This window comes from Rattus rattus, chromosome 7 (assembly GCF_011064425.1).
Source record: "Rattus rattus isolate New Zealand chromosome 7, Rrattus_CSIRO_v1, whole genome shotgun sequence".
NCBI classification, from domain to species: Eukaryota; Metazoa; Chordata; class Mammalia; order Rodentia; family Muridae; genus Rattus; species Rattus rattus.
In genome coordinates this window covers 36,602,122-36,890,479 of record NC_046160.1, presented here as the reverse complement: position 1 = coordinate 36,890,479, position 288,358 = coordinate 36,602,122, and the positions used below count along the sequence as shown (strand labels likewise).

Below are 288,358 nucleotides of genomic sequence, written 5' to 3'. Positions count from 1 at the left end.
GAGCCATCCCCCAGGTCCGTACCCTCACCGACACTGCATCTCCCCAGACTTTGACCTGCAGTCTGCGGGTGAAGGTGAGGTGCTGCCCCACGAGGGACCAAGTTTGCAACTCTTTATTTGATAATATGGTTGCACTTCCCTCTCCATAAATCAGAAATGCTTTCAATTTTCCTATGACTTACTTGCCTTCTGTATTTGCTATTCCGTTGGGTAGTTTATTTTTATATGTTTAGAATTTTTTTATGTTCTAGATCTTGTGTCAGCTAGGTATTGAAGATGCTTTCTTCGGCTTGTGACATGCCTCTCTGTGCAAGTGTGCACGTACACGTTCCTGTGTCTATGGGTACGTGCACATGCTTATGTGTGAAGGCCAGAGAACAACCTCAAGTGTCATCCCCAGCAGCCATCCACCTGTTTTGTTTTGAGACAGGGTCTTTCATTGGCCTGGGGCTGACTCAGCTAGGCTGGCTGGCCAGTGAAACCCAGGGATTCACCTGTCAATCATCCCAGAACTGAGCAAGCACATGTCACCACACCAAGCTTTCTACTTGAGCTCATTGAACTCATCCCCAGACTTGCCTAGCAAGAACTTTTGACTGAACCATCTCCCCAGCCCTGTGACTTTCTTCTAAATGTCCTTATAATGTTTAGATGAACAGTAAATGTTATCAGTCTTCTCTGTCAGGAATCTAGTGATCCCACTTTGCTCTGAGGTCATGAAGTCATCCGTCCAAATTGTCTTTTCCCATTTTCAACTTTAAGAGGTTTATCTGTTTGATACTGACAGCCCTGATTTTACAGGGTACCCCGTAGATAACCAGTTACTCAACACCATCCATTACATAGTCTATTTTCCATCCACTGCCTCACCACAACTCTGTGGGTGGCACATTCCCCCATGTGCATAGGCTTTGGGAGGCCCCTCCACGGTTCCCCAAACTCAGTCATATACCATGGGCAGCACAAACTGAAAGCTCTGTATGAGATGCTCTGAGATCTACCCTTACCACCACCACACCCGGGGCTATTCTGAGACTATATTCTCCCATACGCTAAGTTTAGAATCATTTTGTTGAGCGTAGTGGGAAAAAAAATCCTCCTGCCATTTATAAAATTATAAAACTGGAATCACATGAAGCCCATGGATCATTCGTTAGTTTGCCTGTGTGGCTGCTAGCTTCCTTTGGTTTTCTTTAGATGAGGTCTCATGTTACCCAGGACTAGTTTTCTGATCAATAAGTAGCCGAGAGTGACCTTGAATTTTTAATCCTCCTGCCTCTGCTTCCCCAAAGATTACGAGCTTGTACCACCACTCCCAGTTTCTGCAGTGCTGGGGTGGAACCCAGGGGTTGGTGCATGTTAGGTAAGCGCTCTACCAACTGAGGGCCAGCCCTACCCTCCAATCCACTTCTTCATGATACAGTCTTTCCATCCATAAATGAGACATACATCTAGGGCCCTTTAAAATGTTAATCCATACATCTCACCATTTTCTACACAAAAGTCTTAATACATGTTGATTTTTTTCTAAGTAACTAAGTTCATTTTTGCTTGTTTAGTAGCTGTTATACAAAATAATTTTTATTTAAACATAGGCTAACACTGGGGCCCAAGCTAGCCTGGAACATACAGCAACACCCCTGCCTTACTCAAAGTCTAAGTGCCGGGATTTTAGGTGTGAGGCACCATGCCTGGGTGATGTGTAATTCCAAATGGCATTTTATAGCTAATGAATAGTATCCAAGAATACAATTGTCATTTAAAAAACAGCCTTTTTGCTGATGACTTAGTTAGTGGTTTTCCTCATCTTTTGAATTTTCTAGACAAATCATCTCATCTGGAAAAAAAATGACTTTATTCCTTCTTTCCCAATCCATAAAATTTCTATTCGCTACTTTTGATCCCCTGGGTAGAACTTTCTGTTCCACACTAAATTATATTGTGAACATGGGGCCACTATTTTTTTCTGAGTTTTAATAGAAATTAATTTAATGCTTCACCATTAAGTACAATGACACCTGTAAATTTAAAAGATATTCTTTATGACATTAAATAAGTTTGCTTATAGTTCTGTATGCTATTTTTCTTTTTTAAGACATCATTAAGCGAATATTAAACTTTATCAAAAGCTCGGAGCACATCTTTTGAGGCTCCTGTATTCTTTCCCTCTGCTAATGTGCTCAATTACATTAATAGCATTTCGTTCAGGGAACAAGAAATCAAAGTGGTTTGTTTTTTGTTTTTTTTTTTTAAATTAAGATGGATCTTGTCATCAGAATCCTTTTACTTAGATCCAGGCTTCACTGGCTGACTAGACTGCTTTTCAGCCTAGAGGACAAGTATATCTTGGCTTGTGCCTCTGTGAATTCAACCAACCATAAATACCGAGTATACACACGTTTTTGGTTATTGTCCCCTAAATACTATAGTGCAATGACTGCGTACCTAGCGTTTGCATCATGTTGCGTGTCCTAAGTAATCTAGAAGCATTCGTTTCTGCGCAAACAACATTTTTTATATAAGTCCATCACCTGTAGACTTTGATTTGACCAGAGGATCCTGGAACCCATCCCCCGAGGACACTAGAACAATTGTATGTTGGAGCATGTCAGGTCACATGGACATCCCCATAATAGCTGGATGGCACCCATTTCCTGACAAAGAAATAAAGACATTGCTCAAAGTATGTGGGCCTGGCAGGAACTCAGTCCTGATCCCTCAACAGCACATGACACTAAACAGAAAAGATGTCAGGTTCTTATAGATTTTGGTCAAATTTACTATTTAAACACTTAAGTGTTGATCACTTGGATTGACAATAATAATATAATCCTTCTATGCCTTGGCCATATTTCAAAAATATGAAATTCCAGGACGACATCAGCAGAAATGTCAGAGTTGGGACCTTAAATGTCTGCTCCTTCATCAGATCAATGGCTCTAAAATATCCCCCAATATCTTGGAATTCTGGAAGCTAAACCATTTTGCAAGAGTGTGGAAGAGGCTCAATAGTGGAAGAAATGCAAACTCTGGGGACTAGCATCTAGCTGGGCACCCCTGTCTGCAGACTCACCAGGTGCTGCCTTTCATAGGGGCCCCAGTTGGCTTAGTAAGGAGCCAGCCAAGACACTTAAGAGAAGCTGAACTGTCTACAGGGGCTTGGGGAAACTCCACCACAGTTCTAGGAAATCTAGAATAATGAACTCATCCATGGGGGGAAGGTACCTCACATCCAGGGAAGACCCAAAGAGGTCATGGGTTCCCACCTGTTGCCAACCTTGATGTCAGTGTGCACAGGAACACTGAGCATTCACATCTGCCTGGCTGAGGTGGGGGAATGAGAAATATGGCCAGCAGAATTAGGCAAGGAAAGCACATCAAGATGCCCCCTTGCATCCACTGGGATGACTGTGATAGGAAGTATTGGCAAAGTCATGCAGAACACAGGGCCCTTAGACATTGCTGGGTGGGGACACCAATGGGACAGCTCTTCTGTTAACACCATATGACCCAGTGAGTCCAGTCCCAGGTCTATAAATACTCATGAAAACACATGCTGTATAAAATTTTCTATACGTTTGCAGCAATTTATAGTAGCCAAAAAAGAGTAAAAACTAAATTCCATCAGCTGGTACATTAAAAAAAAAAAAGGGTGTTATATCCATAGACTGGATTGATGCTCATCCATGAAATCAAACGTACACATTCACACTCAACCTGGACCTTAAAACATGACATCATGTAAAAATGGCAGACACAAAAGGGCACACTGTAGGACTCCATTTCCATGAACTGTTCAGGACAGGCAGATCCACAGAGACAGGTAGTCGTCAACAGTTGTCACAGAGGAGAGATGGACAAAAAAAATAGAATCATCATCATGGCAGGGACAGGGGGAGTTTTCTCTTACGGCCAAATAACATGTTTGGTGATATGTCCTTACAAATACACACCCAGATACTGAGCTGAAAACTTCAATGAGGAAAGCTTAGATCAGTTATATGTCAACTAAAAGTGAAATCAGTTTTCAGAGCTCAGCCCATGTATTGCCAGGGTTAGGCCAACCCAGACCATAATGTTTGGGTAAAGAACCGACCTGACCTACACTTTCTTCCAGAATTTTCTCCCAGAGAAGATAAACTGCCCTGACCAGGATTCCCCCAGAAGCTGGACTCTGTCTCTACCTTGTTATTCCTCATGGCCTCTGCTTCTTGTTTTGTCAATCACTCTGGGATGACAATTTTGCTTCCCCAAGTGATCCTTGCTCACCTCTGTTTCCTGATACTGTATGGTCACTTGTCTTCTAAGTGTGTGGTGAGGTCTAGTCGCCTTTTTACATTTTCTATTAATTAATTTATTGTTTATCTCCACTACAACTTCCCTTCCTCCTCTTCTACCACTCCCTCCCCCTCGATTCCTCTCCCTCTGTTCCCCCTCCCTTTCTCCTCAGAGAAGGGGAAGCCTCCCATAGAAATCAACCCACCTTAGCATATCAAGTTGCTGTATGCACATCTTCTCCTTTTGAGCCTGGACAGGCAGCCCAGTTAGGGGGAAGGGGACCAAAGGCATACAACAGAGTCAGAGACAGACCCTGCTCCAGTTGTTATGGAAAACCAAGCTGCACCATCTGTTACATATATGTAGGAACCCTAGGTCCATCCCATGCATGATTTTTGGTTGGTGATTCAGTCTCTGTGAGCCCCTATGGGCCCAGGTTAGTTGATTCTATAGGTCTTCTTGTGGTGACTATAGTCTTTAATTTTTCAAACCCTACTTTTAATGATGGTTCTTAAATGCTTTAACCTCTTTTCTAGCCCACCACTCACCAGAGGTAGTGGAAAAGAAAGGTATTAGGATCTGAGGTTCTGCTTCCCATGGGTGCCTGGGGAACTGAATGGACAACCATTGGGCCAAAGGCCATGGACAGTCTTTGAATCTACAGTGAGAAGCCATCAGTTAAACAGTGCCCCTGAGCTTCCAAACTTCCAAGGTATGACAGGAACTCAGGGTATGACAACATCCTGGTAGCTTCTAAATGGGTCACAATGGTGAGTGGGCATCAGCACTGTGTGGACCTCACACCTCCCTTTCTCTTCCCCTACTTTGGAAGGCAAGAAGTAACAGCAGCCATTTCTACTCGGTTCTATCCGTCTGCTACCCATTTGCTTGAAATCCAGAAAATCTTTTACCTCACAATTATCTACTGTATCATCTTTCTTCCCACCCTCTCCCAACCCCTAATCCTACACTTCAGGAACTTATGTATCCCAGGCTATCCCCAAACTCTCCATGTACCTAAGAATGACCTTGACTCAATCCACCTGCATACACCTCTCGAATGCTGGTTTGTATGGGCTGAAGATTGAACCCAAGGCTTGGGGCATGCTAGGCAATGGCTTGACCAGCCGAGCCCAGCCATAGACATTTCATATTTTGCATTCCTGGCTCTCACCCTCCATGGAGACTTTGGTTGGTGCATGCAACCCATTGTTCTGAACCAGAGCTCAGTCCTAAGATCTTGTCTAGTGATTCATCAGAGACAGAATTATAGGGCTCCCTATTCTGTGTCCCATTCTGCTCCTCCTACATGGTGGCAGTATTCGCCCTGGGGCTGACGATGTCGGTCTTCAAAGGCTAAAACCCAGTTCTTCCTGACATGACACAGCAGAGAGCATGACAGAGAGCGGCTAAGATGTAAGCAACAGTGTGTGGACAGCTCTCTGCAGAATACCGTTAAATGGCTGAACAAATGAACCAATGTTAATATTATGCCTGGATTTTAGGAGCAGATTGGAGGAAAACATATTGGACAAAGTCCTTCCTCTCTTTTCCTCATTTGAACACTGAGTAGGGAATCTTTTCAATTATGGGAAAATTGATTGTTTTCTTATCTCTTTCCCACAGTGCTCTCCCCACAAGCTCCAGCCAGCCCAGCTGAGAAATAATTGCCATAGAGTCAATTCTATGTCACTTAAGCATTAACCTTGCTGGGGGACTGCATTCCCCTCTGGAGTTGGGAGCTGTTTTTCAGGCCAAGGAAAGTGTTCCAAATATCAAGTGTCCTCTGTTCAGACTTAGAAAATGAAGGCACGATCTCAAGGAACATAACAAACATAAAAATTGCCTCAGAAACTTCCCAGGGATTTACTAGAATAAACTGTCATTATTATGTTGGCTTAGCCATCGAGAAATCCAAATTTACTAATTCCTATAATGAATGTATCTTCCAACTACCTGCTTTCCATGTTGAGTGTGTGTGTGTGTGTGTGTGTGTGTGTGTGTGTGTGTGTGTGTGTCTTCTATTTGTCTTACATTCTGATGTTCTTTAGACAGTAAGGACTCCACATCCAACTATGGAAGGAGGAAGCTCCCACACCAGTGGTCTAGCACCTCAGCTCCCTGCTCTAATCCCCATGCTGGCAGCACCATCTGCCTCAGCCTCACCCAGCAGATGATGCCAGGCGTGCAAACAGCAATGCTGAGTCCCACGCTTCACGAGCCCTGGTTCTTCTCTGCAATGCTAAGCCCAGCCCATCTTTCCCACGTGAGCTGCCATGCCACGGCTACACACCTCATGACCTTTGGACATGACACCAGCTCTCTAGTCCATTGTCTATGAGGACAGTCACCAAGCAGCCACTATTTGGGATTTGAATCCTTCCACATGGCAACCTTTCCACACTCCACTCAATACTCCAGTCTGGATTTGTTACTGGCCATCCTGTTTCCCAGATAGGAAGCTCTACCCTCCTGCCAGCCACATCTCCCAGCAGGTATAGCTTCAGGCCTGATGACCACCTGCCCAAATACGCTATCAAAGTGAGCGTACCTGATCGCATCCTACCACAGCAGCTCGGCATTCACTGTCTTCCTGTGCCTGCCCATAGCAGACAGCTCTGAGAATTGAGGCTTCAGAGGTCTGTCTATGGCAGGAAAGTGAGCTGAGCTGCATAGGGGGCCTTGTGAGAAGTATCTAGAGCACTGGTTCTCAACCTTCCTAATGCAGCAACCCTTGATCACACTTTCTCATGTTGTGGTGACGACCCCCTCAAACCATAAATTATTTGTGTTACTTCATAACTAATTCTGCTACTGTTATAAATCACAATGTAAATGTCTGATATTGCAGGGTACTTGATATGAAACTCCCAAAAGGATCGTGACCTACTGGTTGAGAACCACTGAGGTACAGAGAGGGTGGAATGGGTCTTTAATCTTGGCTCTGAGTGTGGATGCTGGGGAGGGGCTAAGAAAGCAGAGTTAAAAGGCAGCTGCCAGCATCTTGGCCTCAGACTGTCTGCCTCCCAGAACTACAATCAGCACTGTCTGATTATGACACCAGAGGCCAGAGCTGACATAGATAGCTGGGTGGTCAAGTAGTGCTGAAACTCAGCCCTAGAAGGCCCTACCTCCCCCATGGGCTAGATGTTCAGGCGAAGTGATGGAAAGGACACTCCCGAATGTGTCCCAACAGTGCGTCATCTCCTGCCTTACAGCCCCATGTCCTGTAGAGATTACGTTTCCATCTTAAAAATAATCACCCACCAGTATTTTAACAGACCCTTAAAAGGGCTAGTAAGGTGGCTTGGCAGGTAAAACTGCTTATGAGCAACCCTAAAGGACAGAGTTTGATCTCTGGACCCCATGGAAGAGGACAGAACTATTTCCTGAAAGCTGCGATCTAACTTTTACAAGCATGGTGTGTGTGCATGCATGCACATGCGCACAAACAAATAGGTGGGGGTGTGGCAAGTAGCTGGATATCCCTGCTCCCTCCTCACAAAGAGCCTCACCCATGGCAGGTCCTATTCCCTAAGCAGGTCCACTGTGTGGTGTGGGAGTATCCCTGCTGCCCTGGAATCAACATGTACTCTCTGCATTTTTGTCCCCAAGGTGATTTTTGGCCTGGCTTTATGGAGTGGAGGTAGGGTGTGGTTTTGTCTCAAGTCATAACCCAAAAACAAAGCCCAAGGCAGATATGTGGGATTTCCAGACTGGCTTGCTGCACACCTGTCCATGGGGCAGAAGACACACAGAGGGATCAACCATCAGCCACACCCGTAGTTCAGGATGCAAAGGTCTTGGACAATTCTGTCTGAGGAAATGACAAGGGAGGCACAGCCCAAGCACAGGAAGAGGTAAGTAAAGGGATCATGGTTCTAGACTCTTCCAGATGGGATGAGCTACAGGTAGATGGCCAATGACATTAGTGTGGGCACAAGGAATAGAGCAGTCACCTGTCCTCACCTGCGTCTTGGTGTGGCACAAATAACTCCAGTACCTAAATACTAATCAGGGAGAGAGAGGGGGACCCCAAGGTGATCAAATTTAAGTTTCTGTCACTAGAGAGGGATGGCAAGCCTAAATATAAAAGTGACTCGTAGGCCGGCATCTGCTACGCAGGCAGGCTTTGCTGGAGTGTGACAGATTTATATGCTAAGTTGCTATTGTGCAAAGGAGAGAGCTGAGGTAGAAGGAGAAAGATCTCAGCACTGACACATGCGCACGGCTGTGTTTCCCGCCAGGAGTTGGCCCAGAATCAAAAGTCAAGACTAATGAGAGGGTTCATTTCTAGAATAACCATAGAAATGTGTTCAGTGGGCGGAAGGCCCGGTGATGCTTCCTCCTGGCTGCTCCCCGGGTGCAGGACCTCATGTGCAGGGCACCAGGAACACAGGTCTCCATCAGAAGTCTGTTCTCCGCCTCCTGCCAGCAAGTGCCACTCTTGTCTCCTGCCCCCTGGGCCTCGGGAGTGCAGCTGTATCTTCTTATCTCTCCATGGGCATCTGGTTCACACAGTTTGGCATAGAGTCCAGCTATGCTGAGTGAAAGCTATTGACAGTGTTATTGACAGTGGGACAAAAGAGCAAGAAGTGGGGACATAGATGTCTGTGGACCCCACGAATCATGGTTTCACTGCCTCAGGAACCTGAGGATAGGAATTTTTCCGATTCACACCAAACCCCCAGCAAAGGCACAGCATTTGCCATTTGTAGCTGAGGAAACACACGCTGAGAGGTTTAGTGACTTCCCCAAAGCCATTTGGCTAGTCACTGAGAAGATGTGAATCCAGCTCTGCGCTGTTCCCTCCTGATGAGCAGCCAGTCACAGCTGTCTGTGAACACTTCCTGCTCCCACACTTGCTCTCCTCAGCTCTGCTCAGGCACGGCATGCTCGCAGAGCACCTGTCTGTGTGGGGAGTCGTACCTGTTGCTGTCAGAAAGGCAGCCAGGCCCAGAGCTCCTGAGGCAGTGGGTAGGAGCAGAGAGGCTCAAAGCACACGTCTTGGACAAGAGGAAACTATCACGGAGGAGCCCATTACATCAGCATACAAGTAAATGAGCAAGTACCAGCTGTCCAGTCACAACCCAGGCCCTATTGTGTCAAGCACCTCGAAGATGTCATCTTTATAATGTTTAATTCCACTTAGATTGTCTGAATTCCTGAAACCCAATGGTTAGAGGAATTCTTTTGAAAAACAAAAAGCATTAAAGGTGCCAGAAGACACCTTTACCAATCCCACTACATGATGGTCAAGTGTACACCCAGGCCCACGGGAGTGGTGGAGTTCACTCCTGGGCAAATGGATTTGGTATTTGCTGAGTTCCCGGGAGGCAGGCAGGTTGGTTCACTGTGTGACTGGGGAAGTTCCCCCCTGTGCACTGGAGAGTTAGATGAAGTAGCATAATAGTCTCCCAGGCTATCAAAGACTGAGCACTTTAATTAAATGTGTCATAGTGAACAATCTATCACTCTTACATTCATCAGGAGATGAGTAACACATTGTACCGTTCCGTGTCTTAAGATCTCAAAGTCTTAAATTCCTAAATGAGAACGCATGAGGCAAGCAATGAGGGCACCTGGTAGGAAAAGGAGGGGAGGGTGGGGGGAGGGAGGAAGGGCAGAGGGAGAGGAGGTAGAGAGGGGAGCATCTTCTGACAGCATTCCCAGCATTCCTCTCTTTAATGAGCATTCCCTAGATGAGCAGTCTTAGGGTCCCTCACAGGTGTGTTACTAGCGTCTTTGATAGTGTATTATCCGACACCTCGGTCTCTAGGAGTGGGGTGTTTTGAATAGGTTTGGCCCCCATAGACTCATGTGTTTGAAAGCTTGGCACATGGGGAGTGGCACTATTAGGAGGTATGGCCTTGTTGGAGGAAGTGTGTCACTGTGTAGGCAGGCTTTGAGGTTACATAGGTGTGTGTGTGTGTGTGTGTGTGTGTGTGTGTGTGTGTGACATGTGATGTTTGTGTATGACATGTGGTGTGTGTGTGGTGTGTGTTGTGGTATGTGTGTGTGTGGTGTGTGTGTGTGTGTGTGTGTGTGTGTGTGTGTGTGTGTGTGTGTGTGTGTGTGTGTGTGTGTGTGTGTGTGTGTGTGTGTGTGTGTGTGTGTGGTGTTGTGTGTGTGTGTGTGTGTGTGTGTGTGTGTGTGTGTGTGTGTGTGTGTGTGTGTGTGTGACATGTGGTGTGGTGTGTGTGTGTGTGTGTTGTAGTGTGTGTGTGACATGTGGTGTGTGTGTGTGTGGTGTGTTGTAGTGTGTGTGTGACATGTGGTGTGTGTGTTGTTGTGTGTGTGTGTGGGTGTGTGTGTGTGTTTTGTGTGTTTGTGTGTGTGTGGTGTGTGTAGTGTGTGTGTGACATGTGGTGTGTGTATGGTGTGTGTGTGGTGTGTGTGTGTGGTGTGTGTGTGGTGTGTGGTGTGGTGTGTGTGTGTGGTGTGTTGTGTGTGTGTGTGACATGGTGTGGGTGTGTGTGTGTTGTGGTGTGTGTGTGTGTGTGGTGTGTTTGTGTGTGACATGTGGTTGTGTGTGTGTGTGTGTGTGTGGTGTGTGTGTGTGTGTGTGTGTGTGTGTGGTGTTGTGTGTGGTTTTTTTTGTGTGGTGTGTGTTGTGGTGTGTTTGTGTGTGTGGGTTGTTTGTTGTGTGTGTGTGGGTTGGTTGTGTGTGTTTGTGTGTGTGGGTTGTGGTGTGTTGTGTGTGTGTGTTTGTGTGTGTGTGTTTGTGTGTGTGTGTGTGTGTGTGTGTGTGTGTGTGTGTATGTGTGTGTGTGTGTGTGTGTGTGTGTGTGTGTGTGTGTGTGTGTGTGTGTGTGTGTATGTGTGTGTGTGTATGTGTGTGTGTATGTGTGTGTGTATGTGTGTGTATGTGTGTGTATGTGTGTGGGTGTAGTGTGTGTGTGTGTGTGTTGGTGTGTGTAGTAGTGTTGTGGGGTGTGTGTGTGTGTGTGTGTAGTGTGTGTGTGTGTGTGTGACATGTGTGTGTGTGTTGTGTGTGTGTGTGTGTGTGTGTGTGTGTGTGTGTGTGTGTGTGTGGTGTGTTTTCATGCTGAGGAACTGAACCTAGGACTTTGTACAAGCCCTGTCCCATTCAACTACATCCCAACCCCCAGGATCCCTATCTGATGGCATACTCTCAGGCTCATCTCTCTACTTCTACGTTCCTAACATTTTTCTCTCTGATGGGTATTTTCCAGGCCCCTCTTTGAATGAGTAATCCTAGGATTTCCTCTTTTAATGTCATTTCCCAGAATCCTCCTCATGCTGCCATCCCTGCGTATGCCCCATCTCCTTCTGGTGATTTTCTCTTTCCCACTGTGAGTATAGAGAAAAGCAGAGCCACAGAAAGACACACCCATTCCTGTAAAGCAGAAAAAGAAGCCAGAGTCTGCAGAGTGAGCCCATGAAATCTGCCAATACAGTAATTACTTTTTAAAGTGCCACTCCTTCCCCAACACCGAGAGCCACCTCATTCAAGCAAGAGATATAGATCTCGGTTCACTCGTCCTTTCTAACTGAGGAGTCTTGGGAAGTTTCAGGAGGTAGCTCGGTGACGGAGGTCCCTCCTGTGATGACTTCTGTGGCACTCCTTCCCATCTCCTCGGGTTTCAGAACAATTTACCCAAGAACAAAGCCAACCACGCCTGCTCCCCCATGTAGAGAATACATGGACCCATTCTAAGACTCTGACACCTACCCTCTCCCCAACAAACAGACGCCTGACATTTTTGCACATGCTTTTGTTAAGGTAAAAATACTGAGTGAAACAGAAGAAATACGAGTTTAAAATATTCAAAATCCTTAGTGTTTCAGACCAAAGTCTCTCCCTAGCACCCCAACACCCACCCAAGCCCTCTAGTCACCCGTGAAATGGAGGGACACGCCATGTCCAGGAGGTTGGCTAGATGACAGCAGACTCTCTCCACTACTCCAGTCACTCACTGAAAGCTTCTTGACTGAGTCCTTATCATACACCGGGCATGGACTTCTGCTCTGACAGGGCTGCCTGCTTGCAAGTGCTCTGTCCATAGGGTTCTGACAGACTCAGACATTCAGCAACAACCACAAATGTGATTTTGCAAAGTGTGGTGACCTCAGTAAAGGGAAAGGCCAGGTTGGGTCTATGCTAGGGTGGGCCTGCTACAGAGTCTTCACGGTTCCTGGCCCTAGGCTTTGCTTGTTATAAATTCCCAATAAATTAAGTATCTGGATTTCCTTCTGAGCTCTCAAACATGGGGGCAACTAACCAGGGTGGGGTGGGTGAAACGGGGAAGAGAGGGCCAGGGAAGGACCACGTCCCACACAACTGTGCTGAGGTAGGAAGGTGCGAGACTACTTAAAACTAAGAAAAATGCTCAAGTCCAAGTGGATCAAGGACCTCCACATCAAACCAGATACACTCGCACTAGTAGAAGAAAAAGTGGGGAAGAGCCTTCAACACATAGGCACAGGAGGAAATTTCCTGAACAGAACACCAATGGTTCATTCTGTAAGATCAAGAGTCAACAAATGGGACCTCATAAAATTGCAAAGCTTCTGTAAGGCAAAGGACACTGTCATTAGGACAAAACAGCAACCAACAGATTGGAAAAAGATCTTTACTAATCCTACATCCAATAGAGGGAAAATATCCAAAATATTCAAAGAACTCAAGAAGTTAGACTCCAGAGAATCAAATAATCCTATTTAAAATGGGGTACAAAGCTAAACAAAGAATTCTCAGCTGAGGAATATCGAATGGCTGAGAAGCATCTAAAGAAATGTTCAATATCCTTAGTCATCAGGGAAATGCAAATCAAAACAACCCTGAGATTCACCTCACACCTGTCAGAATGACTAAGATCAAAAACTCAGGTGACAGCAGATGCTGGTGAGGATGTGAAGAAGAGGAACACTCCTCCATTGTTGGTGGGATTGCAAACTGGTACAACCACTCTGGAAATCAGAGTGGAGGTTCCTCAGAAAATTGGACATTGCACTACCTGAGGACCCAGCTATACCTCTCCTAGGCATATACCCAAATGATGTTCCAACATACAACAAAGACACATGCTCCACTATGTTCAAAGCAGCTGAAGGACCAGGAAAATTCAGACTCCCTAGCAAACAGAGTAGAACCAAAAATGTAGGTTAGCTAGTTCAGCAACTCTGCTCCAGGAACTAGCTGACCATAGAACTGATAATTACACCAGCTGGTTCAGCAACTTTCTCTCAGGAACTAGCTAACCATAAAGTTAGATTAAAATCTTAAAGAACAATCTTGAGAAACAGGAAGCTTCTTCCAGAAACTAGCTGACCATAAAGTTAAACAATCTTGAGAAACAGGAAGCTCCTGCTTGTGATTTTTCACTGGTATTCTTGACATTTTCCAATGACGCCCTCCCTACCCCCTTGGGTTGTAGTTTTTTCCTTTAAATACCTCTTCTCCTAGCCACTCTGGGTTGAACTCCTCTGCCCCTGTGTGGGATACGAGTCTCGACCCCAGTGCACTGGTTCCTATCGATAAACCTCATGTGATTACAGCAAGGACGGTCTTACGTGAGTTCTTGGGGGATCACGTCATCCCAAGACTTGAGTGAGGGTCTCCTTGCTTCAGGGGTCTTTCAGCAGCCTTATTTATAATAGCCAGAAGCTGGAAAGATCCCAGATGTCCTTCAACAGTGGAATGGATACAGAAAATGTGGCATATCTACACAATGGAGTACTACTCAGCTATTAAAAACAATGACTTTATGAAATTCATAGGCAAATGATGGAACTAGAAAGTGTCATCCTGAATGAGGTAAAACACACATGGTATGCATTCACATGGATATTAGCCCAAAAGCTCAGAATACCCAAAATATAATCCACAGACCACATGAAGCTCAAGAAGAATGACCAAAGTGTGATGCTTCAGTCCTTCTTAAAAGGAGAAACAAAAATATAGGAGAAGATATGGAGACAAAGTATGGAGCAGAGACTGAAAGAATGGCCATTCAGAGCCTGCCCCACCATAGGATCCAGCCCATATACATACAGCCACAAAACCCAGACAATATTGCTGATGCCAAGAAGTACATGCTGACAGGAGCCTGATCTAGCTGTCTCCTGAGAGGCTCTGTCAGAGCCTGACAAATAGCATTGGCTGAATGCTAGCAGCCAACCATTGGACTGAGAACACAGTCCCCACTGGAGGAGTTAGAGAAAGGATTGAAGGAGCTGAAGGGGCTTACAACCCCATAAGAACAAAAATACCAACCAACCAGAGCTCCCATGAACTAAACCACCAACCAAAGAGTACACATTGACAGACCTACGGCTCCAGCTGCATATATAGCAGAGGATGGCTTTGTTGGGTACCAATGGAAGGAGAAGCCCTTGGTCCTGCCCCCTCCCCCAGTGCAGGGGAATGTCAGGGTGGGGAGGCAGGAAGGGGTGGGTGGTTGGGTGGTGGAACACCCCTCATACAAGAAGTGGGGGGATGGGATAGGGGTTTATGGACAGAAACTGGGAAAGAGGATAACATTTGAAATGTAAAAAACAAAATATCTAGTTAAAATAAAGAAGAAAAAAATGGATCAAGGTGGCTGGTGGGCAGAGTACCAGAGTACACAGTGGCAGGCCCATGGTCAGGAGCCACTAGGACCAGCAGACTCATTCTAAGTTTCCAGAACCAATAACTGGTCATGAATACTTACATATATATACATATATATATATGTGCATATATATTTACATGAATACTTATACAATATATCACTTATACTATATATATGCATGAATATATATATATATATATACATATATATACATCTACATGAATACTTAGTTTGCCCACAACTCCACTAACATGTATTTAACTCTTCAACAGTGCTAGAGACTGAGAAATCTGAGAGTCAGGCCTGCCTCTGCAAAGGCTGGGATCTTCTGCTGCAACCAGGCTGCACTTTCACCCAGAGCCTCTCCTGGGCTCTTCTCATGATGCCAAGCCTCATTTTCTCTGCCTACTTCCTTTAGTCCTGTGCCTCCAACCACCACTGGGGCTGCACCTTCACTAATAACCTCTCCAGGCCGCTCACAGTGCTCAGCCTCGACTGCTCTCCATGACTCCCCTCATGCCTTCAAAACCAGCACCAGCAGGGTGATTCTCATACGGCCACGTTCAGCCGTCAGCACAAGGTTCAGCCTTGGCTACCTCTGGAGCACAGCCTCTGTGTGCTGACCCTGAGGAAACACCTCCTAGATTTCATCTCAATGCTCCTGGTCTCTTCTTAATCACCGCTAATCTCTCAGCCCCAGGTGACTAGCATAGATTGTCCCGGTAAAGCAAAGGTTTTACTTTGGTGGTTTTGGGCTCTCACAGCTGATTCTGCAGCCCCAGCAGCTGACCAGCAAATTCTCAACTCAAAATGGCAGTTGGCCCTGACAGTCTTTAAGGGACTCTCAAACTTCCCTCTGGGAACTTCACAAACCAGGTCTCCATATCTGTGTTGCACTCGACATGCTTACCTTCTAAGCTCCCACAGAGCAGCTCACTGAGGTCTGAAACACTTAGTGGCTTTTCCAGCCTAAAGTTCTAAAGTCCTTCCACAATCCTCCTCACAACATGGTGAGGTCTTTCACAGCAATAGCCCATAATCCTGGTACCCGTTTCTGAACTAGCTGCAGTTACTCTTGCTGTGATGAAACACCATGGCCAAAACAAACTTCAGGAAAGGGGGTTTATTTGACTTACACTTACTGTTCATCATTGAAAGTCAGGACAGGAACTCAATCATGGCAGGAACCTGGAGACAGGAACGAATGCAGAAGCCACGGAGGGATGCTGCTTACTGGCTTGTTCCCCATGGCAGGAACCTGCAGCTGATGCAGAAGCTATGGAGGAGTACTGCCTACTGGCTTGCTCCCCATGGCTTGCTCAGACTGTTTTCTTATAGAACCCAGAACCACCATCCCAGGGATGGCTCCACCCACAATCACTAATTATGAAAATGCCCTACAGGCCTGCTTAGAACCTGATCTTATGGAGGCAATTTCCCAATTGAACCTCCTCTTAGATGACCGTGACATGTGTCAAATCACACATGTGTACACCTCCAAGTCACTGCTACAATGCATGCACGAACAACACCCTCAGGACTCAGATACCCCTCTGCATGCACCTGTGGTTTCCATGGTGACTTTGAGGATACAATCCTATGGACCCACACACCTTTCAGCCCAGCAGAGTTTCTCCTGTGAACACTACCTTGAGCTTCTAAATGAGGGAGATTAAAATGGAGGGTTAGCACAGGTCCCAGCAGGCTAGGCCAGCCTAGCATTTGGTGCATAAATAAAAGAATCCCTGTTTTCCTGGGTCAGATGGCAGGCAGTGCAGGTATCACAGAGGATGGCACTGGTAGGGTGAAAGGAGCTAGGGCCACCAACTGGGTGGGTCAGGGATGATGCCAGGGCAACCTCAGTGTGAATGCGACCCAAAGGCAGCAACTCGTACCTCACTGCCTCACTCAGTGTCACAGAACCGAGACGTCCACCTTTGGACTCTCAGCACAGTGCTCTGACGATTAGATCACCCTACTATAAAGAGAGCATTTGTCAGGCTAGAGAATGAGATAACACAGGTGCCCTCAATTTCTTTCACCTGGTGACATCACTAGATGCGTAAATATCCAAGGAGAGAAATGAAGAAGACTTGGAGAATGCCATGTCCCCCTGTGAGAGAGAACAACGTCAGTTTGGGGAAGGAAAATGTGCTGCTTGCTTAGTAAAAACTTTCAGGATAAGATGGCTCTAGGGACCACTAACCCATTGACACTGACTCTTGGGTTTTTCTCCCTCCATTAATTTATTTATTCATTTTACATCCCCTCCAGGTCCTCCCTTACAGCCCCTCCCCCTCCCCTTCTCCTTTGAGAAGGGCCCCCCTGGGTATCAGCCCACCCTGGCACAGCACGTCACTGCAGGACTAGACCCATCCTCTCCCACTGAGGCCATATAAAGCAGCCCAGTTAGGGGAATGGGATCCACGGGCAGGCAACAGATCATGGACAGCCCCTGCTCCAGTGTTGGGGAATCCACATGAAGACTGCACATCTACTACACACATGCAGGGGGCCTAGGTCGAGCCCTTGTATGCTCTTCGGTTGGTGGTTCAGTCTCTGGGAGCCCCAAAGGGTCCAGGTTAGTTTTCTCTGTTGGTCTTCTTGTAGAATCCCTATCCCCCCTGGGTCCCTCAATCCTTCCCCCAACTCTTCCACAAGACTCCCCAAGTTCTGTCTGCTGTTTGGCTGTGGGTCTCTGCATCTGTTTCAGACAGTTGCTGGGTGGAACCTCTCAGAGGACAGATATGCTAAGCTCCTGTCTGCAAGCATAACAGAGTCTCATTAGTAGTGTCAGGGATTGGTGCTTGCCCATGGGATGGATCTCAAGTTGGTCCAGTCATTGGCTGACCATTCCCTTGGCCTCTGCTCCATCTTTACCCCTGAACATCTTATAGGCAGGACACATTTCGGGTGGAAGATTTCGTGAGTGGGTTATGTCTTTATCCCTCCACTGGGAGTCCTGGCTGGCTACAGGAAGTGGCCACTTCAGGTTCCATATTTCCCACTGATAGGAGTCTCAGCTAGAGTCACCCCCATAGATGCCCTGGAGCCTCCCTGATCCCAGAAAACTCTGATTCTTTCTCTTGCTCTCTTTGGTATTCTTAGCAGTTAGGACCTGGCATTAGGCTGGGTTACTTCATAACTGCAGTGTGGCTAGAAGTTCTCATTGATCAAACTGTTGTCGTACTAAATCTAAACCAATCACAGCAAAGGAGAATGAGAACAGAGTGACTTAACAAGACCATTCCTGACCCCTGCGGGTCTCTAGACAACATCAGCCAGGAGGAAGGGGACATAGAATTTGAATTAAGGAGCCACTCATTGGCTTGTGCCTAAGTATCTCTCCTTTTTAAAATTTAATTTGTGTCTGTGCGTGCATGCGTGCGTGTATGTGTGTGTGCGCGTGCGCGCATGTTGTTATATATCAGGGAGATGTGCATGTGTGCGTGCAAACAGAAGCTCCAAGTCAGCCTCAGCTGTGATTCCTCCACCTTGTTTTAGTTTTGATTGTTCGAGGCAGGGCCTCTCATTGGCTTAGCTTACCTCCAATTCATCCAGACGGCCTGGCTGATGAGCCCCTCGTTCCTCCTGTCTCCACCTCCCCAGTCCTGGAATGGTGAACATTCGTGCCCATGTTTTATAGAGTGGGTTCCGGGGCTCGAACTCAGATCTTTGTGCTTGCTAGCTGGGTTCTTTACTAAGCTGTCTCCCCAGCCGCAGGCGTTCCTTGTGGCCCCACTACACTGTCTCATTTTCCATCACTAGGATGCAAACTGCACAGGTGTCACAAAGATGGTCAGCCGCTCCACGGCAGCAGGCAGGTCCTGTGGGGCTGATTATCCAGCCGGAAATCCCACTTTGTTTCCTTGGGTGGAAAAGGCAGATTCCAATGCATTCCGCTCCCCCAGGGCGTTCAGCTGCTCTGCTTCACTCTACAACGGCTGGCCCTCCTAGGAGCTTGCCGCATATCATAAATGAAAACGAAAGCGGGGAGAGATTTCTGGGGTATTTGTCCTTCATATCCCGGGGCAGAACCTGAATTGATTTACCTGGAACAACATCCCAGCTTGCAAAGCCTGGTAGAAGCTCCCGGTGCTACAAAACCAGCTAATAAACAGAACCAACCCAAACCTGGCCTCAAGCCCAGCTGTGCCTCCCTGCCTCCTCTCTGATCCTCCTCTGCAGTCATTTCCCCTATATCCTAAATGGTCGCCGCCCCCACCACTGCCACTCCCCTCTGCACGGCCCATTCCCTCCCCACTGAAGCCCTCCTCCAAACAGAAGCACACCTGTGGAATCCATAAGCCTCCAGCGCATTCCCTTTGCCTGTATGAAGAAGCCCCTGAGAGGACACCACGCCATGGGTGCCTACACTACCATGTGGTCAGCTTTACCCTTACATACTGCCCTTGAGACGTACGGGCCCCCAAGGCCTTTCTGGACCACACCTCACAACTCACAGGTGCCGTTTCTGGCTTCCTGCAGCCTCATCCTTCCTAAGTCTCATCCTACCCACACATGTAAGTACTTGATATGTGATGGTCTGCCCCTAGTGTGTGCCCAAGGAGGAACATGCAAGGGGTCTCCCTGGCAGGTACAGGTCATGCATTCTATAAGAAGAGCATCAAACAGGCCCAGGTTCCAGAGGAGGCAGGGACCTGCAGGCGTGGCGCGGCCACCTTTCCTCTGGGCTCCAGTGGAAACAGGGACCTGCAGGCATGGCTGCACCTTTCCCCTAAATCCAATGGCATGGCGTGGCCACCTTTCCACAGAAAGCCCCAAACTACCAAAGAATCTTAAGTCGAACGGGCCCCCTAAGGCCACCTGTTCAGGCAGAAGGAGCTTGGGTCGGTTAGCAGTTGGTGGGGTTGGCTGGAACCCTTCTTCATGTACGCAGATTACCTGGTGCTTGCTTGTGGCACCTCCCACTCATCCAAGGCCCGGGCAGCACTGGTGTAATTCATCCTGTGATGCTCCGTCTGAACTTAGCTTTTTGGGGATGGTTTAGTGAAGGTCGTAGAGACGTTCCTCGGTCGCAGGAGTTCCTGTCGCAAAGGACAGGTACTCCTCTTACAGAGAGCTCTTTGGTGACTGCGAAGCCCCATAGACAGCGGAGTGCTTTCCAGTCCAGCATCTGTTTGACATAATATCTGCTGTATTATTATCCCCCCCACCCCCAGCTTTTTGACTGGGTCTCTGCCATGTAGCTCATGCGGTCTTTAAACCTGGAGTCCTGGTATTTCTCTGCCTGCTAAGTGCTGGAATTACTGGCGTGTGCCACTACGCCAGGCTACATAAACAAGTTCTGTTTGAAAATTGGCTCCTCGTAGCACTGGTATTTCTCTTTTCCAAACAATAATAGGGTTGCTTGTTAATAAGATCCAAGGAGCACTTTCTCACAGAGCTATGGAGACGAGTGATTGGCCGTCTTTATTGAGCGTATGTGTATCCTAAGCATGGGTCCAGGGCAGGCGCAGGGCTTTGTGTCTGTTAGAATTCCATGCCGCTGTTGCCCTCATTACGAGGTAATGCTCGTTGGACAGTGGGACAGTGGGACAGTGGGAACTACTGGGGGTAGGGGAGAGGTATCCCAAACTACAGATGGGCACAGATTTCAATTCCGGAGGCAATCACTACATGCCAGTCTCTTGCCAGTCTCATGCTAAGTGCTTTTATGTGACTGTCCCTGCTACCCTGCTGGCTATGCTATGAGATAGGAATGTGTGCCTTCCAATAGGTAAGAAAGTTGGGTGCAAGAAGGTGGGTGACTTATTCAAGTGCTGATGGGGAAACTGAAGCTAAACTGGGGACATCTGGCTCTAAGCCCTGGGAACCCTGCCCCCCCCACCCCCCCCCCCCACCCCCCCCCCCACCAGACCCCAGACCGATTGAGAGCAATGCTTTTGTGCACATTGGGCACAGAGGCTCGGCCTGCTCTCCACAGCACTCAGTGTGTAGGGGTCAGCTGAGTGCCTGTGCGGTTGCCACAGTCCCTATAAATACTGATGAGTGTGCAGGGGGACTCAGGTGCCCCATCAGCTGTAGGATTGGGGCCGGCTGAGAGAGCCCAAGGCGTTTCTAAAGATGTTAGTTTCTGAGTAATAATAGGCAATTATCAAAAGGAAAAAACGGGCTCCTGCTCCATTAACAGCAGGCTGCTTAATGCAGGGTCATAAAAGGCTTTTACAGCTTCTGAGCCGAACACACAAGTTCTCCCTTTGAAAAAAAGAATCCCCCACCAAGTGTGCGGCCTCCCAACAGTCCCCAGAGATTTTTTTTTAACCATTAATTCTTTAGATATAACTGCATCTGCTTGTTTTCCGTCGTTTCTTCAAGAAAACTGGTACACGAAGACCGTCTGTTCAAAGACAACTTTAGAAATGAAATCTGCTGTGGGATCGCTGCGATCCACCCCCTCAATGGCCTCTGTTTCTGGTGGAAAGAACTCAGAATCGCTCATCTTTCTTTCTTGTCTCATCTGCTCCCAAATGCTAAAGCCTTAAGAGACCTGGGGTCCTGCCCGGCTGGGTGAAGAGGAGGGGGAAGCAGGGATGGGGTGCAGGACCATCCCAGCCTGCAAATCTCATCACCCTGCCTGATAAGCACCCAAAACAGCTCTCCATCACTAATGGAGACAAACAAGAACAAAGTAAGATGGCATATATGTATGAAAAATGCCATAATGAAATCCAGTATTTCATATGCTAACTTACGATTTTAAAAAGAAAAAGATGTGGGGGGTGGGTTTGCTGGTTAAGGAAATGTCTCAACAGGGTAAAGGCACTTGCCACTGACACCAAGGCTGACAACCTGGGTTCAATCCCCCAAACCCGAGTGATGGAGAGAACCTTCTCTTGCAAATTGTCCTCCAACCTCCACCCTCAGGCTGTGCATGAACACACATACATGCATACATGGCTAACTCTGCTCCCAAGCTGCCACTACCTCTTCTTTTGTTTGGTTTGGTTTGGTTGGTTTTTGGACAAAGGCTGACTATATAGCCATGGCTAGTTCAGACTCCCGCTCTCGAGAGTCCGTCTCCATTGCCACCCACAGCACTGGGGTTACACAGGCACCTCACAATGTCTGGCGGTTACCTGGGAGCTGGGGATCCAGACTCACGTTCTCGTACTTATGTGACAGGCACTTTATCAACAGAGCCGTCTCCTCAGCTGCCAGACCCTTCTTGAAAGGCAATCTGAGTAGCATATGTCTGTATCAGCTACAATGTCCAAACCCTAAGGGAAAAAAGGAAAAAGAAAAACACTCCAGTGAGAACAGACACAATTTTGAACAAATAGTAATATGTCATATGTTCCTCCACGATGATGAGATAATTCTTCACAGGCTGGAGAGGAGCATCATGGCAGAATCCTAGAATCCCATCCCGACTCTTCCTGGAATGGTGTTAATGCATGAACTCATAGGTCCAGGGCTAAAACAGAGGAATTACACTAGATGCCCACCTGTAGTATAAAATGAAGCCAGCATTTCAAGTCTCTGCTGAAAAGGTCAGCTTCTTTTAAAGTAATATCCCTTTGTTTGTGCTTTGACAATTTTGTATGTGTAAACAATGTATCTTGATAGTATCCACCCAGTACCTTCCCCATCTCCACTCCATCAGACACTCCCAAACACATAAGATCCATGTGTTTTAAACTTTAAAAAAAAATATTGTTATTACTGTTTGCCTATATGTATGCATTCTTAGTTTCTACATAGCCCAAAAGACAATGTAGGATCCCAGGAATAAGTTATGGATGGTTGTAAATGGTCATGTGGGGGCTGGGAATTGAACCAGCCAGTGCTCTTTGTCAGGGTAGAAATCTTGGCTCCCATTCTGACAAACCACACCGGGTCAACACAGTTCCACATGGAGAGGTTTGATGAAAGGACAAGACAAGGGAGAAGGACTAGAGAGAGAAGAGTAGAAGAGGAAAAGAGTAGAGGCCGGCCATGAGCATGTGGAGAGAAGGGGGGGGGGAACGGGGAGAGAAGGGACAAAGGGGAAAGAGGGAAAGAGCAAGAGTGAGGAGGGGGCAAGCAGCCCCTATCATAGTGTCAGGCATACCTGAATGTTGCCAGGTAACTGTGGGGCATTTCTGGCTGTTTCCAGGTAACTGTGGCGGGTGGAGCTTAGACAGAATGCTAACACTCGTAACCACTGAGCCATCTCTCCAGCCCCAAGAACAGCTTTTTAATAAGTGAAATGGGTATGCATAAACATTAGACTAATACAAGACAAGGTCCATTTCTCCTGAATATATACTAACTGGTTAAGAGATACACTGCAAATAGAGAACACAAAAGTCTTCATATGCTGTAGAACAAAACATGGGTAAAGTCCAAACCTGGACAGATGAATAGCTTTCTTAACAATGCTTCAGCCATGTGGGGTGTGCACACCCCTAATCCCAGCAGTTGAAAGGCTGGGGCTGTGAAGTACAGAGTCAGAGTAGCCTGGGCTACATAGTGCGATCTTGTCGGAAAGCAAAATGCCAACTGTGTTTCTGTTGTTGTGATAAAACCATGACCTGGGCAATGTATGGAAGAAAGATGGTGGGGAGAGGTGGCAACAAGCAGTGGGCACGGCACCAGGAAGTGGAAGCTCAGAGAGCGTGTCTCAAACCGCAAACACAAACCAGAGAAAAGGAACCGGAAGTTCTCTGAGATTTAAACTCCCAAAGCCCGCCTCCTAGTGACACACTTCCTCCAGCAAGTCCGCAGTGCCTAAATCTCCCCAGAGAATCATCAGTTCGGTTTTGAAACCAAGGGTTCAAATGTCTGAGCCCACGGGCAACATTCCTCACTCAAACCATCACACAAACAACAAAAAAGCAGTAGCTCAAAATCCAGAAGCAACAAATAAAATGGATGAAAGATTAACTCAAGTACATTTTTTAAAAATTAAAGCTTCTACACATAAAAAAGGAGTCAAGTCAGATAGGTGTGGTGGCTCAGGCCTGTGAGCCCAGCCACCCTAGAGGTGGAGGTAGGAGAAACTGGAGTTCAAAGTTTGACTCATCTATGTATACAGTTCAAAGCCAGCCTGGGTTTCTTGAGACCCTGTCTGAAGTAATTAATTAAACACATACATAAGCAAACAAGATTTTTTTAATAAATCTGAGGGATAAGGTTTTCCCTCAAAGGCAAGACAGACACCCAATGTCACTGTCGCAGCCCTATCCTAGTGGAAGACTGGGAGAGATTCAAACACTGATCAAATGAATTGGATGGCAGTTACAGATAGATCAGACATGTTATAGCATGGATTCTGTACCCTACATATGGGCATTTGTTAATAAGGAGACGGTTGATCTAAGAAAGGAAAGTGGGTATTTGTTTATTTATTTAATGATGTGTATGTGTACATATATGTGTGAGTCTACAGGTATGGACATGGACGTGTGTGTGGGTACCTGAGTCAGACCCCGTGGAGCAGAGTGACAGGTGTTTGTGAACCACGTGATGTGAGTGCCGGATTCCAATGGATACAATTTAGCAGCAAGCACTCAGGACCGCAGCCATCTGTCCAGCCCCCTGTACTTAGAGTATTTTTCAAATTAAAGGAAAGCCATAAAATATTAACTATTGTTACTTACAGGAGAGCTGTGGGGAGGCGAAAACAAAGTTAGAAGTCCTTGAATATGCCTGTTTTATAGCTTTTTGATATAAATATTTTACATCTTTTAAAGTAACATAAGGCTCCCAAGAGCATTCCTTTCAAATCAACAGCAGAATGAACCCCACAAATCTCACTGTTCCTGGGGCATAGCCTCTCCTTGGGCCAGTCAGTAACCCATCTGGTTTTAAAAAGCAGCCCTTGGGTCTTAGCCACCCACCTAGTGGGTTGGAACCTCTGAACAAAGGAGCTGGGGGGAAAGTGTAAAGCTTTTGCTTTTCCTATTGTTGGCAGAAAGTACTGTACTGAAACTATTATGGAACCCCTGTGCGAGGGTTTTGCAGGATAAGGGTGGGGTGGGGTGGGGTGTAGAGGGAGTCAGTGGATCTTGAGTTCTTTGGAATAGAATGAGGAGGGGCAGATGTAAGACCCACAAGCTTAACAAAAATGGTGCAGGTCTGTAATTTGCTGGCTCTCCCCACTGAAAACAATGACTAATCCTGGAGTAATAAGCACCCAGCACAAGACTGTGGTCCTAAGTACTAATTCCTATCAAAGTGAGTCAGGGATCCTTAGAGAGGGATTTCCAGGCAGGACGGAGCATCTGGCCATTCCAGAGGACCGGAAGTTATCAGGGAAAACTGGGGCCAGGGAGAGCAGGACTGCAGAGTGAGCCTGAAAGGACGACTATTGGCCAATGATGAGTTTGAACATCAATGTGATTCCTAATTTCAAAGGCTTAATGGGCATCCGTTAGGTTTGAGTCAGTAGATTACAATGGTGGTAAAGAAAAAAAAAACCCAACAACTGAAAGGATGGCTGAGTGGGAGACATTGGAATATGTCCCCCACCTACACAGTGATTGCTCCTGCAGCTGCAGTCTGTCCCATAAAGCTGAGCTTCAGGGGAAGGCTTAGAAGGTAAGCATGGCTCATAATAATCAAGTTCAGCTCTTAGTGCAAAGCAACCACCGTAGGCCATGTAGGTAAGCGAGGACGTGCCCCCAGAGCGCCTTGTACAACGCCCGCAGGACCCAGGGTAGACACAGGGACCCTGTCCTTTACAGGGAAGGATCTGATCCTTAGCACAGAGACAGAAAAGTAAAATGAACTCTGTGGAGCTGGAGCGGTGGTTCAGCAGTTAAGATCAGTTGCTTTTCTTTGCTAAGGACCCAAGTTCACTTCCCACGGCCACACAGTGGTTCAAAACCACCTGTGACTCGAGCTCCAGGGATTCGTTATGTCTGGCCTCTGAGGGTAGCAGCATTCACATGTGCATACCCACATATATGTACACACATATACACATGCTTTGGGTTTGGTTTTTTTTTATTTATTTATTTTTGTTTTGTTTTGTTTCTCAAGACAGGTTTCTCTGTGTGTAGCCCTGGCTATCCCGGAACCTCTCTTTGTAGACCAGGCTGGCCTCAAACTCAAGAGATTCACCTGCCTCTGCCTCCGGATCGCTGGTATTAAAGGGATGTGTCACCACCGCCTAGCTTGATTTTTCATTTTTAAGTTCCCAGGAAGGAGAGGCTCTGATGTCCGTGTCACCCACTGTAAGACTCAAATGTCCAGTCTATAACCAAAACCATTGCAAGGCGTGCAGAGCGGAAGTGTGATATATTCAGAGGACACAGCTAAATAAGCTTCCTCTGAGAAAGACCTGACGCCGTCTCCTAAAGCTCAGGGAGCATCCCGGAAGTCAGGGTGGGAGGAGCGCCTGGGAAAGAGGACTCCTGGACAGTCACGGCCACCGTACTCATGATCACGCAGCTACCTGCCCAAGACCTATACAAGTCTAAGCCTATCAAAACTCCAGCACAGACAGGGGAGTGGCTCACCAGGCTCCACCTCCCGTGAGGAGTTATTGGCAGGCGACTGCTGCCGGAGTCACTTTTCTTCAACTGGTAAGTTACCCGAACTCTAATATCCAGCCCATACCCTTACACATGCGAGCAGCCATTAAACTCAGTGGGTCATTAAGAAAAGGGTAAGGAAAGTAGGAAAGGGTGTGTTGGGAAGAAGGGAGAATCAGGGAGGTGGATATGATCAAAGTGCACTGCAGATATGCACGGAATTGCCACGAATAAATATTTTAGGTTATTATTTGACAGAGGAAAAAAGAATAAATAAAAAAAAATGATACCAGGGCTAGCAAAGTGGGTTGCAGGGTAAAGATGACTGTTGCCAAGCTTGAAGAGCAGAGGTGGGGCTCAGTAGCACTTCAGCAGTAAGCGGATGCTGAGATACTTCTGAACACCGCACCTGAGAGCACTCAGACAGGCGCCTGTGGCATTTTGTAGATTCTTCCTCCTCCCCCACCCCCCACCCCCGTCTTTTGAGACCATAGTTTTGTCTCCTTTAGTCTGTCCACACAGTGACTTACGCTCGTTTATTTTAAATGTCCAATCAGCTTCTCACTCCTGGGAGAAGTCAGTCTCCTAGAACCATCCCCATTAACATTATCACTGAACTCGATTTGCTGATAGCTTCGTACGTTGGTAACGAAGGATGCTCATCTGCAGGGCTGTTTTCGCTGAAGGACTTCGTCCGGTTTCACTATCATGGTAAAGTTGGCCTCTCAAGACAAACGAGGGTGTTTCCCTTGTCACATGTCTACAAGAGATAGTATAGAATTGACTTTATGTTACTTCTGTTGGCTAGAATTTGTCAGTAAAACCATCTGATCCTTTAACTCTAACTTTATAAATCAATTTCTTTAATAAAGTAGGCACTTAGAGTACGTGCAAGTAGTTTATTTCTTCTTGAATAGTTTTTAAGATTTATCTATTAGTCCATTTTACATGTCTGTGTACCACATATGTGCAGTTCCCACAGACGCCAGAAGTGGGCGCGGGATGTCCTGGAGCTGGAGTTCACAGATGTTAAACCACTTGTGGTTTTGGAAATCAGCTCAGATCCTCTGGAAGAACCCCCAGTGTTCTTAACCACTGAACCATCTCTCTGGACCTTGTAAATAACTTTTGATGGGTTTTGTCTTCCAAGGAATTGGTCAATTTTATGTACGTTGTCAGGCCTTGGAATCCCTGAGTATCTGTAGGGTCTGTAGTTATTCCCGTTGCTCCCATACTGGGTTTTAGAATTCTGCGTATCTTAAAATACTTTTAACTGATAAGAATAAAACATGTGTGGTATCCAGTGCTTTTCCCTGTGTGTACTTTATGGAATTGTCTAAACCCTGGTGAGTAATGAATTCATTGTTTCACTGTTTTCCTCTTTGTCAGCAAGAACATCAAGAATATAACTCCTGAGTGATTTCATTGCTACTGACTATAATCACTGTGTTAAGCTTCCTTTTTTTTTTTTTTTTTTTTTTTTTTTTTTATAGATTGGTGAGTAGAGTTAGGATCTTATCAGTCCTGCAGATCCATCCAAAGCCCCCGCTTTAGGCCTCACTAAGTTCACTCCATTATCTTCACTGATTTGTACTGATGTCTTCACTCGTTCTGTCCGTCAGCTTGAATTTACTCTGATCTTTTTCTAATCCCTGAGGCTTGGAATATTGCTTCCTGCCATTTTCTCTTTCTAATGAAAGGATTCAGTGCCGCAAAACATTCTGTAAACCTCCCTTTAACTTCACCACGGAAATGTAGTTTTAGTTTCCCTTTCTCAACCTCCCCTGTTATTTTTAACAGAGTGAGACAAAGATCAGTTTAGACAATTTAGAAAGACAGCGTCTCACAGTAAAAGGGAAAAAGAGGGATGGGGTTTGTCTTAGGGTTTTTACTGCTGTGAACAGACACCATGACCAAGGCAACTCTTATAAGGACAACATTTCATTGGGGCTGGCTTACAGGTTCAGAGGTTCAGTCCATTATCATCAAGCTGGGAGCATGGCAGCATCAGGCAGGCATGGTGCAGGAGGAGCTGAGTTCTACATCTTCATCCGAAGGCTGCTAGGAGAAGACTGGCTTCCAGGCAGCTAGGGTGAGGGTCTTAAAGCCCCCACCCATAGTGACACACCTACTCCAATAGGGCCACACCTTCTAATAGAGCCACTCCCTGGGCTGAGCATAGACAAACCATCAGAGGAATGTAGGTCGGTGGACAATGCCTCCTAGCATGTGAGAAGTACCAGGCTCATCCCCGGTTCTGCAGGAAAAAGATAAACTGCAACTAAAGGTGGCCAGGTCGATAGAGAAAAGGACTCCACAGCACTGGCCAGTACCAACGTCGTCCTCGCCTCTGTTCTGCATTTCCCAGAGGAGCCGGCAGCCATTTCCCCGGGTGACTGCACACCACACAATAAGGACAATAAGCAGATGCTCCCAGGGGTCTGGACATGGGATCCGTGTTATCTGTGGACATCAGCAGAGCCTCTGCTAGAGTGGGATCTGTTGTGGTTTGAATGTAAAATGTCCCTCACAGACTTGTGTATTTGAACATTTGGTCCCCAGCTGGTGGCAATGGTTGAGAAAGCTGTGTGACTTTTAGGAAAGGGAGTTCTAGAGGAAGCTGGTCACTGGTATTTGGGAGTTTTTCACCCTGTATACCACTGCCTGTTTATTCTCTCTCTCTCTCTCTCTCTCTCTCTCTCTCTCTCTCTCTCTCTCTCTCTCCCTTACTCTCCCTCTCTCCTCTGTCTCTCTGTCTCTCTCTCTCCCTTACTCTCCCTCTCTCCTCTGTCTCTCTGTCTCTCTGTCTCTCTCTCTCTCTCTCTCTCTCTCTCTCTCTCTCTCTCCCCCTCTCTCCCCCTTTCCTCCTTCCCTGTACCTCTATCTCTGTGTGTGTGTCTGTGTCCATCTCTCTGTCTCTGTCTTTCTCTCTCTATCTCTCTTCTCCACCCTCCTCCCTCCCTACTCTGTCATCTCTGTCTCTTTCTGTTTCTCCCTCCCCCCTTCTATCTCTGTCTCTCTCCCCTTCCCCCTGTCTGTCTCTCTGTGTCTCTATCTCTCTGTCTCTGTCTCTGTCTCTCTGTCTCTTCCTCTCTCCTCTATTCATCTTTGTCTCTCTTTGTCTCTCCCTCACCCCTCCCCTCTGTCTCTGTCTCTCTCAGTGTCTTTGTCTCTGTCTCTGTCTCTGTCTCTGTCTCTCTCTCGACTATGGGTACACCATGACCAGCTGCCTTCTGCTCCTCTTCCTCCCATATTGCTTTTTACAGGTACTTTGGTCACTGCAGTGAGTCACGTTGCTAATACAGGACCCAGAGTTGGGACAAGCCAGTGCTCAGTCCCCCCCCCTCCCCCGGGCCCCTGTCCACCCTTCTTTCTCTCTATATACAGTTGGAGTTCCTCTTGACAGCTGATGCCTCTGCCTCCCAAGTGCTGGGCTTAAAGCAAGAGCCAGCCAGCACACCCGGCCACATCTGAGGCTTGGAAACTGAGGGTAGAAACATATTCATCAGAGAACAGTCATGTTTGTGTCCAGAAAGAAAAGAATAAAAACTGAACTAAAATACTGCACCAAAATCCTGGAGGCAGCTTCAGAGATGAGTCTGACAGAGGAAGGAGACAGTGGAGTCTGGTCTTGTGGTACTGCTGGTGCCAAGTGCCACTCCACTGTTCAACCCACCTCCTCACTTCCCTCAAGCAGGAAGAACACAGGAGATACAGAGCAGGAAACGCTCTGGTAACCCACGCACCGATGTGGCAGGTCCCTGTGCTTCTCCGGCTCCACACAGGCTTATGCTTGTGGAGGTTCTGCCTGCTCTGAGCAGTGGCCAGCTCTTCCCCTCCCCCTTCACCAGTGAGGGTCAGTGCAGATAAAACACCCAAGTGGCTCTAAGGGTAACTGGCTGTTGGTGGCCAGGGAAGTGGCCCTGCTGGTTCAGCCCAGCATCTAAGAGCAGTCTCTGGCTTAGCATCTAAGGGCAGTATCCAAGGGGCAGCATCCAAGGGCAGTATCCAAGGGGCAGCATCCAAGGGCAGTATCCAAGGGCAGCATCCAAGGGCAGTATCCAAGGGACAGCATCCAAGGGCAGTATCCAAGGGCAGTATCCAAGGGTAGTATCAAGGGTAGTATTCAAGGGCAGCATCCAAGAGCAGTATCCAAGGGCAGCATCCAAGGGCAGCATCCAAGGGCAGCATCCAAGGGCAGCATTCAAGGGCAGCATCCAAGGGCAGCATCCAAGGGCAATCTCTGGCTGCCCAGCATCCAAGGGCAATCTCTGCCTCAGTGTCCAAGAGCAAAGTCTAGGTCACAGGGGCAGGGGTACTGCTTGGCTTCTAGGTATCCCTCTGACATCTGTGCCCACAGCCACATCTCCACATCACCTGAGACCCATCCTTTGAGTCCTTTGCTGGAGATATGATAGGTGATCCCTCTCTCGTGTATCCTTCACTCAGGGATCCACCTGTGAAGGTACAAAAGGCTTAGTGGGTACAAGACCGACCCTTCTTCCCCAACTAGGACTCTGATGGGAGGAGCGGACGCCTTTGTTTTGCCCCTCGATTCCCCCTTCCCTATTCAGAGAATCAGCCTATGCTCGCTCTCAAGAATCTACACCTCGAGCTCTGCATTCACAGCCCAACCAAAGAGCACTGTGCTATCGTGAAGGCTTCAAAACACTGCCTGAAACATGGGCAGAAAGCATCTCCATGAGCTTCAGGATTAGCCCTTCTGGATTTAGCCACGTGCAGACAGAAGAGGCTTCTAAAAGCTGTGACATTAGTGACGTGTCTACAAAAATATAGCAGCTGTGCTGAGGAGACAGCTCAAGTGTTCATCACAGGAGCACGGGCACCTGAGTTCCCCAGAACTCATGAGTTCAATGCAAGAACCCACGTAAAGAAGCCATTCATTGTCACATTGAGGCGACAGAGAGAAGTGGGTCCCTGGGGTTCACGGACCAGCTAGTCACCTGAATGTGTGAGTCCCAGGCTAGTGAGAGATCGTGTGTCAAAATACAGTGGATAACATCTGAGGACTAATACCTAAAGTTGACCTCCAGCTTCCATATGCATGCACATATGCTCATGCACATACATGCATGTACACACACTCTCTCCCACATACACACTCACAAACATGCATGCACACACACACACACACACACACACACACACACACACACACACACACACCCCAGACCTTGCCATCTCGCTATGTCCCCTCACTGGGAGGACCTTCCCAGTTACTTGTCAATTCAGACATAGAATCTGCCATTCTGTGAGGGTGGAAGAACCTAGGAGCCATGAGAGAAAGGATTAGCACTCAGCAACCAAGCCCATCCACCGCTGCTTCCTGAGCCTCGGTTTCCTCGTTTGTCAAGACAAGGGGTCTTGGGTTCTTCTGGGGATCAAGGTTGAGTAATTTCGTGGACCTGGTTGCAGTGGCAAGAACCGTGACAAGTGGCCTGTCACTCAGCCTAAAGCTCAAGTGCACAGAGGGGAGCAAGCACTCAGTGGTGATTCTCAGCCCGGCATGCTACTGGGGATCTTGATTAGCTGAGCTGTCCCCGCCATGGTCCCCATGGCAACAGACTTAGGTGCTCTCCTGTATGTAACAGCGGCCTTCTCTTCCTCTTGTCAGCATCTTGCCTGGCGTTTCTCCAGCACAGGGCTAGCTTGCTTTTGCTTTCCCATAGTGCCCAGAGTCTTGCTCTGTGATTCTTTTCGCATGCTCAGGGCTGGCAAAGAAGGGGTCAAAGTAGTCAGTGAGCAATGAAATCTGCTACTGAGATGCTTCTGTAGCAAAGACCTCAGCTTCCGCCTGCTTCTGAGGTAGCAGCCAACAGTGGCTGCCTGGTATCTCTAAACCCAGCTTGGTGGAATGTACAGGCCACGGAATATCACGTAGTCAGGAAAAAAGAATACAGCCTTAGTATGTGCCGCAATATGATGGCCCTTAGAACTACAACTGCTTGCAAAACAAGTGCCAACAGGTGCTACATGCCGTCATGAAAGCAGGGGCGGCTACAGAGGCAGAAAGAAAGATGGACAACCCCACAGAGGGGTTTACTGTGGAATGCGTGTAGAGCTGATGTTGAAAATGGTGGCGAGCTCTCAGGTCCAAACAGTGGGGACAGTTATGTGACCGTGTGGATGTCCTTAGTGCCACCGAGGCTTATATTCACGAGGGACCACAATGATAAATAGTAGTGTTGCTTGTCTTTTCTTGGGGAGACATGACAAACATCTGTTCACCCCATATCCTGATAATGGGCAAAGAATCATTCCACCCAAAGCCAGCTTGGCGGGTGCATGAGTTTGTTATGCTTATTTACACGTGGGTGATCGTGTGCGTCACTGAAAACTCTCACCCCAGCAGCGGTGATGGACGGCCTCCCCAAAGCTGCAGAGATGGAGCGCCCCTCCTCCATACACCCTCACCTTTCTATATCCTCTGGCACCCTGTAAGGCTGTGAGCATCCTAGGTAGAAATAAATGCAAGCAGGGTTGGGGACAGAGAAAGCAAGAGGCTGGAGTCTCAAGTGGGCTGTTATGCCCTGATTCCTTCCACCAGGCACCACCAGTGGGCCAGATCTTGCAGGGGTCTCCCACAGGCAACCATAGCTCCCCTGATGGCTAAAACTATGTCAAACCTAAGGACAACACTCTGCAGCAATTATGTTATATTTTTATTATATTCGTGTAGGCACACATATACATGTGTGGGGCGCACGCATGACCACGACATACATGTGGACACGTCAGAGGACAATGTGGACGAGCTGGTTCTTTACCATATGGGTCCCAGTGACCAAACTCCGGTTGTCAGATTTACCAGCAATCTGACTTTTAAATTTGACTTTTATCAGCTGAGCCATCTCACCAGCATAGGGGCTATAAATTGTTAATCCCCAAATAAAACAACAGCCCATAGTGTAGGAGGATACACAAGAAGGGGTGGCTGATTGTTCCACCAGGAACAGAAAGAGCTGGGGTGGGGGTGGGGCCAGGGTGTTGGGCACCCATGGAGAAACCACCCAACTGGGATCTGCCGTTTACCCATGCTGACCTCAGGGGTCCCTGGAACCACTTTGAGCCCCCTACCTCCCTTTATAGAGCTGTCTTCAGCAGAGCGGGCAGATGAACAGCCCCAGGCTGTTCCTCTGCCATCCGCAGAGATAGATCACTGTTATTAAGGAGGAAGGCATGGTCCATTTGTCATCTTGGACATTTGAAGTGCAGCAGGTCTTGATGGCCACAGAGTTTCCTCCCCGTGGGAGGTGACAGGCCACTTAGAAAGCCACCATGGGACCTCTTATTGTCATTCAATTTACATGAAGCAAGCGCAGCTTGGGGCAGCTAAGCAATACAATTTTAACACTTAATGACTTGGCTTACTCATTGACAAGACAGCTGCGACGGATGCAATCTGTCACCTCATTAGACAATCAATACCGGAGGGGGCACCCAGCCCAGCTCCACCTGCAGCAGCTTACAGACTGGCACAGCAGGCAGAACAGACAGCTGACAGACACCCTCACTATCCTCTGAGGTCATGCAGAGCCACACGTCCCTGTTGCATGGGCCATTACACCACCTCCAACACACAGACACACAAGACATGTCCACTGCCATGCCTAGCTCTCCATCTTGAGAGCTGGGGAGACAGCTCAGTGGATGAGGTGCTTGTTCACCTCGTGCCTTAATCAGGGTCTTATTGTTGTGATGAAACACCGTGACGTAAGCAGCTGGGGCTGTGGCAATGTAGTTTCCACAGCACTGTTCATCATCCAAGGAAGTCAGGACAGGAACTCAAGCAGGGCAGGATCCTGGAGGCAGGAGTTATGCAGAGGCCATGGAGGGGTGTTGCGTACTGGCTTTCCTTCCATGGCTTACTCAGTCTGCTTTCTTATAGAACCCAGGACCACCAGTCCAGGGTTGTCCCCACCCAGCCCTCTTCTGTAATCTCGAGTACAAAATCACCCGACAGGCTTACCTACCATTTGATCTTACAGAGACATTTTCTCAATTGAGGTTCTCACCTCACAGATGACTCTGGCTTGTGTCAAGTTGACATAAAACCCGCAGAACTTATAAACATGCGTTGCTATGTTTGATTCCGCAAAGCTTTGTTTAAGAAAAAAAAAAAAAAAAGCCAGGCATGATATCATGTGCTTACAATGCCAGCACCAGGGAGGCAGGGCAAGCAGACCTCTGAGGCTTACCCACCAGAGCTTGACAAACTCCATGCCAGTGAGAGACCCTGTCCCAACAAACCAAGTGACGGGTACCCATACATACACACACACACACACACATACATACATACATACATGCATACACACACACTCACATGCACATATACCCATACATACATATACATACATACATACATAGACAGACATACATACAACATATATACATACATATACACATACATACATACACACTCACATGCACATATACCCACAATACACACTCACACACTCTTTCACACACACACATCCACACATACGTACGTACGCACATACATACATACACACTCACATGCACGTATACCCACAATACACACTCACACACTCTTTTACACACTCACATACATATACACATACATACACATACTCACATGCACATATACCCCCACACATACTACATACATACATGCATGCATACATACACACTCACATGCACATATTCTCACACATACACACACACACACACACACACACACACACACACGCTACCTGAAGCTACCTTGTCCCTTCCCTTGCAGGAAGCCCCCTTCCATAGCAGAATGTGTTTCTGTATTTCCATCAATAGGTTTGTGACATCCCATCTAATCCAGATCTGTGTGGGCCTCCGTTCATCTCTGTAACCTGAAGCAGCCAGTAAAGAGACCAGAGTGTGCGTGGAGCCTGGAGTCTTGACTCAAGGGACTAAGCATGACAATTCTGCTGCCCTCAGGGGCCCTGCTTACAAGGCATTAGAGTGTCTGGGCGAGAGATGGAGACCATTTCAGGCCAAGGACAATGAAGGGTACATAAAGAGCCTGTGCCCTAGCCCCACAGTCAGGCAGTCAGAGCACAGACCACTTTCCTGGGAAATGGTTCTAAAGCAAGGAGCAGGTCATGGTAACCAACTCAGCACCTTCCAGACAGGTGCATTCCATCCTGAGGTTGAGGCCTAAGAGAGTGAGTGACACTGTCCCCTGGACAAGTCACAGTAGTGACTACTGGGTACAAAATGTTGTCCTGACAGTTGTATATATGTTCTCTCCCTCCCTCCTCCTCCCTCTCCCCCTCCCTCCTCCCTCCTTCCCTCCCTCCTCCTCTCTCCTCTCTCTCTCTCATTCCCTCTTCCCTACCCTTACCACTTCTTCATTTATATCCCGTTGATTCTGTGCACTCAGTTATCTGAGAGCCACATTAATATGCCTTCAATACTTAAAATGAGGAGTTAGTGTCAGTTGGCAGACCCTCACATGTATTCCGTGCCTTCCTGAGCCTGTATGGATCAAGTTTACTGTGATGGTGAATCTTGACGGTCAACCTGATAGGATCATCTTGGAAGTGTGGGTGTGTCTAGGAGGGTTTCAGGAAAAGATTTAACTGAGAAGGGAAGAACCCCCCACCCCATCCCCTCTAAATGTGTGTGGCATAATCCCATGAACTGTGAGTCAAGTCCAAAGAAAAACGTGAGGTGGGTGTGGTGGCACATGCCCGCAGGATATGTCGAAGGGGTGGAGGATCGTGAGTTCAAGGCCAGCCTGGGCTATCAATGGAAGAAGTGAGCTGAGCACAGCATTCTTCTCTCTGCTTCCTGACTGCAGCTGCAAGGTGACCATGCCCCTCCCTCCACGCCATCACTGCCGTGATTGACTTCGTGCTCCAACTGTGAACCGAACAAGACCTTTCAAGTTGCCATATCAGAAACTCTTTGTCACAGCAACAAGAAGAGTGGCCAAACACACTTGAAAGTCAGCATCTTTAGTAAAGACAACTTATGAAATGCCTTTGCAAGGGGCTGTAAAGCTCCAGCTTCTCGGATTCTTAAGGACCTGCTGGGTCCTTTCCTCCTTCACCAGCATCCTTTCGGCAGGGTGCAGTCTAGCCTTGGCCTCTTCCCTGCAGAGCTGGGGAGCCACCTCTGCCCTCCCCTGCGTCTCAGCAGTGGCACCAAGCTGAACTATAAGGAATGCTCTGGTGGCTTCAGTGGTGTCGGGAGCCAGCTCTCTAACTCAAAGAAACCCGAAAATGGCCTGGACATTTCTTAATCCAACTGGCAATCAAAATCAGCCATCATAGATGGGCCCAAGTGATGACCTAACATCTTCTGAGGAAACCCAGATGTTATATAATCCACAATGTTCTTATTCCATGGAATCTGCGCCTGCCGTCTCATTCACAGCCCTACACGGCATACACATCCCTAGCATTATAAATGGGCCTGGCCCACGGATGTGCAAAAGAAACCTCCCAGGTGGAAGGATGTTTCCCTCCCTCTCTTCCCATCTGAAAAGACAAGCTTGACTCCTTGTGACTTATTCATTATTTGTTCATTTATTTCTCCATGTAGCCCAAGCTGGCCTCTAGCCCACTATATAGCTACAGTTGTGTTCAAATGCCTGATCCCTTTGCCTGTATCTCAACCATGACCTAGTGACACACGGATAAGCATCTCTATCCCATGCCACTATGCCTAATTGTCTTAGGTACTGGTGGACGGAACTCAGGGCCTCACGCACGTTAAGCAAAGACTCTGCCAGCTGGGCTCCATCCCCAGCTTCTCTCACAGCATTCTCTATCCCCTCCCCTCTGTGTGCTTGGCTCTGGGTCTTCTACTGTTCCTACATCTCCCCAGCTCCCTGATCATTTGATGAGTTGCGGAAGAGCTGACATATGTTCACTCTATATTTCCATGACAGTTCACATCATGCACTCTCTAGAACATACACGAGCAAGCTCTCACTCAACTGTCGAAAACTCTGACTCAACCGGTTCCGGGGGGAACAGGATTTATTACCCAGTGCATCAATCGGCTCGAAGGAAGCTACTTAGGGAGACTCACCTAGGACACGGAGAGCCAAGGGTCTGCCTGTCCTCTTTCCCTTGCTCTGCTTGGCTCACAGAGTGGGCATGGCTTTTCCCTGGAGAGAAGATGGCCACTGCAGTCTGACACTTAAGTAGGAACGATGTCGAAAGCGAGGTCAACAAGAGTCTGCCTTGCCAGGCATCCTAATGACTCTTCTATTGCTGTGCTTAAGGCACTACAGCCAAAGCAACGTATAAAGGAACATGTTTCACTCAGGGGCTTACAGTTTCACAGCATAGACAGAGTTCATGACCATCATGGAAGGAAGCATGGCGGCGAGCGGGCAGGCACAGTGCTGGAAGAGTAGCTGGGGACTTACATCTTGGTTTATAAGTGTGAGGCAGACAGAACTAACTGGAAATGCCATTGGCTTTTGAAACCTCAAAGCCCCCTGTGACACAATTTGTCAGCAAAGCCACACCTCTTAATCCTTCCCATACAGTTCCACCAACTGGGGACCAAATATTCAAATACATGAGCCCACGGGGCTCTCTCATTCCAACCACCACACCAGACATTTCTTTTTTATAAACAGTATCTCCTTTGCTCCTCCTTCACAATTGCCAGTAGGGGTCTACCTCTAAGCTCGCTACCGTGAGGGGCTGATGTTGGAGTAACAGGTTCAGTGAGTCATGCAGCCATGCAACAGAGGGGGTCCCGCTTGCGCAAACGATGCATTGGTTAGAGAGATAAAGAATATAGTTAATTATCGCTCACAATGTTGGAGATAGATTTTCATTGGCCTTTAAAATTCAGCCCCCCACACCAGGCAGCCTCTTATAGCACCTCCTATATCAGATCTCCCTTCCCCTTCCTACCTTGCACAGTCCCCAACCATGACCTAGCGGCACACAGAGCCACCTTATACACACCCATCTGTGCATTCTGCTTTAAAAGCTCCAGAGAGAGGCTTATGGGTACTGAGGAGAGGAAGGAGGAGGCAAGAGTAGGTGGTGTTGAGTTTGTAGAACAATTGCTCTCTTGCACCCCTGTCATAGTTGCAGCCAGTATCTCCCTCCCCCTGCCTAACAGCCGGACTCAGGCAGTCTACTTTCTGCATTTACAAACCACTGGCTCTATTCGCCCCCACCCTGCCCTTCATCCATGCACCCACCTCACCAGAGACCCCTTTATTTAGGCGCTCCCACAGCAGGGAGTGGAGGTCTAACAGAGGCGAGGCTTTCCAAGTAGGAACTGGGGTGTGTATAGCTACTGATAACAGGCATGGCAGCCCCTCTCCCCTTCTCTCTCTTCAGCTGCTTCTAGCAGGACATAGGACCATCTTGGGAACAGGACTGAGAGAGTGACTTAGGAGTATACATCACAAAGTAGTACAGCCGGTGCCGTCTTGTGGGAGGCCCCTGGGTGGAGGATAGACAGGCGTCTTACTAGCTTAAAGCAAACTTGACTCACAGAGCAGGGTCAAGAGGCTCTGGGTCAGGCAGCTCCAGGGAGAACCCAGCTCTGAGATGTGTGAGCTACAAACCCATCCGTGCGCTTGAACGTTGATTTTACATCGAAGCGTAGGTGTGAACGTGAACAGTGCCAACAGCTTTTCCATAAAGTGGTGTGCGTGTCAGCCTGACCCTTCAGCAGCTCCAGGGGCAGAAGCAAAGACACGAGAGAAGAAGGACTACCAAGCCCATTGTTCCCAGGAATAGGGACAGCAGCGAACGGAAAACTCCAGATTTGTTCCCCCTCTCTCAAGACCCTGCGAGGCTGGAGAGCGGCTTGTGCGGCGAGCCTCCTGGGCAGCCTTTCATACGCCTCTGACTTCAGTTCTTCCAAACAAATCATGGGCAGAAAGTTGAGAAAGAACTCATCGCCCTCCTCATTATCATCACCGTCGTCATCATCATCATCACCATGATCAGGGCTCTTAGACGGCCCCAGTACGCACACTTAGTTTAGGCTGGCAGCCTTTAGACGCTTTAAAACAGTTACGCATGAGGGTGTTTGCCTGCATGTGTGTTTGTGTGTCTCATGAGCACTTGGTGACCACAAAGGGCAGAAAAGGACATCAGAACCTCTGGGTCCTCCTCGCAGCCGTAAGCAGCACACATCTTAAACTGTGTGTATGTGTAGATCCATGTTCATGTGTGTACGCGTGCATAGATGTAGATATGGCAGCCAGAGAGTGATGCCAGGCCATCCACAGTCATTTTCCACCTTATTCATTGAGACAGGGTCTCTCACTAACTGGACATCGAGCCCCCATGAGCTTCCCATCTCTGCCCTGCTCCCAAGCACTGGGATTCTGGGCAGAGGGTGCTCTATCCATCTTGTATGCTGGGGATGGAATTAGGCCTTCATGCTTGTTTAGCAAATATTTTATTTCCTGAGCCATGTTTTGGGGGTTTGTTGTTGTTGTTGTTGTTGTTTGTTTGTTTGTTTTGAGGGGGGGCTAGGGACTGGTTTGTGTGTATGGTCCTGGAACTCATTCTGTAGACCAGACTGGCCTCAGACTCAGAGAGTCACCTGCCTCTGTGTCCCAAGTACTGGGATTAAAGACGTGTATACCATACCTGGCTTGACGGAGCTACCTTGCCCATAACAGAGCTAATAAAAAATATCGGCTAACAAAGAAAGACTTGGTCTGGGAGATGCCTCAGCAGATAAGAGCACTGACTGCTCTTCCAGAGATCCTGAGTTCAAATCCCAGCAACCACATGGTGGCTCACAACCATCCTTATTGAGATCCGATGCCCTCTTGTGTGTCTGAAGACAGCGACAGTGTACTTATATATAATAAATAAATCTTTAAAAAGAAGAAGAAGAAGAAGAAGAAGAAGAAGAGGAAGAAGAGGAAGAAGAGGAAGAAGAGGAAGAAGAGAAGAAGAGGAAGAGGAAGAGGAAGAGGAAGAGGAAGAGGAAGAGGAAGAAGAAGAAGAAGAAGAAGAAGAAGAAGAAGAAGAAGAAGAAGAAGAAGAAGAAGAAGAAGAAGAAGAAGAAGAAGAAGAAAAGACTTAGGAGTTTGTAAAGTAATTGCCTGAGAGCCTACAGCTGGTGACTGGCAGTATTTACACATAGGCACATGGAATTGTAAAGTCGGGTCCCTCTAGCTGTCATCCTCAATACTGTATGTCACATTGGGTCTGTGATTACTTCCCATCACTGGGCCTCACCTGGCGTGCACACCTGCAACTGAAGAAGATAAGGCAGGAGGGTCAGTCACACCTGGGAATTCGAAATCAGACAAGGCAATGTGACAAAAACCCCTTCTGTCCCGATTTCATTCCTGTTGCTGATAAAATACCATGAAGAAATGGCTTGTTTTCATTCAAACCTCCAGGTTACAGTCCGCCACTGCAGTGAAGTCATGGCAATGGGAGCTTGAAGCAGCTGGTCACATCACATCCACAGTCGAGAGCAGAGAGAGAAGCCGACAGGTACCTGCTAACCCGCTTGCATGCACACAGACAATTTTATCCACTCTTACACGGATCAGCAACCCCTGTGGGCTGTCTTTCCACATCAGTTAACTTAATTAAGTCAATCCCCTACAGACACACCTACAGGCCCATCCAGTGTGACAATTCCTCACTACGACGCTCTTCTCAGAAATTCTAGGTTGTATCAGACTGACAGAGAACGAACACTGGGGGCTGGAGAGATGGCTCAGTGGTTACAGGCGTGTAGACTTAATCTTCCACAGGACTTAATCTGATTCCCAGCACCCATGTAAGGAGTTCAGTATCCTTAGTTCCAGGGGTTCATGCCCCTTCTGGCCTCTGCAGGTGACACACACACACACACACACACACACACACACACACACACACACACACACACACACACATGCCATAAATAAGAATAAATATTAAATAAATTAAAAAGAAAGCTGACCTTCACACCTTCTCAAGACACAAAGTCTCCATTACCTTCTCTGTACTCTCTCTGACCCTGCCCATGTTCCCAAAGACAAATCTGAGTTTTCCAGAAGTGCAGAAGAGCATCCGAAACAACACACTACACTGAATCTCTCACCATCCTTCGTGATTCCCAGGATTCCTGGACATTACATTTTATGATGGGAAAGGTGCAGGTCATTTTTGGATCCATCTCTCTTCTGACTGACTCAAAACTTCACTTGACTGACAGTTGCTACGACAACAGCGCTCGTGTGTACTCCGCATACATATTAGTAAAAATAACTTTTATTCACCTGATGCAATTGTCGTCTCAGAGGCTTACTGCTGATTAAGGTCACCTTTTTAGCTCTTTCTGAACTCTGGCTGGCTGGTTCAGCTCAGCTGTTCTGACCCAAACTCTTCTCCAAGCTGACGGATTCAACCTGACTTCTCAGCTTCTCGGGGAATTGTTCTGCTTGGCCTCAAACTAACTTTGTCAATGTTGTAACCTTCTGGCCCCTCCTCTGGCTTATTCTGTCTTCACCTGTGTCCAGCTTGTTCTCTCTGCAACCTGTCTGTAAAACTGTCCGAGTAAAACCCTGCCCCCCTGTCTCTCTCTCTCTCTCTCTCTCTCTCTCTCTCTCTCTCTCTCTCTCTCTCTCTCTCTCTCTCTCTCTCTCCCCCCCCCTGTTCTTAAGTAGACTCTCCTTCCTGTCTGTCTCTGACTCATTCTATCAAATCATTCTCTGATTCATCACTTTGTTTTTCCCTCAATTAGAAGTCACCTCAAACATGGCTGCTTCCTTCTACCAACTAACTTTACCTACATTATTCGGGATTGCACGCCCATGAAGGGAAAAGAACTCTCATGGCTGGCTAATGGAGGAGAAACAGAGACACTCAGATGTCTCTGAAGTTGGGACCGGCCAGGAAACTTTTAACTGGAAACGTCTGAAGCCTTAGCATCCATTTGCTCCTAGAAGAAAAGGAATTGTTACCCATTGTGCATCATAGAGCGCTAAAAGAAATGCAGCCTGAGACAGAGCCACAGGACGATAGTGATGTTCTAATATGACCACTGAGCCACAACACAGAACAGGCAGCCGGGCGCCACCTATCTCAGAGCCAGACCTAAAGACCCTTGTAGTTACTGCCAGCAAGAACCCAAACATACCAACCCTGAGAGACACAATGGAAGGCCAGTTTCTATGACTTAAAATATACTTGAACGTTGTGGTTTGAGTGATACACGCTCCTCATAGGCTCATATATTTGAACACTTGATCCCCAGTTGGTGGCGCTGTTTGGTTACAGAACCTTTAGGAAGTAAAGCTGTCCTGGGTTTTATAGCTTGATCGTCTAACCATACCTCCTCCCCACCCCTCTCCTTTCCTCTCCTCTCCCCTCCCCTCCCCTCCCCTCCCCTCTCCTCTCCTCTCTTCTCTTCTCTTCTCTCTTCTCCTCCCTCCCCTCTCCCCCTCCCCAACCCCTTCCCCTCCAGGCTGAAGCCAAAGTAAATCTTCTTTCTTAATTTATTTTTGTTGGGGTCTTTTATTACAGTGATGAAAAAAATAACTAATAGAGATGTCCATCAAAATAGCAGAATAGCTCTATGTTAGGAAGAGAGAGAGGGAGCTCCACTTTCAGAAGAGCTGGTAGATCTGAGAATCTAGATTTTCTGTGGCTGTCAGGTAAGATGCCCCAAGTGTGGCAAGAGACTGCTGTGTTTTGTCGGCTTGTGTCCACGCTTACAATGAACAATGCCACTGAGCTCTTGGGCTGTCTTTGCTAAATTCGAACTCTAAGATAGAAGCTGGGGCTTGTTTATGCCCAAAGCATTTCCCCCAGCTCTGTCCAGTCATGTCTTGCCTGAGGATATTGTCTAAATGCAAGTTAAACTCCTTTTCTGAAGTTATTCTTCATATCTCTTAATGAAGTCGAAAAAAATCTTAACCTTGGCTGCCATTAGCCTGCTCAAAACCCGGAACTTTGTACAGAAGAAAGTTTTCAGCAACTACAATTCAGAGGGGATTGAATATTAAGTGTGAATTAAGGCTATTACTTGCTCTGTGCAGCTTACATAAAGTATTCAAAGGATGGGAAGTGTTGTGTTGAGTGATCTGTTTTTTCCTGATCTTCTGACTTACATTTATTTTATCGTTTTATTTATGTGTATGTGTGGTCTGCATACCACATTGCAGGGTTAGAAGTCACAGAACAACTCTGCAGTGAGTTCTCTCCTTCCGAATTTGTGTGGATCCTGGGGCTTCCATTCAGGTTACCCGTCTTGCACAAGGGTCTTTACCTGTCGAGCCATCTCACTGACATAGTCTTGACTTCGTGAGAGGTTCTCACACTTGTACCTCAGGCTAGCCTATAGCCAACTTATGTAATCCAGGCTAGCCTAGAACTCATGTGATCCTCCTGGCCTTGAGTCACCATGTCGAGCTCCATACCTTAAAAAAAGGCACCCCCTTACATGATGTACCCCTGAAACGGGATCTGCAGATCCAGCTGTCAGACTATGCTGGCACCAGGTTTATTTCATTTCTCTTGTGTTGCCTCTCCAGCTCGTCTCTGGATCGTTAAAATTTCCTAGCCTTGCCCGGCACGTCTCTCATCATCGCCCCAACACAATTTCTCTTTAAACAAACTGTCCAGACAAGGAAGAAGCCCTCAGACGGGTAATGAAGGAAATTAAAAAGATGTATTTTTCTTCCCAGTAATGGACTTCCACATCTGTGGGAGAATAAGCAATCACTATAATATGTTCAACATTCCCAGGGCATCATTTCAACCATTAGCACAAAAATGAATCCAATTTTCGACCCCTCTCTCTAGGGCTGCAGGGGGGTGGGGTGGGGGGTGGGGGCCGCTGCCCAACCGCCATAGCATCTCCGGCACAGCTGGGCACGCTGGAGAGAGTGAGATGCTGATTTTAGGAAAGCAAGACAGAATTATTCTGTGATAACAGGCTTTAGAGTGCCATCCTCCAACCCAGTGCCAGAGCCTCTCGCTTAGGAAAACACTGCAACCTTGTGCCTGTCAACCAAGTCCAGGAGATGGCTTCTCATCCTCACACCACAAATCACCGGGAAGCAGGAGTTAGCCATCCTCTCCCCAAATAAAATAAGTTACCGTCTGGTCAAATTAAAACAAGATGAAGAATTCTGTAAATTCCATCAAGTGCAGTAGGAAGTCTGCTTTTTGCCAATCTTGTGGTGTGTGTGTGTGTGTGGTGTGTGTGTGTGTGTGTGTGTGTGTGTGTGTGTGTGTGTGTGTGTGTGTGTGTGTGTGTGTGTGTGTGTGTGTGTGTGTGTGTGTGTGTGTGTGTGTGTGTGTGTGTGTGTGTGTGTGTGTGTGTGTGTGTGTGTGTGTGTGTGTGTGTGTGTGTGTGTGTGTGTGTGTGTGTGTGTGTGTGTGTGTGTGTGTGTGTGTGTGTGTGTGTGTGTGTGTGTGTGTGTGTGTGTGTGTGTGTGTGTGTGTGTGTGTGTGTATGTGTGTGTGTGTGTGTGTGTGTGTCACCTGTACACACACATGCTTGCACAATACTTGTCTATGTGAATGAGAGTGTGAGTATGCATGAACACACAACTGTGTGTGCACATGCGCATGTGCGAGTGTGGAGGTCGGAGGTTGATGAATTTCTCTATTGTATTTTCTGAACGTATTTCTCTATCACTCTCCACCTTATTTTGGGAGCCAGGGTCTCCCATGGACCCCAGAGCTCATCAGTTCAGCTAGACCAGCTGGCCAGTGAACCCCGGGATCGTCCTGTTTGTCTCCCCAGAGATTGCCGAGATTGTGGGTCACATCACCCTGCCCAACCTTTTCTGAGTCCACAAGCTCAGGTCTCCACGTTGGCATGGTTGGCACTTCCTTGGCTGAGCTCCTGCCTGTCTTCTTGAATTTAATTTCCCTGACCCCGAAGGTCCACATCATGCTAATTCATGCTGTATTTGCTCACATTTTATTTACGTCCTAAACCCTGTCGACCCTTAATGTCTCTTAGTATGTTGGGAAGTTAAGATGTGACTTTCCTGCTGGGTGGACATTCTGCTTAGCATTGGTTCATGCAAACCAAGCCTCTTAGTGTATCGGACAGCCTTTCTGGTGTCAGCAATGGTCGGTCTTATCGACTTGATGGGATTTAGAAAATCACCACGGAGATACACCTCTGGGTGTGTCTGTGAGAGTGCTTCTAGAGAGGCTGAATGGAAGAAGGACGGTCTGCTCTAAAGATGGGTAGCACCATCCCACAGGCTGAGGGCCAGATTGAATAGAAGGCTAAAGTGTGGGTGGGGCTGGGGAGATGATGGCTCAGTGGTTAAGAGCACCGGATGATGTTGCAGAGGTCCTGACTTCAAATCCCAGCAACCACATGGCAGCTCAGAACTGTCTGTTCTGCAGTCCCAAGGGATCCTATACTCGCTCCTGGCTTCCTGGGACACCAGGCATGCAGGTAGTGCACGAACATACTTGCAGGCAAAATACCCGTAACCATAAAAGTAAACGAATCATTTCTAATAGAAAGCTTGAGGACCATCACCTGTATCCATCTCTCACTGCTATTTAAACAGCCAAGATAAGAGGAAGTAGGCTCCTGGTGCTGTCCCTTCCCTGCCCTGATAGGCTGTGTCCTTTCAAGGTGCAAAGCACCCTAAGTTCTCCTCAAGCTGTCTCTGCCAGCCATCACATCACAGTGATGAGAAAGACACGGGACATCGGTACCAAGACGTGGGATCGTTGCCATGGGAAACCTGCTAGCGTAGAATGCAGGAGAGTTTAGAGCTGCAGGCCAGGGAAGGGGGGCTTCATTGGCCATTCTCAAAGCACTGGCATGACGTCATCGCAGCATCTAAGAATTCACCCTCCAAAGTTAAAAAGGCACGTCTGAGAAAGCCATGGTAGCACATGCCTGCCATACCAATGCTTGGGAAAGGGGAGGAGGAGGAGGATCGGGAGTTCAAGGTCATAGCGTTCCCTTCACTCTGAAGTTAAACAGCGGTGCCTGACTTTATAAATCTCCCGCCATCCGCTGGGTTATGCAGTTCCTATGGGTGGGTCTGTGGCTCATATTTTACGGCTTTTCCCCCCCCTTAAAGCCTGTGTGGAGAGACTTGGAATCGCCCACAGGGGAGTATAGCCCAGAGTAAAAACAGCTCTAAACTGTGTCTAGGAGAAAGGATGCAACACAGAGACAAGGACAGCAAACTGTGGCAATCCCAGCAGGTGACAGTGCGTCACAGGAGTCAGAGACAGAGGATAGAGCTCACAGCTCTCACCCAGCAGTGCCCAGGGAGGCCGCCAGGCATGTCGAGAAACCAGTAGGTGCAATACACACTGTGCAATGAGAGATCTCCTTACCAGTCCCTAAGGAAGCCACGGTTTGACTGCATCCTGCTTGGGATGTGCTTAGAAGAGACCACCCCTAAAAGGAACCCCACAGTGCAAGGCTATTCCACAATCAGTCATCCTGTGATATTATTATCATCATCATCGTCGTCGTCGTCGTCGTCATCATCATCATCATCATCATCATCATCATCATTCCTGATGGAGTCAGTTTGTTTTCATGGAGTTTTTAGTCCATTTGATGTTTCCCAGGTTAGTCGTCCGAATCAATTAGCAGTTGTTAATTACACGCTGAGCACCAGACACCTGTCTCCTCAGCCATCCACTCAATATTCATCGCCCTAGGGTCCAATAAAGAGGCTTCCCACTGGCTAAGACAGACAGGAATCCCAAGCAGGCAAACACAGGCCCCAAAGTACATGTGTCACTGTCGAGAATTTACTCTTCCCCTCAGGACTGATGCTTAAATTCCCCTCGCCAGTCACAAATCGAGACAAGAAAGGACAGGTATATTATGCCCTTGTCATAGTCAACCTGGCCCCCGAGGGGGAAGTAGTGACAGCCACCTCCAGACTGCGTGGGTGGATTGGATTAGACGTCAAGTCAGGGATGAAGCCAGTCCACAGGGACTCCCACTGAGGACCAATTGACCATGCTGGAGTCTGTGGCCAAGCTTCCCCGCTTTGTGCTGGAAAGCAAGGTTCCAAAAGCCTCTCTAGAGGGCAGAGGGGGAAACAGCCCCCAGAGCAGCCACACAGAGCATGTCCCTAGGTAGGCATGAACACCAGAAGCCCAAAGTGGCACCCTCTCAGCAGAGAAACGGGGTGCATGAGTGGAGCCCAGGGGTAAGGACAGTTTGTTCCTGTGTCGCCAGGATGTAAGGCTGGAAACAGTTTCTGGCTCCAGGATTCAGGACTTTCCCAGTCTGCCATGTTGAGCCTAGCTTAGCATTTGTCAGCAGGTCACTTCCAGGTGCTGCTGTGGCTTTGGTGTCTCCCAGCACCATTTGTGATAAAGCCACAGCCACTTAAGGAAGAGCACAAGGTATGGGTTGGGGGGGAGGGGGGAGAGGGCTACTTGCCTGTAACCCCGGCACTTGGGAGGTAGAAGCAAGAAGGTAAGTTCAAGGTCATCTTCAGCGACATGGCAAGTTCAAGGCCAGCCTGGGCTATGTGAGACTCTGTACCAAAATAAAATTTCTCTTTGAGTTAAGGAGAAAAACTTCTCCTGGAAATTCCAAGATGAATATCCAGCCCCAGGCCTCGTAAAACAGAAGTCTCTCAGGACATAAGCTTGCATCACACGTCTGTGTCTGGAGATTCTGTCCTGCAGGGGGCGCTGTCCATCCACAGAGCACAGGGCTGGTAGTTGTGGTCTCAGGGAGTTCCTGTAGTCACTGAGGCCTGAGAACACTGGCCTCCTTCACAGTGTCACTATTACAACAAGCGCTTGCTAATGCCTAGGAACACAGAAGCTAGAAGCCAAGCTGTCTCCTCTCTGACCCTCCATGCTGGGGATTCCCCCTGACTGCCTATCTGTCACCTCACATCCCTAGGTATCCCCCAATAGGGATACACAGAGTCCTCTCAACCCTTGGGCCGACAAGTTCGGGGACCTCGTGGCCTGTTCTCTTTCAGCAATGCCAATTTCTCCCGATGGGTAATAAAGAAGGCACAAAATCCACAAGCTGGCTGATACCCCAAGGGCAGAGCAGGGCAATGTTTTGAGACTGTCTCCAGCACTGAGTTTAAGGAGATAACAGATCAAAGCATCACTCTTCTAGATGTGAACTTGGAAGGCAGTGAGAAAATGTGCCTTCTAACATCACCAGGACAACGGATATGCTCGCACTAATTATTTACCAAGTGAATAGATTCACCTGAACCACGGGTGCCAGGGGACGATGCCAGCCCGTCTTACAGTTGGGAGTGTTCACTTGACTCTAGGAAGTGAGCTCAGCCCTGGGCTATCCAAATGGCTTAGCGGCTCCATTTCAATCCCGCCTACACCGAGGATCTTCAGACTCTGCCTGTCCCTCACAGATTAACCCCCAAGGACCCGTCCCTGGCAGCAATTTAATGTTCGAGCAGAGGCCTGGAATTAAAACGTCTCTCGTTTTCTTTAGCCACATGGGAACGCTAATTATAGCATTCCGTCACCAATGCATATTTATTTCGTTCATTGCTAGCCTCAGCTCGTAATGAGGAGTTGGTGCGTCCAAGTTTCCCCAGTATATTCTGGGGCCGCTGCTGATCAGGGCAGGTGGCGAGGAAACGAAGGGTGTTCTCTGTTGCTATAATTATGTCATCGCGTTGCAGCTAATGTGCAGAGCCAGGACCATGGCAGTCACACAGAATGTACCCGGCCGCTCCAGACCCTATGGGGAAGGTTCTTGCACAAAGGCACAGAAGGGGAGCCCCGAGCCAGCGTTTGACCCCAGACTACCCTGTGGCCAAGGGGACTCGTGGTACCTCTTCTGTGATCTGGTTATCCTTCTAGCTTGGTGGTGCGTACTTGGCAAGTGAATGAATGAAGTGTTCAGGGAGTGAATGGAAAACACCCGGGTCCACTCCTGGGCTGTCGTTCCTAACAGCCCATCGCTGACAATGATAAGAGGGCTCAGAGTGCCATCTGCCATGGAGAAACCAAGAGTTGAATCTCTGGGCCTTCTGCCTGAGGTCTAGCTCTAGGGTCTGAGGCGAGCCAACCTGTCTGCCTCCCTGCCGAATGCCATGTGATAACACTCACTGTCTGTGACGGTGGGATTTTGTAGAGATGTGACCCACATAGACCTGCTGAGTGCCCCACAGACAGTGTGCTTCCGGTTTCTCCAACACCCTCTCTGTTCTTCATCTAACCAATCAGATATAGGTTTTTCTCAAAGCCACAAATCTCAATAACGGGTCTGTTTGGCCCTTTCTGCTGCTTGCCACTGACTTCACAAGTCAGCTTTATTTCTCCTCACAACCACTGTACCATCTGGAAACATGAATGGCATGAACTTTTACCTTCTGATTCCCTCCCTCTAACTGATTCCACTCACGTGCAGGGTTCTTCCCAGAGAATGCCTTGCCCTGGCCCTTACATCAGCATCTATAGGCAAACATGACGAATCTACCAACTGTGAAGAAGGGTCTGGACTGATGCCCAGATTTTGTCTCCACTTTTTTACACCCAAATTATCTGGCTTGTCACAATCATCATAACAGCACTGGTGATGTGACCACAGCCGAGGCAAAATAACCGAGAGAAACACATTAAAGTGGGAAGGGTTTGGTCTGGCTGGTGGGATCAGGATTTCCATCCATGATCACTTGACTCCGTTGTCTATGGAGAGGTCACAACAGGAATGGGGAATGAGGAAAAAATTATATCAGAGGGCAGAGGGAGAACAGAAAGTGCTCAGGGACAAGAAGAGGGAGGACAGGAAGGCATATCCCCAAGGAAAGGGCCAAACAGACCCTTTCTTCAACCCTGCCCCAGGTCTCTCCTTGGCCTATGCAGAGTGAATTCATGAATGGATAGATTGCAGGCACTCAGGATTCAATCGCCTCTCGATAGCGCCACCTGCTGGGAAGGAAGTCCTCAACACACGATTCTTTTGTGCTGTTGTTAGAAGAGACTACATCTTTAAGATGAGAGAGAAAAGTTATTTGGAGTGTCACAAAAATATCCAGAGCAGTGTTTCTCAATATGCTTCCCAAGCCTCCCGTAGGTGCCATGTTGGTGTGTCTAGAATTTTCTAGAAGAGAGTCAAAGTGTGTTTCCCTTTGATGCTGGATAAAGAGAAGTGCACACAGCCAGCCTCTAGGTGACCCAGGGGTCCAAGGATGGCTTCCATTTTCAGGCCTGTGCTTTCTGAATGAACTCCCTGGTGCCAAGGGTAGATGGGCAGATAGCACGCTGGGTCCTCAGGGGACTCCTGGGGATGCAGAAATGCTGACAGAAGATCCTAAAGTCCCCACTGGTGCAAGATTCGGAGGGACATCCTCAATAGCAGAAGAAAAGTCACATGGTGGGAAAAGAAGGGGGAGGAGCAGGCAGAGCACGTGGGGAGCTATGGCAACCACATTCTTCCTGGTCCACAAAGCTTAGAAAGTTGAAAGCAGAAGCAAGAACCTGTCCTGGTTCTTATTCGAGATTCTTGGAAAAAACTACCTGCCCTTCCCACCTGTATCAACTCCATAGCCTGGCTCTCCATCACCAGTAGGACCATGGCATTCAGGAAACATGCTGGCTTGATGACTGAACCTGATGTGCACCACAGGACATGGGGGTATCCCTAGGTAGAGCCAGGAATAAGGAACAGTTGGCCATGAGGTCTTTGAGCTAAGGACCAATGGAAGTGCCATCCACATATCAGGACATCTACATGGCAGCCAGGACACTGGCCAAAATGGATGGCTGGATTCTCCAAACCACACATGACAAAAGTTACAACTTCTATGGCAAACTCCAGATACCCGAGGCAGGAAGAAGTAGGCCTAAGGTCTCAGCCTCTAGCTTCAAGGACCATCAAGGACTTGGAGACCAGAGCTCTTCCCCCTGCCAATCACCATGTATGCAGAACAGGGAATCTGTACCTTACACAACACCACCAAGAGACTACATCATCCCAGGTGGGCATGGCGGTGTGGTCCTCTAGTTTTGTTTTGTTTTGTTTTTTTCTGGAGCTGAGGATTGAACCCAGGGCCTTGCACTTGCTAGGCAAGCGCTCTTCCACTGAGCTAAATCCCCAACCCTGGTGTGGTCCTCTAATTCCAACACTCAAAAGGCAGAGATAAGTGGGCATGTATGAGTGGTCTCCATATATAGACCCAGGATAGCTAGGGTTACATTGACCCTGGTCTGTGTGTGTGTGTGTGTGTGTGTGTGTGTGTGTGTGTGTGTGTGTGTGTGTGTGTGAGAGAGAGAGAGAGAGAGAGAGACAGAGACAGAGACAGAGACAGAGACAGAGGAACAGACAGAAAGACAGAGTATGTGCAGACAACAACTGGGATAAAGAATTCAAACAACTGGCACTATAGTCCACTTATCCCCTCCCCCTATACTAAAACCCGTCTCTGACTTCACAGAATCTGCAGAAGGAAGAAAGTAAAGAACATGCTCGCTGAGGTCCTGTACAGAGAAAAAAGCTCTAGGGACCAAGGGTGGGACATGTTGGTGAGCATGATGCTGAAGGGACGGGGGTCAGATAGAAGAACCATGGTGTGCTGGTTAGTGTGACTGTAACCTACCAGGATCCAGAGCCCCACGGCAGACGAGTCCCTGGGCATTTCTGTGAAGGACTGCCTACACTGATTCACTGAAGTGGGGAGAGCCAGCCTAAATGTGGGGAGCACCATTCCATGTGATAGAGTCCTGATGAGCACAAACATCCATCTCTGTCTCCTTCCTGACTCTGGATGAGATGTGACCAGCCATTCCACACTCTTAGTGTCATGGCCTTCCACCATGATGGACTGTAAGTCTTTGAATGATGAACTGAAATAAACCCACCCTCCCTCCCTCATTCCTCCTTCTTCTTTCCTTCCTTCCTCCTTCCTTCCTCCTTCCTTCTTTCTTCCTTCATCCTTCCTCCTTCCTTCCTCCTTCCTTCCTTCCTCCTTCCTTCCTTCTTTCTTCCTTCATCCTTCCTTCCCTCCCTCCCTCCTTCCTTCCTTCCTTCCTTTCTTCCTTCCTTCCTTCCTCCTCTAAGTTGGTTTTGTTAGATATTTTGTCAGCACAACGAGAAAAGAAACAAATGCATAAACTAAGCTGCAGGGACACCCCCCTCTGCTCCCTGAAGAAGAGGGCAAGCAGTCTGCCTCTTCCCCAACCCTCCATGCCTATGCTGAGCAAGCGTGGAGGGCACTGAGAGGCTATGATTAGGACAGGTCGAGGCTGACCCCTCTGCTACCATTTATGGTAATAATATGCAGCCCTTCATCTCTCCAGGCTATAAGAGAAGGACGCCCCTGCCCACGTGGGTGAACCCAGATTGCACTTACTCTGGAGAATGTTAAATGTAAGGAGGTTATGGAAGCCCAGAGATTAGGGCAGCACACAGAGCCCCTTACAGGAAATCCACACCTGAATGGAGGACCTTGCAAAGGAGTAAAAAAATGAGTCTAGGTGTCTACAAGGATGTTTGGTGATGAATAGAGACCCGTTAAGCAGAGTCGAGAACAGTAACGTCAGCCTCTGTGGAGAGCACTGCCCTTTTAAAAAAGTTTTAATGTTTATTTTGTCTTCAAATCAGCTAAGACATTGGGAATCAGGTGATTTGATTCCCTGCTGTTAACCCCCACCTCCTTGGTGCTCAGCTGACTTGAAACAGAGGTCTGTCAGTCAAGCAGCTTCTCTCTGGCACTGGCTAGACTATCTTCATGGGGGCCTGCATGATACCCTCGAGCACCCCACGGATACCCTGAGGGAACCGCACTGCAGCCACAGCTGCTACTGCTGAAGCACAGCTACAGCTCCGAGAGGCACTCTTCCCGCCATGACTGCCACACACAGAGGTTTTGCCATTGCAAACCTTGGTGAACTCGAGCATCCCGTTCTCATCAAGGAGAAGGCACATTCACACATGAGGGCACACACGTGCGCGTACAAGTAAAAATAAGAAAAATATGGTTAAGAGAGAAAAGAACGGAGATGAGCAGCCACAACCATGTCCCATGGCATCCCCAGCCAGATGGGGCTTTCTCAGTCCTGGGGAGTACAGCCTGGGGCAGAGACCACCTTACTGTGTCTATGTCATCCCATACCTGACTTGGGATATGGGGTTCCAGCAGGCACCAATGGGGCAGCAACAACTCTTCCAGCAAACACCTCAAATTCCTTCTGACCTAAACCATCTGATTCCTCTACGCCATCTAATTGTATCTGGAGACCCACAAGTAAGAGGGTATGTCTCAGTGCTTTTTGCTCAGATGATATAGAGCTATATAACTGCCCCACGGTGTCCCTGCAGGCGCCGTGAAGCCGAGGCTCTGAAAGCAATTGCCACTCTTGCAAAAACAAGATCTCTGGGTTGCTTTCCACGGCAGCCTCTATCACCTTCACGGGTACCATGTGCTAAGACTTGAACACACGGGACTGGAGAGATGGTTCAGTGGTTAAGACTACTGTCTGTTCTTCCAGAGGACCCTGGTACAATTCCCAGCAGCCACAAGGCAGATAAGCATCCATAATCCCAATTCCAGGGGGATCTTGCGCCCTCTTCTGGCCTCTGTGGGCATTGCACATACATACATAACATGCAGGAGTACTCCTGATAAAGCCTAAACTTTTCTCTTTGCTGTGACAAAATTCTAAAGAAGGAAGAGTGAACAGGTGAGACGGTTCCACCGGTAAAGTGCTTGCCATGCAAGCCTGACAACTTGACTTCCAACCCCAGAACCATGTAATTATGAAAAAGAGAACTGCCTCACGGTGGTTTGAATACGCTTGACCCAGGGCATGGCACTATTAGGACGTGTGGCCTTGTTGGAAATTGGAGTAGGTATGTCACTGTGGGCATGATGGGCTTTAAGACCCTCATTATAGCTACCCTCATTATAGTCTTTCTCCTGTCTGCCTTCGGAACAAGAGGTAGACCTCTCAGCTCCAGGAGGAAGGGCAGTGTCCAGACAGACATGGTGCCGTTCCTCCTGCCTTGATGAAATTGGACTAAATATTTGAACCTATAAGCCAGCCTCAATTAACTGTTGTCCTTTATAAGAGTTGCCTTGGTCATGGTGTCTGTTCACAGCAGTAAAACCCTGACTAAGACATGCCTCAAACTAAGATGGTGGGCAGGGAACCATTTCAGAGTCAGTGAAGGAAGGCATTAGCTTCCAGACGAGCACACAGCAGTTGCCCCCATGATGTGCAAGGACAAGAAGTTCTGTGTGGCAGAAGCAAAGGGCACACAGAGCGGTGCATTCTGGGAATGTTCCTGGGAAATTTTCAAGCAATAGAAGTTTACTTGGCTGCCAGTTACAGAGGTCATGGAGGTCAGGATGAGGGGGTAGCTTCTTGTCATATCTGTAATGTGGCGGGGGGTGAGAGAGCACACAAGGGAACAGGACAGAGGCAAACTCACTCTACAACAAGCCCACTCACAGAATAACACCACCAATAAACTCATGAGGACACGAATGGCCCTGGCGACCTAACCACTCCTGCCAGTTGGCACTTTCACACTGAGGGTGGTGTTGGAACATGAGATTTAGGGGAAACTTTCAAACCCAGCAGATGGAGATGCAATAAAAAGACCACAAGGGTGGGTACCAGTTATTCAGCAGCAGGGGAACTGCACGCTTTGTGGACTGTGGGACGGTGCTTGCTACTCTCAGATTAGCATGGAGAGGACTCATATCACTGAGAGACCAAGGAGATGTACGCCCAAAGCAGGCTCATGTCTGCAGACAGATCTTGGACCTCCTGTTTATTCCTGCACAGTAAGCATGGCACTGCAAGAACCCCAGGAAGCTTCCAGAGGAACCACGCTGCCTTAAAAAGACCTGCTCGGGTCTTGCATGACTTCCCTGCACGAGGCCCTCGCCAAAAGAGCCATCCTTGGAAAATCAAAGGCAATTTCCTGCCCAACACCAGCTACAGATTCTCAGGCACGTCACTAACAGTTGGAATTCGGCACCAGAGCCTCTCACAGCTGTCTGCATTCCCAACCAAAATATTAAAGGAAATATTTGTGTTTCGGTCTCTGCACTGCCAGCATCTCGCTGTGCACTTGTGACTGGCATCTGAGCTCCCTGGAAGGCAAATGAGCACAGGAAGGAGAAACAGGACTGAATGGGGGTGTAGGGGGAGGGGGGAAGGGAAGGGGGGTCTCTGTAGCCACCACAGCCAACAAAGCGATGAACCTCCAGAGGCAAGAAGGCGGTTCGGGTCAACATGACCAAGAATCTGGTGTCGGCTCAGACTTTGGGTGTCTGACTCCCAAGTAGTTTACTTCAGATGTATTTAAGTACAGCACAAAACTTATTCTAGTAATAATTATCTGAATCCTGTGTGCACAACAGAGCATATATAAATCTCTTCAAGGAACAGAGCAAGCTAAATAAAGATAGAATGTGTCTGCAGCAAAACCCTTTTTAAAGTACAGGAGAGCTTCCATAAAGATGGCCTCTACAGATTGACTGAGAAAAACAACCTTACGATAAGGGTCTGCCGGGAGGTTCCAGTGCGGTTTCTGACCACACATGTCACAAAGGTCACCAGGCTTGAAGGTCACCAGGTAAGAATGCACATCCATTCAGAGCCTTCTGGGCAGATAACAGGATTTGAAATTTTTTTTTTTCCCTTGAAGGAACAACCCTGTGTGCTAACATTCCAGGCTCGCCTAGTGCTTATCTGTGAGCTGTCCTGATTTTATGTAGCCCGTAGCCATAGCCGCTGCATTAGTCAGTCCCGTGGTGTCAGCATCAGGAAATCACATTTAGGCTAAGCTTGAAAGAGTGGGTGTGAGCCTCAACTCTTGGGACTCCAGTGGGGACCATCAGGAGCCATCCCTGACGGACTACCTCTAAGGAGATCTCACACAGGGGCAAGAAAGACCCGCTGGCCTTGGCCCTTCGTAGGTAGCCTTGAGTGTTGCCCGTTTTTTGTAGCTGGGAGTGTAAGAACTCAGAAGTATAAGGTCCCTAGGGTGCCATCTAGTCCAGCCCTTCCCTTTATTTTACAGATGACAAAATTAAACCACATGGGACATGAACTTTGCATGCAGAGACAAACAAATAAATAAAATATTTTGAAAAGACACATGCCAGCCAGTGGCTGAAGACATGGCTCAGTGGCTAAGGCCAAGGGCCTGAGTTCAGGTCCCAGTATCCACATCAGATGGCCCACAACCACCTGTAACTCCAGGTCTAGAGAATCTAACGCTGCCTTCTGGACTCCGAGAGCAACTGTATTCACATGTGTACATACACACAGAGACCCGTCATAAACAAAGATTCAACTGAAAGACCCCCAGAGCGGGGAGACCCTCACTCAAGTCTTGGGATGACTCGACCCCCCAAGAACTCACACAAGACCATCCTTGCTGTAATCACGTGAGGTTTATCAATAGGAACCAGTGTGCTGGGGTCGAGACTCATATCCCACACAGGGGCAGTGGAGTTCGACCCCGAGAGGCTGGGAGAAAGGGTATTTAAAGGGAGAAACCACAACCTGAGGGGGAAGGGATGGCATCATTGGAAAGTGTGGAGAATACCAGTGAAAAATCACAAGGAGAAACTCTCTGTTTCTCAAGATTGTTTAACTTTATGGTCCGCTAGTTCCTGGGAGAAAGCTGTTGAACCAGCAGATGTAATTATAGCCCTAGGAGGGGCTTCCTAGAACATACAATCTAGGGCCTAACCAGTTTCTTTCTTCTGCTCTAAACTTTGTGTCTAGGGGGGCAACTTTAAAACTTTTACCTTTCACAACAACAAACCTTTTTAAGAAGTTCGATGCTTGCCTATATGAATAACAAATTATTATAATTAAGTTCTACAAATTACAGGACTATTTGGAGACTTTTTCTCCCATCCCTTATAGGCCCCAGGACAATGTCTGATTCTTTGGGTGGCTGAGGGAAAGAGTTCAATCACTATGGGGACCCCCCAACCCTGCCATGGCTGTTCACCGGACTCTACATGACTCCACACAGAAGGCCTGTTTTTAAAATTAGATCAGTTCTCCACCTTCAGCGGCTGACAGGGATACTCTGCTGATATTGCTTCTTTGAGCTGTAAATTCCACTCCAGGCTTTCTCACATCACAGGCATCGAAATCTCCTAACAGGAGAAGAGTGAGACCTTCCCGGATACTTCCTCTAATTTTACATTCTCAGCCAAACAACTCAGGGTGGTGAGCCTGGCGAAGGGAGCCAGGGGGTTTGCTGCACCGAAGAACTGAGGAGATGGCTCCAGGGTTAGGAGCACGGAGAGGACCAGAGTCCAGTTCCCAGCACCCACGCCATGTGGCTCACACGTAACTACAGCTCCAGGGGGATACACCACCTCCAGTCTCCAAGAGCACCTGCAATTCTGTGCGCATACACCCACACACATGTACACACACTTACACACACACACACACACACACACACACACACACACACACACACACCACCCCAACCCCACACACACGTATTTTAAAATAAAAGCAAGTCTTTAAAAAAGAGGAACCCAGAAGGCATGAAGATATCAGAAAAGTTAAGTATGAAGACAGGAAATGTTGCTCCTGTTTCCAAGAGTGAGTAAAAGGTAAGTTCTAGAAACAAACTGCTCAGATTTGACCCATTTCAAGAAAAATGCCTGCGTGGAATATGGCGGTGGAGGTAGTGGTGGTGGAGGTGGCGGTGGAGGTGGTGGTGGTGGAGGTAGCGGTGGAGGTGGCGGTGGTGGTGGTGGTGGTGGTGGTCGTGGTCGTGGTCGTGGTCGTGGTGTTTTTACGGTTTTTTTATGTGTGGGGGTATTTTGCCTGCACGTGTGTCTGTGAACCGTGTGCTTGGCTCGGGCCTGAGGAAGCTAGGAGACACGGGATCCCTGAAACTGAAGTTACAGATGGTTGTGAACTGCCATAGTTCCAGGCCAGCCACAGCCACAAACAGAGGCTTCATCTCAAAACAAAACTAAACCTTAAAGGCTTCCAAAAAGGTCAGGAGTTACACTAAATTCTCCTACCACAACGAAAAGAATATTTTCAACAACGACAATGACGATAAAGGCTGGAGAGATGGCCCAGGATTGGTAGCCGTTTCCTCACGTGATCCGGCACCTAGACCCTGTCAGACAACTGCACTCAAACACAATTTTTAAAAAATCTTTCTAAATGATAATAAATGATGCCCCAGACTTGGACAGCCATGGCAGTTGAATGTAAATCGAAAACGTCTCTCATGGGCTTGTGTGCTTGGATGCTTGGTCCCCTCTTGCTGTGCTTCTTGACCACCACCACTAACACAGTGTGACCGGCTGCCTCCCATTCCTGCCACCACACCTTCTCTGCCGTGCCGGGCTGTGTCCCCTCAAACTTCAAGCCCCAAATAAATCCTTTCTCCCCTAAATTGCTGCTTCTCAGGTATTTGGTCACCACAACAAAGAAAGTGACTAATGTAACAGGTAAGAACTACAAAGAGTTGGGAAATGGCAATTTGCTACTGCGCTGGCCAATGATCGGCAAGGTTTCCAACGGAACGCACAGGAAACAGAAAAACAGCAAAGCGAAGACTCTCCCAGAAACTTACACTGTAGCCACAGACGTGACTGGGGCTCCCTCCTGAGATTCTCCAGCTCCGTGACAGCTCTGGCCGGAAGTCCTTGGGAAGAGGTTTACAGCAGACCAAGTGCCCCCAATGCTAGGAGCATTGTGTGCCTGGGGCCATCTGCTAGGGTTTGCATTTGCACACTTTCCACGGGCTTAGCCAGTGTTGGTCCTGTGAGACACCACGCACTCCACTAAGAGCATCACACATAATCTAACATGGTTCCTTTCTGCCACAAACTTGGTGGTGGTGGTGGAGGGTAACAGCCAGTGTCTACTCCTTCATGAAGGAGCCTCTGGAGAACCAGGTGGAGTTCCTACAAGATCCACTCCACAGTGAAGCTAGGACCCCCAAACTGCCCACACTCCTGACAATGCCAGCTACAGTTGCTTCTCTGGCCTGCAAAACCACGTTCTGTGTGTTGAGCACTAATGAGAGGAGGAGCACTCCCCCCAGTCAGGCCTGCGCTTCCCCAAACACTGATTGCTCTTAGACACCACATCTGTACAGTTCCCAACACAGGATGCAAAAAGAATGCGCCCAGAAGAACTGATGGGACCCCCTAAAATACAAACACATGCTTACTCCCACTGAGCAAAATGACTGCCATGTGAACAGGACTCATAATCAAAGCCTGAGTAGTAGAGAACTCTGCAGCAAAGCTCTTCCCTCAGATAAGCACCTGCACCCTAAGAGGAGGGCTGGCTTTGTTTGTGGAGTCTCAGGGGATCCCTTTCTGATCGACAGGTTCCCCACTGGTTTGTAGAACCAACATCTGTCTGAGGAAGTGGCAGTGGACCACTCTAGAGGAAATCAAAGGAAGGCAAATGCTGGCAATGTAAGAATAAGTGTGGCTGTGACAGCTCCATCAGTCAAGGAAGGATTTCCCCATCCAGTGTGGGCTTGTAGCCCCCATGTTCTTTTGTATCCTGTTATCCTGTAATTTGTTCCCAAACCTACACTCCCCTCAAAAATCAGTGTCTTAGGTTTCTATCGCTGTAATGAAACACCGCAGCCAAATATTATCTCCCAAGCTCCTACAGAACAGCCCAGTGAGCTCTCAACACTCAATGGCTTTTGCTACCCCAAACTTTCAAAGTTCTTTCACAAAAATATGGCTGGTTCTGTCACAGCATTACCCTACAATCCTGGTACTAACATGTCTTAGAGTTCTTATTGCTGTGATGAAATACCATGACTAAAAGGAACTTGGGGAGTAAAGAGTTTATTTCACTCATACTTTATAACAGTTCATCACCAAAGGAAGTCAGGATAAAAGCTTGGAGGCAAGAGCTGATGCAGGGCCCATGGAGGGGTGCTGCTCACTGGCTTGCTCAGCCTGATTTTTTAGAGAACCCAGGACCATCAGTCCAGGGATGGCTCCATCCACAATGATCTCTCCCCCATCAATCACTGTGATGGCTATTCCTTCACAACTTGACTACCTCTGCAATGAACTACAATCCAAAAATGGAGGGTACACCCGTGATCCAGATCTTGAGGCTGGAAGACACTAGATCTTGACATGGAGATCTTGAGGCATAGTGGCCTTGTAAAGCTTAGACCCAGGCAAGGCAGTATACACGCTTAATGCCAAGAGACAGAAGCAATCAGATCTCTGAGTTAAAGGCCAGCTGGGACAAAGCAAATTCCAGATCCAGGTATAGTGGTACACACCTTTAATCTGGGCCACATTCTCTGCTGGAGACCCACATAAGGACATTGGGAGAAGGAAGACTCACTCTTCTTCGCCTGCTTGCACTTACTTGCCAGCACATCTGTTGGAACCTACTTCTTCAGGATTCCGGCTCATACAGAAGAGCAGCTGTAACAACTATCCTCATGGGACTGAGCAACTACCAGAGTCTTGGACTTCCCATTCCCAGCTGCCCATTGTTGGGTTAGCTGGACTGCAGACTGGAAGTCATTACAGTAAATTCCCTTAATACATAAAGACATTCTATAAGATCTGTGACTGCAGGGAACCCTGACGAACACAATCACTAGTTAAGAAAATACCCTACAGCAGGATCCTACGGAGAATTGACGCTCCCTCCTTCCACATGACTCCGTTTGTGTCACCTTGACATAAAGCTTGCCTGTACAGCAAGGCTTCCTGCCCCCACCCCCTGTGGTTAGGGAAGAAGAGAAACTCCACCTTCCGAAAGACAGTAAAGTGTGGGAGAGCAGATACCAGCCTCCAGCCCTGACTCGGACGTGAGTCCAAACAGCATGCCTTTCGCCCTGAGGCTTTAGACAGGATTCCTGTGCTCTGAGCCATTTTCTACAGGGGCACAGTGGTGTGTACCCCACAGGTCACGGTGAAGTACAGTGAGCTGAGGCATAAAATCCCCCAGCACAGCCCCGGCATGCAGGTTGGAAAGGGCCTTAGGTCCCCGCCTCCCTGTCCCCAGAACCTGAGATGTGTTCACAGAACTATGGCAACTGTGAAAACCAAATGTCCCTTCTTCGAGATCTTCCAATTCCCAGTCTTCTTTCTTAGAGGTGACATTGTTCATGGTGGCTCTCGGGCATTGGTTCCTCTCAGAAGCACAGCTCAGCACTTCACTAGGAGTTGGCACCGGCACAGAGCTGCCCCAGACCTGCTGGAGGTCAGAATGTTTCCCCAGCCAGGAGGATACCCTGAGTTCAGGATTCAGGAGGAGACAATAAGGACTCAGTGGTCGTAGAGACTGAGACACCCCCAGACCCAGGTCCATTGATCTGGAGGCCTGAGAAGGTTGATGGCCAGCCCTAGTCTGTATCATGACAGGCTCAGTGTGGACATGGACCGCACTTCAGAGTGGAAAGGCCCCAGGCCATCCCATGTCCTTACCCAGCATGGCTACCCCTACTCTGTGAGGCAGTATAGCCCCTACTGAAGCACCCAGGCAAGATCCCTGAATTACCCCGCTGGTGAGCAAACTGGGCTTTGACCAGGAGCTTAGGCCAAACTTCCCAGCTGTTAGTTAAGCCTGGCCCAGGCTGGGATAGATTCGTTCTGAGACTTGGGCGAGGACTTAAATTGCCAAAGGTGAGGGTAATGGACTCGTTCCTTGATCTGGAGCCTTGAACTCACACACTTTCATCAGCAATCCCATGAGCCACTGGAAATCAGAATGTGAACTAAAAGGGATCCTGACAGCACTCACCCAGACTGCATTTGGCCTGCAAGCATCAGTTCACACCCCTCTCGACACCTCTCCCTCTGGTGAACAGCTACCACCCAGCCCAAACTCCCAAGCCCTCCTCACAGGGCACATGAGGCGCCAGCATCCCTTCAGGGTAGTGGCCAGGCCTACCCGTCACGTCAGTAAATGTTCAGAATCACCTTACTGATCCCCTGACAGTGAAGGCAGCCCCTTTGTCACCGCAGGTTCTCTGTTGGCTCCATGTGCCCAGTCTTTCCCAGCCACCTTCTCTGATCATTAAATCTGTTTTCTGTCTTGGCTCAGAAATGACTACTGTCTGATTGCACATCCCTTTAATTCCAGGTGGCTCTCTGAGACCAAGGCCAGCCTGGTCTACAGAGCAAGTTCCAGGACAGCAGGAGCTACACAGAAAACCCTGTGTAGACAAGAATAAAAAACAAAGAAAAGAAAAGAAAAGGAAGGGAGAGAGCGAGAGTGAGAGAGAGCCACAGTGACATGAGAGAAAACTGTAATAACTCAAAGCCACACGAAGGAGACAAAGCTACTGGGCGCCCTCTGCTGCCCAAAGTGTGCATTGCAACCACTGCCTGCTCTAGTCTCACCGGCAGAAACATAATTTTGGGAAAACTAAATAAAGAAAATGAAGGTGGTAATCCAGAATTTTTTCCAATGCTTGAAATATCCTCAGTTATTTCTGGAAACCAAAGTAAAACTTCAGGGTGCTCTTCCTCACTGTAGACCAGGCCGCCAAAGAGGTGTGGATCCTGGCAACAGCTTTCTTGCATGGGGTACCAAGATAGGTTGTGGTCTACTGACCCAAGGAGTCCACCCCTAAATGCATATGTAACCAGCTGGGCTTCACAAAGCAGTTATTCACTTCAGTGAGAAATACTAGCTAGCATTTCTAACACGAAGTATGTTAAACTGTTATTTTATTTGTATAATTTTTGAAACAAGATCTCATGTGTCCCAGACTAGCCTTAAACTCACTTTGCAGCTGAGGGCAACATTGCACCTCTGATCCTCAATCTCTGCCTCCTATGTGATGGGATTGGGTAGCTTATGCCACCATGCCCACGATGCTGGAATAAACTCTGGGCTTTGTCCATAGCTCTCTACCAACTGAGTTATATCCCCGTCTGCCACTGGTTGTTGTTGTTAATGTAATTAGCTGTCAGAGAATTGCTTTAACCATCTCCCAGAGGTTGGATTGGAAGGACACTGTAGCATGTCCACTGGCTAAAAATGACCTGAGAAACTCCTGGGAGTCCTGAGGAGGAGGGAAGTGTCAGTTGCTCTATCCAAACCCTGCAGCCTGAATGGAGCAGATACCTTCTGAGTCAGTGAGAGTGGGCAGAGGAACTGTCTTAGGCCTGCACCTTGGACAAATCATTAAACCCATTGTTTGTTTTTTTTGTTTTTTTGTTTTTTTTTTTTTTTTTTTTTTTTTTTGGTTCTCCATGAGAAAGGGCTGTTAGTGTCCACACAAGAGGAGGCCAAGGTTGAAGCTGACGAATGCCAAATGCCTGGTGCACTGTGGGAGCTGATTACTAGGTGGATTTGGTTACGCTTGTTTTGCTTTTGAGATGGCCTCGATAAATAGCCCAGGCTGGCCTAAAACTCACAACCCTCCTTCCTTGACCTCCTAGGGACTGGGATAAAATACGAACCAGGACAGCAACTAAGAAATGGTCTGATTCATAACAGTTCTCAGGAGAAGTCTGACCCATCAACCTGGACACCATGTGGTATCTGTCACAGCAGGCTAGCAACGGATTCAGAATCCAAGAGGGATATTAAGGGACTATGTCTACTATCTGATAGTCCTTCCCATGGGCCTGATAGTTAATCCAGAGTCTGGGCTAACCCAACTTTCTGGACTCACAATACTGTTTTCTCTTCTACCCATAAGGGGCCACCTTTTAGACCTTAACAAGATTCTCTTAAAGAGTAGAAGTCATCATAGCAGGTGCGTTAGAGGATTCGTGCATACATGGGGTAGGGGTGCTGAGGCAGGATGGTCATGAACTGGAAGCTACCCCGAGCTATACGGCAAAGCCTATCTCAGAGACAGACGGACAGACGGACAGACAGACGGACAGACGCAGTGAGTGGTCCAGACTGATGAGCTGTCTCTCCCCACCCCGCTTCCTGCTTCCTTTTCTCAATTACCAACGCAGACAATGTTGCAGAGAACGGTCTAAACGGCTGCACATCTGAGTGCAGTAAAAGCCATGACATCATACGCCCGTTTTAGAGCATTTCTGTGACTCACTCCACACTTGTCCCCTCACAGGTGGATCATTACCAATACCATTAACTCTCCCTTGAATATGGTTGAGAGTACTAATTTCCAGGGTGCACAGGAGGGCAGAAATGACCCAAGTTGGCTTTTGTAAATGGCTACTGTGGCACAGGTATGCCCCATACCATAGATAGATAGATAGATAGATAGATAGATAGATAGATAGATAGATAGATAGATAGATATGGGTGGATAGATAGATATGGGTGGATAGATAGAGATGGATGGATAGATTAGATAGATAGATAGATAGATAGATAGATAGATAGATAGAGATGGATGGATAGATAGAAATGGATGGATAGATAGAGATGGATGGATAGATAAAAATGGATGGATAGATAGAGATGGATGGATAGATACATAGATAGATAGATAGATAGATAGATAGATAGATAGATAGATAGAGTAGATAAATAGAGATGATGGATGGATGGATGGATGGATGGATGGATGGAAACTTAACAAATATCACTATTTGAGATGACAAATATGTTAGTTAATTCCCCATCTCTATATTTGGCTCCACATCCGAGTTGAAACCAGCCCTGGCCTGGTCTCTGCCCAGGCTCCCAGGAAGCCGTGGGCGTTCGCTCAGAGTTAATCAGTGTGTGTCTGGAAGTCTTCCAGTAGACTTCAGTAACAACTGAATTCCAAAGCTGGCTTCATTCTGTGTCTCAGAGGAGACCCCTAGGCAGCCTTCTGCATCCAGACTTTAACTCTGACTAATCTGCCCACAGAATGGATTTTTCACAGTTGGAGCTGCGTACTGGGGGTAAGTGGCCTCCCAACTCTACAGATCTCACCCTGTCCCAGAAGACACAGTGCCCTTGGGTTCCATGAGGACACAATCAGTCAACATGAAGCCATGAACAAAGAACAATTCCATTCAAAAAGCAATCCTGGAAAGTAAAGGAATACGACGATAAAATAGCGAGCGAGTTGCTTCACACCTCAGAGTTTCTCTTTGAGATGGAGGTTTGTGATCAGCTCAGAGAAGAACCAACCCAGCTGGCTTAGGATGGCATTCTTCAACTTTAAATGTTAACCTTAAACAACCAACTTCCATGAAAAAACTCAGCCTCCACACTGGATAGCTACTTGGCGCAGCGAGAGCTGCTCCAAATGCCTGGCTGCTTGCTTTAGCCTATGCTGTTGCATTTCCTGTCACGCAGGCAGGGGGCCAAGGCTCACATCCTCACAAGCGTCACAAGCCACATGGCTGTCCCTAACTGCTGGGTGCCACGGCCCACATCAGCCCGGTAAGGACTTCCCTTCGCACACAGAAAGGACTTCCGGGGGTGACAGCTTCCATTCTCTCCAAGAAAGAGAAATCTCCTGGGATGCAAGGGAACCAGCCAGAGCTGCTGCACCCAAGCATGGTGAGGACTCAACATCAGAGTACTGTGCGGGATTTACCCTGCCACCCTAGAGACATCGTCACCCACAAAACTGCCCAGTTATGGGAGGAAAAACAAAGGAGAGGAGAAAGGCCACATCCCATCAGTCTGTTTGGACGAATGTGTCAGTGTTACAACTCAGAAGGGAAAGAATCCTGAACCCAAAAGTCACACGGGACAAGGAACCCAGGAGAGAGAGGCAGCAGGGAACTGAGTGGGAGGCAGGGGTCTGTAAAGTTTCTTGGCGGGTGTGGGGGTGGGATGGGGAGGGTGGAGTTCCAGAGTGGGGATTGGTAGGATTTCAAGACCTGCGCTTGGGGCAAGCTCAGGGATTGGTGGTTTTTTTAAGCCCCGGAATTGATCTCAGGTTTTTTACCCGACGCGAAGCTCTGCAACACTCCACAGCTGTCCTGCATATCAACACCAAATGACGAGGCTCAAGGTGCTCCCTGCCTGCCCACTGAGTCTCTGCTACACTGGCCTCTGCTTGAGCCCACTGTGGCTTCAGCACCACCCTTCCCAAGGGTCGCAGCCATGGGAGGCTCCCCGGTCCCTTCCTGATGGTTCTAACTTTGCGGTTACCTTGGTGGTTATAACTTATCACTGCCCGCTCTGTGCAGAATAAGATACAAAATATCCACACGTCTGGCTGCATCTGTATCCGACCTCGAGCCCCAAACTATGCCTCCTCCCTTGTCTTCTCTCTTGTACCTTCAAAATCCTTCTCATCTGTAAAGATTAAATCCTGCTGCCTCTTTCGTAATGAAATTTTCCTGGGGAGAAGCAACAGGCATCTGTTAACCCCAGATAGAGAACCTACGACAGACCAAAGTATGGATACCACCAAAGTCTTAGTAGGTAAACCAATGAGTTTTACTGGGATTACTTACAGAGGTACATATGAGTCAGACAGTTGCATCACCCAAGACCACAACAGTGTGGGTGACATCTCACAAAAGTTGGCAACCTGGTGTACACGGTACAACCTGCAGGCAGCTCAACAGGTAGGGGAGTGTGCTTTCCAAGTGGCTCTGTTGTTCTTCCCGGCTGCTCCAGAGGTCTCTGCTTCCTCCAGGCCACTTGGCTGGTCTCCCAAGTCTCCTTTGCAGCTTGGTTCCTTTTAGTGGAACTCTCAGCACTGGCTATTGTTCACTGTCAGGAAAGGAGAAGCCTAGTGAATCTGGTCAGTTTCAGGACTTCCTGGAATTCTTTTGTTTACTTTGTATCCTAAGGAGCTTCACTGCTGGAGAGGAAACAGACACACAATAAGAGAGCAGAAACTAGAGGAGGTGTGACCAATTGGCTGAGTCCCAGAGCATCTCTCCACTTAAGGCACCTCTGTCTACACTTGGTTAACTGTTTCTGTTCTCTGGCTGTACAGGGAAGGAGCACCTTGCCTAACAGGAGTCAGACACAAAGTGTGAGGGAAGGATTGAGAGGTCTATCAATAGACCCAGCTCCAATGATAAGGAAGAAAAGAGGGTGCCTGGAACAGCAGATGGGAGGGTCTGAGTTTGGCTGAGCTGGATGAAAAACCCACTGGTGCCACAGAAAGAACTGGGCTTCTCAGGATTAGGGAAGAAACAGAAGTGGGTGCACAGCAGGACTCCCACCCTTAAGTCTTCAATGATAAGCTAACTCAGGCCACCTTGACAATCACCCCTGTTGCATTCTTCCCTGTAGACTGGGTTTCACTGCGGTCCTGAGTGTGACACAGTGTAGAGCCTATGTCTACTAAAGCTGCCCAGGGTGGTTGGGAGGCTCCGCAGTATCAATGACAGGACGCTGCAGGTTCTCTGGGCTTTCAGAAGGAGCATACATGGCGGCCCTGGCTAGTTTTAGGTCAACTTAACACAAGCTAGAGTCATCAGCGAGGGGGGAGCATCAGTTGAGAAAAGGCCTCCATAAGATCCAGCTGTAAGGCATTTTAAAAATTTTCTTCCTCCATAATTCACTTTAAAAGGAAAACTTTTTATTGATTCTTTGTGAGTTTCACATTATGCATCCCAGTCCCATTCATCTCCCATCCCTTCATATCCACCCTTTGTCCTTGCAACCTCCCCACAAAATAAACACTCTCTCTCTCTCTCTCTCTCTCTCTCTCTCTCTCTCTCTCTCACACACACACACACACACACACACACACACACACACACACACACACAAAGAGAAAAAGAAAAAAGACATAGAAAACATCTCATCGTAGAAGCTGCAGTGTGTCCCACAGTACATCCTTCCGTCCCACACCATCACTTGCAAATGTTCATTGCAATGAGTCATTGGTCTGCTTCCAGGTCTCTGGCTTCTGTGACACCATCAGTATATTGGATCCTCACCAGGACTCCTCGTTATCCTGTTGTTGCTTCACGTCGTGGGGATCCTACAGCTTTGGATAAGCAGGACTGGCCCTTTCGTGTGTCCCAACCATTTGCAAACGATATAGATTTTGGAGTAGGCCAATTCAGAGCCCGGGATCTAGGCACGGGTGGTAACTGAGAGGGTCAGCGCCTCAACTTTCCCTTCTCTGTACCTCCAGGGATAGCTGTCCAGCACGGCTCCAGCTAGACCACCCAGTGCTGACATGGGCAGGAGGCAGGTTCATCTCTCCTGTTCTCATGCCCTCTGGGCTGGATCCCCCTCCCTTCACCATCAGGGCCAGCTCCATTGTGCTGCCCAGTTAAGGTGCAGAGCCAGCTCTTCTGAGTGCTGCTGCTAGTGAGGGAGTGGGGCTAGTGAGTCATTTCTTAGTGATTGATGGGGGAGGGCCCAGGCCATTACGTGTGGTGCCATCCCTGGGTAGGTGGTCCTGGGTTTTAAAACATAAAAGCCTGAAGGCTGACGAGATGCCTCAGTTCATTGGCTGCTCTTCCAGAGGGCCTGAGTTCAATTCCCAGCAACCACACCGTGGCTCACGACCATCTATGATATGGTCTGATGCCCTCTTCTGGCATGCAGGTGTACATGCAGCTAGAGCACTTATATACATTAAACAAACAAACAAACAAATCTTTTTTTAAAGATAGCAGGCCATGTAAGCCAGTAAGCAATAGCCCTCCATGGCTTCTGCATCAGCTCCTATCTACAGGTTTTAGCCCTGTTTGAGTTCCTGTCCCGACTTCCTTTAATGATAGATTACTATACGGAAGTGGAAGCCAGATAAGCCATTTCCTTCCTAACTTGCTTTGATATTTCATTACAGCAATTAGAAACCCTAACTAAGATATCTTCACTTCCTGCCCCTGGTCTCTCGTCTTTTGGTCTGGGATCTTAGTTTTCCACCAGGGGGAAGCACAGGATCGTGCTCGAGTTCACCAGCCTTCCCAGATCCGCCGAGCATGGAGCACTCACCGCCTCCAGAGATCCAGCGTCAGACACTGTCCCGCCCTCCTGCTCAGGGGAAGAACTGGGCAAAGTACCTACCTACCATCTGCACCCACCAAGTGGCTCAGACGTCCTCGGAGGGCACAAACCGGGTCCGCCCCTTCCGCCCCATGCGCACTCGGGACTCGCCTGTTCCCTGGGCGACGGTCAACACAGGCAGGGCTGCAAAACACAGCTGGGCACAGACGCTGTCCCAGCCTGGAGTGTTTTTTGTCCCCATCTGCCTCTCTCTCTGAGCTCGAGATCCGGTGGGGGACGATGTGGGAACACCTTGTGCAGGTTATCCTGGGTTAAGACGAGAGAGTCTCAACCAGTCTTTCTCTTTTCTTTCTTCTCTTCCTCTCCTGCTTGTCCAGCCCGCCATGGGCAGCCAACACACTGGGCTTCCTAGAACCACATCATCTGGGTACCAACTGCCCCCTACCAGGCAGCTTGCCACAATTTCCCCGGGCCGGGATGGCCCGGCAGCAGGCAGGGCTCTCGCGGGTGGTTGCCAGGGGACTCTAGCCCCGGGTGTGCAGCAGGACCAGCTGTGGAGGGAGCTTGTGGAAGCCGAAGCACGGGGCCAGCGGCGTTGGTGAGTGTCCTGCCCCGCCTCCCTTCTCCCTGAGACCTCCCACACCTCCACTGGTCTTGGCCTGAGAAAGTGCTGAGGATCTATGGAAAGATCGGAGGGGGAGAACTTGGAAGTAGGGTGTGAGAGAGGTCAGCAGAGGCTCAGACTATGGAGGAGCCAAGGCACTCTTTCCCAAAGATAGCAGGGAATACAGGCATAGACAGGGCTCTGGGCCCATCTCCGGACAAACAATAACCTCTCTATCCTCTTCTGGGAAGAAATTGGCAGCTGGAAACCAGGTACTGCCTGGGGCGGGATGCTGGTCTGGGGGTTAGGGTGGGGAGCCTTGTTCTTGCTTTCATTCAGTGAAGAATACTAGGGGAAGCCTGGTAGGTTTGTACCAAGGGGGTCTCCCTTCCAGGACAAAAGGCAACTAAAACACGTTAGGCTTCAGCTTTACATATTAGACTTTTTTTTTTTCCGGAGCTGAGGACCGAACCCAGGGCCTTGCGCTTGCTAGGCAAGCGCTCTACCACTGAGCTAAATCCCCAATCCCTCATATTAGACATTTTTAAAGAATGCACAAGTGGGACCAGAGAGATGGCTCAGTGGGTAAGAACACTGACTGCTCTTCCAGAGATCCTGAGTTCAATTCCCAACAACCACATGGTGGCTCACAACCATCTGTAATGGAATATGATGCCCTCTTCTGGTTTGTCTAAAAAAACTACAGTATCTGCATATATATATATATATATATATATATATATATATCATCTTTTAAAAAACAGAAATGCCTTTCTATTGCTGCAATAAAACACCATGACTAAGGCAGCTTACAAAGCTCACCCAGTGACACACCTCCTCTAACAAGGCCTTGCCTCCTAATCCTTTCCAAACAGTTCCACCAATAGGAGCCAACTGTTCAAATAAATAAGCATATAGAGATCATTCTCATCCAAACCATCGCAAAAGGTGATGACCAAAGGCTGCAATCCCAGCATTGGGAAGGTAGAGTCAGGAGGACCCAAAGGTCAAGTTTGCCTGCTGTAACTTGTACACCTTTAATCCCAGGGGCAGAGGGGCAGAGGGGTAGAGGGGCAGAGGGGCAGAGGGGCAGAGGAGCAGAGGGGCAGAGGGGCAGAGGGGCAAAGGCAGGCAGATCTCTGTGAATTCAAAGCCAGCCTGGTTTACATAGAAAGTTCCAGGCCAGCAGGACCACAATAAGAACCCACCTCAAGTTTAAAAAAAGAGGAAAAAAGAAGAAGAAGAAGAAGAAGAAGAAGAAGAAGAAGAAGAAGAAGAAGAAGAAGAAGAAGAAGAAGAAGAAGAAGAAGAAGAAGAAGAAGGGGAGGAGGAGGAGGAGGAGGGAGGAAGAAGAGGAGGAGGAAGAGGAGGAGGAGGAGGAGGAGGAGGAGGAGGAGGAGGAGTATTCCAAGGTCATTGTCAGCTACATCAAGAGTCCTCAGCATGGACTGGAGAGATGGCTCAGAGGTTAAGAGCACTGACTGCTTTTCCAGAGGTCCTGAGTTCAATTCCCAGCAACCACATGGTGGCTCATGACCATCGGTAATGGGATCCAATGCTCTCTTCTGGTGTGTCTGTAAATAGCTACAGTGTACTTATATAAAAATAAAAAATAAATAAAATGAGTAAACCTTTAAAAAAATTTTCTGAGCTAACCTGGACTAGAATAAAAGAAGAAATAAGGATCATGTAAACTAGAAGTGCTAAACACACCTGGAGTGGGAAGAATATGTGGAAATCACAAAAGCAAGATAGAAAAAGTAACTGGCCACTCTACGTGCTGCTCCATAAATAAAGCATGGGTACTTGGCATTCACCGTGGTTACATAGCGTTTTAATGCCCCCATGGTAATACAAAGACTTAAAGACATAGTAGAAGTTAATTTTCAGGATATTCCAGAAAACAAACAAACAAGATATAATCGAGCTGGAGAGGTGGCTCAGTGGTTAAGAGCACTGGCTGCTCTTTCAAAAGACCTGGGTTCAATTCTCAGCACCCACATGCTGTCAGTATTTCTAGTTCTAGGGAACCCGACGCCCTCACACAGATCTATATGTCAGCAGAACACCAGTGTACATTAAGAAACAAACAAACAAAAAACCTTGATAATCGTGTGCTTTCTTTCCAGGGCTGAGAATTGGGGTTTCCTGAAGGACTATGACCCTCTGGTAAGATGCAACCCCCAACCTCTAGAAAGCTGCTTTCAGTGTGGACATCTGCCCTTTCTTTCTTCCTTCATTTAACTAAATTTTTTTGAGGACCTACTCTGCGCTCTATGCAGAATAGAAGTGAGGAACAAAAGTGTTGTTTTAAGTAACTAGGGGTCTAATGGAAAAGAAAATATTTATATAGAACACTTAGAAAAAAGTATCCAGTATTTGTTGATTTTATTAAAGATATATTTTCACTGGGAGGTGGTAGCACATGCCTTTACTCCCAGCACTTGGGGGACAGACGCAAGTGGATCTGAGGTTAAGACCAGCCGGCTCTACGTAGAGAGTTCCAGGATAGTCAGGGCTATGCAGAAAAACCCTGTCTCAAAAAACCAACCAACCAACTAAAGATATATTTTTCTTTTTGGAAGTGTGTGGTGTGTATATGTGTGTGCTTCCCTGCGTGTGTATGCTTGTATATACAGTTGTAGGAGAGAAAGGGGAGGCTGGAGAGACAGTTTTTCATAATATGGATATTGAGAACTGAACTCTCGACATTTGGAAGTGTGAGCCTTAGCCCTTAGTGGGCGAGCTATCTCTCCAGCTCTGCTGGTTTTAATAAAAATAAACCAACTGAGCCAGGTGGTGATGCACACCTTTAGTCCCCAGCCCTTTGGAGGCAGAGGCAGGCACATCACTGTAGCATTAAGGCCGGTCTCTTCTGAATAGCCAGGGCTGCAGAAGTGGCTTGTGTCTGTCTTGTCTCATGGCTCATTTATTGAGGAGACTTCTCCCCTCCTTAAGGAGTCTGTTGTGTGTATGAATGTGTGCCCAAGTCCCCTGAGGACTTCTCAAGATGCTGTCCTGAGTCCCCATCTCTAGTCCACCATCTACTCTGACTGAAATGGATGTCGTCAAGACCCTATCTAGCTCCCACCCTGGTTTCTAGTTCCACTGGGATATGAGAATCCAAGGACATACTGCCCCGCTTCTTCTTTATCCCATAAAGTGTGTGACCTGGGATGTCTCCTCCCCTCAGGGAAATAAGAAGGAGCCTCAGGAGCTGCCTGCAAATGTGCCCTTCTTCTCAGACACCTTCCCCTCCTCCACAAGCCAGGAGGTGGGCAGCAGGGTGGACACGCCTCTGGGGAGAGCCCTCAGCCACATGGACTTCTTCTTTGTGGAAGGCACTCGGAAGAAGAAGCCAGAGGATGAGCTGCAGCCAGTGTAGAGGGACTCTTGGGGCTGGTCACAGCAGGTGGGTATGGAGTGGGCACAGGCCAGGAAGCCCTCACAAGTGCTCTTGGTCCAGTCCCACACCAGGCATGAGGAGGATTCCAGAAACCCTCCCAGGACCACAGAGCCTCAGCCCTTCCAGCTCAGGACCGCAGAGATTCTGGAAAGGGAGCCCAGTGTTACGGCCAGGAGCGTTTAATGAGTTCAGTCTGACCTCATAACCACGCTCAGAGCTCTGTCTGTCTGCAGGTGCTGGGGTACCCCAGACATGTCTGTGTACGCAGGTGCCCTTAGAGGCCAGAGAAGGCATTGGACCCCTGAAATTAGAGTTAGAGATGGCTGTGAGCCACCATGTGCGTGCTGGGGATGGAACCTAGGCCTTTTGCAAGTGCTCTTAACTGCGGAACCATCTCTCCAGTCCCAGTCTTCACTTACCTTTCTTGCTCCTAGACTTTCACCTTGAATAGACATAGCTGTTTGGTTAGCTGTGAGCATCTTCATCTCTATCAGTAAGGCTCTGGCAGAGCCTCTCAGGAGATACCCATATCAGGCTCCTGTCAGCAAGCACTTATCGGCATCAGCAATAGTGGCTGGGTTTGGTGACTGCAGATGGGATGGATCCCCAGGTGGGGTAGTCTCTGGATGACTTTTCCTTCAGTCCCTGCTCCAGTCTTTGTCCCTGTATTTCTTCCCGTACAGCTAACCATCAACATCAACCAACCAGACTTCCCCCGCCCAGAGCTCCTAGGAACTAAACCACCAACCAAAGAGAACACATGGAGGAACCCATGGCTCCAGCTGCATTTGTAGCAGAGGATGGCATTGTCTGGCATCAATAGGAGGAGAGGCCTTTGGTCTTGTGAAGGCTTCAGTGTAGGGGAATGCCAGGGTGTTGAGGTGGGAGTGGGTGGGTGGGAGTGGGAGCATCTTCATAGAAGCAGGGGGAGGAGCGATGGGAGAGGGAAGGGAAGGGGATAACATTTGAAATATAACTACATAAAATATCCAATAAAAAGTAAATAGGGAGCTGGAGGGATGGCTCAGAGGTCAAGAGCACCGACTGCTCTTCCAGGGGTCCTAAGTTCAGTTCCCAGCAACCACATGGTGGCTCACAACCATCTGTCATGAGATCTGATGCCCTCTTCTGGTGTGTCTGAAGACAGCTACAGTGTACTCATATATAATAAATAAATAAATCTTTATAAATAAATAAATAAGAAAAAAAGAAAGAGCTGTTTGGGAGACGGGGGTGTACGTCATAGAGTAACGCAAAGCGTGCTCATGCAGAAACATGTACGCACCTGTACTGAGCCCCTATCAGTTGCCTCTGTGCCTATCCAACCCCCAAGACAGGCATTGATAGCCGTGTGATATTTACTGCCCCAGAAGGACCTTGGCTCCTTCAGTCATGGTTCCAGGGCCCCTGCACTGGCTGCCAAGCCTGGGGGCACAGCCACTTACAGATGTTGTAGCATTTCAGTTTCATAGATATTTTTGTCACTACCCAGGAAGTCTAGAAGCCACAGCAAACATTCGGGCTAGCCTGGTCAAGTCTCTGTGACGTGTCACTCAGGGCAGCAGTACCCCTCCAGGCCTCCATCTTCACAGTTAGAGGATGGACGGGGGAGGGAAAAAGACAGGTCTCAAGGATGTCACAGAGGCTGCTCCTCTGCAGAGCGCATTGACCAGCAGGGACCACACAGTGCAACTCACCACCTCCTTCCCCATGCACTGACCTGGGCTGCAGCATCACACCCGATATCTTGCCTACGTGTCTCCCAGTTTCTTGGACCAACAGGTTCCTGGCTGGGCTATCCAACAGACTGTTCAGCAGCAGAGTGCCAGGACCAACTGAACCAAGAGAGCCTGCAGGAGACTACAGCATACGGAGTCTGTTTCACTCTGAAGGCCACAGCCGGTCCCACATACCCTCTGCCCTTGCCTCATCTGCAGGCTGCCTGCTTCTGACCTTCACTGTCGCATCCACGGGCTGAGGGGATGAAGGTCCAGCCACCAGCGCCTTCTTTCTCTGGGTCCAGAACAAGGAAGTCTACATGAGCCAAACCCTCGCAGCAGCGCTGGAAAAGCCTGGGAGCGCCATGCAGATGGTCACGTGGCAGCTCAGAGCCCACAGGCTGGGTGGCATCAGGGGTTCGGAAGGGATTAGGCTAGGAGGGCCACAGCAGAGCGGGAAGGATCCCCCTTCAGTTCTAACCATTGCTTCTTTGAGAGCCCCTGCTGCCCTCTGCTCTGTGGCAGAAGCTGCCTGTCTTCTCCAGTGATGAAGGATGAATACTAGCATAAGGGCACGGAGTGACCGTTAGACATCTTCCTGTTCTAGAAATGAAGAGGCAAGGTGGGAGGGACCCATGAGTCCGCCTGAGGGCTGCCTACCCACCATAGTTAGGACAATATGGACGCCGAAAGGAAGGACAGTAGGAAGTTAAGCTGGCTTGGCTCCGTACCCTTGACCGATGTGCACACACAAACATGCGTGCACACGATCAATAATTACATTTTAATTACCGAACTCTTTTGTGGACTACAGAATAAGGAAGAACAGAAAATCACCATATGGCTAACGTAGTCATAGCTAACTTAGGTATGAATTAATAAAGGCCATAGAAACCCTTAGTTAGAGATTCATAGGAAACCGCATCCGTAGAAGGGTGCTGACACGATGTACCTCCCAAAATGACACTCTGGAGACATCAGCTGTGTACCCAAGGAGCCCTCCTACCAGACAGATAATAAAGGAGTGTGACCTGAGAGCCATTAGGAAAAAACAGACATATCCTTGTCACTTCATGAACGACAAAGGAAGCCAAGGCAGTGACCCAGGTTAATGGCTACAGTCTAAGACTTTGCCAAAGGGACCGTAGGGAAGGGGAAACAAATGTCAGGTGACAGATGGACAAGAGCTGCATCCGAGTCCCAGTAGGGAGCAGGGCAATCACAGTGTGGCTGTTTACACAACCCAGCTTCCACAACGGAGCTGGGCTCCTGTAACTGTATATGGGGGTCTGCAAAAATTTGGTCCAAGTGTTCTGAACACATGATAACTGAAAATTAATTCAAAATCAAATACATAACAACCCCAGGTTGTCTGCCAGTGCTACCCAGGGCTATGTCATGTGACTTCACTGCAGCTGTGGCTCTGAACATACATGTGCATGTTTTGTACTCAGCAGGTTGTCACACCACACAATATCAAGAGATGCGGCCTGAAACACTACACACAGGCACCTATGTGCACACATGTGTCCAATACATACACATGTGTGCACACACATGCACACACACACAACTGCTCCTCTACTTGACTCAAATTTCATATTTTTTTAAATTTATATGAGTACACTGTAGCTGTCTTCAGACACACCAGAAGAGGGCATCGGATCCCATTACAGATGGTTGTGAGCCACCATGTGGTTGCTGGGATTTGAACTCAGGACCTCTGGAAGAGCAGCTAGTGCTCTTAACCACTGAGCCATCTCTCCAGCCCCTCAAGTTCCATTTTTTTCAAAATGAGTTTGGGTTGCAATTAGAACAGTTTCCAGTAAATTTTAAATATTCTTAAATGTGCTGTGTCTTTTAATTACTTATTTATATAAAAGGGAATTCTTTGCATTGAGAATTATAAAATCAAAATGTCAGGGGGCTGGAGAGATGGCTCAGGGGTTAAAAGTCCTGGTAGGTTTCTAGAAGGCTAGGGTTTGGTTCCTGGCATCCACATAGTGACTCATGACTATAACCCCAATTCCAGGGAGTCCAACGTCCTCTTCCAGCCTCTATGGGCACCAGGCATGCATGAAGTACACAGACTGATATTCAGGCAAAACAACCACATACATAAAATAAAAATAGATTTTAAAAAACTTTAAAATAAAATAAAAACACTAGTCAACTCTGAAAAATGTTGAAATTGTTCTATTTTCAGTCCTATCATATATTCAGCCAAGATTTAATTCTTTAGTAAAAATGACATAACCATCTCGGTATGCAAATTTGCTTTTTATCTTTAGTAAATTGCAAACTTAAGTGTAAACCAAAGAATATTTTTTTTAAAAAGTATTTAATTTGTTATCAGCAAGTGTTCTATTTGCACACATTTTTTTTTATAAAGTTCAAGGATTTTTTTTTTATTAGAGTTTGAGTAAAACAGAGGGCAGGCAAACTATAAAACTTGGAAAAGAAAAACCATGTCCTTTTTTAGTAAGTAGCCACATGGCAGACCAGCAGTCAGTGTGGTGAGGGAAGTGGGGGAGAGTCTCTGGGGAAGTAACAGAACCAAAGTGTTTGGAAAAGCATCCTTCAGAAAGAGTCAGAGAAGGAAAGACACAGGAAAGGTGTCCAGGCTGGCTCTGAAAGCTACGGCCTGATCACATGGTGTTCATAGCTCTATATCCAGGGTCCCATAGAACTTTCTCAGTTGAGATGGGCTGTGAGTGGAAGGAGTTTAAGAAGACCTGGTGTAGAACAAGCATTGTTCCCAGTTTCAGTGCTGAGCACAGCACACTGGCCAGTAGCTTATGTGCCACGTATAAATACAGACAGATAAGCCATATGTGGATGGAAATGTTAGCTATTGATTAGCTTAGAGATGTAAGGGGTTGTTTGCCTATATGGGACGTGGAATCCTTTTACCTTAGCATTTACCCTCAAAATGGAACAAACTGCTACTTTGTAAAATGGAGTCACTCAGGGCAAGGCTGCTGGCTTTACCCAATATGGAGTAACTTGGAGCAGAGCTGGCTGGCTGGGATCTCCATTCTGGTCTACTTTTCTTAGGAGCAGAATTGTCTGCTGATGTGCAACATAGCTAAAATATGGGTTCAAGTGTGTGTGTGTGAGCACTGGGTAGGACCGGAGGCGAGAAGGAAGGTGTGCTGGTTTACAGCGCTGAATCAGCAGACTGCATGCAACCAGGTGCATGAGTGTGTGTGTGTGTGTGTGTGTGTGTGTGTGTGTGTGTTCTGCCTCATAACTTAGTGATCTCCAGAGGTGGGGAAAATGACCCCCTGTTCCAATCTTGTGCCTAAAGGGTGTCAAGGTTTTCTCCCCGTTGTGTTGTTTCTCCTGAGGAAATATACAGAGGCGCCAACTCTCCCCAGGTAGTGCTCCAACAGACCAAAGAATCAATCCCATCCAAGTGCAGCTTTGGTCAAACGATGACTTTTATTGGGATTGTTCACTGGACTGTAAGTGATACAGGCACCCCTATCACCCGGCATGGGTGAGATGACTCATAAAAACTGCACCACTGACTGCAGACAGGCTGTCAGCCTCCCTCCCCCCATGCAACTCAGGGAAAAGCTACTGTTTACAGTTTATAAACACTGCAGAGGAGAGGGACCTTGTAACGCCCCACCACCACCCCCACTCTCCAGGGCATGCTAGTGGGCCCTGAAGTCCCCAGCCAGTGATCACAGTCACCCTCATTCCAGAGAGTGCAGATCCAACTAGAGGGAAACAGCACCACGACATCCCCTTATCAATAGTCATCAATAATTCTTTTGAGGACCTGAATTAGATCCTCAGAACCCACTTTAAAAGGGGTGGACAGTCAGGAGTGACATTTGCGGTTGTCCATTGGCTTATGCAAGCACTCACATGCTTGCGCATATGCCAACAACAACAACAACAACAAAAAACCAAAAAGTAAAAGAAGGAGGAAGGTTAGAAAGAGAGAGCTCTCAGAGGGTACGACGGAAGAAGTTTATAATCCCAGCATTTGCCAAAAGACGGTGGGGAAATCAGTAGTTCAAAGCCAACGTGGGTCATGTGACCGTGTCTCAAACCACACAATAAATGGCCTGGTGCAGTGACACACACTTGAAATCTTAGCGCTTGGAAAGCGGAAGCGGGGGATGGAGAGGATCCGAAGTTGAAGGCTGGCTTAGGCTACACACACACACACACACACACACACACACACACACACACAGAGAGAGAGAGAGAGAGAGAGAGAGAGAGAGAGTGTTAGTTCAAGGCCAGTCTGCGTTTGCGTTTTCGTGAGACCATGTTTCAAAAAAAAACAAAAACAAAAACAAAGACAAACAAACAAAAAAAACAGGAAAATGTGTGCCTCCGGGAATAGGGAGCAAACTCACTGAGATTAGCCTCCCCACAAGTAGAAAGCTAGTGCCTTGTAGCAGGGTTTCAGAGGACTCACCCAGTCCTCAGGCTTTTCCAGGCCCATAAGACTAGAAGGATGCTGACGAGGTTAGACCAAGGGCTTTGAAAGTTTTAATCTCTAGAGAAAAAAGATAACTTGTAGAGAGTGGAAAACCTCAACAGAATGTCTCAGGGGTAAGGCCCTGGGCCCACCCAACCCCCGAGGAGGCTAGTCTGCTTGGCGTTTCCATTCCGCTAAGAGGAGCACCCTTGGGTGGAATCCGGAAAATGAATCAGCAATTGGCAGTGTCTGGCAGGGCAGGGCAGAACCACCGCCCTGGGTGCCCGGAGGACCGGGAGCGGAGCAGACCCAGGGCAGTGCACACCCAGAGCAGAGCAGACGCCCGGCAGGGAGCATCACGAGCCAAGCCGACTCCGGGCGCGCCCGGAGCGGAGCAGACTCGGGGCGGGGCGCACGGGAGCGGAACTGGCAAGGGGTAGGGAGCATCCTAAGCAGAGCAAACTCCGGGCGGAGCGCACTCGCAGCACAGCAGCTCGGGGCGTGGTCGAGGCGGGGCCTGGCCGGCGGGAAGGCGGAAGGACTCTTTGGATTTTGAGCCTCAGGTTCTAACCTATAAGATCCCGAAGCCCCCTGGCCTAGCACGCCCGTGACTGCAGAATGGAGGCCGGGCTGCTATGGTTCTGCAACTGGAGCACGCTGGGCGTGTGCGCCGCACTCAAACTGCCGCAGATCTACGCGCAGCTGGCGGCGCGCAGCGCACGAGGGATCAGCCTCCCTAGTTTACTTTTGGAGCTGGCCGGGTAAGGTCCCAGGAGGCCTGCAAGGAATTGGGAGTCCGGGAAACCAAGGGTTAATTTGGGGGGCTTGGGGCTAGGAGGTGCTTAACTGGGCGCTCCCACCCACCTCCCCTGCTTCTTCCCAAATTCCAGGATTTGCCTGAGCATGCCCATTTTATAGATTCAGAAAAGAAAAGCCTCTCTCTCTCTCTCTCTCTCTCTCTCTCTCTCTCTCTCTCTGACTTACATCAACACTAAAAGTATCTCTCAAAGTGTTATCCAGATATTTAACATATTTCCAGATGTTAAAACAATTACTTGACAGATGTGACTTGCCGCGAGCAAAACCATTTGCACCTTCAGTCTCTTGCCATCCCTAACCTCACCCAGCACCACCCACATTTTTTTCCTGCCTTGAATCTCCTAAGTGTTAAGCTATTTGAGTTACAAGATTTGGTGATTCCATGTGGGAAGGAAAAAGGAGAACTTGAAATTGTGTTGGAGTCCAACACGTAGGGATGGGCTGAGACTGCTGCAGGAGTTCTCGGTAACCTTGACTATGTAGTTAAGAGTAAGGGGCAAAGTTGTAAAACTTTGGTTGGGAAAAACAAACGGCAAACACGTTCCTAAGTCCCACGATCTTGCACCAGCCTCTTGCACAAAACCTCACGGTTTGACACCAGTCGCACCCCGCAGTCTTGTGTTCATTCAGTGGGACACGCCTATCTGATAGAATTGGGGAGGGGGTGCGGTGCTTCAAAGTGTACCTTTCCAGGGACGCTAGATGCTAGGCGGGGCTCTGATCCATTGGCTCCATAGAACGAGAGTATGTGCATTTCAGAGAAGGGAGAGACTGTCAGGGTAAGAGTTAAGGCAAAAGGCAGAATGAAGGATGCAAAAGTGACAGCCTGGCTGGAGCAGAGGATGGGGACGTGAAGTCAGGAGAGCTATTTGGCCTCTGGCTTGCTAAGTTCTTCATGGACATCTGAAGCTGAGGTTTCAGGGTGCAGGACTGAATAGAAAGCTCAGGGATGCCTCCAGAGCGCCAAATCCAACATCTCTTACTCTGACTGTAGCTCCCTCTTTGCTGCCTGGTTTTAAACTCAATTAGGGATGGTCTCAGATCCAACAGCCGACCCAGGGGAAAAAAGCTCTGGCCATGGAATGTTCCCCAGGATGCGGAAGGGTCTTGTAGTCGGTCGTGGTTGTGGATCAAGTAGGCTCTTTCCTGGAACTCCCAAAGGCCTCTCTTCCTCCCTTCGAGGCAGTGGGCGAGCAGCTAAGACTTCTGTAATTATGTTTGGCAGGGTTAAGACCAGCTCTGTGGCCAGAAGGCCAGTATGCTCCACCACTGAAATCCAATAGTTATTTATCCCTACTTCTGCCAGGAGTTTACTACAATGGCTCCTGGTGCGTGAGAACTTTCTGAAGGTCCTTCTGGGGCCCCTACACGCATTCCTTCTTTAATCCTCAAACAGCTTTAGGTTAGAGCTGTTTTAATCCAGAGGTAGGAACAATAGGAATAGGAGGGGCAACCTAGCCGGATCCTGGCGGTCTACATTCTGACTCCTCCCTTCTTTCTGTTCCCTTCCCACCTCCTCCCTGCATGGCTAGGATGGTCACTACAATTCTGCTTCCCTTCTGGGCCTTGCTTGCCTGTCTGCCTGCCCCTCACCAGCCAGATGATCTCTGAGGCATCGGGAAGAACACCACTGTCAAACCAGTGTGCATACTGCAGGGACTATGCCTTGGGGACATAAGCCCTCCTTAGATTTCAATCTGAGAGCTCAAATCTAAAATCATGATTTGAGGGAATTGGATCTTGGCCAAAGCGTACTTTAATGACACCTGAGACACCATGCCTGGTTGACAGTTGTTTTAGAGAAACCTTAAAAACAGAGAACTTACGCGCCATCCCTAGGGTCCCCCTAAAAGCATAACAGCTAGAACTAGGGCAACATCTCCTGGTGAGACTCTTACCCTTGGGTTCTTACATGGCCTTGTCTTTTTGACCTTTAGTTTCCTCAAGTGATTGCTATGATGTGGAAGGCGGTGTAGGTAACCCTGAAGGTGTTTGGCTGACCCTCAAGGACTATTGGATACGCCATATGTCTCTGGCAATATTCCCAAAGGTCTATCCTCAAGTCAATCACACTTATGATGAAGACCACATAGGCTAGAGAAAATGTGCCAGAGTCTGGGGTCTGGAGGGTCGGGCACAGGGTGGTCTGTGAATATATGCATTTCCTGTCTGCAGGTTCCTGGTCTTCCTTCGTTATCAACATTACTATGGGAACCCACTGCTCACCTACCTGGAATACCCCATTCTCATCGTACAAGGTAACTTGTTCTCTAGCTCCCCAGCCTTCCCACCTGCTACCCTGCCCATCTCACAGAGCCTCTTCTTTCAGACATTGTCCTCCTGCTCTTCGTCTTTCATTTCAATGGGAACGTGAAGCAAGCCTTGCCGTACATGGCTGTGTATCCTTCCTGCATATGAGCTGGAGATAAGAGTTGGAGGCGCTAAGGAAGGGGGCTCAGTTGTGGCATACAAGAGGCTCTGGATTCTGTCCTCAGCACCGAGAAAGAATCACAAATGCAAGTCTTGACATAGATCTTAGGTTAGTACAGTTGCTGCCAGAGATCCCCATAACAGGATGCCCCATTGCTCTCCAAGACCCAGTGGGGTGTAGACTTGCTGTTTCCTGGATGAACATGAGAAATGTGCAGCCGCCCTGCTAAGAGCAACAAGCTCCACCTGTGCTTATCTTGGGCACTCCTTCCTTCTGAGAGCATGTCCCCAGGGGATTAATAACACCAGTGTGCCTGGAACCAAGTCTCATGCAGGATGCACCTGGCAGGTGCCTCTCAGTGAGTTAAGTGTGGGCTGGATGGGTTCCACTGATCACACATTTATGCAAAACTGTAATTTAGAGGCCGAGCCTTGTCATCTGGGTGGCTGTGTTGGTTTGGAGGCTTACAGTGCAGAATGGCCAACGATCAGACTGTACCACTCAGTGGAATCTTCTTTGCAAAGGGTGAGATTCCATGCCAGCTCTTTTCATAGAGATTTTGTTCACTTTTCTTGAATTTCTTACTCTTTAAAAGGCCAAGAAAGTGTTCTCATGGTAGTGGCAGTCAATTAATCCTGCTGCTCCATGACACAGCCACACACCCGTTTTACAATGACAGGCCCAAGGGATTGGGCAAGTCTTGACCAGAAACTGTCTCAATTGCTACTAGACCCCTGGTTAAGATTCCCCTCCCCCCATAGAAAGAGGGAGAGCACACTGTAATCCACTTCTGCTCTGAGGTCAGTTTCAAGGGGGCATTGCCTTCATCTCCCGGTATAGCTGAGGACTCCTGATCTTTCAGTCTCCACCTCTTAAACGCTAGGATTACAGGCTTTGTGCCACTACACTTTGCATAGAGAATGCTTTAATAAGAGTTTAGCACAGCTGGATGCTGGCCATCTTGGCATAGGCCATCTTTAGTGTAATCCCTTTACCTACTTAATGTGGCCATTGTTTTTAGTCACCTTTGGCTTTCTTCTGTATGCTGATAGCATGTGAGAAGTGGACAAGGTGAGGAAGAAAACACAAGGCAAAGTAGCAGGAAGTGACTAGTTCTTCCCAGCCACTGCTACTCGGACCATGCCCTCCCAATTGCTCCCCTCTCCTCAGCCCTTATAGCTTGATCTTTTTGCTCTGGTTGGGTCCCTTTGTTTCATATAGTCACTGAGCTTCCTGAGCAGGTCAGATGGAAAGTGGTTCCTCCTTACCTACCATCGCACACCCCAACTAGTGTGCTTTTACAACACTTAGTGGGAAAAGAGTGAGGATTCAGTAAAAAGTTCACACATAGTACTACAGTTTTGCAGAACACCTCTCCTTTGCAAGGCTGGATCTTTTTTCTAAGTGCTTAATTTTGACAATGCCTTAGAGATGTCTCCATCTCCGGCAGACAGGGAAGGCTGGAGACATGGCTCTGTGGTTAAGAGCACTGGCTGCTCTTTCAAATGACCCAGGTTCACTTTCTAGCACTCACATGGCAACTCTCAACTACCTATAACTCCAATTCCAGGGGATCCAGCACTCTCACACAAACATGTAGGCAAAACACCAGCATACATAAAACAAAATGATTTATTAAAATGAAAGAAAGCCCACTGATGAATATTCCCAATCCCAGATTACAGTGTATGAACACAGGTCTGTGTTTTCTTCCATAATTTTCTTCTGTTCTTTTAACTCAGAGCAGATGTTCATGTTCAACCCCTTGAATGTTTCTCAAACTACACACTGTCCAGCATAACAATCCCCCACTCTACCTTGCCTTCTGTGTCACCCTCTGTGGTCTGGCTTGTTCTGTGAAGGACAAGATGGGAGGGGTGGATGGACCTATCAGTGACACTGCTGTGTCCCTTAGCACTTGACCAGATTTGTGTCTTCTTGGTTCATCCTCAGCCTGCAGAAATGGATCATCGATTTGGCCATGGTGAGTGGTGCCACTAACAAACTGAAAAAACAGATACCTTCTCTCTGCCCCTACATCACTTCAGAGCAGTGGTTCTCACAGGGAACCATGGAGTTAGCTTGACCTAGCAGCCTTCAGAGGCATGCATCATAGGTTTTTCGGGTTAGAGTCCATGGCTTCAGGACATCATATGCCTTCTAGTTCCTGAGACCAGCACCCTCCCTTGGGCAGCAAAAGCATTCAGGCTGATTTGTTTCTCTGTATGTCCTCTTAGTAGTCAAGGAAGCATGGAAACTTGAGAAGACAATTGATCTTGGACATTAATCTCTCATCAATCTTGTTTATCCTATATAGTTTGCAAATGTCATTGTATCCTGGCAACTACAACTGTACTGATTCTGGCAAATGCAATATATTGTTTCTGATAGAGGTATAAAAAGCCTGATTGCTCTCAATAAAATGGCCATAACTTCCTTCAAGTTTTGCTGTGGCCCCTCCAACTGGCCTGGTCTCATTAAAGCCATTATCAGGTGACCTTGGCCAGTAAGTAAATGAGGGTGCTTACAGTTCTCAACCTGAGATGCGATGCCTGCATGATGATGATATGGGGATGTATATAGACATTTGCAGAAGTCATCTCCTTCTACCTTGTGGATTTCAGGGAATGAACTTAGGTCATCAGGCCCACAGCAATCTTCCCCACCCACTGAGCCATCTTGCCATCCTGGCAGCTTAATTTTTAAAGGAGTAACTTTCCCATTTCCCCTGCTCTGACTTCTCCTTCAGTCCCTGTACAAGCATTTACTGTGTGCCTGCTCCCTGGAAGAATTGGGGACTGGTACTTTACATGGCCACGTGCAGTTTATTCTCATTTCTGCTTCTTCCCAGTCCCTTGCCTGCACTGGACTGTTTTTCGAGAAAACGTAATGCTATCCCTTGAGTGTGTGTTGGCACTACCAAGGTTCTCTTATGGCCCATTTGCATATGCCCCTTGATCTCAAAGTTGGCTTTGTCATGACAAGTAAACACTCAAAAGTAGCTTGTCCATTTGGACATGGCCACATTGTAACCCACTTTGGGTGTCTCTTTCTTTTTGGACCCTAACCACCACACTGATCTGGCCTGGCCCTCTTCCCTTGCTGTATTCACTACCCCAATTTCTCAAGAGCCTTCTCCCCCACAGGCTTCCCTTTCTTTTTTTTTTTTTTTTTTGGTTCTTTTTTTCGGAGCTGGGGTTCGAACCCCGGGCCTTGCGCTTCCTTGGCAAGCGCCCTACCCCTGGGCTAAATCCCCAACCCCCCGCCTTCCCTTTCTTAAAGGCACCTGTGCCCAGTTCCCAGTGTAACTTTTGTCTGTTTAGGCTTGGCAGTGGCACTGCCCCATCATCTGCCCAAACCCCCCCCACACTCCCCGCTCCATGGTTCTTCCCTGTCTCACCTTCAGGGACCTATGGAGGCCAGCCATATAGGTGATATTGTCCCAGCAGGAAGCAAAGCAGGTACTATCCTCCAGAGCCTGTCAAAGGCCCTGGGACTGCCATTCATATGAAAGCCAATCCCACCCCACTTTGCACACACCACCCTCAAACTTTCACTATAGATCAAGGTTTCTACTATTCCCTTGGTTCTCTGGCCTGCCTGGCTTTCAAACACATCACTTTCTGTGGCCCTTCCTAATCTATTCTGCTTCATTTCCCTGACTTCTTGAATGTTGCTCCTGCCATGCTGCTCAGTCTGGGTGACTGCAGTGACCTTCCTCTGGACAGTCTGAGCCTAGATGCTGCAGTGGAGATGGGGCCTGATGGGTTGATAGCCAATTTGCAAGGCTTTCTTTTCTGAGAGGTAACAGGAGACAGGGCACTTGGGATGGGAAAGAGACACAAGTCTCCTGTGGCTAGTTTGCAAGTTGGTCAGTTAAATGCTATCCCAGGATATACCCCCTCTATTCTCGGGAGAGTAGGGACAGACGAGTCTGCAGTCAGGTCTGTGGTTCTTCTGTTAGCTCTGGCCAATTCATTCCCTACCACAGAGGTAGCCAAGAATCATTCTTCACCAAACTGAGGTTTCAAACCTTAGCAGGTTAGAGATGGCAGACTTGAAAATCTGGCTTAGAAAACACTGTATCTGGGCTGATGACTCAGTGGTTAAAGGTGCTTACTGCCAAGCCTGACAACCTGAGTTCAATCCCCAGGATCACGTGGTGGGAGGAAAACTGGCCCCCATGAGTTGTGTCCCCTCTCTAAAGAATAACAAGTAAAAATAATTGATAAAAAAATATGCAAAGCGGGTTGGGGATTTAGCTCAGTGGTAAAGCGCTTGCCTAGCAAGCACAAAGGCCCTAGGTTCGGTCCCCAGCTCCGGAAAAAAAAAAAAAAAAAAAATAAGCAAAGCACTGTACCCAGTCATCTTTTTAGGTTCCTAACTCTCATTTTATCCACAATAGAACTTATGCACAGTCATTAGTGCAGCCAGTAAGTTTGCTCAGCTCCAGTATTTGTGGAAGGCACAAGATTCGGGAGCTGTGAGTGCACTGACCTGGGGGCTCTCCGCCTACACCTGTGCAAGTAAGATAACCACTCTCTAGGGACTGGGTTTCATCAATGTCAGTATCTTTCTGGTATTAACTGACTGAGGTCTTTTTTCACACTAATATTTTTTATATTAACTATTCAACAGAACCTGCTAAGGGTACCTTTGTGTACAAGGGGGTGTAGTGCAGACTACAGCTGAGTACTGGCTTCAACTGTTACCCAGAGTCCTGTTCACTACAGAGGGTTGTTAATGGAGAAAGGAACTGAACAACAACAACAAAACCCACAAAACACTGGTTAGACAGGAAGAGCTTGTTTGCTCTAAGCCTTAGTTGTCTTACTATGAAAAATGAGGTGGAGTTTAATGCTTAAAAGAACTTTTGCCAAGCATGGTAGTGCATACCTTTAATCACAGTACTCAGGAAGCAGAGGCAGGTGGGTCTCCAGGAGTTCAAGACCAGCCAGTGGTACAGTAAGGCCCGATCTCAAAACATATAGTTTTTAAAACATTTAAAAATTTTTATGTATATTGGTGTTTTGCCTAAATTTATGTATGTGCACGACATGCATGCCTGATGCCCTCTCGGGCCACAAGAGGGAGTCAGATCCTCTGGGACTAGGGTTATATACCCCTATGTGGGTGCTGCGAATTGAACTCAGGTCCTCTGGAAAAGTCAGTACTTTTAACCAATGAGCCATCTCTCCAATCTATCTACCTGTATCTTCGTAATATGTGTGCATGCACATGTGTGTACACACACATACATACATACACACAAAGACAGACAGACAGACAGACACACACACACACACACAAAGCCTTCTTCAGCTAAAGTGCCTGGGAGCTCAATATGCAAATCAGACTTTTAAGGGTTTTTTTCTTTTCTTAGGGTGGGCATATGGAGATATTGGAACCCTTCCTGGCAGTGCTGAGCTGTTACAAATCACCTCCGCTTTTGTGAGCAGCTTCTTCAGGACTGGGCCAGGGTGCACAGCATGTCATTAGATGGTTACACAATTCAGTATTAATAAGGGTCCCATCAATGTCATTAAAGAAGTTAATACTGTTATAGTAAAACAGAAAGGCATGAACTAAATAGAAATATCAAAATGTGTGAGAATCAAGTTATTTATTTGCTGTGAATTTTCTTTTACAGCAAGAATAATAACAACTTTAATGACCACTAATGACCTGACAAGTAAGTAAAAACCCGACTTCCTATATGCATTTTTTGGTGAGACTTAGGTCTCCACATGGGATCCACCATAAGGCTTAACAGATTCATTTGGCTGAATTGGGCTACAGATTCCAAAGACAAAATAACACACATGTAGCCACCGTACATCAGTGGTGGCTGTCTCCAGTAAGCACCTGCTCCTTGCAGTCCTCGGGGAGGAACATATCCAAGGGAGTCAATTCTCATCCTGGAGTTTCTACCTCAACAAGGAAGTTGGACAGGAGTCCGTCCCACAATTAGCTGATGAACTGTGCTGTGAAATGGGTTTTCAGAGCAGGGCACAGATATGGTGGCATGCACTTTGTAGTCCCATACGCTTAAGGTGCTGAGGCAAAAGAGCCAGGCCAGCCAATCTCCCGACCAAAAATGAGAGACGCCGGAGACAGAGCAGTGGGGTAGCTGAAGGAGCTCTGGGGGAGCTGGGAGCAGAGTCTGCAGAGGAGCAAGGTCTTAAAGGCTAAGTAAGAGGAGTAACACCAAACACGACCAGCACTGGCCATACCAAGTAGTTCAGGACACGGGGAGCAGGGAGCTGGGAGATGGGGGGAGAGGAGGGAAGGTTGGCAGGAATCAGAGAGGCAAGAATAAGACATGCCTTGAGCAGAAAGACACCTCTAACTGCTTTAAATCAGTGAGCACACACATCCAAGGAAACTAAGAAAATACTCTGGCTGGAATTAATTAACCCCTTAGCTGACCTCAACAGCATCTTTGGAAAGTGAAAAGATAGAAACCTATCCAGTAAGTGGTAAATTTCCTCAGCACTAGACCTTTTGTTGAGAAAGCAAACTTTAGAAGAGTGAAGCTTTAGAACAGTTTGGGGGGTTGTACTTTTGTAAGCTCTGACTTTAGTGACAGGATCGAACAGGAGATAGGCCTTGTTGTCCTGTGGGACTTGAGTTCACAGGAGAGAAAGGACATAATTAAACAGCAAAGAACCTACACATAAAAGTCTATATTTAAAAGACCAAGAATGCTCCCACTGTTGTCTGTTTCTCATCTGTCACCGCTGTTCCCGAGGGACTAGCTTTTAAAAACAGTGTGGCCAGTTGGGTATGGTGGTGCACACCTGTAGTCCCAACGCTGGGGAGGCAGAGGCAGGCTGGTTTTTGTAAGTTCAGGGCAAACCTGGTTACATAAAAGTTCCAAGACACAAAGAAACACCCACACCCACAATGTGCTACTGCGCCTTATGTATGTAGAATGTTTGGTAAAATAGCTTGTCTTACACGTAGGGAGCTCTGGATTCAATCATCTATGTGTCTAAAATTTTAATCCCAGCATTTGGGATGCAGACGCAGGAGGATCAGGAGTTTAAAGCCATCCTCAGCTACAGAGTTTGAATCAATGAGACCTGACATAAAACAAACACAGATTTCATGTCGGAAAGGGCAAGTTAGGCCACTATTCTTATGATCTATCAGTCCCATTTTTAAGTAGGTACTTTATTATACAACATGTACTGACACTGGGCTGATTTCTCAGATGTTGTCTCATGAGATGCAATCTTTGCTGTGCTGCCCAGGTTGGCTTTTCACTCAGGCCTCAAGCAGTCCTCCTCCCTCAGCCTCCCTCATAGATCCATGAGCAGGCCCACCACTTTACTAGAATGGTCTTCATAGAATGCAGCATTTTGAGACAGCTGTGTCAAGATGTAAGCAAAGGGGTCTCAGTTGCACTTCTTGGCCAGAGCCGTATTACTTCAATGTAACACTAAGGATGTATGGCTGCCCAGGTGGTCATTTCTACAGGGAAGTCCTTTTCCTAGATATGTCTGGAACCAATGTTCTCATGATCTCATTGTTTTGTCTGGGGTTGGGGTAAAACTTTACATAGGCTCCTAATTAAAGCAGTATACTGTCCAGTTTTTTTTTAATGTCAGAACTTTCTTTTCATTTATTTCAGTTCTTATACGTTTTGTGATCATGTTGGCTTTAAATATATGGGTAACAGCAACGGTACTTCACTACCGGAAGTCTGTCACCAAAGCTGAATGATGGATGTATTCTTTCTACACGCAGTGGACTTCAAATGACCAAATCAGAGGATGCACCATTGCTTTTCATTGCTACCTTTAAAATTGTTTCCTAGTCAACCATTTCAGAGACTTTAGATCAGGTTTGTTAAAGCACTTGGCTGAATATGGAAGTACAAACCTATAATCCCAGCACTGGGGAGTCTGTGGTAGTATGGGCTACACAGCAAACTCAGACACGGAAGTCAAGGAAGGAGGGAAAGAGACACTTGTTTTAAAAAGGCCAACTTCCTTCCCCTACCCTCCTAGGTTGTGGGAGGGTTTAGATTGGGTTGTGTGTAGCTTTGCCCCTCCCTTCCCCACAAGATAGTCTCGCTACATAGCCCAAGCTATCCTCCAATCTGTGACCCTCCATTGGTCTTCTGAGTACTGGGAATGCTTGACTAGAGTGAGCCACCACACCTGGCTTTGACAATTCAAATGATGGAACCTGCCCAAGAAGCCACCTTCACCCTTAAAATCACGGTTAAGTTCTCTGAAGAGCCAGCTACATCTACACTGTGGCTTTCAGAATATTAAGCAGCCTTCCCACAAGGAGTAGGGTCTGCTCAGTCAGAAGTGGAACTGTTCACACCTGCGCAGTTTAACTCTAGGGCTTGGCCTTGTTATGTCATAATGCAGTATAACATCCTCTCAATCCAAGCAGGGCTATCAAAGTGTACACAGGTGTATACTAAGCAGTTCTCCAACACAGTGTGCCTTAGGGAGTTCCTAAATAGAGCCCTATCTGTTTAGATCAGAAAGCCTCAGCAGTCTCTCCATTTAAGCACAATGCCACCATTTTTTAAAGGGCTACATCTCAATTCCTATTGCTAGAACTTAGTTTTAGCTACTGGAAGGTATATATACAGTAGAGTATTGCGAAGTCCTACCCAATTCTTAGGGATTTTGTTCATACTAAAGTAAGACTATCCTACATTGTTGTCTGCAGAACTTCCTCTGATGTTTTATAAATCCAACCTTTAAAAGCTTAGTTTCTTCTTCTATGTGAATGTCATTATTCTGGTATACTGCAAGAAAGTAAATGATGTTTGCTGGAAAATGTTTAGTTTTCCATATTTAATAAACTTTAATTTGTTGAACTCCACAGAATCTTAAGTTGTCATTAATTTTCAGTTAGGTAGGTATAACTTATTAGCAACCCAGCAAACCTGGACCCGGAGGAGAGAAATACTACATCTAAACATAAATCATTCTATGGCTATTTCAACCAGTGCCAGAAAACAAAGCCCAAGTTCATCTTTTCTCACAGATACTGACAATCAGCCCATTAACCTGTTAATTAATTTAATATAAACTGTAGTCTTTACTCCAACAAGTGTATTAGATATATTCAATCAGGGCCTTTTATCACTACTTCAAGCAATTCCTTTAAATAAAAACAAAAAACAAAACAAACAAGACCTTCCCCATTAGTTGCCCAAGCTGGGCTCAGATTCATCTTTCTGCCCTCATTTCTTCAGTGTGTTTTTCCAGCATGCATCTGCACCACTGGCCATTTCCCCACTTTTGGAAGGAACTTCTAAGTTACTGTAGCTATCTAACAGGCACTGCCATTGTATTTCAAACCAACAGGTAGACAGAATCTCCAATTTACAGAATACCCAACCCCAGAACCAAAAGGCAGCCATAGATTACCGGTAAGGCACCTATTCTCAGAGAGAAAGGCACTCTGTGTCCCCTCCCCTCCCCACCTGGAACCAGATGCTTAAGCCTGCATACCCACAGTGAGTCGGAGGCGGACTCTAGAGCTAACCTGTCCAGGAACTAGGGCAGAAGTGATTTTACTGTGCTGACGTCACCCCATCTACTGTTAGCATACTTTCTAAGGAGACAGGTTAAGACGCTGCAGCACTTCACAACTACTTCACAGGAAAAGATTGCTTACATCTTAGTTTCTTTTATTTATTTTTTAAACAAAAAGCAGGCATAAAAATACAATTACATTACTACAAAGATGCAACAAAATAAAAAATAAATCAAGAGGGGATGATTTTTGTGTTGGGGAAAGGAGCTGGTTCAAGATGACTCTCTAAATCATGCAGTTTATAACTTATTACAGTTTCAAACAAAAGTCACCACAGGGAAGGGAACAAGGCGAGGTCCCAGGGAACAACACTCAGCACTGTCACACAGTGCTTGTCAAAGTGCTTTAATATTGGCTGTGGCACCTCCACGAGCCAGGGGAGCTGAAGTCATCTTCAGACAGAAAAAGAGAATCAGTAGCAGTCAAGGGCCTGAGAAGCTCGGAAGCTACTTGTTTTCCCTGGGGTCAACATGCTGCTTAAAGCATCTCTACAAGGTTAACTAGAGTCTGAGTCTCTTACTTCACCCTGGAATCCACCAGCCTGACAGCAGCAGTTGGTTTGGCAGCCTCGAGCACGTCTTACTAGGATCTGCACATGAACTGAGGGAAGCCCCTCTAGGGCCGTGGCCTCTCAAAGGCTGGCCACAAAGAGCAGCCTTCCCTTGGGATCACAGATTTTTTTTTTTAAATCTTGCTTTTAGATGTTATTGAAAATTAATGCTTAAAATTAATTTTCCATTAATTTTCAACAGTAATACTGGTACTTAAGTTTTTCTTTTCCTTCTGTCTTTTTTATTTCACAAAGCAAAAGAATAGCATCCAGCCAAGGAAACCCAGCATTTCCTGTCTTTTAGGTCCCAAGTGCAAGTATTTACAGCTCTGGGGGACTGAACAAAGGAAGCAGTATTTGTGCTGGTACGCATATATCTTGAAGGATTGGAGGCCTCAATTAAAATGGAAACTGGCAAAATTAGGTTGCTCTTGTAATGATTGTTAGGTTGGGGAAAAAATGACAGGTACGTGCACAGACGTGCATGCAAATGAGAGCAGGAAAGCAAATGCTTCTCTATGGTCATGTGGTTTTTACTTGGAATTCTGACAGCTGGACAAATGACCTTATAAATCCCTATTAAACCATATATGAAGACGCTCCATGGAGAGATTTTTTTTCACCCCTCAGAATGTTTTATTCCCCTGAATCCTTCACATTAATTGCCTTGTACAGTCGTATCACACCATGATTCTCCAAACTCTTATACATATATACACGAACAGCATCCAAAATTAAAACTTTTGCCTTTTTTACTCAAATACTTCAATTATTCATGTGTAAACTTGACATTATGTCACCTTAATAAAGTTTATTAAAAATATATATATATACTCTCCAACTCAGAATAGGATAGAACCTCCCATAGTAACAAAATCTTTATATAAAATATTAATTCAGTCTCCTTTTAAACAACTCTAATGAATGGAAATAGTTCTTCTATATAAATTTTATATATTTTCATTTTTAAACCTGAAGGAAGGAAGGAGGGAGGGGAAGGGAGGAAGCAAGTTGTGTTCCAAACCAGAGTTCAGCTGCTTCCAGGGAAATGGCATGCACATGTAATCAGACAGCATGAGAGATGCAAACTGTGCCATCTGAAGGTCACAGAATTGGATTTAGTATATCAGTGGGGCAACAGCCACGATGTCTACAATAGCATCTATAACGAGGATCGAACTTTTTACAGCATCTCTACAGTGACCCCAGAAGAAAACAATCAAAAATGTCTACTGGCTTCACTAATATCAGGCAAACATGTCAATATCACATTGAACACTGCGTATGTACAGAGCCTGATGCTGCCCACTGCTGCACTCTGCTGTAGGGTCAAGCACACTTACCTGGGCCAGCAGCATGGCAGGGTAGGTTCCACCTGTTCTCTAGCCTCAGCAGCATTTAACAGTGAAAATCAAATTAAGTACTTCTGAGGCTGCCTCTTTCCAGATATCAAAGCTGAAATACTGCTATACACAGGTGTTTGCTTTAAAATCACATTTAAATATTTAAAATATATCTACACAGAACATGTTAGTTTTCTTTATATTTGAGACAATTTTTGAATCTTGAATGAAAATGTGAAAAAAATTGTCTTTATCATAAATAAAAACACATCTAGGGTAACCAGCAAGTTCAAAGCACAGGAAATATTCCATAGTCACAGACTAGCTGAAGTCTGCAAAAAAAGGGATTAAAAAATAACAGATGTACATCACACACATTAGTTTCAATATGATCCATTATTGTTTCTATGAGCAAGTACATTAAAAACCGTCATACATCAAATAGGCTGACACTGACATAAGTATTACACGTAAAATAGTGCACTTCTTTCCCCATAAAGCAAGCTGCATCCTACGAGCTGGTAAACACTGTTCTTTCTTTAGTTAAATATAGAAAAGGGCTGAGATTTGGAGGGAGAGAAAATTAAATTAAGGCATTCAAAATGGGTAAAGTTGCCTATCTTAAGCATTAGGAAACTGGAATAATTAACTTCAAATTTCTTGTTACAGTTATTGTTTACACAAACATGCAGCTCCTCATCAGGTACATGAGTGAAGGATATAAACTCCAACATCATGGCTTTATACAAGTGCATAGTTGCAACTGAAATAATGATATCTGATTAACGTGTATAAAAAAATAAAATGGTAAGTTAAAAAAATCTTGCAGTATTACAGTACAATGTGTTTATGTGTATGTGTGTATGTGTATATATATATGAGGCTCAACTCATATGTATATACATACCATACATGAACACAACATCATGGTCACTTCTTAAAGATGCAGTCAGCATCACTGTAGTGGGATTCACTCCCAAATTCTTCTGGCTAATATGCTGGTGAAACCCTCTGCTGAAACTGAAATGTGATTTCTTTAAACTCTTCTCAATCCTGTGCAATGTAGTGTGACTGCCAAGAGCTTTATGAAGCAAGTCTGGGAGAATTGTAGGACACTTTTTTTACTCACCAACCATTGTTTGTTCAACTTGTTTCAAAGTAGCCCAGACAAACCTCTCCATGATTTGTAATTATTTCAGGGGGGAAGAGAGTGCAAGCATGCACACACGCGCATGTGGTGTATGTATGTGTCTCAGTAAAATATAGCTTTTTAGTTAAGTTTTGAGAAACCATATTTCAGTCTTGTGGCTGGAAGAATATGATCACCTTCAATAACTGCTTTCATAGAAGGCAGTTAGCTAGAAAAGAAGAAGAAATAATGTTAGTTGAAGAGACAGTTAAATTCCCTGAGAACATTTCACTTTTATCATTAAACTCTATTTCCTCTAAAACCCAATTCATGCATTAACAAATTCAATTCTATTACTTAGTTTTAGGTACATGCAATACATTTTTTTCTAAATAAAAAATGGACTTTCTAAGTTCCATACTGGCCACAAACATTCCGTGCAGTTAATCAGCAATATTAGGGCTTAACAAGGTACACAACAGGGTCTTGCAGTGCTGAACTAGCTAGCTGCCCTACATAGCTGAAATAGGACTCACAGTCTGGCTCTACATACTTTAGACCTCAAGGCACCCTTTTCATGACTGTAAGATAGGAGGAAAGGGCTAGACTCTGGCCACTAGAGTACAGATCAGGGGCAGAACATTTGTCTAACAAGCCCAAGGCCCCAGATTCCATCCTCCCTATCACAAAACCAAACAAAGAAACTAAGAGGGGATTAAACACGCCATAGTATACATACGTAAGACATACACAAGCCTGGATATAGAGGCTACAGTATTACATGATGTAAGTACATGTCCTCCAACATGTTCAGTTAACACAGATTACTTATGTGTCTATTCTATATGAAGGCTTAAAGTCCTAATATTTAACTTTCATTTAATCTTGTTCCTAAGCAAACCATTTCACAATCTCCTTTTCTGTCCTCTGGCAGGGTCTCACTATCCAGCCTGAACTGGTATGGATCTCATACTTCAGCCTGCAGATGGGAACTACACCCTTACATGTTGCAATGCCTACTGTGTTCTTTTTGAGACAAGGTCTCACAGAGCCTAAACTGGCCTCAAATTCACTATGTAGCTGAAAAATGGTCTTGAACTTCCCATTTTTCTGCTCCCACCCACAACCCCCAAGGGCTGGGATTCCAAGTGGGCCACAATGTGTGGCTTTACATTTCTTTAAAAGGCAGAAGTTTACACAGCATGCCACTCACATTCTTTTAGCAAGGGTAGCATTAAAGTTTCACCACATCACAAAGACAAATCAGAAAGAGCTAATTCATTGCATGTATCAGACTTTAAAAGCATTTATGGTTTTAATTCTTGCAAGTTAGAAAAAAGGAAGGAGAAAGAATGAGAGAGGAGGTGAAAACATGCTATGTTCACAAACTAGTCTGAGACCGAAAATGTTAAGTTTTAATTCTCTGAATACAGCTTGTGTGGAATAAATCAAAGTTATCAGAATATCTTTTCTTACTTCTACATGCTTAATTTCTAAGATAAAATATTTTAATTCCAATAACATTAAAAACCTACAGCCAATAAAGAATCTGAACATAGCTGGGCACTGGTGGCACTGGCCTTTAATTCCAGGACTCAGGAGGCAGAAGCAGGGGGATCTTTCTGAGTTCGAGGCCAGCCTGGTCTAGAGTGAGTTCCAGGACAGCCAGGATAACACAGAGAAACCTTGTCTCAAAAAAACCCATCCAAAAAAAAAAAAAAAGAGAGAGAGAACACAAGCATCTGAACATAGCATTTTACTTTTACACTTGCTACAGAAATTCCGGTTAGAACAGAAATATTTCTGAAAACTACTTTTAAAACATATCTTATCCAAAAAAGAGAGAGAACAGAAGAAAGTCCAAGTGCAAACCACATGCACTACATGGATTTACCCATTTATTTCTTCAGAAATCAAAAACATCGTCATCATCATCATCACCATCAACATCATCAAATGACCAATCCCAGTCTTTAAATGCCAAATCAAGCAATCTGTAACAGGAGGTTGGCAAGTTTATATGCTCTATCCTTTATAGACTTCAGAACGTAGCACTGTGGCTAGAATGTGCTGTGAATGCTCTAAGTTTCCCTTCAGGAGCAGGGTGGCAACAGTTCAGACAGAAACACTGAGTGAGGAAGTTTCTCCACTGCTATGTACAGGTGTAGTCATGGTAACCAGGCACACTGTAGAAGGGTCCTCTGGAGAGAACCCAAGACAAGATTCTGTATGGGCTAAGAACATAATTTGCTCTTCCCATTCATTCCTACGGTCTAGATAAAGATGTAGCTACCCTGATTCTCAATTTGAGAAGTACAAAAGGAACTACATCATCAGCCAACAGCTGTGATTGTCTTTTGTTGTTGTTTAATAAATAGCACCATAGATAATAAACTCCTTTGAAAGGGAGCAACAATAGGAACACAGCTTCCTCAATTCCAGAGGAACCCCGGGTAGATCATCAACAGGTATATTCTAATATGGAACAAGACAAGGCCACAGGCATGTAAGTGGGATTGTCAATTTAACTTGGCTAAATGAATTGAACATAAAGTTGGAGCATGATTATGTTATCTTTTTAATAACTGATTTTTAAGTGCATTGGTATTTTGCTTACATGTATGTCTGTGTGTGGGTGTTGGATCCCCTGGAATTGGAATTGCAGACAATTGTGAGCTGCCATGTGGGTGCTGGGAATTGAACTCAAGTTCTCTGGAAGAGCAATCTCTCCACCCGCCTCCCATTTTTTTTAATTAACAAAAAAATTAGCTAATACTCTAGCTTCTTTTCAGATTATACAGTTCTTCTGCTTTTTTTTTTTAAAGATTTATTCATTTATTATATATAAGTACACTGTAGCTGTCTTCAGACACACCAGAAGAGGGCATCAGATCTCTTTACAGATGGTTGTGAGCCACCATGTGGTTGCTGGGAATTGAACTCAGGATCTCTGGAAGAGCAGTCGGTGCTCTTAACCGCTGAGCCATCTCTCCAGCCCAGTTCTTCTGCTTTTTTAAAATTACATTTATTTATTATGTGTATGCACATATACACATGCCATGAAGGCTGTCTGAAGGTCAGAGTTCAATCTGTGGTAACAATATCTCTTCTACCATCTGGTTTCGAGGAATGATAGTGCCTTACCCACTAAGATATCTTACCACCCCTGATCTGTTCTTTCCAATTAAACAAACTTTGAGGACAAAGGGAGGAAACAGAGAAGGCTCATGTTTATAAACTTCAAGCAAACAAGTCAATCCAAATTATTCTTTCAAAAGTGTTGAATATCTGGAAGACTGAGATCAGTAGTCTTTCCTGGCTATCTAAGCCTTATTTACAGATATTTTATGGAAATCTGTATTTTACCTCCTTCTGAAATCTTTGAAGTGTGTGCCAGTGTCACACACACACAAACGCCAGTGCATGAGTCCATGGAGAACAGAGGTGGATGTTGGGAATGTCTTCCTCTATTACTAGTCCTGAAACTCACCATTTTGGCTATGCTGCTTGGCTAACTAACTGCCAGGGTCGTATTTTGGTACCTAACGCTGGGGTTACAGGAAGGTACTGTCATACCCAAGTTCTACTTGGGACACAGAGGATTAAACTAAGGTGTCAGGCTTGCTCATGTGCTCTCACCCTAGCCCCACCCCATCCAAGTACTACACTCTTATAGTTAAACTACAGTCACCAGGTCATGTTTAGTATGTCAGACTTGCTAAAAACCTTTCCCTTATCTTCTTCTACTCAACTAATTCTGGTTATTTCAACCTTAAAACAAAACCCACTTTTTTTTTCTTCTCTACATTTTTTTCCACTGTCAGTAATTGATTTAAATGTTGGTAAATCATTGAAAAACTTGTATTTAAACAATCATTTTTTTTTCTTTTAGCAAATTCTCCCCATCTCTTTTTAGTTGAACTCAGGCTTCATCTCCAGCATCAAGTTATCATTTTCTACCACTGCCACTTTCTTCTCTCCCAGTCTCCATACAGCATAACATTACAAATGTTACATGCTACATGCTAGCCTTAGCCCTTCTAGATATACTAGCCTCCAGAACTATGAATTAAATAAACCTATACTCTTTAATGTTATTCGATCTGAGGTGCAGAGTATGAGCCATGAAAGACTCTGAGAAGGTACTGAAACATCATATATGCACCAGCAGTTTTACAATACTGATCAGAGAAAATAAAATTTCAAATTTTACAAATGGCCTTCAGTGTCTCTCAATTATTTTAAGGTTTTTTTTTAAAAGACTGATGTGTTTATTTTTAATTATGTGTATGTCTGTCTGTCTGTCTGTCTCTCTCTCTCTCTCTCTGTATTTATGTGCATGTTGAGTGCAGCTACGCAAGTGCAAATAAGGGTGTTAGATGCACCGTGGGTCTGAGGTTATAGGTAATTGTGAGCCACCTGAAGCGAGTGCTAACAACTAACCTCATCCTCTCCAGAGTAGTAGTAGTAGTAGTAGTAGTAGTAGTAGTAGTAGTAGTAGTAGTAGTAGTAGTAGTAGGCTGTAACTGCTGAATCACCTCTTTAGACTCCTTTAAAGACATTTTGGCCTCTTATAGCTCAGGCTGTCCTAAAACTAACTATGCAGACCAAGCTGGACTCAAACTGAGAGATACTCTTGCCTCTGCCAACCTGAGTGCTGGAACTAAAGGCATGTGTCACCACACCCAGCTCATTTTACCATATTTTGCTGCTAAAACACCAATTCTACCTTTGTCATTCTAAATTCTTTCCTTGAGATACTACTTCCAGAAAGTTTCATATGAGAAGTCTGTGATCTGAGAGCAGTCAGTGCACAGTATCACTCATATACTGAAGGCCCTGTGTTAGGTAACAAGAGGTCCTGGCCTAGGTTAATGCTTCTTTCATTAGCTAACCAAACCTTCACACTCAATGAGAAACAATGTTTATAAATGCTTACCTAAAAGGGAATGGCTCTTTTGAACCCAAATACATAATGAAATGAAATCAGTACTGCCATATTTGACCTCCCACTATACTAGCACTTCAACTCCAAGCAATGCCCCCATCACTCTGTATGTATACTGAAAGCTGAACTGTATTGCTCGTTAAGTCACAAACACTGTTTTGCACTTACAGATGAAGCTGCTTTTAGTTCTGCCTCTCAGATCACCTAACTAAAAGAAGTTTGCAACATGTGTGTGCACCTGACATGTAACAGCCTATGCGCAATCTTAATGCCATCTTCCAAATCACTAGTTAGTCCATGTGCTGATTAAAGATGAAAACAGTACGATTATAAAAAATAATAAAATACTTTTAATTTTTAAAAAGCAGCTTAAATTTTTTTTTTTTTACCATGTTTTATTTATTACCTTGGTTTGTTTGGAGCAAGCTGTCGACTGGGCCGCCGAATGGACTGGTTTTGTTGTATTTTCATTGAGGTTCTAGGGGATGATCGGGCAAAAGGGTCTGGAGCTGGAGGCTTTTTAGGTATCTTTTTCACCAACCGACTAACCCATTTCTGCTGTTCTTCCGTTGAATTTGCTAATAACAACAGATTCTTTGCCGATGATATATCATAATAAACTACAACAAGAATTACTTGAAATGAATTAATATGCTTAAGATGATGGAAGCCCAAGTAATAGCACAGCAAGAACTTCCCTACTTACCTTTGCAGGGGGCTATGATCTCTTCCTTTTTGTCCATGTGATCTTTATGACATTTAATGTGGCATCTACGGCACTCTAGAGCAGGAGGAGGTTTAAACATGTGCCACAGTGGCTTCATACAGGCCTCACAGTTGGTTGGGAAGTGATAAAGAGTAGGAATAAACTCATGTCCTTTGTGGCAAATATAATTAGACTTTTCTCCCACTGGTTCCACTGGAAATTCTGGTTCCTTTTTACTTTCTCCTTCATTGGCATACAGAATCTATGAACAAGACGACGACAAAAGTGACTGTTACACACTAAAGATTTATTTTGTTTTATGAGTATTTTCCCTGTGTGTGTGTGTGTGTGTGTGTGTGTGTGTGTGTGTGTGTGTGTGTGTGTGTGTGTCATATACATACCTGGTGCCCTCAGAGGTGAGAAGGCAGCAATGAATGGAATACAGTTGGTTGTTAGCCACCACATGGGTGTGGGGAACCAAACCCAAGTCCTGTTCCTAACTGCTGACTCAGCTCTCTAGGCTCCACACTGTTAACTTTATATAGGCAAAAATTCTGATACATTACTCAACCAGAGCAAAATACGGTTGAAATTCAAACCTAAGCAGGTTACCTGGTCAAGAGTTTATGTAGCCTAGGAACATGGCTCAGTGTCAGCACGCCTACCTAGCATGCATAAAAAGCCTGAGACATGATTTTCCATCTCAAGGAAGACAGAGTTCGCATAAGACATGAGACAGTCACTTTGTCTCCTTACTTTTGATTTAGTATCCTTTACTTTGCTGCAGCAAAACTATCAGAATAGGCCAACAAAAGACAAATTTATACTTAATGGATTTTAGGTGGGTTTTTCCTTCATTCCTCTGAGAGAGGGATAGAAGTATAGCTGAGTGGAAGGTCAAAGCTCTGTGTTCAGTATCCAGTGTACCTCCCTATTCAAATAAGCCAAAGTCCACTATGACAACGATAGCAATTGCTGTTTACACTTCCGAGTAATAGCAAAGTGGGGAAACTATATGCACATTTTAGATATTTGGAGAGTTGAGGGATAAAAGGGGGGAAAAAAGATATGCAAATAAATGTCCAAATGAGACCACATAAGCACTCAGAGGGGGAAAAAAAAAAAGCTCTCCTACAGTAAATCAGATCAGGCAGTGACTTTTATAGTGTTTTCAGAGGTGTGTGTGTGTGTGTGTGTGTGTGTGTGTGTGTGTGTGTGTCTGTGCACAATGCCTACAGAGGTCAGAAGTGGGAACTGGAACCTATGAAGCTAGAGTTACAGGTATCTGTGAGCCACCTGGTGTGAATGTTGGTCCTCTGATGGAGCAATAAGAGCTATTAAGCACCAAGCCGGCTCTCTAGGCCTTATGGTTTGAAAATAGTTTCAATGGAGACAATAAAAGGAGAAACTTGGTGTTTTAAATAAAAAGTAAAAGTGCTACAGCTTTCAACTTGGTAAGTGACTTTTCAAAATTTCCTAAGTTGAGAACAAAGTCAAAACAGAACTAAGTTCACGTTCTAAAAAACAACAACCAATCTTGTGAAAGGTACAACAGAGCTCAGAAGCACACCATAAACCAACAAACAAGCCAGTGCTGGCCTCAGACGGAAGCAATACACTAGAAAGACCCAACTGCCCCAACCGGAGCTGAGCCAGAAGGGGAGATGATACTGCAAAGAAAGGAATCTAAAACATGTCACATGAGAACGTCTAAGGGTGAAAAAACAAACACATGTTTACCTGAAATATCCTTGGAATTTCTTTAGCATCTGCTCTGTATACATCTGTCTGAGTAACAGGTCGGACATGAAATAGCTTGCTACAGAAGAGTTTTAAAGAAAGGAATAAGTAAACTATTACTCAAGGATTTTATCACATTGGTTATCTTATACTTAACAGAAGTTAAAAATCAGCTATTTATTGACTCACGTTAAAAGCTAATATGCTAGCTTGATTGTTTGTTGTTGTTTCTATTGTTGCTATGTCTCTGGCTGTCCTGGAACTCACTATTGTAGACCATGCCAGACTCAAGAGATCCACCTCTGTCTGCCCATCAAATGCTGGGATAAAGGTGTTCACCTGGTTGACTAGCTTATCTTTATTGTTCTAGTAACTTTTAAGATAACTAAAGAGTCATGAAATATAATGTCTTCCCTATCACACATATAAGGAAATCAAAGGGAAATGTAGTAGAATGAGAGCTGCACTGTGATGGCCATGATAGACACAGTTCTACTCCTCTCACATCAAGACTTTACCCTAAGTCTGATACTTACTCTATGTCTAACACCATGTAAGGGTTAGACTGCTCTTTATCTTGTTCACTATCATAGAAAAGAATCTTCTTGCTGCTTACAATCACATACTGTTAAAAAGAAGAAAGAAACTGATGAAATCACTGTATTATATTTATTTTCTTTTATAAGAAATTCTATTCTTGTGATAAGGCCATATTCTATTAAAGTAAATAAAAAGCATTAATGATGCTTTAGGAAAGTTTTCCTTAAAATAACAACAGATTTACTTATAGATTTTTATTTATTTTTCTGTAACAATAAAACTGAAACTGATATATTTTAAGCTTTCAGATCTACATAAAAAGTGAACCTGCATCAGCCTAGTCAAAGTGAACAAGAAACACAGTAGCACAGAAAAACAGCCCTCCCACCGTATCTAGAGCTGCTGCCCACCAGGACACAACAGCACCAAAACAACAGGCTCCTACATAATAACCTCAAAGCCCATTTCAGTAACAACCCATGGAAAGTAAAAATTCTTCTACACTGATAAACAGAATCAGAAAATATAAACCAGTATTGTATGTCCAGAAGTATAGGCATGGCCACCCTACAACTCCAAGAGGAAAATGGGTAGAGTTAAATTAGAAGTCAAAGGAACCATACTTGAAAGCACTAATTACCTTCTTAACCCATCCAAACTTTTTAGTGTTGTTCCGCACAGGCAACGACAGCCATCCTTCTAATCGTGATTCTACAAGTAAGCATAACGAGTTAAGGATAAATAAACTGATTGCCCCTGACAATTAGAAATTTAGTAAAATTTTAATGCAGAAGTCACAAGCTAATCAAATCTGCACTTCAGAATTTCAATCATACAGTACCTGGGTTACTGTAATTTAACACATACTGAGTAGAAGCATGAACAAAATACAGGTCACATGACATCAGAAATAAATACTCAAAATACTTCACTGATTAAATTCATGCACAGGCAAAATTCACAGCACAGGAGCCATTGAGCTCTTCTCACTGCAATTCTACATCAAGCCCTTTATTCTTCCTGTGGAGACCAAGCTGACTAGAGCTGTAGCACATATATACTCTCCTGTAAAAAGCACTTTAAATGAGCATGTGTTCAGAAAACAGGGAATTTTAGAATGGCTATCTTCATTATGTAAAATACAGAGCAAACGTTGAAGAAGCAACAGTATAACCAAGATTTCTAAGCTCCAATCAGTAGTAAAGCTAATATCAAAATCAGTAAAGCTCTACAATGAACAAAAGAAAGTATCTTAAGTCATTAGACTCTGTGCTAATAAATTTTACCCTATTTTTCAAATGAAATTGGCAGAGGGGATGCCATTCTAAGAGAATACTCTAATAATGCAAATCATTACAGGTTTAAACTACTATGCACTAACTGTACTAAGTTGTCTATACTGCACAGTTCCACACAACCGAATTCTATCCCTCATACAGATAGGGAAATTAGAGTCTAAAGAGATCAGTGAGAACCTCTGTGAGTTTAGAAGACACGTATGGGAGTCCCCAGGCATTTCACCTGTGAGGCTTTTCAGGGTGAAAACCAAGTCAAATTGTTTCATGTGTTTCTGAAGACTTAGTACACTGTGGACATGAAAACACAGTGAAAACCTCAACACATTCTTTCAAACAAGTCATGTATTTTTATATTCGGTACTGTCACTCTTGATATAGAACTACAGAAATGCCTGAAAATAGATGAAGCCATGCATTTTCAAGGATACAGAACATACTGCTTTGTTTCTGGAAAACTGGCAAAAATCAAACGATCTAGCAAATACAATTACAAGCTATTTGAAAACTGCCTTAAATGCAAATTACAGTTCATGCAGCAATTTACTTTTTACTGCATCTAAACAGCATGTCGGAGCAAGGAGATGTTAGTTAAATGTTATAATTTAAAAAAAACAAAAAACAAATTAAGTAGCTGGGAGAACTCTAAAGACAGTAAGATCTTTTTCAGATATCACCTGTACTAATAGGCTCCGATGAACTAGGTAAGTAAGGCAAGGAATCTTCTTCAGAGTCAGAGTCAAGAAGCATGTGAGAACTGGAGGGCTTAGTGGCAATATTGAGAGAGGTAGAGGACCGCTGGTAGGTGAAGGACATGGATTCCATAGTGTGTGACTGAGTGATATGGACTACATACCCACAAGTAAGAAAGTGAGGCAGAGAGAAGAGAAGAAAAAAAGTGAAAAACTTAAACAGATAGGCACTACATGTGAGCTAAACTCCTAAACATTTAGAATTTGTTTGCTTGTTTGTTTTTAATCAAACAAGTCCAAAAGGTCACATGAAGTAGGTTCTCCCTTAAAGAAACGACCAACCTTTTCCCCAAGAGTAAAGTCCTTCGTGGAATTAAAGCAATCACCTGACTTAAATTTAAGGCAAATGCAAGGCTAACTAAGACGTGTACCTGGAAATCCGTCATCAGGCTCAGCATCCCCTGGTCCACTGCCTATACTGGAACTGTCCATACCAATATGCAAGGCCTGGAGCTGCGACCGCAGCTGTTCAATGTCACTGTCTTTACTGTCCAGGGTCATCTGCAGTTCTATTCGAATTTGGCTCTCTTCAGCTATTTGCTGTAAGAAAATGTATTAACAGATGAAATGTACATTGTAATTGTGAGTTGCAGTTCAGTAATAACAACTAATAGAAATGCTCTGCAACCAAAGATAAGAAAATAATTGTTTTTAAAATATGTGTTCAGTGTAAAAGAGTATCCTTACAGCCTGCATTTCATTCAGTTCTTTCTGATATTTGATCATCTGTTGTGTCAATTTTTCACGTTCAGACTTAAGCTCCATATGTAATTTTCTGTTTTCCTTTTCTTTTCTTCGCACATCTGTGTCACTACCACGCTTGACAGGTTCTTTTCGATTCATGATCTCTGCCAACTTATTCACAGCCTTAAAAAATAAGCACATAATAAATTATGTTGGTGTTTTATTCAGAAACTTATCGATTATAAGCTACATAATCACTAGTAATTCCTTTCCTGTACACAGGGTTTTAAGGAAATACTTTTTGGCCTGGAGAGATGTCAGTGAGTAAAGTGTCTCCTGTACAAGCACTAGCACCAGAGTTCAGAACCGTGGCACCCATGAATAAAGCAAGGCACCGTGATGCAGTGGAAATAACAGGAGAATTCCTTAAGTCTCACCCAATTTATGTTCTCTAGATTTAATGAGAGATCTTGTCTCAGTGAAAAAAGGGAGAGGGGTTGGACAGATGACTCAATGGTTAAAACTGCTCTCTGTTTTTCTGGACAAGTGGAGTTCAGTTTCCAGTATACAAGTCTAGTACCCAGTACTCCAGCTCCAGTAGAACCAACACCCCCTTCTGGCTTCTATGGGCACGAGTACATAATCAAATGCAAATAAAAATTTAGAAAGAAAAAAAAAGCAGATAGTTATATAGGAAGACACTAGAAGCCAACATGTGAACTCTATATGCATGCACGTATGCACAGTCCACACGTGTATACATACACACGTGAACATATATAACACATACATACAACAACACATCTTTTGCCTTATTTTAACTAACATAGCTCTTTCACGGATATTCATTCTGTATTCTAGTTAGTTTTTCATTCTCATGACTTTTGATAGTAGGAACCTTTCCCCATTGAGCTATCTTGCCCACTTTCTCGTTGTTTTTGAGAATGCTAATTTGAAGTGTTTACAGGGCTCTGAATGTAGCTTCGGTAGAATGCTTGCCTAGCATATGCCAGTCCCTGGATGTGTTCCCTACTCAATTACAGGCTTGATCTGATATCATCTTCTACTGATCAACTTTCATTATAAGAGATATTTAAACAGGCAGATGTTCCTCTTCCTACTCTGAAGGATGTGAATTCTGCACTGGCACTAAAATGTTCCCTAAACAACAGCAGAGAATGATACTAGCACCCACATATTTATGCTACAAACACAACTAACTGTGGGAGCTAGCAGAGGGGTATCAATGATCACAGGTGCCCTTTCAGATCATCTGAGTCTTTTCGGGCTATCAGCAAAAAAGAAAAAAAAAAACAAAACAAAACTGGGAGAGTGTAGGACACTTCCATATACATGAAGTTTCTACTAACTTGACTAAAAAAAAAAAAAAAAATCAGAAAATTACTCAAATAATAATATTACTTTGAGCATAGCTTCTACCCTATAGCACTAGAAGTAACAGGTGACAGGAATGTAAACAAAATTCAAAACTGCTTTTCCATTCCAGTGACATACTTGAGTCTTGAGTGTTCGCTCAGTCAGCAGCTGCTTCTCAAACTGTGCTTTAATAGCCGCTGCACTGATCTCTTCATCTTTCAACTTTGAAAGTTCTGAAATAAACAGAAATATTAAAGTTACAACAATACTACAGCTACTAGGCACATTCACAATAAGCTTTACTCCCTTGCTAATTACATACGTTCTTGGGTATCTTTCAACTTGTTGTTTAGTTCTTCTTTCTCGTTCGCAAGATTTGCAACATCACTAGTTAGTGTTCTATTTGTTTCTTCAAGCTAAGAAACAGAAGAAGAAAAAAACCTTACATATCAATTTAAAAAATTTTAGTTATCAAATACTAATCCAACTTGAGACCACTAGATCACCACTCCCCTCTGAACTTCCCCTGTGTTGCCATACTAGTCTTACTCTTGATAAAAATGCTGTTCCCTTAAAACTTCATATGTATCCCAAAATGCTAAAATTTTCCGTTCTTTCAAAAATCTTAGCAGTTCTTTTTTTCTTTAGTAAGAAAACCACTTAATAAATTAAAAAGAGGGGAAAACAAAGGCTTCTGTTCCATCGGGCTGAACAAGTTTAAAAACTTTAGTATTTCTTTTGGAATATTATTTTAAAAATTAAAAGTGAGGATTTTTTTGTTTTGTTTGAGACAGGGTTTCTCTGTGTAGCCCTGATATCAAACTCAATGGTCCACCTGCCTCTGCTCCTAAGTGCTAGGATTAAGGCATGTGCTACCACTTGGCTAGAAAAAATGAATTTCTAATGAAGAAGCTGAATCCTTTTTCTATATTCCTTTCAGATTATATTCATATCCTTCCTTCCTGAAGTTTTATTAAAAATTATGTTTAACCTTGCCACTAAATACTGTAAATTTCCATTATAAACGAATGAAATAATGTATGTGATTTTTAAAATCATGACTCACTTAATATATTAAGGAATTAAACTTGCTAGGCATTGTTGGGCATACCTTTAATCCTAGCACTCAGGAGACAGATGCAGGAGGATGTCTGTAAGATTAAGACTAATTAATGAACATAGTAAGGCCCAGGCAGACAAGGATAGTGAGAATTAAGATGCTATGCGGGAACAGTGGTGAATGTTTCCAATTCCAGCACTTGGGAGGATGAGGTAGGGAAGAATTGTGAATTCTGGGCTATATTAATATTAAAATAAGGAACAGCAAAATGTAATACCCTGTTGATATATAAGATGTAATTCATTTAGATCCAACTTCTATTTATTTCTATTTTCATGTTCAACTTTCCCACCAAATACTGCAAATTTCCATTATAAATACATGAAATAGTATGTAGTAATATTTACGATTTATATGTAGCAATACTTAATGTAACTTCCAGGTTGTTTGCTGAGATAGGGTTTTGGTTTTATCTCGACCTTACTGTGTAACCAAGGGTATCCTTGAACTCCTGACCCTCTTGTCTTCTCCTCCTAAATGTAAGCATGTAGTACTACATCTTTTTAATTTTTTAATGTATCTAAGTGTTTTGCCTGAATGTATAGAAGTGTTTTGTCTTTATAGAATGTGTGCAGCACCTTCAGAGGCCACAAAGGGGCATTGGACACTCTGGAGCTGGAGTGGAATTAGAAGACAACTATGATTCCCCATGTGGGTACCAGAATCAAACCTACTTTGGAAGAGTGGTCTGTGCTCTTAAGCACTGAGCCAAGTCTACCCCAAAACACACCACCCACACACACCACACACACACACACACACACACACACACACACACACACACCTGCTTATCAATAGAAACATGTAAGGGTTTGCTTTTCTTTTTTTTTTTTTTTTCAGAGCTGGGGACCGAACCCAGGGCCTTGCACGTGCTAGGCAAGTGCTCTACCACTGAGCTAAATCTCCAACCCCGGGTTTGCTTTTCATAAGAATTATGGGCTATAAGCATTGTGCCAGTTTGTTTAGCAGATATCTTAGTGTGGACTTTCGTGGGGTTGTACCATATACTTAACTTTACCAATTGTTATACTACTGACTATATTAAACTTATTAAATTGAATTTAACTCTTCATTTGTCGGTTTTTAAAAAGCCGTTTTGCACACATGTGAAATTGTCAGGTCTTACTTTCAGGTGTGGTATTTCAAAGCTGTAGCACTCATCTGACTTTGTTGGAGAAGAGTTAAGTGAAGCATGCACTCATGTACTTGAGCTCTTTTAGACAATTTTCTTCTAAATGCTTTCATCTACTTCACTGAGTCCCAGGGGTTCTGTATGGATTCTAGATATTAATCTGTTGAATATACATATTCCAAGTATCTTTTCTTTGTTATTCAGGCTGTCTGTCACATGTAAGTTTTAGTTTATCTGATAGCTTCAAGATTTTATTTTTCACATTTAGTTCTTAAACGAGGTACACTTTACCTAATAAGTAAGGATCTAACTTTATTCCTTTCACCCCAAAATCCCCTTATTCCAAAACCATTTATTGACTGTCCCCTACTCTCCTACTGGCTGCACACAAAGGTCTTGTATATGTACCTCCTCTATGAACTATTCACCCCCTCACTGTGGCTGGCATTCAGTAGGTCAGCACGAGACTGACTGCTTTTTCGGTCTTTCCTCAGAATGTTTCTTTAAACCGTTAGAACCTGATAATAAATATAGCCATATTTTAAATTTATAACTGACAATTCCCAGATGTTTGAGGTTTTATGACACAGCAATTCAATTATAAACCCAAGAATTTTACTTACGGATGCAATTGTAGCGTCCTTTTCAGTAAGCTCTTGTTTGTGTCTAGCCATCATCTCTTTGATTTCCAGCTCTTTCATGATCTTCTCTTTTTCCAAGTCAGAGTATTGCTCCTCAGCAATGGAGCGAGCCAGCTGCTCAGAGTCTGCTTTCGTGAGGGTGATCTCCAGCTGGGCAGCCAAGGAGTCTCTGCAGTTCAGAGACACAGCATAAGAACTCAGGCATAGATGCAATGGGATTGAACTCAGGGTACCATGCATTCTAATCACATATTCTACCTAAGCTAAGTCCCAAATCCCTTGGAGATGGGATTTTAATGATCAATTTTCATTATGAAGTCAAAACTCTTTGTCTACTTAACTTTCAACAGACGTTTTTTTCCTTGGTGGGAAAGAGACTAGGAATTATGTAAGAGAACTTACCTACAGACAAGAGACAGGGCCCTGTCCTTACCTTTCATCCTGTAAATCCTGCTTTTTCTGCTGCAACTCTTTACAAAGTTTAGTTTTCTCTTCATTTTCTTCTTTAAGTTCTCTAACTTGTGTTTTATAGAGGGTCTAAGCAGCAAAACAGAAATGCAAGCCCATTATTATCAAGTATATAACTTTCATTCAAAAGCCAGCAAGGCAAAAAGCTGAATATATACATTTTTTTTATGTTGAGTAATTTTGGGCTTCTGAGAAATCAACAGGTTTGTGGGCTTTCCCATTTTCTAGTCACCAATTAATAAACATACATTTGTATGGTAGATTGCATGCCACAGCATACTCAACTTCTAATAATTCAACTGGATGTTACATTGTAATTCCAGTTAAATGTACAAGATGGTAGGATAAAGAAAGAGGTGATGAAAAACATTGATCTTTCTTTTTCTCTTTAAGCTGACAGATCAACGGAACTACTACATACAAATACTTCATATTGCTGGGAGGTGGAAGCACATCCCTTTTAATTCCAGCAATTGGGAGGCAAAGGCAGGAGGATCTCTTGAGTTTGAGGACAGCCAGGCCTACACAGAGAAACTGTCTCTCCCCAAAAAATAAATAAATAAATAAATACATACATACATACATACATACATACATACATACATACATACGAAAAAAAGGAAGGAAGGAAAATATTTTTACAGTGGTTTCAAAAACACCACAAAGGTCAATATGCAATTTTATTCCTTTCATTACAAAAGCATGTATTTGGGCTGAAGAGACAGCTCAGCAGTTATGACATTTCCCACAGGACTAGGGGTCAATTCCCAGCACTCTACACAGCAGCTCACAACTGTCTGTAACTCCAGTATCCAACACCATTACACAGACTTATGTTCAGGTGAAGCACCAACACAAATAAAATAAAAAATGAATTACTTAAAAAACAACAGCAACGGGGTTGGGGATTTAGCTCAGTGGTAGAGCGCTTGCCTAGCAAGCGCAAGGCCCTGGGTTCGGTCCCCAGCTCCGAAAAAAAGAAAAGAAAAAAAAAAAAACAAAACAAAAAACAACAACAACAACAGCAACAACAACAACAACAAAAAACCAACCACATAATCTCCACAAAAGGCATCACATGGCTTCACAGAATAGTAACAGCATATGCTTAGAATTATAACCTAGGAACAATAGCTGATTTCTTTTTTTGAAACAGCATCTCCCTTTCTGTTGTCCAGACTGTACTCAATGTTATAGGCTCACGTCACCTTCCCACCTTAGCCTGCTTAGTTGCAGTTATAGCCACACGCCACCAAACCAGTAGGATTAAGGATTTCTCTTAAACTATGGTTTTTTTGCCTGGTATTTTTTATACTCTATGGTGCTGTGTACTGAACTCAGAACCTCCTCCCGGCAACAAGTATTTTACCAGTGAGCTACTTCCCCAATCCTCTGGCTGCTTTTTATGAGCCATGTAAGACGTCATCCAAATCTGTCTGATGTGGTGATAAACTACTAATATCCCAGCACTCAGGATGCGGAGGCAGCAAGTTTGTAAATTGAAGGCTAGCCTAGGAAGAGAGTGAGGCCGTCTTAAAAACCCAAAACCAAAGCAAGCAAGGACAAACAAACAAAAGCTAAGCCTCTTCCTCTCTTCTGACCTGCAGGGTACCAGGCATACTTACATGCCTAGACCTAAAAATGAACACACATCAAGTGAATAGCTATTTCAATTAAAAGACAACCATTCTCCTAGTTCTGCAGGAAGTCTCTTACTGAGAAATACTGCTCTGCTTCAAGTTGGTCTTGCAATTCCTTCATCTGCCCATCTGCATCCTGCCGCTCTCTGTGAACACAGAAAGTCATCGTCAGTAATTTACATACATCTTAACCTAGCCACTTTGCAAAGTAAGACTCCCTGAAATCAAGTCATTTTCATGACAGTGCTAACTTTAGCAATGCCTTTTAAAAGCTCTCATCCCTGACAGGCCTGCTGTCAGAGTCTGTAATCCCAGCAACTGGGAAGCTGAGGCAGGAAGGACCATGAGTTCAAACCCAGCCTGGAGAATTTCATGAGACCATACATCAAAAAACAAAAACAAGAATCTACACAACTGCAAGCCAGGTGTGGTAACTTATACCCTTGTACTCTGGAGACTGAGGGATAAAAAGATTCCTGGAAGCTTGTGGCCAGCCACAGCTACACAGTGAAACTTTATACACAGTAACAACAACAAAATAACAAAAAAACAAATCATGCCATTAATCCAACGGCTAATGCAACGTGTGCTTGCATTTTCAGTTTTATTTCATTTTTATCTTGCTAGATAAGCAGGCTCTGGAATTCAAATCTTTTTGCTCCACCCTCCCAAGTATTGGCATTATAGAAATCATCACCAGATCTGGCTTTCATTTTAAGTAAATACCAATAAAACACACACAGAGAGACACAAACACACACAGAGAAACACAGAAAGACAGACAGACATACACACACAAATATAAGAAACTCTTCATCAAACTGTCTAAATCAATTAACTTACTTTCGAAGTTCAGCATTTTGCTTTTCCAAGTTCATTTTCATTTCCATAAGATGATTATTTTCTTGTTTTATTTGCTTTTCTGACATTTTTAGGGTGTTAACTTGCTGGGTCTGCATCTTCAGGTCATTTTGCATAAGACAACGCTTCTGAGTTTCCTGCTCTATTTTTAATGTCAAATTTCTAACCTGAAAAAAAGTAAATTGTATACTTGACATTTGAGTAAATTATTTTTCTCAAGAGTGATGCTTTTCTTATTCATATCACATTACAATAATATTTTTAAATAAAATGTCTTTGAAAAGTAACAAAACTTTTCAATTATGGTTAATTTACTCTATCACCAAATCTATTAAAAACCAACAGATTCTACAGAATATTACAATATAATGCACTCACCATTAGCCCTCCCTAATGAAGGAAATTTATTATTGGCTAATTAATTTTTTTAATTAATCTAATTCATACTTACATCCTCATTCAGCACATCTTTCTGCTTCAGCAGCTCATTCAGTTTCTGCTGAGACTGTTTGAGGTCACAATCCAATATAGAACATCTCTTCTCGGCTTCCAGGAGTAGGTTCTCCACTTTCTGCTTTAAAGACCTCTCTTCCAACAGCTTCTTCTCCATTTCTATTACAATAAAAGTAGATACAATTATAACTTGGAACTACATTTTAATTAAAAACAAGTGGTACTATCTTATATTGTTGTTTTTAACTGAACATTTTATCACTTTAAATATATTTGGAATATTATAAATTTTACAGGAGTTTCATTTGCAGAGTATAGAATGTATATCATACTACTTGTGATATTACATCCATTCTAATGGAAAAAAGATAATTCTGTCTTAGTGTCTCTGTAAGATACTGACATTTTTCAATAAAACATTCCAGGCATATTTCATGACTTTCTATATTAGTACATTATTATGTAAGTGTTTGGAGAGATAGAAAGATTCAGGAATCAAACTTTCTGAGCCTAAATCTTGGCTCTGTGACTTACTAATTATTTGTAAGTTAACTTCTCTGTCCTCAATTTCCTTCCATCTAGGATGGTAACAGTATTTAATCTCCTGAATATGGGAAAAAAGAAAAATACTGCCAGATATATGGTAGACATGAAGTGCTCGTTTATCCTCAGTGTTTTCTGTTTTTTTTGTTTGTGGTTTGGTTCTTTTGAATATTTATTTACTTATTTATTTTATGTATGCAAGTACACTGTCTCTGTCTACAGACACACAGAAGAGGGCATCAGATCCCATTACAGATGGTCGTGAGCCACTATGTCGTTGCTGGGAATTGAACTCAGGACCTCTGGAAGAGCAGTCAGTGCTGTTAACAGCTGAGCCATCTCTCCAGTGCTGTTGTTTCATTTTTGAAGAATTAATAAAATGTTAAAAAAAAAAAAATGGAGTAAATCTACTAGATTACTCAGTAGGATTGTAGGTAATCTTCGTTTTTTACAGTTATACTTCCCTTCATTTTTCTTAATGATGTGCACTAAACCTAACTCATCAATCAGAAAAATTAAAAGCACATTTTATCTTAAGGTAATCAGCAAAGTGTATTAAGTTCAATTTTAAATGTTAGTTAATTGATTAGTATTTCAGTTCATATCTAAGTAGGATTCCTCTGTTCTCTCACACCTAATGTTTAGCATCTAACTATCATTTACAAAAAGTTTCATTAGGTAAAAATTAAATACATGATTTTTCAGGGCTTTTCTTAAATTTTATTTTTTTAAGTTTACATGTCTTTACACATGGTAGAGGGGCATAAAGTTGATGTCAGATATTTGTCTTGTTTACCCTCCAGTTTATATAATGGGGGCAAGGTCTCTGGGTGAACGCAGAACCCACTAATTTGGGCTGTCTAGCTAATGAGCTGCCCCAGGGGTTTCCTCTCTCTGTCTCCTGAGCACTGGATATAAGGTGGGTGGCTTTTACACAGACTCACTCATCCACACACAGCAAAAACTTTACTCATCAAACCATCTCCCTGACCAGAATTGAAAATATTTAATGAAGGGTCTTTAAAACTGTACACAGATAAATGAAACATTCCCTACAAGCTTTATATGTATAACTGCACTTCATTTTCACAACCTAACATCACCATCATTATACCCATACAGGTATCAGCAAAGTTTAAAGCAAAAAGAAGGTCACACTGGTAATAACTGTTCAACCTATGTTCTTCATCTACTGAGGTGATAACATGTAGTAGTACACAGAGCATGTTTCAGATAAGTGTTGTGTGCTTATGTGTAGAATATTAGAAAGTCATCACATATCATGTATTAGTGTTCCAACTGACCAATGGAAACAGTCAAAGTTACATTACACTGATTGTTTCATTTTTGTCAGTCTGGAAAATAGCAAGTAAATGCATTCACTTATTCAATAAATAAAGATATTTGCTGGGTAGTGGTGGCACAAGCCTTTAATCTCAGCACTGGGGAGGCAGAGACAGATCTCTGAGTTTAAGGCCAGCCTGGTCTACAGAGAGAATTCCAGGACAATCAGGGCTACGCAGAGAAACCCTGTTTTAAAAAACAAAACAAACAAAAATTTCATTAAAAAAATCATGTAATATTGGTGCAGAGACTAAAAGAAGCATGGAAACTTACTGAGGTGGTAAACATATTCTACACTTGCTTTGGTGGTAGCTATGAGTGTAACAAACATCAAAACTGTTTATACTTTACTGCAAATAAATTACATCTCAAAAATAATGTAATTCTCTTCTAGGCCACAGACAAGGAAATATACAGCTCATCAGCTTATCTCTTCAGAGTATACTTTCTAAGTAAAGTGCCTGCTTCATTTCTCTGGGGCTTTGTCTTCTTTTGCTTTCGAGACAGGTCTCACTGTGTAGCCCCACCTGAAACTCACCTGCCTTTGCCTCTTGAGTGCTGAGACTGAAGTCATACGTTACTGTTCATGCCTTGTTTCATTTCTAATCATCCTGAATTAGTTCTTTAAACTAAATTGGTTATAATAAGAAAAGCTAAATGTTGATTATAGTTAAAGACTGAAAGGCTAAGCTATTCATATTATGCCTCAATAAGAAGTAAAATTTCTGTTTCAGTGTTTTAAGATGTGGATATAAAAATTTTCAAGTACTGATTATTTCTGTAATTTCAAATCTATGTTAATAATAAATAATCGAGAAACTATCCTAAAACAGCTCTAAAGCAAAGACTGGTTTGTGGAAGTTAACTTTGGAATCTATTAATATGATATGTCTTTAAAAAACCTAACTGGCATCTTTAGTATGTCAGTCTACAATACTCAGTGAGTTACTTCTGAGTCTAGGTGGACCAGCTACTATGTAGGTCCCTGTCATACGTAACTATCAATAATTCTGTAACATAGCTGGTGAAATATCACACTATAGTAACTGTATGTCAAAGGACATCTCTACAATATCAGTAGATATAGAAGGTCACACTGCACACTTTTTACCACCAGTACCATTGAAACACTACGTTCTTAAGACCTAAAAATATGGTAGAATAATTTAGTATTTAGAAATTATTGCAATGGATCAAAGGTTAAAAAAAAGATGTATATAATATTTCCTTACTAATTTTCTTCCTTTCAGCTCCCAATACTTGCCAATAAATAAATATTTCATAAAATCAAGACTGACTCTAGATTCTTGGAAAATGTTGCAGGAATACCCCTCAGTGCATACCTTTCATGGCTTCTGATTTAGCTTCTTCAATGGATTCATAGATCTTATTTTTATCCGCTAGCCGTGCTTTTGTGGTCTTGTGTTCAGCTTCTTCTTGTTCTAAACTCTGCTGTATAACTTTCAGTTGATATGTCATATCTATTTCCATGTTGCTCTTTTCCTATGAGACATTTCCAATGGTAACTATTAACAGAATTTCAAAAACTTTTAAAATTACTTTTAAATAGTCTCACTATGAATGTTCAGTATTTTCCTTTCCTTCTTCATCTGAGCTTATTGTGACAGTAACCAATGGACTCTACCACACATTCACACTGTTGTTTTGAGATCTGAATTGAGCCTGTTTAATTTCAGTTAAACGATCAGTGCTATTCTTACCACTTCTCAGCCTCTCTTACTATTTCTCTAATCTGCACCTGACACTATCCACTGATGCAGTTTGACACTGTATCCCTGCTCTCATCTTCCTGTCACCTCTGAAGTTTCCCCAGCTACCTCTAGTTTTACCTTTTTTAAAAAAGATTTTATTGTAAATGTGTGTGTTTGTGTTGTTCTGTACATGTATATGTATGTATACCACATATGTGCCTGGTACACATATAAGTTGGAAAAGGGTGACAGATCCCCTGGAATTGGAGTTAAAGGTGTTTGTAAGCTACACTGTAAATGCTGGGAATAAAACCTGGGTCATCTGCAAGAAAAACAAATGCTCTTAATTACTCAGCCATCTCTCTAGCTGCAGGATGATGGTATTCTTTAGATACAGGGTCTCTCTTCCTAAAGCATTTTCTCAAAATTTAAAAATGTAGCTAATGGCTATCATTTGGGAGGCAAAGGCAGGCAGATTTCTGAAAGTTTGAGGACAGCCTTGCCTACATAGTTAAGACTCTGTCTCAAACAAAACGTGACGTTTTAATCTAATTATATTAAACAACAACAAAAACCCTCAAGATGTTTTACTGCCCAAATAGTAGATATTTTTCTGTTATGCTGAAGAATGAACTCAGGGTCTTGGACATACCAAGTAAGCACTCTACCACTAAGCTACATGCTAACCAGACACATTCTAAGTGTGAAAATCTTGGATAACAGAAGTCAGTCTATTTTCTACATGTGCCCCAACATTTGCAACACAGACTACATGGCCAATAAACCTGGAGTATTCATTATCTGACCCTCAAAGGATTAGTTTGCTGACGCCATACTCCAAAATACTCACTAAACAAGCAAACCAACCACTGCTGTTCTCTACTCTCAGTTTTCTTCAAGTGGCTATCTTCTACTTTTTTCTAGCCCACCTCTCTGATCAATCATGTCAAGGGCTCATTTTCTATATCTGAAAGGCACACTGTGTCCAAACAGCTAGCATTTTGCTTGCATATAATACATTAAAATTACCTAGGGCTTTATTATTACTATTTTGTCAAGCCAGGAACTCACCAGGTGAATAAACAAATGAAAATAAAATATTAACTAGAAATAATTGTATCTGTAGTATTAAAAAAAGCAACTCTTGTGCTTGTCACAAGAAATATTTTAATTTTTAAGATATCCCAGTCAAAATTTGAATTTTCTACATTGTATAAAATTCTCAAAGAATAAAATATATATCTTAAAGTCTTAATTTCTCCTGGGTCTCTAGAAAAGCATCATCATTATATACACTGAAGCCCTTCCTTTATATAGCCCAGCATACCAAGGGCTGCCTTTATGGTATTAGTTTTAGCCCTTATTTGCATATCAAGTCCAAATACAAAAGAGCCCATTTACATATGGAAATACTCTACCTTAAATAGCAATTTAGTTGTTCTCTTATTTTGGTCACATCTCTCATCTAAAATCACACTGCTTTCTTCTTACACACAAAGTACAGCATGCCATGCCTACCTTCTCTAAGTCAGTGAGCTTCTCCTGCAGCTGTCTCTTCTCCAGCTCTACTTTTGCTAGTAAGGTTTTGCCACTCTTCAAATCTTCTTCCAACCCAGATATTCTACCTAAAAATTAAAGCATTGTTTAAAACAACATACTCAAAATGCATTTCATTAAAAATTATCTATCTTATATTTTAGAGTTGTTATTTGTGAGCAAGAGTTTTAGAACCTGTCAGAACAGGACTTTAAAGTTAATTTACTAGAACTCAATCAACAACCTAAATTTAAATGACGCTAATTGAAAATACATCTTTTGTTCACAAATTGTATGAACATAATTGTAATGTTCTAATTTTACTTTATAATTTTTATTTGAATTAATGTGTTTGAGGGTGGGTTGATGCATATGAGTGCAGTGTTTAAGGAGGCCAGAGGAGGGAATTGGAACCCCTGAAGTTGGAGTTACAGGCAATTGTGGACCTCCTCCTGGAGGAACTGAACTTATTAGCAATTCGTGCTCAACAGTCTCTCCAAACAAAAACCCAGACTCCCCAGGTTACTGCAGTGCATTACTCATCTAAAGTTATTTCAAAATTATGAATTATCAGTATCAAATCAATCACTGTTTTTTATACCTTGTAAATCATTAATTATCTCTGATCCATGGGTCCGGTCCCTTCTTTCAGATTCTAGAGCTGACTGAAGATTGATAAATTCCTTCTCAAGTTTTAACTTGGCAGTTTCAAGCAGGCAGTTTTTATCTTGTAGATCTCTATTGTTAGATTCCAGCTGCTGAATCTGTTTGGAACTTTCTGCCTGGGTTTTTCTTAACCGTGCTGCAGTATCAGACTCTGTTCTTAGCAAAGCATTAGCTTCATCCAGCTGTTATCCAATTCAAAAGCAAACAGATAATCACTAATGTAATATAGTAAAAACGCATCAATTTATTGTCTTGTTACAAGCTACTTAAATAAGAAATTCAAAGCATTTCCCCAGGCATCATCTCCTTAAGTGTTAGAGCTAAGGGCTTTGCAGCACAAACATTGACAGACATGGATAAAATTAGCACTTTCCACACAGACAACCTACTTGTTTCTGGAGCTGATTGACCTTCTCAGTGGATATCTGAGAGCTCTGGTTTCTTTTCTTCAGATCTTCAAGTTGATCTTTTAAGCTGTTAACTATAAAACAAAGCGTTTTAGCCACAAGCTTCAATATAACATACATATTCAATATTTTTCTTATTAAACAATTTATGTCACAAACCATCATTTTCCAAATTCCGTTTCTTGTCAGCTTCATGATCAGCTTTCCGTTGATATTCTGCATTTTTGTGCTGAAGAAGGGCCTTTTCTCTTTCCAGCTGTCTTAATGTTGATTCCACATTTTTCCTAAAGGTAATCTGAAATAACACTTAATGTTATTATCAAAAGAAAATATGAAAGTCATACTGGTAACATTGTTCAACATGTCAGTAATCCCAAACACATGAAAGAAGAAACCTAAAAGGCCATCATTGTTTTGTTAAAATTATAATGTTCTCCATATCTGCAAATTTATTATATTATTAATAGTCAAGCTTTCTGGAATTTTCTATCACTAACAAACCATCACTACTCGATCCCATGGACCTAAAAAGAATTTACTTCTTTTTAAAGCACAGCAGCTACTTTTATCATTATACAAAAGCAGGTGGTCTTTTTTAAATTAACTTTTAAGTTAGCACACACAGTAAAGGTTTCATTATGGCATTTTAAGACAAATATACCATCATACTTTTTTTTTAAATCTTGAAAAACCTACAAATATTAAATTAGCTGTGACTGATAAAAAAAGTCTAGGTAGCAGAAATCATTTATACTAATTTCTGTTTTGTTCATCTATGACACAGATAGGTTTTACTAATATGTATTACATGATACTAGGAGAACTTCGTATCTAAGTACGTATCAAAGATTTTTACTAGCAAAAATGTTAATAAAGTATAGAAAATTTTTACCTCTTCTTCTAGTTCCTTTGCTGTTTTCTCTAGACGGGTATTAATAGACCTAAAGAATTTTAGAAAGAAGCAGTAAATAAAATAATACTAATTTGTAAGAAAAGCATAGTCTACTCATTGAGGAAGTACTTTTTTAAGTAATATGTGCTTGTCATTTTCAGGACTGTATTTAAGCCCAGCAGCATACTTGCACTTCTGTTCCAGCTCCTCCTTGGCTTGTACCTCACTGCTAAGGTGTTCTTCTAGTGCATATAATTTTTTCTGAATCTGTCAAAAAATAAGAAATTATTAAGTTTTAGTCATAAAGATGAGAAGCTTTAAAAAAACAATACTGTTCCACCATTCCCACTTACTAGACCCCTCTGTAAGAATATAGGACTTTTACCTGCTGAGTGTGACACTGACTCAGAGGGAAAGCTCCCTCACCTCTCTCATTCACAGATATACAGATATAAACGCATTTAAGAAATAAACTCTTTTGTGATTCCCTACACTATGAAGAAGAATTAAATGAATCTTGAGTAAATGATAGCTAATTACATTTCAAATCCTCTTAAGTTTTTAATTAGATATGTTTTAAGCCAAGTTAAACTGATTAAAAAACTATCAAATAATAATACATCATTTAAGATATTCCTTTCTTAAAAAATTTACTATTATTATCTTTTTAATGTATGAGTGTACCTGCATGAATTTACAAGTGTTGTCCCATTAGCAGGAACAAAATGCCTAAGACAGTGTCTTCTAGGTGTGGTGTCAAAGGAAGGAAGATCTCTCTGGGAGATCAAGGCCAGCCTGCTCTACATAGTGAGTTCCAGTTCTCATAATAATAATAGTAATACCAACAACAATGGTAGTAGTTCTATATCCACTTGAATAACTGAAATTCAAAAGGATGAATACTCTTAGGCAAAGGCAGCAATGATATACCAAAGCTGAAGTTCTATTAAGTGTGCTTCTTAAATATTAAATTCATCTTAAAAACAGCAAACAAACAACTCCTCTACTGTCCCCAAACAAGTATAGGCTAAGAGCTATTGAGATGGCTCAGCCAGTAAGATGCTTACTGCATACGCATGAGGAACTAAGTAACACATACATAAAGTCAGGTTAGGATAATCCCCAGCATTAGAGAGGGTGAAGCAGGCAGAAGTCAACCTCGACTTGATGGTAAGCTCCAGGTCAGCCAAGCCTACAAAGTGAGTCATTTCCAAAACAAAATAAAACACCAACCAATCAACCAAATAAAACAAAACAATAGCAAAATCAATTTCTAATTCCAGTGCTGAGGGAAGGGAAGTTTGGTGGAAAATGTGGCAGAGACAGGCAGATCTGTGAGGCTTGCTGGTCATCCAATCTAACTTAATCTTTGAGTTCCAGGTACGAATGAGATACTTTCTCAAAAGAAGAGAGGAGGAGGAGGAGGAGGAGGAGGAGGAGGAGGAGGAGGAGGTGAGTGTGTGTGTGTGTGTGTGTGTGTGTGTGTGTGTGTGTGTGTGTGTGTGTGTGTGTGTGTAGAGTACTCAGGAAAATACTGACCGCTAGCCTTCATAAACGTGTGTAAGCACATCCAATCACGTTCACACACTAAGTATTTAAGTAAATAAAGTCAGCTATCTTTATCTTCTTCCAGACAATATTTTTTTAAGAAAATACAGGCTAATGAACTAGTCACTGTAAGTACTTTGGTTGTTTGGTTGCTGTAATACTCTGAACATATTGTTATATGTCCTTGATAAATAAAAACAAAATATTGCATAACTCATATTTTAAACAACAGACTCATAAGAAAAATAATAAAAGGGTACTTGGTAGGAAAAAGGACGGGAAGACTCTTGGGTAGGTGCAGTACTCCAAATGAGAAGCAGACTATGACTAGATTAAAACATGACTTTTTCTCCTTTTCGGTGTATTTGATAACGTACCTCCTGACTTTCCTATTCAGAAAAAAGAAAGGAAAGAAAACATTTCAGTGCTTGTTATATTTTATAAAAGTCTTATATAAAAGACACATCAAAGTCCTTATAAAAGACATAACATGTGCCATTCCAAAATTATTCAAACAGGCTTTTCTACCTTTCATTAAATTTGAAGACATATTTACATGATGATGTAAATGATGTATGTGGTCACAAAATATTTTAATGCTTTGATAAATTGTTCTGCATATAAATACAGTAACAGGAACTCCGAATGTCATCTCTCCCTACTTATGTGCCCCATTGCTTATACTCTTTTACAGCACTAAGATCATAATGTCTCCTAACTGGTATTACAGCTACGTATAAATCTATCACTCTTGCTAATGAATGAAGCTAAAAGCACATATATGCACGAATGATTTACTTCAAAGTAGTGCTGCACACAGCATTTTACACTCAAAGAATGGTATCTCATGATTCGTACAGGAGTATCAAGAGAACTTTTAAAATCAGTGGTTTGATGGGGCTGGAAACATGGTCTAGCAGTTAGGAGCACTGGCTGGTCTACAGATGATTAAGATTCAGTTCCCAAAATCCTCCTGGTGGAACTGTCTGTGACTATAGTTCCAAGAGCTCTAACCCTCCCTTCTGACCTCCATAACACTGCACTTGATAAACAGAAATTAATACAAGCAAAACACTTATACACAAAAAATAATTTTAGAAAAATCAATGGTATGAGTATTTGAACATGTTACTAAAGTAAATAACAGTGAGAATGAATACATACTTCACTTTTCCTTGTTTGTATTGCATCATTTTCTCTACAAGGTGGAGAATCACTTAGTAACCTGGAAGGACCAAAGGGGAAATTCTTTGCATTACACATTACTCCATTTAATCACTCTGATCAAGCTACTTTCAGACTGTGGCCATTCTAAGTGAAGCACCAACTGCTGCTGTGGAGTCCCAGAAGGCACCAGTCTCACTATGTTAGGACTATATTCTGTAATGTTTTTAAGAAAAGAACATCTCGTCTTTTTTGCAAAGATAACATGAGCTTGATAACACAATTTATAAATCATCTTTTAAATAATTTAACAATTTTTTTTCTGAGACAGGGTTTGTGTAGCCCTGGCTTTCCCGGAACTTGCTTTGTAGACTAGGCTGGCCTCGAAGTAACAGACATCCATCTGCCTCTGCCTCACTAGTGCTGGGATTAAAGACGTGCGCTGCCACCACCCAGAGAAACTTAACAATTTTTTACACTCAGTTATTGTTTGTGTTCATGTACACAAACGGGAGGAGATACATGTAAAGATCAGAGGACAATTTGTGGGAGTTGGTTCTCTCTTTTCACCATGAGAGTCATCAGGCTTGGCAGCAAGGCCTTTATGTACTAAGCCATCTTCCTAGCCTCTAAGTCATCATTTTGATATTACTGTCAATCTCTCTTTCAAGTTCTGCCCTTCCCACCATCTATAAACATGGATAAGTTTCCTTTATCCTTGACACTCCTAAATGTCTGTCTGTGCACCATACGTATGCCTGCTGTCTATGGAGGCCAGAAGGGTGCTTCAGATCTCCTGGAACTAGAATTACCTGTGGTGGTGAGCTGTCATGTGGGTGCTGGAAATCAAACCCGGGTTCCCTGGCAGAGCAGCCACGGCTCTTAAGCACAGAGACATCCTTCCAGTCCAATACTCTTATTTTATTTAGAACTCAAAATAGTTTTAGAATATTATCATATAAGGAAGGTGACTAACCCAACTTCATTTGTCTGAGATTTTCCTGGTTTTGTTATCTCATCCTACAAAACACCCAAACTTGGGGAAATTGAGACAGCTCACTCTTATCATTACATGTGTGCCCCAAAAAGTTTTTTTCAAACACTTATAACATTTGATTCTAATATTTAATAGTTTTCAGTGGCTTCTTCTTGCTTACCTGTCAAAAAATCCCTCAAAAGAACATTCACTGTGATAATCTGTTTACAGTCAAATCACATTCTACCTTTCTTTATAATTCTGTGACTCATTAGATAATAAACTCCATCAAAGTCAAGTATTTGTTCTTACTGCATATCTTCAAGAGAATATAGGACAGGGGTTGGGGATTTAGCTCAGTGGTAGAGCGCTTGCCTAGGAAGCGCAAGGTCCTGGGTTCGGTCCCCAGCTCCGAAAAAAAGAAAAGGGAAAAAAAAAAAAAAAAAAAAAGAGAGAGAATATAGGACAGTGCTTTTCAATCATTTGTAAGTGAATAAAATGTAATATTCAAACATCAAATGATGAAATCAAATTAAAAGGAGATTAGCTAGACCATTAGGAAACACTTGACAGCTAGGCTATGCTAACAATAAAATTTAACAAATAAATCACATACAAATTTTCTCTAAAGTAGGTAAATCCTATAAAAGGCAGCTGATTTCCCACAAAAGCTTTAGGAATCGGGAAGGTCTCTACATCGCCTTTGTCATCCTCAATGTCATCAAAGTTGCTGCTGTCTATGTCACTGCTGAGCTCAGGCACCACTGGAGCTGCCGCTGTGAGGAAAGAAAATATGATTTCACCCCCAGTCAAAATAAACAGTCAACTAATTTTCATGAGATATCATATTTTATACAAAAATCTAGCAACATATCTTCTATTTGACATGTCATAGAATTAAACTTTATAAGTAATTTATTAACATATTAAAACATGGTTAATATATCAAACACGGAGAGTATTAAATTACTCTACGGGCTAAAATCTACAAGTAGCAATAACATATACATATTGTAGGGGATCTTAGTTTTCTACATATTTTAAGCAGGAATATTTCTTACTCTTAAAATAAATCAACATCATATACACATAAAATAAATTACTATGTTTTCTCACAGTACAGTCTCACAAATAATATTATTAACTTAAGTACTAAAGTTAAAGGATTATATTCTCTTACAAAACTGCCAAATAAGAAACAAATAATGTTTATTACAAAAAGAATTGGGAAATGTTGCCTGTAAAAGGCACACTAGTTTATTAGAACAATGAGGATCAATTTACTTACAAATTTTGCCACAGGGGGAAAAAAAAATCTCTAGATTTAAAACTGAGTTATAACACACTCCATCAAACATATCTGCTATTTCTGAAGAGAAAATCAATTTATAAGATCAAAAATGTGATGAAATGGAAACACTTGGATTAACTTACTCTCTCTTATGTTATCCCAATTCCACTGATCATTCTTAAAGAAAGGATGCTGTTTGATTTCTTCTACCCCATTTCTTCCAAGTCGTACCTCCCTAAATAATGCAGTTAAAGATTGTATTGTGAAAAATAAGAATATTATTTTTTAATATTTTCACCAAAGCAAGGATTATAAATTTAAATATTTTTACTAAAAGTTTAAGTTTAAATATTTCTCAAAAATAAGCTATGTCACTTTTGCAATATCTGATCTTTGGACAGATTAAAGAGGCATAAAGATGTGTGGTGTATAGTAAACTATATGGGAAACAAACTCTACTTCCATTAGCACTCTCCTGTCAATCAAAAGTACATAAAGCTTCCAGGTTTAAAGCTTCCAGGTTTCAAAAAAAAAAAAAAAAAAAAATTCCCTCTGCACATGCCAAATTACATCACCTCTTGACCTAGGAGCATGAGAACTTTGGGGAAAAAACTACATAGACTGCTCTCATAGAAGTACCATTTAAAAATCTCTTTCCGGGGTTGGGGATTTAGCTCAGTGGTAGAGCGCTTGCCTAGCAAGCGCAAGGCCCTGGGTTCAGTCCCCAGCTCCGGAAAAAAAAAAAAAGATAAAAATCTCTTTCCTCTTCTTAAAAGGAACACACATGGGCTAGAGAGATGGTTAAGAGGTTGAGAGCACTGACTGCTCTTCCAGAGGTCCTGAGTTCAATTCCCAGCAACCACGTGGTAGTTCACAACCATCTATAATGTGATCTGGTGCTCTCTTCTCACATGCAGGCATATATGTAGGCAGAATACTAAGTATATAATGAATAAGTAAAAAGTAATAAAAAGAACCCTATATGAAGTTTAAACTATCTATATTTACTGCTAGAAGCTCTCTATCCATTTATATCAAAATCATCATTCTGGGGCTAAAGAGATGGCTCAACTGTTAAGAGCACTGACTGCTCTTCCAGAGGTTCTGACTTCAATTCCCAGCAATGGAATGGTGGCTCACAACTACCTATAATGAGATCCGATGCCCTCTTTAGGTGTGTCTGAAGACAGCTACAGTGTACTCATATACATGAAATAAAAAACCTTTAAAATCATTCAGAATAAAAGGAAAAAGACAAAGAACTTCATTCTCTAACCAGCATGAGCATTCCTGAGAAGTAGACAGAAATAGAAATCATCTAATATGTTTCATGTCTCCAGTGAATTCCCAACTTACACAGCTGCTTTAATGAAATTCTCACTAACTTTAGCAAGCATCACTTTGGTTATATTTGATTTTATCAATATTTGTCGTTCATCAATCATGTAACTACCAAAATTTACAGTTCTTTTCAACAAATGATTAGAGAAGCCAATGGAATAATAATGAAGAGCTTCTTCACTCTAAGGCAGCTTTCACACCTTTGTTCATTCATTTGGTTTTTTTAAGATCATAGAATTTCCAGAACAGACTTGTTTGTATACAAATGCAAATTAAAGAGAAAGAAGGAAATACTTCCATAGTAAACAAACATTTCTCTTTTTTTTTTGAGGGGTGGGGTGAGACAGAGTCTTACTGTGTAGCCCTGGCTATCTTGGAACTCACTCTGTAGACCATGCTGGACTCAAACTCAGAGATCTGCACCACCACACCTATATCACCACACCTAATTTTAAATAGTTTTTAATTGTATAAACTATCAAATATTTATCTGTTAAAATTGCTGCCCTCTTATCAGTTATATAATCAAGAGTACTATGGATTATTACATTAAAGGGTACGACGAGAATGACATAAATTTTATCTTTCAAATGTAGTCATTTACTAAATCATATATGTATCTTTATAGACACAAGGATTGAGGCAGAAATTAGATTATAATTATGATATAAGGTAACTAAACTCTAGGCCTACAGGCAAGGAGTCAGGGACTAAACCGGAATTAAACGCTAACAAGAGGTTGACTTCACATACAGACAAAGCAAGCACGTTTTCACTTCTGCAAATTTTAAAGGAGAAAGGGTTTCTCTTTGTGTGTATTATTACCTGTCTGTTAAGAAGGCACATATGAGATTCTTCGCATGTTTAGAAATTTCTGTATCTTCAGGAAAACACAGTGAATTTTTATGATCCATAATTTTGCTGTAGGTTCCTACAAGTGAATCTGCATAAAATGGAGTGTCCCCTGAATTTTAAAGAAAGATAGCAATAAATAGAAGAATCCAAGATAAATTTTTTTTCACATAACATTTAAATATATTGAGTTTAAATCCATCAAATGACTTATATGCCAAGAACAACAGTGAAAATGAAGACATATACAAATAACTTAAAATGTAACCACACCAATGACCTTCTACTCTACTCTTGAAAAATAAATTTGTCTCTGAGTTTTCTCTAATTATAATATTATATCTTAGGGTCAGGTGTAGTAGCCCACACCTCTAGTCCTGGCACTCAAGAGGCAGGGGCAGACAGATCTCTGTTCAAGGCCAGCCTTGTCTATATAGCGAGTTCCAGGATAGCCAGAGTTACATAATGAGACCCTGTCTCAAAAGACAAACAAAAAATATATATCTCAACAATCTATTTGAAAATAACTATGTGATTCATCTCACAATGATGGTGAACACCTTTAATCCCAGAACTCTAGAGACAGAGGCAGGTAGATCTTTTATGAATTCCAGGCCAGCCTGTTCTACATAATGAGACTCTGTTTCAAAAGAAGAAAGAAGAAAAACCAACAAGAAAAAAGAAAGAAGGAGAATGAGGAATATGTGTTTGTTTATGTGTTAAGTTCAGGCCAGTCAAGGCTTCATAGATCCTGTTTTTTTTTTTTTTTTTAATCTTTTTTTTTTAAAGATTTATTCATTTATTTATTATATGTAAGTACACTGTAGCTGTCCTCAGACACACCAGAAGAGGGCATCAGATTTCATTACAGATGGTTGTGAGCCACCATGTGGTTGCTGGGATTTGAACTCAGAACCTCTGAAAGAGCAGTCAGTGCTCTTAACCACTGAGCCATCTCTCCAGCCCATAGATCCTGTTTCTTAACAAACAAAAAAAGTCTAAGAGTAGTTCTCTCTAACTACTCTAACTACTGGAGCAAATACTAAAATTTATTTAAATATTTATTCAACCATTTAAAATATCTACAATAAATATTAGGAAATCTTAAGGTCCATCAACATGGCTTAGTGGTTAAGGACATGCAGTCCTCTTACAAAGGGTCAAAATTCAGTTCCCAGCATAGGCATTTGTGATACATGCAGACAAAATAAATGTCTTTGGAAACAATGACCTGAACTACTGACACTGAACAACAGCTCGGCAGTTAAGAACATGCATTTGCTGCTGACTTTTCCAGAGCTTGTTTCCCAGCACCCAAGCATGAGGCTCACAGTTGTCTAGGATTCCAGCTTAGCTCCAGGAGAGCAGATTAAAAGATTAGTGAAGGCCTTCAAAACCTGTGAATTTGTTCTTGCTCTAATACTGCCTTAATTTTAAAAGATCTAGTGATGAGTAGTGACATGTATCAATGCAACCCTAGCTAACAAGAGGCTGAGGCAGGGGATTTTGAGTTTGAGGGCAGCATCAGTTGTTTGAAAATATTTATAAAAAATAAGAGAAAGATCTACTGGAGAAATACTTCCCACCAACATACAGCACACTATTTTCTTTTGATGTTGGACTTCTTTTCGATCACTATGCTAGTCTCATATCGGAGTCTACTTCATTTATTTATATACTAGCATGCGCATGTGCAAGCATGCACAGGTCACGCTCATGAGTGGAGGTCAGAGGACAATTTGCAGGTATTGGTTTTCTTCTCCCCACACTGGAGTCCTGGAGAACAAATCATCAGGCTCCACACATGCCTTTACCCCTTACACCAGTGGTTCTCAACCTTCCTAATGTTCCTCATGTTGTGGTGACCCCCAAACACAAAATTACTGCTGTTGCTCTCTCATAACTGTAATTTTGCCACCGTTATGAATCATAATGTAAATATGTGTGTTTTCCAATGGTCTTAAGTGATCCATGTAAAAGGGTCATTCACCTACTCCCATCCCAAAGAGGTGAAGACCCACAGGATGAGAATCAGTGACTTAAGTCTTCTTACCATCTTCTACATCAGGTTGTAGTTCGGGTTTTCAGAAATTTCTCCCTAGAACATGGCAATTTCTTTACATTCTCCAATTCCTGGACTGAACTATCAAGTGTTATGAAAGGGTTTTCAAAACAAAAAAGTTCAAATATTGACTTACCTACTAACATCTCAAAAAGGAAAACACCTACAGACCACCAATCACATTCTCGTCCATAGTAACCATCACCTCCTTGTGATTTCAGAACCTCAGGTGATATGTAGTCTGGAGTTCCAACTGCTGTATCACAATGCACCATGCCTGTCTGGGTAAACAACAGAATTAAAAAACAAAGCCAAACACTAAGGGTGAACACACACACTGACCACTTATTATCAGACAGTGCCACATATCACTTCCAATAGAATACCACTGCTGACGTGGCTTCAGGACTCAGGAATTATATACACCACTGAATGCATAGAAATATCTGCATCAGGGAGAACATATTTGGCAGTGATTCAACACCTTTACCTGTGTTCTGTTTTCTTGGGTAGTAAGACACTTTCTGTGAGTACATTCTTAGAATGTGTATGTGTATGTATATAACATGCACATGTGTGTGTGTGTGTGTGTGTGTGTGTGTGTGTGTTAGAGTGTGTGTAAGCCATAGGTCAATGATGGCTGCCTTCTTCTATCACTCTTTGCTTTATTATTTGAGAAAGTCTCTCACTGAACGTTGAGCTCAGTAACTGACTGAGCTAGTTACCAGTTACTAGGAGATCTGAACTCAGATCCTCACACTTGACAGGTGATCCATCTCCCAAGCTCCTCTAGAGTCTTTTTGACAAAGCTAAGACTCGTCCATCACAGGAGAGGAAGGAAGGAGAGTAAGAGAATGAGCATGTACGTGTAGCACATGCACACATAAGCATCACAGCACTTTCTGCTAAGGGAAATCATTCTAGCAATGTAAAGCTAAACACAGAGCTCCTTTATCCCAAGTTCTTTCCAACTTGTAAAGATTTTCTAAATTAATCCAAATGCCCTTCACTTCCTCTCCCTGCTAATGGTACACTACCATATTTCTCACAAGAAAACTATAGAAATACTAACATGCTACGTAGATATTAGGGCTAAGGATGTAGTAATGCTGGAAAGTCTACCTAGTGTGTAAAGCCCCAGGTTCATTCCCATTACTACACACTACCTCCACAACCAACAACAAAAAGCTGAAGAGCTAATGTAATATGACCTTGGGGAAAAGAAAGTTCAGTGTGTTTTATGGACGTGATTTATGCAAATGTTTAAATGCTATAAAGCATGTTAAATATGAGAAATTAATTTCAAAAATAGTATTTTATGTATCCTTAATGGCAGAATAGAATGTTATTTCTCCAAATATACCAGCAAATTGAGAACAGAAGTCATTTGAATATGAATTGATAAAAGAAAATGCTTCTGTAGATTATTACATAGGACAAAAATAAGAAGACAGACACATTAAAGGACAGGACACATAATTTATTAATTTTTGTACAGTGTTGAAAATTGAACCCAGGGCTTTAGGGAGTCTAGATAAAGACTGCACTACAGGTGGGGAGTACTCAGCTCCTACAATTACCATTCATCAATCACTATTCTGTACTTTACAGTTTGTTGAAAACCAGTAAGGACAAAAAGGGTAGAGAGAAATCCTCATAAAACCAGAGGAAGCTCCACATATAAAAAAGTGAACTTTTTTTTTTTCACAAATAACATAACCATGGTGAAGGGAAAGAAAAAAATAATTAATCTAAGGAGCTTTGGAAAAACTAGCTATTTTATCAGGACATCTTCAAGTCAAAAAGCAATTAGCAAATCTATTTATTACGGTAGTGAAGGCAGCAATTATGAAACAATTTTAACATACACTAGGGTTAAACAAGTTGTTTTTTTTTTTTTAAAGGCCGTAAATAGCTAATATGAACCAGAAGGGAGTTTTGTTTGTTTGTTTTTAGCCTTTGAAAGAAATTACAAAAAGAGAAGTGAAAGACTAGACTGGGCCCTGCAGTGTTAGACTTCAACCAGATATACCAGTGTTAAGTGGTAGCACTTGACATTATCTATAAACATAGAGACCCAAATATAAGCATGGGGGCATGTGGCTGAATACTGGGTGTTATAACCCATACCTCCTAGCTCTATCTACTGACTGAGCCTGAAAGTCATGATACCTTAGGAGCAATAAGCATATCTAGCAATCATACAGGCAACTACAAGTACCATTTCTAATAAAAGAAATCAGAGCTTCTTGGAGTGGCTCTAGGGGTAAGAAAAAAAAAGGCAAGTTTTTAATATTCCGTAGTATTAAAATGATAGAGAATACACTAAAGGATATGAAGCCGACCTAAGCAAACTTCATAAAGTTAAGTAACACACTATGAAATAATGATAAATCACGACAACTTTAGAGCTCTGAGGCATTGTCACATGACAGGACCAAGAGTCATATTTTAAGTGGCTTCGTATGAGGTGTGAGCTGGAGAACATAACTAGGCATTCATTTTCAAACAGCTACTCAAAATTACTTTGATTGGGAACTGGACAGGCAGGTAAAAGTACTTGGTGTGCACAAGTGAGTACCTGAATTTCAATTCCTAGCAACCAAGTAAAAAGCCAGGCGTGGCAATACATGCCCAAAACTCCAGGTGGAAGACGGGCAATGCAGTGGGAGTCTCAAGATTTATTGACCAGCCAGTCTTGCCAAACAAGGGAGCTCCAGGTACAGTAAGAGACCTGGCTTCAAAAAATAAAAGTAACATAGAAGGCTAGGGAGACAGCTCAGTAAGTAGAAGTACAAGCATAATGATAGCATATGATTTGAACCTGAGCTCAAAGCCTTAACACTCACACAAAAAGTCAAGCATGCTTCTATGTGCTTGTAATCTCAGCAGTGGGGAATGTTGAGAGTAGGAGGCAGGTCCTGGGAGCTCACTGGTCAGCCAACCTAACTGGTTAGTGGTGGCTCAGTGAGAGACTCTGTCCCAAGTTAATAAGGTAGTGGGTGATAGAAGACATCTGACCTCCTCCATTGGGTTCCTCATGGAGGTGCACAGGTGTACACACACACGTATGTATTCATGCACAAACACAATCTAAATAAAATAAAATGGTGGAGACAGAAGATATTTAACATCCACTGTCAGATTTTGCACTTCTATTCAAAGGCAAGTGTACCTGCACACACATGCATGTGCCACACATATACCCAAAAAGTAACTTTAAATGTAGTAAGTTGGATGATTTCTAAACATATTTGATGATTTGTCATTAACAAAATATAGATCAAGAGAGTTTACTAAAAACTTAAGATTGGATCAACCAGGGGGCTAGAGAGATGGCTCAGCGGTTAAGAGCACTGACTGTTCTTCCAGAGGACCTGAGTTCAATTCCCAGCAACCACATGGTGGCTCACAACCATCTGTAACGGATTCTGGTGTATCTGAAGACAACTACAGTGTACTCATATACATTAAATAAATAAAATATTTAAAAAAAAAATTGGATCAACCAGAAGTCTTGGGTTTGGTCTTATAAACTATTCAAACTGCCTTTTACAAAAGTAGAAAACAAAAATTTTAATGGAACTCACACTTTCATCTGCCCCTAACTGCACAAGCCTGTCTAGCTGGATTCCCTTAGTTATTATTCCCTTGGGTACTAATTATTTTCATTATAATTACAAAGGTTATTTTTATCTCTTTTATTTATTGATTGATTGATTGATGAATGAGGGGCACACAAGCATACAACTTGCAAGAGTTGGCTTTCTGAGACCAAGAGTTGGTCCACGTGAGCCCCAAGAAGAGACTTGGTGGCAAGTGCTGGCTGAAGCTATATAACATACTGCTCAGAGCTGAAAATAGAGAATACAGCAAGTATTACCACCTTCATTTTTTTTAATGTACAATTTTGAGGAAAATAGAATTTTTCAGAAATAAACACAAGAAGAAACATCAGAGATTAAAACTGAAGTCCTGGGGCTAGTGAGAAGGTTCAGCAGTTAAAGAGCACCAACAGATCTTCCAAAAGGTTCAATTCCCAGCGCATACATGGGGGGCTCACAGCCATTTCCAGTTCCAGAGAATCCAATACTATCTTTTGGCCTCTGACATAACATAAGAGAAAGTAAAGATCACTGAATGTCTATATTCAAGGATCAAAGGATGTCCATATTGCTGACAGACTACAAAAACCTGAAGGTATATAGACTTACATAGACTCTATCAATTTATCTTCTTCCTCAATTGCTGAAACATATAAAAATCACTTTTTCAGATGCACACCACCAAGCCAGAGGTTAGGTTTGGCCACTGAGCTCTAGTTGGTCTTTGATACAGAGACAATAATAAAGGAAAGGCAAATAGTGACAGAACTCAAACTCGCAACAGTATTATTCATCCAACAATTACTAGAAAATTAAGAGTCCTATGTAATTTTAAAAAATCCATGCCTGTGGACACTCCAGATGTTTTTGTGCATGCACTATTGCTGCTGTTGCTGCTGGTGGTGGTGGTGATTCTGGAAGGTTATGAAAACTACACCAAGGTGAAATTCAGTTTCCTAGAGTCACAGATTACTTACTATTTATAATCCATCTTCTACACAACCCTACTTCAGCAGGAATTAGTAGTACAGACAAAACAGGACAAAATGTAAAATTATATAATCAAAACAAACCAGTAGCATGGTTATGTTTGAAGTTACTGTTACTGAACCAACTCTAATACAGAAGAGTAGTAAGGTGTAAAGCAGTGACTGACTTCTTCATTTTTGTATCACCACCTTTCTCAAAAGGAGGAAAAAAACATGGAAATAATAATGGTAATAGAAATACTCCTGAGCCTGAATTTAAATTGTGTAGCCAAATTCTATACACCTAGACCATTACTAACTAGTTTTGATTAGTAACAGATGTTTGTCAAGAAGATAAATGAACTGAGCACTGATATTCATTCATCAATCCACTAACAGAAGTATTTTACACCTAGATGAATGAATTGTAAAGGAAATATTCTAAATGGTTTTGTCTTGGGGCTGTTATGCCATTGTCAAAGCAAAGTTCATTTTTACTTAAGATTACAAAATTCTGATTTGTATGTTTCTTAAAATATACACACAAACACACACACGCGCACGCACCCACCTCCAAAAAACTAGGACTAACAAGAAGACTCAGCAGGTAAAGGTGCTTGTGGCACAAGCCTGGTGACCTGAGCACAGCTCCAGAACCCATATGCGTCAGAAGGAGAGAACCGACTCCAGAGTTGTCTTCTCACCTCCACATGTTCACCATTGCATGCGCATGCTCTCTCGCTCTCATACACAAAAACACAACAAATATGAATGAATAAAACCTTTACAAAACACCATATTTATTGGCTTACTTACTTCATCCATTTTCATACATGTGCCAAAATCTGCTAATTTTAGATGTCCGTGTTTATCCAATAGCATGTTATCGGGCTTCACATCTCTGTGTATTAAGCCCATGGAGTGTATTGCATCCAGTGCAAGCACAACTTCAGCAGTATAAAACTTGGCCCACTTCTCAGGCACATCATAATTGCTCATCAGGTTAACAAGGTCTCCACCTGGCATGTACTCCATCACCATGTACAGATACCTGTCATCTTGAAAGGCACAAAAGAGCTAGAAAAGGAAGAAGAACAAAATTATACTAAAAACAAAGCTATGAACAAAATGAAATCCTCAAAATTATTATCACTAGTGAAAAAAAACAGACTACCACTAGAGTTAAAATTTATGAAATCCTTTTCTTCTGGATCAGGCCTATTTAATGAGAAAATAACAGAATAATTTTATATGGTTACTTTTCCAGGCACACAATAAAATGTGCATAAATAAATGTTTTCAAGGCCCTGGGTTGGTCCCCAGCTCCAAAAAAAAGAAAAAAAAGGGGGGGGCTGGGATTTGGCTCAGTGGTAGAGCGCTTGCCTAGGAAGCGCAAGGCCCTGGGTTGGTCCCCAGCTCCAAAAAAAAGATCCCCCAAAAAAAAAAAAGAAAAATAAATGTTTTCCTCTCACAGAAAACACAAAGTAGGAAACTAAATAAAAATTTTTAAAAGATATAATTGGAACAAAGGAGACAATATCTCTCTGAAAACTAAACAAAGTATTGCTCATACCTTACACAGAAGTGAGCTGGAGGTAAGAGCCGCTTAGAAACATCTAAAAGATGCCAATTCAAAAGACAGAAGAAATAAGTTCCATTTCAGTGAGAAAAGAAATGAGTAATCAGTAGCCAGACTTGGAGAACCAAATCCTCTTCTCTATTCTTTATCCTCTTATTCATGATAAGCAGCAAGCAGCACTGGCAAGCTACAGTATGCTGCTCCAGAAAGACAGAGTGACCACAACTCCCAAGAAAAGGTATCTCTATAGCCCAGCAAACAACACAGGCCCCTTAAGTTCCTCCCTAGAAACAAGCAAATAGAAATGGCAGCAACCAGACACTATTTAAATAATCAAGAGATCCCTCTTTCTCAGTAGAGAATCTATTCAGGAGAATCAAAGATCAAAAGATAACAATATATGGAATGGAAGTGAATGAAATTTAAAGCTTGAAGTGGGACACTTCAGTGTTATCCTCTTTTTTCTCCTCTTTGAAACAAATTTCCTTATGTAGATCAAGTAGAACTCAAACTTATAAAGAATCCCTGTGCAGATCTCCAAGCACTGGAATTACAGCTATATCCACACACCAGCATCACTATCAGTCTTTATTAAAGCAAATTATCAAGGCCCGTAATTACACACATATACACATAATATAGTGTGAATGTAGATGTCAGAATTTCTAAACAATGGCTACGATTAACCAAATAAAACCAAAAAGGAATTTAAGGCTCAATCTCATTTTCAACTTTATATATTTGGGTGTTTTGCCTACATGTATGTAAGTGCCCGATGTCTGTGGAGTTCAAAAAAGGGTGCTGGATCTCCTGGAACTGTAGTTACAGACAGTCAGAAGAGCTGCTACGTAGGGGCCGGTCAAATCTGGGTCCTCTGGAAGAGCAGGCTGGCTCTTAACGGATGTTAACATCTCTACAGCTCTCCTCAGCATCACTTTTTAAAAGCAGTACTAATGACCTTTTAAACGACACAGTCATCTATGTGACCTTTAAAAAAAAAAATCTCGGGGTTGGGGATTTAGCTCAGCGGTAGAGTGCTTGCCTAGTGAGTGCAAGGCCCTGGGTTCGGTCCCCAGCTCTGAAAAAAAGAAAAGAAAAAAGAAAAAAATCTCCATGCTGCCTCTTTCAAGAAAGGTATGGAAGTCCAGCTCATTTAGGCACTTAGCGCACACACTGGTATGTGGTTCATCTTACTCCTCATCCTTGCTCAAAACATCTACAGATTTAGATACTGGAGTTAAATACCATATGAAGAAGCAAAGCTGGAAGCATATGTAATAGAAAAAGAAGCAATATATCAATCAATTTTTAAATACAGTTATGAGGCAGAATTAGGAAAACTGACATCACATGTTACAGAAAAATATATAAGGACTGTAGAATTTTCAAGATGGTTCTATAGAAAACTCTTCTCCCATTTAAGATAGGCTGAGAATGTCATGAGGTCTAACTAACCTCAGTATGTACAAATCAATGTAATGACAGGATGAATTCAGAGTGGTATACTGTCTGATCATGTAAAATCTACATATAAAATAATTAAGAAAGAAATAGTTTCAAGTAATAGTTTTTATATGCCATGTCTATACAGATATTCCATCAAGAAACATTAAACAAGCATACTGAATTAGGTCTAATAAAAAATAATTACACTTTTTACTATGCGAACAAAGCAAATAAAAGTCTTCTGAATAGACACCTTAACACAAAAAGTTATCATGCTTACCTGAACCACCCACGGACTGTTAGCAAAAGCCATAATATCTCTTTCTTCCCAGAAAAAAGCAGAATCTGATCTTTTTATCATTTCAAATTTACTAAGAAGCTTCATTGCATAAACCTTCTGTGATGCCTTATGACGAACCTGTGAATTTAAAGAAAACAAAAAAACAAAACCGAGTAATACTTTAATTGCATAAGGAGAATGAAAGTACTGCAATGCTGTTAATAACTAGCTGCAAAGCAAACTGACCCTCAGCCTAGTGAATGCATGTAACACCTTGTTTCCAGGTAAGCCTCAAAAGCAGAAGTATAACACTTACCAGGGAGAATATCTATGAGCCCAAATATTTCAGGAAATATACCTTTTAATTAAAGTTAAGTAAGCAAATATCTCATTTTGGATAAAAATTTCCCACAGATTATTTAAGCTAACCATGTTTTAGAAAATAAGATGCTATTTAATAGTCGATTTCCAAGAAATGTTTACTGAGGGGGGAACAAACATTTTAGTCTGAAACATCAGTGTTTATGTGTATATGCTGTGTGAGGGGGTGCACATCATTCACTATATGAACATTAATAATCTAATAGGTTAGTCTGCAAGAGATAACCTGATTTTATTACCTCATTCTCATTTGTTCATAAGTATCTGTTTAAAAAATTAGTTTTAACAATATAGTTACTTGATCAATTCCTACTTTGCCTAATAGAATATAAATTTCTTCAGAGTAAAAATAGGGTCTATTTACAACCATTTTTTTCTTAAAGATTTATTTCATGTACGTGACTACACTGTCACTGTCTTCACACGCGCCAGAAGAGGGCATTAGATCCCTTTACAGATGGTTGTGAGCCACCATGTGGTTGCTGGGAATTGAACTCAGAACCTCTGGAGAACAGTCAGTGCTCTTAACAGCTGAGCCATCTCTCCAGCCCCTACAACCATATTTAATTCCCAGAACACACCAAAGTATCACAAAGAAAAGAAATATAGAGTCTAAGTTATAACAGCTAACACATACTGTATAATAATAAATAACAACTGGTAACATACACAAAACTAAACACCCAAGGTTTATTCTTGTATATATCTATTTCCTACAGTTAGTTGGTAAATGGCTGTTCCATCACTCAAGCTGCTCCAGCTAAAAATTCCTTTGTCAGAGAATCATCCAGTTCCACCTTTAACTTGTTTCTAATCCAGTCGTATCTAGTTATTCCCTTTTGCTGTCAACCAGGTCCAGCATCTTTTACTCCAATTGCTACTAAAATCTCAACTGTTTCCTCTTCTATATCCAATCAGTCTAATGAGCCATACAACAAACCAATTCTGGTCCTCAGCTTGTCTCTTTTGCGTATGTGCTGCTCTCTGTGAAAAGCCCTTTTGATGAGTTCAGTTCCTGACTCCTTCAGATCAGAGTTCAAATACTGCCTTCTCATGAACACCTACTCTGATCAAGGTACTTTACCTTTAACCCACTATCTCCTTCTCCTGCCAGCATGTCCCTAACTCATTTTCTCTTCCTTGTCCTTGCTCTATTTCACTTACTAATCTTATATCTTTTAAAAAACAACATTTGTCTCTGAGCACCAGAATTTAATTCAATGAAGATAAGATCTGTGCCTATTACAAAGTACATGCCAGGCACTACTGTATTTGGATACATTACATTAATCTTTGCTTTAGTCCCAGTGAGGTATCCTTTCTACCTGTCAGAATGCCAAATATAAAGAAGACCCAGAGAATTCACTCTGCCTGGGAACTGTAAAGGTGGCAAGTTGAGACTGGGATGCTCTGTGCATCCACAGTCTACACTATTTCTACTCTAAACTCCAAGTTAGCATCACCCACCTTAAACAGAGCCAGATCTCACACCGGCCCAATATCCCAACCCAACTGCAGTTCTTTCTCTTTCTGGAAAGCTCACCAGCATTTGGTCTCAGGGTTGGAGGAAGAAACTAAGAAAAGATGAAGCTCTTGAACACAATGCCTAAAGTTCTGACTAGCCCAAAGTCATCTTCCCAATTTAAACCTTGTCCTTTTGTTCTTGTTTATACTTTAAGAACAATTCTTTTAGTCCCTCTAATATAAGAATGATCCTTTCTTCTTTATATATTTTTCATTAGAAAATATATCAGTCCTGACCACCTCTCATCCAAGGACATAGCTTCTTTTCCACTCAGCTGAAATATGAAATCCTCAAAGAAGCTACCCAATCAAATTAAGAACCTTGCTGGGGCAAAAAAAATCTTCATGCCTGTTTTGATTTCTACTAATCTCCCAGTGACAAGTTCAATGACAATATTGACAACAAAATAATGTTATGGTTGGGTGGTCACCAAACCTGAAGAATTGTACTCAAGGTTGACATCACAGCATTAGGAAGGGTTGAGATCAACGATCTAGAACATAGTTCCTCCGCTAATATGTATCAGCTGCATGTCCAGGAAATTAGTTACTTTATAATTTTGCGACTATTAATGTAAATTTCTGAAATGCAGGCTATCTTGATATGTGACCCCTGTAAAAGGGGTCTCTGACCACCAAAGGGGTCACAAACAACTGGTCTAAAGTAAGCACTGCTCTACCACTACCTAACAAAACCTGACGGTAAATCTAAACAGCAAAAGGGAGCAGTTTAGCTGAAGGCTGAATCATATCAAGGTAAAAGGACTTGGATAGCAGTATCTTGCTCTTTCCACACACCTACTCAGACAAAGTATAAAACTGAGCCTCTACAAATCAAGGATGGCCATTCAGTAAGTCACTGAACAGACTATCCGAATGAAAACTAACATTCTTCAAAGAGATTAACAAAGCTCAGACTCTCTACTCCATATCCACAGGACAAAGCAAATAATTTAAAACTTATGAAAGAGATAAAAGGAAAAGCATGAGCTATCAATAAGAAAAAAGAAATCAAAAGAAAATGTTAGGTTTAGCTTTAAATTTTTCTTACAAATAAGTATAAAAGACATAAGTAAAAAAATAGCTCTTATAAATATGCTTAAATAAAACAGAAATAATAGAAATAAATTAGAAATTCTATAACTAAAAAATATATAGTGATGAATGAAAAGTTTAGAAGAGCTAAATGGAACAGTGATTAAATGAGAAATACAGCTGGACAGTGGTGGGGCACCCCTTTAATCCCAGTACTCAGGAGGCAGAAGCAGGTGAATCTATGAGTTTGAGGCCAGTCTGGTCTACAGATTGAGTCCAGGACAGTCAGGGCTACACAGAGAAGCCTGGTCTTGAAGCAGGGGAGTGGGTGTGTTTGGGAAAAATTCAGTGAATCTGAGCACAAATAAATTTGAATAAATGAATGTGATCAGACTGGAGAGATCCAAGATAATTTTAAGCTAAGATATGTGTGAATATATTGGCTAAATATACCCATTACTGAATTATCGAACAACTAAAAAGCAAGACATAAACTTATGTGGTTTAGATATAAACCCGACAGGTAGAAGATTAAAGGAAAAGCAAACATATTTGCCATGGAAACAGCAAGGATAAAATGTTACAATAGAAATGAATGTATAGAGTAAACAGACTTACAGCAAACAGTCTTTATCTGAATGAAAGAGAATACATCAAGACCTAAGAGGCAGAACAGCTGATCTTTTTGAGTTCTAGGCCAGCCTGCAATACATACATAACGAGTCCCATACTTGAGGGGGAGAGAACAGAAGGGCGCACAATTCTAAATGTTTGCATCTTTAATAAATGAACTAGAAAATTCATGAACCAAAAACTAACAGAATTAGAGAAAGAAAACTGTGAATCTCTATTTTCTGTTGAAAAAATGTAACACTCCATGTCAGTAATTTGATAGAAAAACATATAAAACATTCTTTTATCATTTCTCCTTTAAAAATGTTTTGAAATGCTGTAACATTACAATGAAAATGGTAAGTCCAAGAGGTAACCATGTGGTGACAAGAGCTGAAGCTTGTATTCATCTTCTGTGCTGTTACGAGGCAATTACAGCAATCCCTACTAGATCTGTATAGTGGAAGAAAGTTTATACAACACTAAAAATATAGGCACCAGAAAAAAATGTAAGAACATAGAGAAGCCAGGGATTAAAGGATGACAGTTATAAAGCTAGAAAACTATACCACAGCAGGCACACTGGCTTTCTAATAACTTGTATTCAATAACCAGATTATCTCAAAGTAAGTAATCATAAAAAGACTATGAAAAAATTTTAGAAGTTAACGCATTCTTAACTTTCTCTAAAAACAAATTGAATTTTGAATGTTCTGTAACTTCATTAGAGAAAACAATCCACAGAGCATTAAGAGTCAATTAATTTGTTATTATATTCATTATTCATATTTAGACCATGACATACAAAATTCTGAGAATGTTGTACAGTGGAGCTAAAGAACTGAGGCTAAAAGTTATCGGAAAGAAGACAGTCATTCATTTGAATAAAAAGTATACACTGAAGCCCTAAATGGACTTCTGAATGAGAAAATGTTTACTGTCTTCATTGGTGGTGCAGTTACTCTCCAGTCTTATGCTCCTGATAATCTTACAGATGTGCTGTTTGCAGCCTGCTTCCTTAGCTGCTTTCAACAGAAACATGCTTCACTGTGGAACTGCCCAGTGGGTGGCACAACGCCAAATATTGCTATCTCTATTTATAAGACTTTTAAACCCTTAAGAATGTTTTGGCTATAACGCTGAATTTCATTTAAACGCTGGGCTAGGACAATTACTGGCTCACAGCACAAGGTAGGAATCACTACTTCTTATCTCTGATATAACTCACAGACATCAGACTTACTCATGCCAAATGTGTACAGCGTACCTTTAAATTTCATTAGCAGTGATGTGACAAAGTAGTATAATAAAGTGCTGCTGCTACTTTAGGAAAGCTGATTTCCACTCATCTTCCTCTGAGGATGTCTCTGAGTTATTCTATCATAATCTCCCTCAGCATCTTTGTAGACTCCCCTTTATTCTCCAGCTCCTTCTCCTCTATTCAATATAGATGGACAAATACACGAACAAACAGTCAGACACAGTTGCTATTCATTGTCACACTGAACAGAGTAATGTTTAAAGACATGGATTCAGATGTAAACAAACCTGGGCAAAGGCAGAGATATTCATGAACTAGGTGACAAATTTACTTAATGCCTCTAAATTACAAAGCAAAGACAAAATGAGAGATAATGACTATAAATTCAGCATACAGTCAATAAAAAAATTACCTAATTCTACCACAAATGGTACTTCTACTATGAGGTTATGCATGTGCCCCTTTTACTAGTCTTATGGTACTTAGAGGACCAAAAACAAAAAAAACAAAAACACTTCTCTTAACAGTTCTGTTGGTTATAAAGAGACTATCAAATTCCTTGTTTTCGAATTTGAAAATACACTGACTACAAAACACTCTCCAACTGAGTATTTATGTGTATAGGAGGAAAAAAGCACTCTCCCCTCAAAGGGAGGGAGAAACAAAACACTAAGCATGGCTATATCCTAGCCAATAGAACTTAAGCAACTCCTCTTTTCTCCCTACCCCATAATTTCTATAGTTAAGATGTACTTCTTTATAAGACAGACAGACAGACAGGCTGACTTAAATAGATGTCAGATTTCTAAATAGAGTTTAAGAACATGCTTAGGATATTCTTAGAACCCTGTTGACAACTTTAAAAACATTCTTACTAAGACATGTCATTTGAGACTTTCAAATTTGTTTACTAGTAAAATCATATTTTTTAAGGAAATTCAATGTGTGTATTAGACTAACCTGGAGTAATGCCTGATGTTAATGAAGCCTCCACCAAAGACGCAAGTAAAACAATGCCCTCACGCTGTCTGTTATGGCAGCCAAGATTGACTAGCAGAAACAAGGACTATGAAAACATCACAGGGAGGGAGTAATTTTTGCAACTCAGAAAGAACCTTATAAAGAGTAAAGATCCAGCTTTACTTTAAAAAACAAATCTGAGTTCATATGAACAATCTTAGAGAATTGTGTACACACACATGCAATGCAGAGAATGAACGGACGGTGGCTATATAGGCTGTTCTTTTCTCTCTGCTTCTCCAGCCAGTCTTTTAAGCTATGTTCTTTATTGAAGAAGACAGTGTCCCAGGGTATGGATGAATATTTTTAGATGAGTATCAATTACTGGTAAGGTCAAAATGTTTGAAAGATACAGTTCTTGTTTTAAAAAAATAGTTTTAAAGGAATCAAAATATCAACATATAAACTACAAGGTAAGATGTAATATTACAAATAAAATAACATTACGTAAGACATGGAGAAGAAGTTTCACTCAGACGTGAAAACAAGAGAAACAGTTAATTTCTGAGAGGCAGAGTAAAAAAAAAAAAAAACAACTGTAGGACTAAAAGGTAGACAGGGAAACAAAGCACTCTGAGCCGTTCACCCAGAATGGACAGCCAAGAATGGTGACATTTTAATTTTAAAGTTTCCTTTTAATTCACCCCCTACAACCCCGTGTGTGGGGGTGGGGGGTGGGGGACATGACTGCAGTGCCTGCAGAGGCCAGAAGGAAGCATCGGATCCCCTAGAGTTAGAGATAAAGTTATGACACCAGCAAGAGTGATGGGAAGCACTCTGGCATCCTCGACTTCACCTGCTAGGCCATCTCTCCAGCCCTATGAATGCTGACACTTCAAAAGAGGTCCCAGTAGGCCAGGATAAAAGTATCATACTATTAATAAACTAAGTAGAGAGGGATCCACAGTTATATCACATCTAGACTTGTCTTTCCTTAGCTCAACATAGGTAGAGGCAGAAATAATGAAAACTAACTCATATGATATAAAAGCCCCTAAAGTTGACTCAATGTTCCTACACCAGGATTGGGAGTAGACGTGGTACCTGAGAATATAAAGATATAAAACTATGAGGAAATGCCTCCAAATAGTAACATCAGTCCAGGTGAGTATACACAGAGTATTTAATACACATGGTCCTGAGAGTCTCTCCATTAGTACTTCACAACTTGAGATCAACACTAACTTGATGAAGCACTAAGGAGAAGAGGAATAGAAAGCAACTTCATATATGAGATAGCTTGGATGAAAGTAAAGCAATGGATACTGAGAAAAGTGCAGACTAAGTTTAAAATCACAAACTATAGGATCTAAAAAATTATACGTAAGACATTAATTATGACTCTGCGTGTCTGTGTGGCTTGAGTAACTTGGGAAGAAGAAAATCAAGTGCTCTTTTAACCACTGAGCCATACCTATAGTCCCTTTTTAAATTACTGGTGTGTGTGTGTGTGTGTGTGTGTGTGTGTGTGTGTGTGTGTGTGTGTGTGTGAGAGAGAGAGAGAGAGAGAGAGAGAGAGAGAGAGAGAGAGAGAGTGTGAGAGTGTGGGTGGCTGCCAGAACACACATACTTTGGAGATAAGAGGGTAACTTTATGGAGTCACCTCTCTGCTTCCACCTTTATGCAAATTCAAAAAATTAAATTTAGATTGCCAGCTTTACCCACTGAGCCATCTCACAAGTCAGAAAGGATTTTTAACTGACACTTTTTCAACAGTCTCAAATGTTTCTAATGATCAAAATATATGATACCAATAAGCTGATTCCCAAACCTTCCAAGAACGATATGAAAAGAAATTTCTGTTGTTTTTCATGAAATCTGATATTGCCATGGTGGCCCTATGTGATATACCTATGCACATCTAAAAATCAGATAATATCTGACTTTTTAAAAGTAAAGGCCGGGGCTGGAGGTATGGCTCAGTGGTTAAGAGCACTGACTGCTCTTCCAGAGGTCCTGAGTTCAAATCCCAGCAACCACATGATGGCTCACAACCATCTGTAATGAGAGCTAAGGCCCTCTTCTGGTGTGTCTGAAGACAGCTACAGTGCACTCATATATAATAAATAAATAAATCTTTAAAAAAGAAAAAGTAAAGGCCACTTGAATACCTGACAAGAAAGCTAACAATCATCCCACTACTCAGAACTAGAAGCACAGTAAGAGACATGAATATTCAATCTAATTTATATTAATATAAATGTTCTATGGTTATACTGTTACTAATACTACCAAGCTGAGAGAACTAAAGCCTGGATGACAGGAACTAATATGCTGTAGGCAAGAAATAGCAGTTGTCAACATTGATTCTTCTTCCTCAGTATTAGATACTCCACACAAAAGTGTCTATTAATGTTTTACTACTGAGGTTATAGGCCCTAGAGAGGAAGCTATACCTTTTTCCTGTTATTTATGCTTTTTTAACTATAATTTAAAATTTTTTCTGGGTATGGGTGTTTTGCTTGCATATATGTCTGTGCACCACATGAATGAAGTGCCCGAGTCCAGAAGAGGGTGTCAGATGCCTAGCAACTAGAGTTACAGACAGTGTGAGGATTCAAACCTGTGTCCACTGGTTAAGGGCAGCCAATGGTCTTAACCACTGAGCTCTCTCTCTCTAGCCTCCCCTCCCACACCACCAACATTTTTTTAAATTACTTATTTTATCTTATGTATGTAAGTGTATTGCTTACATGTATATATGTGAACCATGTGTGTGCAGTGCCTGTTAAGGACAGAAGAGGGCATTGGATCCCTGGGACTGAAGTTACGAACCCCATTATTATGCTAGAAGCTGACCCAGTGTCCTCTGGAACAGCAGCAAGTGACTATAACTGCTGAGCCATCTCTCCAGCCCCATACCGCTGTTGACTCAAGAACCTTCTTATATGCTACGGCATTTCAGTAACATATCAAAGTTACTCTTAGAATGAAAACTTATTTGTGCAAATTGGTTAACATTGTCCTCTATGATAACTTAACCTACTTTCAACTTAACCAGATAAAGTATTTCACATGGAAAGAAGAAATTGTGTTATCATGAACTTCCTTTTACTAATCTCAAAAATCAAAATACATCATAAAGATGTGTTAAATTGGAACATTTTCCCCCTAAATCCACCATACTAATTTACTACATACAAATCAACTTCAAAAGGCTATATAGATGGAAGAAACACAAGAACATTTCTTTTATAATCTTTAAATATGCTTGCCTAGCTTATGTGAAGCCTTGGGCTAGGTCTGATCACCATGTAAATCAGAGCATGAGGATGTGTGCCTATAATCCAGCACCTGTGAAGTGGAAGCAAGAGGATCAGAAATGTAAGGCCCATCTTCAACTACACACTGAATCCAGGCCAGCCCAGAATGTAGGAGATCCTGTCTAAAAAACCAAATGAAAAAACAACTAAAAGAAAAACAAGAGTAGGTCAAGATCTGACCTCCATCTGTCCAAAATCCAACCCAATTTCTTTTCTAATTACAATATCTTAAGTATGCAGAAAACAATGTATTTGTATAAAATATGTGATTTGGCAATTAACCCTTAGGGAGTCCTCCTAACTAGTATTGCTTATTACTGAACTTAACTGTCATCCATTACTCATCTTATTCATTAAGGGCTTAATCATCATCCTCCAAAGTGACCCTCACAAAATAGGTATTACTGTCTCCATTCTTCAGATCAGAACTTGGAGAAGAATTTATGCTTACAGTGATCACTGTTTCTCAATGTCATCAAGAGGATGTTAGGTTCAAAATACTGGCAGTATGCTTAGGTACTAAAAACAGGAAAACCATTATAATAATATAGTATTTACTGTTAAAAGTTATAATAAGTTATAATTTCACCTAAAAGATAAAGAATTTCTTCATTGTGATGGATGTGCATGTATGCATGTATGTATGTGTATGTGTGTACACATGGGTTAGATAAGTGTGTGTGTATTACGAATGTGTGTATATATATATGTATATATGTATATATATGTCATGCGTTATATATACACACACATATATATATACACATATATGCATGCAACATCTTGTTAAACAGAATGCTTTCAATCTGATCATTTTTCTTGTTTTTGAAACAGGGCCTCACTATATAGTTCTGATTGGCCTAGAATTGTATGCCAGGATGGTCTTGAAATCAGACATTGGCCTGCCTCAGCTTCCTGAATGCTAGGATTAAAGGCATTCACCTTCAAGTCCAGTTCCAGTCTGACCATTAATGAAAACATAGCTCTCATATAGTTTTATACCAGAGTATAATATAGTATAATGCTAACTTCTAAGCAGATCACATGTAAAACCAAACTGGCAATATTCTAAATCACTGGTGTTAGTGACAGGCTGCCCCTTTTAAAGACAGAAACTACTGAGGCTCTCAGAGATGGAATGACTTGATTAAAGACATAAAACCATTAAAATGGCTGAAAATAGATTTTAGAACTATTTAGCTGCTATGATGTTTAAAAAAAAATAGTAAAAACCAAACAAATCCTTTCTTACCAACTGAACTTCACCAAAAGCACCTCTTCCAATAACTTTTACAACATCATAGTCTTCTGCTTTCATCTGTAAACCTCTGATTTTTTTCACAATTTTCTCATCTATAATAAAAAGATCACCATACTTTTAATATCAATATCATATATAAGGAACTTTCAAAAGGAGTCGCTATACTTGTATATTTTTTATTTCTAGATATTAGAATTAATTTTCAGTTGATTCTGTTAGTCTTTAAAGGATCCTATTTTAAAACTTCAAAACGTGTGGATGGGGTGTATGTAACTCAGTGACAGACTACTTGCTTAACAATGTAAGGTCCTGGGTTCAATTCCTCGCACCAAAATAAACAAATACTCTAAAATGTATGTTATCTTTGCATTAAGGAATCAAAGTTCTGTAATTTGTTGGCACATGTCCATGAAGATCACTAACCACCAATATGCAGTACACTAAAGCTATTCTGCTTCTCACTTCACTGTGTGCAAGTGACATCAATGACCCAGGCAATCCTGATGTGCTTTATAATGGCAGAAAGCAATCACAAAGCCAGGCATGTCACTCAAGACCAGGAGACTAAATGCAAGGACTATGTGTTCTAGGCCATATTACTAGACTTACTAGATGTTATCTCCAAAGAGAAAGAGATGAAATCACTTACTATTCCAAATTTAACAATGACACTTAACCCACTTCTTTAAAAGGTGGCAATCACATATTTCAAATATATCAACTACTATAGTAACTATTAAATAGAGAGATACCCTACTGTTGGCAATTCTAAAATAAAGGACTTAGGTGTGGGGATAAAGAAAATGCATTAATCATTCTCAAACTTTCTTTCCCCTTTTATTTATCCATTTTATAAATTTTAAATTTGTGTATGATGAATTTAACAGTATGGGTTTGTGTGTGTTTGAGTGCAATGCCCTCAGAAAGTAGAAGGCACCAGGTTCCCTAAGAGTTAGCAACAGGTTGTTACAAGCTTGCCTGACGTGGGTGCTAGGATTAACATTACTTTTTTTTGAGACTATCTTGGACAGCCTTAAACCTCCTGCCTCAGCCTCCTGTATTGCTATACACAAGCACTAGCCACCATCCCCAACTTGTTTTGAGAATATATTTTCAGAATCTACTTATTCTAACACAATGCTGAGAAACATTAAGACTAACCACATGCATGGTGCTAACTGGCATCAGATCATTTTTCCTTAATGGGTGTAAACGTATGTACTTATTGAATCAAAGCTTACTAAAGTCTTCTGGATAAATAAAAGCAAAGTCAAAGTTACAATATTAACTTAAAATTTCACTTAGACCAGCCAGCCATTATAATCAATAGTTATAGTCATAACAATCCATACATAATCTTAAATTGTATCTACTTTAGCTATTCTAACTTAGTTCAGCAAAATTACTTTGAAATTTTTTTTTTCAGAGACAGGGTTTCTCTGTGTAGCCCTGGCTATCCTAGGAGTAGCTCTCTAGATCTACAGAACTAGCACTGGCCTCAAACTCTGACTCCCAAATGCTGGGATTAAAGGCAGGCATCACCACCATCTGCAAAATATTATTTTAAAGGGAAACAAAGGCAAATGAATAAAATCAAGTTTAGTAAGTTAATGGCTTGTTGTGAATAAAACTGGCCCCATAGGCTCATATATCCAAATGCTTAGTCACCAGGGAGTGGCACAATTGGAAAGGATTAGAAAAGGATTAGGAGTGGCCTTGTTGGAGGAAGTGTGCCTCTGAGAGTGGGCTTTAGGTCTCAAAAGACCATACCAAGCCCAGTGTCCTTCTCAAGGCCTGTAGATCATGATGTGTTCTCAGCTGCTGCTCCAGTGTCATGTGTGTCATCATGCTTCCTGCCAAGATAATGGACTGAACCTCTGAAACTAGAATCAAGCCCCTGGGTAAATGCTTTCTTTTAAAAGAGTTTTCTTGGTCATGGTATCTCTAAACAATAGGACAGTGGCTAGGACACAGGTTAACAAGTTAATAGACATAAGTACCAAAAATTAACCAAACACATTTCCTTTAAAATATGGGTATATGTCCAGACATGAATAATAAAAATAAATATACTTACATCTATTTAGGAAATTATCTATATTTTTATTTTTCCTCAAAGCAGGAAAATCCAAATCAAGGACCAAGGAATTTAAGCCATCCTGTTTAAAAAAAAAAGAGTAAAAAGCAAGTTTGTATAATTCTTAAACATGCAAAAGTCTTTAAATATTATAAATGCTGTTCCTACTGCATAAATACCAACTCACAGTAGTATATTACAGAGATTCTCCAGACCCAACAGCTTGAAAAAATTTCCTAAGCAGAGAATGTTAGCTGAGAAGCTGGCAGTGTGTACAAGTCACTTACAAGTTTTCATTCATTTAACAATCATTAATTTTGTGCTTAGTATATATAGAAGACAGGGAAGAGGTGCCTTTTCCAGGTAAATAGATGGAACTAGAAACGATCATAAGAGTACGGTAACCGAGACCCAGGAAGACAAGCATTTCATGTTTTCTCTTATCTGAAGTTCTAGCTCTAAATCTTCAGATGTGAGTATATATCTTGGAATAAATGCAGATGACCTAAGAGGGTGAGCTAGGCTTATATGGTTCCCCTCCAAAAAAATCTTAAGTTGTGCTAACTGACCTGCTGTCATTTATCATGAAGAGCTGAACAAAAGCTATTTCTAATACTGTAGTGTTTTGTAGGTACTGGAAGATTTTTAAGCCCAATTATTCAACAGACTAACTTCATCCCATTTTCAACAAGTTTACTGCCTAGTTATAAATACATACATACATACATACACACACACAGTGTTTCCCTGAAGATGACAAGGAACACAAAACCTAAGAATGAAACGGCTCAGCAGCTGAAGTGCTGCAGCAGCCTGATAACCTGAGCTTGACCCTACCTCTGCCTCCTGAGTACTGAGAATGGAGGTAGGCATGGGTGCCTGGCTTCTCGTAGGATTTTATAATCATTTTTAGTATTACATTAAAAATGCCTAATTACTGTAGGAGTTTGGGTACCTCCTAAAATTCTGTGTATAGTGCAAGTGCCTTACTGGCTCTGCCCCAGCGTTTGTCGAGAGTCTGAATGATACAACATATTAACTGCACAACAATGCGTTGTGATAGCAAGTCAGCAACTACAGCACATTTTCATGGTAAGAAAGTGTGTGAGGACTTTATTACTGACCCAGTCAAGGCGCTAACACTGCTAACAGCAGCACAACGGCTAGTATTTACCTACTGCCTGGTATCAGACTTGCCAGACACTTAAATATAACACCACTTCATTTAATTTCCTAGCAGACTGCAAGTAGATGCTATTATCTTTTATCCCCCTAATTGTGAAGATTAAGCTTAGAAGTTAAAACAATTTCCCAGTTCTGCTCAGCTAAAAAACCGAATGGCTGGTATTGGGCTCAGTACAACTTCAAGTAACTAATATTAATATTTTAAGTATTTTTCTTCTAAAATATTAAATAGGGGAAGACATTAATCAAAATATTCACAATGTGGTTCAGAAGTTTTGCGAGTAAAATTGCGAGTAATTGTTATGTTACATCATTTCTTTTGTTTATAATCAATAATTATCCTTTTCTCTATAAACAAAACAAATTTTCTTATTCAAGACTTAAAGAATACATACTATTTTAGTCCAAACTCTCTATAGAACATCAAAAAAGTCATTTAAGTATTTCCCCATTATAAAATAAAAGAAAAAAAAGTAATACACTATCTGTCTGAATGTCTTCGAGGTAAAGGAAATATCTCTTGTAGTCATAATGTACAGATAAGCAGTGAAAGGAAAATGACCAGCTGCCCTGGTAGGGACTCTGAGATGGAATTAAAGAAATTACAAACACAAACCATGACAATTATTACAGTTGGTGTGGTGGTCCCCACAGACTCCTATGTTTTTATGCATGGCCCTAGGACATGGCACTATTAGGTGTGGCCTTGTTGGAGAAAGTGTGTCACTGTGGGAGCTGACTCTGACATCAATTTGATACAAAGTCAGCTCCTCCAGCACAATGTCTGCCTGCATACTGCCATGCTTCTGCCAGGATAATAATGGACTAAACCTCTGAAACAGTAAGCCAGTCCTAATTAAATGTTGTCCTTTATAAGAGTTGCCAGGTATCTCTTCACAGAAATAAAACCCAAACGACAATAACAGAAATTAAGACTTTTCGTTTCTGCTGGACATGGAAATTCACACACTTAATACCAGGACTCAGGAGACAGAGGCAAGCAAATCTCTGAAAGTTCAAAGCCAGCCTGGTCTATATAGTAAATTCTGGGCCAGCTAAGGCTAAGCCATTAAGACTTTGCCTTTAATTTCTTTTTCTGTCTTACGTAAAAAGTTACTGAAGGGAGCTAGAGAGGTGGCTTAGTCATTAAGACCTTTATTGCTCTCCCAGAGATCCTAACTTCAGTTCTCTGCACCCACACTAGGCAGCTCACAATAGCCTATAACTCCAGTTCCTGAAGAGTCAACACCCTTTTCTGGTCTTTGTGTGTACCTGTACAAGTAGCAGAAATATATACATAAAAAATGAAAATCTTTTTTTAAGTCACTGAAATACTTGAATATCACATTACTCCTAAAAACTAACACTCAACTTCCCAACCAAGCATTCATCAAATCATTAAATGAATTGTTTAAACAAGTCCACATGCACACAAAAGTATAAAAATCTGTATCCACAGACATTAGCAATTTAAATTCACTAAGCATATATTATATGGGGAAGTCACTTTAAAATTTTTTGTTTTAAATTCTGTGTACTTATTTTAAATTTGTTTGGGCTTGTCAGCTCCCCTGAACCTGGAGTTACAGGTGGTTATGAGCTGCCTGATGTGGGTGCTGGAACCAAACTTGGGTCCTCTCAACACAAGTATGTGCTCTTAACCAATGAACCATCTCTCCAGCTCTGAATCACTTTTTAATTTAATTTTCATTTAAAAAAGAAAAAGAAACAAACCACCCCACAGTGGAAAAGGAATACAGGAAACAGGCAGCTTTCTTTTACCCACAGAACAGTCATGAGGAATCCTCAAGGAATAGAGTACTAGGCAGTGGCAGTTCTAAAACATGTTCTCTTTTGTCTTTTCTCCTTCTTTGTGTGTAAATATGCAGAATCAAAGGCCTGCCTCATTTTAATAAAAAAAAAAGTAAAATCAACCTTTTTTTTTTTGAAAGACTTAATTCCATTACTTTAAATTGTATGCATACATGTGGCTACATGTGGGTATGATAACTTGAATCCAGGTGTCCCCAGAAGTTAAAAGAGAAAGGCAGATCCTCTGGAGCTGGAGTTAAAGTGGTTTGAGCCCTTGAGATAGGTACGGGCAACTGAACTCAGGTCATCTGGAAAAGCAGTACACATTCTTTTTTTTCCCCCATCTTTATTAACTTGGGTATTTCTTATTTACATTTCAAATGTTATTCCCTTTCCCGGTTTCCAGGCCAACATCCCCAACCCCTCCCCCTCCCCTTCTATATGAGTGTTCCCCTCCCCCCAAGAATCCCATTCACTGGGGGTTCAGTCTTGGCAGGACCAAGGGCTTCCCCTTCCACAGGTGCCTCAAAAAGGCTATTCTCTGCTATATAGGCAGTTAGAGCCCAAGGTCAGTCCATGGACTCCAACCCAGTCTTTGGGTAGTGGCTCAGTCCCTGGAAGCTCTGGTTGGTTGGCATTGTTGTTCATATGGGGTCTCAAGCCCCGTGCAGTAGACATTCTTAACTCCCTTGACCACTAAGCTATCTTTCCAGCTCCCAAAATCTTATCCACAGAAGCTTCAGAAGCAAAACATACCTCACCTTTACCCAGGAGGCTACAGTAAGACATCAGGGAATTTTGTTTTTCTCTTCTTGTTTGTTTTAACATACTTTGGGGGTAGGGGCATCTATGGAAGGGGCACATGCCATGGTACACGTGTAGAAATAGGAGGACAATTTGCAGGAGTTGGTTCATTCTACATGGGTCTCAAGGACTGAACTCAAAATAGCCAGACTTGACAGCAAATGCCTTCACCTACTGAATCATCTCACTGGCCTACAAGGATTTTTTTTTTTTAAGTAGACACTTTGAGTGAAAAAACAAGAACAGCAAAACTCTTTAAACTTATGCATTATATTTCCCCCAGTTCATGTATCCTTACCTACTGAAAAAAAAAAAGGATAAGTAACTATGATTAAGAAGAATCTAACCTCTACTTCTCTGTTCTACATCTAATTCACACTTTTCTGTTCTACTTTACATTTGGTAGCTCATGTTTTATTTGGAAAGGGGAAAATTCCCACTATTAGAAAGCAATAAAAGCTAATTAATATGCACAAATATAGTTTCGAAAGTATAGTTAGCAACCATAGCCACCTATAACTTCTCTGTATACTGTACCTTCATTCCTGGCATTGATCAAGTACACATTAGCAACTCATTAAAAAAATTCAAAAGATATTGAACCTGAATTTTCCTTTAACTGGAGCCCACAAATAGCCATAATCTTTCTTTCTTTCATTCAAAAGGGAAAAGCAACAAAATAAATGTATGCCTAAGCATTTAGTCTCTGAATGATCTTCTAGGTTTGAAAATAATTTCTGTAAGTCACACTATAGCCAAGAATTTTATTTTCAGGCACCTGCCAGATGGGAAAGAGACCCAAAAATTGGATATGTGTATTTCATAGAGCATACACAATGATCTGCTGAGACAAAGGAAGTGAGAGGGTTGGTTGTATTACTGTGTAACAGTTTTCAATAACATTTCACTCTTGGTAACAACATTTAACCAAGTGTGCCATAATGCAATAAACATTTATTTTATCATGTTATTCTTCCATAGTGTCTACTAATTTTTAAACTCCTTACCTAACTTCATGGATTAAATTATACCATTTTAGAGAACATGTCAAAACTTGGCAAACTATTAAATTCAAATATGTATAGTATCCATTATACTGCAACTATTTACAATCTGATGTGTACATCACAGTTGTAAATTAAAACCAAACACAAGTAGTAACAGCAAACAGAGAAAATGACGGTTGGCCCTTCACCTCTTCCACACTTAAGCTCTTATAACCAAAAATATGAAGCAAAAAAGAATGAGATGGCAGTCATATCGACCTCCTTAGTAATGTTCAACATCACCAAGAACCTATCTGACACAGTGACTGAGTTCACAACTTCTAATGATAAACATGAACCTCAACAGCACAGCTCTCAGATTGACTAATAAGGAAAGAAACTAAGTGAGTATAATGTCCTTCTAGCATGTTAATGTCTTGAAATGATGATGAGCATGTTTCCTCAGATTAAAATGTTATCAGTATTATATAGAACAATAAGTCAGGCAGAAATGCCTTCCTAAAGCATAGAGCCTCTTAGGCCCCCTGCTGCTCCTGTTCAAGACATTAAACTGTCTCAAAGAAACGAGCTCAAGCTCGTTTGGGGATTTAACCAATTCTGCAGGTATTGACAAGCTTGTGATACTAGGCACAACTGCCTAGAGACTTAATAGTAATGGAAATTTTAATTACTACAATGTCTCTTACTCTTTTGGTTATAGGTTTAATACTATTCTCATTTCTCCAATATTCCTGTGCATGGCTTTTCAAGAACACATATGACAACCTGACTTGATTTCTAAGCCTCATGTGGTAGGAGAGATTTCCCAAGTTGTTGTTCTTGTGCACACACATACAACACCCACACATTAAAAACTAATCACCATCCAACAGCCACTTAAGACCCAGACAATGATGTTTAATGTCCTGAACTGAATCAAACATTGAACTAATTTTTATTAAATGTAATGATAATAATTTGGAAAATCTCTTCAGCTTTTCTGTTTTGTTTCTTTAATATCAAAGAATATATTCTAAAAATTTAGATACTACCAGGAAATGTGAGTTACCTCTGTATTTTGCTTTGTTTTGACTGACATATACCAGAACCAATTGGTGAAAAATGTAGTTTTCTTGACAGCATATACCCTTGGAAGGCACTCAAGAATAAGAAACAAATCAGAGAAAAAGTAAGGAAATAAACTGTGCAGTAAGACTGACTAGACAATTAGAATGAAGCACCCACATATTCTAATCTATCTGTTAATACGGGTTGAACACTGCTGTAACAGAAATAACTGGAAAAAATAAATGTATGTTCAGTATCAATGCACTTCTTTAACATTAATGCTACAGAAAGAATTTTTTAAGTCACCAGTGGCAGAGGTGGTGCTTTGGCTAAAACAAAACTCTTGAATCCTACATACATAAAAATGCAGAAAACGTATCTGTCCTCTATCAAAAAACACAGAAACTTAACGGATAAAATTTGTAAAAGATAAGTGTGAGAGCGTAAGAAAATATTTTCAATCCTTTGCCACAAGATGAAAAACAACCATGAAGCCAGATGGTGGTGGCACACACCTTAATTACAGCACTCAGGAGAGAAATCTTTAAATTCCAGGCCACCCTGGTCTATAGGACTGAGCTCCAAGAGAGCCAGAGCTAAAACAGAGAAACTCTGTCTTGGGGGAAAAAAAAGGAGGGGGGCCTACCATGAAAGTTTCCAGCTTTAAACAAAAGTTTTCTGGGTATCTTTCAGAACACATTTTAAGAAGTTGGGGAGGGGAAACAGGGCAAGTTGGGGTAAGGACATATGTAGGGAGAACAGGAGAAAGAGAAGGGAGACAGACTGGGGGTGGGGGATTTGGGAGGAAGCAATCTCCAGGATATGCCAGAGATCTGAGATAGAAGGAGGCTCCAGAGGGTCTATGGGGCCGACTCTAGATGAAACTCCTATCAACTGGGAATATGGATCATGAAGTGACCACTTCCTATGGTCAGGCAGGACTTCCAGTGGAGGAATAAAGACAGCAACCCACCCATTAAACCTTCCAGGCAAAACATGACCTGCTATAAGATGTACAGGGACAAAGAACAAAGATGGAGGGAATAGACAACCAATGACTGGCCCAAACTGTGACCCATCCTATGGGCAAAACCAATCCCTGCTCCCTCACACTATTAATAATACTCTGTTATGCTTGCAGACAGGACCCTAGCATAACTGTCCTCTGAGGGGCTTCACCCAACAGCTGACCAAAACAGATGCAGAGACCAGCAGCCAAACATTAAATGGGAATGGAAGAGTTGGGGGAAAGATTGAGGGATCCAAAGAGGACTAAACAGGAAAACCATCACAGTCAACTAACCTGGACCTTTGGGGTCTCCCAGAGATTTGAACCACCAACCAAAAAGTGAGCATGGACTGGACCTATGCCTCATGCACATATGTAGCAGATGTGCACCTTGATCTTCATGCCGGTCCCCCAACAACTGGAACAAGGGCTGTCCCTGAATGTGTTGCCTGCCTATGGATCCTGTTTTCCTAACTGGGCCATCTTGTCTGGCCTCAGTGAGAGAAGATGTGCCTAGACCTGCAGTGACTGATTGGGGGAGGGGGGGATACATTCCAGAGGGAGCATGGGGGAAGAGCTGCAAAAAGGGAGTACTAGGAAGAAGGGGACTGATATTGAGATGTGAAGTGAATAAATTTTTAAAGGTCATTAAACTTACAAATGAATTATATATTCTTCTATAAAAAGCAAAATTACTCTAAATTTGCTGGTTTTGCTTCATGATACCAAGTTATTAACAACAATATCCTGGTCAGTAGTTTTGGGAAAATATCTAAGTAAGGACAACAGTCTTAGCAGTAAATGACAAAAACAATTTTTAATGTTTTGAAAGAAATTAATGCTATAGAGAAAATATTTTGAAAAAAGATGTTTGGAAATGTCCCCAGGCATATATGAGTAGTACTGAGTAACACTCTTTGCATTTTGGAAAGAATAAACTATGTTAACTTGCATAATTAATAAAACTTTTTAGCTGCATCCTAAGTCAGATAAAAGTAGTTGCTAGTTGCATGTGTTTTGAAATTCTTCTTCTTTGTCATTATTCTTCTCCCTCTGTTAGGTTCGTGTACGTGAACTGTTTCAAACAGTTTTAGAGAACTAGGTATCTTCCTTTATGCAGTAATGCCCCGCAGTAATGCCCCTCTTTGTCTCTGATAGGAATGCTCTGCTGTGACTAATGTTAATAAAACCTCCTTTAGTCTTCTACAGAACACAGGTGTACACAAAGACACCTTGACTTGAATTCAAGGAAACCAACTAGCTCCCTATGGTGACAGACCCAGGGCAGTTGAGTGATTTTAAACTCATGTATTAAAACAGAAAAATACGGCCAACTTAGTTCACTTTTAAGTTCTGTTCTCCACCACCAGAAGAAACAGTTTACTATATAACAGGTTACTCAATAACCACCAAAAAATGTTACTAGTTGCTGAATAGTATCAACAAATTTACTAACTGGTGTGTTGTATGTATGTCCTTCATTTGTAACAAAACAACAAAAACTATGATAGACCTCAGAAGCTAGGAACAAAGTAAATTCAAGTGGAACCTCATCTTCAAAAATCACTAAAACTGACATTAAGCCTAATTTTAAAAACAATAAAATACATTTAATTTGGTAAAAAAAAAGGCTGATAACTTATCTACAGGTTTACCTTTCACTTTAAAACTCCTATTTTATGTATAATTTATATTTATATTTATATTTAAATGCATTATATAAATATTTACTTGCAAACGTTTTGAAATTTTTCTTACTAACAGTATCACAAGACTAGAAATTTAACAACCATAAATTCCTCAAAGGCAAATGGTTCATTATCTTCCTTAAAGTAAAAACTTTTACTTTCTATATTCTAAACAAAGACATATATGTTTACAGACACAAACACAAAGCCAAACTATTGAGTAATTAAGTATTCACCCAACACATTGGTGTCCACATAGCAAAGGTGAACGAGTCACGCTGCATGGAGATGACTGCTCTGTCTAATCAGAGTGCCATTCCATTATAATCACATTATAATCAGACTACACTCAGGTTTAAAATGCCTTCCCTCTGCCTTCCTGGTCACTCCCTCTGTACTACGGATACTTCCTCCATTCTCTAATGTTCCTCAGGTTCTTATGACTTCTTACCTGTCCTCTCCTCTTCTGCTGCAGTCTACCCCTAATTCAATGCTAAGTAATATTCAATCTTGATTTTAGTCAAAATTATTCAAAAGTTTCCAAATGTCTAGACAATGTAACACTGAGCTGCCATGTAACCCTCTGTCCTGGTACTTCCTACAGTTTTACTACCCTTCATTCACACATTGCTGTAGATTTCTACTGTCCATTATTTATAAAAGTCACTAATCATGTGAAGCTATTATATCATAGCTGGCTTGAATGAAATGCATTCTAAATACAAAGAATACATCAGATTTTTAAAATTTAGGACCAAAAAAAGAACATAAAGTATACCATTCACATTTTAAAATACCAATCACATGTTGAAATGATCACATTTTGATTATGAGGTTAAATAAAATCTATTATTGAAATTTATTTTATTCATTTATTTCTACTTTAAAAAAAATCTGTAAAGGTGTTTTCCCTACATGTATCTGTATCTGGTGGTCTTAAGAGTTCAGAATAGATTATCAGAACCCCTAGAACTGGAGTTACAATCAGTTGTAAGTAGATGTCACTAACATGTGTGCCAAAAATTAAATGTGGGTCCTCTGCTCTTAATTTCTGAGCCCCCTATTTCTATTTTTTAAAACGATACTACTAGAAATATGAAAAGTACACATGTGGCTCACATCACTTATCTCCTACACAGAACTACCTAACAATGATCTTTCACAATGATCTGTATATTCGGTAACGGCTCAAACTGGTCTTTCACTGCTTCCTCATTCAACATCCCTTCTTTACTGAGGGAAGCCATGTTCCATGAGTGTAAGAAAGTATTCTTTGGTCTCCTCTACTTGTCCATGTTATTACCTACTCTTCAAAACAGAGCTCAAAGAAAGCATGTCTTTGACAACTTCATGAGTCCTCAGGCATAAAAGCCTGTCTGTACTGTTTCTACATATTACATGTTCTTGGGGAACAAGATCTATGTAGCCCTGACATCCTGGAACTCACTCTGTATACCAGAACGGTCTCAAATTCATTGATCTGCCTGCCTCTGCCTCTTGAGTACTGGGATTAAAGGCATGCCTCCTCCCAACCCCCACCCCACCCACCACTGCCCAACATTATATGTTTTTTTTTTAAGAAGGATGACACTCTATTTACAACAGCTATTGCTGGGCATGGTTTATCAAGTCTAGTCAGAAGTTCTTCAAGTAAAAATGCTTCAAATTCAGTTGAGTGGTAATGTCTCACATCTTTAATCCCAGCACTCTAGAGGCAGAGGCAGGTGGATCTCAATGAGTCTGAGGTCAGTCTGGTATACAGAGTGAGTTTCAGGACAGACAGGACTACACAGAGAAACCTTGTCCTGAAAAAAAACAAAAAACAAAAAACCGAGCCAAAACAAAAAAATCTTCAAATTCAACTTGTCTCCTCTATTGTTTCTATCCTACTACCTTACAGTCTCCCAAATATTAGCAAGACCAGTGATATAATCCTTAAATATTAAATATTGTTATTTGGCATATTAAATATTATTTATACAGATCTGCAGCTCATTTACTCCTGAACTTTTAAAATGACCTTTCTTTCACATTCATCATCTAGCTGAAGCCCTGCTTTCCTTTGCTGGCATAACTTACCTTATTCTAAAATTGTTTTTGCATGATGGGCCCTATATATGTGGTATTTCTCCCTGTTTACCAGGACAACTGTATAATATTCTTCCTCCACCTTTCCTGAGAACTCAGCTTTGCATCAGATCACCAGTGACTCACTACCACTTCTTGTTAAGTCACCTGTTACCCACTGGGCTCACTAATTTCAGCCTCCATAAATGTCTTGGTTCCTGTGCACTGTTACTTTAAGACTAATCTTATCATAATTAAACATTCATTCCTGAGGTAACATCAACAATAACTGAAACACTTCCATAATTTCAATTTTAAATACTTTTGTCTTAAGCAACATCTTTCCTACTTACTTTAAGGCAATGTGGTTCTCAATCCGTGGGTCACAATCTCTTTGGGGTCAGGAATATCAAAAGACCATTTCACAGGGGTTACATATCAGATATGCTGCTTATCAGGTATTTACATAATGATTCATAACAGTAGAAAATTACAGTTATGAAGTTGCAATGAAAACAATCTTATGGTTAAGAGCAGTTGTCATAATATGAGGAACTGTATTAATGGGTCACAACATTGGGAATGTTAAAAACCAGTGTTCTAATGCCTCAATTCCAATATTCCTTTGACCCAACAACAGCCTCTTTTCCCACTCTATTTCATCCTCTTCCTTCCCATACTGTCCATATAACTTAACCTCCAGAGCCAATCGTTATAATCACATCCCTCCACTTATGTCCTAGTTGGTCTCTAAATCATACTGTTTTGGAAAACTGATCTAGCCTTACTTACCTGTTGGGGTACATCAGGGTGAAATTGTGTTTCTGTCATTCCTCACCTTTAACTGATTGGCTTTAATAAAATTCTGAAACCCAGGGGTTGGGGATTTAGCTCAGTGGTAGAGCACTCGCGCCTAGCGCGCAAGGCCCTGGGTTGGTCTTCAGCTCGGTGGGGGGGGGGGTGCTGGGGATGGGGTTGGGGATTCTGATGCCCAAATGAGCTGGGCAGGAAGTGGAAGGTGGGACTTCCTGGAAGAGAGAAAGGAACCCTAGGAAGAAAGGTAAGACTATTCACCAGGAGAGACGGCAGGGAGAAAACAGACATGGTCACAGGCTGGAAGGTATAGCTAGGTAGCTGGAGCTAGGTCGTTGGGTTAACTTAAATGGGCTACTTGAGAGTCTGCCCAGCTAAAGCCAAAGGCATTGAAATATTAAAAGGTCTCAGTGTCGTTATTTGGGAAAAAGCTGGTTGAGAAATAATAGCCACCATATCAATTTCCAGCATTAATTAATAAATACACAACATAATCTTTTAATCTACAAATTCTCTCTCGATTCAATTCTCATTCATATTCATTCATACACTGTTCCTCTCTCTGGTTCCTCTCTTCCATTAATATTAAAATATATTGATCCTTTCACTGTAGGAAAACAAAGGCTCTTGAAACCACTTCCCACACAGCCATCATTCCATTTTTCCCCTTTATCTTCATAAGAAAATTCCTTGAAAGAAGTATTTACGGCATTGCTTTAGCTTTGGTACTCCCATTAACTTTTAGACCTCAATCCAATGAGTTCTCCTACCACAACCACAACAATAAAATAGTTCAAGCTCATCAATGACCTACATCATTCATCAGAAGACCAAATTTGTTCACATTTTTATGTACTTCTTGAAAACCTTTCTTCACTTTGGTTTTTGGTGGGGAGGGTCACCACAAACTAAGGAACTGTATCAAAGGATCACAGCAAGAGGAAGGTTAGAACAATTGGTTTTAAACCAGTTGTTTAAGAGTTTAGGTAGAGAGACACTCCGAAAGGTATGAGCCCACTCAGCACTCATCTTGATTTTGAAACATTACTTCCACAAGATGAAGTCCTTAGGGAAAAGGCTGATTCTAAGACTAGAGCAAGAAAATTTACAATTTGATCTTGGTATCTTGTACCAAAAAGAAAAGTATAGAGGTTATAAAATGGCATTATCTACTCAGATGCATTATATCATAATCCTACTTTTAAAATTCAATAGTTATATAAAATTAACAGAATTTGAATGAAGACATAAGACCATTCTTTACTGTTTCTGCAAACTGAGGCTTTAAAATTATTTGAATCATTTTTGAAAATGTTTTTAATTGAAATAAAATGATACCACTTTCCTCCCTCTTGCCCCCCACCAAGCTATCCACTTAAAATTCTCCCCTCTCTCACACACACTTTCTTTTAGATTCATAGCCTTTTTTCTTTATTATTGCTATTTGTGTATCACACACACACACACACACACACACACACAAAATACAAATACAACTTGTTGAGTCTACTTTTATTATATTGTATATGGTTTTAGGGATGACCACTTTGTACTGAACAACAAAAGAAAGGTACTCATGCCCTAGAGAGGTTAATTCTTCTCCCAGCAGTCATTATTTGCCTGCAGTTCTTGCCTAGGGTGGAATCCCACAAAATTTTCTCCCTTCCATGTTAATATACTCATTGATACTCCAGTCTTGTTTATGCAGTCATTTCTAGGAGAGATTGTTTCATAGCAAAAGTACTAGTATTCTGATTCTTAACATTCTTCCTGCTCCCTCTTCTATGCATGGCTGACGGTAACATTTCAAAGGGGACATAAAGGCTGTTGTGGAATGGTCTCTAGTGGCAAGTCTGAAACCTGATTATGAACTAAGCAATGACACGGATTCTAGTCTTACTCTATGTGCTACAGAAGTAAGTGCAGTTATGATGGTAATGGAGGGAACTCCCCTAATAAAATCTTGCAGAAGACTTCTGACTAATAAATGTACAAGTAATAACTGAATTATAAAATCACCATCTGAGGGGTTGGGGATTTAGCTCAGCAGTAGAGCACTTGCCTAGCAAGCGCAAGGCCCTGGGTTCGGTCCCCAGCTCCGAAAAAAAAAAAAATCACCATCTGATAACAGCAAAATAAAAATTTGGAAATTTTCAATGGATTCTAAAACTAGTTGGTAAAAGTAGAAATAGAAACATGGTTTCAAATACTCTAAGTCCCTCTTCACAAAATGCTAGGGGCTGGAGAGATGGCTCAGTATTTAAGAGCATGTGTGGTTCTTGCAGGAGACAAGGGTTTTCTATTCCCAGCATCCACAGAGCAGCTCAACATTGACACATGAAAGCTCACAACATACTTATTAATTATGAAAAAGAAAAATTAGGAACAGGAGAGATTATTTTTAAATAAGTAGCCAGTGCTAACATCACCAATGTTCACATGCCCACCAAAAAGATTTGAGAGCACACCATTTTGTCTGTGATATCAGCAAATACCATCAGGCTCTAACTTCCATGAAACACTGGACAAACCCAAATTTCAGAAATAATGACTTGTAATCTTCAAAACTCTGGAGAGCAGGAAACTCAAAAGGAAGGCTTCTCAGAGTTGTTCCAGATGGAGACAGAGGGCTATGGAAATCCAATGAAATATATGGTCCTAGATCATGATCATTTTCAATCACAATTACTTGGACAATATTTGAATGGGGTCTCTATGTAAAAGTGTATATAAAAGTTGTTCCCAATTGTTAGAAAAGACTTTTAAAGTGTATTATGCCAGGCACGTTCTCAGCTCAGAGTTTAGACAAGTCATTTCCCTCCAAAGGGTTCACAGTGTATTAGCACGGTTCTCTCTCCCAGCCAGATCTCTGTTTTAGATTTTACTGTCTAAACTTTAAACACTATGTCTCTTATCTTTTTCTTCTTTCTCCTTACCTTAGAATACTAAGTCACCTAACTATTATATGGCTCCCAAAAATATAAAATGGCAGGAAGAGAATATTGATGTTTTGGCCACTGCTATAACTCCAATACCCAATCCTACAGCTAAGCTTGGTTTAGAAGAAATAAACAGAAACTCATATTCTCGAGATATAAAAAAAAATTAACATACAATTACGAAATGGTTCACTTTCCCAATAAATACAATGAAATATTGAACTAAACTAAATCCACTGACAGATATGGTATATCACTTCAATAAAGGTCTACTGCATATGTGAATGACCTACTATCCTTGCTCTAAGGAGCTCAGGGAACAAATCTACTCCCATCTGAAAGTTAATATTGGAGCCAGCTAACACAGCAAGAAAATAACAGCATCACATGAACATTCAGTATTAAAACACACCAAGTATGGCTAAGTATATAGTGCATACCTATAATTCCAGCTACTAGGAGACTGAGGAAAAATTAATGAGATCTTACATAAAAATAAAGTTTTAAAAAGGAAACAGAATATGGTAGTACATGCTGTAGTACTGCAAAGAAAGGCAAGAAGATTCAAGGCCAGCCTAGGCTACATAGAGCATTTTAAGGCTGGATTGGGCTACATAAAAGTCTATTTTAATAAACCAAACAAACAAATGAGTAGCACTGGGAATGCAGCTCTATGGCTTGGCTGGCATTTATTAATCCCCAAGTCCAATTCCCAGCACTGAAAACATAAAATTGACAAAAATTAATTACATCAGACTTGATTTAAAAAATACAAGTACATGGGAGAAGAGATTTTTCCAGAGAAAACCTAATAACACAAAATTCGCTACGGAATGAAAGTGGTGTGAACCACGAGATAAGAAAAACTAAGGATTTTGTATTTCATTATATTTCTTTGAAAAACTGCCAAAGTTAAAATCAAAATATCTGCAATGGTTTCAATTAGTTTTAGTATTGTAATTGAATAGTTTGTATTTAAGGGGGAGGGGGCACAAAAAATCTGAAAATGCTATGGCTTCTATACACAAAACTATCCAAATCAGTAGCATTTCATTTCACAAATGTTCATTTCTCATGATCTGCCAGGTAATAACACTGATCTCCCTTTGCATAACTGTCAGAATCACAACAGAAAAAAATTATCATAAGCCAGGCAAGGGTGTACACACATAGACGTAGTTTCCCAGCAATCTAAGACAGGAGGATTCATTTAGTCCATAAATTCAAAGTCAGCTTAGGTCATAAATTCAAGCAGCAGCATCACAATAAGACAGAGTCATGGGGTTGGGGATTTAGCTCAGTGGTAGAGCGCTTGCCTAGGAAGCGCAAGGCCCTGGGTTCGGCCCCCAGCTCCGAAAAAAAAAAACAAAAAAAAAAAAAAAAGACAGGGTCAACAACACTAAAGCAAAACAAGTTTTTTTTTTAAATATAAAAGCTTCATATTTTTAAGAGTATAGGAATTTGAAAACCAAAATAACAAGTCTAGAGAAGAAGACACACACACACACACACACACACACACAGAGAGAGAGAACCAACTTTCAAAAAGTAAAATCTAAAATGATAAGTTAAAACCCCAATAATTACATTTGCTATGAATAGAAAAAGCAACCAATTAAAATAAATAAGAGCAAACATCAAATAAAGCAGACTTTAAAGAAACAGATAAAAAATAAATGTCACAATACAATGACTCTACATTTGAAGACACTGAATACAGTTTCTAAATATATAAAGGAGAACTAACAGAAGCAAAGACAAAAAGAAAACACTAAAGCCCAATGGGCAAAAGTAATAAACCTTTTCTGGTCAAAGAAACAGGTAGACAAGAGGAGCAAATGGAAGACAACTCAAAATCATCAACACACTTGATCTCAACATTGTACCCTCAAAAACTGTTAAACATAACTTTCTTTTTAAAGATTTATTCATTTATTATATATAAGTACACTGTAGCTGTCCTCAGACACACCAGAAGAGGGCATCAGATCTCTTTACAGATGGTTGTGAGCCACATGTGGTTGCTGGGAATTGAACTCAGGACCTCTGGAAGAGCAGTCGGGGCTCTTAACCACTGAGCCATCTCTGCAGCCCTAAACATAACTTTTAAGATTTATTTTTATTTTCTTATTTATAACTGTGTATGCTAATGTGTGTGAATACAAGGTACCTGTATGGGACGTGCCCTCAAAAGCCAGAAGAGGACATCAGAGCACCTAGAACAGGAATGAGAGGTGGTTTTGAGCTTCCTAACCTTGGTGCTTGGGTCTAAAAAGTGTTCTTAACCACTGAACCATCTCTCCAGGCAAAAATGTATTGGTCTGTGGTTGTTGCTGTTGCTGTTTTGATTTTTTTGTATTTTTGCTTTTTGAGATAGAGTCTCATTATTTAGCCTTGGCTGGCTTAGAACTTGCTATGTAGAAAAGTGGCCTCAACCTCAGAGACCTATCTTGCTCTGGCTATATAGGGAGTAAACGTACTGAGATTAAAAGCAAGAGCCACCAAGCAACTTGCCTTCCAAGCATACTATATATATTTTTTTTTTAAGATTTCACAGAATATTTAAAAAAGAGGCCAGAGAGATGGCTCAATAGTTAAGAGAACTTACTTCTCTTTCAGAGGACCTGATTTCAATTCCCAACATACATTTCTAGCAGCTTCATAACTTCCCATAACTGCAGCTCCAAAGGATTCCATAATCCCTTCTAACCTCAGAGGATGCATGTGTAAGTGTGCACACATACACACATACCATAGATACACACAAAGACACAGATAGAAGAATCTTTTTTTAAAACATGTACAAAAAATGATCATACACTGAGTCATAAGTTTTAAATTTTAAAGAACAAAACAGTTTCCTTATAAAAGCAAATGAAGCGGGGTTGGGGATTTAGCTCAGTGGTAGAGCGCTTGCCTAGGAAGCGCAAGGCCCTGGGTTCGGTCCCCAGCTCCGAAAAAAAGAACCAAAAAAAAAAAAAAGCAAATGAAGCAAGAACAGTTGATTCTCTTATTTCATGTACTTTTACAAACAGCACAACTCCAAAGTTCAATTCTATGTAACACAATACAATGATCTACACTATTCTTTTAACACACTGGGAAACAATCACATGTAGCTTTGGCTACTACTGTGTCCAAGGTTAATGATGTCACTTAAGTCTAACTTCAAAGTTCCAGGTCTCCTACAAGAATTGATAAAATGCTTAACTTATTTTTTATCCCCTGTGCAAGTTTTGACAAATATGGATGAATTGTAAAAAAATTATACAAAATGAAAAATACACAAAAATATATGCAAAAAATGTATGTTTTAATTTCTAATAAATTCTAGAAGAGAGAAGCAATTAACAATAAGAAAAGATTAAATTATAAGACATGGGAGATAAGACTGACCATAAAAAAAAAAGATGAGGAAACTTTTTAAGAATGATAAAAGCATTGCCTATCTCTTTGTAATGGTTAATTGACAAATTAGTAAGTAGGAAAAAGGAATATATTATTGAATGAATAAAGCATTATGACATACACCAACAAAATGGCCATAAAAGTCTTTGCATTTCACATTAGTGAATGTCTCTCCTTTGATCTCTCCTTACAGTAACTGTGAGTGGCTTATGTGTTGTCTATATGTCCTGTTAAGAAAGTAATTCCGAGGTTGGGGATTTAGCTCAGTGGTAGAGTGTTTGCCTAGCAAGCGCAAGGCCCTGGGTTCGGTCCCCAGCTCCGGGGGGAGGGGGGGGGAGTAATTCCATCTTTGCATGTACTGTTTTTTCTGTTACTATTATTCACTCAAACACAGTATTTGTTAAATGCACTGAATACTATTATGAATGGCTTAAAATGGCATGTACTGGAAAGTATATTTGTGGGAACCAATACATTATAATTTCCAATGTTTCACATATCATATTTACATGTGTAAAGTAAGGTCTAATATCTGCCATTTTACATACCATAAAATCTAGTAAGCTAAGAAAAATGCAAGCAGGAAATATCATTCATTTTTCCTCCCAAGGTTCCTTATAACAAATCATTGTTGAAATTATCATCATTCAGTCAACCCATAAAACATTATTTGTAAGCCAAGGAATGGGAAAATTCAACACACACTAAGCAGAACAGTATGAAATGGATATGATTACAAAATAAGATAGCACAAATAATGATCAAGAACATTAAATATATAACTATACTCCTTACATGCACAAGAGCTATGGGACATAAAAAGTAATGCAAATGGTTGTCTTGAAATAAACTAGACACAATGGCAAATACTGATTTTAATTTCTTAATTCCATGTGAATACTTTGCAGAGAAGTATAGCAAAGGTTGCAGTGAAGATAGGGACTTGTTGCTCAATAGGTATTTCTATTTTAGGTAATGAAGTTTTAAAAATAGATGTCGATGGTTGCATAATACTATGAATGTATGTAATGCCACCGAATTGCACATTTAAAGTGACACAGATGGAGAATTTGTCATGTTTATCTGACTACAACACATTTTTTTTAAGTTCAAGAAACACCAAGAATGTCCAACAGAAATAGGGTTCAGGATAAATCAAACAGGGTACAGAAATAGGTCAAATTTCTAGAGACAAAACAAAACAAACCAACAACCATATGTGAGATACACAGTACACTGGATGTGATAAAAAGAAGATTAGAGGTTGTAGAAGATAACCAGGAGACCTAGCACAGGGTGTAAACATAGGAAGCACCATCTTTCAATAATGTGCCAATCTGATCCCCACAAAAGAGAGAAGAGTGGCATTGTTTTCCACATCTTTAGGAAAGGTGCCTTCTTTTGGTGCACCCATGCAAATTTATAAGAAATTGGGCACTGGAAACCCAAGAAAAGGAACTGTTCAAAAAAGAATACTCTAAAAATTGTATGGCAAAACCCTTACCATAAAAAGTAATGTTTGTATTAAGCATAGTAAGCACTCCAAGAGCTAATAGCTAAATAAAAAGGAAAACAATTAGAAAAAGGAAGACGATAGGAAAACTGAAGTGCCAGCTTGCTCTGTCCAGAGAAACATACTTAAACTTTTCCTCAATAAATGAGAAAATTGTCATTTAAGTATTTAAGTTAAGGAGTGAGTTAAGACTTTGCATTTTACAGTAAGTCCTTTACCTAGAGATTATAAAGTTGTAGGACTAGAAAAACTAGAGTAAAGACCACTGAAGAAGAAATCCTATGCTGATATAGAAATGATATGACCATCATCTGAGTAGAAGAAGGGAGGCAGGAGAGACATGAACTATGTTTAGGAGATGCACCAGCAGGACTGGATTTCTGGCCTGCCCCAGGAGAAATGATAGAGGAAATCATCACTGAATCTGAGACCAAATCATAGGAGATTTGCAAGCAGAGGGAAAGGAATATGACTGTGATCTAACCTCTGAGAGACTACAGTGAACCAAGAAGAGATGCCAACAGATAAATGCATCTCAGCCTAAAGTAGCAACACAAGCATGCAGGTGGATAAAACAGACGTCATCGACACATAAACCCTCAGCAAGTCCTGGAAATAAGCAGATCCAAGAGACACAAGCTTTAACAGTAATTGAGGTTTCTTTTCCTCAGGACATTCTGGTTACTTATTTCAGTGAGACATCTGAACATAATTAATAAAGTTAGAAGAATCAGAAAAGACATTCAAGTTGTGAGAGTTTATCATCAAGAACGAAGGAACAATCCAAAGCAGCTGAGGAATTTTCCTGATGATAAGCACTACAGGAATGAAACAGAAGGAAAGGACGAATGAACAGTACTAAAAAGATAAGCCGGTGTGTCAAATGACAGGAGATTTAAGGGATCTTCTTTTGATGGCTTCTATTTTCCAGGATGTGGAGGAGACTTTGTTTCTAAACCGAAAGAAATTAAAGCCCTTAAGAAGAAGGAAAGAATTACCTTAAGCCTACAGTCTTAACAGGTCTCGGAGGTTGGAGTCCAGGAATGTGCAGTGTTATCAACACAGTTAGTTGTCTAATGACTGTCCTCCATCACTCATCAACAAGCACCTTTTGTGTAGATCGGAGACAAACTGATTGTACTAGGTACATATAATGGAGATTCAATGGTGCAAGGAAACTGAGGGTATAGCAAGAGACCTGAATTGATGGACACTGCACTTTTGCCACTAGGGAAGGAAGCATTTAGAAGAGTTTAGAGCCTTATACTTCAAAAGTCTAAAAAAATAAGTTAGTGAAAGAATAAAGAAGCTTAGAGCAGGACTGAGAGTGTGAAGTTTTATATTTATGATCTAAACAGCAAAGTAGATTTCAGATAATGGTGAGATCCAGCACATTTCCATGGGATTCTGTGAATGAATTAAGTGACCAGAAAGACTGAAGGGAGGGGTGATGGAATTAGGAGACAAAAGTCAAGGTTCTAAGTCCATGTAAACACTAAGTTCACACAAAGGAACAGTGCCAATCTCTTGTGGAAAACCTGTGAGCCTGATGCCTACATCTTCAACAAATAATTAAGACACTGACAAGAAAGTTGTCAACAAGCGATAGTAGTGAGGAGAGGTACCAGATATATAACCCAGGTACACCAGACTGAGTAGAAAGTCTTAAGAGAAAGATATCGTGGGCACTGCGATTGAAAGGACCCTACACCACACTGAGAGCAGAAGCTCCAAGTTCTGAAAGAAGGGTACCTTGAGAACCAGGTGCTTATGATCTGGGCGAGAATCTGAAGCTGCAAGCAAGTATGTCAACCTCAGGACAAGAGAGGAAAAACAGAAGAAGAGTTAAGGAAAGGACTGAACATGAGTGTCTCAAGACTTCTCATCAAACAGAAAGCAGCAGCTATGAAATTAAAATGAGGCTGGTGGTTCAGACGACAAGTCCCAAGAGCTCTATGGAGGAGAAAGCCAGGCATCTCAGCAATCAGCCAGTGCCTGGAACAATTGTAATTAGGAAAGAGTCTATCTGTTTCTAGCATTTAAAAAAAAAATTCAGGCCTCTCTGGAAAGAGCCAAATTAAATTTAGAAGAAGAGTTCTATTAGCTAATGAGTATGTGCTGGCATCTCTGCATGGTTCAGCGGTTACAGCAGTGGCTGTTCTTCCAGAGGACTAGGGTTAGAGTCCCAGCACCTACACGACGGCTCATAACCATCTGTAACTCTAATACCAGTGGACTCAAATGCTTTCTTCTGACCTTCAAGGGTACTAGGCAGGCAAGAGGCCCAGACATAAAAGCAAAACACCCATAGAAATAAAATAAAAATAAATATCACCACTCTCAGTCAATTCTTACACCTCCATCCTGTCCAAAGTGACCCAAACTTTGTGTAAATCGGTGTTTCAAATATTAATAAACTGTACATTAAAAAAAAAGACTGTACTGACACTGGTGGGATGGCTCAGACAGAAAAGATCCTTGCCACACAAAACCTGATGACCTTAGTTCAGGACCCACAGGGTGGAAGGAAAGAACTGACTCACACATACTATGGCTCATGTGCACCTTTATGCACAAATGCACACAGACATGCAGAGTTTAATAAATGCTTTTTAAAAAAAATACTACATGATGAGACTATCTGGGAAAACAGTCATGATTTTATATGCATGAGATTAAAAGAAAAATAATCCCTTATGCTATTAAATGCAAACAGCAAAAGGGTGTGCTGGTATCACAGTCTATAAGTCTATAAGTGAGTGCTCCAATAACACAGGCCACAGAGAAAAGGTTATATATTACATTTCTTAAAAATTTTAATAGGCATGTATTGCCTTTGTAAATTTTTAATATGTTTGTTTTGCTTTTGAGGGTTTGCTGAGTTGAACTGAATAAACCTATTCCTAAGAATATTAAAATATTGTGCCAAGAGGCTAGCTTACTCACAAAATCTTGAGAGACAAAAATTTCCAAAAACTCCTCTCTGGGGGAGGTAATTTTATTTTAATATTATTTATTTAATATATAAGTACACTGTAGTTGTCTTCAGACACACCAGAAGAGGGCATTAGATCTCATTATAGATGGGTGTAAGCCATCATGTGGTTGCTGGGATTTGAACTCAGGACCTCTGGAGGAACAGTCAGTGCTCTTAACCACTGAGCCATCTCTCCAGCCCAATTTCTTAAAATTACAGTATTCTATAACTTTTCTCATGAAAAATACTTTACAGTCTTCTCTCTTGTTTTTCAAATCATATTTTTCTTTATTATTACTGTATTGATTATTTTTTGAGATAGGGTCTTACTACGGAGTACTGGCTAGCCTGGAACCCTCCATATAGACCAGGCTAAAAAAAAAAAGGAAAAAGTTAAATATTTAGGGCTTTATTGTTTGTTTTGTCTTTTGAGACAGCATCTCACAGAAGGCAGCCAGACCTCAAACCTACAACAGAGCCAAGGATGACTTTGAACTTCTGATCCTCCTCCCTCAGTCTCTTGAGTGCTAAGGTTCACCCTCTGTGTTGATTTTATGTGGTACAGGAGTTTAAGCCCAGAGCATGCTAGGCAAGCACTCTACCAACTCAGCTACATCCTGCAAATCAACGGTTAACTATGATGAAGACTCTTACTGTGCTGCCCGAGCACTTCATAAACACTCATCACACACTGGGCAGAAGTGTGTGCAGCTTTACTAGCCATGGTCACTCAAACAGTAGATACGAAACCATGCTACCACTCTCCTCCAAGTTGTATAATTATTATCTCAAAAATCAATAAACACGGACTGGAGATGGCTCAGCTAATAGAAGCACTGACTATTCTTTTTTCTACCAACATGGCAGCTCAGAGCTACCTGTAACTCCAGTTCCAGGAGATGCAATGCCTCTTCTGAACTCCAAGGCATCAGGCACGTATGTGGTACACAAACATACTTGCATACATAACACTCATACAAAAGTTTCTTTTAAAAATTGACACTTTTTAAAAAGATTTATTTACTTATTTTATGTATATTAAGTGCTCTATCTGCATGTACACTTGCATGCCAGAAGAAGGCATCAGATCACACTTTAGATGGTCATGAACCACCAAGTGGTTGCTGGGAATTGAACTCAGGGCTTCTGGAAGAGCGGCCAATGCTCTTAACCACTGAGCCGTCTCTCCAGCCCCAATACTATTTTTTTAAATATCTACAATATATATCTCAAATTTCTACAAGACAATAGATACATATTCCTTAATAACAAAAACTAAGTATTAAAAGTCTTCAAGGACTAAAATGCATGAGCAACTTATCAGCTACTGATGAATTCTCTTTTTTCTCTAATTTTCTATGGAAAAAAAAACAATTATTTATTTGTCTATTTATTTTTGGTTGGTTTGGTTTTTTGGGACAGGGTTTCTCAGTGTAACAGCCTTGGCTGTCCTAGAACTTGCTTTGTAGATCAGGCTAGCCTCATAGAAATCCACATGCTTTTGACTCTCAAGTGCTGGGACTAAATGCCTACACCACTACACTCAGCTGAGAAAGTAATTTCAAAAATACATTTTAAAAATCTAAACAGCAGATTGGAGAGATGACTCAGTGGTTAAGAGCACTGACTGCTCTTCCAGAGGTCCTGAGTTCAATTCTCAGCAACTACATGAAGACTCACAACCATCTGTAATGAGATCTGATGCCCTCTTCTGGCCTGCAGGCATACATGCACGCAGAATGCTGTATACATAATAAATAAATCTTTTTAAAAATGTAAACATCACTCTTCATATTGCTTGGTACAGCCAATAACTCGAAAGCTGTTTTGTATGCGAAATTTCAAAACTGTTTTAAAAATAAGACTTGTATTTTACACTTTATTTTTGCTTCCTTTTTGTTGTTGTTTTGGTTTAATGTTTGTTTTTTTTTGAGACAGGTTCTCTGTGAAGCCCTGACTGTCCTAGAACTTGCTCTGTACACTAACTCAGAGATCCACCTGACTCTACTGCTACCACAAAAGAATGTTTGAAAACTTCGTTTTTTAAATACAGGCATAATCACAACATAGACAAAGAATACATTGCTTTAGGTACTATAATCTAAAGGACCATAAATTAAATTTTAATTTTCTAGTTGGGTTTTCTCTCATGAGTTAAGCTGACTCAGTAACTATGACTACCATTTTTTACTTCCTAATTATTAAATGTGAAATATCATAATTACATATTTGAGCTTAGGCTATGGTTCTATTAGTAGAATACTTGCTTATTAACACACACAAAGCCCTAGCTTCAATCTCTGGAACTCCATAAATGAGGTATGATGGCACAGCCCTGTGTGATCTCAAGGCTTGAAGGCAGAGGTGGGAAGAACAGAAGTTCAAGGTCATCATCTGCTACACAGCAAGTTTAGGCCTAAGATACATGAAATCCTGTTAAGAAGAATAAACAGGATTTAAAAAAAAACAAACAAAAAACAAATAAACAAAAAAAACCAGAAGTTCAAGTCATTCTCTGTCCCATAGCAAAATTATACATTTGAGGCCAGTGAGGTGGCTCATCCAATGAAGGCACTGGCCACCAAGCCTGAAGACTTGAGCTCAATGCCTGGTGGAAGGAAAAAAGCAACTACCAAAAGTGATCTCCACAAATACACTGTGGCATGTGCATACCTATACATATACACACATGCATACACCTACATATAAGTTAATGTAGGTTTTTAACTTACAAATAGGTTTTTTTTTAATTTATTTTATGTGAGTACACTACAGCTATCTTCAGACGCACCAGAAGAGGGCATCAGATCCCATTACAGATGGTTGTGAGCCACCATGTGGTTGCTGGGATTTGAACTCAGGACCTCTGGAAGAGCAGCCAGTGCTCTTAACCGCTGAGCTATCTCTCCAGCCCACAAATAGATTTTTATACTATATTTTTAAACTTGGGTAAGGTATAATGATAAACTTTTTCGTATGTCTTAGCACGCTAATATTTCTTTTTCTTTTTTATACATATGCTTCCTTTAGGAAAGAAAACCCAGTGAATTAAGAGATAAGAAGGAACAGAGAGAAAGCAAAGAAGCTGGCTAGCTTTAATTAATCTGATTTGTAGAGAATCCTAAAAGACAAAATGTGATGACCCTTGCATCCTTCTATATGTCACCCACATACACAAGTCAGTCTTCTGAAAAAAACTTAAACACCTGTGTCTGATTTTTTTCACTTGGTACAAGAAAAAATATATAGCCACAGTGCCTCTCATCTTACTCCTAAAGACTACTTTCATCACTAGCACCAGAAATGCTCCTTTAATGCAAAGTCCTGGCTACCTCAGTCCACCTACTTCAGAAGATCTGACAAGGGGGGATTTTCCCCAGGAGGGTCTCTAAAGGGAGATTCCCCAAAAAAGGATGTCCATGGTAGAATTCCCACATTTAATACTTTAGATGCTTTTGCAAGAATTTAACAGACCAAAATTCATTTTCAGTAGCTCTTGAAAGAATCAGTCCAAGACAACTATGTTAATGTATTTTATATATTTGATGGGTGCGCGTACCACACACTAACCCAACTCTGCTTCTACCAGAGTTTACACAGTTTAACAAGACTCATTACTCAAAAGTAAAAGGCTCCATAACAAAGTTTGTTTTTTGTTTTTTTTTAAATAAATGCTTGTTAACTCTCCTGTGCGGGGGTGGGGGGACTCTCTTCAGTACTTGATTAGCATCTCCTTACATAAAAACAATTCAAATACATACACCACATTCATGATGCACTGCTTTAAACTCAGTACAATATCTCTGAATGGTCTTAAAAAAAAAACAAGAACCCAACTAGTTGAGTCACTCCTTCTATCAGAGTTTACAAAGTTCAACAAGAGTTTCATTACTCAGAAGTAAAAGGCTCCATAACAAAGTTCATTTTAAAAAATAAATAAATGTTAACTACAATTCTCATGTGAAGGGGGAGAAAACTCTATTCATTTGATTAGCATCTCCTTATATAAAAACAATTTAGATATATACAGCACACTTTATATTTAGCACACTAAAAAAATCTAAAGAAAAGAGCAATCAAGACACAGTAAAACATGCCCTTTGTCCTAGCTGTACCAGAGGCCTGAAGCCAGAGAATTCCTTTAGTCCAGGAGTTCAAGGTCAACCTAGGCAACACAGGAAGAAACTCATAATTATTCATTCATTCGTTCATTCTCTCTCTCTCTCTGTCTGTCTCTCTTTCTCTCACTCTCTCTCTCTCTCAAAGAAAGGACACAACTGAAATTCACTTGTTTTTAAAAAAGTACAATCATTCATTGATGCTAAGAATATGAAATTGTATGACCATTTTAGAAAATATTGGCAGCTTTTCAAAATTAAGGATAAACTACCACATGACCCTACAAACTTATTCTTTGGAATCTATACAAGAGAAATATAAACATGTCTTCACTTATGATAAACTCATAAGTAAAATGTAATATATAATTCATGCAATAACACTAGTCAGCAATACTGAAGAACAAAATACTAGCATGCTACAATACAGATGAACCTAACTGAAAACATTACACTGAGGAAAAGAAGCCAGATGCAGTGATGGCATATTGTGTGTGATGGTTTAAAATAGAAATGTCCCTCTCAAGTGTAGATATTTGAACAACCCAGGTGGTGGTGGTGCTATTTGGGGAAGCTATCAAATCTTTAGGAGGTAGAGCCTTGCTAGAGGAAGCATGTTACTGGGAGTAGACTTTTGAGTTTAAAAAAAAAAAAAAACAAAAACCCTCACACTAATTCCAGTTTGTTCTCCTTATTTCTGTCTGTGGTTGGAGATGTGAGCTCTCTCACCTTCCTGCTCCTGCTTCCATCCTGCCACTGACTCCCATGCTTCCTTTGCCATGATGCACTCTTATCTCCCTGGGACTGTAAGCCAAAATAAACTTGCATCTACAAGTTACCTTGGTCATAGTGTTTTACCACAGCAACAGAAAAGTAACTAATACACTGTATTATGTAGAATTTATGTAGAATTTGTTTTTTAAAAAAAGACCCAAAGCTAAGACTGGAGTCAAGACTGAGAACCTAAACAATAGAACTTTAGAGGTAATGAAAACATGTTAAGGTGACAGTTTAATTAAATTGCAGATACAAAATGGATGAATTTACAGCATATAAAGTATACCTCAATGAAGCTGAAGTGTAATAGCACAAGCGCTCAAGAGGCATAGGCAGTTGGATCTGTGATTTCAATGCCAGCCTGTTCTCTACATAGTGAGTTCCAGGACAGCCAAAGCTACATAATTGAGACCCTGCCCCTCCCCCAAAAAATTCCTGATGAAAACACAAAGAACTTGAAAAGATAGCAAACAATGGTATCATTTAATACCTGTCCCTCAGCCAGACTTTAATTTCAGACCTGATTCTAAGAACAAATAAGAGATAGAAGAATGCACACGGTCTATGCCTGCAAAGTTTATTTATACATTCAACCCATTATTATGAAAGGTTTTTTTTTTTTTTTTGGTTCTTTTTTCCGGAGCTGGGGACCGAACCCAGGGCCTTGCGCTTCCTAAGCAAGCGCTCTACCACTGAGCTAAATCCCCAACCCCTTATGAAAGGTTTATAAGCAAATACAGTATTACATAATACTCCCTTTCTCTAACTGAACACCATTAGCAGAAAGAGTAACTCAAAATCCATTTTTGTAACTATTTTAAATATAGGACAAGCAAATTATACTTATTAAAAAACATTATAAACATTAAATAGATAAAACTTAAATAAAAATGTTAGTAATCATGGAGCTGACAAAATGGCTCAGTGTGAAAAAGCACCTGCTGGCTTGTCTGATAACCTGAGTTTGATTCCTGGAGGAAGGAGACTCAAAAACTGTCCTCTGACTTCTGAGTGGCACAAACATATATACATACATGCAAATAAATATAAAATATAATAAAAGTTGTTTTATAGTTTGCTTACTATCTGAAAGTTTTTCAATAGAGCCTTTCATTATAACTTGCAATAACATCCTGATTGTTTTTCTTCTCTTTCTGGGTTTTTTTGAGATTGGGTTTCTTTGTGTGGCCCTGGCTGTCCTGGAACTCATTTTGTAAACCAGGTTAGCCTCAAACTCAGTGACCCAACTGTCTATGCATCCCAAGTGCCAGGAGACACCTGCATTCTTGATCAAAACCTCTCATGCCCTTTAACTTTGTTTTTAATTTTGTTAGTAAGCAAATATTGCTTGATTATTAACAACCAATATACTGTTTTGAGGATTAACCTGAAACATACCACCATTTTTTCATCTGTTCTCAATCATGAAATCTAACTTAACACAAAAATCACATGGTTCCATATGGAACTAGATGAGATTAACTAGAAGCTAGAGCAGGGGAACAGATGACACGCAAATGACTAAAAGCTATTTAGCCCACATAGTGTCTTAACTTCACCTAAAATACAGAACAAAATTAGATTTTATCTTTCTCTAGATACCCTGTTTCAGTACAGAGGCTAAAATATGCCTACATTACAATTTACTTTTCCTAGGAGACCAACTGTTCTAACCTCCCAAACCTATCTTCTCAGCATACATATGTTTGCCTATCTTCCTTCTTATGAATAGACTAATCTCAAATGACAAGACATACTTGGGGTCTATTGTACTATCACTTCTAGAGGGACTATACCTTTAGAGATATCACTCCTATTACTTAAAATTGAATTACTTTTTAATTCAACAAATAGCCAAAGAACATAACAGGAAGACAAAAACATTTATATCCTAATACAGTTTATCTTGTATGCATTAGATAAAAATAAACTCACAAGCCAAGTGTTGTTCCTCCAAGCCTGTAACCCCAGCATTTATAAGGCTGGAGACGAGGCTCATGAGTTCAGGGAGAGCCTGGGCTACAAAAACCAGTCAGCTATAAGGTAAGCACTTGACTTCAACAGTAATAAGTAAGTAAATTAAATAAATAACCTCAAAGGCCAGGAAGTATAAAAAAGGTAATATTTTAACATTGTAAGACTTCCTCAGCACCATTTACCCAAGTATTAAAACAGGCTTGCTTCTCATCTCCAGAGCTAACCTTAATAATGAAGTGTTAGAAACTAGTTCCCAATCTGAAAACCCTTAAAAGTAAATTTCCTATCACATACATCATAACTAAAGTTGTTCAAAAATCTTTCACAGAATAAAGTAAAATAAGCATTAAATATAAAATGATCAGTTATAAAGCACTTTAGATGCCTGGAAAACAAGCCATAAAGTCCTTAATTCTCCAAAAGAGTTAACACCAATGAACCAAAAAGCAACCCTAATATGAAAGAGAGAAAGAATAAATGAGTATGAGAATGAGGAGACCAGCCACTGTGAACAGACCACTTTCCAAAAGGTAAATGAAGGTCATTTAAAACAAGCCAAGCGCAGACCTATCTACATCTACATTAATGTAATCACACTTTGAAGGATCAGGGAAGCAAGGATGCAAGGAAAGCAGTTCCCAGCAAGGATAAAGGACAGCCACCATGACTTGATCCTAACTTACATGTTAAATTCAATATAGTAAGCTAGCCCACTACTGGTTAAGAATGCTTTTGTGGGCTGTGGATTTTTTTTGTCTTGTTCTGTTTTCATGTATTGTATATGTGTGCCTCAGTACATATGTAGAGATCAGAAGACAACTTGTAGGAGTCATTTTTCTTTGTGCACCCTGTGGGTCCCAGCAATCAAACTCAAGGCCACTAGCCAGGCTTGGCAGCACACACCTCTACCAACTCAGTCACCTCACCAGTCCTCTGGATTTTCAATGACACATCATCCTGTGTCAAACTGAGCCATCACCTTTCTCTTCCCCAACAACCCTCATCATGAGCAGCCAGTACAGAATAATTTTTAAATCTAAGATGCTTTCTATCTTACCAGTCATGGTTGGCTGACTGCCCATTTCCACAGATAAAACTAGAAAGAAATGAGTTTTAAACAAAGTTTGACCATGACTAAGAATCTGAAGATAACATTAAGAAAACACACAAAAGTCTACTAGTAAACAGATTTTTGGCAAAGATGACAAGCAACTCAGTAAAAAAGGAAAAATACTTTTCTCAAAATAGTAATAGCAGCAGCAGCAGCAGCAGCAGTAGTAGTAGTAATACTGAGTAGTCTGAGTAACTAATCATTTGGAGGAAAAAGGAAAGTCAGCTTCAATCCCTAACTCACTTGATAAACATGTATCTTAGACCTGTATACAAATGCTAAATCATAAAGGTTCAAGAATAAGAGCAAAAGAGGCTATTTCTATGCCATAGGGCTAGGGCAGAAAAAAGCAATAACCATTTTTAAAACATACCACAGACTGAGAAAAAACACTCACAAGACAAACTTTACAGCATTGCCTTTGTACACAAAGTCATTTCTATGTCTAACACATAAAAACTTATATAACAGCCCAACTTTTCAAAAGGGCAAATACTCTAACAGATGATTCACATATATTTATATATAAATAGCCAGTATGCATGGTAGTCATAAGGACATGCAAATTACAACTCAATGAGCTACCACTCTACCCACAACAGAAAGGGGTTTTTTTTGTTTTGTTTTTTTCCTGATGTTAGGGAAGCTGTGGAATAACTGGAATCTTCCCTCCTGTGTTGTTGGCATAAGTACGAAATATAAAATAGTTTATACTTTAACTACTTTAAAAAGATCTGGTCATTTCCTAAAAAGCAAATACACATATATCCTATGACACAGCAATTCTATCTCATTATCAACCCAAGAGAATTAAGAGAAAAAAGTCCTTACGAAGACTTAACACTAATTGCTTATAACAATCTTTTTAAAAGCAAGATTTCATTATGTAGCTGGGGCTGGCTTGGAACTTACTCTGTAGACCAGGGGGCCTCAAACTCATAGAGATCTGCCTGCCCCCGCCTTCCGAGTATGGGCCTAAAGGCGTGAGTCACCACCATGCCCAGCTTATAACATTTATTAAATTTATTTATATTTATATTATAAATAGCTCTGCAAGCAGGACTAAGCACTACTGTGTAGCCTGACAAACTGGAGCTGGACCTTGAAACTCACAGAGTAAGAGAATTAACTCTTAAAAGTTTTCCTCAGCTCCCTACACACATAGCCGCAAATAAATAAATGTAAAAAACAAAACAAAAATTAAGTTTTAAAGCATTTAATCTGTATATTCTATATATCCACCTCCTACCTCACACAAATGAATACGTACAAAGTCATTTTTCATCTTTTTTTAAATTCTATTTTGTTTTTATTACATCTTCAAAACAGTCTCAGACATTACTTATGGGGACTGAACACATGCAACTGTATCTTAATTGGCCAGCACTGACTGGAAAGAACCTAAGTACTGTGATAAATATGTTCATGATCTGGGGCCATAGCCCTGAGGCAGACATTTGCCTAGCATGTGCAAGGCCTTGAGTTGAATATTCAGAACTACCAAAAATAAAATTTCTGTACAGGAACATTTTCATATAGTTACTGGCAAGTACCAGTTTTAATAGGTGTTTCTGGGGCCAGGCAGATGGCTCAGCAGTTACAGGCAGTTGCTGCCAAGCCCTACAGCCTTAGTTTGATTACTGGAATTCACATGGTGGAAGGAGAGAACTGGCTCCTGTAAATTGTTCCTTGACCTCCATACCTGTGCCATGACAATATAACACCCCACCCAAAACACACACAAATAAAGAAATGTAAATTTAAAAAGTTTTAATTGGTATTTTGTTTTTCAACCCAATGAATGTTTGATCACCTTTACCCATTCACAAAAACCTAGGTACAATATAGGTTACTATAGCCACATATTCTTTTAAAAGAACAAAATAAAATCCCAAAGCATCAACCTTAAGACATTTCTCCAGCATACATGTTAAGTAAAACACATCAGGCAAGCAATATGAGGACCTCTGACAACACAGGAATTTACCCAAAGGTTATCACTTAAGATCCTCCCTTAAAAATATTTCAAAATTACTGACCTTCAAAAAAGGCTTGGTTGATAAAGGTACTTACTTACTTACAAGTTACCAAGCCTGACAACCCCATGACCTAAGTTTGATCTCTAGAACCCACACGAGAGGAGAGAACCGACTTCCACACTTGTCCTCTGACCTCTACACATGGCAGGGCACATGCCCACACTCAAACACACAAGATAGATACTGTTTGTTTTTTAATTTCAGAAGCAAGTCTCTCTCAAAACTACTTTTTATATAATACCAGCAGCTCACAATCTGCAACTTCAAAAGAGTTGCATATTTTAGAGACAAATAAAGTAGATAGCCTCTGCAGAGAAACAAGATAATTCAGTCTGTACACTGATAGGGTCCTGAAATTCAGCCCTAGATACGCTTGACAATGATTAGTACTTATGATAGCAAACTCATAATTGCATGCATTTTTAAAATGTAGTAAGAAATATCTATAACAAAAATAATTTCCTGTCTCAAAGAAAACATAAAGCTAGCAAAAATGTGCCAAATGCACATAGGAGAAGTAAAATGAGTGTAAAGATGTACCATGCACTGGAAGAAACTTTACATGCTATCTTGTGTAACTTTTTTCCTATGAATGGTTTGCCTAGCCTACTGAAAACGTTTTATAGAAAATTCCGGTATCCTTCATCATCACTTGCCATATTTACCAATATACAACTTCCAATGGTGCTTTCTAAGCTTCTGAATACAGTAACTAAATATCAGGCTGTTTGCATTAGACTATTAATGTTTTCTAGACTGAAAACTAGAAGAAATGTAATGTTAGGTAAAGCAATGATTTAATTTTGGAAAAAGCTCATAGCAAGATTTCAAATCTTTAAAGTAGTAACAGCTATTATTTTGTAAGCATTTTTAAAACATAATTTTAAAAATAAAATCAGTTTAAAGACTACAGAGTTACAATTTGGGGTATGAAAAGGCTGTGATGATGCACAGCAGTGATGACTGGCACAACAGTGTGAATACACATAAAATTACCCAACTGTGCACTTCAACAAGGTTTAACTGCCAAGTATTATGTATATACTACTACAACTAAAATTTTACCATGACCATTTGGAGAGGAAAGGTTTATTTGGTTTACAGTTCCATACTATACACAGTTCCTCATCGATGGAAATCAAAACAGGAACTCAAACGGCAGAAACCTGGAGGTCGGAGTTGGTACAGAGGCAATGGAGGGTTGTTGCTTACTGGTTTGCTTCCCATGGCTTGCTCAGCCAGTTTTCTTATAGAACCCAGGACCACCAGCCCAAGGATGGTACCACCCACAATGGGCTGGGCCCTCCCACATCAATCACTAAGGAAGAAAATGCCTTATCTCTAGCTTGTGTCAAGTTGACATAAAACACCCAGCAAATAATTCATTCTAAAACTTCATGATGAAATTTACATAACTTAGGTATTATTATAACTTTAATGATGTTTTCAACTTTTATTAATGTTCAACAAAGGCACCAGGGACCTCACTCTAAAGGAATAAACAGCATTTTTTGGCTTAGTAGCATTTGCTGCACTCTAGAATAACACCTGTCCTGATCTCAATGACATGTAATCAACTAAAAGCAGCAGTAAGTCTGCTGTCAAATCAGCATTTGATGTCAACCCTCATAAGGGTAATATGTCATCATAACAAATGTGGTGTATTAAGCTCTCAAAGAAGGAACTGTTACTGACCACGTGTAATAATTTAGGCAATATTTTAATAAAACAAAATAGTCACGTCACAGGTATAAACAACTTGGTTGCAAGCTCAGAATGATCCTAATAACGATAATTAACATCACTAACAGTACAAGAGATGACTGTGAAATGTGAAAACATTTCTATCTGGGATTGAGAATGAACCTGGTGAATACTTGAGATTTACAGAGACTATTTTTAACTGAACTTTCTGGCCTAGGATCAAAGTTTTGCTAGCAAAATACCAAAGTGAAAATGCTGGCAGTGACGCCAATGAAGCTTTGCTTTATCTACAAAAGGCTATGACCTACAAGCAACTAATCCTACTCTGAAGACTTCCAAAATACATCCCACAAAGACACAGGAACCCACTACCAAACAAAAAGCATACTATACTCCCCTCCCCTCCAAAAAAGTCACAATCTTTACATTTACACATCCTATAGAACGATACCCACTCTCTAGTCAGTTCCTGCACTGTGGCCAAACAGAACTGAGTCATTCTGCAAATGATTCCAGAAACCTCAAAGGATAACCAACGGCCTCAGAAGAAAAGTTAGTCAGTGGAAAGGGAGGAGACAGTTTTTCTCATCACAGAGTAACTAGGCTTCGCCTAGCAGAGCTCAGAACTGACATGCTTTTTGGCACAGAATGTCTGAACACCCACCCTATGCCTAGCCCTCCAGAGCTAATAGCCAGAATATTTTTTTTTCGACTTCTCAGGATACACCGTCACACCACTTTTTCCCATAAACGCATCTCTAGCTGCACACTAATCAAATTCGTTTGCCAAACATAATCGCTTCCCTCAACATGACCAGAAGTATACTAGCATTCTAGATGGCATTTATTGCAAAACGTGTTCTTTTCTTAATCGAGCTCCAGCTAGCAGCCTAATTGGGATTTTGAATGCTATGGGAAAGACAAGATGAAGGGGGGAGATTTATTCCATTCTACAATTCAGACTCATTTCTTGGCTTCAGAGCAACAATCTCCGGAAATTTAATTTACATAAATTCAAATGCACTAAATAGCTACTATGGAATGTCCAAGAGCAACTGAAAACAGCAAACTTAAGCTGTACGTTCCCAGATTCCTGACGAAGAGGACCGAGTGAGGGCAGCTCTTTGTCATGTGCCCCAGGTGGTACTCCCAATAGGGAGAGCGTCGGATTTCTTTCTCCCTCGATTTCACCCTAGCTCCCACAGTACGTGACACTTTCAAATTGGGTAGCCTAGTGTAGGAAGCACAGCCAATCCTCCACCTTTCCGCCCCAAACCAACTGGGTAGGCGGGAAGGAGACCAGGGGTGTTTCCTCCCCGCGCGCTCCAAGAACGGGGGCGGCCGAGGTGACACTCGCTCCACAGGGAGGTGGACCCAAGAATCCCAGGTGGGGTATCCACTCCGGAACCTGGGTCTCCAGGCCCCTGGGCAGCCGGAAGCTGGGCGGGTGGGCCAAGGGGGGACCAGGCAGGGCGGGGAGTTCCCTCCCTAGCCCGCACCTACCAGCAGGCTTTCCACGTTGATGGGCGAGCGAGGGTCTCGGATGAGCGCCTCCAGCTTCCTCTGACGGCCCGCGCCCGCCCCGTCCCCCGGCGCGGCCTCGGGGGCGCCGGGCATTTTCCCCGTCGGCGGGGGCCGGCTCATGCCGCTTCGCCGGGCCTAGCGCCGCCCGCGGAACCTCCGCCCCGGCCCGCCGCGCGCCGCTGTCTGAGGAGCCGCCCGGCCCGGCCCGGAGCAGCGAGGCACACGGCGTCCCCGCCCCTCAGCCGCACGCGCGCCGCCCGGCCGTAGCGAGCTCGCCAGGACCCGGCGGGCGGGAGCGGGGGGGCGCCCGCGCCGCACCGCCCGCCCTCGGGGCTCAGGCCGCCAGGGCCGCCGCCCGTCCACCCGCATGTCGCCGCTGGCTGCCCTCGCGCGCCCACAAGCCCGCTCCCCTCACACGCAGTCCGGAGCCGCGTCCCTACTCGGCCCGCGCGCCGCCGCTACCCACAAGCCCCTCCGCCCGCGGGCGGCCGCGCGGCCGGCCCCGCCCACCCGGCGCGTCCCCGCGGCACGCCCCGCCCCTAGCCTCCGGCCACGCCCCGCCACCGAGCTCAGCAGCAAAGCTTTTCCGTTCCCGCCTGGCTAGTCTCTCTGCCTTGTCTGGCCCGTTCCCGGGGTTAGGAGGCGGGACGGATGGCAGCGCGGTGCCCCGTGGTTCCTGTCGTGTGTCCCGCGTCGCCGGCCGGACCCAGCGGCCTAGTTGACGTCCGCGCCCCCCGCCCGCTGTGTCCCGCTGACTCAGCGCGCAGCTATGCAAGCCGCGCCGAACTGCAGCGCCCGGGGTCAGCGCCCTTCCCAGGCCTGGCGCGCCTGGGGCCTTGGCCTGGGGCTCCCAGGGGGCGGGGAGGCCGCGCCCCTAGCCCGGGCTCTGAGTGTGGGACTCGTTTGAATCCCGTTGAGTCCCGGGGCTGGGAGGCCTGGAGAAGTTGCCTCTGCCTCCGGGACACAAATCCTAGGCTCTCCGAAATCTTTGTGCCCTTCCCAGACCAAGGTGTTCACCTAGCCTTAGACCTTAGACACTGGCCAGGCGGAGAGAACTGGAGGGCAATAAGGAAGCACTTCTGCATTCGCAGGGCTCTTGCTTTGGAAAGTGAAAAAGGGGCTGCTTCTCCGCATTCCTGCCCTATTGCTGTCCCCGAGCCATTGGTCAGATCCTCTCAGGGCGCAATCTGAAAACTATGTGCCAAGAGCTATAAAACTGTTCACAGAGCCCCTTTGACCCAGTAAGGCCATTTAAGGAAGTCCAAGTGTAAGGAAATGATCCGAAGAGAGAAGGACTTTGCGTGAAGATGTTTACAGCAGGACTATTCAGAATGTTCGCAATGACCAAAGCCCTGGGAGTGGACCCAGTCTTCCAGCAGCTTCCAAACAAGCTCTTGTCGCATTCACAGGGAAGAATCCTGTGGGTATTGCAGGCCGGTTGAGAATAGGGCAAAATGTACCGGAAGTTAAAAAATGCAAAGGACATTATGAACACTCTGAAATGAGCAGCTAAACAAATAACACGCTTAGCCCTAAGTGAATGGGACTTTCCCCCCCCCCACTTGTAAAGTTGTCAAATAGGGTGGTGGCTTCATATGTCTTTAATCCCAGCTCTGGGGAGAGACAGAGGCAGGAGGGTTTGAGGCCAACCTAAGTCTAGAAAACAAGTTCCAGGTCAACCAGAGCTGCACAGAGAAGCCCTGTCTTGAAAACAACAAAAATGCTAAAAAGAAAAAAGCATATTGAATTTCTAAATTTGAAAGCCTGTACTTATTGATGGGTCATCCTAAGAGAGGCTACAGTGTAATGCTCCTAAATAGTGGACTGTAAAGCTCCCTGGGGTAAATCTGTAGCCATGGCGTGGCCAAAACTTCATGTGCTTCACCCAGCACGGGTTCCAGGAATGTCTCTCCTGAGGAGAAGCCACTCCCGATTTGGATTAAGACAGGAAGAGGCCCTTGATGACTTGAGAACCCTTTCCTTTATAGATAATAAAACTGGCTTCTGTGTCAAAAAAGTTCTTCAAGCCTGTACGTGAACTTACTCTTTTTGGGTCCTCCACAGACCCAAAGCCAGGAGAGGAGAGCCAGCTAACCACTCTTTCCACTGATGCACTGGGGCATGATAATTAGATAATCGTTATGACGGCTCTTACAAGTCCGTTTTCCTGGTGACAGGATAATGGGCTCTCAAAAGGAACACTGTGATCTTCCGGTTACAAATTAATTTTGAAATGACTGGTTATATGTTTTTATGGATTTTGGTGGAGTAGCCATGATCTCAAGCCTTGGAGACCTTGTTTTAAAAGAACAGCAGTACCCTGGTATGGTGGTCCACCTCTGTAATTCTACTACTGAGAAGGTAGAAGCAAGAGAATGGGGGTTGGGAGGGTTCGAAGCCACCTTTACTATGTAGAAAGTTTGAGGTCAGCCTGGGCTATAGGTAACTGTATCTGAAAAAAAAAAAAAAAACTAAAATAGGAAGCTAAGACGATGGATGGTTCAATGAGTAAAGTGCTTATCATACAAGACCCTGATTTCAATCCCCAGCACCCATGTAAAAAGTCTGCCACATACCTGTAATCTCAGTGTTGGAGAGGCAGACATAACAAGATACAGCCTAGCCAAATTGAGGGGCTCCAGGTTCAGTGACTGTATCTCTAATTAATTAATTAATTAATTAGCAGAGCAATTGAGAAAGACATTGATATCTTACCTCCCCACATACCAGCACACACAGGTAAATGTGTATCTGAATATACGTGTGCAAACAAGTACACACAAAACTATAAATAAATAAATAAATAAATAAATAAATAAATAAATAAATAAAAAGAACTGTAGTACTGAACAAAATACACAAACTTCTACAGATGGCCATTAGATACAGAAGACTTGGGAGGCGAATGTCGTGACTCGGCACAGTGGTTCTCAACCTTTCTAATGCTATGACACTTTTAATTCATGTTGTGGTAACCCCCGACCATAAAATTACTTTTGCTGTTACTTCATGACTGTAATTTCGCTACTGTTATGAATCATAATGTAAATATCTGATAGGGGACCCCTGTAGAAGTGTCATTTGACACTCAAACAGGTGGAGTCACACAGGTTGAGAACCAATGACTCAGCTGGTAACCCTGGGGACAAATGCCGGAGCTACCTGCTACTACCGCATGTTACCTGCGTGATCCTGAGTCAGTTACCTAACTTCTCTGAGTCTCAGTGTCCTGATGGCTGGCTGGCCCTTAGTAAATGTTCTCATGCTGGGCAGTGTTGGCACATGCTTTTAATCCAGGTGCGGGAGAGGCAGGCAAATCTCTGTGAGCTCAAGGTCAGCCTGGTCTACAGAGTGAGCCAGGGCTATACAAAGAAACTTTGTCTCTAAAAGCCAAATTAATGATGATGATGATGATGATGATGATGATGATGATGATGATGATAAAAATGTTCTCATGTTGCCATTGCCATTCTTGTACTTTTGCCTTTCTGTGGATATATGAATGAGACTAATTCCTTAAAAGCAGATTATTTAACAAAACATTCTTTAAAGCTACAGCTACTGCAAATCTACCCTTTAAAATTCTACAGACTGTCAAGGAGCTCAGTGTGTAGGAGAGTCTGCCTTGAAAGTCTGACCATCTGAGTCTGATCCCAAGAACCACAGCTACAGAACTGCCCCTAGACCTACGCACGCACGCACACACGTGCACACACACACAATGATCAGTTCACATTCCCATCCATGCTCACACTTTTGCCAATGCAAAGTATTAGAAACTTTTAAAATTTTTGTCAGTTAAACAATCAAACACAGTAACATGGTATTTCCTTTCTCGTTCTCCTAATTACTACTAGACAGGAGTATTTTGGATGCCCATTTCTTCTAAAATTGCCTGTTTACATCTTTTGTTCCCTAGTGGTTTGTGAGTGTTCCTTGGCATTGAGAATGCCCTTCCTTGTTACAATATATCCTTAAAATACATTACATTCTGTGAAGATTTTCTCCCAGGCTTTGGCTTTTCTTTCTGGGTTTGGGTATTTTTTAATTAATTGATTAATTAATTAATTAATTTTTACATTCCAGATTTTATTCCCCTCCCCATCCTCCTTCCCCCACCCCCCGCCCCCGTGTTTTTTTTGGGGGGGGGGTTGGTTTTTTTGTTTTTTGGGGTTTTTGTTGTTGTTGTTTTTGGTTTTGGTTTTTGGTTTTTGTTTTTTTTTGTCACACAAGTGTTTCTATTTTTCAGCCAGTCAAACCTGTGAAGGCTTTTCTTCACAGCTTAAGGATTTCATGTCTGGGCAGGGGAGGATTCAGATCCAGGGTTTAGCTCACACAGAAGAATGGAGTTGCAAGAAGTTAGGAGTCCACAGCTTCCTAGTGAAACCAACCAGTTCCTTCCAGATAGGCCTTCAGAGATCTCCCTGGCACTTGCTCCTCCCTATGGTACCTCCAACTCCATTTCCAGTTGCACCTCAACTGTCCCATCCTGTCTCCTTCTTAACACTGAGTTTCGGGTGACCTGATCAAAGATGAGTCAAGCAAGAATTTGCAGAGTTGTTTGTTCTATTCTAAGGTAGAACAATGGAGAATACAAGCAAGCCTCTGAGTGACCAGGGCTTTATAACTAACCTCTCCAGGATACCAAAGCTGAGCCCCACTTCTGCCCTACGTCTCCATATTTCTACCCACTGGAAGTGACTCGTGTTGGCTTAATCTTCTCAATGCTTCTGACATGTCATGGTCTAAAGTGAGGATCCAGGACTCGCCCTCTTTTATTTACTGAAGGGCAATGTCCTCATTTCTAGTTTTTAATGTGAAAGATCAGTGTGTGTGTGTGTGTGTGTGTGTGTGTGTGTGTGTGTGTGTTGATATATTTCTTGTAATTACTTGTGTTATGATAATAGTTACCTTGAGGGTTTACCATATGTTAGGTAATTTCATAGAAATTATCTTAATTTACAAAATAGTCTTTTGCCAATGCTATTTTACAGGTGATGTCATAGAAGCTGAAGTGAGTATTACTGCAATGAGTCACTGAGGGATGGATGGATGGATGGATGGATGGATGGATGGATGGATGGGTAGACGGATAGGTGGGTAGATAGATGAAAACAATGAACTGTGAGTGGTCCAGGCATTACCAATAAAACACACAACTTTTGCCACCTTGCTTCACACTGAAGGATTCAAGTTGGATCCCCATCCTAAGATGCTTATGCCCCACCTAAGGCTTAATAACAGAACAAAGGCATGAACTCTCGGTGCAAAGGGGTCATTATTTTTGTAAACTCCACTACTATAAAGGGTCCAAGTTTAAAGGTTTATGAAGTCGAGCTTCATCCCAAGGCTCATTCATGGTTCTGGTAATAACTCCCAGCATGAGCGAGAAACTCGCCAAGCCCTCTGAGTCACTGTCCTCATCCACAAAGCAGAAATAATGAAGCGTGGTTGTTATTAAGGCTCCTTAAGATCTTTAGATGAAAGATACAGTGCTCATCCGAGGCAGCTTCTTCCCCAGACTACTGGGCGATGACTCCCGGGGTAGAAGGAGCTGTTGGGGCTCTCATACCTGTCTTTAGAAGGAAAAAGCAGGTCACTCCGAAAACACAGACTAGTGTCTGAGATTGACCATGCTGCCCAGAAATGTCTGGGCTCCTGGTCTTGATATTGTCAGCAATCCCTTTGTCCTCATCAGTGAGATGGCCAGGGATCCAGGATGCTTTGTGTGAGTTCTCTGCTCCCCACCCCTGCCCCCAACCTTGGGTGCGCTAAGATCTCAGTAGAAAGCTTCATCTGCACCTGGGGCTTCCTGACAGGAATCAGGGCCTGCTCTTCCCTCAAAACAGACCGTAGTTGCTCCTTCCCTCTCTGGAGAAACGGAATCCCACAGACACAGAGGGCAGTTCCTTGCTTTCTGGCTCCTTGTCAAGTCTTTACCCCTCGCCTTCCATCAAACTCTCCGTCCTCCTCACCTGGCCCCTGCTCCTCTTCCACTAACACCTCCTGTTCTTTGAAGGAAGGACTTGGCTCTTCTGAGTTCTGAGTTCCCCTGCCCTGCAGCTTTTAAGGGAATGCTTAGCAAAGTGCTCCAGGTTCACAAGCGAGGCCATGGAGTGCCCTTCGTTATATACACAGGCATAGTCTTGTGGGTAGCCACCATGATCTTCAGGCTCTTGTGTACCAGAGGAAGACATTAGGCTGCCACATTGGAGTAGTAGAAACAGGGATATTTTCTTTTTTTCTTTTTTCTGGGGGTAGGGGTGTTGTTTTTAGTTTTGGGGGCTGGGATTGTTTGTTTTTGGTTTTTTTTGTTTGTTTGTTTTTGTTTTTCAAGACAAGTTTTCTCTGTGTAACCCTGGCTGTCCTGGAACTTGTTCTGTAGATCAGGCTGGCTTCAAACTCAGAGATACTCCTGCCTCTGCCTCCCGAGTGCTGGGATTAAAGGTGTGTGCCACCACTGCCCAGTTTAAGGGACATTTTCACAACAGTGCACTACCAAGGGAATAAGATCAGTGGCACCTGTACAGGCTCAGTGGAACGGAACACCTCAGTCACTTACACAGTATGCTTTTTTCCCTCATATTTTGTCACATGTTGGGCTTGGTGAGAAGGTGGGGGGAGGGATCATGAAGAGATGTGACAAGGGCTCTAATCTTTGTCCCTTCCAACTGACTATTTCATATGCTGATTTAAAAGAATGTTTGGGGTAGGGTTGCCTGAATGAACAGATATGTACCATGTGTGTGCAGTGCTCTTGAAGGCCAGAAGAGGGCGTTGGATTCCCCTGGAACTGGAGCTACAGACAGTTGTGAGCTGCTATGTGGGTGCTGGGAACTGAACCCTGTCCACTGGAAAAACAGCCAGTGCTCCTGACAGCTGAGCCCTTGCCCCCGCCTTCATATGCTAATTTTGACCATAATCGTCTACCCTTTTCGCCTTGTTTGTGGCTCTGCTGACGCTATTCTGCCTTATGTTTCACTTCCCACCGGGTCCTTCCCAGTCTTCATGACAGAAATGGGAAAGTAGAAAGAGCATGAGTGGGAACAGGAGTAATGACTAGAGGGGTGGTTTGCAGTTTTGTAGGGACAACGTGCAGGGTAAGTGGAAAGGAGACCAAAGACATGCTGGAATTGTGTCGCTGCAGTGATATCAGATAAGCCCTCCTATGCCACGTAGGCTTCTCCAGCTATACCTCCCGCTGACTGTGCAGGCGTGTGCAGTAAGAGCCCTAGATGTGACCCAATACAACTTGAGAGTGACTCCTTAAGAAGTAGGGTGACAGGTCAAGAAGAGGGTCAAGGTAGAAGGAAATCAGTTAAGGAATAGTTTACTAATGCATAGACTACCATCTCTAATGAAGTGGTTTAGGATCATGATTAATTAAAAACTTGCCAATCATACAAAGGGGGAAAGGCACTGTAGATTAAGTGGAGGCTCCTTTGTACATAGGGAGAGAATCGGTTTCTGTGAAAGCCTGTCGAATTAGGCAAGGAGGAGCCACTTCGTGCTTCCCGTCTTCAGAGTGACATTTTAATGGCTGAGGATGCACTTGTGATATTCCATTGACTGCTTCGACCTCCAGGGAGTGAGCAGAGAAGAAGCTAGCCTGCTGGTAACCCAGCCTGGCAGATGAGGGCATGGGCAGGTCACTTCTCTGACCATGAACAATAGTGGTAAATGTCCTTTTGATAGTATCACAAAAACTTCCTTTCAGATCACATGCACCCTTCCTGGCTGTGACAACTCTCTCTCTCTCTCTCTCTCTCTCTCTCTCTCTCTCTCTCTCTCTCTCTCTCTCTCTCTCTCACACACACACACACACACACACACAGACACACAGTGAGAGAGAGAGAGAGAGAGAGAGAGAGAGAGAGAGATGGAGAAAGGGGAGTGTGTGGGCAATCTGTCTTCCCACAGCCAGTTTGGTTCTGTCTGGTTCCAGGTCTAAGTGTATCCTGAACGTGGCAGGGGGAGGATGACCTGAGACTTCCCAGTCTCCATCAGCGAAGGAGAACAACCTTTACTTAATGTTCAAGTAAATTGGCCCCTGGCTACTCTAATGCCCCTTTCTATTTGTATATTTTGGCAACTAGTCCAAAGCCGAGAGCCAGTGGTCATGGCCTCAAAAGCCAGCTTTCTTACCAGCATACCCATTGGCAGAGTTAGTCATATGTAGGCTGCACAGCTGTGAGACACCTACTTGCTGTTGCCTGCAGGACTTCAAGAGAAGGAGCTTCAAATCTCAGCATTTCTTTCCCCATAGTAGGTAGGAAACGTGCATGTGAAGGAAAGGGTTAATTGCTTTTATCAGCCTGACACACAGAGCAGCAGCTGGGACTGGGCAGGCCACAAGATCTGCAAGCCAGGAACACTTTCAGGGCCTTATTATACCCATGGACACAATGCCAATCCCACAGCTTTAAGAAACCCTAGCCCTCATGATGACCCCATTTACACTCAAAGATGACACGATTCAGAGGTGAGCCCACCAATACCCGCTTCTAGAATCTCGGGAGAGTGACTGTTGGTAGCCCTGTTTATCCCAGGTCATTGTGGTCCTCAGCAGAGTTACAGCCCAAAATGGTCCAATGCTTCTGTGCAGAGAAGACTCTGGAGATGGGAGAGTCAGTCATGGTCTTCCTGATTTGGGATAGGCAGTGAGATACGCAAGACTAGACGAGGGCTGAGTGCAAGCTCAGAGTATCTGTTGCCTGAAGAAGGACTGACTGAGCAGTAAGCGTAAGAACTTGGATCTTTCCTAGCTAGGAGATACACTAGAAAGGCCCTGGGTGGGGTGGGAGGCTCTACGGGCAGAGTGAGCATCCAAACTCCCCTTCTTCACAGCTGGAAACTTCACTAGATGTTCTGTTTCCTTCAGTACAACCTATTCACCTGTTGTCTAGGACTGGCCTCCAATGGCCTGCCTTCCTGAGCTCCTGGTGACTTATCTTCTGGTTCGGCCCATTGAGGTGTGTCTTTGGACAAGGGCTGAGGAACAGGCTTCTTCCGTAACACTTTGTCTTCTGCGGTGATTCTGCTTCCCAGAGCTGTAGCCCCACAGACCCACTCCTTTCTCCTTGGGTCAACACGCTCCCGCTTCTCTCCTTCATAGGCTCCTCATTGTGTCACTGATGTCTGAGGGCCTCAATAGTCCCTGGGTTCCTTTAATCTTGTCCATATAACTGACGGTTCCAACTTGGAAGCCACTCCTACCCTGTATGTCAATTTTACCCTCTCTTAGAACTCAGCTCACCCAATTCCTCAGAGTCATTACCTGGCCTATGAGGAATTGGAAATAACAACAGCAGGTGACACCTTTGTCTGCTTGCTTGTATTTTGTTGAGACAGGGTCTTTGTGTCAGCAAGGCTTACTGGAGCCCTGGCCGTCTTTCAATTCTTAATTTGTTTTTGGGTTTTTGGTTTGGTTTGGTTTTTTGCCAGTACTTCCCTGCATGGCTTTGGTTGTCCTGGAACTCACTCCATAGACCAGACTGGCCTCGAACTCAGAGATCCACCTGCCTCTTCTGCCTCAAGAGTACTGGGACCAAAGGCACATGCCTTCACCACCACCCAGCTCAAGGATTTGAGCTCTTAATCTCCTCAGCCTCAATAGTGCTGGGATTACAAGTATAAATCACCACATCCATGAGTAAATTATTTTCCCATTCTGTGCCTCCTCTGGTGACCTTAAGAGAATTAGCTTCCTACTCTGAGTTTCCATCTCCTTGCATGTAAAACTGGTAGTAATCACCCATAAGGGCCCATCCACCAAGGATGTACTGTGGAGAAAATACTAAGCCTTCAGGAGAACTGTGCAACAATTTCAATGAGGTTGAGGACAATGAGGTTATAGAATAGACTGAAAACTGGACCAGAATGAGCAAGACTGAGGGAAGATGGAGGGATCTGCCGGTTATGGTGACCAGGAAGAGATGTGGCTGGAACAAAAGTTGCCCATAAGGGAAGAAACTGGGTTTCTAGGATATGGACACATCTGAAGGCCCTTAGCCATCCCGTTGATGAATTAATGCTGCAAAGGGAGGATCTGCCTCCGTCAATGCCCAGAAGGCAGAGGAGCAGGAGGACTCCTCTTTCCTCTGCTTCCCCATGTGACAGGCACTGGCCTCCCTTTTCATGTACTCATGGCAGCTGTCTTCTCTCTATGTGATTTTGTTCTTTGCAGGTCGCCTCTCAGATTAGGAACGGGTAAAGATTTGCTGGGCGGGCAAGGCAGCCATTTGGTAAGGAGTATTTTGGGCGCTATTTGAATCTTGGCAGAGTATTTGTTCCTGTCACTGTTCTCTTAGCATTGTAATGTCTGTTCATTTGCAGCAATGTCAACGGCAAGAAAATAAAATGAAAGCTGTGTTACAATTGTTACAAAAATATAAATTAAAAAATTGTTATTTCATTCTTTTTTAGTGTGTACAGGTTGTGTGTGGTGTTTTGGTTTTTTTTTTCAATTTGACACAAGCTAGAGAGGTATCTGGAAAGAAGAATCTCAATGGAGAAAATGGCTCCATGCCTGGCATGGTGGCCCATGCCTTTAATCACAGCACTTGAGAGATAGAAGCAGGTGGATCTCTGTGAGTTCAAGGCCAGCCTGGTCTATATAGTGAGTTCTGGGACAGTCAGAGCTACCTAGCTATATAGGGAGATCCTGTCTCAAAACAAAACAGACAAATGAAAAAGAGAGAGAGAGAGAGAGAGAGAGAGAGAGAGAGAGAGAGAGAGAGGAGATGGCCCTTCATCAGATTGTCGATTGCCGATCAGCAAGTCTGTAATTCATTTTCTTTAAATGATTGATGTAGCTGGGCCCAGCTTCACAGGGTTGGTGGCATTCCTGGGCAGGTGGACATGGGGCATATAAGAAAGTAGACTGAGCAAGTAAATGGGATCAAGCCAGTAAGCAGTTTCCAGGTTCCTTCCCGGAGCTCCTGCCTTGACTTCCCTCAGTGATAGAGTGTGACCTGAGAGTCATAAGCTGAAACAAATGCCTTCCTTTCCAGTTGCTTTTGGCCATGGTGTTTCACCACAGAAATAGAAACCTTAAGACCCAGTGTATGTGTGTATACTCAGGGCTTGATGTGCCACAGAACACATGCAGAAGTCAGAGGACAACTTGAGAGAGTCAGTCATCATGTGGACCCGGAAATGAGCTCAGGTTATCAGATTTGGCACCGAACATCCTTACCCACTGAACCACCTCACCAGAAAGTGTACTAAATAGCCTTGAGCAAGAACATTAATTCTGTAGGATCCTAGGCAGGAACTCAGAAACACTGAGAAAAATAGGTAAAATATTAATGGTAAGAATAGCAATGCAAAACCACGGTGAGAGCTACAGAGCTGTTTGACAGAAGCAGCTCATAACGTGTTTAGCCATGGCCCTTAGAGAAGGTCTCGGGCCTCAGTTTCCTCATATGTCAAATAAAGGAGTTAGAACAGTCAGTGGCCTTCTGGGACCACAGCTCCTCTTTCACAGCTCTTCACCCTTGTTGAGAACAGCATTCCTGGGAGGCCACAGGGAACTTGACCACACCAAGTCTGGCTGGCCCTTTGATCTCTGTCCCCCAGCACAGCTTCTTGGAGTACAGAAGCTGGAGAACTGAGGTGGCTTCTCTGAGCTGGCACTTTGACTGGCTTTGGCCAGAGATAAAAGAAGCCTGTGCCTGCTGTAATGCAGTAGATCTTCTGCTAGAGGTCACTGAGGCCTGGACAACCTCACTGTCACTTTGCTAGACAGGACCCGAGGAAACAGACCTGCCTTCCAGCCCTAAAACACTACTGTACACCATGTCATATCCCCCAGAAATAGTGTCCCGAGAGACACTCAACCTCTTCCAGAGTTTTGGTTGGCATTTTTGTTTCGTTTGAGATAGGATTTCATGTAGCTCGGGCTGAAGGCCCAGGTTAACCTTGAACCTCTGCCTCTTCCTCTTAACTCTGCTTCCTAAGTGCTGGGATTATAGGCACGTACCAACAACACTATGAGAATGTCTTCAGAAGACATGCTGATTTATTGGGAAATATCTACCAAGGTCACACTCTATAGAACAACTGTGTTTGGAGAATTTGCTTATTTTATTCACACTTAGATTGTGTGTGATTGTGTGTGTGTGTGCGCGTACACACACAATCTCTCTCACACACACACACACACACACGCACACACACACGAATGAGCATGGCATGCTTGGGTGCACACCCATGCCTGCCTGAGGTGCAGTATAATCATCTATATGCAAATGTGCATGCAAGAAGTGCACACCCAGAGGAGGTGCCCTGTTTATTAGTCTCTTATTCCCTTAAGACAGCACATCTCACTGAACTCGGAGCTTCTTCAGCTAGACTGGCTGGCTAACAAGCCCCAGTGATGCTTCTGACTCCCCTGCTCCAGACTCTGTACTGGAATTATAGGTGCGTAGCCACTCCCAGCTATTTACACAGATGCTGAGGATCTGAATTCAGGTCCCCCGGCTTTCCTATCTACAGAGCCTTCTCCCCCACCTCACACTCACATTTTTTGAAAGCCCTGAGGCACCAAGTATTTCACATGCAGTTGTAGACACGCCTTACACTTGTACAGACGCTCAAACGTGGCATTCAGGCTCCTCCTAGTAACCTATTTTGGATCTTATCAGCTCTCCTATGTAAAGGTTCAACAAGTCTGGTCTATGCCTCCTTCAGAAAGTTCTTAGAAGTAGGAAGTGATGGTGATGATTAGAGTTGCTAGTGTTCTCCCACGAGCGAGCCCAAAATCCGCATTTAATCACTGTTCATCGAGATACTGGAGGCCGATATTGCATCCTAGAACTTGTGACGATGCAGGATCAGAAAACATGAATCCTACGGGAGGATTCATCATTTAGGAACCGAGTGACTCTGATATATGACACCACAAACAGCTACTTCTGCTTTATCTTGCCTCCAAGACGCCGTCAACTCTAAAATGCTGCATCTTGTGTTTTTTGTTTGTTTGTTTGCCGTGCTTAGGAATAGAACCCGGGGTCTTAGGCCTGCTATCACTGAATCAACTTTCCAGGCCAGTGCTATACAATTTTAAGTAATCAACCTTACTTTGTTGAGAAACAAAAAATACATTATGTCACACTGGAAATAGGAATGAGATCCTGATGACTCACAGTTCTTGAAATGGGGACCTCAGTTTGGTCACGTGCAAAAAAAAAAGACTTCTCCTTTGTTCTGGTATGCTGCCAATATATATGAGATCCGGACTTCCAATGTCCCTATGTCTGTAGCAATAAAAGAGAACTCATGGCAACCCAATTTGAAGCCTTGCCAGGTAGGTCTCTAAGAGTGGAACTGTAACCTTCCGTGCATTCATTTATTCATTAAATACAGTGATGTGGCAGAAAGTAAACTCCAGGCAGGGTTCACAATACCCCCTTGCCCCTCCAAAAATGAAACAAACTGTGATGGTTTGTATATGCTTAGCCCAGGGAGTAGCACAATTAGAAGGTGTAGCCTTGTTGGAGTAGGTACGACTTACTGGAAGAAGTGTGTCACTGTCAGTGTGGGGCTTTAAGACTCTCGTCCTAGTTGCCCGGAAGCCAGTTTTCTCCTAGTGGCCTTCAGATAGTCCATCTTTTGCTGGACTATTCCTGCCTGGATGCTGCCATGCTCTCACCTTGATGATAATGGACTGAACCTCTGAACCTGTAAGCCAGCCCCAATTAAATGTTGTCATGGTGTCTATTCACATCAGTAAAACCCTAAGACACACAGACACACACACACACACATACACACACACACACACACACACACACACACACACACACACACACACAAAACCAACAGTCTCAGGACCAGCAATGATCTGGGGTTCCCTGGAGGGAAGCCTGACTCTGGGAGAGATACACTCAGTTTCACAGAGATAACTAACTTTTCAGAAGAACCTTCGAAGCAAGGTAGCATAACTCAGGAGCCAGGTGTGTGAAGGATAGAAAGGATACGGGAAGGCTCAGAACCATTTCCCCCTGCAGTGTAGTAAGCAGGGTTTTTTTGTTTGGTTGGTTTTTGCTTTGTTTTGTGCACCTATTGTGTACTAGGCCCTGCAGGTAAAAAGGAGTGCATATTCAGTGGGGAATAGAACACAAGAAAGAGGTGTAAATGAAAGTTACTTGCATGCACTGGGATGCAGTACTCGGAATTCTGTTATGAGGTCATCAGTACTAGTGAAAGGCATGGACCTGTAGAACTATAGCATGACCCCTTTGCATAAAATCATATACCTTCACCATTTAGACACTTGACACTTAACGGGCAACGCTAACGTACACTAACCACTGGGGGATAGATAACATGCATGCTGGGAAGGGTCCTAGCTCTGACCAGAGCATGACAACAATGCATAGCAAATGCTGGAATTCCCGAGCCCTGAGCAGAAGAAATTCAGATCAAGGGAAAAGCTGATTCTAGGGTACATAGGCACTGCCCAGGTGGCCAGGACAGGAATCTCTCTAAGCAAAAGCATGGACCTGGAAGGCTTCTGTACCGTGGTGGTATGGTATGTAAGAGAAGGGGGCTGTGAACAGAGCACTTTGGGCTTAAGTCCATGAAAAAAGAGCTTGGGATTCATCTCTTGGAATGCCACTCCGCTCACACCCACCCACACACAACTGTATCAGTTTGATGTAGGAAGCAAAGTCACTCTTCCTTTATATTCACACCACACAGCCCAGGAGCCCCCCGCCCACCCAGAGCAGAAGACCTCATCTGATCGCTGGGGTGAATAGCTTAATGTTATAGCATAAGTTCCTAGCATGGAGGTCCAGGTCTACAAATCAACAATGCATGTCCTTTCTGCCACCTCGAAGCACCATGAACTTGGGTTTGGCTATGCCTTTTGCAACTGATCCCCTGCAGAGAAGGTCAACCTCTGCTAGCTGTTTCCAGGATGGTAGTGGCATTTCTATCTCTAGGGCAGAGGTCCATTGTCCTCTCTGTGCAGAGAGAAGAAACATTGAGTCTCTTCTTTCTCAATCACAAAAGCATCTCAGAGACTCTCTAGCTACCTCACAGTTGCTAGGACACCATTGTATCACCATTGTCGTGGAAAGGAGGAGGGAGGTGCCTCCATTCAGTTCTACAGTCCGATAAGGTCATCTGACTGTGACAAGGCTAGTGGGTCATCCTTCAGATGCACAGCTGTAGTCGGTGTTTATCGAATCATACAACTAAGACACTGTATGATCACGACAGGCTCCGTGAGCTCAGCCACAGATCTGACCAAAGGCAGTCCTCTCTGACCTCTGTGTGGAGACGTGTCCTCCGTTTGTTGAGAACCGGTCTTAATTCTTTCAGAGCTGTCCCAGGGGCTCGCTCTTTCAGAGGCTAGTGGTCACTGTAAACACCATCACTATCTCGTCAGTGCATTGTGGTAAGCCGATGGGCTCAGTGCTTCTCTCCACAAAAACCACATTGGGCTGAACAAGGCAGGTCCTAGCCTGCCTCTTCCTCCCTAAGACCAACCTTATTTCTTGCCTAGGATCTTCCACCTTTTAAAGTAAGCAAGCAGGGAAACAGGACTTCCTTTAAGGATAGGGCTCCCACAAACCTCGATAGTAGATTGGTGTTGCCGTAGGGTAAGTGGGTATGCACACATAGATAAAGGCCTGTGGGACTGTGTAGTCCAGTTTTAACAGCATTCTCTCTGGTGTGCAGGGGGTTATATAACCATCATTGCACTTCAGGGTAGTATCTGAGGCTTTGTTTTGTTTCGTTTCATTTCTTACCATGACTGCATCCGGTCAGGAAAACAATTTAAACTCTGGAATCAGACGGCCTTGACACTTGTCGCGTAGCTTTTATGAGGCAGATTGTCAATTCTCTTGTTTTTAAAACGGGGAGCAGGGACTGTTTCACAAGAGCATTGGGAAGTATTCAAAACCATTGCTTTTCTTTCTAATGTTTTCATTGCTGGTAACTGACATAATTTCTCAAACACATAAACATTATGTATTGTGTAGCTCGTTGTCTGAGAGTCTTTTTTTTTCCCCCTCTGCTTCTGTTTTGACCCCTTTCCTTCAGTCTGGCCTCCTGACAGCATAGCTTCCTGCCAGAAGCTGACATACAATGAGTCTCTGACAGCCACAGGGACAACTAGAATGTAACGTCCACATCGCCCTCAATAGCAACACAACCAGAGAAGGAGATTGGTGTGGCTCTTCAAGCACATATGAGTAGTTACACGAAGGACTTCTGGTCATTTTAAAAAGTACGTTTTATGCATTCTGGGTTGGTAGTTCTGTTATTCTATGGAAGGTCTTATCACTAGACCAGTGTGCTGTAAATATTATTCTGGTGTTGTCGTTCTACATAGACCTGACTGTCCTAGAGCCCGCTGTGTAGACAGAGGGCCTGGCCCGCTGTTCCTATTGTCGTTATTTGGATTGAGGCTTTGTTAGTTTGTTTGTCTGTATCTGCTGTGCTTGAGACAGAATCTCCTGGGGTTGGCTTCCACCTTGAACTTCTGGTCTTCCTGCCTGCAGCTTTAGAATGTTGGGATTACAGGTGTGCACTACCACACCCAGGTGACACTGAGCTGGAGGTCAGATCAGGGACTCTGCACGATAGATAAATGCTCTACCAACTGAGCTACATCCCCAGGCCCACCTTTCTTAACACTTTTGCAGACACCATCCCAGACACCTGACAAGCTTGATTTTCATGGCTACATAATATTCCACAATTGGAAATTGATGTACTATTTTCATCTGCTCCCATATGCATCTGTAGTCTAGTTTTTGCTCATGGTAAAAAAAAAAAAAAAAGTAATAGTGGATGTAGACACATGCTCACATCAATCACTCCTTTGTCATATGAATGGTTGCCTTTGCAACAGATCTCCAGGAGTAGGACTTCAGGGTGGAAAAGATATAGACAGCCAACCATACGCCTCTTCTTCGTCCGCTGCATGCTGAACTACACCTCACAGTATTTCTGATGTGTGCTGAGTGCATAGCAAGTGTATTATGTAACAGCTGCTCAATAAAGCATTATCTGCTATTCTCCTCGTTACCAGGGAGCAATATTTGGGAACACTAGATGGTTTATTAGAGACCTATTTAGATAAACTAATGGACTCTAAGGACCCAGGTTATCTGTAACAACAGGAAAACAACTGGCCTTTCCTCGTGTTTACAAAGTCAAAAGGAAACAGGACTTCAGTGGGAAATGAAAATAGACATCAGTCTCCTTACTTCCTCCTAGCCCTCATAAATCCATTTCCCCAAGCAAAGCAGGAACTCACAAGCCAAAGGCTTTGCCAATGTCATTAAAGAGGGCTGTTTTGTGTTTAAAAAAAAAATTGTTATCAGAGTATTTGTATGCATGATTTGAAAACCAAAACGCTCATTAAAGACTTTTCCTCTTGTGAAGAACCGGCCAGTAGCAGCCATTTGCATTCTTCCTTGAGAAGTCCCAATGTCTGGGATGAAGAAGGCTGTCCTTGTTCTCCTCCGTGACTCTCAGTGACAGACACTGAGGTTGTTGCTGATGCAGAAAGGGCAGTTTTACAAAATGCAGTCTTGGCAGATTGTGGCCATGAGGTCTCCTGAGCCATTCCCAAACGTCAAAGCCTGACAAAAGTGTAACCCCAGAGTGAAATGGAATCTTGCGCCTTGGCCAGATGCCAGATACTGGGCCCTGGACACTGCCAGGAGCTACAAATGCGAGGAGTGCTTGAAGGAAAAAGACACCCCCACACACACACACACATTCACACACAGTGGGTAAGGAGACAAGAAACTGAAACCTCATTGCCATGTCTTCTCCTTACATCTTGTCTCCAGTGAACTCAGGCAAGCTGGGGACACCTAAGGCAGAGGTCTTTCCCTCCCAGAGCTGTCAATCTGAACACTGTCCCCATCATAGGCCAATTTCAAGCTGTCCAGACCCACTCGGCTTGTCCTCACACTTCCTCCTTCTCTCTGTCCCCTGAGATTCTCAGGTTTGCCTCTCACCTTATGGCTCCAACATTCTGGGTGTCCTAAGACCCCTTAGACTTAATCCCACTCTTCTGGTTTGACCCTTGACCCACATTACCCCTAATCCAGCCTTTGTTTACATGCTGTGAACTTTCCCATTGAGACCAAACCAGGTCCTAAAACCCTCTCTGTACCTACACAAGCTCAGGCCATCTTCTGGGTGGGGAATGCAGATAGAGATGGAGCCCAGGCTTGGTCTACAAGGGAAAGGTCTAGAATTAATTTGGAGCCAAGCTGACTCACATTTTAGTGCTACTTTCTTTCTTGGCTTATTTTACAATGTCTTTCTAAAAGGTTCTATCAGCGTTCCTGGTGGTCCACGCCTTCAGTCCCAGCATTCGGGAAGCAGAGGCAAGCTGATCTCTGAATTCAAGGCCAGTCAATTCCAAAACAAGTTCCGGAACAGCTGCTGCTATATAGAGAAACCCTGTCTCGAAAAACAAAAACAAAACGTTCATCCACATGGAGCCTTGTGCAGCCAAGAATAGCTATGAATGCAGCCTGACACAAAACCATAAACTTACTGAAAATATCATGAGTTTCTTGTGTGGTTCTCTCTTTGGTCTTCTCAATCCTGAACTTTGTAGAAGACGACATCATTTTATCCAAAGGCCTGACACCCATATACATGATGGTAACTGATAGAAGATCTGTTACAAAGAGCGCTCACCATGTTAGAGGGTAAGAATGTCAAGGCTTGGGGCGTCACTAGAATTTTCTAGAAGCTCGGAGTCTGGGTCTGGATATTCACATGTTTGGGAGAGAAATGTCCCCTTTCAAAGTTCGTAGAGTGGCAGGAAGGAAGATAGGATATAAGAATTCAGTAGAAGGGGACCTCCATCCCAAAGCTCGAGATGGGGAGGATGTGTGATTCAGAGAGATGGGGAAAGGAAGAGAACATCTGTGACTAAGAACCTACTATGTGTCCGTGAAGAGTGGAAGTACTAAGTTGTTGCCATGGTGATTGTTAGGACTCAGGTAGGAAAAAGGAAGGAAAGGGAGCATGCAAAACAGAGAAGTGGTGTAGTTACAGTATCGGCTGCACAGTCTGAGCTGCAGCTGTGTCTATACACGTTGCATGCTTGTGAGCCAAGCGTGATGGTGCCTGCCTCTAATCCCAGCACTTGAGAGATAGAGGCAGGGGGATCAGAAATGGAAAACGGCCTCAGCTATATAATAACTTTGAGGCTAGCCAAAGGTACGTGAGACCTTCTTTATCAAGAAAAAAATTAAATGCCGATGTAGACAAAATAACATTTCTCTCCAACAAAGGGGCAGCAGCTATGATATGTGAGTATTACACAACAAAGGAATGGATTTCAAGAGCTTTCTCCCCAGCTACAGTGAGTCCTCTTCAAATACCTGCCACTCTTCGAGTGCTGTGTAGATTATGTAATAAGAAATTTGCTGTGAGACACACCCTTGCTTCATAGCCACATGCTTGAGATCATGGATGGATTCTATGGCTCATTGAAAAGTCTCTGTTCTCCTACTGTATCGAAGAAGAGTGGTGGGCAACAGGAGAAAAATGCTTTTGCCTTTTCTTTTCTTTTCTTTTCTTTTCTTTTTTTTTTTCAGAGCTGGGGACCCAACCCAGGGGCCTTGTGCTTGCTAGGCAAGCACTCTACCACTGAGCTAAATCCCCAACCCTTGCCTTTTCTTTTCAATCTGTGTATATGTATGTGTGATGTATGATGATGATGATGATGTGTGTGCATGTGTGTGTGTGTTTTATTCTTATGCCGTGGAGTATATCTGAAGGTTAGAGGACCCTAAAAACATTTTGCAATGTAAAAAGATTGGGGGGGGGGCAGTGCTGGGCCAGAAACAGCACCCAGAGAGCTGTTTGAGAAAGTGATGATTTAGGGGAGACCTGGTCAATGAGAGCACCCGCACTGGCACGGAGGGCACAAAGGCCCATCCCCAGGCCCATTAGAACTTGTGTAATGGTGATAACAGCATGCCTTTGGTCCCAGGGTTGTCCTGGAGATAAACTGTTTGATGTATGTTAAGTCACCTGGCTCAGTGCCTGACACATACTAGACACACCAAACAAATGTTCACGTAGTCTCATCAGTCCCAGATTTCCGCCTGCCTCTGACTTTGACCCCAAGGAACCCCACCCTTGTAGTAAATACCAACTGTAGCCTCTCTGGATCTTTACACAAGCGGACAGTTGGGAGCAGGGACTTTCTTGTCCCTAACTTCCCTAAGATATGCCTTGGTGTCTGCAACCTGAAGTCATTGTCTTTAGTAGTGACAGGAACGGCCTTCCTGAAAGGGAGACCTTGGGCGTCTGGAAACCCTTAAACAGAGCACACAGACTCACAGCGAGGCTTTTTCTCACACCCACTGAACCTTGTGACCCACGTGGACAGGTACCGAGCCATTGATAGAAATCCAGCTGGGACTGGACATGCAGAGGGTCACACCCTGAGCTTAGATTTCTTCTAACCACAGTGCACCACGCCCTCCACAACTCATAGGCTCAAGAGAGAGGGCAGAAGATTTGTGTGTGGTGTGTGTGTGTGTGTGTGTGTGTGTGTGTGTGTGTGTGTGTGTCTTCTCGCTTTCAAGGGCAAGCATTTGGTATGTATTGTCCTCTGACATGTACTGCATTTGACACAGGAGGCCCCCCTCCTTTGACCTCTTCAAAGGCCCACAGAAGCTGAGACGTCACAGCACAGAGTCTCAAGCACTGCTGGCTCCAGAGGCAGTGCCAGGACTGAGGTCATGCAGGTAACCTTTGGAACATAATCTGATCTACTACCTGCCAGTCTGCCAAGGGGATAACTGAACCAAAGGCTTGGCTTCCTCCGTCATTGGCCGAAAGTCGCAAACAAGAGACAGAAGCTGGCACTAAACTTGTCGTGATGAAGCCATTCCTGTGGATTTCTTTTTCCTGCTGTCATTCCTGGGGCGTTTCTTACTTTCCTCTGTTGTGCCTAGCTGAGTGCTGAGTATCTGTCACCTACAGAAAGCAGGCTCCCAAAGGCTACTGCTGGGTTCTGCTGGAGCAATGCCAGGGCCAGTAGCCGCAGGCTTCTGGAAACTTCAACTCACACACTTGAGCCAAGAGTCCCTGGATCTTTTAAGTACCACCCTCTCTGTTGGTAGTTCTTCCTCCACTGGTCAGATGGAGTCCTCTGCTCAGCCTCTAGGTCCAACTGGGCTCTCGTTGCCTCACGCTCTTTCCTCGGTATCCTCTGTGCTCTTGTTATTGGCACTGACTCCTGGTGCCATATGGAACCAAGTAAGAAGCTTTTCTTAGTCTGTGTTCCCATGTCACGCCCTCACTGGAGCTGCCTGGAGCCCAGTGCTTTCATAGAGTCGGTCCTCAGCAATACACCATTGGTGAACTGGAGTGTGTGAGATTGCCCTCCCATACCTGCAGACACACTTTCATGCAGACTTCTCTTAGCTCCGTATCTCACTGCTAGTCTCCTCTGGAATCTTCAGTTCATGCTTGCTTGGACTTCTACTTGTCCACTTCTGTTCCTGTGCACTTCTGATGTTTAAGCTTAAGCACTGTGTGTATTTCCAGGGTTCTTGCTCCTTGCTCTCTATCTCAGTCTGATGACTGTGATGTGGGTCAGATATCTGGACCTGCAGGACATTTGAACGCAGTTGGGGTGATGTCCCAAGTGCAGGTAGATTGATTGGTGGGGCTTTGGTGACAGCTACCTACACACTTTCCTGTTCTTGGAGAATTTCAAAGGCAAAAGAATCAATTCCTGTCTTCCAGAGCGCAGCTTCAGGGTCTGGAAAATATAACCGCTACAAAGGACAGTTCAAGAATGAATTCCAGGGATCTGAGAGATGACTCAGCAGGTAAGGGCACTTCCTGCCAAGCCTGGTGACAAACATGAATGGATTTGATCCCCAGGACCCACATTGTAGAAGGAGAGAGACACTCCCAGAAGTTGTCCTCTGACCTCTACACATGCACTGTGGCACAAACATTCCCCTACACACAGGTGGGTACAGAGGTGGGCAGGAGGATCGGGAGTTTAAGGGCTAGCTTCAGTAAGTTTGGAACTAGCTTGAACTATGAGACACACACACACACACACACACACACACACACACCACACACACACACACACCACACACACACACACACACACACACACCACAAGCAAGAGCAGAGAGAGAGAGAGAGAGAGAGAGAGAGAGAGAGAGAGAGAGAGAGAGAAAGAGAGAGATAATAATGGTTAAAAGAACAAATACCAGCAACAGTGAACAGTGCATAACTTTGCTAAATACTTCCTACATATATGAGGGGTTGAATGGTCACCATCTTTCCCTTGTAGTTTGTGAATAGTTGAATTCTTATAGATTATGAAATTATGATAAATGAGCTGTCTTTAATATGAAAGAATAGGAAGTTCTAAGATCAGGATTTGTATGTATGTATGTATGTATGTATGTATGTATGTATGTATGTAAAAGTCTTATGTCGCTCAGGCTAGTTCCAAACTTACTGAAGCTAGCCTTAAGCTACCGATCCTCCGGCCTCTGTTTCCCAGATGCTGGGATTAGAGACACTCATCACCATACCTGGCTTGGGATCAGAATTTGAAATTGGGCTTTACTACAGAATGTCCACAATGTAACCTTTACCATGATATGAGCTGCCATCCTAAGCGTCTGTGTTCTTCTTCTCCTAGTTCTTTCCTAGGGCCCTCAGACAGTGGAACCAGCGGGATGAGCCCCTCAGTGACATTACTCAGCTGTGAGGGCTGCTGAGAACACCTGTGTTTGATTAAAACGGTGACTCAGATGTCCCATTCCTGAAATAGGTAGCACAGGCCCACACAAGCTGGAGTCCCATTCTTGGACCTCCTGACAGTAAGCCCAAATTTCCCACCCTGTTTGTTGACAGGGAACAAGGAAGTTGCAAGTGGGAGGGCTGTCTCCCACCTCAGTCTCATGCTCAAAGGACGTCAGCTCCCATAAACCAATACGAAGATTAGATGTAAAAATGCAATTTTCCTGAGACTTAGGGAAAGGGCAGTCCATGCATGTGCATGCATGAGTGTTTACATCATCCCAATCAGGGAAAGCTTTACCTAAGGAGATGCCCCATGGCTTTCTCAAGTCAAAGGAGGTCACATAGATATTTCAGTCAGGGGTTGAGCATATTGTCCAGTGACTGATTCCCAGCAACACAAAATGTAACACAAAGTTGTATGATGTTCCTGTTCTTTTCTTTTCTTTTCTTTTCTTTCTTTCTTTCTTTCTTTCTTTCTTTCTTCCTTCCTTCCTTCCTTCCTCCTTTTCTTCCCTTCCTTCTTTCTTTCTATTTATTTATTTATATTTATATGCACATGTGGAGGTCAGAGAACAACTTTCTGGAGTTGGTTTTCTCTTTCTACCATATGGGGCCCAGGGATTGAACTCAGGTTGTCAGGCTTGGTGGACAACACCTTTGCTCCCGAGCGCTCTCTCTTACCCATGATTCCTTTGTATTCTTGTGTGTGTGTGTGTGTGTGTGTGTGTGTGTGTGTGTTTATGTACACACATGTGCTTTTATATACAGGTAGATATGGAGGACAGAAGGCAATCTCTGTTGTCATTCCTCGGGACTGTCCACCTTATCTTTTTTTTGAGACAGAGCTCTCTCGTTGGTCTAGAGCTTCCCAATGAGTCTGGTTTACCATCTCCCCATTGCTGGATTGCAGGGATGCACCACCAAGTATGGCTTTTTTTTTTTTAAATGTGGGTTCTGTTCCTCATGACTGTAAAGCAAGCACTTTACCAATCAGCTCTCACCCCAGGATGAATAGCATAGGCTCCGGGTAGCCAGGGATAGCTAACCCAGCCCTACACTTAGGACTGGGAGTGTAGCTGGAAGCCGAGGACTCACATAGTTTACTTGAGGCTCTGGGTTCCACCCCCAGCTCCACCATTTGAAAACAAAAGGATGTCAGCTAGTCAGGAGGAGCGGACTACTGGGAGGAGCGGACTACTGGGAGGAACGGACTACTCCAAGAGTGCTTTCTCTTTCCTTTTGTACCACTGTGCCCCCAGTGGACTCCTCAACAGCTGCAGGCCTGAAGAAGGCGGATTTCCCCCACTGAGTAAACAAGCAGGACCTGGGTGGAGACTGTTTGAAAATGGTTTGGTTTTAAGTTAATCCGGGCCACTTCCCCCAGGGATCTTTGACCAACAGAACATCTTTGGAGTTCACTCAGATGCCATATTGCGGTAACATTCCACCAATTTGAACCAAAGATGATGTGACGTAGTGGAAAACTGGCCTGGATGAGAAGCTAGCCCTGCCCTGGCCCCAGGGGTTCCTCTAAGAGCAAGGCCAGGCCCTCCTCTCCCTGGCAGCCACTGGCCCTGGGGCCTGGGCCCCTTCCTGCTGCTCCCTCTCTCTGAAGTGCTTCCTCTAGCAGGCTCACTGAGGGCTCTGTGGTATTTCTGGAATGTCCTCCCTCCCAGCTCTACTGTGCTCCCCCTTTAGCAGGAAGGCTGGGAAATAAAGAGGCCCATTTAAGCCTCCCAGGGCCAAGAGAGCACATCTCATAGCTGAGTATTTATGACTGTTACTGTTGCAGAGACGACCTGTGAATTGCCTGGCACCCCTCCATGGTGTGGAAGTGGAGTTGGCACCCTCTGCACTTGGCTGGAGGGTGCGTGGCTGTCCTGGGCAAGGCTACACAGAGCTCGTATCTCTTCCTGAAACTATCGGGGCTCTGAGCGGGTTCCAGAGGTAACCAGCCCCCAAGGTCCCAAGAGGAATCCAAGCCCTATGGACCAATAGCCAGTTTCTCCTAAAAGAGGAGTGGGTGTTACCATGGGAACGACAAGGCATAGCGGCAACTCAGCTGTGTGAAAGCAGCAGACCTTTCTAGAGGAGAGTGGATGTCTGCCTCCCTGCCCCATTGCCTTCACGTTCCTGCGTTTGCCATTTGTCCGTAGGTAGAGGCCAGAGACACCCTCAACTGTTGTTTGTCAAGCACTGTCCACCTTGTTTTTTGAGATCTCATTGGCCTGGAGCTGACTAGACTGACCAAGCAGTAGACTTCGGGAGTCTCTCTGTCTCTACCTCTTCAGCACTGGGATTACAAGCATGAAATACTGTGCCTAGATTGTTATTTATTAAATTTTATGTAGATTCTGGGTCTTCGTGCATTTTACCAAGTGAGACATTTTCCCCAGTCCTTATTCCCTGCATTCAAAACCAGCCCCACCCACAGCTGCAGGACTTCCCCCTCTCTCTCTCTCTCTCTCTCTCTCTCTCTCTCTCTCTCTCTCTCTCTCTCTCTCTCTCTCTCTCTCTCCTTTAGCAAACCGGACCAGAGATGGAGCCAAGCTCCATAATCAGCTGCTTGTTACTGACTGATTTGTGATTTGTTTCTTCACCTCTTCCAGGCCCTTGAGAGAGGAAGCTGGTCAAGCCAGGCAGGGCCAGCTGAGCGGACCAGATGTGAACATGCCTTGGGAGCCTGTCTGCAAGAGCTCACAGTGGCTCCCAGACCCCAGAGATGTTCTGACAGTTCCCCTGTTTCTTGTTCCAGTCACTCTTGAGGCCCTTGAGCTCCTGATAGGTACACTGCTATCGTTTGGAAACAGAATGTTCTCTTGGGCCTGAAATTTACGTAACGTAATACCCTATTAGAATTCTAAGAAGGAAAAATTTTTTAATGGGAATTTCTAGCAACAGCTATGTGGAGGGACAAAGGAAAGTCGCTGTTGTCAGGTCCTGAGTGGCCTCACTGTGACAGTGAACAAGTTTTGACTTGTACAGCCAGCCCCTCCCGGTGGTCTGCTGAGCTGGGGGGGGGGATGCAGAATCCATTTGCAGGGTGGCCCAGAGATTTCTGGGAAGGAAGTGTTCCCTATTGAAGCTCACCCCCGCCCCTAATACTGAGAGACAGGAACAGCTATTGAGGAAAAGCTTGCATACACCAATGTCAGAGAGAGCCAGGCAGGACAGTTGCATCCCAGAGAGAGACAGTAGACTACGTGGTGATGCTTTGTGTGAGCTTTGAGGAGTTTCCAGCCACACTCTAGGTGTCTGTATATTCAGGTGAGGGCAGTGAGGCTGCACTTGCTCTTTCTTCCCAGCGTCACCTGCCCACACAGCTTCTAGCACTAGAAGAGAAAACTGTCTTCATATAACGTTGCCTCCTGGGTTCTGGCTTCTGAGCACCAATTGGGGAGTTCCACTCCTGTAGCACTCCCTCTCCTGCTTACCCTCCCGCCCGCCTCTCTGCTCCATTCCCTTCAGTGTGAGACCGTGTGGCTGTGACCAAAGGAACTGTGTCAAAGTTGAAAGCCCTGAGACATGCTGGGTCTGGATCCAGAACTGTAGCACTCAGGAACACAGTGGCACTGAGTGAAGACTGGCATTCGATTTTCTGCCCGCTCTTGCTCATCTATCTGCCCTTTGTGAGGCAGCTCTACTGGTAATGGGCATAGCCCTCTGAGAATCCAGAGATTCCTATGAGGATTCTGAATCTATACTGTCCTGAGAGTTCCCTGGCACCTTTGAGACCCACCCCCAACACCAACAATCCGTGCCGCCGTGGTCCTAACTGGCTGAAAAGTCTCTGTGTAGCTAAGAACACTCTTGAACTTCGATCCTCCTGCCTATCACTCCCAAATGCTGGGCTTCTAGGTGTGCCACCAAGCCAAGTTTATAAGGTACTGGGCTTTGCAAAAGATAAGCAGGTACTTTACCAGCTAAACTTTGAGACCCCGCAGCCGCGGATCCTTGCCACCAGCTGCTGACCCAACCTCAGCCCCAGTCTTTACTGGTTCCAGGTCCCAACTGGGTTTTTATAAAGCAGGAAGCTATCTTAGTTCTGACTTGATGTAGAATCAGCTGTTTCTGTTGAAAAGATGGTCCAGGAAGGGGCGTGGTGATGGACTGCTAAATGGGTATGGGGTTTCTTTATAGGGTAATGGAAATATTCAGGCATTATGGGCTGGGAAGATGACTCAGTGGGTAAAGTGCTTGCTGCACAAGAATGAGGACCTAGTTTGGATCCCCAGGACCCACATAAAAGGTGGGTGTGGTAGTGTGCACTGAAGGAGTCAGGCCAGAGGGGCAGATCCCAGAGGGCTGGCCTACCAGTCTAGCTGAAACAGAGGCAAGTGGCAGGTATCATAGAGGCCCTGTCTCGAAAACTAAAACTGAGGTATAGAACAATAGAAGATGCTGAAGTTGACCTCTGACCTCCACACAGGAGAGCTCAGGTGAGCACACCTTCACATAGATGTATACACACCCCCGGGGGGGGGGGATCCTCAATTGCCCACAGATGGTCAGTGCAGGGAACCTGCAACCTCCATAGAACGGCAACGGGCTCTATGCAGGAAGTCCGTCTTCCCCTTGTTCAGAATCTCAGGGTCTCTATTCAAGTGCTGTTAGGAAGCTTTGGAAGCCTTGGGTGGGAAGTGATTTGCAAAGGAATGCAGAGGAGATCAAAGCAGGCACAGAGGTCAGAGATAGGGGAGGGGGACAGAGGTGGGGTGTGGGTGAGGGGGTGGTTGTCCTTGCTGGGCTCTTCTCCCCAGAAGTTGTCTCTAGCTGTGGAACCCCTATTTATGGGACCCAGCTCCCTTCCTACCTTAAACTTCCTTGCTTAGAGCTACCTTATGATTTCTTCAGGAGCAAGGTCAATGAGGAGAATCAGGACTCTTTAGAGTGCCAAATGTAGAGTGCTTGGCCATTGCAGGTATCTTAATAGGATGTGTTTTTAAAACCCTTTGAACAAATAGTCTTGTCTGTGAGACTTTATAGTCCCAACACCTGGCATGGCATAGCATCCCGAGGAGAATTCATGGCTTCAGAGCTTCACCTGGTCCAGGAATTCCTTCTGACTTTTCAAGCTTTTCTTTCTCCCTGACCCTTTTGGCCAAAACCTTGTTGTACTGTTTGAATTCACCATTTTTGCCCACATTTTGAATTGCTTGTGACAGAGAGAACACCAAAGGAAATGAGAGCTTTTGGCAAGGTATGAAAAATGTGGCCTGTTGAAAGGCATATTCATTTTCTCGTTAGGCACCTCACCGCCAACTGTCCTGGGGAACTGTATGTACCCCTGCTTTGCTGCTGTGTCACAAACATGACCTGTTTAAACTGTGCTGGGGTCGGAAGCCAGAGAGGCCTTATGCCTGTGGAGGAGTCATCTCAGGGGTCAGGTGTTTGATGTGTCATGTGTTGAAATATCCCCCACCCTCCCCCTTCTTATTATTACTTTGCCTGTTAAACAGACAGAATTCATCAAAGGTTAGGACTCTGCAGGAGTTTCTGGGTCTGGCGATAAAACACAAATATTTCTCTTTCCAACACCTCCTGAACTCTCCGCCATATATCTCTGGCTGTCATTCCCCTACCCACAAAAATAAACCCTAGCTGTGTTAAGCTGCCCTTCCTCCCTTGACTTTTTCACGTCTCCTGTGTCTGAAATAGCTGTGTTTGTTGTAGCAGCACCAGCACGTGGTTATGTTGTCTGCTGTGATAGATGGCCTCTTCCCCCTCAAAATGGCCACTGTACCTTGTGAGAACGCCCTCCTCAGTCCTCTAATGGAGGAGAACCTCTGCTCCTAGAGGAGGTAGGGTCCAGGTTGGCTTTCTCTTAAACAGTAGGACTGGGGAAAGTTTTAAAATCAGACTGAACTTCTATGAATCTGTTAACCACTCAGCCCTGGGCAAGCTGTGTACCTTTTGGCTTAAGTTTTTTTGGGACTGAAGGCTAAATAAGATAAATATGATTGGCCCTTTAATTATGTTGACTCATTGTTATAAGCCTCTTTGCTTTGGCAGAAACTAGGTGGTCCTTGACTATGTTTACAGCCTGCTCTCTCTCACTCACCCCAACCTCTTCCTCAGAGAAAGCATACAGAGGAAAGTCCAGGGAGGTGGACCCTCCTCATATCCTGCCTGAGTATACTTCCTGAACAAGGTCCATGGACTTCTCCTATCATTCTCTGTTCAATAAACATCCTATGTCTATGCTTAGCCAGGAGGCTTTGTGATGCTGTGGGACTATGAAAACAAAAGGACATGTTAAGGCTGAGGGGATGCTCTGTCAGCAAGGTGCTTTCCATGGACATATGAGGACTGACCTGAGTTAGATTTCTGAGGACTCTTATAAGACCTTAGTATGCATCTGGATACTTGGAAGTAGGGTAGCTTAAGGCAAGAGGATCTCTGAGGATTTCTGGCCAGCCGGCCAGCCTAGCCTATGCAGTGAAGTACAGGTGTAGTGAGAGACCATATCTCAATAAAATAAAATAAAAAGGTGTAGAGTGATTGAGCTGAGGAAGATACCCAGTGCTGACCTCTGGCTTCTACATGTACATGCAAACATGTGAACTTTTACTCTCTGACTCCAAAGACATATTCCTTTCCTTCATATTACATAATTTCCATAGGACATGATAAGCCTCATAGGTCTATGTATTCTATAAGTTTCAGATATCATGAGTTATAGGAAATGTCTGAAAAGTTCTACGTGAGGGAAGTTCTCTAGAGGTAGACCAGTTGTCCATATGAACAGCCAGTTTTCTCCATGCCAAAAGCTAACTGAAACTGGCCTGTTTAAGAGAAGAAGGGCACAAGATGAAGGCTGGAAGATGCTATCCTAAGGTGGAGTTCCTAGGCTCTGAGATGGTAGAAATATTACAAGAAGAGTACAGAATGTAGACTAAAACAAGAGGCAGTCCAAGTGGGAAATGGCATCTGCATTCCAGGCAGCTGTGATGTAGGTTGCTGGAAAACCCAACTTTGTTCCTATTTTGGTCAGTTCTGGTACAGGGTAGAGTGAGTCTAAGGTTACACAGTGGGATTTACAGGAGAGTAACAGCAGCCACACTGCAAAGGGAGTAGACTGGGAGAGGCCTATTTTAAAGAAGCAGGGAGATTGAATACCCAAGAAAACCAGCAACAGACAGGGAGACAGCCTTGATTTTTTCCATAGGTATTGAAAAGGGTCTATATTCTGAGAAGGGTCTTTGGCTCTAATGTTTTAGAGTCCCTTAGTCCTAACAATGGATTATTCTAAAGGGATCTCAAGTGTGGGTCTGCATTTTCTGGCAGCTAAAATGAAGGGAGGAACACACTGAGTTACATACTTTTCTTCCGCCCCACCCCCCACGAAAGAATGCATACAAATCGATTTGCAAGAGCTCTGGCATTTTCCTGGAATGAAGCTTCTGCCAAAACTTCCTTTATGTGTCCCTGTAAAAAGGACACTGGGTAATGGAACAGCCCGTGGTTTCCACCATGGTATTGCAAAAGAAGAACAGATACTCACTGTCCAAATAGGCAATGCTGTTTGGCATTTACTAAGAGGCAGAGGCCATGGGGAAGATTGCAACTCAAGGCCAGTGTTCTTGCCTGTGTTGTCCCTGAGTGTTAAGGATAAGTAAAGAAGAGCCCAGCCAAAGCACTGCTTTGCCACATGGCAGAACCTCAGCAGAGTCCTCTGAGGGGATCTTGTCAGAGTCCATCAATAAGTGAGGGTGGTTAGTGTTTTAGGAAGACAATCAAATATATGTGTGTGTGTGTGTGTGTGTGTGTGTGTATAAAATGTGTGTGTGTAGTATATATGTACATATACATATTTGGGTTTCAGGGACTGAACTCAAGTGGCTAGACTTGCATGGCAAGTCCTTTTACCCACCGAACCATCTTGGTGGCCAATTTTTATGATTAAAAATTCAGTGTTATGGAAAATCTGAACTCAATAAAAATTGTGTGGTAGGGGGAGGAGGATGAAGACCAACTAAGGGAGGATGATACACCCAAATATGAATGGCATCAGCTCACGGGCCAGGGCCCAGATAGAACACAAAAGAAGAGGAGAAAACCAGGCTTGTCTGCGTTCCCCTTTCTCTGATTCCTAAGCTCCCCATGATGTCGTTGAAGCTTCTCTGTCAAGTCTTTCTGACACAATGGGCTGAGCTCCCTGAAACTATGAGTCAAAATAACTTTTTCATCCTTTCAATTCTTTCTGTCAGTATTGTGGTCACACAGCCACATTAAAAAAAAATGAATAGAATGTGATTAGTTTTATATGTATACATCTGAGCATGATCATAGATTTGTTTTCTGTGTCTTCCTTCCTTCCCTCCCCCTCTCCTTTTCTTTTCTTTTTTTTTTTTTTTTTGTGTGTGTGTGTGTGTGATGATCACACAATGTTAAGGGAGTGTATGCTCGCCTTCCACTTTGATGGGGAAGGTTCTCTTTAGCTTCTACCAATGCTCTACTACTCCAGGCCATCTGGCCAGTGAGCTTCTGGGCAACTGTCCTGTCTCTACCTCCCATCTTCCTGTAGGAGTGCTTCAATCACAGATGTGAGTGATTGTGAGCTACAATATTTATTTCTTTATTTTTCACATGTCTTCTGAGGCTCAGACTCCGGTGAGTAGGCTCCAGCCTATGTGTTACCCACTGCACTTTCTCCCTGGCCCTGACTTTTCTCAACTCAGGTTTTTTGTTTTTTTTTGGTTTGTTTGTTTATTCCTTGAGACAGAATTTCACTGTATAGCTTTGACTGTCTTGGAACTCTCTGTAGACCAGTCTGGCTTCAAACTCGCAGAGATCCCTCCTGCCTCTGCCTCCCCAGTGCTGGGATTAAAGATATGCACCACCACCAACCGGCTCAAGGTTTTCAATTAATAAGATTGTCTTCAAGTTTGTCTTATAACCTAGTTTTTCAGGATCTTAATAAGCATTAAATGAGCAAATAGCACTTCAGTCCATATGTTTGGTAGGTTTTTAGGCCAACGATAACATTGTTCCAGCTTGCTGAAGATCATGTATTTCTAATATATAATGATGAGGGTAAGTTTCTCATTTTATTGGATTAGGACCCACACAAATGACTTCATTCTAATTCCCAAGACTCCATATCTAAATATAAGATTTCAACTATCAACTCTAGAGGGACACAGTTCATATTCTTCTAATGTTGTTCCTTCCATGAACAGGTTTTGGTATGTAAACCGTGATGGAATGAATCATGAATCCAACTGGGCACCATATTTCCCAAATATGGCAGAACAGACCTAGGATGGGACAGCTGAGGCACCTGAGATAGAGCACACTTTCTCACTGACCTACAATATCATATCAAATTTCTAAATATACAAAGTCTAGGTTCTCCAGCCTGAAGGTTTGTCACTCTGGACCAATTCTCAAAGGAAAGGGCTCTCTCATGGTTTGACTTGGAAATCCACTAGTTCCTACATTCATTCTCCAAAGCCCCAGTCACCTGAGAACGTGATCTTACTGGAAAGCAGAGTTGTTGCAGTGTGATTAGTTCTGCTGAGGTGACCTTAGACTAGAGTGGGTTTTCAGTCTCATGGGCTGGATATCCTAATAAAAGGCAGAATTTAGATAGTGACATTGAGTATTCCTGTAGATACAAAGGCAACCATCCACACTAGCCAAGGAGGGGTGCTGATACAGGTCCCTCCTCCTAACCTCAGAAAAAGCAAGTCTGCTGGTGCTGAGGAAGACTTTAGACTTTGAGTCCCCAGAACAGTGAGGAAGGACATTTCCGGTTTTGTTTATGTTTTGACTTTCTGGGAGAGAGGGGTGGTTCTCATGCAGCCTAAGTTGGCTTTGAACATGTTATAGCTGAGAATGCTGACTATCTAATCCTCCTGCATTTAGCTCTGAGGGCAGACATGGCAGGTGTGTACCACTACATTCAGTTAAAAGGTACTGATAATTAAGCCTGGAGTTTCATGCATGCTAGGCAGCCATTCTACCAATGAGCTACAGCCATAGCCTATACACTTTCTGTCATGCAAACACCCCATTTGTGGGGTCTTGAATAAAAGCAGACTGTATTACCTCCCCTCTGCCTTTTCACTTGAATCTTTAAGATCTATTTTACATTTGTGAGTATTCAATGTATCTGACATGTGTGTGCAGTTGCCCTTGGTGGCCAGAATAGGATGTGAAATCCTGTAGAACTGAAGTCATTGTTAGCTGCTGCTTGGCATGGGTATTAGGAACTGAACTTGGGCCCTCTGAAAGAGAAGCGCATGCTCTCTAACAATGAGCTATCTCTCCAGGCCCCCAATTTTATTTTTTATTAATTGTGTGTGTGTGTGTGTGTGTGTGTGTGTCTGTGTCTGTGTGTGTATGTGCGCGTGCACACAAGCACGCGCCTGCCTGTCTGTCGTCTGTCTGTCATAGATGCATATGAGTGTAGGTGCCTGTGGAGGTCAAAAGAAGGTACCTGATATTTTGGGGCTGGAGTTGTAGGCAATTTTAAAACATCTGACTTTAGTGTCTATGCTAGCAACCAAACCTAATATGTACTGGGTACCAAACCCGGGTTCTTTGGAAGAGCAGTATGTGCTCTTAACTGTTAATCCAGTCCCTGCTTTTTCACTTTTAATTTCTCCATTCCCATCTCTCCTTATCATCTGCAAACCTATAGGCGCATAGGTCAGTAAGTTAAGACATGCGCTTGTAGTGTGGGCTGATGCTTCTTTTTTAGAACAGCTAACTGTGTTCTTCTAGCTCACAGTTACAAAGGAGTTCAGAACAGTGAAGCTTTTTCCTGTAACCTAGCCTTGAGGAGGCAAATGCAGAATAATCACAAGTTTGAGGGCTGGGGCTGCATAGTAAGCTCCAAGCCCGTATAGGCTGTAAGACTCTGTCTCTCACAAAACAACAGGACTGAGGAAATAGCTCATCAGTCTGCTGCCAAGCCTGGTGACCTGAGTTTGATTACAGAATCCTTCATGGTGGAAGGAGAGATCTAGCTCCTATAATTTGTCCTCTAATCATGGACACAATTATCCTGCATTACCCTCCTAAGAGCTGAGATACAGACAAAAGCCAACATGTCCAGCTTCACTGTTTGAACTCTTTTTTTAAAGTGTGAGCTTGAAGAACACACACACACACACACACACACACACACACACACACACACACACACAGAGCAAAAGCCCTCCTCCTCTCATAACAAAGAAAGGAACAAAACCCTGGAAAGGGGGAAAAGGGGGGAGAGAGAGAGAGAGAGAGAGAGAGAGAGAGAGAGAGAGAGAGAGAGAGAGAGAGGCTCTTCATTTGCCCACAGATGATCAGTACAGCCTTGATAAGCTAGAGACCCTCTCTGGCCTTCAGTTTCCTGAGCTGAGGAACAAAACTATGGCTTGGAATCTTCCAGTGATTCTGTTTATAACAGTGTGTTTTAGGTTACCAGGAATAAAAATATTCTTCCTCCCACTTTCAACAAACTTGGGTGGCAAAGATGACTTTCATTCTCCCAATTATGAGAACTGCTACTAGCTGGCCTCACCCTTAGGATGGCTTTGATTGCCTTTTTTTTTCTTTGTCCTGTTCATTCCCATACCCCTCCCTTCCACTGTGGTGTGTGTTTGTGTGTGTGTGTGTGTGTGTGTGTGTGTGTGTGTGTGTGTGTGTGTTTGTGTGGTGTGTTTATCCTCACACAGGTGTGGCCAGGGTCACTTGTAATGACTGAGTCTAGACAGACCTTGGCATGTTCTGAGTCAGAGTCCAGCATATATCCTGGTCTTCCTACCCACAGACTGACAGTCATTGCACATGGAGCCCTGGAAGTCTGGCCTTCATTAGACTATAATGAACAGAGGTAATGGTCCTCTGATCAGAACAGCAACTTCTACAGAACCCACAGTGGCTGAGTGGTTATCAGGCGGGAAAGGCTTTCGGCTAACACTCTCTGTATCTTGCTTCTCGGTCAAGGACAGTGCCAGTCACACGTGTTAACTTTCAGGGTCTCACAATGTAGACCTGGCTGTCCTGGGACTCACTATATAGGCCAGGCTGACCACAAAGTGACACAGCTCTACCTGCCTCTGTCTCCCGAGTGCTGGGGTTGACAGTGTGCACCCTTACACCTGGCAACTTGCGTTAACTTTAAATCTCCTATCTACCCTATAAGGTAAATAGCATGATGACCTTTTTCAGATTTGGCTCAGAGAGGCTTGGAGACTTTAGCAAGGTCACACAGCCAGGAAGCATAAAGGCAAGTGTAGGCTCTTTGGTTACTAGACTAACATTCTTGCTTAAGTTTCTGTCTTGCTTTATTTATTCATTGTCTCAGTGTCACTTAGGTGATTTCAGAAACCTCCTTACCCTGAGCTCCTGTTCCTCTGAATGCTAGATAGCCCTTGCACAAAGCAGTAGGGCCTGCCCTGTGTTCAAATGCAGATCACCTGTGGGGACAGGACAGTTGGCATGGCAGCTGGATATGGTGGTTGGGTGAAGGGCTCACTGCCACAGGTGGGCTCAGGGACAGATGTGGGCACATTAAAAGTTTAAAGGGTTTTTGAAAGCCTTCAGTAATCTGCACATAGGGCAGAACCCAGCTGCAGGTGCAGGCAAAACTTTTATAAGACATTTGCAAAAAGCAAGACAAAGAGATTTGATTGGTTCAACTGAGTAGTGGAGGTTGGCTGGTATTTTCTGATTGGTGGAGCTTAAGAGACATGTTATCCTTTGCTTGGAGCTGGGTTTCTACTTGTTTCCATAGAAACGAGGCCCTGAAGCCACCTCAGCCTGATGTCCTCCCATCTATGATTTTAACGAGGGGACAAATGGCTGAGTTCCAGCACTGACTACTAGGCTGAGCATCTGGCTTGGTTTTTTCTGACTGCTTTCTGATCCGCTTTCTTAGGAGGAACCTTCCTGGGCGTCTTTGCTTCCCAAGCTTCCTGGAAGGACTGTTGCCCCTTTCAGGATTTATCTCAGCTGCTGATAGATTGCTAAGTCCAAGGTCATGCTGTTTTGCGGTGACCTGCACCCATGGGAAGGTAAAATGGTGTGGCCAGTTTGCTCGGCATTGTGAAGGTCATCTCAGTTCCTGAGCTGATGTTGAGCCTCACTTTGTCCATGTGCTCTGTCCTGCTTCCACCAAGCTCCTCCCAAGGCAGTTCCCCGGCCCTAATAAACACCCTGCCTGTGAACAGTAGGGATTTCCATCCTCCTTCCCCAACACGCCATCCTTTAGAGCCTGGAAAAGTGGCCTTGCACCCCTAGGATCTCTCATCTGCAAGCCATTCCACCTTTGGCATGGCTCTGGCTTCTGAGTGTGCTGCCATCTTGCCCTTCTCCCCTATGTCTTCTGAATCACGATCCTGGGGGCCTGGTAAGGATGGGTGTCTAATGTTAATGGATGGCTGGTGTGCTGGGACACTCCCAAGACCCTGAGACCTTCTCGTTGATGATGCGGACTGTCCATTTAGCAGGTCTTAGCACTTAAGGAAGCACGGAAGCGTCTTTAATCTAAGAGAGCTCACCACGTAGGCAGCATGTTCATGGCTCTGGCTTTCTAAGGCTTGCTCGAACCTGAAAGGAGTGGATGGAGTCCTGAGTGAATGTATATTGTTGACATGGCTTAGGGATTGTGCTAATTAGGAGTGGCAGGGAATGAAGAAATGAAAGGCACGAACATGGAAAAGTTGGGATTATGCAGACCCATGGCCTGTGATGGAGACACCATCAGTAGCCTAGAAACCAAGGGACCTCAGCATAGTTTTTAATACATCTGAATCTGAACTGAGGAGGTGGGGGATAGTGTGTACATCTGAATGAGGAGGCAGAGCTAGCTAATCTCTCTCTCTCTCTCTCTCTCTCTCTCTCTCTCTCTCTCTCTCTCTCTCTGTGTGTGTGTGTGTGTTGGGGGGGTGTCTTTGTAGGGGAGCAGACTCAGGTTATTGTCATCCAGGAGGAGGAAACTGTGGTTGCTAGTTTTTGTAGACACTGTAATTATCTACATATGGACCAGGGGAGGGATTTGTCATTTCCATTGATCTGAGACATTAAAGTCCTTGACATGGCCATCCCCATGCGAACAAAACACAGTCACTCACTCAGGACTTCATCTGCTCCCCACATACACCCCAAGGGGTATAAGCTTATCAGGCATCAAAGAAAGCCCAAAATAAAATAGATAAGATTGTTGGAGTTACTGAAAACTGGTCTTGTCTGTCTTAGCAGGGTGCGGTGCTTCTGCTGAGGAGATCTGAGGTGGAGGATGTTTTTGCTCAGCTGTGGGGAATGGCTTTCTAAATTTCAGTTCAAGGGAGCACAGCATTTTTCCTGCCCTTGCTATACCTCTGTGCTAAAAGGAAGGACATCAGTTGGGACCCGAATGGGTCTCTGTCCTGTTATTTATTTATTTAATACCTGGTCTCAAGTAGCCCAGGCTGGCTTTGAACTCAGTATGTAGCCAAGGATAACCTTGAATTCATTGTCCTGCCTCTTTTACTTCCCAAGTGCTGGGATTATAGGTATGAAGCACCTCTCCTGATTTATGTGGTACGGGGGATCAAAGCCAGGGTTTGGGCAGGTTACTCAAACATTCTACCAACTGATCCACATGCCTAGTTGTTCTGTCCTGGAATTCCGCATCAGTATATCAGTTAGCATGTGTGTGTGCTCAAGTTTTATTCTGTTGCCATGACAAATACCATGACCAAAAGCTACCTGGGGAGGAAAGAGTTTATTTCAGCATACGACTCCAGGTCATAGTCCATTATTGAAGAAAGAGAGTTAGGCCAGAAACTCAGGCAGAAACTTGAAGCAGAAACCATGGAGGAAGGGGACTTACTAACTCCCTCCCTCACAAGCTGCTGAGGTAGCTAGCTATCTTTTAAAGTACAGCCTAGGATCATCTGCTCATAAGGATGGTTCCACCTGAATCCTTCTACATTAATGAATAAGATAGTCCCCATAGACATGCCCATGGGCTGGCTTCAAACTCACAAAGGTCTTCCTGCCTTTGCCTCTAGATTGCTAGGAGTAAAGGTGTGCTGGAACTAAAGATGATATATAAAGAGTATATATACTTTCTTATATATTATAAGAATGTTATATATCTGAAAAGTGATGCTTAGGAAATTGATTCATCCACAGTCACGCTGCTAGGATGTATCAGAACTTAAGATTGCATTGGATTCAATGCATTGGTTAAAGTTGGTCTTAAAGCTGTTTGTCTTTCCAGGTTGATGCCTTACCTTCCAAGCAACATAGATGCCAGAACAAAGCTATAATAATTCATATATTGCATGGTTCAGGAGGGCCATCAGAGGCCCATAAGTGGCCAGATAATCTTCTGGCAGCCCCAACTATAGTCTGAAATGATAGCCAGTAGTTGATGGGTTGAGAGACATCACAAGATAAATCCATTCCTTTCTTTTTTTTTTATTATTATTTTATTTTATTTTTTCCATTCCTTTCTTATTGTACTTACTGCATAGCCTCCACTATGAACTTGAGGCTTAGGGTGCAAACCTTGGGTGATGTGGGGAAGGAGCAGATATAGAAACTCTGCTTTGGGGTCTCTGGTTAAGGTGCAGAAACAAAGGCACCCCGTTCAGGTCAGAGAGACCGCAATGTGAACATCATAGGTTGCAAGAAGAACACTGAGAGTCAGGAGAGATGGTTCAGTGGTTAAGAGCACTGGTTGCTCCTCCAGAGGTCCCAAGTTAGATTCCCAGCACCTACATGGTGGCCCACAATTTTCTATAACCCCGGTTCCAGGGGGTCTTACACCTTCTTTTGGCATCTTTAGGTACAGACTAGGCATGCATGTGGTGTACAGATATACATGAAGACAAAACATTTATACACTTAAAATTAAATTAAAATTTAAGAATCAAAAAAGAGGAGGAAGAGGAGAAAGAGGAGGAAGGAAGAGAACAACACTGGCTCTTTAGTCCCAGTGTTTGGCTTCCAGCCCTAATACCAGCTCTTGACCAGCAAGACTCAGGGAGACCCACCTGGTTCCTGACTCCTAGCCTTCCTTGTTTCTTGGATGGCTTCATAAAATCTGATTTGCTCCCCTCTGCATTAGAGCAAAAACAGTAATTGCTATGTGATAGCCATAGATACTTCACAATAGCAAGGTTTTATCTTGGTTCGCACATACCCAAGTTCGTGTTCATCCAATTCAACTGCTTCTATTATTGGGCCCATTTTATAGATGAGAAACCAAATAATGAGATAATGTGTTCCAAACAGTCTTCCTAACTCCAGAGCCCAGGCAGAACACTTCTAGCCCAGAAGCTTGTGTCTTTATTGCCATGTGGTCCTTGTGGTGGAAGAGCAGAGATGGGGGAGGGATCTTTTAAGCCCTGCCGCTTCTACCTTCCTACTGTTGCCAAGGAAACCACCACTCCTGTGGTAGTTGCCATGGGAATGATCCAACCTCTCTCTCTCTTCTTCTCACCTTCACCATGGAAACAGGCAACCTGGAAGCCCAGTCCTTGAGTGGGAGGAGGTGGAGCCTCTAGGCCCTGGAAATTCCCACTGAGCAGAGGAATGCAGCCATGTTCTGGGGGCTGCACAGAAGTACATTGTCAAAGGCAGGATGTCCCCAGGAATGCAGGCTGGAATTATTTTCAGAATTCATTCCTGAAGTCAGCTATTGTCTACACCAAGGGAAATCCCCAGATGCCTGTGTCTCACAAATGTTGAAGGTGCACCAGGCAGGCCTTTTTTATATAACACTGTGTGCGTCTGGCCAGGATGACAACGGGTACTCCTGCCTCGCTCCCTTAAGCATCCTGTACTTTGAATGGGCTGCATTAGTGGCTTTCAAGCCTCCAGATGTCCCAGTTACTGAAGTTTGTGAAGAAAACATTAAGGTTCAAAGTGTCCATTTCTTCTTACTATTTTGGACAGGGACTCATGGAAGCCAAATTGGCCTTGAACTCACCATGCAGCCAAGGATGGCCTTGAACTAACTTCTTATCCTCCTGCCTTTCTCTCCCGAGTGCTGGGATAGCAGTATGTGCTACCATGCCTGGTGTTTGATGGAACCTAGAGCCTTACACACACAAGACAGACACCCTCACTACACCTCCAGACCCCAGACCTTTATTCTGAGAGATACAGATAAGAGTTCTAAGACCAACTGTAGTCTACTACAGCAGAATGATGGGACGGTTAAGGGGATACCTGATAAAACCAGACTGTCTGGGTTCAAGTCCTGACTCAGGACATGCTGCTATGGGGACAGGGGCAAACTGGATCTCCCTAAGCCAGCTCCTTCAGAAGCAAAGTTGGGTTAACAATAGTGTCTATCTCTTAAGATTCTTACAGTGGGGGGGAGGGGGATGTTTACCCGGAAACCGGGAAAGGGAATAACACTCGAAATGTACATAAGAAATACTCAAGTTAATAATAATAATAAAAAAAGTATCAAAAAAAAAAAAAAAAGAAGGCAGACAAGTACCGAGGGATTCAGAAAGCAGGTTTCTCTGGTTTTATTTGTCTGCAGGCTGTAGTGTTCAGGACAATGTCTCTTTTAAAAAAATCAAACAGGAAAGATTTATTAAAGGTCCTATGGTTTCATAAAACTGAAAAAAAAAAAAAAGATTCTTACAGTGATTAAATTAAATACACTGCCCAGTGTCCACCCAGCCCATGGCAACACCCAGCAACTGCTGGCCAGAATTGGAGTCTCCATTTCACAAAAGAGACTTTTCACATCAGTGAAACAATATCCGACCTCGGCCAAGATGGCCGTTCTCAAACTGTACCCACTTCACTTTTGAAAACGGCTACCTTAATATCCTCATTGATATGCTTTTAAAAGACTTCCTTTTTTAAACATGTGTTTATATTTGATTACTTGTAGTTTATTGTATGTTTATGTGTATGGGTGCTTTGCATATATGTGTGTGTGTGTGTGTGTGTGTGTGTGTGTGTGTGTGTGTGCGCACACGCACGCGCACGCGTGCGCATCTTATGGATGTCAGAGGAGAGCTTTGGAACTGGAGTTACAGATGAATGATTTCGGGTCCCTGAATGAATTCTGGGAATCAAACATTGCTTCTGGAAGAGCAAAAAGTACTCTTACCTGCTGAATCGTCTCTTCAGCCTGTTGTTATATTTCTTATATGTGTGTATGCATATATATCTATGTATGTATGTGCAAGTGTGTGGAGGCCAGAAGCGGCATCAGGTCCTGGGGCTGGAGTTACAGGTGATTGTGGGCCACCTGCTGCAGATGCTGGGAACTGAACTCAGGTCTTCTACAAGAGCAATACATGTACTTAATGGTTGAACCTTGTCTCCAGTCCCTTGTCCACATTTTTATCTTCACTGTCCTTGCCAATACTTGGTCAGAGTCACCTCTCTAAGGGGTCACTCCAGTGCATTTAGGTCTTCTTCACTCCCAGAGGCAATACTTTTATGATTTTACTTTATTACTTTCAAAATATATTTTGTTCGCTGTACTAGGGATTGAATCTGAGGGCTTACACAGGATAGGCAATGCTTTGTAATTCTCAAGAGCCCTGATCAACAAAAGGAGTGTCCACGGGCTCAACACCAAAGATGAGTGGTCCGTTAGAGCCCTTGGCAGCAATTCTGAATCTGGGTGTGGCCTTGCCTCAACACAGCCAAGCCAATTCTTTGCAAAGCTGAGCTGTTTTGGGAGCCCGGAAGTACAGACATGAAATCCTTCCGCCGTCTGTCGTTGCCCCTCTTGATCACATGGGAGCCACACCAGTGTTTCAGTGAGGTCCTTTTCTGGGATGCAGAACTCCTGGCTACACCTGTTATGTGCGCCTAAGAAGCTGCCTGTTTGAGTCACTTGATTCTGGTTTTTATCTCCCTACTCCCACCTCCCTGTGTGGGCTGTAGCAGAGCTGGGTGCTACAGCCCCCACTTGGCAGAGGCTCTCTCATCGAGAACTCCTTCTTGTGAGATCCCTTTTGGCGTTCCCTATGGGAACTTGTAGAGTAGGAGTAAAGGGAGGGTTCGCACAAAGACTGGCAGTCTGATGCCTGGAGATACCAGAACCTAGCAGAAAGCCACCCAGTTGTGAGTAAGAAACTTCATCCTAGCCCTTGACTTCTGTGAACCAGGGGCAATCGCTCTACCTTTCACTTGATCTTAGCCAAAAGGCAGAGAAACGATCTCTCTACCTTTCAAAATCACAAGTTTTTCGGGAATGAATAGGAAGAAGAGACACATGTGTAATACAACATTAAAGGGATTTAGTCGGGGAAGGGTGCTAGGCCGGCACATGCTAGGCAAGTACTCTACCATGAGGCTACGTCCCAATCCTGAAAGGAGTATCTTCTCAGGGGACATCACAACAAATTACACTTACAGCATAAAGAAAAAACTCCAGGATCAATGAGATGGCTCAGCAGAAGCAAGCCTGAGGACCTAAGTTCGATCCCTGGAACCCACAGAAAGTCAGATGTGGTAGCTCATGTCTGTAATTCCTGTGCTCCTACTGTGAGATGGGAGGAGGGAGGCAGGAGAGTCTCCTGGAAGCTTTCAGGTCAGTTAGCCTGAAGTACTCAGAACAGCAGAAGGAATGTTAGAGATCCTCTCTCAGAACCAAGGTGAGAGGTGAGAACAGACCCCAGAAGATTGTTCTCAAACCTCCATATGTACACCATGGGGCACAGAGACTCCCTCACACAATAGTAAACGCAAAAATTATAAAAACAAATCCAAAATAAACAGCCATGTTTATAACCATCTTACATGACTATTTTAAAAGTCCTTTTTAGATGATGATGATGATGATGATGATGGTGATTTTTATTATTGAGACAATACATCACTCAATAACTCTGACTGGTCTGGAATTTGTTATGTAGAAAAGCTTCAGACATACAGAGATCCCCCTGCTACTGCCTCCTGGGTTCGAGAATTAAAGGTGTGTGCCAGTAACAGGCTTATTTTGTGAGTGAGTGAGTGTGTGTGTGTGTGTGTGTGTGTGTATGTGTGCACTCAACTTGTGTTTTAGTGCCTACAGAGATCAGAAAAAGATACTGGATTCCCTGGAGCAGATGTGAACTACCCTTTGCGGGTGCTGGGAATTGAACCTGGGTCCTGGGAAAATGCAGTGAGTGCATTTAGCCACTGAGCCTTCTCTCCAGCATCCTTACTTTTGTCTATGTTATTGGATGATATTATTGGATGCTTATAGCTGATAGCCTCTTAATATGACAATGATAAGGTAAAATTTATGTGGGTTATTAAATTAGTTCAATCTCTTAACCAAGATGGTGGTGAAATTTGTTTTTCATTATCAATCATTATGAAGTTTTGGTTTGTTTGTTTATCTCATGTACACCAGGCTGGCCTCAAACCCTTCAGCCTTGAATTTCTGATTCTACACCTTATACCTCCTAAGCGGTGAGATTATAGGCACACAGCACCATGCTCAGTTTATGGGGAACTAGGACTTGAACCCAGGGCTCCATGCTTGCTAGGCAAGCATTCTGCCAGCTGAGCTACATCCCAGACCTAGGGGTCTTGTTTTTGAGATAGCTTCTTGCTATCTAGCCTTGGTTGACTTGGGAAGTTGGGGGCTTTTGTTTGTTTTCTGTTTGGTGGAGCTGGAGATGGGACCCAGAGACCTGCAGATGTGGGACACTTTGCCATTGAGCTACCCTACCCCGGCCGACCCCGAGTTCTTCGAGGTTTGATTACATGTGTGAGGGAAAAACCTCCTGCTTACATTCCAATGCCTTCGTTAATGGAAGACTTTTCCACAAACGTGTGTCTTGTTGCTTTACTTTAGATCCCACTTTGATCGTCTCAGTGTGACATTTAGGTCCTACTCTGTCTCTATGCTTGGGAAGAGGGCATGGCAGATCTCAGGAAGATTTCCAGAAGCCCTTCCTTCTGCAGGATGGCTCGTGATAACTGAAGTGATTTTAACGCCAGTCACTACATCTCACTGACCCAAATGAAACTAATCCCGAGGCCGACTCCTAACATTTTCAGATGTTTCAGTGTTTAAAATAAATACTTGAATATTATCAGTCAAGTGAAGATACTGTTACATAATGTTCCATCCACCTACCTTGACACCCTGAAAGGCCAGATTCAAATTTAGAACTCTCGGAATCCTCAGAATTTCCTGTGAAGATGTGTCAAATGAGAGAGCTGGCTGCTCACTGTGGCTCACGGCTGCTGCTTTCTCCTGGACCACACATCACATTTGCTCCCACAAGGGGCCTCATAGACTCTGGGTCGGAGATCTAATTACAGTTCCCCTGCAAGGAACTCTCTGGCCCGTTGGCAGGTCAAGGCGTTTGCACACCAGAATGTGGGTTAGTCTCTGGGACAGGATTGAGCAATGGCCCCCATGGAACCTTTAACAGCTGGCCCTATTGATGTCATTGCTAAGGAATCCCAGGTCACGTGGCTCAGGGCATCGTGTCATGGCCTCTAAGAAGCAGAGTGAGGGTGAAGTGGGTTGGCTCACTGGGGAGTAATATTTGTGAAGGTTCAAGAGGTCAGAAAAAAGTCTCCCGACCGACAAGCTGGCGTGACACCTGCCAAGGGTTGGAGGGCCCAGAGCAGATGGGTGTGGCAGCTCCCTGCTGCCGTGAAGGTTCCGTGAGCTCAGGGTCACAGAAGGCAGTTGCAGAGCACAGACTCCCTGTCTGAACAGTCTTGCAGGCTCAGAAATGTCACTGGGGCTCAGTCATGGCAGGACTGCTTGGGACGTTGCTGCAAGGAGCCACAGAGTCCTCTGTGTCAGTCTCACGACTGTGTTCGTGGTAGCAGAACAGCAAGCTCTTTCCTGCAGGGAGATCTGAACAGCTCGGTCCGCAAAGGTGGCGAGCATGAGCTTGGTGAGTGGGAGCGACGTGGTTAACTCATCCGGAGCTTCTGCCTCTGCGGCCATCTGTCTGTGTGCTTGGGATGCCAGTTTCCAGGCTCATGCCGCAACGGGGGAGTTCTTTTACCTACTTGGTTATTTAATAGCATGATTAATGCTTCCTGGTTGTTAACAGAATGCAAAGACCTAGGTTCTCTGTGCCCATTTGCATGTAGTCCAGCTTTGAATAGGTCCCATTCCCAGACCGGGTGTCTCCATCCTTCTACCTTCTAGGCTGACAATTTGGCACTACCAGGAGGTCAAATTCTCCTCACCTCTGGTAAATGACTCCCCCTATACACACACACACACACACACACACACACACACACACACACACACACACACACACACACACACGCAGAGTGAATGCATAGGGAGACTGTTGCAATGCTTGAATGCCCACCATTGCAAGGACTTCTCACCAAGGTCATTAATGGTCCACCTAGTGGCGTCACCCTAAGGCCCTTCAGCTTCAGCTTGCATCCAGAAGCAAAGCCAACTCATCTGCAAATCAAATTCAGGCCCTTCCTCATCCCTCAGCCAGTCTTCTGACTACCCCACTCTCTCCCACCTAATGGATGGCCACGGAAATGCTGTGGTGCAGGGGAGCTTGCTGACAGAGCTGTGGGCACGTCATGTATCTTAGTTGCTTTTATCACTGCGGTAACAAAGTACCCAAGAAAAGCAACTTCAGGAAGGAAGTGTTTATTTTGACTCACAGCTCGAGGACGTAGTCCATCGTGGTGGGGAAGGCGGCTGGTCTCCGTCGTCCGCATCCACAGTCAGGTTAGCAGAGAGAGATGAACTCTGTGCCAGTTCACTCTCTTCATTCTATGCAGTCTGGGGCCGTAGCGCAGGAAATGCTCTGGCTGTATTTAAGGTAGGACTTCTCGCTCTAGTTAGCCCAGCCTGGAAGCTTCTGCATGCACATGAAGAAACACCGAGGTTCATATTGCAGGCGATTCCAGCCTATTCGAGCTGACCGTATTGCCATCACATACAGGATTTTGGACGCCTGTTCAAATAGCTTTCCTGATGCATCTTTCAACTCGGGCTTGACCCTATGCCTTTGCATCACCTGATACATACCCAGATCACGGGGCATCCCAGATCACGGGGCATTCCTCGGATAGCTTTTCCCTTCCTACTGGGGCCCAGTATCACAGAAGGAGCCATTAGGCAAAAGGCATGCATGTATTCTCTCTACCACTGACCCGTCTATCACTATAGGTTTGACTCATTTACATGGTCCAAGCAGGAGGGCTGCATCACAGTCTGAGTCTGCTACAGACCCTGTCCTGGACCACTCAGTTAGCAGCCTTCCATGTCACCTTGAATTGTTTTTCTAGCTGTGGAGCCCAAGAAGCCTGCAGAACACCATGATTTCTTTGTGATGGGAGCTCTACCATGCAGCACATATGTTTTTCTTTGGAGCCGTACCCCAGCATGCTCCTGGCCACTGCCCCCCATCAGAGCTGTACTGATATGCTGGTTTCTAAATCTCTAAGAACTCATGTACATCATGGAGTCCTCCACGGGCTACCTACCCTTTGCTCATTCTGCTGACTCAGGAAGATCTGTCAGTGCAATAGATCAGTGACATGTTGGGGGCACACTCCTGTAGTCCCTGTACTTGGGAGGGTGAGCAGGAAGACTGTGTCTGTGTCTGAGTCTATGTTCGAGGTCAGCCAGGGCTGTGTAGGGAATTCCAGGCCATCCTCAGCTGCATAATGAGAGGCCCTGTCTAAAAACAAAACATCGGATGAAATGGGTCAATAGGATGCTCTGCGGCCCTTCTGATCCAGATTTCTCGACTCCCTTATTATGACAGGAAGTAAGTGAACCAGGGCACCAAGGAAAAGCTGTAAATGTGTATTGTTGTCTATTTCGTATGAATGTGAAGTGTGTCTGATCCTTTCTGATTGGCACGAAAAAGAATGTACTCATTAAATCAAAGGCCACATGCCTGAGCAGTGATATTGGCCCTTGCAAAGCTGCTACGGGGCCATATTTGGCTGAGTTTGTGGTTCCTTCTGGCTTCTGCAAGGACCAGATCAGACAATTAAATGGAGATACAATAAATCATCCTTGAGTTACTTAAGGGCACAAATGGGACATTCTTACCCCATGCCTGGGACGTGTCCTGCTTTTATTTTATAATCCCTTGGCTGATGCTCATCAGATCAAAGGCTTTTGTGTTTGGTTTGGTTTTGTTTTTTCTACTCTGATTGCTTTTACCCTCCAGGCCATCAACCTATGTGGGAGTTTCTTCAAGGTCAGTCATACTATTTGGCACCTCTCTTCTTCTGCACCTCTTTGCTTTCGTGGACAGCCAGAGTCATCGCCCTACTCCTGCGTCTCCTCTACCACATCCACCTCCACCATCACACGCACCATTACCATCTTCATCACATTATGGGCAATAGATTCTCTAGCGGACTGAAGGAGAGCAGAGCCTAGACAGGTCACATAAGCAAGGCAGGTCAACATGACCTTGACCCAGTGACAAGAATCTAGCCAAGAACAAGACACTTTGAAAGATGCTTCTGTTCAAATGGAAATGTTGACTCTACCCTGCGGAAGCCCTGTAAACAAGCATGAAGCCCCTGGTAAAACTATGAGTTCATGTTGTCCCTGGCAAAACCACAATGGATGGAGGCAATGGCTTCAATCCTTAATACCACACAGAACAACAAAATGAAGTGAAAACCTCTAATGTGTAGGTAAGATAGGTTTCTTCTGCCACTCACCAGAGTGGAGGTTCTATATAGAAATTAAATAAAATTCTAGGAAAAATAAGGCTTCATTTTTTTTTTCATATGCCAGACTTCAGCAGCTGAGAGTCCACGGCCATGGACAGGATGAGGACTAAGGTGACAGGAAGCCACCATGTAAACTCCCTGATGGTGTCGCTGCCATGGAGTGAGCGCATGGTAGGTCATTGTTGGATCGCTTCCATTTCCTCTGCTTTGCACTCTCATCCACGGGCTTGTGGCTGTGGGAAGCTGATCTCATCGTCTCAATGCGTCCAGTTGCTTTAGGCCAATGGAAGGTACCAACAGGAAGTGAGAGGAGTGAGAGGAAGGACCAACAGGAAGTGGGAGGAGTGGGAGGAAGGACCAACAGGAAATGGGAGGAGTGGGAGGAAGGAAGCTGTTTCTTGCCCTTCTCCCAATTCTCTCCTAGTGGTCCTCTCCTACAGGCAGAGCTCTTACTGTGGGTCCAGACCTTGTCCTCTCTTTTGGCTCCTCCAGGTACATGGGTAGCAAGGGCTTTTCTCCAATTCTTCTAGCTGATCCATCACTGTTCCTGCATGGGTCCCCTTAACACTAGCCACATTTTTGTAAAGAGTCCTTTCATCACTCTCTGGGAGGTGATGGTTGTGATGGTAGTGGTATTAGTGGAGGTGGCTTTGGTGTGGATATGGTGGCTGTGGTGATGAGTCTCCTCTTTATAGAGTGCCATGGCTATCTGCTGGGAAGCTCATGATGCAGTCATTCCTAGTATTACTTTGTTTGAAAAATCAAGCCTGATTTTCCTGTGGACCCCTAGGTAGTAGCCAGCAATCTTTTTCTGAGCCGCAGTTTCATTAGATTTTATTGAATACCCAAGGCAGTCCATGTTAGGGGGATATTGTAAAGTAGAATGAGTGAATATCTATAACCCTTTAGGAAAAGCACAAAATACTGACTCTACCACTGGTATTACAACAGTAGTAAGATCTCCCAGACCCACAGATCCCTCAGGTCCCTCTCTCCTCCCCCCCCACCAGCAACATCAATGCAGTGACTCAGTCTTTGCTCATTGGCAAAACCACTGCGTTTTTGTTTTCCCCCAAAAGTCCTACACCTCTGTAAGATGAGACTCTTTGATCAGATACAGCACAAAATCCTCAGAGGTACTGCTACCACACTTTGATAAGTGCTACAGAGGGTACAAGTCTGTGCTTCAGTTCCTCAGAGCAGCCCTTGCCCCATCTTTGGTATTACCGTACTGTTTGCATCACAGGGGACAGTTGAGAGCCAGCCTGTAATCATATGTACTGGTTAGACTTTTTTAAAAAAAATTATTTATTTTACTCTTAATTTATGTGTACGTCTTAGGGTTTCTATTGCTGTGATGAAACACCATGACCAAAAGCAACTTGGGGGAGGAAAGAATTTATTTGGCTTACACTTCCCTAAATCAGTTCATCATCAAAAGCAGTGAGGACAGGAAGTAATGTAAGGCAGAACCTGGAGGCAGGAGCTGATGTGGAGCCACAGAGGAGCGCTGTTTACTGGATTGCTCTCCCTGGCTTGCTCAGCTTTCTAATAGAACCTGAGACCACCCACAATGGGCTGGACCCCCCCACCAATCGCTAATTAAGAGAAAGCCTTACAGGCTTTCATACAGCCCAATCGTATGGAAGCATCTTCCTTCCTTCCTTCCTTCCTTCCAAAAATGTATTTTTTATATGAATGCTCTGTCCACACATATACCTGAAAGTTAGTAGAGGGCATAAGACCCCATTATAGATGGTTGTGGGTCATCATGTGGTTGATGAGAATTGAACTCAGGGACTTCCAGAGGACCAAGGTTCAATTCCCTACACTCACATGGCAAACTCAAAACTATAACTCCAGTTCCAGGAGATCTGATAACTTCACACAGACACATACCAGAAAAATGCCAGTGCACATTAAATACATTAATTAATAGATAAAAGGAATGAGCAGAGATAGGCATTTATCTCTCTGCTTCCTGTTGTGGATGTGAAGAGCTACTTGAAGACCCTGTTTTACAGACTTCCTCCATGATGGACTGTACCTCAGATTGTGAGTCAGAAAAACAAAATTCCCCCTTAAGTTGTCAGGGTATTTTATCCCAGTGGAAAGAAAAGAAACTAAGACAAACATGTATGGTCTAGCTTAGACATCTAACCCCTCATTAATGACATGATACCTACGGAAAAGGCTGCAGATGTGGCTAACATTTTAAACACGGGCCAACTGCACACTGGGAAATGCCTGAACTGACTCTAATCAGACCTGTCACATCTGGTGGTAGGGCTGGCTCTGGGAAGCTGTATGGGGTTTGGAGTAGGGTGAGCAAAGGAAAGAAACGGAGGTGGAACAACAGTGGGAGAATGCTGGGAACGCTCTGGAACTGCTCAGCTGTGGTGGTCACCAGACCAGTCATAAATGAAAGCATCCCCAAGGGGAGAGCACCCCCCTCCCGGCTGAGCTTCACTTTCTGTCTGTCTCACTCTCTTCTCAAGACTCCTGCCACCCACTTAAGTTATGGGAAAAGGAGCATGAGACTAAGGCCTTCCGGAAGCTTCCAAATTTAAACCAACCCCACAGACATGAGACAAATCTGCCTATAGAGAATTGTATTATAGCCAAGTGCCCGGGTATATATTTATCTGTGCCTGAGATTCTTGTCTCTTTTTAAAGAAAAAGCCACACACTTAGGGAAAAAATAAAGTGAAAAAATGTACTATTGAATAAATATTCAGGATGATTGCTCAGAATGTATAAAATGATGAGCTGAGTTGGAATTTTTTTTTTTTTAAGGTTGCTCACAGTGAATTGTCAGCCAGCTATATTTGGGGGTCTAAATCCAGGGCCCCTGCCAACTGAGTTCACATGGTCTTACTGTTTTTCCACTTCTATTTATAATTCGGTACACATTCATACACAAAAAATGCAGGGGACTTTGGACTTAACTTTAAAATGACTAGAATGTTCTGAATGTGTCAGGTTACGGCACGTGGGAGCCTTTTTTGTTGCCTGTGATTAGCCTCATTTACTGGAGAAGGGATTAATCATGAGGGTGGGGTAATAGGATCCTTTGGGAATTTGGAAGTATGTAAACAACTTTTCTTTGTTTCCTTTTTAAAATGTCATTCCGGGCTGGAGAGGTGGCTCATTTAGTCAAGTGCTTGCCTTACAAGTGTGAAGGCCTGAGTTCAAGCCCCAGATGCACACAAACACATACAGAGATGAGGCATGGTACACACTTGTAATTCCAGCACTGGAGAGACAGATAGGAGGATCCTCAGTGTTCACTGGCAGCCAGACTAGTTCAACCAGCAAGTAAGTTCCAGACTAGTGAGAAACCAGCAGTTGAGGAACAATGTCTGTAGTTGACCTCTGGTCTCTGCTTGCATGAATACACACATGTGCACTTGACCTCACTCTGACACATCACGCACCTGCATAAGCACAAAAGACCACACACGCATGCATGCATGTGCACACACACACAATGTAATTTACTCCAACAAACCTTGATTGAACAACATCTGCACGGAAGGTGCATTTGAAGCCTAAATACAATGACAAAAGGCCCTGCTCCCAGGGGACTGACAATCTCCTGAGCAAGGTGCAGATACAGAAATAAAATACCTGACAAAGATGATCAGGGTCTTAGTGGAGGAGCTGGCTAATGCATTCAGCACATGGAAGGGAGAGTGGGCAAGATGGATGTTCTGGTGTAGCAAGCCAACATAGATTTTGTCCATTTGTGCCTGGTTCTATCCAGGGAACGCATGGTTCTAGAGAAGTAGGTTCTCCCTCGCAAGCTGACTTGAGTGTTCAGAGCACTCTGTCCCTTCTGAGCACAGTTGATGGATTCAGAAGTGACAGTACCCTCCAAGTAGGACTAATCAGGGTAAAGATCAAGGACCCTGGAACTCAGTCTGTAGACCTGGAACTCAGAGATCTGTCTGCTGGCCTCCCTGAGTGCGGGGATTAAAGACAAGCACCACCAGTGCCTGGCAACATTATTAACTTGTTAAGATCTAGACACCTCTGCGTGTGTTTGGGAGGTAATTTCTAGATTCGGTTCATTGAGGTGGGAAGACCCATCCTAAATATGGGCATCACCATTCCACACAGCCTGGGGTCACAGACTACATAATAGGAAGGCCAGCCTGAACGAAATGAAGACTTGGTTGCTTCAAGGTATGATTGAGAAGAGTTTTCTTGTAGATATGAGGGGGAGTGCAACCAGAGCCACCTGGAAGAGTCTAGAGCAGGGAGAGGAAAGAATAGATTAAACATGACCGGATGACTGAACCGGGCCATGAAAGGGGGAGGGGTGAAAGGAAAAGATGAGAGAACAAAGAGAGAGGGCCAAGACAGGGGACCAAGAGCCAAGAAAGTGCATGGCCAACATGGCAGCGTTATATAGGAATTAGAAGTTGTGGGAAGGGAAGCCCACGAGCTGGAGTTTAGGAGAGGGGAATGGGTGAGAGGAACTGAGAAGGGAGCCACAGGTAGCATGTGAATCTGGAGGCCAGCAGACACTGTGACATCATACTAACAGGCATCTCAGGTAGCCATTTTGGACTTGACACAGCTGAACACCAGAATTCATCTCTCCCTGCTTCCTGACTGTGGACACAGTGTGACCGGGTGCTTCATGGTCCTGCCTCTATGCCTTCCCCACCCCCCAACCCCCGCTGTGATGGGCTGACTGTACCCTCCTATTATAGGCCAAAATAAACTGTTCCCGACTTGAGTTACTTTTGTCAGGGATAGTGTAGTGGCAATGAGAAAGATAACGAATGCAGTGATACAGGATGGAGGCAAGTACACTTCCTGCAGACAGTGCCATGGAACCTAGAACTGAAGATGAGTAGAATGTTGACCAGCAACATATGGATGGGGTTGTCCCTGTGGCAGGGTTGTCCCTGGGGCTGTGTGTGGACTGAATCTCATTCTGACTCAGGTAGCTCTGGAAAGATCAGGTTGGGTCTGGTCAGGCTGGATGGTACTACCCAGGGAAGGTAGTACTGAGTGGGTATTTGTGGAGCATGCTGGGTGCTGATCCTTTGGCCTCAGATCCCTTCTCAGGTCCCAGGAGTTTACTCTGTGTGTATTTGCTGTTTAGAGCTCTGTGGGTCAAGCTGCAGCTCACGGTGAGACAAAGCCAGGAGGTCCAGGTGAGAATTAAGTTAGTGTTTGAAGATTGTCTTGATAAATGACCACACACTAGTTAGTTTAAAACAAGCATTTAGGGAGCCAGAAGTGGGAAGCCATGGTACGAGCAGGGCTAGCTTCTCTCTCAGCACTCCGAAGGCTGAGGCAGGAGGATTGAGCGTGCCAGGTTAGCCTGGACTACTTAGTGAGATTCTGTTTCAAAATAAAATTTTGAAAGGGCTGAGGAGGTAGCTCTGTAGAAGCACACGTGCCTTTCACGTGTGAGGCCTTGAGTAGCAGCCCAAAACACTAGGGAGGAACAAAGATAACTACTCCTAATTCATACCAGCCCCCCACTGAGGCCTTGGGTAGACGCTGGTTCACAGACACTCACTGTGTGTGTGAACCACATGCAGTCCTGCCCTCTTCTGTGTGTCTGTGTATTTGCACAGGTGTGTGCTCATTGTGTGGAGGCCAGGGGTGGGAGCTCTTCCTCAGTCTCCTCTACCTTTTAATTTTAACATTAATTTATGTATGTAGATGTCCTGCCTGAATGTATATGTGTGTGCCACATATATGTCTGGTGCCTGAAGAAGCCGAAAGGGAGCATCAGAGTGGAGCTGTGGTAGCACACACCTGGGTTCCAGCACTAGGGAGGCAGAGGCAGGCAGATCTCTGAGTTCTAGGCTACCTTAGTCTACAGAGAGAGAGAGAGAGAGAGAGAGAGAGAGAGAGAGAGAGAGAGAGAGAGAGAGAGGGAGAGAGGGAGAGAGGAGAGACAAAATACAGAGATAGTGACAGAGAGACACAGACACAGAGAGACAGACAGACAGAGACAGAGACAGAGAGACAGACAGAGAGACAGAGACAGAGACAGACAGAGACAGAGACAGACAGACAGACAAGGAGGGCATAAGATCCCCTGTAACTGGAGTCACAGATGACTGTGATCCATCACACGGTAATTAAACCTGGGTCCTCTGAAAGAGCAGCCAGCACTCTCATCTGCTAAGCCATCCCTCCAGCCCCTGTACCTTATTTTTTGAGACTGGGTCTCTTCTTTGAACTAGAACTTCCCAACTGACTAGACTGGCTGGCCAATGAACTCCATGAGTCCTTCTGTCTCTCTGTTACTTCAAGCCTGGGTTTACAAATGTGTGCTGCTGTATCTGGCTTTTCTATAGATTCCCAGGGTCTCAGGTCAGGTCATCAAATACTTGGGTAGCAAGTATTTTACCAACTGGGCCATCTCCACAGTCCTGAGACTTGCCCTCTTAATAATTAGAACAACTTGCGTGCAGAGGACTTTGAAAGAAGTACTTGCTGAAAGTTTCTCCTTTGACTCTGAGCCTTGAACTTGAACTTGAGCCTTTGGACGTGAGGAAGGTGAGGGATGGGGAAGAGAGGCAGGATTGCTTCTCTTTGCAGATACAGGTTAAAGCAGTGGGCCTCAACCTTCCCAATGCTACAACTCTGGAATAGTTTCTCCTATGTTGGGATCCCAACCAGAAAATTATTTTCATTGCTACTTCATAACTGTAATTTTGCTACAATTTTAATGTAAATATCTGTGTTTTCTGGTGGTCTTTTTGGGTTGTGAACCACTGGGTTAGAACTGGCTTTGGGTTGAGAACTGCTGAATTGAGAAGCAGGCTGCTCTGGAAGGATGGGACATAGCCGAGACAGAGGGGTGCACACCCACCTCGTGTTTCCTTACTCTCTTGTTGTCTTAGAAGGAAAAATATCAAAGACGGCATGCAAGTTCAGCCAACAGCCTTAGTTCCTGGCTGGCTAAGAAAGCCAAGTTAGAGCTGAGAAGAAAACTTGCTGCCCAGTGAGTCTGAGCCCTGAGATATACCCCTGAACTTACAAACTTTGCTTTCGACTATTTTTAGCAGTATAGTGTTGGGAAAGAGTTGAGCCAAAAGGAGACAAGTGTGACAAAAACAAATTCTGGGCACTGGTTTCTGGGGTGAGCCATGGTCTGGCAGCGGTGGGGCACATGAAAAGAAAAGGCTGGGAAAGGACACGGTTCAATTTGTCAGTCTAAGCAAATTAGTGACTCAGCTGCTGATAAGGGCCCAGGAAAGAGCCTTTCAGATGAGTCACCATAGATTGTTCTAGAGGTGCAAACCCAGCTTTGCAGCTCCAAAGTCCGTGTTAGGACAGAATTTCTATTGAGATAGGCTTTTAACCTAGGCTAACATCTGTGGGTAACCTTGAGATTCTGATCCTCCTGCCTCGACCTCTCCGTAGTTGGGGTGACAAGCATACCTCACCAGCCCTGGTTTAGGTAGAGCTTGGGCATGAACCCAGGGTGCCAGCCAGACAGTCACATACCGACTGGGCTACATCTCCATGACTTTTTAAGGTTCTAGAAACTATCCCAAATCTATTATCTTCCTTCAAGGCTGAGTCATAGTATGTTTGTGTCTACTGTTTGCTGTGTATTCCTGGTGGTTGAATTTCAAGGAAATTACTTAATAGTTGGATTTTCTAAAAAAAGATTGGTTCCTACTATTTTTATCTATGTGTATCAGTGTGTGCACACCCATGGAGGCCAGGAGATGTCATTGGATCCTCCAGACCTAGATTTTCAGGTGGTGGTCAACTGCCTGATGTGATGGTGAGAACTGAACTGGGGCCCTTTGAAAGAGCAGCAAACTAACCTAACTTCTGAGGCCACTTTCCAGTCCCAGTAGTTGGATCTTGACTCATGTTTTTAACCCAATCAGCTGATGTGCCCATTTAATTAGAATGTCAAGACTATAGACATTTACAATTATTTCTGGAATGCTTTCTTTTTATTTATTTATTATTTATTTGTTTGTTTTATGTCTATAAGTACACTGTAGCTGTCTTCAGATATACAAGAAGATCAGGCAAGGGAGTCAGAGACGACGCCCCTACTCCCACTGTTAGTTCTACAAAAACACCAAGCCGACAACTAAAACATATACACAGAAGACCTAGTTCAGAAGACCAAGGCAGGCTCCTGATTGCTGCTCCAGTCTCTGTGAGCTCCTATAAGCCCCGTTAAGCCCACATTTTGAGAGGTAGCCAGAAGATTGTGAGTGGTGGTCATTCTCTGTTTTTGTCTAGGACTGGCTGTGTTAGCCTTGGCTTAGACTATCCACTGCTGTAAAGCAGCCTCAGGGCAGAGATTCGAGGGGTAAACTCATGCACCCAGTCATTCCTTCCCTCCAGCTATTTACATTGCTGTAACAACACAAGTTATTCCAGTTTGCTCCTCTGTTGTGATGTTAAAACGCAATGACCAAAAACACTTGTGGAGGAAGGGGTTCATTTCAATGTACAGGTTCCAGCCCATCTTTTATAAGGAAGCCAGAGCAAGAGTTCAGGGCAGGAACCTGAAGGCAGGAACTGAAGCAGAGGCCATGGAGGGGTTCAGCTTGCTTTTCATGGCTTCTTCAGCCAGCTTCCTTATAGAAGCCAGGACCATGTGCCCAGGGATGGCACCACCCACAATGGGCCTGGCCTTTCCCCATCCATCACTAATTAAGAAAATGCCCTACAGGCTTGCCTGCAGCCTGATCTAATGGAGATTTTTTTTCTTTTTTCTTTTTTCTTTTTTTTGTATTGATTCTTCTGAGTTTCACATCATTGTACATCAATCCCACTCATCTTCCCATAGCTTCCAATCTGCCAAAGTAAAATAAAAAAAATAACATAAAATAAAAATCTTGTTGTAGGGCTGGAGAGATGGCTCAGTGGTTAAGAACACTGACTGCTCTTCCAGAGGTCCTGAGTCCAAATCCTAGCAACCACATGGTGACTCACAACCATCTGTAATGAGATCTGATGCCCTCTTCTGGTGTGTCTGAAGACAGCTACAGTGTATTTTTATATAATAAATAAATCTTAAAAAAAAAAAAATCTCATTGTGGAAGCTGTAAGGTGTCACAGTGTAGTCCCACAGTACACCCTTTTGTCCAAACATCTTTACTTGCAAATGTTCACTGCAATGAGTCTTTTGGTCTGGTTCAAGGCCTCTAGCTTCTATTATACTATCAACACTATCCTCACCAGGACTCCTCTTGGATATTCTGTTGTTGCCTGTCTTTGAGATCCCACAGATTTGGGTCTGTAGGACTCACCCCTTGGTGTGATCCAGCAATTCATAGATGAGGTAAATGTTGGAGTCATCAGCTTTGCCATGCCCTTAGACAAGGTGGAAAGGGATGTCCAAATCTGTACATGAAGAGGAAGTGGTCGTAGAGCTAGATAAAGGTCTGTCTTATAAACCCAATTTTATCACTTGAAATGTTTCTTAGGAGTAAGAAAGCACCTTGGCTGACTATAAAACTCATATAAGACCCATTTAATCCACTCCATCTGAAGAAACGGTCATTTCTCTTGGGTTTACTGAAGACATCCCTGGCAATTTGCAGATAGATTGCTTAGAAGTGGTCCGCCATTCTGCAAGTTCTGAGGTAATATATCTAGTACATTTATTACAGTGGTCCAAGGAAACAGTCAACCAGGGACTCCCAAGGCCACACAGTCGGTGTTCTGGTTAGTGTTGATTGTCAACTTGACAGGATGATCAAGAATGACCTGGAAAGTGGGTCTCTGGACATACCTGTGGGTGGTTATTTTGATTATGTTTATTTATATGGGAATACCCATCTTAATTGTGGATAGGACCATTCCCTGTGAAGGGGGATCCTGTTCTGTATAAAGAGGAGAAAGTGAGCTGAGCATTTGATCACAGTGTGAACTCTGAAATTGTATTGTTTGCTGGAAAACCTGTTTCTAGTTGTGCGGCTCAGCCTTAGCACACACCTTTAATCCCAAACGATGAAGATAAAGTTAGATTGTAGAAGGAAGCACCCACGTTCGAAAGTGATGTCTAATTGAGTGATAGACAAAGTGATAAATCAGAGAAAGATTTGATAGAATAGGATATACCCAACTCTTAAAAGAAGAGAGAAGTAAAAGAGGCTACCTAAGAGAGCAGCTCAGACAAAAAAAGAAGTAGTTTTACTAGGACAGTGATAGAGGGACAGGTTACAGATTGAGAATAAGCTAGACACAGGTGAAGGTAGAATGATCCAGAGAATGGGAACTAGAAGATTAGAACACATTGCCAAAGTTAGTAGGAAGCCAAGCAGAGCAATTCAGTCAGAAGCTGAGAGAAACCAGATTGAATCAGTTGGCTTGGAGAAGAGTTTTGAGTCAGAACAGCTGATTTGAACCAGCCAGCCATAGTTCAGAAAGAGCTAGAAAGGGTGAGCTTATTCCCCAATAAACCTCAGAGAGCGAAAACATTCTAGGTCTAGATAACATTGTACAGAGGCTAGAAGCTTCCAAGACTAGACCTAGGTTAGCAGATAGAGACAGTAAACCTCTGAGAAGATAATTACGTCAGGCAAATAAATTATGGGCTGGAGAGATGGTTCAGTGGGTAAGAGCACTGACTGCTCTTCCAGAGGTCATGAGTTCAAATCCCAGCAGCCACATGGTGGCTCACAACCATCTGTAACGAGATCCGATGCACTCTTGGTGTGTCTGAAAACAGTGACAGTGTACTCGTCATATATAAAATGAATAAATAAAATCTTAAAAAAAAAAAAACGAGATACTTTTACATTCCTTCCCTCTCTCCTCTTTCCTTCTCTCCCTCCCTTCCTTCCTTTTCCTTTGAGATGGGGTCTCTTTATGTAGTCCTGGCTTCCTCACCATGAAGACCTGGCTGGCCTTGAACTCATAAAGATCTGCCTGCCTCTGCCTCCCAAGTGCTGAGAATAAACATGCGTGCTGTTGTCGTAAATAAATAAAAATAAAGTAAAAGTAAAAATGTATAAACGAAAACCGGGGGTGGAATGTTTTCCCTCAGGGTGTTTTTCCCTGCTAGGGTTCCACACCTCGCTTCCCCAGATATCTTCTGGATATCTTGGCAGAAACACAACCCAGCCACACACTTTCTTATACTGAGACTCTTACACAAAAGAGCATACAACTGGTGTTTCTACCCTGCTGGGGTTCCACACCTCAGTGCCCCAGATATCTGCTGGATATCTTGGCATAAACTCAGCCCAGCCACACTTACTTAAATTGAGACTCTTTCTTAAAAAAAAACACACTCATTTAGCATTAAAAGCAATCCAGCGTCTAGATTTGGCAGATCCACATTACACTGTCCTAATCCCAGTTCCCAAATTACTCATCCCTGCACCTTTTATTTACCAAGTCTCCTTCTTTCCCCCCTGGTACCTCTAACTCCTCTCAGTTCCCCATCGTCTCTCCAACTCTCTCTTCTTCCTCCTGGCTTCCTTCTCTAACCCCTCCTCCCTCAACTGTCAATCCTCACCCCCCCCTCCTCAGGTTCCACTCGCTCAACTGTCTCCAACTGTCAACTGTCAACCTAACCTCTGAATCTAATCCCCCTCTCACTCCCAACTCCTACCTCTGCCCAAATCTCACGCTCTTGCCTTTATTTAACAAATTCAGAGAAAACCCCAAGGCAAACCACAACATTTTTTTTTTTTTTTAAATTGGTTATACATTATTTTTAGTTGATTAACCAGTACCAGCTAAGGGTCAGATGGCAAGGTTATGGTTCTAAGTCAGTTTAGATGGGTTTTGTAAATACTTCGATTAGAGAGGGCCAACGGTACTCTATGCTTAACAGTTCAGAAACGCCTATGTAGATAGGAAATCTTCAAAGGGCATCAGAAGTCAAAGAATAACCTGTTTATGGACATTTCTTCATCTAGATCATTTTACTAGAGACATCTGTCCCCTGACAGGGCCCCTTAGACTCGAAGAAGAACTTGAGCATCAATGGAGTTGCTCAAATCGTGGTAACGCAGCCACTGAGCAAATTGCTTCAATTCATCTACAGACAAGACACTGTCCAGAAAGGGACAAATTATGCAGAATAGTCGACTGATAATCTCTGCCGAGGCAGGGTGATCAGCCCTTCAAAATCTGCATTGATAAGGTCTGTCAGATGATCCTGGGCCAGAAGGCTGAAGACTGATGCTCCAGCATATTAAGGAATAAGGGGACTGTCCAGGTGATCAGCAGTCTTTATAAAATTGGCTAAGCTTGGAAGCCATGTTTTGTGTTATGTTGTCGTAAATAAATAAAAATAAAGTAAAAGTAAAAATGTATAAACGAAAACCGGGGGTGGAATGTTTTCCCTCAGGGTGTTTTTCCCTGCTAGGGTTCCACACCTCGCTTCCCCAGATATCTTCTGGATATCTTGGCAGAAACACAACCCAGCCACACACTTTCTTATACTGAGACTCTTACACAAAAGAGCATACAACTGGTGTTTTTACCCTGCTAGGGTTCCACACCTCAGTGCCCCAGATATCTGCTGGATATCTTGGCATAAACTCAGCCCACCCACACTTACTTAAATTGAGACTCTTTCTTAAAAAAAAACACACTCATTTAGCATTAAAGCAATCCAGCGTCTAGATTTGGCAGATCCACATTACACTGTCCTAATCCCAGTTCCCAAATTACTCATCCCTGCACCTTTTATTTACCAAGTCTCCAGCTTCTTCTCCCCCCTGGTACCTCTAACTCCTCTCAGTTCCCCATCGTCTCTCCAACTCTCTCTCTTCTTCCTCCTGGCTTCCTTCTCTCACCCCTCCTCCCTCAACTGTCAATCCTCCCCCCCCCCTCCTCAGGTTCCACTCGCTCAACTGTCTCCAACTGTCAACTGTCAACCTAACCTCTGAATCTAATCCCCCTCTCACTCCCAACTCCTACCTCTGCCCAAATCTCACGCTCTTGCCTTTATTTAACAAATTCAGAGAAAACCCCAAGGCAAACCACAACATTTCCCCCTTTTTGTCCAGTTAAAAAACTTTTTCCTATACATAGGTGAACTAAGCATCATTATTACCATTCTGCAATTTATAAAACCAACAATATGCTGATCACCCAGTCCACCAACTCTGTTCACCAACCATGTTATCCACACCACATCTTGGCAAGGCAAACCACAACAGCGTGCCACCATACCCAGCTCTTATCCCGTTTTCTGATTGTGGATTCAATGTGACCAGATGCTTCAGCTCCTGCTGCTTTGACAGCAACCTGCAGTAAATCCTTTCGCCCTTGAATTGCTTTATCACAGCAACAGTAATGGAAACTAAGACACAGTGCATTCTCAGCATGAAAACATTAAAAACCATTATGAACAATGTAGCTCTTTGCTAAATTCATCACAGCTGAATTGCCTCGACCCAAGCCCTGTGCCAAAAACATGTGTGTCCTTGTTGTGGTCAGTCTAATACATTTTGCCCTGTCCCAATTTTTATTTCTTTTTAATTTTTGTTTTTCTTACATCTGTTTGTGTGTGTGTGTGTGTGTGCGCGCGCGCGCGCTAGAACCACGTTGCACATATTAAGGTCAGAGAACAACTTGGGATTTTCCCCTTCTACCATATAGGTTCTGAGAGTCAAATTCAGTTTGTCAGGCTTGGCAGCAAACAGCTTTAACTGCTGAGCTATCTTACTGGCCTGGCTTGCCCTAGGCTTTATATGCTAGTTCGTTAAAGCATTCATTCATCCATTCAATGAATACTGAGATAGACATGGTGATGTGGTACAGTCTCTACACAATAGACATTGTTTTAGGCTTTCTAGATAAAGCCAAGAGACCAAGGCAGACCAAGATCTTATCTCCACAGAGCTTAAGGAGCAGAGGGGATGAGACGTGAAGCAAGTAAAATATAGAGTTATCCCTCCAGTCCCATAAAATGGATTTTAAAAAAGCGTTGAGGTTGGAGAGTAGCTCAGTAGATGAAGTGCTTGCAACATGAGTAGAAGGAGTTGTGTTCGGTATCCAACACTCATGCAAAAGCCAGGGACAATCCACTTGTGATCTCAGAGCTGAGGAGGTGGGGACAGATAAAGAAGATCCTGGGGCTTGTAAGCCAGATATCATAGATGTACCTTACAGCCCCAGGTCAGTGGGATACCTGAGGTCCTCCCAGTTTCAAGAGAATGCCTACACACATGCATTTGCACTCATGTAACTGCCCCATACACTTGTGCATACACACACACACCCACAATATATGTACATATATATGTATGTGTATGCATATATATTCAAAATCTCTATATATATTTGCGTACACACACACACACACACACACACACACACACACACACACACACACAAAACCTAAAGCCATTAAAGGCAAAATAGCATTGGTTTTTAAAATTTTGTGCCTAGTGTATTTGATGTTTTCATTTGTACATCAGGACAAAATGAAAACAGGGGACATTTTGTGTAAAACAGAATTCGGCTCTACACCGGGGCATTTTATTTTTCCTTTTATATGTTCAGCTCATCTATTTGATGCTGATGGAAGGAATGCTGTCAATGTTTGTATAGCCCAGGTTGTGGTTACATGAGGGTGTAGCTCATGACCCTCACAGGAAAGGGAGGGCCTTTAGGAAACAGAAACTCTCTCTTTCAGATTTGTCCATTGTGTGTAGCGGTGAGAGAAATTTCTAGAAGAGAGTTCCGATATCACTGCCAAGTTGTAGCTGCATAAACATATGTCAAACAAGCTGTTTTTCAGGAGACAGCTCATCCCTTGGTGTCACTGTGCACAGTGAGCTACTAAAGATACCACAGGGCTCAGTGCTGACGTCAAGCGGATATGAGGCCGCTCCGCAGCTGATTGCTACGAGTCCCAAATTGGAAACATGAGCTTGCCCACAGAGGACGTTCCAACTCGGCTTGACAAATGAATCCTCAAATGTTCCCCACAGTCATTTGTTTTAAAAAGCTCAAGCAACTCTTCATTGTCCTAGCTGCTGTGTTAGGTAGTTTCTCAGAGGAAAACAAAACACAAAAACAACCCCCACGTCCCCTCCCCCGCAGACAGACAAAGAACAGTATCAAGAACCTTTGCTAATGCTGGCTAGAAAGAATCAAAAGGGACCAGGGGGTCCCATCGAAGACAAAGAGATGTTTCCCATAAAAAAATTGCAGTAGCTGGTTATTTTTAGACCAAAATGAAACAAATGACATGTGCACAGAATGCCCTCTGGGACTCACTCCCTCACTCCCCACATGTTAACTTCTATCCTTCTTTAACCTTTCCCCCAATTGCTTTAACATTTTTTTTTGGTTATTTTATTTATTTACATTTGGAATTTTGTCCTCCTTCCTGGTTACTCCTCCCGTAAGCCACCCATCACACACATACCCCCTCGCTTTAAACTTTCTAAAAAACAAAACTATACTGTATATTGTCACAAGGTCCTGAGACTCCTACCTTCTGAGACACTGTTAAGTATTAATACATAAAAATACTGTATTTCAAGCATTCACGATGACTTTGTGCATTCTTGGTGGCAGTCCTTCTTTGTGGTCCTGGGGATTGAACCTAAGCCCTCATACATACGAGACAAGTGCTCTACCCATGAGCTGCCCGTCCCTGCCCTGAGGCAGATTACTTTCTGTGATTCACTTAAAGATGTCAAATCAAATACCCTTGTTCAGTATTGGAATACACGAGCATTCAGATTCCTGAAGTCAAGCTGTCAATCAGTGGTTGTCAACTGCAGGTCACAGCCATTGGAAAACATAGATTTCCCATGGTCTGTGGAACTGAGACAACGCTCGGCAGCAAAATTACTGCTATAAATAACCATATAAAATACATTTATGGTTGGGGGTTCTTAAGATCATTGATGCTTCTCTTCTAGTCGCCAGTCCTCCCATCCTATGTATAGTCACAGTACTGGTTAAAGGATGGGAAAACAGTCCGTGCTCAGAGAAAAGGATTAGGTAGCATAGGTGTCCCAGTCAGAGGAGAATGGTCATCCCAACTCACGAGGCACTGTCGGAAAATTAAGGCTTCTTCTAGGGTGTTACAACCTCAAATCACATAGCCTGACTGGAGGTCAGTTTCCAAAGGGTATGAATGTGGGCTTGTGGAGTACCCTGCCTGCTCGGGAGTGCACACGGTAGTTCAGTCTTCCTCAGCCATGAAGGCTGGGGCAACACCTCGTTCACACTCCAGAGCTGCATTCTCCTCCCTTTCTACAGAGGATGGTGGTACTTACCTGACAGAGTGAGAGGATGGAATCGGGTCCACTCGGTGGCTGCCGTAGAACAAGGCGCTGATCAGTGCGGGTGGTGATTGTAATTAGAGATGGCTTTTTAACAGCTGTGGAATGCACCATTGCACTGTGGCCTGAAACTGCATCAAGTACCTGTCTAAACAGGATATATTTACCTCGAGCCAGCTCTCCTTCCTCAGTCTTTTTTTTTTTTCCTGGTTAAGAACATGGTACCCATAGCCTCACACGTGCTGGACAAGCACTGTCCAGGAAGCTACGACCCCAGCTCTAGTTCAATTCTCTGCATCAAAATCCAGCTGTGCCTCAGAGAAGTGGTGCAATTAGATTGACTCTAAATGGTTATAAATATGTTTAGAAGACAGACAAGTAAGCCCTAAGTCGGCTGTGACGGAGCCTGTCTTTGGACGGCTGAAGGGGAGGGGGAGTGAGGGTATTTTTGGCTGATGTTATCTGTAGATCTGAAAGACCTTTGCCACATCCTGGACACATGGTGTTTGGCTCCTGCAGGAAATGGGCAAGCAGGGTCTTGCCTTGGTTCAGAGTCACGGCCTTTCTTTTCGTTCATCAGACTGTGATTGAATACGTTATTGCATGGTTCAATGGAAACACATTTAAGGAGGCTTAGCAGAGCAGCATTTTAATATTCCTTTGAAGACTGATTTTTTTTCTCCCACCAGAGACAAACAACATTTCATTTATTCCAATATCATCACCTATCAACCACAAGTCACTCAGGAAATAGCCAGAACGTATGACACTTTATAAGATACAGAGATTGAACGCTGACTTTAAGCACCATGAGTGCTACCCGCCCCAGCTGTTCTCCAGGGCTCAGGTCCTGGCTCCCCAGCTCTCTCAGCTCACGGGCTTGGAGTTAGGGAGCAGACAGAATCAGATCCTCATCTACAAAGGATATCTGAAAGCTTATTAATCAGTCTCTGATCACCACATCCTCATGGTCTTCTGCTAGTATACTGTAGGCAGCAGTTCAACCATCGTGAAGAAGACTAGAGGGCCAGGCCTGGAAACCGAGGAATGTAGGTGAGGGGGTGCTGACTCTGAATGGCGAACATGTTCTTCTCCAGAAATGGTATCTTCATCAGTGAGGTGGCCATGTGCAATGGCGAGAGGTCATGAGTTGGGCAGAGAAAATGATTGTATTTATAAGTATGTGTATATTCTCACTATTGACTGACCATTCCTTCTCCTCTTCCTCTTCCTCCTCCTCTTCCTCTTCCTCTTCCTACTCTTCTTCCTCCTCCTCTAATAGGGTCTCAGGTATCTTACACCGGGTGTGAACTAACTATGCAGCCCAGGACGACCTTGAACTTGAGTGGGTATGTGTAGTGTAAGTGCAGGTAAGTGCACAGAGCCACAGGGCATGAGTGGGGGTCAGAGGTCAACCTTGGCTCTAGGTTGGTCCTTACCTTCCTCCTCGTTTGATGCAGGATCTTCTGCTGTTCACCACTGTGTATGGCAGTTTGCTGGCCTGAAAGCTTTGTGGGATTCTCCCAGCTCTGGCCCCCTTCTTTCTATAGGCGCAATGGGTTACACACGTACACTGTACTGCTTTATCCTCTTTATGTCATGGGCTCTGGAGACCTGAGGTCTGGTCTTCACACCCGTGAGGCAGATGCTGTTTCTACTGAGTCACCTCCCAGCCCAGCCATCGAATTTTGATCCTCCTGTCTTGACTCCCCATGCCACTTATGTGGCACCGAGGATCAAACCTCGGGCATTGTACAAGAGCTCAGTTGGGCTACCATCGCAGCCTCCTGAAAATTACTTCTTAAGCTGATTTTTCTTCAGCCATTTTTTTTTTTTGCTTTTATTTTGGAATCCACACTACCTACAAACTTACTTATTTACTAAATAATTATTTAATATATTTAATCATATAACCACTGAAAAATAAAAATATTATTATGATGCACTAAATCCATCTAACTCATTCATTTACTCGCTTCTTTACTTTTGCGGATGTCCACCCTTGTGACACGCGTGCACTCCATGGTGCATTTGTGGAGATCAGAGAACAACATTTAAGAATCAGTCTTTGGGCTGGGGAGACAGCCCAGTGGTTAAGAGCACTGGCTGCTCTTCCAGAGGTCCTGAGTTTAATTCCCAGCAACCACATGGTGGCTCACAACCATCTGGGATGGGATCTGATGCCCTCTCCTGTCCTGCAGGTGTACATGAAGACAGAGCCCTCATATACACGAAAGACACACACAAAAAAAAGAATCAGTTTTCCCTTTCTACAGTGTGGGTGCTGGGATGAGACCCAAGTTGCCAGATTTGGCAGCAGGATGTCCCCATCATGAAGCTCTGATGCTGCTCATTCAAAGCCAGCAAAGTTTCCTGTCCCTCCTCCTGTCCCCGTGCACTGGCCACAGCAGAACAGTCTACATTCTGACACCATAACTCTATTCTTTCAAGAAAGTTATATAGCTGGGCATAAAGGTTCATGCCTGTAATCTTTTTTTTTTTTTTTTTAAGATTTATTATTTTTTCTTATATGAGTACACTGTAGCTGTTTTTCAGACACACCAGAAGAGGGCATCAGACCCCATTACAGACGGTTGTGAACCACCATGTGGTTGCTGGGAATTGAACTCAGGACCTCTGGAAGAGCAGTCAGTGCTCTTAACCACTGAGCCATCTCTCCAGCCCCATCATGCCTGTAATCCTGACATTTGGGAGGGTCTGGTGGAAGAAGTGCCTCTTAGGTTAGGGCCAGCCTGGGCTACTTAGACCCTGTTTTCAAAAAAAAAAAAAAAAAAAAAAAAAGCCAAGGCTGGCGAGAAGGTTCAGCAGGTAAAGGTGCTTGCTGTGCACGCCTGGTGACTTGAGTTCAACCCCAGAAACCCATTCTCCTCAAAGTTGTCAGCTCCACACCCACCCATGCCCACGGGCATCCTTCACCCCTCCCCCACAATAATAAAGAAATCAGAGCAAGCGGAAGAAGCAGTACCACTGCTGCGTCACTAACCCTCGAAATGACTAGGTGTGAAGACGTGTAAGCTCTACGGGCACGGAGGTTCATGTCTGTAATCTCGATATTTGTGATAGAGCCGTTATGCATGAGATGAATGCCACAGAGCGCCGGCTTCCTCTCTCCTTCCCCTATTGACCTTGAGCAGAGTTCAGAAACCCGTGTGCTTCTTAGCAAAGGAAGAGCAGAGGCACACTGAAAGGAGACGTGTTAGCTCCTGGGGAGAATAAAACCCAATAAAAAGATGAACGGAACAACCTTTGGGCTTCAAGCTCAGTCTTTGCCTTTATGAACGACTTAGCCATAAGTTACAACTGACACTTAGAAGAACCAATCCCAGAGACCTCTGGGGAAAATCCGAAACCTGCTCCCTCCCTCCCTCCCCCAATTAATTCTGTTGTGTTTAGATTTCCGTTTATTTGGCCCTCCAGCTGCCTCCAGGAGCTAGCCACCTATCACAAGTGCGCAGAGAGGGTACTCATCTGATGTAGGGTGGACGGTTGTTTTCCTTCCACCTACAGTGATGGATGCTGAGCTTCCTGACTGGTAGGCTACAAAAAAAAAAAAAAATATATGCCCGGGCACACTTCCCAGCCCCTAACCGCATGGCCACTGCGTTTGTGAGCACTGTGATTCTGTGCTGAGACATGTCCAGCTTAAACGCTGGTGGGCTCTCATTCTTGGCACAGAGCTTTGGAACAGTGTGAACGGCTGAGGTTACCACCTTCATAGACACCACTGTCTGGCAGCCCAGTGTGTAGGGCAGGGGGATGTGGCTTGAGGGCATATGGGTGTGTGCGCTGAGAAAAATTCAGAGAACGCAGTGATCCTGGAGGTGAATGAACCTTATGCTGTTACTGCCAAGTCTCATCCCAATCATCAGAGAGAAAAATGAGATGAGGCAAGTGGCCGGGTTCCCTGAGAGCAGAGTATGGATCATGGGATAAAACATGCTATGGGAAAAAAGTCTCTGAGAAACATTTCATGTCCGCGTCGATTTGGACTCACTCGGAAATTAACTTAGGATTCCAGAATGTGAACTGCGAAGGCATTTTATCATCTAAATCAGTTCTATTTTATCATTTCTATTTGTAAGATGTGTCTGTGGCAGTGAGCCCGGGACAGAGCCGCCACCGCCACCCCATGGAGCCATCTTGAGTGGGAAAGGAATGCTGAATATTTCCTTCTGTCTCTCATGTCCAAGTTCACCCTTTACTTCCTGATCTGTGGCCCTGGAGTGGGGCTCTGCAAACCACACCCCCTATCCTTCCCTTGCTGGTGCAGGTTGGGCAACTATGTGGTAGCAGTAGAATGGAAGGCATGAGGTAGAGCCCTCTTCCAAGTTCGAACTTCTATCAGTCTTCCTATGGCAACAAGAGTTAACAACAGCTCCTTCCAGAGTCTCCCAGCAGCTGCAGTAAATAGTAGCTACGGTATCCCTTGGAAATGCTAGCACTGACTGTGGTCCTCAGTGACATGCATACTAGACAAATCCCGGTCCATCAGACTTGAGCACCAACTGCATGAAGGAGTCCAAGTCCGGCAGAGGTCCAAGGTGTTATGTGGCTTCTATTCCTGGAGTTTCAGAGCCAGCAGTGTGGAGACTCTCCTGATACCTGGGTTATGGTATTCTTGCTGTAGCCTTTTCTGGATTTATTTACCTCAATGTTCCTTTTGGCTAGCACAGCCTTCTAGCTTCATTTCTTGTATCAACTTGCCTCTGTGGTTTTCCCTGGAAGGATACTGTACTTGGTACCAAGGATGGGTTTATCTATAACCCTGCTGCCCATGTATGTCTAAGACATCTAAATTAGATGCTACTTCCTGTTCAAGGACCATTGTGACCACCGAAGTCTCTGTATAGGAGGTTCTGGAAGACAGAAACTTGCTCATAGGCAGGAGTCTTAGTTCCCTGGTCTTTGCTGTCATAAAAGACCCCACACAAGCAACTTTGGGGAAAAGCATGGTTTATTTTTGTTTACTGTTTCCTGGGGAATATGGTCCACAACGGTGGAGGTATGGAAGCGGACGGGGAAGGCGTGATTGCAGGAGCAGGAAGTCGGCTGGACACACTGCATCCACAATCAGCTACAAGCAGCATGAAGAGTGAGGCTAAATCCCATGGTCGAAGAACTTTCCACGAAGCTCCACCTCCCACAGCCTTCCCAAATGGCACCACCAGTTGGAGGTGTGCAAACATGGGAGTGTGTGGGAAACAGTCAAACCACAAAAACAATACTGTCTGCTTTCGTGAGTGCGTGTCTTCATGTGTATACAGGTGCACGTGGGTTTGCAGGTACATATGCATGTGCACTGTGGAAGGCAGAGGTCAGCTTTGGATGTCATGTCTCAAGTGTTGTCCACCTTTTTTTTTTTTTAAAGATTTATTTATTTAATGTATATGAGCACACTGTTGCTGTCTTCAGACACACCAGAAGAGGGCATCAGATCCCATTACAGATGGTTGTGAGCCACCATGTGGTTGCTGGGAATTGAACTCAGGACCTCTGGAAGAGCAGTCAGTGCTCTTAACCGCTGAGCCATCTCTCCAGCCCTGTCCACCTTATTTTTGAAATTGGACCTTTAATTGGCTTGGAACCTGCTGGGCCATCTAAGCTTGCTAACCAGCAAGCCCTAGGGTTCCTCCTCTTTCCACCTCACCAATAGGATTACAAATGTTCACCACTATATCTAACCCTTTTTATACGGGTACTGGGAACCAAATGGGAGTCTTCATGCTTGTAAGAAGCTGAACTATCTTATCAGCTTAGTGTCTGATACTCATATTCTCTTCCTCCTGTGTGTGTGTGTGTGTGTACCACAGGACACTCATTGATGTCACACCTCAGGAGCTGCCCACCTTGTTTTGTGAGACAGGGCCTCTCGTTGGCTAGGGTTTCACTAAATGGCTATGTTGGCTGGTCAGTGAGTCCTAGGGATCCCACCGCTGGCATGCATGTGTGTGTATGCATTTGCTGAGAATCCAATAAAAATAGGTCCTATGCTTACAAGGCATTTCTCTCATTAACCGAAAGGGCATCTGAAAACACCTGTTGAAAATCCAAGTTAAGCTGGGTGTAGTGGTGTATGCCTTAGGCCGAGGCAGGCACAGGTACAGTATCCTTCCAGAGAAAACCACAGAGGCACACTGTTATAAGAAATGAATAACTCAGAAGCTCGAAGGCTGTGCTAGCCAAAAGGGATGTTGAGATAACACATTCACAAATCCAGAAGTGGCTACAGCAAAGATACCAGGCCAACCTGACTTAGAGTCAGTTCTAGGACAGCCAGGGCTACACAGAGAAACTGTCTCGAGAAAAAACAAAAAGAAAATCCATGCCATGTTATTCCCTAGAGGCATCTGTTTAGAATCTGAATAATCAACTCCACACTAGATGGTAACCACACACTGTGTGCTGGATTCCATTCATACTATGTGTGGACAACTGGATTCAGCCATTTTGCTGAGTGATCACTATTTCAACCCTGTTGACTAGAAGCAACTGACAACAGCTTCAGGTTTGCCAAGGGATTTATTTAAACTCTGGCTTGATGAGATGTTCTGACTAGATTATTCTTTATCTTTGGGCTGCATGCAGAAGGCTGCTGTTCCCCACACACATTATAAGATGGCTTAGTGATACTGCAGCTAAAAATTTGACACATTTTATGCCTCATGGGGATTGGCAGAGGATCTGTTCCACGAGGATCTCAGGCCTCAAGGCCAATTGTGGCTCTTGTGTCTTGTGGATGCATGGTACAGAGAGAAAAATCTCTTGAGAAACAATTCATGTCTGTAACAATTTGGACTCAGAAATCAACTTAGGATTCCAGAATGAGAGCCACGGGGGAATTTTATTATTTAAATCAGTCATTTCTATTTGTAAGATGCATCTGTGGCAGTGAGCCCGGGACAGGGCCGATACTGCCACCCCATGGAGCCGTCTTGAGTGGGAAAGGAATGCTGAATATTTCCTTCTGTCTCTCATGTCCAAGTTCACCCTTTTTCCTCCTGATCTGTGGCCCTGGAGTGGGGCTCTGCAAACCACACCCCCTATCCTTCCCTTGCTGGTGCAGGTTGGGCAACTATCTGGTAGCAGTAGAATGGAAGGCATGAGGTAGAGCCCTCTTCCCAGTTTCAACTTCTATCAGTCTTCCTACAGCTGGGAGTAGAAACCATGAAAGAATTTGGACCTGTGTTGGATTTGGGACTCCTTCGTCTAGTTGATGCTCCAGTCTCTGATGGGTTGGGATTTGTCTAGTGTCATGTCACTAAGAGGACCAGTCGGTGCTAGCATTTCCAAGGGATACCAGAACTATGCAACTGACATCCCTTCATTTTTTCTTCTGTGCTCTCCAGACCTCCCTGCTGCTGGAATCCTCCTCTTTGCCGAAACTCTCAGCAGATGAAATCCTCTCCTCGCCTGGTTCTAACCATCACACATGAACCAAGATCTGCCATGCACTCTACAAAGCTCAGCTCTTCCTGGGGGGGGGGGCTCTATACACAGATGCCAGAACTTTCAGTAGCTGCTTGTATTACAAATGCTAATTATGTTCCCCCACAAAATTGTTTGCATGAGAAGATCTGCCTATAGCTTCTTAGAACCTGCCCCTAGTTGGTTCTGATTGGTAAATAAAGCCAATAGCTGGAAGGGCAGAGAAAGACAGGATTTTAGGATTCCTGGGCTTGGGGCCAGGAGAAAGAGGGAGAGACCCACCATAGTAGGAGAGTGTAGAGAGGAGAGGAGACGCCATGAGTGAGAAGAGGACAGGACAGAGAGGCATGGCCATCATGTGAAGGAGCTGGGAGAGCACGGCCCAGAGGACTGCCCAACTGGGTCTAGAGCAGCCTATCTCTGGGAGGTGGATTCTAACAGCATGGAGGCCAGGAAGCTGCCTAGATATTGTGCTCCACAGGCATATTAAAACATCAAGGCTGTACGTGTGTCTTTCATTTGGGAGCATAAACCATCAAGGCAGGAAGTAACCCCATGGTTGGATTTATTAATACTTAACTCCATAACCTTCCCTTCCACCCAACATGTCTGAAGTATAAATGTTACCCATTTGCTATTTCTCTTGCATTATTCCTTGTCTTATCAAATCATTTCACCAATTCAATGAGGAAATGGAGCATCTTCTAAGCCAGCAGTTCTCCCTCCCTTTGGGAGTCCAATAACCCTTTTACAGGGGTCGCCTAAAACCATCAGAGAACACAGATATTTACATAATAATGCATAACAGTAGTAACATTAGTTATGAAGTAGAAACAAAATTAATCTTATGGATGGGGTCACCACAACCTGAGGAACTGTATTAAAGGCTTGCAGCATTAGGAAGGTTGAGAACCACTGCTCTAAGCCTTTCCTTGGCTAATTTCAAACAACCTTTAATACATAAGGAAGAAGGAACCTCTGGAGGCCAAACGCAGTAGTTTCCAGGAATCTTACATACAGCAGCAGACATCACCAGGCTCAGACTGTGGGAATAAGAAACACTAGGCAGGCAGCACTATTTTTTTAATACTTTAATTTTGGATCCCTACTTTGTATACATGATTGTTATTTCAGGCTGCTTCAAATCTTTTGTAAAGCAGGAGAGGTTTAACACACTAAGGATGCTCCCAGACTTCTGCACAAACCAGGTTCCATCAGCCCCATGTTGCACTCGCCCATTCATGAGTTTGCTGGACATTCACTGGGCGCTTGCTTTGGACTAGGCGTGGTACAGGGTGCTGAGAGCGGCTATGAACAAATGTCTCTCGCGGAGCTCACAGTCTAGTGGTAAATTACTGAGTTGATTGAGGCACAGAGAGGTAAATGACTTACCCACTGAGGTAGAGAGCACTAGGTGACTGGGAAGGCGGGATGAGAGCTGGAGCGGGGTACAATGCACAGGAGGTAAGGTCCTCTGACTGAGGAGCAAGGCTGCACACGGAAACACATTATAAAATCTGCTCACGAAAAGCGTAATAATGCTTTTAATATCACCAGGACCAAATTCACATTGTAGTGAACTGATCTGTTGCCAGACAGAATTCTGTACTTGCCCCCAGTGCTTTTGAGGCATGCCATCAATCTACTGGGGCATGACTCTGTAGGCAGCTTAAAATCAGGAGTATGTGGCTCCAATTGTAGCACTGCAGACCGTATTAAAACACTTTAAGTATATGAACCTAAATGTACAGGCATCTGTGAAACTTCTACATGTAAAACTTTAGAAAACTCCTCTCACCCCCATCCAGAGGGTTCTAATAAGTTACAGGAACTGAGGGACTAGCCATCTGTCGGTCATTTTCCCTACATACATTATTTTGGGTGTTCTAGGGTGGAAGAGTCACTTAGACATATTTCATAAACAAACTAAACATGATACACATATGGACAAAGGCGCCACATTTGGTCCTGTGCGTACACCTCACCAGTGCACGACACCTAACTGCAAATGTGAACCAGTGTAAGGCAATTCTCCTGTGAAGCGGACACTATCTATATCCGTCAGGGCACAGTCCACGACCAGCTGGCCAGCTGTCTGTCCTTGTGCTAGTCTTTGTGATAAGATGATTTTAGGAGGCAAGAGGTCTATTTCACTGACAAAAGGCAGTGAAGAATTATCAAAGGAGCTGATTCTGAATGGGGAAGCCATCCGGGAACCTGTGCTTGAGGCTATGCGGGAGGACACTACTGGCCTTCAGTGCTGCTACAAGTCTAGAATAAGGTCGGTCACAAGGGCACTCCAAGGAGACTTATTGCTGAGGATCAGACGGGCACATGATTCACCCACGCGGGATGGGGCACATGATTCACCCACGGGGCATGATCCAAAGACCTTCATCACTGCACTGCTATCAGCCGCTCACTCTGAGAAATCTTCACTCACTGAAGAGGCTTGTCTTCTGAAATGATACACAAAGAAACACTGAGGGAAGGCTGTAATCGCAGCTGAGCGCACAAATCAACAATTTAAAGAGATGAGATCCTCTGCTCAAGGACCTACTCTCACACCAACAACAGAAATGATCTTATGAGGTCCACGGAACAAACGGGTAATCCAACCTGTGGTTGGAAAGTGCCTGCCTGACGGGCCGGAAACCCTCTCTGCCCAGAGTCCACCAGCTGGTGGCCCCACAAAACCGTATTACAAGGATGTGGAACGTGGAGACGGGCTCTCACGATGTAGCTGAGGCTGGATTGCAATTTGGATCTTCATGTATTAGCTTCCCCTGTGCTGGGATTTCAGAAATGCATGGAATACAGGAGGCATAAAAAATATCTTAAACACAGGCTGGAGAGATGGCTCAGCAGTGAAGGGCGTCACTGCCCTCCCTGAGTCCCATGGTTCCTTTTCTAGTACCTATCCCTCACAAGTGCCTGTAATTCCAGCTCCAGGGGATTCAATGCCTTGGACCTCCAAGGGCACCTGCACTTGTGTGCACATTCCCACACACAAACATACACACAACTAAAAATAAAGACAAATCATAAAACACTTAAGAGATATATGTTTGAGTTATATACAATGGACTGTTAGAACCTCGATATTTCTCTAATCACAAAATGGGCATGTTTACCTTTCTCTGGGCTTTGTGGATGTTTGCTGTCAGATGGAGAGGCCCCTATTCCATCAGCTGTTTTACCATTTGAGTGGTTCTGTTCTACTTCACACAAATAAACATCAATGGGTCCTTTGGTGCTCCTGATATGCACTGTGATAGAATCCTAGCAAGGGACACAGAAACTGTCAAGGTGAGCATTGGCATCCACTAATCGTGGCTTTTCAGTTAATTTAATTCTTGTAGTTTCTTTTCTACCATGCACTTGAGAAAAGCACGCTTTCGACTGTGACTACATTTTAAACTACTGGCCAATTCAGTTAAGACCTCTCCCTGATCATGCCCGCAGCACTAGTCTTGGAGCTACCACACACACGGATAGCTGAGTTCTTCAAACTCCAGAGTCCTCTGAGGAAGGACGAGAGCTCTGGCGTCGGGAGCTCTGGAGTACCAACTGTTGTACAATAAGGTGTTTAGGTTTCCAAACCAGCGCAGAGGTACTGAGGTCACGGGAGGCTGTTCTTCTGTCCAGTCAGAGGATGTCAGAGGAAAGGATGAAACCAAAACAACCTCATGTAATTTGAAACACCACACACAAAGAGAACTGCATTAAATAAATGTTATCCTTTTACCTCAGTCTTATTTACCTAGGAGCAAATTCCAGTGGTTTCCTCATAAGAAATTAAAAATGTGGTTGTTTGTGTTTAGAGGCTAAATGTGAAAGGGGCATTTTCAGTTGTGATTCCTTGCTTTCCCAATGAAGCTGGCCTGGCTCTCCTCGAGTCCGCCATTTATTTCCACATCCACATGGAGAGGCCAGTCATCATGGTTGTTCCAGCTCCTTTCCACTCTGGGATCTCATCCAAGCAAGCTGGGTGTGATTTGCTTCTTTTCTTTTCTTTTTTTTTTTTTTTTTTCGGGGCTGGGGACCGAACCCAGGGCCTTACGCTTGCTAGGCAAGTGCTCTACCACTGAGCTAAATCCCCAACCCCGTGATTTGCTTCTTAGAGTGCTCTAAACCTCTCATGTTCTTCCTGGTACCAGACAGGTGAGACAGACCGGCCACTTTTGTACCTGGCGGCTGGAGTGTCAGGGGGCAGGTCTGGTTTAAATGGAAACCCTTCATCATTAAATACTGCAAGAAAATAGTGTTGCTCCAACTGGTGGTCAGTGGAAGGGACTTCAAAGTCCACCAGCCACTAAATCGTTCTATAAAGGGGATTCGTGAGGAACTAAGAGGTGGCCCATTGCTCAGAGTGTACTCCTCTTGGGGATTCCAGTTGGATCCTAGCACCCACATCATGATGATCACAATTCCCGGAGAGCCAACGTCAACGCATCCATGGGCATTTGCACTGAGGTGCACTTACCCACACATACACATGTAAGTTTTCATAAACATTTAAAACAGGGGTGGGGGAGATGGCATCTACTTCTGACTCTTCAAGGCCACGATGTCCCTGTCACAACTACTTAACTTTGTCATGGCAGCATAAAAGCAGATAGGTGGTATCTAAACAGATCCTCATGGCTTTGCTCCGACAAAACTATTTAAATGAACAGGAAGACAGGTGAGCTGAAGGCCACTGTGCCAGCTTTATTCTAGGCACGTGGCCCCCCCTTATGTAGTCAGAGTATACTGAGCCTGAGAGGACCTCAATCACAGAGTTCTAATGGGACCAGAAGAGGCTCTGGGTGAGCTAACGGCTCAGAGCGATTTAGCAATTACAGTCAAGCAGCTCAGAGCGCTGGGAAACCGGACCTTATTAATTCCTATAGACTGGATCAGCCATGCCCCAAAGAAAAGCTGTGCTGTATGATTAGTGGTCACTTCATTTTAAAGGGGTTCAGCATCTGTGAAACAACTCATCCTCAATGTTACTGGGATTCTTGTCTAAATCCAAATCAAACTAAGGAACGTCACCAAGTCACAATCTGAACGTGGCTGAGGGAAGCGCTAGTACTCCTTCAGGACTAATGATCCACTGTCAGGTAACAGGGTCTCACTTGGACAGTGTTCTGCTGGGGACAAACGAGAGGAGGGTGGTGTGGATACTCCTCACTGCCTCGATGGATGAAGGCTGGCTATGAGCAGAGGACACCCTGCTGTTAGAACTCCATGGTCTGTGACAAGAAGGGCCGGTGGCTTTGGTTTTGACCCTGTCCTCACCAAGTGGCCTTCTGGTGACAATCGCGCTCAACACAAACTTCGCTGGAGCAGCTGGTAGCTGACACAAAGGCTGATCTTATGAAGGCTGTACATCTGTGACTCAGTGTTCTAGCTCATTCTTAGTCTTCGGTGAGTTCACCAAAGCTCTGGCTGTACCAGCTATTACTTCCAGAATCTGAAGCCCAGGGCCAATGGGGTGACTTCTCCCACAGCCTTACGACAGCGGTATGGCTGAGAGCACCTGCAAGCCAAACTTTGTCCTATGCCTGGTCCTGCTGGTCACTGTGTGTGCTCCTGAAGCACTCCTGCCTCTCTGGGCTTAGCCCTCTCATCTCTGAGGATGCAGGGATCACCTCACTCATAGTTAGGCTAACAGGTATAGAGCTTGACAAGCACACGTGACGCAGGAAGTGGTGTAGTGGTCACAGACATTGCAGCTGACCCATCTCCTCCCTTTTTAAGTCCTTTCTGCAGTGCAGCGCTAGCTACCTACTTCTCTGGGAGCCGGAACATCCAGTCTGGTTTCCTCTGGAGCCTTCACTGCAATGACAATCTGTTCATGGAAAGCTTGAATGCCGTGAATATCCTGATAGGTCACGTAGGCTAGTGTGAAACCTGGTCAAGGATCTGACAAAATGGGCAGATCACTACCCCGCACCCCAACACCGTCCTTCTGTTTTTCTGTTTGTTTTTTGAGGCAAAGTCGCACTATTTAGCACTGGCTGGCCTGGGACTCGCTACATAGAGCAGTCTAGCCTTGAACTTAGAGACCTGCCCTTCCCTGCCTCCTGAGCGCTGGGAATGAAGGCGTGTACCACTGCACATATCAGCATGTCTTACATGGATGCTGGGAATGAAGGCGTGTACCAGTGCACATATTAGCATCTCTTACATGGATGCAGGTCCAAGAATAGCTCCGCTTTTATGGAATACAGCCTTAAGATGAAAGGAAACAGATAAGAAAGCTTCATAATAATTATTTCAAAAAGAATTCCTAAGGGTGTGTGTGTGTGTGTGTGTGTGTGTGTGTGTTTTATATATTTGTAATTTAAAGAACCAAATATTGATTATAGCAATTTCTGGAGAAAAATATTAATGAAGCCTGAATCCTGAACATAAACAATTCATGAAGGTAGTTATCCTCTTGTCCTTGGGGTGGGGTTATGGGTGGATGTTATAAATCCCCAGCAGATGCCCAACGCCACTGGCCAATACCAAACCGTACATAGAATGTGCATTTCCATATGCATACAGTATCACAGTAAGGTTAAAGGTATAAACCAGGCATGGCAAGAAATCAGTACGAGTGTAATTACAACATACGGCATATTTCCATTATTTGTCATTATTTGTCATTATTTGTCATTTAAAAAACAAATTACTTCTAGAATTTTTGCTTAGTATTTTTAGATCACAGCTGATTGTGGGCAGCAAAGATTACAGAAAGCAAAGCCACAGGTAAGGGGAATCCACTATGTTCAAATCCCCACTCAGTGGACATTCTTACTCGCTGTTAAGAGTTAGCTCTGTGAGAACCTGAGGAAAAAAAGCATTCACGGTTTGGGTAAGCATCCTCCAGAGGGCAGGGAAAACCAAGTCTGCAAACAGGAAGAGCGCCCAGGAAGCTCTCAGTGCTGTCACGCACCCACCCGCCATCTCCCTTTAAGCACAGTGACTGAATTACCGAATGCCTTTCAGTTCCTCCTGTGTGGCCAGATACAGCTGTCACTCTGGCAGTCGCTCTGCCTTCCTTTCTTTTAGACTATAGGCTCTCTGGCTGGCTGTGGCCCTGCAAGCCTTGGCCACAGATTTTCTAAGATCTGCCCTGTGGTAATAGGATTTGACTGCTGTGGACAGTGGGAGGAGCAGGGATTCAGGACCCACTCAGAATTACTGACACTCGCAGAGGGCACTGAGGGTCACAAATAGCAGGGCAGTCTGGGGGCCTGGGAGAAGCAGACACAGAGGACCAGCCTCTTTTGGCGCCTGATCCACGAAGCTTCTACAGAGTGGTGAGTACAGACCATTCGGTGGCAGTGCATTCTGCTCAAGAAACAAACTACCCCACAAATTAGGGAAAATCTGATTTTCACAAAAGCTGACAAGCGTTTTAACACCAGCACAGAGACTACAGAAATTAAAAAAAAAACAAAATTAAAAGACCTCTTTTTAAGTAGCAATGGTAAGCTGGGCTTGTCACTGCCAACTGTCGTCATGCAGACTTGACCAAAGTGCACAAAGAAGCTCCAGCCAAAGAGATTGTTCATGTAGACTTAGGCTACAGCACAGGGATACTTACGCCGACTTTTAAGGGCCTAATTTTATATTCCAAATATGTAAATCAAATCCCTAAGCTCTCCAGATACACTATCTATCCTGGAAGCAGAAACTCTACGGAAGGTATGAATGGAAGGATATCTTTCGTTTTCTTTGTCATCTGTTAACTCCAGCAGTTGCTGAGCACAATCTTTAATTAACTCGTCCAGAGCGTCTTCCATCGCCGACAGGTCGGAGAGCTCAGCCTGCAGCTTCTTCTGTTGGGGTGCTGCCCCAAAGTTGTTCAGGTCGGATCCTCTACAGAAGGATGCAAACATAGGGTCAGCACTGTCAAAGGGGGGCAAGGCTCTGTGGTGGTAGAGCTGGCTGAGTGAGAAGGCCTGCTAGACTAGAACTCCAAGTCTGCATTTCCCTTACACTGGCTATGACGGCTATGCCCCTTCTGTTCTTGGGACAGGGTTTCTCTAAGTAGCCCTGGCTGGCCTTGAACTCACAGAGAGCCACCTGCCTCTGCTCCCTGAGTGCTGGGATTTAAATGACTGACACAGTACACTAAAGGAGTACATCCCCACCAGAGTTGCCTGTGTTTTGTCCTAAAACAGTGTCCTTCACGAACCTTTTTCCTCTTAACATTTGCCTATGGTATCTCTAATGTATGAATGCTGGAATTCTTTTTCCTGGAATTCTTTTTCCTAAGTATACAACTTTTTTCTTCCTTCCTTCTTTCCTTCCTTCCTTCCTTCCTTCCTTCTTTCCTTCCTTCCTTCCTTCCTACCTACCCACACACACACACACACACACACACACACACACACACACAGAGTCCTTTTTTAAAGAATTTTTTTAAAGAATTTAAAGAATTATTTATTTTATGAGTACAATGTACCTGTTTTCAGCAGATCCCATTACAGATGGTTGAGCCACCTGTGGTTGCTGGGGACTGAACTCATGACCTCTGGAAGAGCAGTCAGTGCTCTTAACCACTGAGCCATCTCCCAGCCTTTCTGTCCATGTCTTATCTTTAGGCTTTTTCTCCATGAGATCCTTTCCAATCTTGTCAACTATTTAGCACTGCCTTTTGGACAGTAGGTCTGCTTTTACACTCAGGGCAGTGTGCCACCCACCAATCACCAGTGCACCTGCTGAGAATGCAGATGCCTGCTCCTCCCCAGAAAGACCCAATCACAGCCCAGGAGGCTAGGCTTCTGGCTGTGTACTCTATTTCTCTGTGAGAATCATGTCTTCTTCCACTGTTAACTAAGGAAATATATGCCACGCTAGGGAAATCTTTTTTTATTTTATTTTAAAACCCCCTCTATTCTCTTCTCTCTCTGCCCCTGCACTCGTTCTCTTTCCCTTCTCCTTCCTCCGTCCCTACGGTGACTCCCCTGAATTCAATCCCTCAGGCCAGTGATCTTGAGAGCAGCTTCCCAACAAACCTGCCTTTAATATATTCTAAAAATCAAACAAACCCCAACCTTCTATTATCAGGTGTTTCACTGTTATGATCTTCAAAGGGAAAATTAACTAATTAACCACTTTTTTTCCCACTGAAGTTTCCACGTCATGTGACTGGTATTCTGCACTAATGTTCCCATTGAGACCTAAGTGGTCCTAAGTACAGTGTGAGACAAGAAGACGACCTTAAGGAATCAATTTTGGCCTAAGAAGATCATAAAAAACCTTAATTTTCTATTCTCAAACATGCTGCAGTTGGACAGAAGTGCCACTCACTTAAAGGGGAAGGAACAGGAGGACGGGTATCAACTCACATCCACCGAATGTGGTTCTTAGATTTCTTTTCCACCAGTTCGATGCCATCCAAGACATTGGTGATGTCATACACACGCCTCTTCCGGACACCCAGTTTCGTGGCAACCTTGTTTAGGTCAAGAATGCCCCCCGGGGCGGATCTTACAAGATCCATAAACTTCCGAGTTAAGTACACCAGCGACACATCAAACCGGGGCCTCTTCACCTTCAGAGCTTCTGTAAACGAGAAACACAGTATCACGTGAACAGACATTTCTCAGCCCCCTTGGTCAGTTGCTTATTCCCTCAGGATCAGACCAGACAGAGACAGACCCCCTCCCCCCACACCACTGCACACCAATCCATCACTGCTGGTTTCTATGGAAACATTTCTCTAGCTGGGTTAAAAGCAATTTGGCCTCAGCTGGTCTAAGCAAACGCATCAGGTTTCAATAAAGGCCAATGTGAGTTTCCACTAATATTCATTTTTACAAGTCTTGTATCTTTTATCAAAGAAGAGATATCTGTAACCATTTCCACACCACTCAGCAACAGGGTCAGAAATGGTTTTGGCACTGAATGCCTTCATTTCACACATATAATCAATCTGCCAACACAATACACAGTTTTTACTCGTTCTTCTTTGGGGCACGATGAGACATGAACCTGATCACTGGTGCCAACAGACAACAGCCTGCGCTCTTAAGCATAGCCTTAGAGAAACATTTTCCTAATTTTATATTTTGTGTGTATGAGTGTTTTGCCTGCACGTGTGCATGCCATGTGTGTGTGTCTAGTGCCCACAAAAGTCATAAAAAAAGCACAGGATTCTCTGGAACTAGAGGTGCAGGTGGTTGTGAGCCACTGTGTAGGTGCTGGGTCCCCTGGAAGGGGAACAGCGCTCTTAACTCCTGAGCCATCTCTCCAGGCTCTCAAGCACAGTTTTTAAAAGCAAGAGTAGGAAGGTAACGTTTTATGATTATGATCTATCATATTGTGAACATCAGGATTATGAACAAATGTACTTCCTTCATTCTCCTCCTTTTCTTTTCTTTTTTTAGATTTATTTATTTATGATATATAAGGACACACCAGAAGAGGATATCAGATCCCATTACAGATGGTTGTGAGCCACCATGTGGTTGCTGGCATTTGAACTCAGGATGTCTGAAGAGCAGTTAGTGCTCTTAACCACTGAGCCATCTCTCCGGCCCCTCCTTCTTCTTTTCAAGACAGGGTTTCTCTGTGTAGCCATGGCTGTCCTGAAATTCCATCGTGTAAACCAGGCTGGTCTTGAACTCAAGAGATCTACCTGACTCTGCCTCCCAAGTTCTGGGATTAAAGGCTTGCACATCATGCCTGGCTAGACTCCATTATTCTTTTTTTTTTTTTTCCTATTCTTCTTTTCGGAGCTGGGGACCGAACCCAGGGCCTTGCGCTTGCTAGGCAAGCGCTCTACCACTGAGCCAAATCCCCAACCCCGACTCCATTATTCTTTTTTTTTTTTTTTTTTTTTTTTTTCCATACCACTGAGCTAAATCCCCAACCCGACTCCATTATTCTTAATGGCTGCACATTTAACTGCATGGAGTATCTGGTGAGTTATCCCAGTCCTTGGGTACATGAACTCAAACCATGCTCACAAGACAAGCTAGGTTTCTCCATTCTCATTTCATACTCACTCACTTTACCAGGTATGTTTTAGTTTTATTAGCTTAGGCTATAAGCACATTCTGAGGGTGTCAGCTGTTTTATGAAGAACAAATCTAATGGAACATCTCTAATAAGGGCTGCCGTGGGGACAGTTCTCCAACCACGGGACTGATAAGGACCTCTGCTATAAACGGTGGTGTGCTGAGTGGTACTCAGTTACTTGAGAACACGAAATGCAATCTTTAATGGAGTGGAGAACCGGGGATGCTCCTAAGAGAGGATGAAGAGGGGCGCTCCCCACTCCGAGGAGGGACAGAGGAGTATCTGAGAACTGAGTGCACACTGGGGTCCAGCCTGGAGGCAGAGGAGCCAACCGAGCTTGGGAGTCGGAGCTGGCAGAAGAGGCAGCAGTGTGCGCACAGGATGAAGACTCCAGAGCTACACACACAGGACCAAACACTGACTCTGAGCAAGCAGTGTGACCTCTCTGGCCTTTTTAGTTATGATGGACGACAAACCACAGCTGTCCTCTCAAGTGTGGTCACTCGTGCACAGGTGTGGGACAGCTGAAAGAAACACCTCAGAGGTTAAGCTGACTCAACTTGCCGACCAGCCACAGGGGAGAGGGTGGCAGATACCCAGGGAGACAAAAGATGGTTTCCGAGGTACACGCCTGGGCATCTAGAGATAAAAAACCTGCCCAGGAGAAGGACCTAAGGAAAGGAAACCAAGGGAGGGGTCATCCAATATCCTAAACATGAACCCAGGAGAGAGTAAAGCCGGCTAGGAGGAGAAAGGGACCACAGGAAACTCTCTGGGCAGGAGGCTTTGCTGACACATATAGTTCTGCCACTGCACTGAGAGGGCAAAGACGCCACTCCTCCCACCCAGTCACCGGGGCAAGGTACCCTCTGCTGCCATTTTCCTTCTGTTCTCATGACCCCAGGCACACGCAAAACCAACCAAGTTAACCACATGATGCTCAAACTACAAAACCCAAACCCACTTAGGAAACAACTTACTTCTCATGGACACATACTGTACATTTTCTTCTAGATTGATCCTTATTTTTGATGGCTGGAAAAAAAAAAAAAGAAAATGTAAGAATCAACTCAATATCTTATAAATAGCAATGTGAATAAATTTTGTTCTGTGGTAGTTCTTTTTTTAAGGCTTTTCCCCTTCATCCTGAAGTAATGAGGGAGTATGAAAAGGGGTCTTTCCAAACTGCACTTGGTCTGTGATGTAAGTCCCCCCCAGTGACCTCTAGGCTGCCCATACTTCTGTGTAAATAAAGGAAGGTTGGAGGGAGATGGGATACTTAAGTGGGAAAACAATTCCCTGACACTCCTATACCAGCCACAGCAGGTGCTGGGGGGCAGGCGGGGAAGGACGGTTAGGGCACAGCCTTCAGTCTCGGGGGGCTCAGAGATGTGGAAGTTGTGGCACGCCAGGTGAGGCTCACCCCGGCTATTTAAGTGGCTCCAAAAATTTGCTCACCAATTCTCAGTCAGCCACGCAGTCCCATTAATAAACAATCAGAAGCCTTAAAAAAAATGGGATCAGTACATGCTACAGATAGAGAAATAAAATAGTGCTGGGTTACTGAGGTACCAGGCAAAGGGCAGCAGCCCCAATGCTAGTCTTGCCCTGCTGCCGGGGGCTTGCTTGGAGGCTGCTGAGGCTGCATAAACTGCAACAACAATTTGCAATACATTTAGGAATTGCTTTTGCTCCCTGCACAGGTATGCACGACAGCCATGTGGGAGTGGCCCAGTTTTGTAGCTAGAAAGATGACCGACCACATCAAGGCTATGCTGAAGTGTTTGTTTTAAGCAGTGGAGACTCACCAAAGACTTCTGAACAAGACCACGACACAATCTCATTCGTGGCCTATAAATGTGGTGCATGTGGGACATCGAATTGGCTAAAGGTCAGGGGCGGGGCAGCTGGAGGCCAGGTGGACAACAGAGAAGTTGCACACGCCACAAGTCACAGAACCTTTGCAGATGATTCTTGTCACCTCTGACAAGAACGTCTGGTAGCAGGTTAACTTAAGATGACATCCTGCAGCAAAGCCAGTTTAGGACGGTGTAGGATTGAAATGACCGTGTGACATGCTGGGTGTGCAACCCTGAAGATGGAGGCTCACGCCATAGGCGGGGACTAGCTCTTGACACTGCTGGCAATGGCACCCAACATCAGAACTCTGAAGCAGTCCTGTGAAAGCCGGCCAGAGGCAAGTGTGATCAACTGTCAGTGCTATTTTTACATGTGACCCTTCTCCAAACTTACTTTGGGCTAGCTACCAAAGCAAGCTTTTTCTTCTTCTGACATTTACATAATTTGCGTGTATGTGTGTGGTGTGCATGCTGAGGTCAGTGGACAACCTGTGGAGCCACTTCTCTCCTTCCAACATACGGTTCCTGGGGATTTAATTCAGGCTCTAAGGCTTGGCAGCAAGTGCCGCAACCAAATGTGCTATCTGGAAGGCCCGCAGGGCTTTTTTGAGAAAGGTATCACATAGCCCAGGCTAGCCTCAAATTCAACCTATTCCTAAGGATGACTCTGAATTTCTGATCCTCCTGTCTCCATCTCTAGAGTGTCAGGACTGCAGGCATGTGCCTCAACACCCATTATTTAGTCCTGGGGATTGAACCTGGGGTTCTGTGCATGCTAAGTAAACACTATCACCTGAGCATGCACTCCGGCTTCATAGCGAGGTTCCTGAATCGAGAAACAAACCCAACCTCTCACAACGATGTGAAAAGCGTGTTAACAAGTATCCTGAAGTGTTAATATTCACTCATAGCTGCCTGCTGAAGGAGCTCCCTTTTAACCTAAAGTAAGAAGGCCAAGCTCTGCACAAAGACTGCCTAGCAGCTGCCCGTTTGCTTTAGAGGGCACCTCTTCCGCTTACACAGCTCAGTACAGGGACAGCACTCTAATGAGACATGAGCCCGTACCCTGCCATAAATGCAGATCCACTATATACCTGATGTACTGACAGAGGAAACAGGTTCTAAACCATCATTTGTTTTCTTCCCTGTATCTAAAACCTTCTCTTCTCTTTCTGAGACAGCTTCTTGCTATAAAGTCCTGGGTATTCTAGAACTCCCCATGTAGCTCAGGCTGGTTTTAAATGTGACATCCTCCTGCTTCAGCCTCTGAGTGCTGGGGCCATGTAAGTGTGCTCACCATGCTTGGCTAAGACTCTGACTGTGAAATCGCAAAGCCATCTTGCTAACACATGGAAGGGCAGAAGAATGTCCATCCCCCAGTCCCAGTGGACACCATTCGAGACCTCAGGACCTTCAGAGAACACTTGGCAGTGACCATGATACGTGAGTTGCACATTTGACATGCTCTAACCCACTTCCCTGCTGCTCCAATTCTCACATCTAGAAACCTGTGTCTACACCTGGGAACACGGTGGAGTATCACCATCCCCTGGAACACAGTACAGTATCACCATACCCCCGGCCCCATCCCTTGTATCCACAGCTTTAAGTGGCTTTAGAATCTTCTCTAGAACCTTTGGAAGGTTGGGGTAATGATGGACAGGATCTCACTGTACAGCCCCGGCTGGCCTGGAACTTGCTATATAGCCTAGGTAGGCCTTTCACTCACCATCCTTCTGCCTCTGCCTCCCAAGGTCTGGCATTACAGAACTGGGCCACCACACCTGGCTAGAAGCTTTAAAGGTGGGAGAGAAAAATAAAAGATGACTTTTAGAGACTAATGTCCTAGGCACTTCCTCCTAAATAATTAATTCTCTCTATGCATAGGTTTCTCTGTATTAGCTCTCTGCGCGGGAGCAAGATTCTCTCAGGAGCTCACTGTACACTCATCTCTCTAAGGTGACTGCATCCATGTCACCATCCAGATCTTCCTTATCTTCTGATGTGCAAACCAAGTTCACCTCCATCCAGGACTATTTTCTCCCTGCTCCAAAGCCAAGAGCAGGTTTAAGCCATTTAACTTAACCTAGTAACAGACACTTAGTGAGATATGTAATCGCTCTGCACGATGGCTTATTAAGTCTTTGCATTCGTTAAAGTCAATTAAAAAAAAAACACAACAAACCACTGACATGTTAAATCACTATTTTACAGACTAGAAAATACAGAGTTTAACTTCATGCTCAATCCTTTGTCCACGGCCAGATCTTCACTACGATAGGCAATAGACGGAAATACACGAGACCTGCAGAGGACTGAGCAGTCAAGTACAGGATTGCTCAGGGGCACGCAGAGTATGACTAACGGTCTTGAGGCTAAGGAAGGGCTAAAGACACTTGCCTTAGGACAAGTTACCCATGAATCTGGACTTCAGAGACCTCCATGACAGTATGGAAATGAGGCCAAGGATGGAGTATGGAACCTCAGAAAAATAATTTAGGAAAGGTAAACATGGAGCCAGATTATGATAAGAGGGTTCTACTTTTTTTTTTTTTGGTCCTGGGAGCACTAAGGAACCACTAATTCCTTTGACCAAATGAGATTAGAAACGCTCCTTCAAGAGACCATCAGTTAAGGGTGAAGTGCACAGAACAGCGAGTGAGAGGCAGCAATAGTGGCGGGAAACCTACTGAGGTGGCATTATAGCACCATGATAGCACTTGATGACCTGGGGGTCAGGGTGGGGTCTGGAGGCAATTCTGAAAAAGAGAAAAAGGTGACAGCCATGCCCGGAGTGCTGGCTTGGAAACTACAGGCTGTAGAGCATCATTCATTAAGGTGGGATTCGAGGACAGTTGCTTTCTTAGGCAAGGGACTGTGAATCTGCTTGCTGCTTTTCCAAAAGGCTCTCAGTTCATCCGTGTGCCAGCTCATAACCACTTGTTAACTTCAGCTCCAGGCGTTTTCTGGCCTCTAACACCATTTTCTGGCCTCTGTGAGCTCTATTCACATGTGACATACACACAGACTTTTTTTTTTTTTAAGTTTTAGATCTAAGCAGGGATATCTTAACACACAGTTAGAAAGCTCTAGGAAAGATGTAGTATGGATTTGGAGCTACCTCAAGGCAACGAACGAAAAACACCAGATTGGATAAGAATATCCAAGACTTCAGAGGACGTTATCTTGTGATGCAGTACAAAAGGTTAAGTGGTTTTTCCAGAGTGAGCATTTTAGAGTGTCTATCGATCTTTTAAAAACCTACCATGGTCTCGGGCCACAAGTTAGGTAGGAATAGTGAGTGGTCACCTACATGAGCAAACTGTAGAGAATTCTGGATGACACCCACATGTCTGAAAAGGAGAAGGGGACCCACCATGGCTGTCCAAGGCACAACAAAGAGTACTCAGCCAAGAGTGAGTGGTTAGTTGTGACACAAGATTAAGGTGTGAAACTGCTACTAGAATTGACAAAACAGGCAGTGATCTTGTTTACAACCATCGTACTGAGTGCTTAGGACTCAAGTGCCCGGCACAGTGCTGGGTGGTAATGCAAGATCAAGTGGAAACTCAGCAGAAATCATTTAAAAAAAAAAAGGGGGGGGGTGTTAGGGAAAGGCTGTCATCTGCAGTCATTCTGAGGTTCCTACCGAAGCTTCCTCATTACCTAGCCACAAGGCCAGACATCTCTGTACACACATCTGAGTCAATTCTGACAGACTCTTAAGACAAGAGTAACAATCTCAAGGTTGCTCTGAGGAGTCAGACAAGACAAGGTTCATGAACTATCTGGCACCAGATTGGCCAGAATGGCTTGGATATAGCTTGCCTGGCAGAGAACACAGCGATCGGGAGAAACGGACAAAAGACGGATCCAGCAGGGACCCTGAGAAAGGTGGGAAGCACAGAATGGAGGGAACTCGCTCGCTCTTTCATATCCCCTGTCAGACGGGAAGGCAAGATCGCTCAGTTGGTTAAGGTACTTGCCACCAAGCTTTACAAACTCCACCAGAGTTCCATCCCGCGAACCACAAAGGTGGAAAGCATGGAACAGACTGCCGCCAAGTTGCCTTCTAAGCTCTACACGTGCCTCGTGGAATCCACGCGCCCGCGGTCCTCACCCCAACACAAAGTAAGTAAATCCAATTGAAACATTTAAAAGCAAAGGGCGGTCCAAGAATCGGGCGCTGCAAGGAGAGCCCCGGGACACCAAGCGACACTGTGCAGAGGGCCGGACACAAGGGGCGCGTCCCACAGCACGCAACCCCCGTGGCCCGGGTTCCCGCTCACCAGTAGGTTCTCTACGTTGATGGGGTCCCGGCAGCGGCGGCGCACGGTCTCCTGAGCCGGGTCCACCAGCAGGCTGGGCAGTTTCCGCGCCGTCCGCTGCTGACTCATGATGTCCCGCGCCCCTCGCGCCCCACGCGCCCTCCCGCCTTTCCGGGAGGCTCGGCGCGCGCGCTCCCGGCCCCTTCAGCGCCGCCCGCTCCACCCACGGAGCACTGCGGCTTCACTCACGGAGCGTCGCGGTCCCACTCGCCTAGCGCTGCCCTCAGGCGCGGAGGGGATCGGGGTAGGCGCGCAGGGGGACCAGGGTGACCAGGGTGACCTCAGAGGCACTCAGGTCCCCGAGCCGGCCATCTTCCCGCATGCGCAGTGCGCCTGCCTTTGCACATGCGCATCGCCTTCCCTGGAGATCTCCCGCGCACACGCGTCCTCGCCCGCAGCTGACACCCGGGTGTTCCGGAGGATGGATCCTCGGAGAGGGTGGCGGGGGAGCGGGGTTGGGGTGAGGTAAGAAAAGAGGTGGAGCAGGGATTCCGGGGTACCAGAGTCGGCGCTCCCTAGTCCGGACCGGCGACCGGCGGACTGCAGGGTCTGAGTGCCCAGGGACGATGACAGTCCCGCTCCCATCACGCATCTAAGGGTGTTTAGCACATGCTCATAAACAAGCCATCCTGGAGGGACCAGAACGAGCGCCATAGAGATCCAGGCAGGGAGATCATGTGTTTGAATTCGAAGTCAGCTAAAGTTCATCCTTAGAGTATACGTTGTCCCAAAAGCACAAACTTTTTTTTTCTGTATCAGTTCTTGAATAGTTATTGTATCAGGTATTGGGCTGACTCAAGAAGATACTGTTTTAAATATAACAGACTGGATCCAGAATCCAATGGAGGAGATAGATAAAACATCTTAACTGGAGCTTGGAGAGATGGTTCTACGTTTAGGAGCACTGGCTGCCCTACCAGAGGACCTGAGTTCAATTCCCATTACCCACACATTGGCTCAAACCATCTGTTAACTCCAGGCCCAGGGGAATCTAATGCCCTTTTTCTGATCTCCATAGGCACCAGGCACACACATGTTAATATGTTATACACACACACACACACACACACACACACATATATGTGTGTGTGTGTGTGTGTGTGTATATATATATATATGTGCAAAACACCTATATATATAGAAGCTAAACTAAACTTAAAAAAGAAAAGAGAGGGGTTGGGGATTTAGCTCAGTGGTAGAGCGCTTGCCTAGCAAGCGCAAGGCCCTGGTTTCTGTCCTCAGCTCCGGGGGGAAAAAAAAGTTACCTGGAGTCATAGATAGCTTTTCAAATTGTAAGATCTTAAGCAAGTTTCTAAAAGTCATTCTGTGACTTAGTTTCTCAATTTGTAATGTGGGGAGTTCTTACTGAATAAAGATACCAACTTGTTCTCTCTAAAGACTGTCTCTATAAAATTGTTCCAGTAAACTGCCTCTCCCCGCCCCCACTCCGTGTATCCTCTGACTCATTCTGTTAAATCTTTCTCTAACTTCTCCCTTTGCCCTCAATTAGATGTTACTTTTAAACGTGGCTGCTTTCTTCTACAAACCAACCTTATGTTCATTATTAGGGATTAAAGGCATGTCTATATTCCATTCAGGTTGTACTATAATCCAGAGTGTGTCTGTATTTGGTCAGATCATATAGACCTAGAAAGTCTTTGGGTGTGATCCCTTGCCAGAGTAGCCTTGTTGCTGGATTAAAATCCCTTTACAATGTGATTTGGTGTTTTGCCTGCCTGCATGTCTCTGTGTGGGCATCAGGTCCTCTGGAACTGGAATTACAGACAGTTGTGAGCCACCATGTGGGTGCTGGAAATTGAACCTGGGTCCTCTAGAGGAACAGTCAGTGTTCTTAACCACTGAGTCATCTCTTCCACACCTATTCACTTATTTTTAAATTACGGGAATGTGTGAGTATGTGCACATGAGTGCAATGCCTTCAGAGGCTTGAGGCTTCTGGTTCCCTGGGAGCTGGAGTTGCAAGTGGTTGTGAACCTCTGGTTATGGAGGCTCTGGCCCTCTTGGAAAGGCAGATGTGCTCTTAACTACAGAGCCATGTCTCCAGCTCCTCTGAGTTTGAATGGAAGGGTAACACAATGTGGAAATCCCAGGTTGGAGGGAAGCTTAGTGAGGGCAGGAAGGACTCTTGGAGGAAGTTGGCTCCCACTAGATTATACATTTCTAGGGGTCAGATGCCTTGTTAGGGGGTCAGAGGTCTTTTGTCCTCCTGGGATCACCAGTGTTCAGCTAGGAGCATGGCAGGCAGCAAGCAATCTGTAAATGTTTGTCGAAGACTGATAAAAATAGAATACAGCTGTAGCGAGGTCAGCTCTAGGAAAGAGCACATTTTATGCAGAGTGGAGAGTTTCTCAGAGCTACTAGGAGAGCCTCTGCCACAAGGAGTTCAGAGAGATCCAGAGCTGGAGAACAGGCATGGCTAATTTTAAGGCCCCTTTATCCAGCCTCTGTTAAATGTCAAACCCTCTCTATACTTTTGCTCACGTAAATCTCATATCAGATCTGTAGGGTATGGCCAAGAGTATACTCAGAATGGCATAGAACACTCTGGACACTGAGGCAGGACCACCAGAAGTTGGAGGTCAGACTGGGTTACATAATGAGAGACCAGTTTACAGATCAGAAAATCGGAGAGATGGCTCAGTGGTTTAAGAGCACTGACTGTTCTTCCAGAGGTCCTGAGTTCAAATCCCAGCAACTACATGGTGGCTCACAACCATCTGTAATGAGATATGATGCCCTCTTCTGGTGTGTCTGAACACAGCTACAGTGTACTTTTGAAAAGAGAAAATCAAAGATCAGTAAGATTACAAAATTTACCCAAAGGGGCTAGCTAGCGAGTGGTAGAGACATGGTTTGAGTTCACAGCTGGATAACTCACTTTGGTATTTGGATCCTTGAGCAGCTTGAAACTGACCACTGACTGTATTTTCTACAGTCCAAAGGAGTTGGGTCAGTGAAGGAGGAGTGTGACTTATGACAGGTGCCAGGCACTCCAGACTAACGAAAGAGCTTGAGCGCACCCATCTGGGGAAAAGGAGAGCAGCTATTCAGTCTTTCCACAGTCACATAAAAAGCCTAGTTATGTGGCTGTAGCCCAAGGTCTACATCATCTCTGCACTGTCTGAGCATCTTTCTGGTGCTGGGCTATAGGTCAGGAACTCTAACTCTGACAAGGACATCCTGGAGTACTAGGAGCTCCCGGGTTGATGAAGATGTATGACCAGGAAGCATAAGAATGGATTGAACATGTCTGATACACCATCGCAACATAGAAAAGGAGTGGGAAATCATAACTGACTTCAGGGCTTGTTCCCACATAACCCCGTAAAGCTATCTGGAACAGTGAGTGAGGTACGAAGACTCTGAAAGCTGGCTTTGTGGCCACCCAACAGGCTGCCTTCAACCAGAGGATCCTTGGTGCCGCTCACTAGGGAAAACCATGTGCTCAAAATCAATGCCCAGTGAAATGGTTATTAGACATGGCCTTTGGGAGGCAACTAGGCAAAACCTCTCAAGAACTGGGATGCCCTCATGACAGACACTGAAGGGAACATGGATGAAAAAAGAGCAGTTGGTAGAGTGCTTGCCTAGTGTGCACAAAACCTTGGCTTCATTTTCATCACCATATGAACCAGATGTGGTAGCATGCTTTTGATCCCAAAGCACTTGGGAAGTGGAAGTAGGAGGGTCAGAAGTTCAGGGACATCTACAGCTAAATTGAGAGTAGTAAGTTTGAGGTCAACTTGGGATACCTGAAATCTAGAGGTGAGGGAGGAGGGAGAGAGGGAAAGGGGGAGAGAGAGGAGAGAGGGAGAGAGAGAGGAGAGGAAAGGGAGGGGGAGAGGGGAGGGAGGGAGGGAGAGGGAGAGGGAGAGGGAGAGGGAGAGGGAATAAGAACATAGGAGAGATCTCTTATTTCTTCTACCATGCAACAATGAGTCATGAGTCTCAGCATTGCCATTGCGTGTGTGTGTGTGTGTGTGTGTGTGTGTGTAGGGGGTTGCTAGAAATGCAGGTTCTATGGCTCTATCCAGAACTAACAAATCAAAAGCTCAGAGGTTTGAGTGTATGCTGTAAGGCGCTGGCTGGGTCCTGGTAGGAAACTAGTTTCTCCAGGCTCTACAAGTACCCAATCCCCTAAAATCAATACTTTGTTAAATCAAAGCCGAGTTAGCTTTTCTGCTGTGACATTTGGGGATTGAAGACCTAGAACAAACATGGATGGAGTCCCTGCTCATTTCATGTCAATTTGACACAAGCTAGAGTCATCTGGTAGGAGGGAACCTCAATTGAGAAAGTACTCCCATGAGATCCAGCTGTAAGGCATTTTCTTAATTAGTGATCAAGGGGGGAGGGCCCAACCTGTTGTGGGTGGTGCCACCCCTGGACTGGTGGTCCTGGGTTCTGTAAGAAAGCAGGCTGAGCAAGCCATGAGGAGCAAGCCAGTAAGCAGAACCCTTCATGACGTCTGCATTAGCTCCTGCCTCCAGGTCCCTGCCCTGACTTTCTGTCCTGACTTCCTTTGATGATGAACAGTGATTTGGAAGCATAAGCCAAACATATCCTCTCCTCTCCAAAGTTGGGTTTGGTCAGTTGTTTCCTCACAGCAATAGTAACCCTGATTAGGACACAATTGGATCCGTTCGACAAGCAGGCATGTTGTAATGGACAGAATGAACTTTGGAGACAGGGGAAATGGATGGTGCTCCACAAGGAGAGTGTTTAAGGCCTTTGTGTTTTGTTCAGCTCTGCTTTCTCGTAGCTGCTCTTACAACTAGAGAGGTTCCTAAGTATTGCTTCATGCTATAGAGAGAATCTCTGTGCACACATCGAGGATGGTCTTATTCAAACCTTTATATCGCTCCTCCTCCCTTTCCTCCTCATTTCTTTCTCCCCCTGCTTCCTTCACCGTCTCCCCTTCCTGCACCTTCCTCCCTTCTTCTTGTTCCTCTCCTTTTCCTCTTTCTCCTTTCCTCTTCCCTTTCATCCTCTTCCTCTTCCCCTTTCTCCTCTTTTTCTCTCTTCCCTCCTTCTTCTCATCCCACTTCTCCTCCCCCTCTCCCCTTCCTGCTCCCCTCCTTCCCTTCTTTTTTCTGTTCCTCTCCTTTCCTCCTCCTTCCTCTTCTTCCACCCCCCTTCCCTTTCAGCCATTTCCTTCTCTTGTTGTTCCTCTCTCTCCTCCCCTTCCTCCTCTTCTTTCTCCTTCTTCCCCTCCTTATGGGCCTTGGCCCCACTGTGTAGCGCAGGCTCTCTGTGAAGCCCAGGTTGCCCTGGAATTTTTTTTTTTTTTTTTTTTTTGGTTCTTTTTTTTTTTTTCTGGAGCTGGGGACCAAACCCAGGGCCTTGTGCTTGCTAGGCAAGCGCTCTACCACTGAGCTAAATCCCCAACCCGCCCTGGAATTTTCGATCCCCATGGCTCAGCCTAAAGTGACTTTTCTTTCATGGAAGCCCAGTTCTGAAGTGTGATTGCCCCCAACTCCGCACTGGGATTTTGAAGGAAAGTCTTGTCAGATGAATCACATTAATCTTTTTCTGTTCCATTTGCTTTAGTTGGTTTGGTGTTATTCGGTTGACTGCTAAACGTGCCCTGTTTAACTGTTAGTCTTATGCACGACCTCTGGGGTCTATTCTGGCTTCACCTCTGATTCCTTCACACCTTCATCTGATGTTCCCTTTCTGAGAACTGCCTTATAGAGAATGTGTCGTCAAGTTCCCTGACTCTCCACCAGGTGGAGCAAGTTCACCTCAGGAGTTCAGCCTCTGTCTCTGTCTCGCCTTTCAGTGTGTGTGTGTGTGTGTGTGTGTGTGTGTGTGTGTGTGTGTGTGTGTGTGTGAATTCAGGAGTGCATGTATAGATTTTGTTTTGTTTTGAATGTGAAAGATAGCTATGAAGTGGAGTGGAGGGGGTTCAGTTAGATCTGGACTTAAGGTTTTAAATGAGGAAATGTTACATCAGGCCTCTGATACACTGTTTGTAATAGGGAGTCTCATGTATCCCAGACTGGCCTTAAAACTTGCTTTGTAGCCAGGGATGGTGTGCACCATTTTGTCTGGTTTAGTAGAGAGCTGGGGACTGAGCTCAGCACTTTGTTTATGCTGGACAAACACCCAACCATTGAAATACATTCCAGCCCCAGACTTAGTATTGATGAGGGTGGAGTTTAGTATTAATACCTCTTGTTAATAGACTGCCATATGCAGAAACAAGTAAAAGCCTGCTGCTATGGGTCAAGGGTCCCTTCCCCCAACCCCCATCAGCCACATCAGTATTTAAAAACATGGCCTTATTTGTAGAAGGCATATTTAAAAAGAGTTAACATCAAATGAGGTCGTTAGGGTGAGTCCTGATCTTATATGTCTAGTATCATTATAAGAAGAAATTGGTACACAGAGGGGCTTAGAGAAAAGACATTGTTAAGAAACATAAAGAAGGGTTGGGGATTTAGCTCAGTGGTAGAGCGCTTGCCTAGGAAGTGCAAGGCCCTGGTCCTCAGCTCCGGAAAAAAGAACCAAAAAAAAAAAAAAAAAAAAAAAAAAAAAAAAACATAAAGAAGAAACGAGGCAATAAGAGGAGCTTGAACAATTTTTCCTGGAAGCCCAGAGACGAGCCCACACTTTGATCTGGGATCCTTTTTAGTCCCCACCTGTGAGTCAGTAAGTCTGGGGGCCCTTTGTAATGGCAGCCTTAGTAAACATTCACCCTTACATCTCGGGATCATTTAAAGGAAGCTGGACATAAGTGGTTCCCAATGGGGAGAGAAGCACCCCGCCCCAGTGCCAGTTAACTACATAAATGGGGTGCAATTCACAGACATCAGAGAACAAACTTCAAGGACCCTCAAGCCATTTAAAAGCCTTCTTTGTATAGAAACAAGCCACAGGCGACTCATACACAATTCTAAACCGCCTGACAGATGTAATTGGAGGTTTCAAAAGCCACATCCACTTTCGTGCCAGGTACAACTTCTTAAATAAGTGCCACAACTAGAACTGGATGAAGGCTCCATTTATATTTATTTACTTTAAAATATTTACTTATTGTGTGTGCCCAGATATACAAGTACACAAAGACACTAGCAAATGAAACTGTATCTGAAAAAGTGGCTCGAAAACACGTGTGTGGTAAAAAGCAAAAGGCCTGGGAGGAGCTGGGAGGTGAGGAAACACTGAAGGGGATTATGTCATCCAATGGAGGGATGTTTGTGTCACAAGGTACATGGGAGAGCATCTGTGTACGTGGAAAGCATCTGTGGAGAGCCATGAATGTGTGTGGGAAAGCATTTGTGCTGCATGCATTTACAGATGTTAGCTGTGTCGGAGCACACATGAGTGGACACGTAAGAAGAAAATGTACAGGGAGATGGGCATTATGAATGAGGCAGAGAGGAATGCAAGTGTGAGAGAGAATGTGTGCGTGAGCGTTCAATGGAAAATGCTAGGCAAAGAGACAAAGGTGCCCAGAAGCCATGTCTAATTGCCTGGCTGACCTCATGGCCTCTGGGGAGAAGACCTCAGATCACTGAATGGGCTGGGAGACTGACAGGTCCTTGATAAGTTTGAGGCTGACCACCACAAGTTTGGATTTGGCCCCATTCTTGTCAATTAACATTTGGAATAAAGTCAGTTTAGTTCATTTAATAATTATATTTTTATAATGAATCCTTTTTTTTTTTTCAAGTTTTGGTTCAAGTTCAATAAAGACGTAAAATCACTGGGTCAGGTTCAGCCCCAGGAACAAGAAAACAAAGCGGTTCCCTTTGTGCCGGTGTTTTAAGTTAATGAACTAGGAACTAGGAATGATTCATGAGGCTGGAAAGCAATCGCCGCCTTTTCTAGGGGGCCCACTTTGTTTTCTAATTAATTCGTAATTGGTAGGAGTCTATGCATTTCCAAGATTCATTACAGATTTTCAAAGGTAGGATTCAGTGTTTTTCCCCAGTCATTATAATAACCAGTGAAGGTTTGCAGGCAGCGTCGTTTAGGTGCTCAGGAGACTGTTGGATTTATACACAGACACATGAGGAAGAAGTGTATAGGAGGATGGGGAAGTGAGGAGGGGGATATATGTGTGAGGGAGTGGCTTTTTTTTTCTCCCAAGGGCAACACCGTGGTCATATTAAGTTTAATGTTGGTTGAAAGTGTTTATCCTTTGTGTCCGGGATGGCCTGGTGAATGGGAGGAAGCCATTTGAAGTCTCTTTCTTCTGCTGCAAGCTGACTGCTGTGGGTGGGCCTCTTCAGCTTTGTTAGGCTCGATTTTTGCAGCCATGAGCTAAGTCTGGCGCTATTTATTTATCTGTCGGGGTTTATTTAACGCGCACTGGGGATAGACGCCGGGGCCATGTACTTGCAAGGCAAGCATTCTTCCACTGACCTGCACCCCAGCCTCTTTCCAAGTATTTAAAAGGTTACATTTTAAATACTTATAAAAGGACTTTGCCTCAATGCCAGGGGAAAACTTTAAACTACTCCTTGCCTTTAGAAAAAAAGTTTGCTGACTTTTCGCTCTGTATTTTATTTGTTTGCCAGAGAAGCTGTCAAAATGTAAGGGTGCCTTCAAGCAGATAACTCTCCCACTCACAGACCATGCAGGCAGTGCTAGTTAAAGGCAGGAACACACACTCACAGACATTCACACCTACACACACACACACATAAATACATATACATACGTAGACTGATAGATACACACACAGACACACACACACAAACACAGAGACACACACACACAAACACAGGGACACACACAGAGTAGGGGAAGTTATGAAGAAGGGTTTCAATAAGAGGAGGAAGATGAGACAATATTGGGGTGGGGGAGTATGATCGAAGTATATTATATATGTATATACATATGACATTTTATATATAATAGAATCACATATATGTATACAATATATATGTAAAATTAAAAGCAGCTGCAGTTTCTAACCCAAATCATGAAGTAAATATGTTGGTCACTGTCAATGCGACAGTTACTCTGTAATTCGAGAATGCTGACTTCAGTCTTTTTCCTCCTCTTCTATCAACAGAATAGAAACTTCAATTGTCCCTGGCTCCTGACAGGGAACTCCTCAGCAGTTCCAGTGAAGGAACTGGCTGTGTCTGTAAGATCAGGTAAATCTTGGGAACATTCTCATAAGCAAAACAGAACAAAGGGTCCAGGTTACAAAGCGGAACAGTTTGATCCCACAGGAAGAGCTGCAGTGTGGATAAGGGCTGTGTCTGCCTTCCAGCAGTAACTAAGTAACTAAGTAAGTACCTTCTGGTACAGCATGGAAGGTTGGCTCAGGAGGAAAGAGTTGCAGTCTAGATGGCTGTCTGAGGGCTCCAACTGTATAGGATTTTTGTTTTGTTTTCTTGAGCTGCAATTTTACTTAGCACAAGCTAACCTCAAACTCAAGGTAGCCAAAGGTGACCTTGAACTTCTAATCCTCCAGTTCCCATTTCCTGGGGGTGGGGGGTGGGAATGCCTTTACAGGCATGGGCCACCACACCTGGTTTATGTTTATGCAGGGCTGGGGAACTCACTCCATCCTAGGCAGTCTATCAACAGGGCTACAACTTCTTGAAATAATTTCATTACACAAACATCTGCAGTCAGTTAGGCTTGGCTGGGTCGTAGGTAGACACAGGGCTCATCATGTTACTGTCCCTAGTCTGGCCTGTGCTTGGAATATTTCCTAAGTAGAATAGGAAGCTGATGCCTCTGCCATTAGGAAAACGGGGATGCGGGAGCATTTCTCGACCTGCCCACTTTTGTGAAAGATTGATCCTTATTCTCCTATTGTCTCCTTCTCCCAGTCAGACAATCTCCCTGTTTTTTTAGGACCTTTGGCTATGAGACTGGCTTAAGCCCTCTGCGATGATGATGATGATGATGATGATGATGATGATGATGATTTTATCAGTGTGTGTTGTAGATTGGGGGGCAGAGGACAGCTTGCAGCAGTTGCTTCTTACCTTTCCTCTGTGAGTAACTGGGATCCAACACAGGATTCCAGTTTTTGGCTGCAAGCTCCTATCTGAGCTATCTCACTAGCCCTGCTGGGGTTCTTGAATGGCTGGAGGGTACAAGGTACTGGGTATGTCTCCGGCAAGTTCTGAAGACAGGGGGCTTTTCAGAAAGGGAGGAGGGGGAGAAGGAGGAGGAGGGGGAGGAGGAAGAGAAAGAGGAGGGGGAGAAGGGGGAGGAGAAGGAGGGGGAAGAGGAGGAGGAGGAGAAAGTATTGATAGCCATGGGTTCCTTCTGTGGTCTGGCTTCCTGAACTTCCCCCACTTTCTCTGCTGGCTGCTCTCGGCCACCTCTGTGTTGCCGAGGCCAGAAAGGTCTGCACTGGCAAGTGCAGGTTTGTTCCTTCCCTCCAGTGTTCGTTCTTCTGACCCACGTTAGCACCGGGGAAAGTTCCGGTTCCATCAGCGAGTGCTCAGGGTTCCAGGCTTTTCCTCTGCTGGTCTTAGGTAAGTTCCTTACTGTAGGGGGTTCATCAACCTTCACTGTTAGGGCCCCGAGTCCTCTACCCCTGTCTACTTGAACTGCAGGCGTGTTGTCCTGAGTTCCACAGACACGCCCTGCACCGGGTGGAGGCATCTGTGAAGGGGGGGGGTCTCACTCACTGGAACGTCCTCCCAACCCCACCTCTTTCTGGGCATCTGTGGCCAAGCAACAAATGACCTCTGTCCCCGGAGGCTTCCGACTTCCGCACAGACCCCTCCCAAGCTGGGAACCCCGTGAGAGCCCAGGGAGGCTGTAGGTGCCTGCAGTGGGGGCGGGACGAGGGGAGCACGACACCTGCGGGGCTGGCCAGTCCCCTCCTGTGCCTACACCTGGACGGAGCCGTAGTCCCATCTCAGGTCCCCCCCAAGCACGGCGGCCCGCAAGACCCGGACGGGCGGACTCTCCGGCTCCGCGGCTCCAGGCTTTGCGCAGCGCCAACTCCGGTAGCGCGGGCTCCGAGGACGCAGGGCGAGGACAAAGGGCGCGAGGTGAGGGTGGCCGCAGGGCGGGGGGTCGCGCGCCAAGGGGTGTGGGAGGTGTCCATGTCCGTGTGTGCGCGCTTGTATGAGTGAATGAGCCAGCCAGCCAGAGCTACAGCCAGACGAGAGTGAGAGCCAGAGCCAGAGCGCGCCTGGCACATGGTGAAGGCTCCGGCTGCGTAGGTAAGAACTTTAGGAAAAAGACAGCGCTGCTCCGGGTTGTGTACTCCGTTTTAGGGAGGGGTGATGGTGGTGGCAGCCTTGTCTTCTGCAGCACGTGGGACAAGGCAGAAATGCGACTTCTTCCCAGAGTGGCCAGGGAATGTTTGTGAAAGGATGTTGGCGGTGATGATCATTGGTTGAGTTTAGGTTACTGGATCTCAGTTGGGAGCCTCAAACAAAGGCTCCTGGCCTGAAGTCCAAGTGTGTGTGTGTGTGTGTGTGTGTGTGTGTGTGTGTGTGTGTGTGTGTGTACACACACGCGAGTCTGCCAGGCAACTGGTGATCAAGGGTGGGGTTGTGGGGGAAGGCCAAGAGACTCTCCACGCAGAAAGACACCGGGCCATTTTGCTGTCAAACCTCATTTAATCGTTGGTCCTGAGCAGCAGCCAAAAGAAATTACCTTACTTTATAGACTGAAGTTTTTCTTGAATCAACTTTTATTATAGAGTCAAGTGTTGCCCCGGGGCTTGAAATGCTGTTTTAATAGCCCTTTAAAATGACGAATGTGTAAATTTAACTGAAATAAACACCTGTTTATTTCCACCAAGAACAATCTTTTGCCTTTAACGGTGGGTGTCACACAAGAGGAATCTGAACGTAGTCTCATAAAAACGTGTGCAGGTCTAGGTTTTTGCATTGCTCGGTGGGCTGACATTGCTGGGAGTTTTAATTTAGCATCCATCTCAGTTTTTTTTTAGAGTTTCTTCAGTGTTAGCAGGGAAGTTTTCCAGGACTCTGCGAAGAAGTGCCAGTTCTGTTGCTGGCCAACACGCAAACTGGATTTAAGCGTAAAACACCTTGTTATGTGAGGGGATGTCTGTCCCCCCTCACCCCCATGCTGAACTCGGGCTTACTTAATGTTTACAATAGGAGTTGTGACATTTTGGTTACCCCACGACATTTGCTTGAGGTTTTCTGTTCCTGATAAGAGTATTCTTCACGGAGTGAGAAAGTCATTTTGGGCTGAAACTGGTATCCCACCTTGGCCCTTCTTGTCACTGAAGGTGGCTAAAGTGGTTTGTGGCTTAAAATGTTTTAAACGTGGGGACTACAGTTTCAATCTTTGACTGGTAGGCAACTTGAAATTATCCTCCAGGTGGCTTTGTAGCTGTACTTTTGTTAAGTAACTTTAACCAGATGTTGTCATCTAGCCCACCTAAGCCTTCTGTGCTTAATACAGCATTGATTGCCCCTTGGTTCAGGAAACCACTCACTGAGCCCCCACGACCTTGTGTCCTATCATTTCACCTTGACATTAGAAGTTTCCTTTTACTGTATCCAGTTTGAGGCTTCGGCTTACTTACGGGTTCTCAGGCAACCTCCAAGCAGAGCCAATAACAGGTCAGAAAACCCCAAGGGGAAGAAAGGAAAGTGTGACAAAAGTGAGGGTAAGTCCCCCTGCCCCCTTCCCAGGTGTGATAATCTGAACCACCGAACCACCAGGACCAGGGGTTGACAGCAAGACTACTTACTACCCCCCCCCCCTCCCCTTCTGCAGAAGGGAGCTTGCTTTGATAAACCTCACATTCTCCCTTCCAGCTTGGTGCAGCAGATGTGGCAAGGATGCCTTTAGAGTTTCTGTGGGCTCCATGGAGTTGGGAATATGCAAGCTCTTCTAGAGTGTCTGTGGACTTATAAAATCCTGCCATAAAGACCCAATCTTGTCCGTTGTACATTGATTAATGGGTAATTTTGGCTTTGGGCTCAGTTTCTAGACACAGTGATAAATTGTAATGCTTTAAAGCTAATTATACAAAAAATGTGGCAGAGGTAATACACGTTTGTGACCAAAACTTGAACCATGCTTGGGGGCTGGGCACGGCGGCACATGTCTTTAGTCTCAGCACTCTGGAGGCAGAGACAGACAAACCTGTGAGTTTGAGACCAGCCTGGTTTATAGAGTGAGTTCTAGGGCATTAAATCTACACAGACAAGCCATGTCTCAAACCTGCCCTCCCCAAATATACAGAGGAATTAAAAAGGCAAACCAGGAATTAGAATTATGATTCACATTTAATTACTAGAACTTTTTGGCATATGTTTTCTTGGCATAGAAATGAATTTCTGGTTGTTCCATAAAGTTGTTCAAAAAAATTTTTTTTTTAAATTTGTTTTGAGACAAGATCTCACTGTGTATCCTTGACTGCCTTGGAACTCCGATGTAGACCAGGCTGGCCTTAAACTTTCAGTGATCTGATTACCTCTGCCCCCAGAGTACTAGAATTAAAGGTATATACCACCACACCCAGGCCAAATTACAAGATAGTTAATTTATATCATTTTGTATCTGAATTCTTTACATAATGATTATGAGTATTGCCTATCTTGTTTTTTTATATTATTGTTTTAAATAACGATTATATATTTATTGTGTAGACAAATTATAAGGTAGCCATTTCTATAGAATTTTTTTATACCTCTCCTGTGTGTACTTCTGACATTTTTTTTTTTCCTACAATGAGAAAACACTCCTGACTGATATCAATAAAAGTGTCTCAAACCTGCTCTTAGGAAGTGGCAAAAGATACTTGATTTCTGGGGCAAGAGGTAAAATAGATGACGTCTAGTTTCAGCTCTTGGTCTCTGTAGGAATAATCTTGTATTTTAAACCAACTTTTATGCCATTTACCCATTTCTAGGACACAGTAGCCACTTATCCATGCCTAGGACGTGTGGGATACAATTTGCATGTTATTTATGTTGCCAAATGCGGGGGTTTGAGGATAGAAATTTGTGCTCTAATTTTACCTACTAGAGTTTGGACTGACCTTGATGTGTGTACAATGTTTTTGTTCTGTTTTCCTTCAAGTGAAGGAGATATACTTCAGTGTTTGTATGGGAAAACAGCTCTCTTGGAAGCTAGCAGTGTAAAATTTGCTGTGTGTGTGTGTGTGTGTGTGTGTGTGTGTGTGTGTGTGTGTGTGGGTGTGTGTGGGTGTGTGTGTCTGTGACTATAAGTGCAGTTACCTTTGGAGGCCAGGAGAGGGCATTGTATCCATGGATCTGGAGTTAACTAGCTGTTGAGAGCCGCTTGGCCTGCCTGGATGCTGGGGACAGAACTCAGGAACTCTTCAAGAACATCATCCTCCTAACCTCTGGGCCATACCTCTGCTCCTCAGTGTAAGAGTCTCATGACTCTTCATTATGGAAAATTACAAGCATGGACAAAGCTAGATCAGCATGCCCTGATAATCGGACAGAGGCAAATTGGGCATGAGGCTGTGTAAAGCATGGACCACGT

The 288,358-nt window shown here is 43.8% G+C and overlaps 4 protein-coding genes across 8 annotated transcripts; 2 read left to right on the top strand and 2 right to left on the bottom strand.

The window, feature by feature from the left end:
• The first annotated feature begins 69,194 nt into the window (after positions 1–69,194).
• C7H2orf50 (chromosome 7 C2orf50 homolog) lies at positions 69,195–75,260 on the top strand. 2 transcript variants are annotated; one of them, XM_032908623.1, is made up of 5 exons: positions 69,195–69,359; positions 69,468–69,688; positions 71,824–71,863; positions 72,888–73,110; positions 74,867–75,260. In XM_032908623.1, exons 2-4 carry the CDS (start codon positions 69,474–69,476, stop codon positions 73,077–73,079), a joined length of 447 nt encoding a protein of 148 aa, XP_032764514.1. In that variant the 5' UTR covers positions 69,195–69,359; positions 69,468–69,473; the 3' UTR covers positions 73,080–73,110; positions 74,867–75,260. The 2 variants fall into 2 exon arrangements, with proteins under 2 accessions (XP_032764514.1, XP_032764512.1); XM_032908621.1 differs by lacking the exon at positions 74,867–75,260 and having other exon boundaries at positions 69,198–69,688; positions 72,888–73,268.
• Positions 75,261–79,565: 4,305 nt separating this feature from the next.
• Slc66a3 (solute carrier family 66 member 3) lies at positions 79,566–91,370 on the top strand. 2 transcript variants are annotated; one of them, XM_032907503.1, is made up of 7 exons: positions 79,566–80,023; positions 82,257–82,339; positions 82,411–82,480; positions 84,439–84,496; positions 86,918–87,038; positions 88,163–88,204; positions 90,149–91,370. In XM_032907503.1, exons 1-7 carry the CDS (start codon positions 79,881–79,883, stop codon positions 90,238–90,240), a joined length of 609 nt encoding a protein of 202 aa, XP_032763394.1. In that variant the 5' UTR covers positions 79,566–79,880; the 3' UTR covers positions 90,241–91,370. The 2 variants fall into 2 exon arrangements, with proteins under 2 accessions (XP_032763394.1, XP_032763395.1); XM_032907504.1 differs by lacking the exon at positions 86,918–87,038 and having other exon boundaries at positions 90,149–90,315.
• Positions 91,371–92,158: 788 nt separating this feature from the next.
• On the bottom strand, positions 92,159–186,103 carry Rock2 (Rho associated coiled-coil containing protein kinase 2). The gene is made up of 33 exons (XM_032907502.1): positions 185,609–186,103; positions 150,111–150,192; positions 148,025–148,125; positions 137,677–137,814; positions 135,188–135,448; positions 129,935–130,079; positions 127,710–127,848; positions 125,687–125,778; positions 124,869–125,028; positions 123,277–123,337; positions 122,490–122,501; positions 120,752–120,831; positions 120,565–120,613; positions 119,832–119,967; positions 119,655–119,746; positions 119,201–119,447; positions 118,582–118,688; positions 116,695–116,854; positions 113,463–113,623; positions 112,994–113,178; positions 112,227–112,296; positions 110,476–110,579; positions 110,025–110,211; positions 107,472–107,565; positions 107,288–107,382; positions 105,776–105,955; positions 105,460–105,628; positions 103,682–103,752; positions 103,038–103,126; positions 102,502–102,580; positions 100,762–101,023; positions 100,462–100,675; positions 92,159–95,336 (listed from the first exon to the last, which is right to left on the bottom strand). The coding sequence occupies exons 1-33, from the start codon at positions 185,747–185,749 to the stop codon at positions 95,333–95,335; spliced, it is 4,167 nt and encodes a 1,388-aa protein (XP_032763393.1). The 5' UTR covers positions 185,750–186,103; the 3' UTR covers positions 92,159–95,332.
• Positions 186,104–257,782: 71,679 nt separating this feature from the next.
• E2f6 (E2F transcription factor 6) lies at positions 257,783–274,224 on the bottom strand. 3 transcript variants are annotated; one of them, XM_032907499.1, is made up of 8 exons: positions 273,863–273,971; positions 271,303–271,368; positions 268,695–268,749; positions 266,040–266,256; positions 264,409–264,564; positions 262,484–262,598; positions 259,839–259,986; positions 257,783–259,163 (listed from the first exon to the last, which is right to left on the bottom strand). In XM_032907499.1, the coding sequence occupies exons 2-8, from the start codon at positions 271,303–271,305 to the stop codon at positions 259,144–259,146; spliced, it is 714 nt and encodes a 237-aa protein (XP_032763390.1). In that variant the 5' UTR covers positions 271,306–271,368; positions 273,863–273,971; the 3' UTR covers positions 257,783–259,143. The 3 variants fall into 3 exon arrangements, with proteins under 3 accessions (XP_032763390.1, XP_032763389.1, XP_032763391.1); XM_032907498.1 differs by lacking the exon at positions 271,303–271,368 and having other exon boundaries at positions 273,863–274,224; XM_032907500.1 differs by lacking the exons at positions 271,303–271,368; positions 273,863–273,971 and adding an exon at positions 274,091–274,224.
• Positions 274,225–288,358: the final 14,134 nt, after the last annotated feature.

Excerpts from the sequence above, each read along its gene's own strand:
- Rock2 (XM_032907502.1), bottom strand. The coding sequence starts at position 185,749 with ATGAGCCGGCCCCCGCCGACGGGGAAAATGCCCGGCGCCCCCGAGGCC. Across the intron at positions 119,968-120,564 it reads CAAAGGAACTAGAAGAAGAG|ATTACCTTTAGGAAAAATGT; the intron begins GTAAAAATTTTC and ends GTGTTATTTCAG. Across the intron at positions 102,581-103,037 it reads TACATGGTGTTAGACATAGA|CAAGCTATTTCATGTCCGAC; the intron begins GTAAGTATCAGA and ends ACTCTTCTGTAG.
- C7H2orf50 (XM_032908623.1), top strand. The coding sequence starts at position 69,474 with ATGGGCAGCCAACACACTGGGCTTCCTAGAACCACATCATCTGGGTAC. Across the intron at positions 69,689-71,823 it reads GCACGGGGCCAGCGGCGTTG|GGCTGAGAATTGGGGTTTCC; the intron begins GTGAGTGTCCTG and ends CTTTCTTTCCAG. Across the intron at positions 71,864-72,887 it reads TGAAGGACTATGACCCTCTG|GGAAATAAGAAGGAGCCTCA; the intron begins GTAAGATGCAAC and ends TCCTCCCCTCAG.
- E2f6 (XM_032907498.1), bottom strand. The coding sequence starts at position 273,970 with ATGAGTCAGCAGCGGACGGCGCGGAAACTGCCCAGCCTGCTGGTGGAC. Across the intron at positions 266,257-268,694 it reads ACAGTATGTGTCCATGAGAA|AAGCTCTGAAGGTGAAGAGG; the intron begins GTAAGTTGTTTC and ends TCTCGTTTACAG. Across the intron at positions 264,565-266,039 it reads AAGAACCACATTCGGTGGAT|AGGATCCGACCTGAACAACT; the intron begins GTGAGTTGATAC and ends ATCCTTCTGTAG.
- Slc66a3 (XM_032907503.1), top strand. The coding sequence starts at position 79,881 with ATGGAGGCCGGGCTGCTATGGTTCTGCAACTGGAGCACGCTGGGCGTG. Across the intron at positions 82,481-84,438 it reads GCCTTGCCGTACATGGCTGT|ATTTGTGTCTTCTTGGTTCA; the intron begins GTATCCTTCCTG and ends GCACTTGACCAG. Across the intron at positions 87,039-88,162 it reads CTCCGCCTACACCTGTGCAA|CAAGAATAATAACAACTTTA; the intron begins GTAAGATAACCA and ends TTTCTTTTACAG.